Genomic DNA, 282,669 nt, shown 5'->3' with positions numbered 1-282,669 from the left:
ATGGTAACAAATGCAAATCTACAGTGCTAAATGTATTGTTTATATTGTAAATGTGAATTATGAACGTGTAGGCCTTTTGTAAGTTAAAATTACAGAACAAATAATCTTGTTCCCCATTATTACTTATAAATATATATATTACTTCAGCCTGAAACTGGTTATATGTTGCAAGATAGCGCTATGGGAGAAACATTGATTAATTGCATACATATCTAATGCAGTGTGTAAATTTGACATTCATATCAGCTCAGATTGTTTTGTAAAATATTCGCTGTTCATATGCAGTTCCTTCTTTAAATGGTTTTGCTTTGATAAACAAGGTGATGAATACCAAAAAGAGGTTTGCCGAGATCATATATACTCATAGGTGTCAATGTATGCGTATATGAGGACAAATGTGTATCTTTGTCTGATTCTTCTTTAAATTTCAAGTTTGGTGACTGTCACTAGTTATATTTTGAAGTCTTTTGTACAACTTATTATAGATATAATTCTTAAAATAATCAAAGTAAGATACACTGTTATAGATTGGATAAAAAATCGTCTGAAACTTCATAAAAATTTCAAGTGGTTTATTAAATAAACATCAAAACGGAAGCAATTTGTTTGTTCTCATTTTGAAAGCTGATAAGTTAATCAGTTTCATATTTCAGCATGATGCATGTTGAGGTTTTTTTTCAAGTGAGCGATATGGAGCTTATCTATCAAAAAGAACATTTGGATGCAAATTTCAAAATAAATAATGCACATAGTGTCTAAATTAAACATATACTGTAAAATACATTAATTTTTATTATATGAGAAAATTAGTTGTGTTGTGTTTTAATATGTTTTTTACACTACAAAAATAAGACTTATTGTTTATTACCATTCTCAATTGATAGATTGTTTAATACATTAAACATCTATTCTCATGTGTGGGTTGAAATGGTGTCCCTATCAAGTTCCAGAAAAAAACACCTCAACATACTTTTTAAACTCCGGTGAAAACGTTTTAAAAGCTCATTGAGACTCAGGGTGATACGCACTAGACCTGTCATGACCTGTTGAAATAATCTAGACATGAAATTCGACCCATGATCTGATCAAATTTCATAAGGTAGCCCTGTCATAGTGAAGTACTTAATGAGAGACTTAGTTACTACAGGCGCAGCGACCTTAACTTTCATTGCTGTGTAAATAGTGGCCTGTCGTATGAACTTCAGTCGTGAATGCCATCAGTGTTTATGGGTCACTTTTTCAGTTTTAAGTCTCTGGAAAGTAATATGATAATCATCTGGCATGGGCTATTGGATAATGTATATTTACACACATTTAGCGAAACCTGCATTATTGGATTTATCTAGTGCTTGTTCCTAGGAATAAATATAAAAATAAGTATAACACTAAAATATGGCATAAACACGAATTTGAACTCGAAAAATACGTGGTCTGTCGAGTATTTTAACTGAAAGTATTGAGTAATACGTAGAATCCTATTCCTCGGGCTGTCCTGATATAATTTTACGTGATTAACTGTAAACGTTATTGACAATCAGTCACTTTTGATCGTTACACACACGTGGCAAATGTAATGTATCCAAGAAAAATGTTCACGCGTCAAACATTGCTGCATCTGGAACACCTACATGTATTACGGTCTGGTTGTTGCGACAAGGATGTTTTATAATGAACATTAAAATGATTGCAAATTAAGCATTGTGTTAATACCAAGATTGTTTTAGAAAACAACATGAATTAAAGAATCTAGTTATCGATCTCTTCTATATAGATTTTCAACATTTCTGTTTTGCTATACTGCAAAATACATGTAGTACTGTTTCTTAACTTTTAGGGTGGACATGGATATTGAAAACAAATGATCATCCTTAGTTTGTCAGATGCAATTTTAATGTTTTGTTCCTAATCTAATAAATATATAATTCATAAATATAAGAAAAGGGAATTATGTATGATACTATATATGTTTCATGTGTTAAATTACCTTATATGCGTCGCAATCTAAGTAGCATCTGGTGAATATGATTTTGTGCACGGTTTATTTTATTTTTTTAATTAATGTAGAACATCTGGCTAAAGCTATGCTTTACTTGGTTATGCGTTTATGAGTACATACGAAATCTGGCTACATTCGCAATCGCCTAATTACCATTTGAGCTAATTTGAGTTTAGCGACATTGATCACCCTATATACCCTCAATAATACCTGTTGATTTAACTTTATTTTTGCGTTTGTATCCATGGCCCCTTTTCAGTTATGAAACTCGATATTTAAATGACCACCAGACGGTGCAGTAACGAATCGTATCATATATCAGCTTGCAGGTTTCACACGAGGCACACACTTCCTCCCACGTTGCTTCCCCACAAGTTTCATTACACTAGGGTCCCAAATTCAAGGAGTGAGGCAATAACAACAACTAAACTACTGAATGTGAGTACGTCGTTTCCAGCCATTGACTGTAAGAACAGTAGTTTTATAGGGTTCTTGTATTAGAGACGACAGTCTACTCACGACAGTTTCTTGTGATTCACCCAGTTTACTGTTTTATCATTTCTAGATTGTGACTTTAGAAAATTATGCTTTGGTATTATAATAGCTTAATGACATGCCATATTTCTACGATGTTGTAAAACTAAGAAAGGTGTCTGTCTAATAGAACAAACAATAAAATAACGAAACTGATCCAGGCCTGATAGATATACATTTCAAATGAATCAAAACTCTCTTTGAAATCTTGGTGGAAGGTGCATGCTCGACTGTATCTAAAAAGCTGTAAGATGTAAACATCACAAGGCTGGAGCCTCTGGAACATTGCTCGACGTGAAGGGAAAGTTGATGTCATCCCTCATGTCATACCGTCTCGTGGAGAGTGTTTTGTCACTCTGAATCTTTATGCATAGATCTAAATATGAAACAGGTGAGGAGAGGATGCTGTAGTTATATCTAGTTATTTCTAGTTCAGGTGAGTAAATCAGTGGAAGGGAATTGGTTATTTGATTGTTATTCAACGCTTGTTTTGACTTTGCCAATCCGGGCAGCAATTCCGATTCATATGCATAAAGAAACAGATAAGCAAGAAGGGGAGCAAAGTTGTTGCCCATGGGAATGCCGACTTCTTGCCTAAACGCAATCATATGCAGGATAAGTCGGATTTGAATAGAGCTCTATGAGGTATTGTAATGAGAGTTTTATCCAACATTGTTTTAGTCATGGCTCATCGGCCTCCACATACATGCTATTCATTGGGTATATTCGGAAGGCTCCATAGCAATCATTCAGGCTTTGATAATGGATACTATCTAATACTTTTAAATTACCTTTATAGACCCCACCGTAGACGATGAAGCCATAATCCAGTTTAGAGCGAATAAGTACTCTGTACAGCTGGAGAAGGGTTTTCTGATCCCCTCCCCACTTTGAATTCGAAACGATTTTCAGTAGGTCAAAGACCTTCAGGCATATATTTTCCAAATATTATCTGTGTGGTGATAAAAGGTTGACATATGGTACAATGTCTCACAGGTCGTCAAGGGACACAGATACAGATACAGATACAGATACAGATACCACACAGATACTGATCGACTATTTTAGTGTTTGTACCTTAGAAAATGAATGGAGTTTTAGTAAAGCATACACTTACATCCTCTCCACTTCTAAATCCGACAACTGCGGGTGGAGCTGTTGCGGATGAGGCAGTGGTTTAGAAACAGGATGTCAAAGGTTAAACTTTGGGGTGTCGGAGCTCTGTGCCCGAACCAGGTCACTATTCATCCTCAGATTGCAGACATTCAGGTACACGTCTTGTAGTTTGAGTATAGAGGCTGGATACGATCTGGAAAGCTTCACGTTGACATCCACTCCATTTACAATGTGAAAGCCTTTGTGAAATGAAAGCCTCCTTCCATCAATAGTCCTGAGATCAACACCCCAACATTTATCATAAGGACTAGTCACTATGAGAAGTTTAGGCTAGGAATTCACCCCGAGGTCTTTAAGTAAGCAGCGAATCGCGACGCCTTAGACGACTGGGCCACCCGACAAGGAATGAAGAGTGTTTGGAAGGGGTAATCGATTCCCCAAAGCAGTACCACAGACAGAAGAAACCATACCTATTCTTGTTCTAATTAGACCATTAGACATTACATTCATTTGAGGACATGTCTATTTGTTTCACTCAGGAGGATGAATTGTTATGTTTGCTGTGATTGTATTTATTATTAAGTTTTGTCTTTTAATACTTATGATAAAAGTTATTATGTTTTGTTTCTTGTTTATCTAATTATCTATGATTGTGCTTGAGCTGGTCAAAGTCGTGCTGTGAACAATGAGGCTTCATGGAGACAAGATGGTTAGGGTACAAAATGAATTGATATTTTTAGTTTTTGCTCTTGAGTGCAAGATGTAACTACATACACTGTAGCTTTCTTTGGCGATTGTGTCTAGCTACCAATTTATCAGTGGGCCTTCTCGCATCGGTCGATTAGAAAGCCATGTGAGCGTACAGGTGTTACAAACTTCTCAGTTATTCCTGGCTGAGCAACATCTTCACATTTATATTTTGTCTTATAATTTATTAATTATTTTGTGTTTACGACTAATCTCAAAACTGGGACCTCTAGCATTTCCAGCATACCATGATAAACAATGACGGAAAACTTCACGAACAATGTCAGTGGACTAGAGTGAGTGAGTATGGTTTTGCGACGCTTTTAGCAATATTCAAACAAAAACCACGGCAGGGGACACCAGATAGGGGCTTCACACATCGTACCCTTATCGGAAATCGAACCCGGGTGTTCGGCGTGACGAGCGAACGCTTTAACCACTAGGCTACCCGACCGCCCATCAGTGGATTAGAAATTAATGGCAGCATATTTATAACATATTGAGTTACAAATACTTTGATGAAGAACAAATTAAGAAGATATTGCTGTTGATAATACCCTCAGTCGTGTAAATGTACTACCTTAATGTTTATCCAAATGAAAATCGGCAATATTTCATACTCCGCAACAGATCTATAATATTAGTTATCATCTCTTGAAGCAGCGTGCCTTTTCACGACGGGAGTGTTATTAGCGTCCCCGTGGATATCATGCTGGGAGTTTGCAACATACTTGCCCATACTTCTAGCAGCTGTGCAGAAGAAACATATACTGATATATTCCACGAGTAGCTCGTGTAATTACCACGTTGTAAAACTACAATGTTATCGTCCAGCAAGTGATGAACGGGCATCGATTCCAGCTGGGGACGTTTTAAAATCAACTGATGGCGTTGCCGCTTTCATGAGATCGGAATCTCTTTGAATAAATGGATAGTATCGATATGAGCTAGAACGGTTGAGGGTTGCTGTTCAAAATCTTTTATCAACATGTCACGTCAGTTATTGTATTAATATTAAAGTATCGCGGTCCATACATGTTTCATGAATTTCAAGTACTGATCCTTCAGAAAGGTGGATGTGTTACAGTGAGTATTGAAATCACACTGTACGATTCGTTTGCCATGTCACATATTTGATTTACCATAATGTGCATTTCCATGATATATTTTACTCAGAATATTTTCTGTTACAGGGGTAAGTGAATTTCCAATATTCACTGAATACTAACTACCACGTTGCAAGGTGTCCACGACGAGGTTTGTTGAACCATGCGGTGTCGTAGAAGAGCATCTGTTCTATTTGCAGTAACCTTTGTGTATAGTTGTGTAATCACAATTATCAGTATCAAAGTGGTGGAATTTTCAAAGAACGTAACCCCGGACAATATTCTCAACACCTGGCATAGAAATGTGACGTCGTCACATAGGCTGCATCCTGAGTCGCTGCACAACTCAGAACGTGATTATTCCAGTATCACTGTACATAACGGAACATTCCGGCCTTCCTTCTACACGGGCAATGAGAACTATACATCTGTTACGTCAGTAGATGTATACAATGAGTTTGAATACGAATCCTTTAAGATCCAAGAGCCTTTATTTCCAAGAGACATCGACAAGGAATTGTTTTATAAATTTGGTTCTGGAACTGAACTTCTACAACCTGTTCTTTATAACAAATTACGAGGCGTTGTTGAAGTTATTCGGAACGGCAATTTCAGAAATAATATGCAATGTGGATGGTCTGGTAACTATGCACCAATGCATAATACATACTCTGGAACTGCTTCGTATTTTGACAAGCTTTGCCCTCTTCTGTCACCCGAATCAAAAAGCTTTCAACACTTCATAGATGGGCTACTTCCAAAACTGATTCAGGTGAGAGATCTTCTACTCCATCCAAACATGAAACTACTCATTGCGAAACCAAGGCCAGCAGATGGAAAAATTATAATGGACATACTGGATCGAATAGGTATCTCACAGAGGCAAATTGTATGGTACAATGGAAGAACCTATACTGCTGACTTCATGGTCGCTGCATGTATTACTCCGCCGTTACACCCAGTTCTCTGGAGGACTGCACGGGCACTCATTGGAGCTGCAGAAAAGCTTCCAGTTCCTCAGGATGAGGCCCTGGTAATACTCCTTAACCGGGCATTCAGTCATAATGGTGGTCGCAAGCTACTTAATATCCAAGAAGTGGTCAGAGTTCTTGAAGAGCGATATGGTAAAGAAAGAGTGGTGGTATTTAAAGGAGGATATTCATTAAATGAGTCTTTGGATCTTTTTGGAAAAGCACACCTTATCATCGGCGTACATGGAGGAGCATTCTATAATCTGAATTTTGCAAGTCATACTACAAAGATCCTAGAAATAATGCCACATTCCGAAACAGGCTATCCACGTGGCCTAGCTACCACCATATTTTGGTCAATGGCCAATATGATAGGACAGGAATATTGGAGGTTATTCGTGAAAACATCAGGTGTACAGAACAATATTATTCTCGATTTGAAACTTTTAAACGAGACGTTATCAAAACTAGACAGTGTGCTGCCTGTGTAGCATTGCCATGTGCCAAAGGGGGATATACAACGGTACGTACTCATAGGCTCAATAGTCTACCTGATTTCAGTTTCCTGTGTCCCACATGGAACTTGTTACACAGAAACGACTTGGCCATAGACAAAATACCATTTGAAAGTTAAACTTTTCAGTCACTAGACATGACAGCGCAACACAAGGTAATTAAAGAAAAAAAGTAAAATATATGCTCCCTTGGTGATAACCGTGTGTGCAGCATATTTGTTGAGCCTTTTGAAATATAATTGTTTGTTTGTTGTTTTTCACTGCATTCAGCAATATTCCAGCTGTATAAGACGGCTAGACTTAACTCTACGAAGCCACGCGACACATCGCAGCATTTTGGATATAATTTCATTATAAGTTAATACCTGCTGTTTCTTTTTGTTTGTTGTTTAATCCCGGCAATATTTCAACTTAATGACGGTGGTCTGTAAATAATGGCGTCTGGACAAAACAATCTAGTGATTAACACCATGCGCATCGATCTACACAATTTTGATACGATGACATACATCAACATATATAGCTAATCAGCAAGGCTGACCACTCTATCCCGATAGACCAACACCAATTGGTTGGTGCAAGTCATCGCTTCCCAATTGCGTAGATCGATGCACATGATGTGAATCACTGGATTGTCTGTTATTTACAGTCATATTACTGCAATATCGCTGAGTACGGCGTTAAAATACAAACCACTGCTTGCTAGGTACCTTTGCCAACCCGGTGAGTCATGAGTATTGCCCTGCTGTAGGTAACGTCTCCAAAGGGATGATATTGTTTCGATGAAGATTAAAATGTCTGGCAACTTCGTTTTGCGTCATTCCTGTCTGCATCACACCCATGGTGCGTAAATGTTGCTTTTTAAAAATTTCAGCTAAAGCGTTATTTACGGTTAAACAAAAAGCACTTTTATGATAGACATTAGCTGAACAATCATCATGTGCTGTTCACAGTAAATAAAAGCAAGTGGGTACCATGATGGGGTTTATATAGAGCATTAACCACTCTGTTCAGTGACAACCGAACACAGTGGTTAATCCTTTTTCTCCCATAACAATACGCCATAAAAAGTCGAGCTCGTAGTTGAAGATTTCCCGTGTTTAGTAACCACTCGGGATTCCACCCAGCCTCGTTTTCGAATATCCTCAGTTAGACAACTGCACCATAAACATGTAAAAAGGATCTAGCGAAGACAACCCACACGAGTTTTCCCGTGACAGGCAAGCCACTTATGTTTTTTGTTAACTATTAAAAACTGATGGGAGTAACATTTTGAGAATTAGTAATGTGATTTGATATTTGTTAATGTTTTTTGATCACTCGGCCCATAACTTTATTTGCATTCGTCTCGCCGTGACTATCATTCTCAATGCGCAACACTAAATAGGCCCACCTTTTTAGTGTATGTAAATACGTTATTCGTTTATTTGTCCGCAAGAAACAAATGTTATAAACCCAATTAAGAGGAAATTAAATATTGTCTTAAATATTGCGAAATATTGTTAACGAAAAACAAGGGCCCAAAGAACTGTCAGCAGGATTGATCAGGCAGGATTCTATAAATACCAACTCAGGCAACTGATCATCTGATTACTGCGAGGTAAATCTTCTTAAATACATCAATGGATTGTAATAATTTTTATCGAATATTCCCCTATAAAACTAGTTTTACAGTGAATAATTTAATATGTAAAATGATGATTACTTCATGTCATCTTTTTTTTGTTTTGGTTTTGTTCCTGAACATGGTGAGCACATGTGTTTTTATTATATATATATAAACTTATTCAGTGGACAATTTTTCTTTTGAACATAATATTTCACATCATGACACCAAAAATGTTACTAAATGATTTATCTAATTTCCCCATATTTGTGAATGACAAGAAACAATGTGAATTTGACAAGCACAATACTTTATTGTGTGTGAAACATAAATACATAGGATAACTTATCATTTCAATAGTTCTACAAATATTTGCATTTCAATACCCTTGTAATGTTACATTGTTATTTTACTGCAACAGTTACCTCCAAACTTTATTCTGTTGTTATTTTATCAGATTAGAAGTTAAGACTTACTGATAATAGGTAATTTAAAATTAACATTTTCTTCTTTTTATCTTCATGAAAAAAAGACTCATAACAAATATATATTTTAGTGACCTGTTCATATTCATTTCTTCATCACCAATAAATTTGAGTTTTTCTTTACTTACCATGTTCTGAAAATTTACACATAAGAATAATTTAAGTTCTCTGATTAAAATAGCGACACAGCTTTCCACTCCCAGGCTGCCAATTAGATTATGTTAGAAAAATAAACCACTGTAAACCATGTAATGGGAGAATAATAATAAAAATACATTTCTTATTTTGTCATATGTCCAGTTTATCATCCCAAGAATTGCTAAATGATTATCATTAAAATTAAGCTAGCTATGTATATTTGGGCTCTTTATCTGCTATGATAATATAGCAATTGCATTATTAAAGAAGTGTTTTTTTCAGTAAACATGGTAAGTAATAAATCTTTGGTTTAAAGAATATACTTGAGACAAACATAATTCTACATGTCTTAATACTCTGTATTGTCGGCTAATTCTGAAAATACTTAACTGTGATATTGAGTTTCTACCTAAAACTAATAAAATGAAATTAATTTTGAGATTATTTCATCCTATCTAAAATACAAAATATATTTTAAGATGCAGAAATGTACATCATTGTTGAAAAAAAATAATATTGTTTTTGAAACAAATCCCTAATAAGGTTGATTGGTGTCCACCATCTTTATCTTCATCAATTTGTCTGCTCTCTATAAGAAATCAAAATAGTTAAGAACAAATATGAATTAATACATGTATTACTTTCTTGAGTTTACATAGATTTAGGTATGACTGAATACATTCAAGTTTAAACGTGGTAATGTTGTTTTTTCATAATGAGTTTCTTGATTGTCCTGAGATAGTATGTTTAAATAATTGAAGTCTTCATGTTTAAAAAAACACCAAATTATTACAGGCCAAATTACATTAATTATATTGATCTGGATAAACTCCACCTGTTGAAAGGGGAAACAACTGCTGTGGTTGCAAAACATCTTAGTCGTGAGATGTACGGTCCGTCCGGCAAAGATTGATCGTTTCCTGCATTAAAATTGAGTATTGCTTTAGATCCAAATTATTTGAGTGTTTATTTTATTAAAATATGAAATTTAAGTCTCGGTTATTTTGATATAACTTTGAAATATATTTTTGATCGATCGGCTCTAGATCAACACTTCGTTTTAACGTGACATTTCTTATGTGGTTGAATATGGTTTGTTTTACTATTTCATCGGTATTTTTACATGAATTAATTATCTGTTTCATTAGTTTTGTTACTAGCCTTGAAAACACCCAGTAAAGAATGTACCGGAGGGGCTCATCTGTTCCCGTAATATCGATGCGGTATCTCGCTTCGGTTACCGTCTTTCCATTCTGCAACTGAATCTGGTACATTGGGAAGCTGAAATTCCCTGATATATCTCCACATATCACACCCCTTCTTCCCCCACAAATTTTCTCTCGGTCACCTACTTTCGGAGATGGAAACCTCGTCACTACTGTAATGTTTTGCCAGCTGGGGATTTCCTGTACAAGAGGACCTCGGGTATCCCCGATCCGAAAATAGTGCCGTCAATTATTTGTAGCCAGCCAATCAAAACGCGATGACACAACTCTCCACTCTCAGCCAGCCAATCAGACTGGGTGAAAAAAAATAAACCACTGCGAATAAACCACTGCTGGCGATTGAAGATCAAGCCATGTTATGGGAGAAATATAAGATCAGTCCAGTTTATGTTAGTACGCTTTTGCTATAACATATAAATGACAGATAAACAACAGTAAACAACTTGTTAATCTGTTTCACTTTACAGTGTCTGTTTAGGCCTTGCTCATCTGGACCCATGAAGATCCGGTGTAGAATAGGTCTTCAGAAACCCATGCTTGCCGTAAAAGGCGACTATGCTTGCCGTAGGAGGCGACTAACGGGATCGGGTGGTCAGGCTCGCTGACTTGGTTGATGCATGTTATCGATGCCAATTTCGTGGATCGATGCTCATGATATCAATCACTGGATTGTGTGGTCTAACGCGATCGTTGGTAACACCAAAGTGTTATCCCGTGTAGATTCCGTTATATAGCTGGAATATTGCTGAGTACGGCGTTAAACAACAAACAAACCTACCAACCAAACCAATACGACGTCGTCTTAAAATGACCTCTTCAAATCTGGACTGACAACCCAAGTAGGTATAACCGATATTTGCTTTTATTGCAATGTGATTTATTTATGCCCACTTGGGTGCCCTGCTTCTTCTGCATTAGATCTCTGATGAAACATCTAATGACAGGTTTATAGTCACAGTATGGTATAAGAAGTGGTGTCACAGACTTGTTGAGTGCTGCTTTTGCAGCAGCATCAGCCATTGTATTACCAACAATTCCGACATGGCTGGGTAACCAACAAAAGACGCTAGTGGCCAGTAGCAAGATTATTATGTAATTCAATGATGTTTAGTAAAAGTGGATGTTGACACGAAATATTTTTATTGCCTGAAGACACGATAAGGAGTCTGAAAAAATAATAAATTCCTTATGTTTAGACTGGCTATTTATATATTCTAGAGCAGTTAATATGGCCTGTGATTCTGCTGTAAAAATGGAAGAGTCATCGGGTAATCTGGCTGATATAGTTCTGGATCCAACGACGGTGGCGCTGGCAACAGCACCACCGTCCTTGGATCCATCTGTAAATATTGATTTGTAAGTATTATGTTCGCTTCTTAACTGATTATATACTTGTTGATATTGTAGTTGGTTAGTGTCAGATTTCTTTAGTTTAGATAAGGAAAGATCCACCAATGGCTTACCAATTGCCAAGGGGCAGAAGAAAGCAGACGGAAAGGAGATATATTTTACACATAATCTAGAAATAATCGGAGAGAGGAGGTTCGTCTTCGTCTTGGGAATTGTGGTCTTGGTGCTTATCTAAATGTTATTTATAAAGACATTAATCAGCTTGATAACGTAGCTCATTTTTTATTGCATTGCTCATTTTTTATTGCATTGCCAAAAGTATGTTAATCAGCGTAAGGCAATGGTGGAGTCTCTAACACTTCTCAATACTGACTTCTCATTGTCTGGTATTTTATGTGCTAGGAATATTGTTCACCATGATGTTCAGAATGTCATTCTCGCTTATATTAAAGCTTGTGGCAGTTTTGATACTTTATAAAATATCTAGGTACTTAGCAAACCTTTATCATGGATAAGGTGTAAATGGGCCTAGGTGCCCGAACACCTATAAAACATTTAACTAATCAATCGATGTTACACGTGCTTAGACGTTTCTTTGCCTCTCTCATCAGCGCTTAATTTTTTTTTATTTTTTTTTTATTGTTTTCACATATTGCCTACCAGCGTGAAGGACAGCCGAACTCATGATTGCCCACGCATAAGCATATAATGTTAGCTTGATGTTTCGGCCTTTCCACATTGCAACATATTGAACGCATATTGTACCTCTTCCCTTCCCTCGTTCAGTGTCACGAAGGACCCGAGGTTAGTAATAAGAATTAGCAGTGTCAACTCAAGACCTCTGTAAAGTAGGTAAGCTAATACACGTTTTAACACTGCTTGGGTATTATTTGCACGGAGAGATGTATATATCACACTTATAAACATACAAATGAAACCATGTGTATGATATAGATGAAGGGCATTATAACCTCTTGTTCCAATATGACGTTATATCATCATTTCCTCGTTAAACGTGAGGTGAAATAGAAAAAACCGTCTTGACGTCAATGCGTTGCAAGATACAGGGGGCTTCGAGAGATATCTTGATACGGCTAGAAGCGAACGGATCTCTAATAAGACATGTAAGATACATAAGGCATATATTAGATTCATCTCTTTGTACTATGTGTAACTGTACAGATGTCACGTCATCTTTAAATCTACCATTTGATGCTGACACCGTCTGTGTCCGAATACATTGCCAATATCATACACTGAGTGTCAATGTTAACCTAGTATTTGGACCGCCTCCGTGTTATAGTGGTAAAGCGTTTACCCGGAGAGCGGAAGATGGTACTTATTGATACCCATCCTGACGATGGGCATTAAGGCGCTTAAACAAAGACTGGTCGGCCGTCCGAGTCTGTACATTGTGTCTGAGTTGGTTGGTTGGTTTGTTGTTTAACGTCGCACTCAGCAATATTCCAGCTATATGACGGCAGTCTGTTAATAATCGAGTCTAGACCAGACAATCCAGTGATTAATATCACGAGCATCGTAGTGAGTGAGTTGGGTTTAACGCCGCTTTTAACATTATTCCAGTAATATCACGACGTGTCAGCTTAATGTGGGAGGAAAGCCCGAAGTGATGCAGGTCTCAGACGTTTACCACTTCGGTGAAACCCACGAGCACGGGTATGGTGCTGACAAACCTAGAAACATAATCGGGGCGAACCGGGATTCGAACCCACAATCATAGGTGTCTGGCGTGCCCAAGGGACGCAACTCTGCACAGCGAATCGCGGCGCCTTAGACGACTGGGCCATTTGTTCCCCCTCCACGCAATTGGGATCGATGACATGCATCAACCAAGTCAGCGAGCCTGACCACCCGATCCCGTTAGTCGCCTTTTACGACAAGCATATAGTCGCCTTTTACACCTCACAACCAGCAATATTCCAATCGGAATTATTTAAACCCGCCATGTTATCAGTGGATACGGCAACAAACAAAATTCTTGCGGTCTGCGTGATGTACTGTTCCATTGTAAATGTTATGCTTGTCGTAGAAGGCGACTTACGGGATCGGGTGGTCAGGCTCGCTGACTTGGTTGATGCATGTCATCGATCCCAATTGCGTGGAACGATGCTCATGATATCAATCACTGGATTCTCTTGTCCAGACCCGATTATTTACAGACCGCCGTCATATAGCTGGAATATTGCTGAGTGAGGCGTTAAACTGCAAACCAACCAACCAACCATTGTAAATGTGGCGAGTTTTAATGATTACGGTGCACAGTTTATGGGGATTTCGTCTTGTTTCTTATTAATGTAAGTATTTCTATTTAAAAGTGTGTACATATTCCATAGTTTGGTTGCTCTCTGCTGTTTTCAATGGTAGGCCTGAAATACTGTAGCCGGTAATTTGCTGGTGTTATATTTCCATACAATATCCGCACAGCCTCGACTAGGTACTGTTAATACTTAGTGCAGAACTGGCAATACCGCATGCAAACGCGCACTTGGGCATCGCCCAGATCGGATCTCGGTGCAGCGGAGTTCCTCTGTCAAACGCGGTAGCCTAATTTACCAATACGCTTGACATAGACGATTCACACCTCTGAGGGTGAAGGCTGTTTGCAGGTCATGTTGAACCTACAAGAGACAGATGTGAAAATCATATCCAACGGTGCTCATAAGAAGAGTGTTACCTACGCTTGCTCTAAACGTGAGTAGAGGTTTTAAAGCCTAGAATTCCATTTCATTCTAAGTTGCTGTAGCCATTACCAATGTTTATCGATTCATGCTAGCGGCGAATGAAATACATGTACACAAACAGCTGACTGTGTGTACGCGATTAGCGCCAGAAGAACACGTCCTACAGAGGCACAACTTATGTAGTCATTACTGACATACGATACAATGTTGGCATATTTCTGTATGTACTTCAGCATATGCGCTGTATTTATGTGGCGTGTTCACCTCGCTCATTGGGCAATGTCTGTGAACATTTATCTCTATCGTGCCAGGATTACAATTAACATGTAATAACCTCCAGCACATACACGTGCTTATTATTATGGAATGCTGCTGTATTAATCATATGCTAAGGTATTTTGTGCTAAGATTGGTACTAGTTATGCATTAAATGCAACCTGAACAATATAATCAATAATATCTTTAAATCGTGTATCTGAACAAGTTACTTGCAGGAACAACTATCAGTAGGCAGTCACAAGAACTGGAGTAACATACATGTGTCTAGGCTTTTGGAAATGAATTATGCTGCGAGTATTTTCATCGAGCTAAAACTTTACTCTGACAAATGCTTTGTTACATTTAAATCTAAGCATGATAATTGTGTTTTTATCAATACATATTTACAAGCGTTATTTACTTATATATTTCTATTAATAAGGACTTGGAGTCCAGTACGTAACCACTCAAGCTATTTTATACTTGTCACTTAATTTTATTTATACTAATATAACAACATAGGTGGATCTACCCGAACGTGTTTTGTTTCAACAGTTCATCTAAACATGGTAACTAGTTATTAGTTGCACTGGTACAAATATTATTTTATCTCTAAAAGTGGCTATACCAGTGCAACTTATATATTGTCTAAAACAATATTTATAAGAATATTTGTTTCTTTTGTCTAGGAATTATAGGTATAATATATACGTTCATTCCAGTTTATTAACTTACAAGTATCCCGTGAATAATAAATTGTGGCGTTCGTGTGTATGTTATTGTCATATGTCATATGTTAATTCCTGCGTGAGGCGATCGCTTTGGTGACAATTTTGCATTACATACATGGATACAAATGTGACACAAACAGGGTGATGGGTCATTTATCGGAGACTATCTGTTAGCAGGTCACAATTGTGAAAGTTGTCTCGTCCCATGTGTGAGGGATGTCTTTGTGTCTGTGTGGTTAACCAATATTGCATATTATCTCATCTATAAGTGCCGTGCTCTGATATTGTTTTGTGATGTGTTGCATCTCGTCTGATATCGATTACAAACTGTTTAAATAATATAGAACGATAATCAAACATCCCCATAAGATACAACGGAATATATAAAATACCACATGACAAGAACCGCTACGGCGTATACATGTATATAAGATGAGGACATCTCGCATCGAGCGATTACGTACATGAATAAGTGACCAAATTTGAACGAGACTCCTGTGGGAGTCTGGGTGAATGAACACAAATTATTGGTCATCCCCTGTGGTGAATGGCGATGCAGTGAGATCAATACTGCCTCTATTATGGTATTATTCAACAGGAATGGGTTTCGTTTGCTCAACAATTTGACGTACTGCGTTGTGTTCCTTAGACGTGCCAGAAATTCCCGATATTCCTTTTTGTTTAGGATTGTCACAACCATGCCCTTGGTCGCGATCGTTGGTTTCACCGAAGTGTTATCCCGTGAAGATTCCGGGTTAGAATTGCTCTTCAATTGCTCTTGTCTCAAGAGGCGGCTAACGGGACCAGGGTGGTCAGACTCGCTGACTTGGTTGATGCATGTCATCGATCCAAATTGTGTGGGACCCGTGAAGATTCCGGGGTAGAATATGTCTTCAGCAACCCATGCTTGCCGTAAAAGGTGACTATGCTTGTCGTAAAAGGCGACTAACGGGATCGGGTGGTCAGGCTCGCTGACTTGGTTGATGCATGTCATCGATCCCAATTTCGTGGATCTATGCTCATGATATCAATCACTGGATTGTCTGGTCCAGCGCGATCGTTGGTTTCACTGAAGTGTTATCCCGTGAAGATACCGGATTAGAATTGCTCTTCAGGGACCCGTGCTTGTCGCAAGAGGCGGCTAACGGGATCAGGGTGGTCAGACTCGCTGACTTGATCCAAGAACATGGGTGTATACACACGTGGACATGGACATCCAAACACGTGCATACCATTTGTGTGGATCGATGCTCATGATGTCAGTCATTGGATTGTCTGATCCAGACACGATTATGTACATACCGTCGTCATATAGCTGGAATATTGCTGAGTGCAGGGTAAAACAAAAAGAAAAACCCAAAGAAACAACAAAACCAACGTGTTAACGTTCTTAAACCTCAGATCACTTGTAGTTTCCCCCCACTTCAAGCTGACACGCAAACACGAAACTGAAACACTTTTCAAACCGGCGTTTTCAACAGAAGTGTCATGTGTGTGCACGTGTTTGGTTAGTTGGTTGGTCTGTTTGTTGTTTAACGCAATATTCCAGTTAGATGACGGCGGTCTGTAAATAATCGAGTCTGGACTCTAGAGAAACACTAATGGTTTTTATTAAGATACAGTAAAGAGAGTTCCATTTCGATTTGCCAATTATGGTTTTCACCAGCGGTATTCAAGATCGTTCGCTGCGGTCTGTAAATAACTGAATCTTGGCAACGAACAAAATGAGGATGTCACCATCATCGTCATGACATCACGAAAAGGTGATCGAGTCTGTGTAAATGGTTCAATTAGGTCAGACCATCTAGTGGTTGACAACGTGATCAACAACACATGACGCCCGGGGCACGTTGATCAACAGGTCACTCAATGCGGTTACCATGGTGTACAGAGGGGCTTATTCTGCAACAGAAAAACAATTTCACGCCGCGTCACTTGCTAAAAAAGGTGCAAGAGCGAGGGTTTAAATATTCAGTTACGAAAACCTTACATGGATTATTTCGCAGAAACTACAATTTAACGAAAATGTTTTCAACAGCTTTCATTATCCGCACCAAAAATCAATGCACATTTGTGTATGGCCGAAGATACTATTAATAGTCGCAGTGTCAATTCTTATGCCAGCTGGTAATTATATATCATGATAAAATGTTCATAGTCTGTAGAGTCTTAGGTCTTCATCCCAAACACCAAACTATTGAACAATATCACTTCCTTGTTACGTCTCTCATAAACCATTGTCTGTTCCCAGTCGCTCAGTCGACATGCAGTCATCGCCATGAAGGTTTGGACAGCGCTGCTAGGCGCCGTGCTCATACAAGGTTGCCTTCTGCTGAAGATCCGAAACAACGGTTATGAAGACTTGGTCGTGGCTATCCATAAAGACGTACCGGAGAACCTTGCTCTGCTGACAAACATACAGGTAGGTGAATACGGTGGTCGGGTTTTGTGCATTGAAGAGTGACTGATATTCCTAAAGTTAACTCCATGTATTAAACAGTTGAATCAATATGCAATCACGAATCACGAACCGCAAAATAGCCAATTCCCTTCCACTGGTGTACCCACCTGAACTAAAAAATTAGACCACTTCGAGGGTTTCATATTTAGATCTATGCATAAATATTCAGAGTGACAAGACTGTTTTACCAGGGATGATTTCAACTTTCCAATCGTCGACTCTTCCTTTATGTCGAGCAATATTCCAGCAGCTCCAACCTTTGGTTTCCACATTTCACAACGTTTGAGGTTCAATCGAGCATGATTTCTACGCAGAGTTGAAAGAGGGTTAAACGACTCTTGCTCTCTGATTCGTATTTTCTTCAGGTGAACAATGGAATTGCCTTTGCGTGTGTTAGTTACAGGTCCCACTGCCAACGGTGAGGCAGGATACGCTCACCTTTTCGCGAACACCTGGTATCAATTTCGTAGTGATTCGCACATTCTTGACTCATGAATGAAGCCAAACGTATTACAAAAGTAAAGAACACAGATATCGCGTTTACTTTATCTGATTGTTGGTGTTTTAAGTTTGGTATACGTAGCGCTACATCATATATCAATAAACTATCGAAAATAGTAGTATATGGTAGTAGACATATTCACTGAGGCAATGAATTTTGAATTTGGTTTGTCGCTTATTTGATCAACATTGCTAGCAACATCACGGCGAGTTAACTACTAGCGAGAATGCTTTAGCGTGACAAGCACCACTAGAGTACCCTGTTGTCCCAGACAATGACGTAAGTCATTTCGACATGGACCGAGCAGACATGGGCCCCGTTTCACAAGGCAATGTTATTAACTCCAACACGCTATAACATTGGATTACATGCTCCAATGTACATAAATACAGGCTAATGATACAGTTTTGAGATATTTTTGAATATGGAAATATTTTTTCTCGCTTTAACTAACGTACGACACTTGTCACTCTGTTTCTTATAATTTCTAAGAGTTCAGGTGTAAAATGGTTAGTTGCATTCCTGAAGATGACTCAATCAGTGATAATGAGATCGCCCACATTGGGGAGGAATCAGACTTAATGCATCTGGCATCTTGTCAGAATGGGAATATCCTTCCATACCTTACGATTGATAGTGAAGAGTTTACATGTTTGTTTCCATTCCTTCTTTATAATATGCCTCTTACAACAATATTGTATTGTTGCCAGATTTATTGTTACTAAAATAGTTTTACATCAAAGGTGCCAAAAGAATATATAGAGCGATCTTCCTACACTGGCGCTGTAGGAGGGTGGGTGCAAAGTATTGGGACAAGCGTACATCCGGGGGGTAGAATAGGTCTTCAGCAACTCATGTTTGCCGTTAAAGGCGACTATGCTTGTCGTAAGAGGCAGCATATCATATATTCTGTGAGGTTGGCGAAAAGCAGTATAGCAAGATGTATAGCAGTCGAGAGGGGAGAGCAATGTAGTTATTATCGTTTCAAGTTTGTGGGACAACAGGGAACTTGGAATATGGCGTTTGTCTGGCACCGCATCCTTTGCGTCATTTTTTTCAATTCTAATAACGTGAGCTACAGCATTTCAAATATATCAGGGAAGTATAAACGTTATATATCTGTTATTCCCGGGTTGTGCATTTTAATTATTTCAATACTTCACGAAATAGCTGTTATTGTTCAAATTTCCAATAATAAAAGCCACAAAAACTTTTCCACAATATTAAGAAGTCTCTGCTTTTTCAGAGGCGTAATTCAGGGGAGTGTTTGTTTGTTTGTTGTTTTACGCCACACTCAGCAATATTGCAGCTAAATGACTGCGGTCTGTAAATAATCAGACCAGACAATTCAGTGATTGATATCATGAGCATCAATCCACGCAATTGGGATCGATGACATTCATCAACCATGTCAGCGAGCTTGACTACCCGATCCCGTTAGTCGCCTTTTACGACAAGCATAGTCGCCTTTTACGGCAAGCATGGGTTGGTGAAGACCTATTCTACCCCGGAACGGTTGAGTGAGTGAGTGTGTGAGTATGTTTTACGCCACTTTTAGCAATATTCCACCAATATCACGGCGGGGGACATCAGAAATTGGCTTCACACATTATATCCATGTCGGGAATCGAACCCGGGTCTTCGGCGTGAGGAGCGAACGCTTTAACCACTAGGCTACCCGACCGCCCCTTAATTCAGTGGAAGGGAAATAACACCTTGCCCAAATTTTCCTGTTATATGAGGAAATCCAGCATTTCACATATAGTTTATTCAGTATGTCTTCGAGCACATTTGCTTTCATTTCAATTTTCCTGAACCTTTGAAGATGTATGTAACTACATGCATGGTCATCACGTTTAGAGTGAGAATACTTATAATTGCAAAATCGACCCTTATCTGATATATTTACCCGATTTATCAGGTTAGTTGACAAATTTGTTCTTTTTGTTGCACATCGTACTCATAACAGCATCCATAGTGATTTTAAAGTTGTGATCCCACTTTGTAGCGGTCTGTTCACGACATTTTGGTCCAAATGTAAATAACTGACTAAGGTTGATATTGTCAACAATAAAGAAGTCACTTATAAGTATATGAACACGAGGTTGTTAGCAGTATGATTAGGCTTGGAAGCTACAAGTACGAGAGATCATATCACTAGAAATCCACGTTCTTCGTAGAAGCATTTAGGGAACCTGATTTTACGTCTCTCGTTTTTGCATTTCAAATACAGGAACATGCGGTCATTTTCTGATGTATTTTGAGTCAGTGTTTGCTTTGACCAAATGTTCCAAAGCAATATCGTAAAGGTGGTGAGATGAAACGGGATTTAGCGCCGCATTCAAGATTATTGCACGTGTGTGTGTGTGTGTGTGTGTGTGTGTGTGTGTGCTATTTAGGACTAAAGCCCAGTTTATAGAGCTAAGCCCACTGAGATACTATGCAGCAGTGGCAAGAAAAGATACATGAGCTATTCTGTTTTACTTCAGCACACATCCGGTGTAAAATCATTATTCGCGCAGACTGCTACCAATTGGGATTCAAACTTAATTATCATTTCTGCCAACAGCGACAATAAACCTGTTAAGTGTCTCCCAGAATGGTTAACACGGTTAATATCGCGGCGTGTCAGCTTAATGTGGGAGGAAAGCCCGAAGTGATGCAGGTCTTAGACGTTTACCATTTCGGTGAAACCCACGAGCACGGGTATGGTGCTGACAAACCTAGAAACATAATCGGGGCGAACCGCGATTCGAACCCACAATCATAGGTTTCTGGCGAGCCCAAGGGACGCAACTCTGCACAGCGAATCGCGGCACCTTAGACGACTGGGCCACCCGTGCCCCGACATTTGTTGAAGAATATTTAGGCCAGACGTATCCACGTGTACCAATTGTATCTATGTCTGTGCATACGAATCAACATTACTGATCAGATTGGCAGAATGAAAACACAGGAATGTGACCAAATCATTAATTCAGGTATATCAATGATCTTATATTCCTTAAAGATCTAGTACCTCACTCTGTCGGGAAAACCGTAACATACAACCTTAGAACTGATCACAATATAACAATGCCTCGATAACGGCAGTTATCCGAATCCTCGTTTATACCATCCGCTATCAAATTGTGGAATACATTACCTACTCAGCAAAGGAATATGGAAACATTTCCTCGATTTAAATCAGATAGATCAGATAGATCAAAAGTTCCATAATATTTATCATATGGTCTAGGGATATTAACACAATACATTCCAAATCAAGATATGATGACAATGAATTAAAAAATGACTTATTTAGAAAACGTTTAAATGAGGATCCAACATGCCGATGTGGAAATTCATATAATTTTTTCATTGAATGTCCTTTATTTAAATCAGCTACAAACGAATTGATGCACTCACTATTGCAAATTGTGAAAGATACTTGTGATGTAAATATTGACCTGATGCTAGTTGGCAATGCAATTTTACCTAATCCTGTGAACGAAAGCATTTTTAGGAATGTACATACATATATGAGGAAAACAAAAAGGTTTAAGTGAGCAATGTTAAACAAGTGAAACGGCCTCGCCTGTCCATATGCAGATATATGTATACATATACAGAGGGACAAATAACTATCCTCAAGACTGTATAAAAGTATGACGACTTTAACTTTTCAATTGTCAACTAATTCCGAATATATCCATCACTTCGTTATATGGTAGACATGTGAATAGCATTTCCACATTTGACGCATCGGTGACAAAAATTAAGTCCGATACTATCCCCTATTTTGGCTTGTACCTTTCGTTCCCGTGTTTCTTTCAAATGAGCAACTGAATTGCCGTTGCGTGTGTTTGTGACGGGTGCCAACGATGGGGCAGGATACGCTCACCTTTTCGGGAACACGTGGTGTCATCTCTATTTGGTAGTGATTCATGAACACATGTTTATGATATAGTCGAAATCACACCATCGACTGCGCTTTTGACAGAGATGTCTTTCGTATATGGAATGGGTTTTGTCGCTTTTATTTTATTATCAATACGTAAAAGAAAATTGTCGTTTACATTTACATGTTTGTGTGGCGGGTGCCACCACTGGGGCAGGATTTGCGAACACATGGGATCGTCAATATTCGACAGCGATTCATTCAATCATTTTATTTCCAATACATAAAGGCCACAGGCCTTTGTGTACAAAAGTTGAGTACACACAAGTTTTAAACATTCAGTTTCGCGATTCTTACTTCATTTGCATAATACAGATATTTTGCTCGATTTGTAATAATATAGGTATCTGGTGATGATAGAGGCATATTAGATTTATGAACGTTAGGATGACAATAGAACTTTGTTTCGAGACATATAGTTGCCGTAACTCGACATGCGATGGACAAATAAGCAGTACTCTTGTTTCAACACAGTCTAATTTGCAAAATTTGCATTTTCTTGAATTTCTTGGTATTATATAATGACGTCCATTCTCAATTTCCAGAATATGACAACTCGGTCTGAATCTCGTGAGGGTTGTTTTCATATTTTGCGAATTTAAGAATGAAAAAGCGATTCATTTACACATGCTTATGGCATACGTGGAATCGTACAATCGATAATGTAAACCATGACATAATTGTTACATATTCCAGACAATCATAACCGGGGCCTCGCCCTACCTGTATAGAGCCACCCGGAAGAGAGCCTATTTTCGGGATGTCGTGATCCTCATACCGGAAACGTGGACTGAAAACAACACATGGGGAGAGTCACAGAAGACCTTCAAGCAGGCTGATGTCCGCATCGACAGCCCACATCCACTACACGGCGATACTCCTTACACCTTTCAACCAGGGCAGTGCAGGGAGCCAGGACGTTATGTTCATTACACCCCCAACTACATTCTCGATCATGATGTTGACAGAGTGACAAACTGGGGTGACCCAAGTAGGTTATGATTTGATTCTGTCCGCTTGATCGCACTGAGGGTACTAACGCAAATTAAAACGGCATCCACGCGAATTTACAAATATCAATACATCCTATTCCAGGTTCACGCAAACGTAGATTATGCATTTCAAATATGCCCTTTCAATGCCTGTTTCCTTCGTTCCAGGTCGTGTCTTTGTCCACGAGTTCGCTCATCTGCGGTACGGCGTGTTTGATGAGTACGGATCTCCCCCAGAATACCCACATTGGTACCTCGACGGTGATGTCATCAGACCCACTGGATGCACAACTGAAATAAATGGGACATTTTTGAAAGATTATGAACCATGTGACCCAAGACAGCATACAAACGGATGCGTATTCATGGCAACCAATAAAGGGAATTCCAATGCCTCCATCATGTACATGCCTCACCTGGATTCGGTACGTCCTTTCATGTATATACATGTTGGCACCCTTGGTACTACCACTCCTTATCAATATTTCTTTGTCATTAATTCAGAAAAGTGGCATATTCTCCTTTAGGAAAATACACACATATATAACAAAGAATAACTGATGCGGAATACAGTGACAGCTGAATGCGAGAGGAAAGCCAAACGAGACTTTGCACACGAACATGAATGTATGAATTTGAATACCCACATTGGTTTCTTGATGGTGATGTCGTCAGACCAACGGGATGCACACTGAAATACATGGAAGTTATATGCATTACCATGAACCATGTTACCCAAGACAGAATACAAACGGATGCGTATTCATTACAACCAACAACGGAAATTCCAATGGTTCCATGAAGTAAATGCCTCACCTGCTTTCGGTACCTCATTTTCATACACATAAACATGTAGGCACCCTTTGTACTTCCTCCCCTTATTCATACATCTGAATGAATTAAAACAAGTTACACATTCTCTTTTTGGAAATGACTTAGTATTAGTTATTCTGTTCTTGGCGATGCTACAATTTCTTTGGGTTTCTGTTATAATTGACCGCATCCGTGTCCGGGGTTCAGTCACCGGCGCATCATAGGTTAAAATATGGTACTTGTTGTTACCGTGTCTGGCGCTCGGCACAGGGAGACTAGAACCAGGACTGGTCGACTCCGAGACAGTATACTGTGTCTGAGTGGCCATGGGGAACTCCTGTTAAACTGTGGCATGGAATCTCAGTGGGCTAGCACTATAAAATTGACATCAGTCCGGACTAGTGCAAGCAGCCACACACACAGACACACACGGACAGACACACACACACACACGCGCGCGCGCGCGCGTGCATGCACGTCGCTGTATAAGCGCAATAATCGTGAACACGACATTAACCCCAGCCGACAGCAGATTGACTTATGTCAGGCATGGCGAAATATCTTCTGCAGCGAGATAAAACCTAATGGCTTTTTGTTGCCTAATGGCAAGACAAGAACCTATTGTCACCAATCGCTGCCCCCAACTATCCCACCCCGTATTATCGCTGTCATAACAAAAATCGTAAATACTTTCAATGTGTACTTATGTGTAGGATGTTTGTGTCAATTAAGCAAACAGTTAACGACATATTTACTATTCCAGAAACTAAATATGCTTGTTTATTGCAAAATAATGGTTCGAGGTTGCAACTTGACAAAAAAACACAACAAATTTCCGATTACAAAGCATCACGGAACTGACTACTATTTGAGAAAATATATTTAGGGTATTACGCTGTTTTGAACAGTATGTCATGGGATCAGGGATTGTCAGCATAATACGTGAGGAAGTCAAACGAGCATCCTGGTGCAGCCAAGGGGCATAACTTTGCACAGCAAATTCAGACAGCGTACACGACGGGTCTACCTACACGTGACAGAATGGAATACACTCAGTCTGCATATGGCTTTCAACCGTGGCATATAGAGTACATTTTCTTACATGTCATTTCCTTTCAGATACATGCCTTTTGTGAGAAACGTGCAGCGGATCCCAAGTTACGCCATAACGGCGTCGCCAACAACGAGCAAAACAGAAGATGCCAGCGTGAAGGCACATGGGACGTTATCAAAGGTCATGCTGACTTCCGGGAAAATAACTTTCCAGTTGAGCTTGATGACGTCACACCAATGTTTCACCTGGTCTATGATAAAAGGGAGACACGAGAAGGTGTTGAGGCATGCGGGAGGCGTGTGGTGCTCTTACTTGACGTATCAGGATCTATGCGTATGGTATGATGTTTATGTTGGTCAACATTAGTTGTCAAGCGTTCATCTCATATTTATCTCCCATAACCCATGGCTTTACATGTTTTTTCACCCCCTCGTGACAGCTCCTCACAAGACATATGAATACGAACCACACTTCTTCGACACATGTCCCAGACAGCAACTTTCACGGCCCATCCCTGGCAAGAGAGGCATATTTTTCAGGGGGGAGGGGGAGTGGTGGTGGATGGAGTGTGAATATTGTTTAATGAGTTCATAGTAGGCGGACGGGATGAAATAACCTTGATCCCTGTTGACTGGTGGCTTGTATCGGCAACTGTTAGTCTTCTTTGAGTGAAGTCATGGAGGCTGTAGGAGAGGATTTGGACGTTTTCCCAGTTGATGGCGTCATCAGGGCAGTTGTTGATCTGGTTCAAGATGGCTGATTGACTGTCTGATATTTGATGGTTGCTTTTTTGTGCCCTTTTGATTCTGGTTGTGAAGGGGCGGGATGTTTCACCTACATACGCATGTTCATAGTTACAGTCACTTTTATAAACTTCACCTTAAGGTTCTTGGAGTTTGGTTGTGTTTCTGCCGTTGGCTCTTGGTAGGCTCATTTGCAGCGTCTTCCAAATCCTCCAGCAACATGGCTTATCCTTCTATAATGCCATTCACTGACTGGCCTTTCCTCTACTTTAATTGGACCGCCTCCGTGGTCTAATGGTAGAGCGTCCGCCCGGAGAGCGGAAGGTCCGGGGTTCGATCCCCAGCCGCGTCATACCAAAAGACGTTAAAAGATGGTACTTGTTGTTACACTGTCTGGCGCTCGGCATTAAGGGGCTAAAAACAAGGACTGGTCGTCTCGGGGTCAGTATACTGTGTCTGAGTGGGGTAATCATGTTAAACTGTGGCATGGTATCTCAGTGAGCTAGCGCTATAAATTGGCATCAGTCCGGACTAGTACAAGCAGCCACACACACACACACACACACACACACACACACACATGTGCATGCACGTCGCTATATGAGTGCAATAATCTTGCACGCGACGTTAAACACCATTTCACCTCACCTCACCTCTCCTTTAATTGGCCTAAATGAGTCGAAAGTGCCAGGTTTGCTTCAAAGCACTACTATCTGTGTGAACTTGCTTATGAAACCCAAAGCGTCTCATTACTCATTTGCCTTTGGCAGGGGCTCTCTTCATATGGACTGATGCCCATTACCGTACCTTCAGACGTTGTAATTTCCATGTGATGTCTTTTCATCCACGGAAGTAAAATCGTTTGACCAATTCTCTTTGTATTTTGTATGTCGCAATAACGTATGCCTTTGATAATATATAAATTGACACAAACATTTTCTACAGAATTACCGTTACTTCAAACTGGTCCAGTTTGTGGACAAGTTCATCAAAGACGTCCTCCCGCTGGGTTCAGAAGTGGGCGTGGTAACATTTGAGTCCACGCCCTCCATCTTGATAGAGATGACCTATTTGTCGACTGACCAGGTAAAGGCCAGTCTGACAGCAAGACTACCCAATGACAAGGACGACTACATGGGGGGTACTGGAATCGGCCAAGGACTTCTCAAAGCTGTTGAGGTCCATTGTTTGATTGACTATTGTAAATTGTCGTTTTATTATTGTGATATGATTTAGGAAGTATGAAGGTTTTATGATTCATATATAACAAAAATATATTGAATGCTATAGTTGTATCAATCATGAACGACTTAAAATATATAATTCAAATTCACGTAATTTCGTATTAACGAACTCCAGTGAAAAGGTTTCATCAGCTTACTGAAACAGAGAAGACGTCATGTTAACGATTATGTACATGTTCTTGCTATAGCTGCTGTCCTCCGAGGGGAATACACCCGAGGGGGGTCGAATAGTCCTAGTCACCGATGGCAGTGAAAACTCAGGTCCAAATGTTGCCACTGTCCTACCGGATATCGTCCGAGCCTCGGTTATTGTCCATACTGTCGCCTTTGGCAGTGCCGCCGATACGATCCTGGCTAATGTGTCAGCTGCCACAGGTGAGCAGTAAGCAGTTACAACATTGCAGGAGGTGCTTATATACAAATATTCTTGGTTAGACTTAGTAAATAAACTTGCATGAAGTTCCCCCAACAGAAGAACACAAATAGATGTATACCCAGTGCCGTGTCAGGTGTCACATTGTATTCTCTGTCACAAAAGAGGTCTTGTCTGGTTCTTCAGTAGGCCCTCCTGTAACACGGTCATCTCGAGGATATCGGAGGCAAGGGTATCGCTGCAGTTATAAAATTTGATTGCTTGTTGTTTTACGCCGCATTCAGCCATGTTCCAGCTTTATGACGGCGGTCTGTAAATCATCGAGTCTGGACCAGACAATCCAGTTATCGACATCATGAACATCGATCCATGCAATTGGGATTCTCAGACATGCATCAACCAAGTCAGCGAGCCTGACAACCTGATTCCGTTTGGCGCCTCTCATGGGTTGCTGGGCCGGCGTGACCTTATATTGTATGTAATCAAATATCATGTTGGTAGAAGTTCATAAAGTTTCTCTCCTAAACTTAAGATGTTCATTTCATTTAACTCTACATAAGCTGCGGTGGGGTAGTGGTTAAAGCGTTCGCTCGTCACGCCGAAGGCCGGGTTCGATTCCCCACATGACTTTTATGTGTGAACCATTTTGATTGTGTCATCTTCCGGACATTGCTAAAGCGGCCTAACACAACAATCACTTATATTTAAAGTTTGTTTTGGTTGGTTGGTTTATTGTTTAACGCCGCACTCAGCAATATTCCAGTTATATGAAGGCGGTCTGTAAAAAAATCGAGTCTGGACCAGACAATCCAGTGATTGATATCATGAGCATCGATCTACGCAATTGAGATCGATGACATGCATCAACCAAGTCAGCGAGTCTGTAACTTATTTAAGGCAGCATCTTAAACTTTAACTGAAGCAGTTTGACTTAGGCGTCACAAGTTGTTCCTACATTTATTAAATGACAAATTGTTGAAGAGACGAGATAACTTTTGGAGGCCCTTCTTTTTTCGTGTTTTTGATATCCCGACAAAGCCACCGCTCTGAAATTATGAGATCAAGTTTCATAGAAAATCATCAGTGCATTTTATTTGAATGATATTCGCAGAAGGAAAATAACTTTGCTTTTACCTTCGTTGTTTTCGTTTGAAATACAAAACAAAAATGAAGTCATGATGCATATTGTGAACCATTTCTTCACATGATGATTTGTCACCTCATCACTTGTATTCGCAACAAAAGGAGATAATGTACATGTGTATGTTCATATTTACAATTATCCAACCGACCGTTCCATCTCACTCAAGGTGTACATGGCGATGAGAAACACGAAATGATATGGATGACCGAACGTCAAGGCGAAGAAAGCTGTTCTCACCAAATACATGCTTCATGACACGTTTCACTGTTCCTAACAGGAGGGCTATATAGTTACTACTCCGAGGAAGAGAATTCCACTGCACTGGACTCGGCGGCCGTCAGACTGCTATCCGATGTGTCACTGTGTGACGCGACAGAGACGATTGAGGTAAGCTCTTGTGGCAAGTATTTGAAACGTACACATTGATACAAACCCTCGCTACGTTTGCATACCGGGCAGCAAGCGCGGATACGTCGTTTTGGAAGACAAGGTTGCATTTAGAAATTTTACAAAGGTGTACATAATCATACATAAACGTTGTGTGTAGGTGTGTCTGTGCCAGTTGCGTGGTGAAGGGTGTGTGTGTTGATATTTATGTTATTTCGTCGAGAGCAGTGTTTTAGCAGCTGTCGCCATAATTGCTTTTGTTACTATTATTAAAGTTGTCTTTGTTGTTTTCGTTACGGTTGTTCTATTTGGTAACTATGGAGGATGGTCAAGACTAAATGTTCTCTTGCATTGACTTTATAATATCAAAATGCATATTTGGCTCTGAAAACCTCTTTGAAATTGGTACACTGATGTCGCTGAACTCATATTTCTCCTTCTGATGATATCGCATTTTGCCAAGTCTTTGATAGACATTCAGAAGTTGGAAGAACATAAATACCTGACACGTTCCATGGGTAGCAATTTCTTTTATTCATTCAACTGATGAAGGAGCAGGAAGTAGCTCTGAGACGTTGTGACAAAGAATAGAAGAAGTTGCTATCCTTAAAACGTGTCATGTATTCATCATATTTTGTGTTTCTAGTCTTGAATATTTATGTAGACTATTTTTAAGTATCTGTCTTCTGTTTTGGCATCAGTTTGTTACAATTGCTTCAGCTGTTTTTGTTATTATCACTATGGAAGTTTTCTTTCAACCAATACAGATATTCAGGCACGGCCTGGCTTTGACTTCGTCCATACCTTACTTCACTGATAGCGTCCAGATTGATTCCACCGTTGGTAACGACACTTTCTTCACCTTCACTCTGGCTGCCGGCACCGATATCCAGGTAACGGTCCATATGTTCAATGAAGTGTCTTATAGACGTGGTATCGTACCTTAATAAACACTGGACCGCCTCCGTGGTCTAGTGGTAGAGCGTCCGCCCGAAAAGCGGAAGGTCCGGGGTTCGATCCCCAGCCGCGTCATACCAAAAGACGTTAAAAGATGGTACTTGTTGTTACCCTGTCTGGCGCTTGGCATTAAGGGGCTAAAACAAGGACTGGTCGGCTCGGAGTCAGTATACTGTGTCTGAGTGGGGTATTCATGTTAAACTGCGGTATGGTATCTCAGTGAGCTAGCGCTATAAATTGGCATCAGTCCGGACTAGTACAAGCAGCCACACACACACCCACACACATTAACATGCACGTCGCTATGTAAGTGCAATAATCTTGGACGCGACGTTAATCCCCATTTCACCTCACCTATTTAACACTGATTAATCATAGAAGCCGAGTATCAATGATTGATGCGCAGAAACAATGTGTGCTGTTGATGCCAGCCATATGACCTCGAGGACAAACTCGTTTTAGCTACAATTTTGTGTTGTTGTATCATTGCACCCAGATGGTTTGATCAGGATCTCATTGTCAGTTTGCCGTTTGACTTTTACGATGAATCTTTTCTAGCCAATGACCCCTACGACACAGCAGACAACAGTCGCTAAACTGACCACACTGAGTGTCTGTTCCAGGTGAATGTGAGTGACCCAGCTGGAGTTACCTATGACCGGAGCTCGGCGGAGTACAGTAAAGACGCTGTTTTAAATATTGTTCGGCTGAGATTCCCCTTTGCTAAGGTAATCACGTTTTCTGGTTGTCCATTGTGCAACAATGTACTTTGCAGATAGGATTACTGGGCTGTCCGCGATCCTATCTGAGGTCGTGTATTTCACCAAACAGATGAGAGGCTATGATTTACCGTTAAAAGCAGCGTTATTCCTAACTTTACGATTTCTTCCATCTGTGCAAATGGCAATATATAGCAACTCAGGACTTGCTTTGGAACACTGTTACAAAGCGATCGTATACGTAGTGCTACGACAAACGTGTTTCCCATAGTTAAACACAGACTTACAGTTGTCGTAGCGCCAAGATCCAGCATTTAGTATACAAAACCTGAACAAATAATCCATTCCTCGTTTGTTTATAACTCACGGGATTCCAGTGCTCCATAGAATTAAAGATACCATGTTGGGTCCAGCAAATGTACAACCAAATCCCTTCGTGAAAGAATAACCTCAATCTTTGAAATATTCATAAAGGATTATCATTATATACACAGACAGTTGAATTAATATCATTTGGCTTCTCAAAACTCACGCAATTGGGATCGATGACATGTATTAACCAAGTCCACGAGCCTGACAACCCGATCCCGTTAGTCGCCTTTTACGACAAGCACAGTCGCCTTTTACGGCAAGTATGGGTTGCTGAAGACCTATTCTACCTATCTACATAATTTGCAACCGTTGAAGTTTAATCTAGCAAGTTCTTTCCACAAAGGGTTCAATGAGCGTTATACCAACACTTCTTTTTGGTAGACACCGCATTTGACGCATCGGTGATCAGAATTAATGTCCGGATGCAACTTCCTATTTTGACTTGTACCATATGTTCTCCTGTTTACTTTCTTTTCCCTGTGTTTGTGGCGGGTGCCACCTTCGGCCTAGGGAACACTCACCTTGACGCAAATACCTAGTATTATCACTATCTCATAGTCATTCATAAAGAGATACTTCTGATATAGTCGGACAACGGACAAAGTGAGTGAGTTGGGTTTAACGCCGCTTTTAACAGTATCACAGTTATATCACGGCGTGTCAGCTTAATGTGGGAGGAAAGCCCGAAGTGATGCAGGTCTCAGACGTTTACCACTTCGGTGAAACCCACGAGCATGGGTATGGTGCTGACAAACCTGCACGGATAATCGGGGCGAACCCACAATCATAGGTTTCTGCACAGAGAATCGCTGGATGTTGGTTGGTTTGTTGTTTAACGCCGCAATATTCCAGCTATATGACGGCGGTCTGTAAATAATTAAGTCTGGACCAGACAATCCAGTGATTAATATCATGAGCATCGATCCACGCAATTGGGATCGATGACATGCATCAATCAAGTCAGAGAGCCTGACCACCCGATCCCGTTCGTCGCCTGTTACGACAAGCATAGTCGCCTTTAACGGCAACCATGAGGTTGCTGAAGACCTATTCTACCCCGGAATCTCCACGGGTCGCACAGCGAATCGGAACGAATCGGAACGAATCGGAACGTCTTAGACGACTGGGCCACCCGTGTCCCCTACAACGGACAAACATTTCTTATTAATATAATTGGTTTTGTCACTATTTTTATATTGTGCAAGTGATTCCCGCAGCTGGCCAGTCGTAGTTGAATTGTCCAGACAAACAAATGATGGGTTCGTTATAATGATCCATTCATATTTTCAATGCTAATGGACCCGTGAAGATTCCGGGGTATGATAGGTCTTCAGCAACCCATGCTTGCCGTAAAAGGTGACTATGCTTGTCGTAAAAGGCGACTAACGGGATCGGGTGGTGAGGCTCGCTGACTTGGTTGATGCATGTCATCGATCCCAATTGGATTGTCTGGTCCAGACTCGATTATTGACAGACTGCCGTTATATACTGGTAATATTGCTGAGTGTGGCGTTAAACAACAAACCAACTAACCAAATCACTGCTAATGGAACCTGTTTTGGCGGGTACTCGAGTATGGCTTTTCTCTGGCTTTGACTTTTTATATTTTCATACATGTATAATAACACAGATGTAAAGTGTGTGATTGCCGCCTCAGCATATTGAAAACAGTTTGTCTTCATTTCAATTTATGTATTGCCTTGGTGTTACGTCGTTTCAGCCAGGGCGATGGACATTCACTGTTCACAGTAGATCTGTTGTTTCTGGGTCTGGTTCGTCTTTTGAGCCTGTGACAGTCGTTGTGAGGTCCTTACCGATGGTGAATCGTATTCCATACGAGATTGAGACGTGGCTGAACACGATGACAGTAAACGTCGCTGACAGCCTCCCCGTCGTTTACACGTACGTCCACACCGGCTATAGCCCCATTATCAACGCGTCTGTGATCGTGACTGTTGACAGGTCTCCCCAACCAAGTGTCACCCTTACTCTGCAAGATAATGGAAAAGGTATGCACATATACGTTGACATAAAAGAGGTTGTTATCTGTAGGAGTAAAAGACATTTTTCCGAAAACCAGGAACACAATATTAACTGACACAATTATTTTGTTGAATAAGAAAATTAGGGGATTAGTAGGGGATTTTAAGCAACCTTGACTCCGCAATTTTTCCTTTGAGGAGATATCATGTTACTTGATAACACTCAATAGTTGCGTTTACTTGCAGTCGTCGATACACGGGCGAATGACGGTGTTTACTCGGCGGTCTTTCTTGAATTTACGTGGAACCAGCGGTACTCCTTTCAGACCAGTGTGTCCTCCATAGAAAACCAGACAGTTGTCATGACGTCCGGGAACTCAGGAAGTGAAGCTTACTCCATCTTTCAGAGTATGTCCTGTGAATATCTGGGGTAAAGATGGTACAAGGAGGACGTGTTTATTGAATTCGGTGATATCGTTATACAAAATGACTGTATTATGTCCCCAATGTCCCTTCAGGTTTCTCGTTAGAACTGACCTGGTCCAGATGGTAACAATGTGTTATCAAGGTGGTTGTGGGTTGTCAACAACTGATTTTCGGGAAGACGGCAGTGAGAGGAGGGAAGGAAGGGTTTAGTTGGTTTATGTGAGATCAGCATATTTTTATGACCTTATTTGTAGATTTACAGTTGTAATGAAAGCAGTTGTAAATTATTATTTGACTTCTCAATATTTCAGAACAAACAGTCTGCACGAAAAAGGCACATCATCTTTTTCCTACAATGCGAGGTCTAACAGGGTCATGATTGCTGGAATTTTACTGAACTGCCCTGTAAATAACATTCATTCACTGTCTTTAATTTATCATATCGTTTTCCACGAAGTGTCAAAATCATTTGATGCACTGTTTGGGATTGGGAAAAGCGCTAAGTACTCATATTGACACTTTTTTTCAGATACGTCACGGCCTGTAAGGATGGAGCCTGCTGAAGTGTTCACAAGAACTGCGTCGCCAGGAGCTTTGGACGTCACGGGTTATGATCGTGATGTGGACATGTTTGCCCCAAATGACATATCTGACCTTGGGGTAGTATCCTCGGACTCCGAAGCCTTCACAGTGACGTTAAACTGGACTGCGCCAGGAGATGACCTTGATAAAGGAACAGGTAATGGAAATGAGTTGCTCGTAATATCAACCACTGGTTTGTCATCCCAGACAAGATTATTTACGTATGGAAAACGGCAATATTTCCACCTGTCACTTTAAATGACATACATTATTCCTGAAAGAAAATAGTCTCCCAACGTACCTGTCTTTGTCTGTTATACTATGTATATGACTGCTTTAGAACCTACGTGCATCGACTCAATTCATCATATTTCGTTTGAGGTCAGACAAAATATTAAAAATTTGTTTTATATTAAATGTTGACACAATGGTTTGCTCTCTCAAATGTTCGCCTTTAATTTGGTACTGATTTGTTGTCATGATAGTATATACCATGTTACACAGCAGCGAGATATGAGCTTCGAGTTGGCAGCAGTCTCGAGACGCTGAGTCAGAACTTCAGCACAGCACAGCTGATTGAGGAGGAAGATCTCCACAACAGCTCCCTGACTCCAAGCCCTGCAGGCTCCGAGCAGCGCGTGGTTGTTAATGTACCAAGAGACTGGCCCTACAGAGCCTACGCCTTCGGAGTCATTGCCATCGACGATGCAAATCTGACGTCGCGTGTATCAAATCTGCAAAGTGTGACCTTTAAATACATAAGGGTTCAAGGTGATTGGATTGTAATTGGAGAATATAGCCTGTCATTCCTTCTTTTGCTCCTGTATGAAGACATTTGTAAATTGTGTATTTTTAAAATGTTTACTGACAACTTATTTGAGGATTATATTAGACATTTAGACTAGCACTTATTTTACTGAGTGAGTAAACCTTTTTCTTCTATTTTAGATAAAGCTGAATTCCGTTCATGATACCTTAAACTGATATAAATATAGTGACCTTTTAATTTGTAAAACAAATCTATTTATATATCTAATCATTTTTCCAATTCAGAAACAATCAATTGTTTCATCTAAGTGATCATTAATAGTACTTGACTACCAGGGAAGACTCGATGTCATCTGTAACTTGTATATTGTGTTCATGCATGCAGGGGTTGAGTGTTCATATAACAGACCAGTAGAAATTCATCGAAAATAAACTTTGACTGAAGACTCCAGTTGGAACATGTTGGAAAAGGTTTTTCTTGGTTGCTGAAATCCTTTCTACAAATGTCCGTATATGTTTTTGTTTTCGTCCTTGAATCCGTGTTCAAAGTATAAGTGACAGTGGGCGGCCAATTGACTACAAATCCTAAAATATCTTTAAAATCTTTATGACAATCTCTTCCTGAATCACTTACCTCTAAAATTGTATACACAACAGTACTTAGTGTCCTAGTAAAGTCCTACAGCGCATATTGGCAGACTTTCTAACGGATTGATACGAAGCTTCAATAGTGACATACAGAAACATTTGTATATGACACTATGAAAGGATGGGCATACAGAACGCTAGATAACCAACACTACATATTTACAGGGGAGCCGAAAGACATGACGCCTCCAGGAAGGATCACAGATCTGAAGTTGTTGAACTGTGACCCAGTCAGCGAGACCTTCACCTTATCCTGGACGGCCCCTGGTGACGATGGATACAACGGCACAGGTACCCGTCAGCAATATTTCAGCTATACCACAGTAGCTTGGACATGTAGATTCATGGATTAGTTGGCAAGTTCACATGATAGACCGTCTTCATGACAATGATTGTGTGTATTGCAAAACGTACCTAACCAGAGAAAGACAGTTTTAATAAATACCGATATGTAACTGGAATGTCATCAGCTTTTTAAACTTAAGGAAAACATAAAAAGACATCGTGCTAAATTCATAACTGTGATTTGACCGTTCGCTGTTTTTGCACTTATTGCCTTCCCTGCAAACATTGTTTCAAATACTGGTAACTGTCACCAATATTGCCAAACTTATTCACAAATCATGTTTGCATGCATTCATATTACTTAGGAATGTCCATTATGTCAAAGGGAGGTTACTCACACATGTAACACTGAGTTCTTGGGGAGAACTACATTGGACGTTGTCAGCGAGGTTAGACGTATTGATTGTCTTTCTCTTGCTGTTTGGCTCATATGGAGCAAAATAGTGTCACTTCACATTCTTTTCGGAACTTATATCCAAGGTACGCTTACGGATAGCTTATAATATATAATTATTTTGCCACCTTCCACTTTGGTGGGGGCACGGGTGGCCCTGTTTCTCAGGCACAGCTGTGCAGAGTTGCGTCCCTTGAGACACGCCTTAAACCTATGATTGTGGGTTCGAATCCATATCGCCCCGATTATGTTTCTAGCTTTGTACCAAAGTGGTAAACGGCTAAGACCTACATCGCTTGGGTCTTTCCTCACATGATAAGCTGACACGTGATATAACTGGAATACTGTTCAAGGCGGCGTTAAACTTATCTAGATCACTCACATTGTTTAGTGATTTCAAGCCTCACGTGGCAAGTCTTATGTAGTAGTGTTTAGCAAACTCGTCGTTGGTCGTCCATATTGATTGTGATATTGACGGACACGGAGGATGATGATATTTTACCGATGCAGAATTTGGAAGTGAAAATTACCTACCAATGGTGTGCAAAATGTGCGAATACCATGACGTGTCTCAGAATAATTTGATCCCCGTTTCTGATGTAACAGTGAAAGCTGTTATATTTTTACCATTTGACCACATACATACCCAAAAAACCGTATGCCCACAGACTCTAACAGTTAAAATATGTTTTGTCCTCAACATCAATTTGTGACAGCGGTGTCAGGGTTTGCGTACTGTTGTTTGTTTGTTGTTTAACGCCGCACTCAGCAATATTCCAGCTAAATGACAGCGGTCTGTATATAATTGAGTCTGGACCAGACAATCCATTGACTTACACCATGGGCATCGACCAACGCAACTGGGATACGATGACGAGCCTAGACCAAAGTAAGGGAGTGGTCCATACTGATGACTACAATATGAACATAGCTTTCGAACTCCCCAACTTCTCGAACAGGTCAAACTTGTACTTGAGTCATTCCGGGTGTGTCCTTTTCTTTGTATGAGGTGTTACAGTAGTCAGTGCAAAAGTATGACTCCTCTATGGAAAATGTAAGGAAGCAATATCTGTCCAAAGAGTCAGAATAGAAAAGGTGTCCTACACCAAAGCTGCTCGAATTGTCAATCCCTCACCCATCTATGTATCCGTTGTGACTGGCATTGGTTCTCCACCAGAAAACAAGACACAGTAGTGTTCCAAAACCATCACCTGTTCCACATGATGTAGATGGTAGTTCTTGCAACTACTCTGAAAATGGGTCAAAGATGGTTCTCAGATGAAGCACAATCAACTAAATAAGTACCAACTGCTCCAACTCCAATTCTAGGTAGTTCCACTCAAACTTTCATGACATTCGTGTTTCAACACAACCAGCAAAGAAGACAATTTGCATCCGGTGTATTATATCCGTGTCTAGGGATGTCTTGAATAATTTGCATGTTGATAAAGAATTCCTTACTATTTTGAACCGCTCAGTTGTGTGACCCATGGGTATAATCTAAACCACCTGAAATGGAATATTTGACAACTGTCAGAGATTTCTTTTGCAGAATGAAATGTATTTGTGTCCCAATTTCTTTTCAAAATTAATGGCTATACCAGCTTGCGTTAGGACAGGATAACTAATGATTCAAATGTAAATAATCCCCATAGGGGAGGTTGCGCTTTTTTAAAAATATATTATGGTGTTATTGGGTCATAGCTGGTGGGCTTCATTGGTTGTGATTTCAACAGTGACAATGAATAGTGGGGCAGTAACAAGTCAGACTTCAGAGGAACAGTCGTTGAAGCATTTTGGGAGGAGGTTGATCTAATTATCGCAAATAACTAAAACATGACCAGAATGGACCTAGGAAGATTGACTTTTAGCCTTTAGACGTATTCCTGGTTTCCTCATATTGGCAAGTAAGTGCATCTAGGTTGGTTTCCAAGATGATGTGCTTGTTAATGATCTTTTCCCAATGTTTCCTACTGGATGCCTAAATGGAAATTTAAAAAGGGTAATTGGGTTGAATTTTCCTTTTACTTCAATGTATATAACTCTTGACTAGACTCTGATTCTGCTCTTGAACTTTTTCGCGAGATTTTGAATATAAGCTGGCGTTTTGGGTCTGTTCCAAAGGCTTTGAGACCCTTTGTTCAAGACCCCCCACTACCAGCATCAGATAGGCTAATTTCTCTTACTTCTAATGCATGTAAAATTATAGAGAGAGAAGGGTCACCAACCGTTTGACATATTATCTTGAGAAAAAAAATCTTATCAGATTTTCGAAAAAGTCGCTCATGCACTGATCAGCATATAAGACTAAAAGAGAGACCCGGGTTATATTCCTTTTCGGGGACGTCGTAGACCAAGTTATATTCCTTTTCGGGGACGTCGCAGCGGCAAAGGGAACCAAAGTATTCAAATGCATCAAAGACAAAAACAATGTTCCTTTGAAGCAAAGGGAACCAAGGATTCGCTGACATTGTACCTTGAAACTCATAAACAATGGTACTGCAATAGGTATGATGCCAGCAACCCAGAAGAATGGCATGCTCTCATGAATTGACATGCTGTAGATGCTTCAGGGAAAGGATTTGCTCTAGGGAGTGTTAACTTGGGAGAAAGTCAGTGATTTCAAAACATAGTTATTTTATAGCCTGCAAACTGGTGATGATGAATAACTTACTTTATCAGAATATGTCAATACTATGATCACAAACAGTGACATTAACAATATCTTGTATTTCTCATTGGGTTACGAGTATACCGATGAAACATGCTTGATGCTTTCTGAGTGAGGAAATTGTGGTACGTGCATATAGATTGCCCAACATAGCAGAGACTCTCATTAGCAAATTGACGCGTCATCATCAGTAAATCTGTCCAGATTGTTCGTAGTTGTCATATGTATATGACATTAACAGTATGTATTCAGTACAGTCATGTATATTAGAAACATGTTCTGACTGATCATTTCGTTTGATTGAGATATAAAAGACTACTTTCAAGTCTGTATCAATAAAAAGGACTTAACGGGAGCTTTCATTTCATATGTATCATGTCCATATGTCACGATATCAAAAACAGTTATATTTTGAAATATGACCTATATCGGATGGAAAATGGTCCCTGTGATCATTGATGTGGTTTGGTGTTTTTGAAGTTTGTTGCCAAGATTCTACCAAATTTGTCCTTAAACCTTTATCTTTTTCCATTAACCAGTATACTATACGCACTGTTCACTCTTTCAGTCAGCCGGTATGAAATGCGGGTTGGAGAGACCGTATTCCACATGAAGACCAACTACAACAACATGCGTCTTGTCACTAGTGATGAAATAATCAACGGTTCTTTTCTACCGCTTCCCGCTGGGAAAGAACAACGCATGGCTGTCAGCCTGAACAGAAATAGGACACGAGAAATATTCGTTTTTGCCGTACAATCGTACGACAAAGTAGACCTCGCGTCAGAATTATCTAACTTTGTCCGGGTCAACCTAACCGAATATAGCATTGCACTGAAAGTGGTTGAAGAGCCGGGCGAGGACGATTTAAGCTGGATTGGACTTGCTGAAGGCTTGACTGCAGCAGCGGTTATTGTATTGTTTGGAATCATTATTTTTGTGGCCATCAGATGGAAAATAATCGGTCAGAAACATGTCATATAAACATGCAGGTCAGAATTAAGTATTTCTCGTGAAGAATACACGATATTAGGACACTCTTTACATTAAACTATTCCCTATTCCTATTTTAGTCATATGCAAACTATAGGCGTAAATATGCTTCTTCATCAAGTTTAGTGGTGAATATATTCTGAGTCTGCACTGACCCATGCATTTCTTCAAAGTGTACATATACAGAATCAGTTTCATCTAGTATCCCTTGGTTCATGATACGGAAATAATTTGGTTCATAATTCATTCAGATTATATTATTTGTGTCTTATATCGAATGTTCATCGAAAATATGTTATTTTCATTCATTTGATATTACTTTCAGTCTCTAAATATGGTTGTGTTGGGTCTCAGATATGAGATGTAGAAACTGGGGGTCTTACCACGCAGAATCTTTTTGGATATTACAGAATTCTTTACTGGACGGAATGGGATGACCTGCTATACGAGGGAGGATCTTCGCATGACTGAAGCGACCATATGTTTTAAAGAGACTCTCTTAGGTCGACCCCTTTGGAACCGGTATTCATGCCATCAGCCACTGGTTTGCTCGGCCCTGATAGCTTGGATGCAGACCGTCATGATATAAACTACACAAGAGAAGTTAAAGAACACCCGATTATTTCATATTGCTATAGTTAAGCATGGGTGAGATCAGTGAACATGGTCTGTTCTTCTCTCGTCTCTATACACACAACGTACACTTATGTCCCTTACTTTCGGGCAATCTGTGCTTTGTACTTTCTATGTGCTTTCTAGAATTATGATTGTACTGAAACCTAAAGCCTAATTTGGATGTGTTCACTAAATTAGTTTCCATTGCATAGAACGACCGCACAATGTGATACTAATTCTGTTTGGGTAAGTGTGTTTAACTTCCCTGGATAAGTATCCAAATACTTTAAATTTGGTGTGCCTGTTGTGTACATGTATGCTAATTACTTCCTCATCCTCACGTGGCCTTTCGCGTAACTAATTTGGAAAAATGCTATCATTATATGATAAAACATTATTAAACTATTAAATGATATGTTATTTGTCGTTGAGGCAAAAAACGTAACAGTACCATTATATAATTATCAGATTATAATACCACTGTCCGAACATCACCGATCAAGGATAAATAATTTCTGAAACTTTGTCAGTGAATTTGTTAGCATTCCTTGGTGATTGCATGCGGCATAAAATGCTTTGGGGGATCGTGGCTTCTGATTCGATTGGATTAGTATCTATGGGGGGCGTGTCTCGGGGATGCAGGGTGTTGTTAACAGGAATGATGTTGTTGTCAATAAAGAATTATCTATCCTCGAAAGTGTTTCTGTCAGTTGCATGTGAAGTGTTTCGTCTTTGTCTAATGAAGCTTATGTTTAATGATGTTTTTACACCTTTTATTGAATCATTTTGTAAATAAATATCATAAACAAACCATATGAGCTTTTTCCAATATATGTTGACACCCCGTTAGCTGTCAACGCCCCGTTAGTTGCGGTGGTCAGGCTCGCTGACTTGGTTTATACATGTCATCGATCGCAATTGCGTGGATCGATGCTCATGATGTCAATCACTGGATTGTCTGGTACAGACTCGATTATTTTACAGACCGTCGTCATATAGCTGGAATATTGCTGAGTGCGGCATCCAGTGACTGACATCATGAGCATCATTCCACGCAATCGGGATCGATGACATACATCAACTAAGTCAACTGAGCCGATCCCGTTTGTCGCCTTTTGTGACAAGCATGGGTTGCTGAAGACCTATTCTACCCCGGATCTTCAATGTACGTGTGAGTGGGTAAGGTAGTGGGGTGTTAACAATATCCAATCCACGTGAGGGAGCATCAAGAAGGGGCTTCACTCTTAAAGTTTGTACCCATGAGTCACATGTGGCTGAGAGATTGCCGATGCGACGTTATACGTTAACTATTTAATGGGCCAGCACTTTAAACTTTAATCGACACAATCGCCTTTACAATACCCCTGCTACAGAACCGCTCTCACTGACCTTTCAGCCCACCTTGTAGTCATCTTGTCCCTATCTACATCATTATTTCATGAAGCGTACAAGTGTGATAGAAACGACCATAAATACGCCAGAAAGCGCTCATTTCACCACGGTAACATTCATGTTTCTGGTTTACATGTACTACTAAGATACATTTTCAATCAAAACATGTTTGCGTATATAATATATATCTACATGTGCGGTTGTGGTGACAGCTCCAACACTCGTAATAATACTTGCACACAGTCGATTGCCTGTCATAAAAAAAACCACTACACGTACATCGCATTAGCTGCCTATGAAGCGCTAGAAGGTTAACGGTCGCATCACCATCTCATCCCATCGGGTTCCCATTCACTGTCGTGGGTTCGAACTCCATATTCGCCTCCTGAAGATTCCGGGGTAGAATAGGTCTTCGCAACCCATGCTTGTCGTAAAAGGCGACTAACGGGATTGGGTGGTCAGGCGCGCTGACTTGGTTGATGCATGTCATCGATCCCAATTTCATGGATCGATGCTCATAATATTAATCACTGGATTATCTGGTCCAGACTCGATTATTTACAGACCGCCGTCATATAGCTGAGTTCGGCGTAAAAAAACAAACCAACAACAACAATCGCCTCGAAGATTTTTCCGAGTTTGTCAGTACCATACCCTTACTTGCGATCGAGGGTTTCACCAAAATGGTAAAGTCTGAGACCAAAGATCATTTTATACTTTCCTCCTACTTCAAGCTGACACGCCATCATATAACTGAAACACTGTTCAAAGCTGCGTTAAGCTCATTCACACGTTTGTGTTTTTTTGTTTTGTGTGTTGTTTAACTCGGCAATATTCCAGCTACATGTATATGACGGCGGTCTGTAAATATTCGAGTTTGGACCAGACAATCTGGTGATTGATATCATGAGCATCGATCCAATTGGGATACATGCATAAACCAAGTCAGCGAGCCTGACCACCCGATCTCGTTAGTCGCCTCTTACGACAAGCACAGTCGCCTTTTACGGCACGCGTGGCTTGCTGAAGACCTATTCTATCTAGTCCGGCAGAGAGGACAAAATCCAATAATTGGGGGATAAAGTTTTTTTTATTGCTGGATTTGTTTAAGTACACATTCTAGGTTATGAAATTGACTGATGACACTCTGTCATCTTTGGGCATTTTAAAATATTGAAGATGGCCGCTAAAACATGAAAATATCTCTTCCGTGCTAATTGTATGGAATATGGGACTACTTTTGGTGCATATCACTATTGTTTTGCCATCAACATATTAGAATATGTTATTCTTAATGAAATAGTTTCATTTGGAAATGTAATTAATCAAAATAATAGGCAATATTGTCTATGAAAAACCCCAAATCAGTATATATCGTTATATATACATTTGTTATTATATTATTCAGTGTCAACTGGGATGCTTGTGGATTTTCTAACGATTGTTAATGTGCTATAGTTACAAAATAAGATTAATTCCCACTGCATTTTGAAATCAAATTATAAAAAACAATAAAGATAAATAAAAATAATAGTAACCTCAAAAGAGGTGCAAATAAAGCAAAACCTATTATGTCTGTTATACACATGATTATGTTAAATTGTGTTAAATACTTTTAAGAAATTCATGCCAAAACAAACTGGGCCAAAAAAGATTGGGCCAACTTTTTTGGAAAAAAAGAATGGAACAATTAATGACTGGTCCCTTTCAATGGCTGCCTCAAAGCTTGAACTTGACATCTCAGCATGCACTGCAAACACGAAAACGACGTTTTTTTCCGTATATGGTCATTGGACGGAAAAACAACTAAAAATTCATTAAAACTGATTAATTGGTTAGCGTCTAGAAAGTGTCCGGAAAAGCGTCGAGTTTTTCAAGCGTAAAATGGACGGAAAAACGATGCTTTTTGCTCCGCCTTGTACAACTGTTAACGGCCAATCAGATGGCGCTGGTCCCCCGACGCACGTGATACCCAAGGCTTCTTTTCGGAAGCATTAGGTTTCGTATTTCTGGCATGCCTTGCTCTAGTATCTGTCGCGCGCAGTGCAGCGAGATTTGCTGATAAGTCAGTTTTAGGATATGTAACATGGTAATGGAATTCAGACACGCGCCAAGAAGTCAAACCAAACCATGCTACCAAGTTTATTGAGATAACATATCCCTCCGCTATGCACAGTTACCTCTATCGGATAATGGGTTGTGTTTCATTTGGTTATAACAGTAACTAATTTTGTAATGAGAAATTTACACGATATACGGCTTTTCCATAGGACGAGAGGTGGGTCACATGACGTTTATCAGGTGACTTTATTCTTGAAATTACGTAAACACTGACTACTTCCACATTCCTGGGGAAAACCCTGGGAATTCCCAAGTACGAATTCATACAGAAGCGTTGTTTTTCATCATTTAGACCCTTTAATTTTGAACGTAGCGTCTTAGCATACTCTGGGATAAGTCATAGAGTTTGGTTGCATGCCCGTTCAAGGATACCCATCCTAGAGAAAAAAAACACACCAAAAATCCAAACTATCGTAGTGACAATCTATAGCAATCTATGAGTTTACCTTAGTATCTATTTGACACATCTTTACAATCACCTTTCAATGATCGGCCAACTGATCAGTGATGACAAAGGCTTGAAATCGCCACAGGTTAATTAACAACTTCGGAAATATCTCCCCGTCACGTTTATCGTGTCGGCCATTTTGTACTTGATGTAAATGTATTACAACGCTCTGTCATTGTGATTGACTTACTGAGGTAGTTCTTAACGGACCTTCTCATCTAATGAGGATATTTTTTGGAATACATTTCTTGTAAACAAACTAAAACAGATGTTCCTCGCTTTGGGGGGAACTATTTTATTCCGGAATGTTGTATATGATCTGTTATTATATGTGTTTAACAAATACGGTTTGGGGCGTTAATAAAATACACTGACGCAAGTATATTCTAATCAAATCAATTGGATAATTGAATATGCTTTATTTTACATATTACATATCATCACTACACAAAATTTGGACAGTTGCAGTAACACACTACGGTGATCGCATTAAACACCACTTTGAACAGTATTTTAGTTATATCACAGTGTATCAGACTGATGTGGGATAAAAATCCGAAGTGGTTCAGGCCATCCAACGGGTGTTCGCGAAAGGTGAGCGTATTCTGCCATACAGGTGGCACCCGTCACTAACACATGCAAGGACAAGTCGGTTGTTCACCTGAACAAAGCACGGAAACACACAATGATGCCCGTCCTCACTATTACCGAGCATGTAAATTATATTGTCCGTCAAAAACATGGACGAGTATAAGCAATATGTTCCTTCGGGTAATACATGTCATACATTTGACAAAATGTATTGGCTCAGAGCATTATTGTTCATCACAGCGTATAGACTCGGCATGCAGATGAACTCATCAACGCATTTTTACACTTTATCTTTTAACTGGCATGTTAAACTTCTATTTCATAATTCAGTTTTATTTGCACGGATCACTATGGAATCTTGGAAGGGACATTGTCGCGTTGTCGTATTGCCGCATTGACGCCTTTACAAAAACAAGCAAAATGTGTCGAAATTAACCAAAGCGCGACAATTCGACAACGCGATGTTTTGGCCATTTGTCGCATTGTCGCGTTGTCGCATTGTCGCTCTTTGAATAATCTTTTTCTATATTTTACAAAAGGGCGACAATGCCGTAACGCGACATTTTTCAATGTCAAAATATGTCTCGTTGTGGCATTGTCGCCCCATCACAAATTTGTATAAAAGGCGTAATGTTCAGTTAATGTTACAGTTAGGAAGCGGTTACCAAGTTATATCTGTCGTAGAAGTTCAACTTGATACATGTACGTCTTGAATTGAAAACACAAGTCCGTCCGCGAGTCCATAACGTTTTATGGTGAGCTCTTCTCTAAAAGTGTTTGTGTTCAACTCCCAGTTTCAAACACGTTGTACCTCATCAACAATCCACATTCCTCTAGTGCAGTGATAGTCCGGAAGATCTTACTCTTGACCGTATCAGACAACTGACGAGTGCACGCCTGACCTGTGACCTCATTACACCCCCCATGAGGTGTTAGCAGAAGGGAGAGGGGCAGGAAATGTGTGCTCCAGCCCAGCGCGGAGCTCGCGACACACTGTATACTGCATGTTGTATACAGTAAATTGCAGTTGATATACTGTAAACTGCATGTGATACTGATTTGCGGAAAAGCTGCAACTTTCAAGATTCAAGATTCAATTTGCATTTATTGCATATACAACAGACCGCCGTCATATATCACTGGAATGCTGCTGAGAGCGGCGTTAAAACAACTTGTTTTCATAATGGAGCGCTGCAGTCATTTAAAATGGAACCGTATACATGTGTTGTACCAACTCAATCACTCTGTTTCGAATATTCAGCAGCAAAAATATATGATAACCAGCTGTGAGGAGAGATATAAGATTTTTATAAGCAGTCAAATATGGATGATAAAGGACCCCTCACTGATTAGGTTCTTGTTTACTTAAGAGCAGAGTTGGCCATGTTAGATGATATAACGGTGTCCTCCCAGATCGCCTAATTCTCCCCACAAGGTACCAAAATACAATTAGGTGATGTGGGTATGCCATGCCTGGATGAGATTTATAATTAGGTAACAGTCCACTTTACATGAATGAAGGGATGACAAGACAGCCAGAGATACATAGTTTTACATATTTTAATCAACAATATATTATAACAAGTAGCCTCTATCAAAAACTATGTGTCTCTGTGTCTCTTGTTGAATTAGCATTAGATAAGGTTGAGAAATAATTTGGAAAGTGTGTCGTCTCCTACCCCAGCTGGCGCCATCACAAATCGTCAATCACCCACTGACCCATAGCCCCGAGAGCTGAATGTCCTGCTATTTTTCACAAATTAAACTACCAGCGGCGGTATTGATTTAAACATATTTTATTTCGGAAAACCAAATGGATTAGGCACAAGTGACACACTTACGAGGCCTTCTCCTATTACATTGTAGCTCCAGTGTCTGCTTCAACCAACTCACTAACCGTGTTGTTGATGATGAGGAAGAAACCTAAACTGATTGTATGTATGTGAAAAAAACCTTGAGTCAATATTCATTTTTGAAAGTTCAGAATAATCAATTATCCTTAAAAAGAATGCCGTGCTTGTTGACTTTATAATGTTTCGACAGGCATTTTGCCAGTTATCTTGCTTATCTAAGAATCAAATTATGTTTTAAATGATACCAGTTCATTTAGAATACCATATTCTAATTAGTTGGAAGCAAAATATTAGTGATTTGCTCCAAAAGGGGTATCATATTCCATACTGTTAGCACGGAAGCGATATTTTCATGTTTTGGCGGCCATCTTGTCGGCCATCTTGAATATTTCAAAATGCCCAAAGATGACAGAGTGTCATCAGTCAGTTTCATGATCTAGAGTACATCATTAAACAAATCCAGCAATAAAAAAAACTTTATCCCCTAATTCTGGGTTGGGGGAAAATATTCATTTCTCTGCCGGACTAATCCCGATCTTCGCGGGTCTCACACTTGTGTGGACGTGGATGTGTGTGTTTGTGCGTAAAAGGAATGATAAATAGTAATGAACTTTCTTAAGATACAATTGAAGTTTTGGACTACTGCAATGCAAGAATTTCATTTCCATTTGCCGATTATGTTTTTAGCCTGCAGTATTCAACGTATTTCGCTGCTGTCTGTGCATAAGTGAATCTCGGCTATGATCTATGAACGCATCACACCACCGGATACGATGCCTCACGATCAGTCAATCTACAGAGCCTGATAGCCTGATCGGCTCTTATGTGACGCAATAGGGCACTGAAACGTGTTTTCACCCGGAACACCCATAGCTATAGGGAAGAACATTACAGCTTCAAGAATGGAGCTTTTATTAACCTCTTGTAACCACTCACATACCGATACAACACGGAAGTTAACAGCAGTTGTCAAGGGGTCTGACACTTATGACATGTAAATTTGTCAGAGTAGTGCAACATATATAATACTTTCATCAATTTGACAGTTAAAATGAAGAACATGCTGGTCTTGGTATCATTGTGATGTCATTATTGACTAACAATAGTTATATAGCCCTTCGCCACCAATGCTTACAGTTGTGTTTGTTTGTTTGTTGTTTAACGCCGCATTCTGCAATATTACAGCTACATGACGGTGGTCTCTAAATAATCGAGTCTGGACCAGACAATCCAGTGACTGACATCATGAGCATCGATCCACGCAATCGCCATTGGGATACGATGACATGCATCAACCAAGTCAGCGAGCCTGACCACCCGATCCCGTTAATCGCCTCTTACGACAAGCATAGTTGCCTTGTACAACAAGCATGGGTTGCTGAAGACCTATTCTACCCCGGATCTTCACGGGTCGCTTACAGTTGTTAGACATGTCTGTTTACATCTGGGACCACAGTTGTGAGACATGTCTGTTTACATCTGGGAGTTCAGTTGTGAGACATGTCTGTTTACATCTGGGACTACAGTTGTGACACATTTCTGTTTACATCTGGGACCACAGTTGTGAGACATGTCTGTTTACATCTGGGACTACAGTTGTGAGACATGTCTGTTTACCCCTGGGACTACAGTTGTGAGACATGTCTGTTTACATCTGGGACCACAGTTGTGAGACATGTCTGTTTACATCTGGGACCACAGTTGTGAGACATGTCTGTTTACATCTGGGACCACAGTTGTTAGACATGTCTGTTTACATCTGGGACTACAGTTGTGAGACATGTCTGTTTACATCTGGGAGTTCAGTTGTGAGACATGTCTGTTTACATCTGGGACTACAGTTGTGACACATTTCTGTTTACATCTGGGACCACAGTTGTGAGACATGTCTGTTTACATCTGGAACCACAGTTGTGAGACATGTCTGTTTACACCTGGGACTACAGTTGTGAGACATGTCTGTTTACATCTGGGACCACAGTTGTGAGACATGTCTGTTTACATCTGGGACCACAGTTGTGAGACATGTCTGTTTACATCTGGGACCACAGTTGTTAGACATGTCTGTTTACATCTGGGACTACAGTTGTGAGACATGTCTGTTTACATCTGGGAGTACAGTTGTGAGACATGTCTGTTTACATCTGGGACCACAGTTGTTAGACATGTCTGTTTACATCTGGGACCACAGTTGTGAGACATGTCTGTTTACATCTGGGACCACAGTTGTTAGACATGTCTGTTTACATCTGGGAATACAGTTGTGAGACATGTCTGTTTACATCTGGGAGTTCAGTTGTGAGACATGTCTGTTTACATCTGGGACTACAGTTGTGACACATTTCTGTTTACATCTGGGACCACAGTTGTGAGACATGTCTGTTTACATCTGGGACTACAGTTGTGAGACATGTCTGTTTACCCCTGGGACTACAGTTGTGAGACATGTCTGTTTACATCTGGGACCACAGTTGTGAGACATGTCTGTTTACATCTAGGACCACAGTTGTGAGACATGTCTGTTTACATCTGGGACCACAGTTGTTAGACATGTCTGTTTACATCTGGGACTACAGTTGTGAGACATGTCTGTTTACATCTGGGAGTTCAGTTGTGAGACATGTCTGTTTACATCTGGGACTACAGTTGTGACACATTTCTGTTTACATCTGGGACCACAGTTGTGAGACATGTCTGTTTACATCTGGGACCACAGTTGTGAGACATGTCTGTTTACACCTGGGACTACAGTTGTGAGACATGTCTGTTTACATCTGGGACCACAGTTGTGAGACATGTCTGTTTACATCTGGGACCACAGTTGTGAGACATGTCTGTTTACATCTGGGACCACAGTTGTTAGACATGTCTGTTTACATCTGGGACTACAGTTGTGAGACATGTCTGTTTACATCTGGGAGTACAGTTGTGAGACATGTCTGTTTACATCTGGGACCACAGTTGTGAGACATGTCTGTTTACATCTGGGAGTACAGTTGTGAGACATGTCTGTTTACATCTGGGACCACAGTTGTTAGACATGTCTGTTTACATCTAGGACCACAGTTGTTAGACATGTTTGTTTACATCTGGGAATACAGTTGTGAGACATGTCTGTTTACATCTGGGAGTACAGTTGTGAGACATGTCTGTTTACATCTGGGACCACAGTTGTGAGACATGTCTGTTTACATCTGGGACCACAGTTGTGAGACATGTCTGTTTACATCTGGGACTACAGTTGTGAGACATGTCTGTTTACATCTGGGACTACAGTTGTGAGACATGTCTGTTTACATCTGGGACTACATTTGTGAGACATGTCTGTTTACATCTGGGACCACAGTTGTTAGACATGTCTGTTTACATCTGGGAGTACAGTTGTGAGACATGTCTGTTTACATCTGGGACTACAGTTGTGAGACATGTCTGTTTACATCTGGGACTACAGTTGTGACACATGTCTGTTTACATCTGGGACCACAGTTGTGAGACATGTCTGTTTACATCTGGGACTACAGTTGTGAGACATGTCTGTTTACATCTGGTGAAAGGTGAATAACATGAAAAGGTGATCGAGTCTGGGTGAATGTTTGTGTGTGGGTCAGACCAACCGGTGGTTGACAGCATGAACAACGACCCATGACGTCGGGGCACAGTGCGGCCACCACGAGGGGGGTATTCTGCAGCACAATGATAATACTACATCATGCCGTGTCAATAGTTAAATAATCCTGTGATATTTGATAAGGCGAAAGGACGAGGATCTAAATGTTCAGTTACGAAAAACTTACATGGTTTGCATACATTTTGTGTATATATGTAGATAATAGTCGCAATGTGAATTCCGATACCACCTACTAATTATAAACTATGATAACAGGGGAGGTCGGGTAGCCTTGTGGTTAAAGCGTTCGCTCGTCACGCCGAAGACCTGGGTTCGATTCCCGACATGGGTACAAATTGTGAAGCCCATTTCTGTTGTCCCCCGCCGTGAAATTGCTGGAATATTGCTAAACGCGGCATAAAACCATACTCTCACTCACTCACTCAGTCACTTAGTCACTCACTATGATAACATGATCATAGCCAGTTGAGTGTAACACCACGTGACTATTTTGAACAATATCACTTCCTTGTTACGTCTCTCATAAACCATTGTCTGTTCCCAGTAGCTCAGTCGACAAGCAGTCATCGCCATGAAGGTTTGGACAGCGCTGCTAGGCGCCGTGCTCATACAAGGTTGCCTTCTGCTGAAGATCCAGAACAACGGTTATGAAGACTTGGTCGTGGCTATCCACAAAGACGTACCGGAGAACCTTGCTTTGCTGACAAACATACAGGTAGGTGTATGCTCCGTGTATTAAATAGTTGAATCAAGAGAGACAAATGCGACCACGTACGCATGTGTATAGGGGTCACGTATTTTTATAGTTTTTTAAAAAATGGAATAAAAACAAAACGTGCTGCAGACTTTATGATGATGCGGGTGGTGCCTGAGAAACAAGACTATGACATTTGTTTGCCTTATATATACCACCAACTTGTCGAAATTAGCAGTTTATCAGAAGACGTATTCACTGAGGCAATGAAATCTGGATGTTGTATAACGCCAATTTTACAATATGCTGCAACATCACGGCGACCGAAATACGTGTGTGTTGAGAATTCTACTGGGCGAGAATGCTATACCGTGACAAGCACCACAATACTGTCCCAGAAAATTGACCGTCTCCGATGTCTTGTGGTAGAGCGTCCGCCCAGAGAGCGGAAGGTCTGGGTTTCGATCCCGCGTCACACCAAAAGACGTTAAAAGATGGTACTTGATGTTACCCTGTCTGGCACTCGGCATTAATGGGCTAAAACAAGGACTAGTCGGCTCGGAGTCAGTATACTGTGTCCGAGTTGGGTATTCATGTTAAACTGCAGCACGGTATCTCGAAGAGCTAGCACTATAAATCGGCGTCAGTCCGGACTAGTACAAGCAGCCACACACAAACGTCGCTATGTAAGTGCGATAATCTTGGACGCGACGTTTTTACCTCACCTCACCTCACCAAGACAATGACGTCATTCATTTCAATATGGACCGTGCAGACCTTGGCCCCGTTCCTCAAAGCGATTTTATTAACTCCATCACTCGGCTTACATGAATGTATGGAACACTGCTGGCACACATAAGAAAAGGATCAGAGATCACCTGATCCTGGAGGCTTTCCTAAAATATACTCTAACATGCACGGCGACAACGCGACTGGTGAATACACTAATTTGCATTTTTGCACTCTGTTTCGGCAGATAATCGAGAGTGAGTGAGTATGGTTTTACGCCGCTTTTAGCAATATTCCAGCAATATCACGGCGGGGGACACCAGAAATGGGCTTCACACAATGTACCCATGTTGGGAATCGAACCCGGGTCTTCGGCGTGAGGAGCGAACTATTTAACCACTGGGCTACCCGACCGCCCATGATAATCGAGACTATTCAATTATTATTCTCTGGCGTTGACGTTATATACTAGAATTTACAGCATTATTAGCGGTCGAGCAGGATGAAGGAGATTGGTTTGTTTGTTTGTTTATTGTTTAAAGCCGCACTCAGCAAAATTCCGGCTATATGACGGCGGCCTGTAGATAATCGAGTCTGGACCAGACAATCCAGTGATTAATATCATAAGCATCGATCCACGCAATTGGGTTTCATGACATGCATCAACCAAGTCAGCGAGCCTGAACACCCGATCCCGTTAGTCGCCTAGCCTTTTAAGACAAGCATGGGTTGCTGAAGTACAATGCAGTTATCATAGTGTCACAGTGACCTGGTCATGTGTTTTAATTCTACCATGTACTTTTACATCATACAATAAGTCGATTTTTGATCAAGCAGAGGTATAAAAGCACAATAACAGCTGGTTTGACGACCGTATGACTGCGGAGGCTAATATTAAAAAAATGCAGAGTAACGGCGCGACAATATTTACAGTATGTGTGGCAATATTGTTGCTCAGAAAGCACGATAAACAGCAACTACGAGAGTACATTGCAAGGTTTAGAGACAACATAGAAATTGAAATGTGACATCACTCTGACATTATACATGTATCCTTTGCGTCTCAATGGGATTGGGTGTCAGGCTCGCTGACTTACATGTAGTTACTTACATGCATGTCATCGTATCCCAGTTGCGTAGATCGATGCTCATGATGTCAATCACTGGATTGTTTGGTCCAGACTGGATTACTTGCAGACCGCCGTCATATAACTGGAATATTGCTGAGTGCGGCGTAAAAACAACAAACAAACAAACAATGAGATTATGGCGTCATAATAGTGAGATTGAGGTCAAACTAAATTTTTCAAAACTTGCTTACTCATTTTTACGGGTGCCCACTGTTGGCTTCCACAGTAGATGTGCTACAGTTTCAATTCCTGCCATATATGTGATATACCTGAAGCTTAAATTGAACATCTTGGCCAATCCATATTGCCAAACTGAGAGAAAATTCCGATTGACGTTCACAAAGAAACGATTCAGCAAGGAAGGGGCACAACTAGTGCCCATTGGGGACGTCTATGTGTTGGCTTAGTGTTCTGACCCCAAAGTTCACTTGGGCGTTTTTTTATATGAGGAAACCCTGCAATTCACGTAGTGTTGTTTCAGTCAGAGGACATTTACGTTCATTTCAATTGTCCTAAATCTTTAAAGATATTGATGAAACTGTAAACATGATGATCACGAACACACAATGCACCTTTAGAAGGTGGTTAAATGCAAAAAAATGTTATATCTAGAAAAACACTTTCTTAGTAAAGTACAGATTCTAGCACGTGTTTGGGGTTGAGTCCCATCCTGGACTCCAGGCAGTGTTGGAATGTGTACTTTACGAAGAAAGTGTTATCCCAAATATGAAAGAATGAAGTTTGTCGTGCGGGAAAGTGATGTACGTACACAATTGAAACATTAACTAGTTTGGCAGCATTGAACTTGGTTCGTTTCTGAGATTGCATCAATTTAAGCAAATGTTTTGAGGTTTTGAGAATTCAGTCTTTGTAATTTACTCAAATACCTTCTGTGAATAGTAAATCCTCCCTTGATTGTATACAATAAAAGTAAAGATAAGTTGATAGCAATCCATTTATGTCAATGGATTTGAAATTTGCAAAGTAAACACAGGGGTATTTGACAAAGAAGTTCAACTTGAGTTCCAGAAATATCGCTGATCTGATATCGTTCAAAAGTGGTCAAACAGCCAATTCCCTTCCATCGAAAAAAATGAGACCAGTGTCACATTCTCAGCTATCTTATATTTAGACCTGGGCAAACATAATTCAAAACATGGCCATAAAACTGTATGCATAAATAGTGAACACTTTAACTTTCCAATAGTCGACTTTCCCCTTTTGCAGAGCAACATTGGAGGTAAAATCAAGTATACTGTTTAAACGAAGATTAGGAGTGTCATATGACTTGTCTTTAAAAGGCATTTAGAAGTGAAAGGAAGAGAATTAATGTCTGTCAACTACTTTATTATGAGGAACACAACGTCTCGGAGTATAAACTTACTCTTTCATCAGGTGGATGACATGCAAAATTTGTTTGATCAGGTTTCAAACATTCAGTCATTGTGAAGCCTTGACAACGTTATATGAGGGCCAATGCTATTCCCAAGTTAGACTTGTACCGTATCCTGTTGCGCTGGCTTCCTCATCATGTGTTCTCTGTCCATCATGTTGTTACAGTATTATCCTTCTATTATTATTTAACATATTCATCTTTATTTCTCTGATGTATGCAATTGTTTTAGTTAATCCTCAACGTTCATCTCCACCTATACATATTCTGTAGCAAATTCATTATTCAATCTCGGATTAAGATCTGTACCGAAACGTCGCTATTACAGTTAAATAAAGGAGTTGCTATTAATATGTTCCCGTGTCTCGTCAGTGTATCTCACTCGTCTGATCTAACATTGTCAGGTAATAGTTATTTGTGGTCTCATCCCATTTGTCAGACACCTTTAATGGTCACTGTTGACTTCTCCCAATGCATGTTACCCATGTGGTAAAAGGGATTAATTCCGATCAGATCCTATTTGTCAGTCACCTCACGGAAATATAAGACGTGATAAACAAAAAGGCCTTCATAGTCATAGGCTTTAACAGTCACACAAATAATTCAAATAGTTTTACTAGAGTCAACTTAATTTCACAAGTCTGCTCACAGCATCCAAATACTTCATTGGGGTCTTGACCCCAAAGTCCAACTGAACAATTTTCAAGTTGTCTGCTTTTTCGATTTTCTTCACGATCTCGATAAGACCAAAAATGTTTGGTTGTCGGCAGGACAGACTAGCATTCAAACGACTGTTGAAACCTTCAAGGTTGTTGTTGGTTCCAGGACTGAATGTCTCATGGTGGTTCCACGATTGCACATGTAACGTGTGAATTGAAATTATAATTTCATTAATAAAACGAAGTAGATGTGATACCGGTGTCTTCATCTGCTCATGCTAAAAATAGGCCCCCTTCATCATGGCCTATTTTTAGCATGAGCAGATGAAGACACCGCTATCACATCTACGGAGTTTTATGTGGTGAAATTGAATAGTGAAGTGTGATTCATCGTGAACCCAGGTGGTGACAAAGTATGCTTGGATCCATCCGTGATGATCGATTGGAATCATATTTGCGTCGTAATTGTAAATATTCTTGTTGGTATTCTAAATCAGTCGTGTCAAATCAAAGAGGTAAGTGAGAGGTCCACTTCTGGTTTAACTAACTGCCAAGGAGGAGTACACAGAAGTTGATATGAAGTGATTAAATCTAAATTTATATTAGCAGCAGTGACATGCGGTTGGATACGAATCCCAAGTGGAGGAACGAGAATCGGCATACGATTGAACGGTTCCTCATAAAGAGGATTGAATACACAGGCATATGCTGGGTTTGAAGGATTCGAAGCCAATTTAGTGATATATTGTAGAGATAATTCTATACGGCGTTGTTGGAGGGAAGGTTCATCAGCCTCCGTGTATAAGCTGTCAACAGGAGAGGTTCTAAAGGCACAGGCGTAGTCCTTGATGGTGTATTGTATTTAACTTTTCTAAATTGCTTTTACATGCTCCACCAAAAACAATGGAGCCATTATCAAGTTTTGACCGGATAAGTGAACGATATAAATGAAGGAGAGTTGTTTGATCCACACCCCAATTTGAATAAGAAACAACTTTTATAGGTCAAGCGCCTTCAGGCATTTCGCTTTAAGATATTTAATGTGTGGAAGAAAGGTTAAATGTCTGTCAAATATTAACCCCCAAAATTTGGCTTCCTCCACAATTTTGATTTCAGTACCATCTAAATACAGCTCCGGATCCTAATGAAGTTTATATTGACAACAGAAATGTACACAGTTTGTCTTGGATTTGGAAAACCTAAAACCATTTTAAAGACACCATTTCCAAATATTGTTAAGGCACAGTTGCGGTTATACTATATAAGATGATGCTATACTTTTTACAGTATTAAAGAAGTTGCTATCCATAAAATTGTGTCTACCTTGTCAACTTCTAAGTAATGCCCATCAAACAATTTACAGTTGCGTCTGTCTCTCGATGATTTGCATATTTTTACAACGACAGGATATATTAAAATCATTCACAAAAAGTGATCCATCAATTGAAATATTTAAACCTTAAAAAGACTATTTATTGTAATACTAAGTACAGTGACGGACAAAATACTGCCTTGTGGGACACCCTGATCCTGATTGTAATAATCAGCCAGGGTAGAACCCACACGTCTGTTAAAAACTGGACATAAAATGAGGCAAGCGACCTCTCAAACCAAAGTCATGAAGATCTTTCAAAATGCCATGCTTCCATGTGGTATCATACGCTTTTTCTAAATCTAAAAAGATAGATACAGTATGTTATTTAGAAACAAAAGCATTTGTGATGAAAGATTCTATACGTACGAGATGGTCAATAGTCCTGGCATTTTTTTACGGAAACCGCATTGAATATTTGTAATCAGATTATTAGTTTCCAAATACCACACCAATCGATTATTAAACATTCGTTCTATAATTTTGCAAACACAGCTAGTTAATGATAAAGGTTGGTAATTAGATGGATCTGAATGATCCTTGCCAGGCTTAGGTATAGGAAAAACGATTGCATTATGCCAGGAAGGAGGGAAATTTCCTGAAGTCCAAATTTCGTGAAATATTTCCAAAAGTATGGCAAGACTGGATTCTGGCAAATGCTTCAAAAGCTGATAGTGAATATTATGAGCTCCTGTTGCTGTGTCATTAGCTTGCCCAAGGACTGTTGGTAGCTCATGTAGTGAAAATACTTCATTGTCTTCGCCTTTCAGAGTTGAAATTAATTCTCTTCTTTTACAATCTCATTAAAATCAGATCTTAGTTCTCGATATATCGCTTAACAAAGATCTGAGGACATCCCATTACGGGTCACGTCAGAACGACCTTTCATCCGACCAATGAAAGCGTTGCTTACCAGATCATGAAAGTGACAGTCGGAATGTGTTTTCTAAACATGCAACCTCGAAAACGTTAAAACGGGGTATTCCGAACGACAGTTACAGCCCGTACGACTGATTCCGTCCAAATTATCATCTGTCTCTCGCTTCCGTAGGATAAACATATGAACGCACAAGGCATTGCAAAGTACGTGGGAAGCACTACAATACAATCGTGACCATATAACAGACATTCCGCATTGTTCTTTTGTTCAGTTTTCAATTTTTTTTATTGAGAACTGTGTCAACATATTTTTCAAGAGTAGTCTGAAATGGAAGTCGCCAGGTTAAAACGAGTGCCGTAAAGCTCAAGAAAGCTGCTTTCTCATTGGCTGATGGCGACTTCTTGTTTTTCGTTTCAGTGGTCGGTCAAAGTATGCGAAAGGTCGTTCTGACGTGACCCATAATGGAATGTCCTCAGATCTTTGTTTAGCGGAAGCGAGAACTTAGATCTGATTTCGGAAATACTTCTCTGCTTTCTTCCTACATTTTCTAGCCTGATTGCAATAACTATCAAACCATGGATGGATTTGCAGAGGACTTAGGAATTGTATCATTGGCAATTGCAGTCAGTTCATCTAAAAAAACTGAATGGGGTCAGCAATATTCCTAAACATTTCAGGTTTTAGTTTATCAGTACATAGACTTGTTAATTGAGTTCAGTTGGCCGTGGAAAAATTCCACCGTGTTGTGGGTGGAACGTCAGATGGATTATTGACTGTCAGAATTGTAAGAAAGTGGTCACTACCACATAGATCATCATGAACTGACCATGAAAATTCATCCAAAAGGATTGCATCTGAGAGAGAAAGGTCCAAGGCTGAATAACGACCAGTTGCAGGGTGTAAATATGTGTCGGAATCATAATTAAAAACACATAGACTAGGATATGAAATCCTCAGGTGTGTGTCCCTTGGTGTTAGTGTTGCTACTTCCCCGTAAAGTGTTTTGTCCGTTAAAATCACTCATGATTATGCAGGGCTTAGGGAGCTGGTCATAAAAAGACTGAAGTTCAGATCGTTGAAGAGTAGAAGATGGAGGCATAAGAGCACAGAGTAAATGCAAGGTGCAAAGTTAGACGGACGGCAACAGCCTGAAGAGTAGTGTAAAGCTGAACAGGGCTATGTATAATACCCTACCTCACCAAGATAGAGGAACCATCAGTGGCTTTGTCACCTGGTGGAGAAAAGGAATGGTAAGCATTATACTGACGCAAATCAAATTTATCTGTCTGGTTTGAATATGTTTCTTGAAGACAGAAAACAGAAGGTTTAACATATTGTACTAATAACCGTACTTCATTAAAATTGGTCCTAAGTCCTCTGCAGTTCCACTGAATTAGTGGATAGTGTTCATGTTACAGGATTTGGCAGTACAGGATATCTGTTCCTAGCCCGGAGCGAATGACTGTTGTTTCACTGAGTCTGAAATTTGTTGAAAGGTTGGACATGATTGCGTTGACCTTTTGGTACTCGATCCGATTTCTGTGAATAATTGAATGTCTTGCTGGCATTTACCACAGAGGCAGACGGTGAAAGAGATGGAGGGTTTGTTTGGGTAGATGCAACAGATTGAGTATCAAGAAGTGAATATTCAATGATCTTAACCCAGGTGATGTTTGTCTGGCATTCAACAGAGTGAACAGATTTGGAGCTTTTTGGAGTTGTAGGTGTAACGGCTGCAGAATATGACACAGCATTACCAAATGTTTGGCATCTGAAAAAGAAATATTCCTCTCATGTTTCACGTTTACTATCTGGTGTTGAAGTTGCCAGACAGAGCAGGATTTTGAAGATGCAACGTGATCTCCAGAGCAGTTTCCACATTTCGGATTGTTTGAGCAGTCTAATGTATCATGATCAGATTCTCCACATCGGAGCCATTTCTTTCTGTTGGTACATGATTGGGCACCATGCACAAACTTGTGACATGAGTAACATCGGAGTGGATTCGGTATGATGTACTTATCCACACCAATATTACAGTAACCTGCTTTGATGGATTTTGGTGGAACTGGAATACTAAAGGTAAAGAGATGAGTGTTCAACTTTTCAATTTGACCATTCTGCCTCTCGGTAAATCGTTTGACACTGGTCTTTCAGTTCAAAAGCTATATCATCTTCTGACATGTCTGAAAGACAACGTTATTGCGTCCCTGACAATGCCTTTTGAACTGTTGAGTGATTTGTGCGCTGATACAGTAACTAGCACTGAAACAAGATGTTTAACAGCCAACAGCGAACCTAAGTTAAAAGGTCCATCATCAGACCATGAGATCACCAAAAAATCGAGACCAAAAGCCAGACTTGTTTCTTGAAATAGTATCACGATGTACTATCATCTAACGTACGTTTTAGTCGTTTTACGGGTGTCATGGTAAGTGTATGGAGGTTCGCAATCCCAGCTTCCCAGCCACCAAGGAGTATCATGAAGACCATGCTAAGTGCCAGTGGGTCTCCAACTGACATCACCAAGGATACTGGGGTGGTAAATTTTGGCAGAAGTATACACAAAGAAAAAAGTTAAGCACACCCTAATATATTTCATTATTGTTTAGTCATGAAAGATATAATGATGGAAAGAATTATGTTTTCTCGAGATGATGTAATCAGTCATACGTGAAGAAAGCTCATGTGCCATGCATGGTATGCCCGTGCAGAAGACAATGCTATGTGCCAGTTGGTCTCCAACTGACATCACCAAGGATTTCGCGGGTGGTAAACTTTAGCAGAAGTATACACAAAGAAAAAAGTTAAGCACACCCTACTATATTTCATTATTGTTTGGTCATGAAAGATATAATGACGGGAAGAATTATGTTTTCTCGAGATGATGTTATCAATCATGCGTGAAGAAAGCTCATGTGCCATGCAAGGTATGCCCGTGCAGCATGCTACCCTCTGGTATCCCTAAAAGCAGCATATCCAAACGTTAAAATTGCTTTCTTAAGCTCGGTTTTAAACAGTTATTCCATGACATTGTGTGACCATGGCACGAAGGCGATTATCAAACACCTCAAGATGGCAAATAATTGGCATGCATAACGCAGGAATGTTTTGTAATGCAATTGGTCGGAACTTTTGGTATCGTCACACTGACGTAAGCCGTTTAGTAGCCAAACATGCTCAGACCGGTGATGTACAGGACCTTCCCAGATCCGGAAGACCTCCTGTGACGACACATCGCGAAAACAGGGACCTTCTTCGTCTCATACACCGAGAATCCTTTTTAACAAGTACTCGTCTGAAACAGATGTGGTTGCCCAATCTTCATTTCAGCACCAGAACCGTCATGAACCAGATGAAAGCAGCAGGGCTAGTCCCTTGTTGAGAGACCACCACAAAGCTGCTCGTTTAGCATGGCGTATTGCGCGACAGAACCGGAATCTGAGAACTTGGAGACGGATCCATTGATCCGATAAAAGTCGCTTTCTGCTCCACGTCACTGATGGAAGAACGAGAGTTTGGAGGCGCCGGAACGGCCTATGCCCCCAGGAATATTAAACTGACTGTTGCATACGGCGGGGCCTCGGTAAAGGTTTTGGGTGTATCTCTCATGATTGCAGGTTGGATTTGGTCACCTTAAGGGGAAACTTAACAGGGGCTCAGTACATCCAGGACGTTTTGAGGCCAGTCGTCGTTCCTCTTTTTGACAACCACCCTCTTGCTACTCGACCTCAGTACATGGAGGACAATGCCAGGCCCCATCATTCGCATGCAGTCGTTGATTACACGAGGGCCAATGCAATAACGACTCTACCCTGGCCAGCAATGAGCCCAGATTTGAACCCCTTTGAACATGTTTGGGATATTCTGGGGCGGCGCATACAGGCACGAGATCCTTCTGTACACGATTTACGCCAATTGGAAGCAGCATTGCATCTGGAGTGGTTGTTGTTAACCCATCAACAGATCCAACGTCTGACTGGAGGCATGCGGCGTAAGGTGGAATGCGTCATCTGGGCACGTGGCGGTTATACCCTCTACTGATCTGTTTCACGTGTCATGTCAAGTAGAGACTTTAAGGAACATTTTCACATGAAACATCAAACATAGCTCGTTTACTTAATCCTGCAGCTCCATACCTTTTTAGGTGTGGTCAAAAACAGTATCTGTGTTACCATGATGTTTTTGTTAGTAAACTTCAATCACAACTCACCAATATCTTCTTAAATTGTTGTCAAATGTTTGTTCTATCCAATGACCTTGGTATCGCCCAGCCCGATCTACCGGATTGGCCCATGAGCCACCGCCTTCTGGGCATATTTGACTCTAGGCAATGATTTATATTCATTTTTATCAACAGGTATTGAAATGCAATGAACTGAGTGACCAAGACCTAAAAATATACAATAAGATATAACATCTTTGTGCAAAACAAATAGACCTCACATTTGTAAATGAACCATTTTAAATTCAATGAATTTGTCCAAGGTGAAAACAGATTAATTGCAACCGTTGACACATTATTTTAAAGTTTGTTCAATTTTGTGCAAGACAATGTTAATGCACAGGGTTTGGCGTGACCAGCCGTCCACCACCCGTCTAGGTGAAGTCAGGGTCAAAGTGGTGTATTGGGCAAGAACGCTATTCCTGGAACCAGTGCCCTCAACCACCAAACTACCTTTCTCCACTGACACACCCAGCGAATTAACCATATGTAAAAACGGTTATTGTTTGTATCTCAACCAGCGAGTGAACCATATTCCATAACTGTTATTGTTTGTATCTCAACCAGCGAGTGAACCATATTCCATAACTGTTATTGTTTGTATCTCAACCAGCGAGTGAACCATATTCCACAACTGTTATTGTTTGTATCTCAACCAGCGAGTGAACCATATTCCATAACTGTTATTGTTTGTATCTCAACCAGCGAGTGAAGAATATTACACAACTGTTATTGTTTGTATCTCACCAAGTGAGTGAACCATATTCCATAACTGTTATTGTTTGTATCTCACCAAGTGAGTGAACCATATTCCATAACTGTTATTGTTTGTATCACACCAAGTGAGTGAACCATATTCCATAACTGTTATTGTTTGTATCTCACCCAGTGAGTGAACCATATTCCATAATTGTTATTGTTTGTATCTCACCCAAAGGGTGGTGGGTTAGCCTAGTGGTTAAAGCATTCTTCACTCGTCACAACAAAGGCCCGGGTTTGATTCCCCACATGGCTACAATGTGTGTAGCCCATTTGTTTTATCTCCACCGTGGTGCTATTGCTGGAATATTGCTAAAAGCAGCGTGAAACCACACTCACTCACTCGTGTTTGGTGTCTACACTTCAGAACTTTTAATTTCAAAGTGCAGCATACGCATCAATGCCCCAGTAGAGCTTTCAAAATGTATCATGGTGGACACGTGGAGGACATGTACACATTTGACGCATCAGTGACCACGCTAAAGCAATTACCTATTTTGAAACTGTTGTACCATATAATCCCGAGTTTGTTCAGGTACCGGTGGACGCTTGGCTTGCCTTTTAGGAGAGATTTACATATAAGCATTCGTGAACGCCAGGTATCGACACTGTTTAATACTGATTAATAAACACATTCTAGGCTTTTAGTCAAACAACAGAAATTGATAACTTAAGCCATGACATTATTACATTTTCCCAGACAATCATAAGAGAAGCCTCGCCCTACCTGTATAGAGCCACCCGGAAGAGAGCCTATTTTCGGGATGTCGTGATCCTCATACCGGAAACGTGGGCAGAAAACAACACATGGGGAGTGTCACAGAAGACCTTCAAGCAGGCTGATGTCCGCATCGACAGCCCACATCCACTACACGGCGATACTCCTTACACCTTTCAACCAGGGCAGTGCAGGGAGCCAGGACGTTATGTTCATTACACCCCCAACTACATTCTCGATCATGAGGTTGATAGAGTGAGAAACTGGGGTGACCCAAGTAGGTTTTACTGTGATTCTGTCCGTTTGATCACTATATATATAGCGTTACGTCTCATAGTAGTCTGTAAGCTATGATAGACACAGTTCAGCGACTTACAAGCTTGCCAACCCCAGTCGCCGTGTGAAACCGATTCCTGAGATAAGGAGGATACGTAATTATCGTTGTTCTGAGATGGTGACGGGAAATTTGTCACTCTTAGGCCTGGCCTCTTTCTGCCAAGTTGGCCTTTAACGGGCCACGGTGACTCATTCCACTACGGCCAAAACTCCTTGCGACGTGGTCATGCGTTGCTCCTGGACGTATCATAACAACGTCTTATTCTCCCTGTTGTTGGGGCACGGGTGGCCCAGTCGTCTAAGGCGCCGCGATTCGCTGTGCAGAGTTGCGTCCCTTGGGCACGCCAGAAACCTATGATTGTGGGTTCGAATCCCGGTTCACCCCGATTATGTTTCTAGGTTTGTCAGCACCATACCCGTGTTCGTGGGTTTCACCGAAGTGGTAAACGTCTGAGACCTGCATCACTTCGGGCTTTCCTCCCACATTAGGCTGACACGCCGCGATATAACTGGAATACTGTTAAATGCGGCGTTCAACCGAACTCACTCACTCACTCTCTCTGTTGTAGCGTTAATCGTGTCATGTTATTTGTCACTGTCAGACGGTTTCCCTTTTATACCCGTACCTTTGTTGGTTGGCATGCTGCAAGTGCAGAAGCATTTTTACCTCAAACCTAGTTGGCACTGATCTTGGTACCGTAGCACGTGCATTAATCAGAAAATTGTTTTGGTTGTATTTTTCTGATTCTTAACTAGTTTGTAACGCTCTTCGAGGTTTGGACATAGCGTGTCCAAATTTCAGTTTGGTAACGTTTCCCTTGTTCATCAAGTTATGCTATTTATGTGTCCATCATCCACAATCTTAGTAATTAAGAAGTCCATTCCTCAAGCAGTTCTGAGTACAATCATGTGAAGTTGACGTTTTTTTTTGTGAATTAAAAGAAAACACAATGGGCTTTTGGTACTGATGGCGTTGTAATAAATGGTGGTTTTATTATAATCAACAACTGCTGACCAGTTATTTTGTTTTAGTGAAAAGTGAGACAATTTAACTTTCATTCCATAGGTGGAATTTAAAACGTGGAAAACAAATCAGCTTAAGGATAATAGATGAAGAAAAGAAACCATGACTCTACCCCCCTACCCTCACCAACCTCCCCCTCCCACACACTAAATATGAAATGGTACCCACAAAAGGTATCCAAACGAGTTTACAACAATACATACTCTATAAGATAAATGTAGACAATGCGTTTCAAATATGCCCTTTCAATGCCTGTTTTCTTCGTGCCAGGTCGTGTCTTTGTCCACGAGTTCGCTCATCTGCGGTACGGCGTGTTCGATGAGTACGGATCTCCCCCCGAATACCCACATTGGTACATCGATGGTGATGTCATCAGACCCACTGGATGCACAAGTGAAATAAATGGGAGATTTTTGAAAGATTTTGAACCATGTGACCCAAGACAGCATACAAACGGATGCGTATTCATGGCAGACAAGGACGTGAATTCCAATGCCTCCATCATGTACATGCCTCACCTGGATTCGGTATGTCCTTTCATGTCTATACATGTTGGCACCCTTGGAACTACCACTCCTTATCTATATTTCTTTGTCATTAATACAGAAAAGTGGCATATTCTCCTTCAGTAAATTAGAAAGCATTAGTTATTCGGTATTAGTTATTCTTTGGTGACGAATATATATATATATATATATATATATATATATATATATATATATATATATATATATATAAACAAAGAATAACTGATGCAGAATACAGTGTCAGCTTAATGCGGGAGGGAAGCCTGCGAGACTGCATACGAATGTGAATGTATGAATTTGATAAAGTTATGATAATACGAAGTGCGAATCATAGGGTCCTGGCTCAGAGAAGGGACACAACTTTGCACAGCACCTTTAAGCGACAGAATGGAATACACTCAGTCGACTATCTGGCTGTACATCTTGGCGTATGGATTCCACTTTTTTCACTTGTGATGGTATTTCTCGTTTCAGATACATGACTTTTGTGAAACAAATGCAGCGGATCCCGGCTTACGACATAACAACCTCGCCAGAAACGAACAAAACAGAAGATGCAGTGGGCAAGGCACGTGGAACATTATCAGAGATCATGAAGACTTCCGGGAAAATAATTTGCCCGTTGAACGTGATGACGTCACACCAAGGTTTCAATTGGTCTATGATAAAAAGGAGACACGAGAAGGTGTTCCGACATGCGGGAGGCGCGTAGTGCTGTTACTTGACTTATCAGGATCTATGCGTACGGTATGATGTTTCTGTTTGCTCAATCTAAGCTTTCAAGCATTCCACTCATTAAAATAGTCTCATCGCCGGCAACCAATATTCAAAAAACCAATAACCTCTATGTATTGCAATGTGAAGATGAATTATTTGTAATTCCCAGATCATTCTACACCTTAACTAATGCAAATGACATGAGCATGGGTTTGTTGAAATGGGAAAATAACACCGCCTACACCAGTTTATGATGCGTTAAAATTCGGCATTAGTCCGGACTAGTACAAGCAGCCCCCCCCCCCCCCCCGCCACACACACACACACACACACACACACACACACACACACACACTCCGCTAAATAAGTGCAATCTTGAACGCGACGTTAAACTCCGTTCACCCCACCTTCTACAAGAAGACGAGACGAGACGATCCCCTGACCTGTCACCAATCGAACAATGAAGTGAAACGTTTTTGACGTCTTCTAAATTCGCCAACAAAGTTGCAGCAACTCCGGTTTTCCCCAACGCAAGGCATTTCCTCAACGTTCATCGGCCGAAATGAGGCGAAGGTGCCAGGTTTGATTCTAAGCACAAAGGGGACATACTCGTCACTGACTGTGTGAAGGTGCCAATGAAACCCCCCATGAAACGATTATTAGTCGTTACTGTACCTTCAGACGTTGTAATTTCAACGTGATATTTTTTTTATAAACGGCTGTAAATTCGTTTGACCAATTCTCTTCGTATTTTGTATGTCGCAATAACTTATGCCTTTGGTAATATATCTAATAATATCTTATAATATATCTACAGAATTCCCGTTACTTCAAACTGGTCCAGTTTGCGGACAAGTTCGTCAAAGACGTCCTCCCGTTGGGTTCAGATGTGGGCGTGGTAACATTTGAGTCCACGCCCTCCATCTTGATAGAGATGACCTATTTGTCGACTGACGAGATAAAGGCCAGTCTGACAGCAAGACTCCCCAATGACGAGGACAACTACATCGGGGGTACTGGAATCGGCCAAGGACTTCTCAAAGCTGTTGAGGTCCATAATTTGATTAACCTATTTCTTCATTCAAAGTATTACAAATATTGCTAAACCCTCGTACAGGTTAATAATGCTCATTTCATTTTTTGCGAAGTAAAGAAAGTATGAAGGTTTCATGTTAGTTATATAAATCAAACATCGTGCACTATTAATAAGATATACTGTTAATTAAACGTTGATATCTGGTATATCTAAGTGTCTAACCCTTAACCTCTAAAGATGCATTTTGTATTTTCTTTCAATTTGGTATTATGTTTCACGTAATTTCGTATTAACAAAGTGTAAAGGTTTCATCAGCTTACTGAAACAGAGAAGACTTCAAGTTAACGAATATGTACATGTTCTTGCTATAGCTGCTGTCCTCCGAGGGGAATACACCCGAGGGGGGTCGAATAGTCCTAGTCACCGATGGCAGTGAAAACGAAGAGCCAAATGTTGCCACTGTCTTACCCGATATCGTCAAAGCCTCGGTTGTAGTCCATTCTGTCGCCCTCAGCCGAGCCGCCGATGCGATCCTGGCCCATTTATCAGCTGCCACAGGTGAGCAGAGACAGTGACATCATCGCCGGAGGTGCTCATACACAATTACTGATACAATGATTCATACATGTGTGTTTGATTCCGGACGAGAACCCTAATTTCTTGCGTCTCTGCTGTGATATTGCTGACGCGGTGTAAAACAAATTGAGTCATATTAAAAGTGATGTACATGGGAGGGCTTGTGTCACTTCATAAAGGCAGCTTGTTAAACGTGTGCAGAAGTTTTACTTTGGAGTCACAAGCAAATAATTTACAAATTGTTCCTACATTTTGGAAATGACCTGAATTAATGTTCGTGTTTCTCATATTGCGCTAATCTCACCGGTCTAACATTATAGAGTTTCCAGTTTCATAGAAAATCTATGGTGCATGTTTTCGGAATGTTATTCGAAGAAGGAAAGTAACTAAAGCTTCAGGTACATGTAAGTCGATGATCTGATATGGTTTAAAAACTATCAAATAGCAAATTCCCTTCCACTCATTTTGCCACCTTAACTAGAAATAAAGGAGACCAGTGAAACCGCCCCATCTGTTTCATATTCAGACCTATGCAGAAAGATTCAGAAAAGCTCTGAAAAAGCTCTCTACAAGCCTATATGACAAGAGGGATGACTTCAACTTTCCATTATTCAACTTTCCCTTTCTGTCGAGCACTATTCCAGCAGCTCCAGAATTTGATGTCAGATTTGGAGGTACAATCTGATCTTTCGAGAGGGATTGCAAAGAGTGTCATACGACTCTTGCTAAAAAATTGTTTCATCAAGGTTCAACATTCAAGGTCTCAATAAAGATTTCGAAACGTTTTACGGTGGACATATGGATGACATTTCCAAAGTTGACGCATCAGTGACAACAATTATGTCAATTCCCTGATTTTACTTGCACTATATGTTCCCGAGACTTGCCATTGCATACGTTTGTGACGGGTGTCACTGGTCGGACAGGATACCCCACCATTTCTCAAACACTTGGTATCATCACTATTTGAAAGTGAATCATAAACACATGCTCCTAATACAGTCGAAATCGTACAATGCTATCAGCTGGGATTTCGTAAGGCTATCCAAAGGGTTTTGTCACGTTTATTATAATGACATAGTGATTATGGTACAATGGACACGGCTTTCAGCAGAAATTTATTTTGTCGCTTTTGTTCACGTTTTAATACATAACAGGACCCGTGAAGATTCCGGGGTAAAATAGGTCTTCAGCAACCCATACTTGCCGTAAAAGGCGACTATGCTTGTCGTAAAAAGCGACTAACGGGATCGGGTGGTCAGGCTCGCTGACTTGGTTGATGCATGTCATCGATTCCAATTGAGTGGATCGATTCTCATGATGTCAATCACTGGATTGTCTGGTCCAGACTCGATTACTTTACAGACCGCCGTCATATAGCTGGACTATAGCTGAGTGCGGCGTTAAACAACAAACAAACAAATAATACATAACAGACACCAGATCACTTGTATTCTCAACGAAAGTCAATATTTTATTTCCATATGTTATATTTTCCTCCGCCCAATAATATCAACTGAAGCCAAACATAGAGAGGAAAAACATTCAAAATGATATGGATAGCTTAGCTTCTAAGTGAAGGGAATGCTACTCACTAAATACATGCTTCATGACACGTTTCACTGTTCCTAACAGGAGGGCTATATAGTTACTACTCCGAGGAAGAGAATTCCACTGCACTGGACTCGGCAGCCGCCAGACTGCGTTCCGATGTGTCACTGTGTGACGAGACAGAGACGATTGAGGTAGGTGCTTGTGGCAAGTATTTGAAACGTACACATTGATACAAACCCTCGCTACGTTTGCATACCGGGCAGCAAGCGCGGATTCATCATTTTGGAAACGGAGGTTGCATTTTGTTATATCTCAATAACTATTCCTTTTGTTGAAAACGTATCACCAACTCACCTGGTTACCTGTATATGTTTTAATACGTTAACACTACATGGTGCGTACCTGATATTAAAATGTATGTGTGTGTGTGTGTGTTGCCGGGGGGGGGGGGGGGGGGGGGGGTGCGAACCTTTGCACCACCCTCTCAGGATGGATCTTTGTTGATATGGGCATTTCGGGATGAGAAAATTGTCGTATACTCCCAGGAAGTGGATATTACAACTGATTCGTTGAGAGGATTCATACAGTGTCACGTGTTGCTGTCGTCATGAATGTTTTGTTACTATCTCTTATGATTGTTGTTAGTTTCAGAACGTATGTTCCTTATTTTTGGGAAAGTTTTCATTTTTAACCTCCTTCATTTCTCTCTAAATGCATATTTGTCTCTGTAAACTTCTCTGAAATTGCCACACTGAGGACTTTCGCGAGTAGGCATGTGACCAAGCAATGACGTCATATGTTAGCGACATAATAGACGTGTATCAGTCTTAGTTCTGTGTATTCCAACAACCAGACTTGTCCGAAAAAGAGGTGCCATGCAAAAAGCAGAAACAAGAATGTATCTAATTGATCACTGGATTGTCTGGTCCAGACTCGATTATATACAAAACCGCCGTCATATAGCAGGAATATTTCTCACGATGTCAATCACTGGATTGTCCGGTCCAGACTCGATTATGTACAGACCGCCGTCATACAGCTGGAATAATGCTGAGTGCGGCGTTAAACAACAAACAACAAAGTTAGTGCTAGCTTTTGGTCTTTAGTATTTATGCAGAAAATATATCAACTTTTGTAAAGCAGATGTCTTCGTTGACATTTTCAACTGTTGACTACATTTAATCTGAGCACCACTTTGGGACTACTTTGTTTCTGTCGTCTCCGTTATTGTTGTTATTATGGTTATGGTTTTATCATTACAGCTATTCAGGGACGGGACGGCTTTGTCATCTTCCATGCCTTACTACAGAGGTAGTGTCCAGATTGATTCCACCGTTGGTAACGACACTTTCTTCACCTTCACTCTGCCTCCTAACACCGATATCACGGTAACGGTCCATATGTTCATTAGTATTACATTATCCAACACTGCTAATTCTATTTAATATTAAGGGAAATACATCTTGTAGTTGACGGAGAATATTAACACATAATTGTGATAGTTGTGCGTGACTAAAGACACTGCCACCTACGCCACAATCTATCCCAGTAGGACTGGATGATAAACGTCTTCAAAATTTATACCAGTCTTACAAAAAGTACAGCATACAGAGCTCGGTCAAACAACCAACCCTCTTCAAATCATAGGTGCCGAGTATCAGTGCCATGTCATCGATCCCAATTGCGTGGATCGATGCTCATGATGTCAATCACTGGATTGTCTGGTCCAGACTCGACTACACACAGACCGCCGTCATATAGCTGGAATATTGCGGAGTGCGGCGTGAAACAACAAACAAACACAGTGTCAATGCTCGCAACAAGTGGGTGGATGTTGATGCTACAGAAATGACCTCGTGACCGAAATCCTCTGAGCAAATATTGCCTGCTGTTGCATAATTGCACCCAGATGATTTGATCAGGATCACATTGTCAGTTTGCCGTTTGACCTTTACGATGAATCTTTTCTAGCCAAATACCCCTGCGATATAGCAGACAACAGTCGCTAAACTGACCACACTGAGTGTCTGTTCCAGGTGAATGTGAGTGACCCAGCTGGAGTTACCTATGACCGGAGCTCGGCGGAGTACAGTACAGACAATGTTTTCAATATTGTTCGGCTGAGATTCCCCTTTGCTATGGTAATCACGTTTTCCGGTTGTCCATGGCGCAACAATTCACTTTGCATGTGGATCTTTATGGTCATTGGGCAGCAACGTAACTGTTTCACCAAAGTGGTAAACATCTAAAACCGGTGTACCGTGTGTGATGGCCGCCTCAGGAATTCGTCCTCAGTTCAGTGTTTTATTACCTTGCAATGTCGTTTCAGCCAGGGCGATGGATATTCACTGTTCACAGTAGATCTGTTTCTGGTTCGGATTCGGAGTCTGTGACAGTCGTTGTGAGGTCCTTACCGATGGTGAACCGTAGTCCATACGAGATCGAGACGTGGTTGAACACGATGACAGTAAACGTCAATAACAGCTTCCCCGTCGTTTACACGTACGTCCACACCGGCTATAGCCCCATTATCAACGCGTTTGTGATCGTGACTGTTGACAGGTCTCCCCAACCAAGTGTCACCCTTACTCTGCAAGATGATGGACAAGGTATGCACATATAAGATGAAGTTAAATACATTTTCCGAAAACGAGGAACACAATATTATTTTGTTGAATAAGAAAATTAGAATTGGGGGATTTAAAGCAACCTTGACTCCGCAATCTTTCCTTTGAGGAGATATCATGTTACTTGATGACAATCGATAGTTGCGTTTACTTGCAGTCGTCGATACACGGGCGAATGACGGTGTTTACTCGGCGGTCTTTCTTGGATTTACGAGGAGCCAGCGGTACTCAATGCAGACCAGTGTGTCCTCCATAGAAAACCAGACAGTTGTCATGACGTCCGGGAACTCAGGAAGTGAAGCTTACTCCATCTTTCAGAGTATGTCCTGTGAATATCTTGAACAAATGTTGAACAAGGACAAGAGTTCGGCGTCATTGTTATACAAACCTGTAGAATGGCTGTGCCATAAATCCGATTTGCAATCGTAATATATCCGGGCAGACTCCTGCGAGTCACACCTTCTGGTGCGTCCGGGACTGGCTACGCCCAGTGTACCCCCAGGTTTGTCGTAAGAACCGACCTGGTCCAGGTGGTTACAGTGTGTGACCTAGGTGGTTGTGGGTTACGTTGTCAACCACTGGTATTCCTGGTCCCGGCTGACTGCCTCCGTGGTCTGGTGGTAGAGCGTCCACCCGGTGAGCGAAAGGTCCGGGGTTCGGTCCCCGGCCGCGTCAAAAAGACGTTAAAGATGGTACATCTAGTTACCCTGTCTGGCGCTTGGCATTCAGGGGCTTAAACAAGGACTGGTCGGCTCGGAGTCAGTAAACTGTGTCTGAGTCGGGTATTCACATTAAACTGCGGCATGGTATCTCAGTGAGCTAGCACTATCAGCATCAGTCCGGACTAGTACCTACAGCCACATACACACACACGTGCATGCACGTCGCTATATAAGTTCAGTAATCTTGAACGCGACGTTAAACCTTTTTTGACGTCACATCACCTGGTCCCCGCTCTGTAAGACTTCTCTGGTACGCTGACTTGGTTGATGAATGTCATCGTATCCAAATTGCGTTGATCGATGCTCATGATGTCAATCACTGAATTGTCTGGTCCAGTCTTCGATTTTATATTTACAGACAGCCGTCATATATGCTGGAATATTGCTGAGTGCGGCGTTAAACAATATAGAAACAAACAAAAACGCAGAAGAAGTATAATGTATATATCCATATTTATCGCTTACATGACTACCATTTTGCAAGGATAAAGCTTTAGATGTGTTATTAATTTTTAGGAGGGGCCACGGGTGGCCCAGTCGTCTAAGGCGCCGCGATTCGCTGTGCAGTGTTGCGTTCCTTGGGCATGCCAGAAACATATGATTGTGGGTTCGAATCCCGGTTCGCCCCGATTATGTTTCTAGTTTTGTCAGCACCATACACGTTCTCATGGGTTTAACTGAAGTGGTAAACGTCGGAGAATTGTATCACTACGGGCTTTCTTCCCACAATAAGCTGACACGCCGCGATATTAATGGAATAATGTGAAGAGAGGCTTTAAACCCAACTCACTCACTCACTAATGTTCAGGAGCTAAAGTATCCAACAGATCAAATGTAGAATTGCTGGAATATTACTGACTGTGCTGTTGATACCGTTCACTCATTGAGCTATCAAATGTTCTCCATTAAGTGTGAAAACCGTTTAACGAACTATTTGAGATCGGGACAAGCTCTTAGTACTATATTGACACTTCTTTCAGATACGTCACGGCCTGTAAGGATGGAGCCTGCTGAAGCGTTCACAAGAACTGCGTCGCCAGGAGCTTTGGACGTCACGGGTTATGATCATGATGTGGACATGTTTGCCCCCAATGACATATCTGACCTTGGGGTAGTATCCTCGGACTCCGAAGCCTTCACAGTGACGTTAAACTGGACTGCGCCAGGAGATGACCTTGATCAAGGAACAGGTAATTGAACTGAAGTGGTAATATAACCACAGTGAGGAGACTGGATGAAACCAGGTTAAGTACCTTCCTGGTAACAGGTCACGTGTTCTGTATGGCATAAAGAAACACTTCATGGTTTAAGTGATGCACACATGTGCACATTTCTGTGTACATTCAATCAGATCAGGGGTCAAGTAGTCTCCGTGGTCTAGTGGTAGAGCGTCCGCCCGGAGAGGAATAACAAGTTTATAAACTGCTTGGCAAACGAAAGTTTAAACATGAAAATTGGATTTAAGCAAAACAATACAAAAAGTACAAGCCTGGAAACAGTCACCGAAACACTGCAAACGTAAGGTATAAAAACATTCCCATGATACCGGTATCAAATACATCATTAATCATTAATTGTTAGCTAACATCAAACATGGATGTATACTTTCATTTGACCGGCAGATGAGGTTACTTTAATTTGCAGGTCATTGTGTTACATTCGTACCTATCAAGCGATTTCAGTATACTTTATTTTGCACACTTTGTAATAATAAAAACAGTCAACCTCGCATGTAAGAAGCCTTTTATTAGAAACGCAATTCTAGCTTTAAGAGCTTTTAAAAATGTAACGATTTTCACATATAACAAAAACAGAAATCATAGGAAAGCATACAGACATATACATGTACATGTATGAACATTACATAGTTTCGGAAATTGTGTTTTCGATATAGTTTGATTTAACAGTGGCTGCGACTATGTTTGGCAAACACCACAAAAGACAATTAAAAAATATTATTCAGATTTTTATTACGTTGCTCATAGGAAAGATATTCCCCTTTCTTCTCAGTATGCAAATCTCAAAGGTAACCATGACGGCAAAGTTTATTGTATATATTACATGTTTCGACCTTAGTAAAGATTTTCGTGTGGAGCTAGGTTCAATATGTTACATAGACCCCGAGCACTATGTTTTAATTCTAGAGGCGACTACATTTCTTCGAATGGTCAGACACGGTGACGTTGTCAGGGTGTGCTCGGACAACAACGACACTGTACGTTGTTCAAAATGTAAACCATCAGGTTGGCTCCCCCAGTCTCCATGATTTACAAATCGGAAGTTGCAACATTGCCAGAAATAGACATACATTATATAGAGAGAATAGTCTCGGTGTACCTGCGTTTACCTGTAATCCAGTCTGAGTGTATGTAAAAGTTTGAACCTACGTGCATCGAATCATTTCATCATATTTCAACTTTTGGGAGACAAAACATTTAAAATCTGACCTATATTCAAAGTTGACATAATAGTATGCTTTCTCAGAGATGTGTCTTTGCTATCGTTTCGAGACGGACACGTAGTGATGCCAGTGAGTAAAATGTTACACAGCCGACAGATACGAGCTTCGAGTTGGCAGCAGTCTCAAGACGCTGAGTGAGAACTTCAGCACAGCACAGCTGATTGAGGAGGAAGATCTCTACAACAGCTCCCTGACTCCCAGCCCTGCAGGCTCCGAGCAGCGCGTGGTTATTAATGTACCAAGAGACTGGCCCTACAGTGCCTACGCCTTCGGAGTCATTGCCATCGACGATGCAAATCTGACGTCGCGTGTATCAAATCTGCAAAGTGTGACCTTCAAATACATAAGGGTTCAAGGTGAGACGCCGCAATATGAATCATTAGATAATATGGCAGTTATACTCCTCGCCACTTGAAATAGAATCAGGAAATATCGCGATGAATAATTACTGAAGACAGCTGCATGTGTGCTGAAACGTTATAGTGCAAACAAGCCATTCCTGCGATATAGAATCTTACATACAGTAAGGACAAACAGGAGAAAAGGCGCCCCTCAAGTAATATCCAATGAGCTAGCGGTAAACATTATCACAGAGTTTTGATCTCGTGGTTACGATCCGGGTAAGAATGGGCAGTCAGGTGGTATCGAGCGGCTATATTGGCAGCGTACGTACATTACCAGCACGAATTGAAGACGAAAACCTGCACATGTAGTATTTGGAACGCTGTAAACCAAGTTCATTGCTAAATACGACCCCTCGCTGTCACCTGACTGCTGATTCCTGATTATTTCGAGATTATATTTTAAGTGGCGATGACTATAATTCCTTATTTTGTGAGCCTCAAATCCTGTTTAAAGACCTTTTTTTAAATGTGCATTTCAAGAGTTTTATTTACAACTTATTGTCGCAATATAGTGGACATTAATGTTAGAGACTAGCACTTGTTTTACTGAGTGAGTGGGCGCCTCACCATTCCGAAGGTACATGGGTACAATGTTCGAAGTCAATTTAGGATGTCCCTCGCCGTCACATTCCTGGAATACTGCTAAAACTACCCTCACTCACTCACTCACTCACTCACTCACTCACTCACTCATGCATACCGTCTATGATGCATTAAACAGTCATTATAAATGCTACAGCACACATTGGCAGATTGTTCTTCCATGCGTCAACAAGCAGAAAATAAGTGACAGTAAACGATGAACGGAAGTAGTGATACGGTAAACTTGATAACTGATGCTGTGTATTTACAGGGGAGCCGGAAGACACGACGCCTCCAGGAAGGATCACAGATCTGAAGTTGTTGAACTGTGACCCAGTCAGCGAGACCTTCACCTTATCCTGGACGGCCCCTGGTGACGATGAATACAACGGCACAGGTAAGACGACCGTATAGGATATGATCTACTTCTCTGTGGTTTTGAATACTAGTATGTCTCCAACAACCAATATCTGTCGTAAGATGCGACTAAATGAATTGATGATCTGGCTCGGTGGCGTAGTTGATAACGTCGCAATACCAGCGTCACACGCTGCTGATGAAATGAATCACTGGATCGCCCGGCCCAGGGCCTACTTGCACAAATCGATTTTAGCGCTAAGATGATCGTAACTCCCATACTTTAAAGAGGTTGCATCAAGAAATGGGTATATTTGGTATCATTTTGTAGGAAAATATGTCCTGAATCAAATTACGCAATGAAAAACCAAGTCACCACGGCATTTTTTGAGTCGCGCCATCTAGGGGCACCGGGTGACAAAATCATTTTGCCAATGAAATGGTCATTTTAAAGTTTGATTATTAAATGAGTGTTTTTAAATAGACATATTACAGTATTGATATGACCCAAAAAATTGATTCATCAGTCAAAAAAGCATTTTACAAAATCAAGATATATTTCAAACGGGCTTGTTTCTAGTGTTTATTCATCGTAAAATATAATTATATAAAAACAACATGTTACCAGAGGATATTCAAATTATTTTCAATCAACACAGCATACCCCTAAAATAATAAATCAGGGGAGGTAACTCTTGCCCAAATTTACGTTTCTATAAGTTCATTTGTGCGGAAGTACAATTAGCCGCGAGTCCAAGGGACGTAACCGCATTCCAAATACTCGCCGTTACATCCGCGTCCGGTATGCGCATGGACAATGGTATCCAACGTCTTTAACATAGGCTTACAACAGTCGTAGCGCTAAGATCACTATGTGCAAGTGGGCCCAGATCTTAACACGCCGACACCATGTACCTTGAGCATTGAAGATGGCGGCATTTAGCAACAGACCCTTGAAGTTCCGGGCTGGAATAAGTCTTCAGAAACCCATACTTGCCATAATAGTCGACTAACGGGCCTTGGTTGATGCATGTCATCGTATCCCAATTTCAGGGATGGAGGCTCATGATGTCATTCAGCTGGGATATTGCTGAGTGCGGCGTTAAACAAATAAACAAACAAATGTTTATCAACAAACACACTTTCCACTGTATTAATATCTCGAAATACATCAGTCAAATAGAATGTCATTATGTTTCGTAGGAGACTGCGTGTGATTTTACCCCAACGGGATGTTGCTCATAACATAAGACACTGGTCTGTCTAGACTATTATATGCAGGCCGCCGTCATATAGCTGCAATATTGCTGACTTCGGCACAAGGCAAGGAAGAAAAAGCATACAAATTATTGTACAGTGAAAGTTTAAAAAATTACAGTTAATGCGAAAACGTTGCTCTTATAGATCGACGTTTCTAATGGGACTAGACAGTTATAAGTTTTCAGTAATTACACATTACGATATGATTGGTTGGTTTAATTGTTAACGCCGCACTCAGCAATATTCCAGCTATATGACAGCGGTCTGTAAATAATCGAGTCTGGACCAGACAATCCAGTGGTTGATACCATGAGCATCGATCCTCGCAGTTGGGATCGATGACATGCATCAACCAAGTCAGCGAGCCAGACCACCAGATCCCGTTAGTCGCCTTTTACGACAAGTATAGACAGACACCTTTTACGGCAAGCATGGGTTGCTGAACACCTATTCTACCCCGGAATCTTCACGGGTCTTTCGATATGACAGATGGTCCAAGCTGCAGTGTCTTTCATGTTCATTGTTTAAGGTAAAGTGTACTAAATAATAATAGGTGCATCGAATGAATGCATAGCAGGTTGTGCCATGGTACATTTCTTTTCGCCGTAAGACAAATTTCAGTCATTATTATCTGTTGAGCCAGGGCTTCACAGGCATGGTGGGAAGATGAAGCTAAACAAGGCCACTACTTACATTATTGCAAAAGAGCATAAGTGGAGTACACGTGAATAAACATTTGTGTTCTTGGTGCGTTTTTCATTGTTAAAATCGAAATTTATTTTGCACAGTGCTATCAAATGACCCAATTAGTTCCACCAGGTCACTATCAGGTCACAATCGACCAAGTCACCATCAGATCACAGTCAGATAGGTCATCATCAGGCCACAAACAGATAGGTCACCATCAGCCAATTCACCATCAGGTCACAAGCAAATAGGTCACCATCAGATCACAATCAGATAGGTCATCATGAGGTTACACAATCTGAAGGCGCTCGGTTACAAATTAAAATAAGAGGTATCTACTCTACAGTGGGACTACATCCAATCTTAAAACATAAAAGGGTTATCTCTAATTGTTCACATTGATGTGACTTGATGGTTTTAAACTTTGTTGCCAAGATTCTACCAAATTTGTCCTTAAACCTTTACATTTCTTACATTAGCCAATGTACGCAATCATCACTCTTTCAGTCAGCCGTTATGAGATGCTAGTTGGAGAATCCATATTCGACATGAAGACAAACTACAGCAACAGGAGTCTTGTCACAAGAGATGAAATAATCAACGGTTCTATTCTTCCGCTTCCTGCTGGGAAAGAGCAACGCATGGCTGTCAGCTTCAGCAGAAATGGGTCACGAGAAATATTCGTTTTTGCAGTACAATCGTACGACAAAGTAAACCTTCCGTCAGAATTATCAAACTTTGTCCGGGTCAACATGACCGAACATACATGTAGCATTGCACTGAAAGTGGTTGAAGAGGAGGAAGAGGAAGAGGAAGAGGAAGAGGAAGCTTTAAGCTGGATTGGACTTGCTGGAGGCTTGGCTGCAGCAGGGGTTATTGTATTGGTTGGAATCATCATGTTTGTGGCCATCAGATGGAAAATAATCCGCCAGAAACATGTCACATAATCATGCAGGAGGAACAGTCGGAATTATAAATTCCCTGTGAGGAATACACGAAATTAGAACTCTTTTGAGATAAAATTATTCCCTTATTCCCTGTCAGTCATATTCAAACTATAGGCTTAAATATGCGTCTTAATCAAGCATAATGGTGAATATATTCTCAGTCTGCACTGGACACTGCACCTCTTCAAGCTGTGCATATATAGAAGCAGTTCGTCTATCATCCTTTGGTTGTCAACACGTACATAATTTTGTTTATATTCCATTTCATATTATATATAATGTGTACCTGATGGTCTTCGAAAATAGCCATGTTATTTTCAGTCATTTGATATTGCTTTCAATCATTAAATACATGTACGACTTTGTCTGGTCTACAGGGGTGGAAATTACAGGTCTTATGTGCCGGATATGAAATCCCTGCTACACTTGACACGAATAAGGATACATTATTGAAGCAACCATTGTCTAAACAGTTTCTGTGGTCGACCCTATAGGCACCCTCACTCATGCCATCAGCCATTATCAATCCTCGTAAGTGTGTCTGTCAGTTGCATGTTTCGTCTCTGTTCAATGAAGCCTACTTTTGATGCTTTTACACTTGTTTTTGAAACCTTTTGTGAATAAATATAATAAACATTACATTTGAGTTTTTTTCCAACATGTCTAAAAGATAAGAAGATTTCTTTGCTTAACATGACACATCGTTAGTGTCGACACACTGTTAGTATATGTGAGAACAAATGCACTAGCTTCATCCTTTGATGTCCACATCCACAACCGTTTAGGGACAGTAATGCATGTTCTTTCTGCGAAAATTTTAAAGAGCGTCATGAGACTCTTACTAAAAGATGTTGGATCCAGGCCTCAGCAAAGCTTTCAAAACTTTTTATGGTAGACATAAATTCGATGTCCGATGCAATGCCCTATTTTGACCGCATGTTCCTGTGTTTTTTGTTGTGTGGTTAATTGACTTGCATTTGCCTGTGTTTGTGACGGGTGACTCCGGTGGTGCATGTTAAGCTGATATTTTCGCGAATACCTATTATCATCACTCTTTGAAAGTGATTCATAATACTTACGTATGATATAGTCGCAATCGTGCAATGGACACTGCTTTTAGTAGTGATTTCTAATCTGGAAATGGATTCCGCCGCTTTTTATTTGAGAATGAAACGTCAATACTTGTCAATGTACAATGACTGTTATCAGATCAGAGATGAGACTGGGTGTTCAATTGCGCTCATCCCTAATATTCCACAGCTATGCCGCCTCCTAGTTTAGTCGTTTCCTATACTAATATGAAACGATGAACCCAACTGAGAATGGCATCCTTAAGTATTTATCGTATAAGAATATCCGCTGCTTAAGAACGAACTTACGTTGGAATCGGGTTTTCGGAATCTCTAACTTCACTGATTGCGTGTTATACAACGATACCAGTGAAGAGTCCGGGGTAGAATAGGTCTTCAGCAACCCATGCTTGCCGTAAAAGGTGACTATGCTTGTCGTTAAAGGTGACTAACGGGATCTGGTGGTCAGGCTCGATGACTTGGTTGATGCATGTCATCGATCTCAATTGCGTGAATCGATGCTCATGATATCAATCACTGGATTGTCTGGTCCAGACTCGATTATTTACAGACCGCCGTCATATAGCTGGAATGTTGCTGAGTGCGGCGTAAACACCAAAACCAACCAACCAAATCATACAACGAATGGAATCATGCTTTCAGTATCTAATTCTTATGGTCCATGTTCGATTGTTTCACTTTTATTCCGGGGTAGAATAGGTCTTCAGCAACCCATACCTGCCGTAAAAGGCGACTATGCTTGTCGTAAAAGGCGACTAACGGGATCGGGTGGTCAGGCTCGCTGACTTGGTTGATACATGTCATCGATCCCAAATGCGTGAATCGATGCTCATGATGTAAATCACTGGATTGTCTGGTCCAGATTCGATTATTTACAGACAGCCGGCATATAGCTGGAGTGCGGCGTTAAACAACAAACAACAAAGTTAGTGCTAGCTTTTGGTCTTTAGTATTTATGCAGAAAATATATCAGCTTTAAAATTTGTAAAGCAGATGTCATCTTTGACATTTTCAACTGTTGACTACATTTAATCTGAGCACTACTTTGGGACTACTTTGTTTCGCCGTCATATAGCTGGAATACTGTTGAGTGCGGCGTTAAACAACAAACCAACCAACCAACCAACCAATCACTTTTCCTCAAAACATAAAAGTGTCTCCACTCTTTATTCATATCACCGTTTAATCGATAAAATAAATTTGATAAGAATATATCGAATATATATCGAATTAATATGTACTTTCCAGTAGTTACCACAATAAGACCGCCTCCGTGGTCTTGTGGTAGAGCGTCCGCCCGGAGAGCGGAAGGTCCAGGGTTCGATCCCAGGCCGCGTCATACAAAAAGACGTTAAAAGATTGTACTTGTTGTTACCCTGTCTGGCGCTCGGCATTAAGGGGCTAAAGCAAGGACTGGTCGGCTCGGAGTCAGTATACTGTGTCTGAGTGGGGTATTCATGTTACACTGCGGCATGGTATCTCAGTGAGCTAGCACTATAAATCGGCATCAGTCCGGACTAGTACAAGCAGCCACACACACACACATACACGTGCATGCACGTCGCTATATAAGTGCAATAATCTTGGACGCGACGTTAAACCCAATTTCACCTCACCTCACCTTACCACAATAAGCTGTATTTCATTATTATCCCGAATCCTTTGGAAAAAGCCTGATTATGAAGTTAATGTAAATGAGACAAAAGGGACATATAAATACGTATTTATGTAAAAGTGTGTGATTGGACATTGTCAGGACAAATCTACTTCGAAAACTGCACGGACGATCAGCTCTTCAGAAGATTTGACAAACGAACAAGTAGATGTAATTGCAGCAGTGCGCACAAGTGGCAGCTGTTGTAAAACGGTCAAGTTCTTCCTGGTTAAAAGTCCAAATATACGAAGAGGCACTTTGATTAAATTCGAGCGATACGATGTTGTATGTTTGTATAGATTAAAGTGTGAACAATATTTATTTGTTGTTGGATGGAATAATAATAATAATAATAATAATAATCCTACTAATAATAATACTAATAATTCCCCACAACCTCCCCTATTACTTGTCTGAAACACAATACAAAATATTTACAGGGTGTCTTACAGATCTTGTGTCATGATACAACGCTTCTAATGATATTATTTGAAGGATCAACTGCTAGTTCAGAAAATGATCCTTGAAGAGTCTAAAACTTACCACCGCAACCTCTCAATGTGTTGGATAGACTACAGAAAAGGTTATGATTCTGTACCTCACGAATGGATTTTGAGATCACCGGAATGTATTGAACTCCCCGAGCGACTACTTGTTTTAATCAAGTCTTTAATGAATTGCTGGTCAACTCAACTTGAGATGTATTCGCAGGGGCAGGTAGTGACTTCGGTACGCATTTCTGTTAGAAGAGGAATATTTTAGGGCGATTCTTTTAGCCCTTTGCTTTTCTGTTTGTCAATACATCCTCTAAGCTTTTTGCTTAGTAAACAGGAAGATATAATAATTTATCATCCGGGACCTCCTCAGCACAGATCCTAAACACCCCTTACTCACCTCCTTTACATGGATGTCCTTGAACTTTTTGCCAATGGAGGATTCACACTAAAAAAACAGATTCTGCTTGTCGAGTTCTTTTCTAAGGATATCGGTATGTCCATTGGACTCGACAAATGCAACATTCTTCATTTGAAACGTGGCAAAAAAGAAGAGGAAGGATCAAAGAAAGACATATATCTGCGGTTGTTGTGGCAGCTGCATTTTGACAGCTCTCATTAGATAATACTCCTTGTGCCGTCGACTGTGTACGAGTATGAATACAGGAGTTAACTGAATATAATGAGCAGCGCCGTACAATGAAAATTGTAAAAAAGGAGAGGGAGGATCAGTCAGTTTACTTGGGGAAGGAGTTATTGACCATTGAAGGTCAGGCCTATACGTACTTCGGGATGCAGGTTGGGGACAAACTCCAGAATGCCCATCTCAAAGAAAGACTTCCTGAGCTGATCATAAGCCTCATCAGCCTCATCAGCCTTACTGTGCCTTTGATCACCCCAACGCTCTTTGCTGCATCTATTTATTTTAATATGTGAAATAATAACAATAATAATTATTTCTTATGTTATATGAGAATACTAGTATATTGGAATGTTGGAATGTGTGATGGGACATGCTCCACTATAAATCCAAAGGTAAATAAGAATTTTTAAAAATCGTTACTATTCCTTTAAGTCGTCAAAAATAATGTTTGAGTGCTCTCTCCTTCTCTCATGCTCATGATGTCAATCACTGGATTGTCTGGTCCATCCTCGATTATGTACAGACCGCCGTCTATATATATTTAGCTGTAATATTGCTGAGTGCGGTGTTAAACGACAAACAAACGCAATGAGGGGCGGTCGGGTATCCTTGTGGTTAAAGCGTTCACTCATCACGCCGAAGACTCGGGTCCCCACATAAGTGAAATGCGTGAAGCTCATTTCTTGTGTCGCCCGCCGTGATACAGCTGAAAGTTTGGTAGAAGCGGCTGAAACCATACTCACTCTTCGTGATTATTTCATGAAGCGAAAACGACTGATCGAAGCGTACTTAAAATACGCCAGGAAGCACAGAGTTCACAAAGGGTAATATTCGTTTTTCCACAAAACCATGTGTTTTCCACTTGCGCTTTCAAAACACGAACAACAAATCCAATCAAAGACCGCTCAAACATTGTATTTACCAGGTGATAGCTAATATTTATTCCATACAAATGTTACTTGAAACAGCATACCTTTTTCGTTTATATCGGTAGAAACACTAACAGCGTATGTGCAGGCTATCGCAATGGCCGTGATCGTTTTCGTGTCAAGGGCAGGTAATTTATATGAGAGTGAGAGTGATTTCCCTTTGAAAATCACGTAACCCATGAATGCAAATTCCACTAGGAATGATAAAATAAAACGATGCAAAATTATTCTTTAGTGTTGTGTAAAAAACCTCTTAAGATATAAAGTAGGTTTGGAGGCTAGGTAGGTGTATTCACATGTATGTATGATTGTTGGTAGGTAGGTAGGTAGGTAGGTACAAAACACACTACTCTTTCAGAACGAAACATCGATTCACCAATCAATTTACTGAATAGGAGACAAAGTCGTTTGTATGTTGTAAAAAGTTAAATAATGACAAATCTAAAAGTAAAAATAACTTAAGCATGAGTCAAGGGTACTCGAGACACCTGATATTTCCAAACAGAAAACATGTTCGAAACTAGAGATAATTGGTCTCTGCAGAAACCATGGCAATATATTTGCCCCAATAGGCATTTAGCGTTCATGTTTAATTTCCGAAGCATAATCTAAACTAGGAAGAAGACCTATTTCAATCAAAACCATTATTGTGATTTCAACTAAGATAAACAAATTGCCCTCAGAGCGACAATCCACTTTTACACCAATCTCATTAAAATCAGATCTTAGTTCCTGCTATCGCTAAACAAAGATCTGAGGACATCCCCTTACGGGTCACGTCAGAACGACCTTTCATCCGACCAATCAGAGCGTCGCATGCACGATCGTGAAACAGACAGTCGGAATGTGTTTTCTAATCATGCAAGCTCGAAACCGTTAACACGGGGTATTCTGAACGACAGTTACGGCCCGTACGACTGATTCCGTCAAAAGTATCGACTATCTCTCGCTTCCGTGGGATAAACATCTGAACGGAAGAGGCATTGCAAAGTACGTGGGAAGCAATGCCATATAATCTCAACCATATATTATAATTCTGGAATGTTCGTTTGTTCATTTTTTCAAAACTTTTATCGAGAACTTGTCAACATATTTTTCAAACGTAGTCTGAAACGGAAGTCGCCAGGTTTAAACGAGTGCCGTTAATGTTGCGAAAGCTGCTTTCTAATTGGCTGATGGCGACTTCTTGTTGGTTCATATACCCGTGAAGATCCAGCTTGCTCTCAGAGGCGACTAATGGGCTTCGGCTCGCTGACTTGGGTAATGCATGTTATCGTTTTGCAAAATGCGTGGTCGGTCAAAGTTCGCGAAAGGTCGTTCTTACGTGACCTGTAATGGGATGTCCTCGGATCTTTGTTTAGCGGCAGCGAGAACTTAGATCTGTTTTAGATGAGATTGCTATTACACAAGGGAGACATATTTGTTCTCATAGACTAAACGTATTTCTTTTTGAGAGTTGCTATGTTTATGGACCAAGTATTCTTTAGTGAAAGTCTGCAGCATTATCCAACAAGGTGTATCCCTCACTAAGCCACCCGTGAAGATTCCGGGGTAGAATAGGTCTTTCAGCAACCCATGCTTGCCGTAAAAGGCGACTATGCTTGTCGTAAAAGGCGACTCACGGAATCGGGTGGTCAGGCTCGCTGACTTGGTGTGCGGCGTTAAACAACAAACCAACCAACCAACTCACCAAGCCCTAATCACCTGCTCCTTGGTGATGATAAATATCTTTTATAAAATATTATTTGTTTGTTTGTATGTTGTTTAATGCCGCACTCAGCATTATTACAGCTTTATGGCGGCGGTCTGTAAATAATCGAGTTGCACCAGACAATCCAGTGAGACATCATGAGCATCGATCCACGCAATTGGGACCGATCACATGTGTCGACAAGTCAGCGAGCCTGACCACCCGATCCTGTTAGTCGCCTCTTACGTTAAAATGTTATTAAATGATATGTTACTGATACCCTGATGATACCCTTTATCTCCACAACTTTGGTTTGTCTAAATAATTGTTATGATGGTAATCAATCAGTAATATGCCTCTTGCATCCCCAAATATTATGGCCATTATCTTGCCAGCCGATGGTTGAGTGCGAAACTTCCTCGGAGGCGAAGAATTGGGGTGCTTCCATTGCATGGATTCCCAGTTTCTGGGTCCCAGTGGTGGATCATGTTTCATCACCTGTCACTAATCGAGAAAGAAATCCGGCTTCATAGGCAGTATAGAGATCAAGGAGGTCTCGACAACTTTCACTACTCTGATGGCGATCTTGAGCTCTGAGGCTTCTAGGTACCCATCTTGCAGGTACCTTGGACATACCAAGATGCTCACGAATAATGGTGACAACAGTTCCAACTGATATTTGGAATTCCCTAGAAAGTTCAGATACTTTCACTCGCCGGTCAGACAAAATGCTTCATTTTATACCACCAATAGTTTCCGGTTGGGTGGCATCTGAAGGCCTGTGTGACCTTGGGTCATCGTCTATGGACTCCCTACCCCTTTTAAACTGTAGATACCAACGGCAAACTGTGGAATTGTCAGGAGGATCCTTACCCATCACTTTACACATGCGATCATGGATTTCTTTTGCTTTGCATCCCTCCTTGGTAAGGAACTTTATTACAGCGCGTTTATCTGTATGGAAGTCCAGCCTTTCGTCGTCGCAGTGTTGGAGATATTCTGCCTGATATAAAACATTTCATTAAGCACAATGAAAATTAGGTCTAATGTATTTCTGATGCATGCCATCGTATCCAAATTGCGTAGATGTATGTTCATGATGTCAATCACTGGATTGTCTGGTCCAAACTCGATTACTTACAGATTGCCATCTTATAGATGGAGTATTGCAGAGTGCGGCGCTAAACAACAAACAAACAAAACGTGTGTTGTCCAAATCCCGATAAGTAGGATTTAGATATAAGTTTCCATGTTTATTTGGATCAGTTTAATCACGTGACAATCGCGAAACATTTTTCCAAGTGTAAAGACGTCAGCCCATTATGGTATAAATAAAAAAATGTACTTTTCCGTAGGATAAAGTAACGTTGGTACCGCCAATCTTTTAGAGAAACATTTTAGAAATATTTATTCAATAACTGCTGACTTAGTTGATGCATGTCATCGTATCCCAGTTGCGTGGATCGATGCTTATGATAATCAAAAATCACAATATCAATCACCGGACTCGATTATTTACAGACCGCCGTCATATAGCTGGAATATTGCTGAGCTCGGCGTTAAACAACAAACAAACAATCATGGTATGTCCTTGGAGCCCCCTTGTGACTATTATCATTATGACTACAAAAAAGAAGCGGTAAAAAGAACCTACATGTACCTATAGAATACTGGACTACTTAGGTCGCCATCTGCACGCTGTCTATGTACATGAACAATGTCTAATGAGTGAAATTGATATTTGCGATTTCGTCCATATATTCTTTATTTGCACAACAGACACATAGAATAACTTACTGGGAAATGTGTCAGGATACTCTTTGTGAATAAAGAGCACAAAGTCTGATGTTAGCCACATGTTTTGATAGCACAGGTCTTTGAATTTTCCTTACTGAAACCTATGGAGATAATCCCTCTAAGCGGCGCACAGTTCATAGTGTGACGTTTAAACATATTTGCATTGTTAGAGGTGAGGTGAGGTGAAATGGGGTTTAACGTCGCATTCAAAATTATTGCACTTATATAGCGACGTGTTGCGTTGTTTGATATGTAAGAGTTACAACATATTGGTTTAAATTGTTAAATAGTTATAACTGTTTGTTGTTATGTCTGTAAAAATCGGGTCTGCACCAACAATTCAGTGGTCGACATCATGAGCATCGATCTACGCAATTGGGATAACATGACATGCATCAACCAAGTCAGCGAGCCTGACCAACTGATCCCGTTAGTCGCATGAAGACCTATTCTAACCCGGATCTTCACGGGTAAACTGTTTGTTATCATTAGCCGACAACATCTCCTTGCAATACTATGAAATGGGTGTTAATGTCTTTGCTTTCCACGTCAAGGATATTCTAAAATTAGTACATTGTGTTCAACGTATAACTAGATCCTTCTACTTTAAATCCAGATGATTGATACCTGCATCTAAAAGTCGAGAGAAAATGTATGTCGTAATGAGAGACTTTTATTGAATAGTAGTCTGAGAGTTCTTTTTGACTTTAAGGAAGTACTTAACAATGACGAGAATCTATTGTCATAAGGGGGCGCGATTTGCTGTGCAGAGTTGCGTCCCTTGGGCACGCCAGAAAGCTATGATTGTTGGTTCGATTCCCGGTTCGCCCCTATTATGTTTCTAGGTTTGTCAGCACCACACCCGTGCTCGTGGGTTTCACCAAGTGGTAAACGTCTGAGACCTACATGACTTTGGGCTTTCCTCCCACATTAAGCTGACACGCCGTGATATAACTGGAATACTGTTAAAAACTGCTTTAAACCCAACTCACTCACTCACTCACTCACTCTTGTCATAAGCTAACTATTGAAACAGGTCTTTGTAATACTACTGCAAGAAATTATAGATTTTGTGATTACTGTCAGCAACAAACCGTAGATGCAATCAAAGATGAATAACATTTGCTGCTAGTATGTCTTAAATACAGTTTCAATTAGAAGAAAACACATTAGTTAATGGTATACTTCTATTAAGAACCTTGGAATTCCGTACCACGTGAGTATACAATTCATTTCAATGTAGACCCCCAAAACATGTGACTGACACTGACCTTGAATATTGACTCGTCACATGCTCAGTATTGTCCTGTTACGTGATGAATATTGACTCGTTTGCTAGGAAGAAGATGGGCATCTGGTATACTAATATTTTACAGTTCGCAGTTAAGTTACTTTTATGAAAGAGGACGGTTTAATGGCTTCTTAAACTTAAAAGTGAATTTTGGTATAAAAACCTCCAAAATGATTACTCTTGACGAGGTCAAAATGCAATCTGATCAAACCACCTTAGGGCGCCTTGTTTTTTGCATATTGACCTCTTCAACAATAATTATTTGTACAATGTTAAATGAACACACCAAAAGAATACTGCAAGGAATATAATTTGTTTTTTCCCCATTTTGACCACTCTTAGTTCGTTTCCATCTTCACCTAAAACATAAAGAAGCAGAGTGAGTGGTGGTATTCCATGCAGTATGTGTATTGAAACAGTAGTCATAATGGGAAGACGTACACCAGTGAACCACAGGCCACAACAGGAGTAGCTGTCTCATTTAGGAAGCTGGATTTTATGACTACTTCGAACACAATTCATTTTTATCACGGCGTGACACCTTTGCGTGAGAAGAAAGTGTTGCAGGTCTCAGACATTTACCACTTTGGTGAAAGCCACGAGCACGGGTATGGTTCAAGAATCAATACGTACACACGACCACAGGATTCCACCACAACGTTACAAACTGACCTCGTTCATATAAATGTAAATAAATGCGACACAGCCCTTCCCATATTCATAAGAAATCTCTGCTAAAAGTGTATTATATGATTCCGACTATATCAACCACTATTGTTTTCGATTCATTGTACATTATAGTCACTGTGAGGGTATTATAGTCACTGTGAAGGTCACCCGTCACAAATACATACACGGACAAGCGTTGACCTTAACCACGTATACGGACACAGCATTACACAGGTCACCGTGGCCCTGAGATCAAACGAAACTGTAAGGACGTATTTATACTAGCTTGTATCTTTGTAATAATAATCTAATAATAAGTCCGTTTATAATTCGCCATATTCAATTCATCAAGTGAATGCTCATAGGCCTAAACCATCACCATATCGGTCAGTGGATTAGTGTGCATTCCATTTTCATTCTCAGCTCCCTGGGGAGTATACTAGTACAATCCAGGCTGCCTGTGGGGCGCTAGAAGGTTAACAGTCAGATAGAGAATCTCACCTGAGTGTCTTTTGATATCAAATATATCAACATGAGTTGATAAAAGTGGAACAATTCCAAGGCTTGACGAGGATTTTTGCCACTTTTATCAATGAGTGTTGATATATTTGATGACAAAAGACACGAGGGTGAGATTTTATTTATCATCCAACATCATTCTTCCAACTTTTTCAATTTGTAGACAGTAATTAGCAGTGTTAGATGATCTCATCCAAGCGATATCTCCCGTGGGAGCCGATTTTGGATGATAAAAAACTATCTCATCCCACCTGGTATCCATTCAATAAAGTGGAGGAGAATCACATTTCGAACACTTGCCCAAGAAGACATGCAACACGTGCTTCAGTATTGGGCAGGACAGAAGCACTGGAAACTCCCAGGAGTCAAGCTGCCAGACAGAGTGACCCACCCGTCTCCTCTCAGTCATCAACGTTGCTTAACTTGTGACCTGTGCACTGTTAACGGGACCACCATTGGGAACAGTGACTTCATCAGGTAAACGCGTAACGGATGAGCATGGTTGTGCTGCCATGGATCTTTCCTCACGATATCAATCACGGGACTCGATTATTTACAGGCCGCCTTCATATAGCTGTAATATTGCTTTTTGCGGCTCAACAACAAACGTATACACACATACATATGTAAGCGCAATTTGATTCATACTGAGAAATGTTGCAAACGTGTTCCTGAAAGAGGGAAAGCGAGGTTAGATGTTGTGGCATTGTTTCAGCAATAGCGCATATTTTTGTTATATATGATGGGTTGGTTTCTCGGCAGGATAAAGCCAACGGATAAACACGATATCCGTTGGGGTCAGATGCGGATAGAAATGCAAATATCAAAGGTCATGTAGGGACTACTTTCAGTGTTTATAAACAAACATTGCGTCTCCCTTGTCATTCGGTGATCGAGTCAGAAATAACCATAGGGAATTTGGAGAAACTACTGGGATAATTGCTATCATTATCAAATGAACAGTCTAGTATACTGAAAATCAGTGTCTAACTGTGACGTAGCTAAGGCATTTTACAAGTTTTGGCAACTTTGGAGATATAAATTACGAAACAATTTTGCGAGAGCATTAGGCCTAGCCAAGCGGGATTAGTAGCCATATCTGTGCTTGTCGACCTCTGCGGCTTGGAACCTTTTCAACAAATAATAATAGTTGGATTTGTCCGAAATATGTTCGAATTGTTACCTTGTTTCGGTTTGTCGCTGCATGTACATCTGACTGCACTTCTTCACGTTATGACAGGACAGGCCGACTGTCAACAACGTCTGACCGTGGCCGTGACGTGTCATAGACTAGGGTCCCTTTGACAAAGGGCAGTTACTCTCGCGGACAGACCGATGGATTGCCGCGAAAGGCAAGTAAAAACGATTTGTGTAGGCAATTGTTGTTTTGCGTAGTTGTTGTTTCGCCACTGTATAAGAAACAGATTTCAGTTGGAACTATATTGGCTACTGTCACAGTCCGACTAACACATCACTTACCCTGTGACGTAATGTATATTAATGCGCACATTCTAGGAAAACTTGCAATGTTTCGGTAATGTATGTGAGAGATGGAAAGCGATTGTACTGGATCAAGACTGGTTATTCAATTGTATTGATATTTTAAATTTATATCTGGAAGCATCACCGATTGCCTTTACACATTGTACTGGATCAAGACTGGTTATTCTATTGTATTGGTATTTTACATTTTTATCGGGAAGCACCATCAATTGCCTTCACACATTGTACTGGGTCACGGCTGGTTATTTTATTGTATTGATATTTTAAATCTACATCTGGAAGCACTACCAATTGGCTTCACACATTAACATCTATCGGGAAGCACCAGCAATTGCCTTCTCACTTTGTACATATATGGAATATAGGGAACAATCTTTTATTCATTTGCTTGTACATGTAATACCCGAGAATGGAGCCTTTGTGGCGTGCAATGGGACACAGTGTACACTCGACTCTGAGCTCCTGGAATATTCGGAAATGATAACAATTCAGATACTATTAGAAAATAGAGTTTTATTTTGAGCATAATAGTACAAAACTCAACACTTGACAATACTCTACTATTTGCACCAATAAGCTCTACGCAATCTGTAACAATAATACACCAACAATAACATGATGCTTTGCCGCCAGATGATGTAGCCAACATATTGGACACAACTATTATATAATACACTCGATAAGGGCCTTGCTGTCTCACTCCCAAGTCCTTACCAAGTATAATCATCAAATAGTGGTGCTGTAACATGTTAGTTGATGGATATTCGTACTTTCACCTGCAGAAGAATGTTCAATATAAAAGTGAAGACATACACACGCGCTGTGAAACTGCCGTATATGACTTATAAGGTTATGTTTCAATATGGTCCGTCGCAGTTTGAGTCCAGTGTCGGTCTTGACATTCTCATCAATATCCAGTGTTACACTGGGATGCGGCTTTTATATTGTCATAAACTAGACTGAACTACCGAATGAAACTCTTGATTCCAGATGAATGGAGGATGTCAATATCAAAATCAAGTTTGGAGAATGAGCTCCACCAGTTTCAAATGAAGAATGTCAATAGAACAGTAACATTTATATATGGCACCTCTTGGCTTTTCTGAATAAATAAAATTGACAAAAACATGTCCATAATCACAATAAATCTGCTAAAAGCAGATTCTATTGTGCAATGTTATAAATGACTCATGTTATACAGTAAAACGGCTCATTAACTGTATGCCAGTTAAGGTAATTTCTGATGGAGAATATTACCTTTGTATTTATGTGTGTAATTGATGTTTATGTTAAGCATCCTACTCCTGTCATTATACAATGCGCAGACACGATTGACATGCATTACAGCCCTCATGAGCACATGTCAGATTTACGGCAACAAATAACAAAACAGTCTCAATAACGCAATTCTATCACCATAGGTACTGTCAGAAAGACGATTATTTACAGGTGTCAAATGGGAACAGTTTGGTGAATATACGCCTTATCGTGGCTTGTATTCATTATATAATCATAAATAGAAGTACATTCCAAGTCGTAAAACAAATGTTACCACTATACCGGATCACGATTTTAAAAATGCCAGATTCAAGATTGTGAATGTTTACTTTCTCCCGAAAAAAGGTGGTTGTTCACGTACCGTTATTTAGAAGTATCAAATATCATGGAAAGGCTAGCATATCGATACTCATGTACATAAAGGCTATAGACGTAGTAACAGAGGCACATTGACACATTCACCATAGCCTGTTTCAGCATGCATCCAATACAGCCAAGGACACAACAGTCAAGTTTCAAATGAGTTTTGTCTTTTTTCACCAACAATTCGTGGCGAGTTTGACATGAAAACAACAAGAATTGTATTAAATATTAGTTCATATTTTCTCAACACATAAGTACAATTGGTTTATTGATTAATGAAATAAAAACAATACATGTTTAAAAATGACTAAATCCTTTCACTACATCAATAAATATGACGTGATATCTACAACACTGTACACACGTATGAGGCAATGTAATACATACAATGATATATTATACTGTTGTACTTGGAATTTAAAAACTGACAAACGATATTACCAGTTTTGATGATCTTGTTTACGGGTTACGAAACAAAGGTTCTCCACACAGTACTTGGACGTACATGTACCAACGATTACTCGACACAATGTCACACACAAAAGTATAAGCGATTTCTACAATTGCATATCATTTTGTGTTTGTTGTAAGTAAAGAAAATCACATATCAATGACATCACTTCAATACAGTTACTCATAATGAATGATACATGTTGTTGTATTCTTTTTTAATGTCAAAGTAATAAGTTAATTGCAACGTGGTTTGTTGCAATGGGCATACATTATATATATAAAAAACACTCTTTACATCACTAACCATATCTGGTTTGGTATCATATGAATACCAAATATGATGATGTCATGTTGTTCACTGTTCAAACAAATAACGCAATGTAAATCATATTCAATGCCATGTTGTCATGATATATCTGGGCATCAGCTACAAGAAAGGAAATTTGAACAAATGGCACTATACGTATAATACAGATAGATATCCTTTTACAGATTCCGTGAAGTGGAAACGTTGAAGTCGCACTCGTGGAAGTGTTGAAGGTGAGAATATCGCCTTTCTTCTGGATCACAAAAGCATTCATTCTGTACACGTGAGTTGATAAATGTTGTTTTGATAAATGTTGTCGGCGTGAAAATACTCACATCTAGTTCATGAGCCACGATTCACACTGTCTCTGTAGGATGAGACAATCAGCCAGGTCTCACATTGTGACGTCATTTGTCTCAGCTCTGACAGCAATCGGTCCAATGATGACTGCTATGATGCAGTTCAAACTCAAGTACAAGTAGTGATACCCTAAAGTATAAAAATGACCTTGCGAACATACACTATTGAAGTCAGATCATCAGTGACATAAACATTTACATAATGAACAAAGTATTAAAACAGAAGTTCCCTTTTTCGAATATAAAGCTTTGATAATGTGGTGACTTACCTCAAAAATTGATTTACAAATTTGGATGGAATTCATCAGGACAGTTGATGCGGCATAATTCTGTGCCCCTGATATGTCAGTGTGTTTTAGCGACAAGAAACTATTCCACTGACCATAAATAATGGGAAACCCATTTGCAGCAAACGGAGTATGCTGTTGCTTACAACCGGAATATACAAGGAATTACACGATAACACAGCTTGCTGGTTATAAACATAGCATCTTTGTCGCTAAAGCACACGGATTTTGTAAAGTTGTCATTGAATTTAGTAATCTGACTGATCAGATTGTGACTGTACATCGGATCGATTGTTCATATTACGCATGCGTATTAAGTCCATATGTCTGTATGGCGACTTCCGGTCCCAAACTGATGTTGAACGTTCATCTGAAAGGAAACAATGCGAAAAATGTACATTACTCTCACTTTGTGTTCGGGTCGGGGGAGTATTCTGGCAGAAAAAACGCTCTCTCGTCAATCCGAAAAAAACAAGTTCGATTCCCTACATGGGTATAATGTGTTAAGCCCATTTCTGGTGTTCTCCGCGTTAAAATTGCTGGAACATTGCTATAGGTTGCGTAATATCCAACGCACACACGCAATATATGAACAGTGCTGGTTACAAAATGTATATATGTTAACTGCTTACAAGAATGTTCACAAATATATGAACTACACATTACCAAAGTACCATCTTAAATAACTATTTTCAAGTTTTAATCAGAAATACCATAAAAAGATTTACTCGAAATTAAATGTAAGGCCTTAGCTATGTTGTCTTTGTAACAATACAGTAGTATTGCATATTTAACGGAAAAGGAAAAGAACTTTAAACATATAAAGCATCAGATGCAAATAATAAACTACATGTTACAGTTAAGACGTAATTATTCATGGAAGGGCACATTATGCCAAATAATCAAGCTGACACGCCGTGATATAACTGAAAAACTGTTCAAGCGGCGTTAATCGAAACTCACTCATTCACTCATTCACTCACTCACTCTTTCACTAAATCAAGGTAATGAAATAAGAGAATGCCGACAACACTGGAACACTCTCTATCAAATATTGAATAAAGGGGCATTCCAAACGTTCTCATGCTTATATATCCGTTCCATGAACATATTTCAAATATGAATTGCTTTTGATTGCTTTACAATGATCAGAATTACGTTTGTCTGGGTTATCTCGGTGCCCTTTGTGTCAATATATATCTAACTTATTTGTGTCTGTTTGAGAAAGAGGTAATTCAAGACAGGAATTATTGTTTTCCCAGTGGCGAATAAAGAAGCCAAGAGATCGTCACGATTCGTACCAACATAGCTGTGCTTCGTGTCCATAGTTAGAGAGCTCATGAAGGATTTCCTAAAGCGATATGCTCTCTTCCTGACGTTGCCGAGAAATGGAGCTGTAGAAATAGTGTACAGAACGGGGTTGATGGCTGAGTTTAGTGGCAGGACGAACACTGCGATCCAGGCATACACCTAAAAATAACAAAAAAAACATAATTTCGTTTTTAACTGTCAACAGAAAACGAATGACAGTTGCATGACCTTTGGATACGACTGGAACGAGTAATACAAAATTAAGAAGACTAACGATTTCGAAGCACTCATGTGAATATGTCATTATTCAAGCTTCATATATTTCAGTGATATATACTTAACAAATGCAAATTTGTAAGAACTGGTAAAAACATCGTTTACACTGACAACATAATTGATCTCACATCAGAACGGCAGAATTTCATTTTCTTTAAGGTATGAAAATTATGTCAGATAGTTTTTGTAAAGTTGATACCTGTGAAGGAACCATTGCGCCACCGAGAGAAGCAAATCCCAATAAGATGATGGGCACCCAACAGAAGAAATCCGTCATAACAATTAAAGTCATTCTCCTGGCCATTGCAGCATCGGACTTTGACTCTGTTGTCCGAACAGCTTTCCGTGTCCTCTTGGCTACTATAAACATCCACAAGTAGGACAGAAATATAGCCACAAAGGAAACAAAGTTAAGGACAAGGAATACCGCCACCGAATATTCCCATCCGGTGGGACGTTTTTGAGTCACATGGAGCGCGAGGCAGACTCCAGACCTGCCATAGAAATTTCCAAAGTAATCTAATCCCATCAGAGGCAACGTGGACAAGATGAACACAATCAACCACACCAGAATCATGACCACAGTGGCCTCCTTCAGTCCAAGTCTTTTGAGTCTGAGAGGGAAGATGATGCAGATGAGTCTATCCAGGGTGATGACTGTGAGGGTGAATACTGATAACTCGCTGGAGAAGGTGGAGATGAAGCCAGCAAATCGACAGAGTGCACTCGCTCGCCAGAAGTGGTCATGGATGATGTAGACGCCGCGGTAGTAAGAGTCCACGACGGCGATGATCATGAGGTATACACCCATGAAGAAGTCGCCGATGGCCAGATTGGTGATCAGGAACGAGTGTACCTATGAAATAACAATGAATGTCCAATCATACATGATTGGTGATAGTTTAAAGAGAATCCATTCTTTGATTATGATTGAAAGAAAATGCCTGAAATGTCCCGTTTTGGTTGATTATATCAGCTGCGTGGTTTCAACCGGCACTACCGGTAGGGCCGACATGGTTACTTTTTTCGCGAATCCCTGGTGTCATCACTATTTTCAGTGATACGTACATTCATATACTTTTCACCGCTTGTTTGCCTTTTACGCCAATTGAATTTCCAGTGGATGATCCTGACTGGTTATGGTATAGCGTTGACGTTACATATTTAAAACACCATCACAATAGTAATATGGATTGGATTCACTATTTGATTAATAACCCATCCTGACTCACCTTGCCCCCGCGTAGGTCACGTGCTCTCCATCCGATCACAAGCAGATTTCCAAACGAGGCTACCATTCCAAGAATCCATATACTGACTCGTAGTATATAGTTGGACATGAGGTCCTCACAGGAGGAGAATTCGTCAGGTTCTGGGTAACACTTGCTGACTCCTTTCGCCAAACAACAAAACCGATACTCATCGGTGTAACTAGTGAAAAAAAGTACATTTATTTATTCAATGGTTATTCGAAAAAATAATAAACAAACAAATACAAATCTGGGAGTAAATCGTCATTGCTACAATAACAAAATGTGATTTTTGACGATCATATTTGCATCTCCAATAACATGATAATAATTCAGTTACACAATATTAAACCTTACACAGCTGGTTCTACATGTCCACGGGTCCTTCATGCTCTTGTCAAACAGTTATGGTACGCAACTGATATTTGTAATTGATGTATAAGACTCATCATGATCGTTTTCTTTCAAATGGTTATAGGGGCGGTGTGGTAGCCTAGTGGTTAAAACGTTCGCTCGTCGCGTTGAAAACCCGGGTTCGATTCCCCACATGGGCACAAATTGTGAAACCAATTTCTGGTGTCACCCGCGGCGATTTTGCTGGAATATTGTTGAAAGCGGCATACAACCAAACTCACTCACTCACTCACTCTGGTTTTTCTACATCAAGAAAACATCAAGGTTTTATGAGTGGAAACATCATGTATTCTTACAGTGTGTCCAGGTTTTGTATACGGAATACGTATTTGTCTATGGTGGAGATGTTGTTGCCTCTGATGTCCCTGTAGAAGATAAACATTACATGGTGTAATTGATACAACTGACATTGTGAATAATCGTATAACCACGAGGTAAACAGCGGCCCTACACATAAGAAACGTGCTGCAATGATACTTCAAATTCTAACTTAAATATTGTCCAATATCGTCACACTGTTTGTCTCCATCTTCTGATCAAGATAACTCATTTCATTTTGATGGTCTGAGGACGAGACGAAAATGAAGTATCGCTGTAGTTGGGGGTATCTACCCGTGGAGAAGACAGGTTAAAATAGGCGCCCTGAAACATGCTTTTCTTAAGAGGCGATTAAATGGTTCGGGTGGTCAGCCTTGGTAATTTGTCGAATACGTGTCACCGCAAGTTTAATCTAATATCAATCGCTGGTATAACTGGTCGAGACCCCGAAATATACTACACCATGATATTCCCGGAAGAGTGTCCAAACTCAGAAACATGTATCTGATCTTTACGGAAAAATTACTGGAAAGTTTGAACTTACAATACTTGTAGTTTATCCATGCCGTTGAAGGCGCCGCCCTCTATGAGGTCTATGTTGTTTCCGGAGAGATTCCTGAATACACAAATTAGCGTTGACATCATAAAGGTTCACCTCTACATACCCCCGTTACAGCTTGCTATTTACAACGTTCGGGTCAACATATGATCACCAGGTCATCATTAATTCCCCAAAATTTCATAATACACATTTACATTTACTTCCAATAAGATCAAACAGCAATATATGCCTTATGCATTTCCCTATATATGATTATAAAATTAAACAACATTGTTGCTTCTTGGCGGATAACAGAGAATTATAGATTTATTCATAATTGAACACTCAAATAAAATCAACCTACAAGGCAGAGGCGAATCGTAATCCTAAGAATGCGTCCAGTGGAAGTGATGTTATTTGTTGCTGACTCAGATCTCTGGAACAAGAACAGAATGGAAATATAACATGCGTGTGGTTAAGCAAAGAACGGTTCACTCCACTCACATGGGTACATAAAGGTTAATGCATAATAATATTAAGACTTATAAATATTAATCTCTTATAGATTGTCATTGCCAACACAAACCAAGTGCGTCACATTCTGTTCGGGAACATTCAGATCAATCCCGAATGTACATGCTTGTCCCAAATGATTACCGTTAAGTAGAATAATAAAGCTCACATTTATGAATATGTAAGGATGACCTTGCACTTACAATGTTCTCAATGCTGAGAGGCCGAAGAAAGCATCCGGAAAGATTATCTGTATACGATTTCCAGAAATATACCTAGAAAGAAATTGTTTGTTATTTTGGAAATAGTTATAGAAATATGCAAAGCGAGCATATGTGGGAAGCCTATTTCCGGTGTCCCCCGCCGTGATATTGCTGGAATATTGCTAAAAGCGGCGTAAAACCATACTCACCCACTCACAATTCGCTGAACATGGGTGCCAGGATCCGCTGATTCCTGATACACCCTGATTATTTGTCTTGATCAATCAGGTCGTGCGCGTGGTAAACGTCAACGACCTGCGTGATTTCCCCACACATAACCGAAATATTGTTAAATGTGGCCCTAATCCAATCTCACTCACAACTCATAAGCAAATACACTTGCTTTAACGTTTCACAGAAACGCAGCATACAACCATTATGCCTTAATGTTAAGCAACAATAACTCAGTTGCGTTCTCATTTAACATCTGATACTTACAGTTGCCGCAAACCAGATAGTCCATAGAAGGTGGCATTGCTCAATTCTGTTAGATTGTTATCCTCCAGGTTTCTGAAGTAGAAGACAATTCAAAGAATCTGTGAATAACGATAATTGACGAAACAAAAGGAAAGAAAGGAAACATACAGCCATTTCATCAGAACTGCAGAAGGTTCGATTTCTAAAGATCGACAGTAATGATAATTTTATGGTCTTAAAGATCTTTAACTTCAAGGGCATTGTGTAAGGTTAGAAGTAAACTGAGGAAACAAAGGAACATACATCCACGATTTTTTATGGGACATTATATTGTTCATGTGTGTGAATTCTGGTAAACACTCATTTGGGTATTGTCATGGGTTTGCGAGACACATGTGCACTTTGATTACCGTTGATTTATACACTATAATACCCGGACATGTCTGCTAATATGCCTCAACAATGTAAAGCCCAGTCGTCTAAGGCGCCGCAATGTCCTGTGCAAAGTTGAGTCCCTTGGGTACGCCAAAAATCTATGATCCTGGGTTCGAATCCCGGTTCACCCCGATAATGTTTCTAGGTTTGTCATCACCATACCCGTAATCGTGGATTTCACCGAAGTGGTAAACGTCTAAAATACTTCGGGCTTTCCTCCCACATCAAGATGACGATCGGTGATAAAACTGGAATGCCGTTCACAGCGGCGTTAATCCCAACTTACTCAATCACTCACAGAATCATAGTGTAATGAAGAACTTAATAACTCGCAAAATTGAATATATACAAACACAAACCGTTAAAAAAAATTTCCTAATTTTTAATTAAGACGCGCGATCAATCCTTCTTAAGTTTTTTATCTGGGAAGATTGTGATGTTAAATGACACCGAGAGATTTCATGGAAACATTGAAAATGCCTATCGATTTCTCTTTATCCATCTCTCCACACAATACGAATTGTTACGCATACTCTGAAGTAACAACATCACTAACAATATGTACTTTAACTCGTCCATCTTGTTAATTATTTCCTGAATACATTCATTACTGACGAAACCGGGCGGGTATTTGTGGCAGCTGAGTTGAATTGAAGGTACATGTATTCGTCTAGGCTTAAACTACAGGAGACACATATTAAGGAGTTCTAATGGGTCCTTCAGTTATTTCAACCAAGAAAAACAATTTTCAAACTGAATTAGCCCCTTTTTACCAGAAATTGTATCACTATCATCAGAATCCCCTTTTACTTCCAAAGAATAGAGAATTCTGGGAAGCAATTTCCTTCAGTTAATAGATACTCGCTGTCGGTTATATGTATTTTGCATCCACAAAGACCTAAATGACAGACTTACAAAAAGGTCATTTTTATGTACTGCACATGTAGACATATAGAAAAGTGATTTGCAAACTATGAAATCTCCAAAAGGTATGGTCATTGAAATGAAAAACACAAACGACAATGTACAAGAAACACGTTGGATTGGGTATTACAATATTTAAGAACAACGTGCCAATTATTTGTGGAAAAGCGTCACCACAGTTTTTTTTCATTGTTAGAAAACTATGTAGCATATAATGCTGAGTGGTATTGCATTGAATCTAAATAGATTTATTGGATTGCATTTATTTTTGTTGAATTGAACTGGATAATATTTAATTGTGTTGAGTTGAATTGGAATGTATTTAATTGTGTTGAGTTGAATTGGATTGCATTTATGTGTGTTGAGTTGAACTGGATTATATTTAATTGTGTTGAATTAAATTGGAATGTATTTAATTGTGTTGAGTTGATTTGGATTGCATTTAATTGTGTTGAATTGAATGGAATTGTATTTGTTCACATAAAATTTTGTATACTGAATAATAGTGTTTGAGCTCTATGTAATTATAAAAACCAAAGTTAGGAAGAAGATAATGTTTGTTTGAATAACATTTGTTTTTAGTTTTAATAGGTTGGGAAGTTTGTTATGGAAGCCAAGATTGGCTTTGTATTTCAACTTGTTCTTATTCTTTCACGCGACCGTCACGCTTCGTTACAGTTACTGGTACGTTCATATATATTGTGGTACATAATGATAATTATTAATACAAAATGTGTACACATACAGTATCAGGTGGATGTGTAAATACGTAACATGAGTGACAAAACAGATTATGATTGCAAGAGATTAAGTGACTTCATATGACGTACATGGTCAGTAAATATTCAATTAGCCACTGTCCTTGCTGCGAATGTAGTCAGGGAGAAAAGGTTAATATGATGTTTGATGGGAATATGAGTGATAAACAAACAACATCAGTTAGTAAGAGATATGACTATTCGAGTAGATAGCCAACGCGTTTGGCGAATGGAGACAAAGACGTCTTTGCAGCATGTGACACACATGCATAGGCTCATGTTATGCCGCGTGCCATTTAGCAAGGGCTAAGCAAGGCACTACACGAAAAAATAATTTTCAAAACACCTTGTATTTGTTTTTTTAAATTCTTTGCAAAATTCCTGGAAACGTGCATGTATGATAATAAATGAATGATAAATAATAAATGAAATCAACAAAGATTATTTTCCATAATCATAACACACCTCTACTTAAAGCAGTGTCGATTGTACTTTTCCGATAATGTCACAAGCATTTGTTTTTGAATCACTATAGTGTCTCACCATTGCCACCCATCAAATACACATGCAAAGGCAAGTCAATAGTTTACGAGAACATATGGTACAAGTCAAAATAAGGAATTTCATGGGATATCAAGCATCGAATTTGAAATGTCCTCCACATGTCTACCATAAAACTATTTGAAAAATCCACTAATCCCTTGAATGATGTAACCTCGATAAAACAACTTTCGTAGAGTCATATGACGTTCTTTCAGTGGATACTTACAGTGTTGCGAGACGCCATAGGTTTCGGAAGCAGCCATCAGGGAGATGGGATAAAGAGTTTTTACTGAGGTCTCTGAAACATAAATTACACCCTTTGTTGATCACCGATATCCAGCTACTGTCACTTTGTTGATATACCAGTTGATATACTGTCCCCTTGCTGATGCAGTGAAATCTTGCGTGCAACAAAACAGTAGTTGCAATATCAAACAGCCTCCGAAACCCTGGCCCATCAATATTATCTCATTTCAAGTAGAGAAACAACGCCATGTGCCCATGAGTCATTCTAAGATGTAAAAAACAATGATATTACCGTACAAGATGTAACATCATAAAGGCAAACTCGATACGATATTTGTTTTCTCAGATTGCGCTCAACGTCTCTAAACGACGAGACATCTATTCATACTTACAGATACGTAAGTCGATCTAGGGCCGCAAATGTATCACCTGTGATCTTCAATTGGTTATTTGAAAGATCGCTGAAAAAATAACACACGGTAAATAGACAACACCTGCAACTCGTAGATCCCCATCTGACAAAAACAAACAGGCGTAAAAATGACATCAATGAAGACTTAATGTACCAAAATACACGAGATTTTGGTCAAGTTCCATTGGTCGGTAACAGTATTCCAAAAGCGTTAAAAACATCCAATTAATGTCTCTTCGGACACAATGTATACATTGTATTTTTGTGAATTAGCGTCTTTTTTTCATTTCATATTGTAATCCCGCGCCTACACAGAGTTGACATTTTGTGGAGTCATTTTGTGAACGTGTATACATATACATGTACATGTGTATATATTCTGTGACGTTTGTAACTGCAACAAATGTAAACTTGCTTATACACTGTACAAATGTGTTAAGATGCTAAACATAAACCTAAGCACGTTTTTCCCCCATATTTTGTAACGTGGTTGTGGTTCAAACATGTTTGGGATCGTGTATAACAGCTAAACGTGTTTATGGTCTAAATGAGGGAAAGACACCTATCCCCACCTTGAAATTGATTGCAGGTAATTGAAAAAAAAGCGCTTTCCATATGTTTTTAGCGATTAATGGTGATATACAAGTATGGGGTTTACTTTAGAAAAGTGGGGTTCCGTCGTAGTCTTTGTTTAAATTCAAAACACGTGTAAACGCGATGTTGTGTTTAGGTGGTGTTCAAGCAGTATAATGATCATTTCATATGTTTAGACACAAACGTGTTTATATAGAAAACACCAAATGCGTATTCCGTTCAGCTCTTAAACATATTCCTAAACATGCGCTGTATGGGTTTAAAGTCAAAACACATTTTGTGTAGGGTAGACACTATTTATCGCACAAATTAAAGCGACATACCCTTTCCATAATAATAAGAAATCTCTGCTAAAAGCCGAGTTCATTATATGATTCAGCATCATGACATTGTGTCTACGAATCACTATCAAACAGTGATGATATCCGCTGTTCGCGAAAGGGTGGGGGTGGGGGTGGGGGTGTTGGGTTGGGGGGTGGCGTTTCTTACTCCAATGGTAGCACCCGTCACAAACACATGCAAATCTAGATTCACAGCTGTTATAGGTTTTGGAGAACCAATTATTTCAAAACAACTTAAATAGTTTTACTACTCTTGTGGAATGTACCTGTCGTGTTATTAAGGTAAAACAAATTCGAAACAGTATGAACCCTCTGCAAATTTAAGATTGGCTTCACCTTGCGTAGGGGCGGTCGGGTAGCCTTGTGGTTAAAGCGTTCGCTCGTCACGCCGAATACCCGGGTTCGATTCCCGACATGTGTACAATGTGTGAAGCCCATTTCTGATGTCCCCCCGCCGTGATATTGCTGGAATATTGCTAAAAGCGGCGTAAAACCATCATCACTCACTAACTCAACTTGTATAGAAATTGAATAAGAACGACAACGCACGACGAAGAAACAAGTCATGACGTAAGTACCTTTGCCACGATTTAGGACCTGACTTTTGAAAGCTTGCACAAACCTCTTCATACGCAAAGACAACAATACAACTGCGATGCTATCTTTGTACACATTAATTATCATTTTTTTCACTGAATTATACCGTTAGATATGACCATACCATGTGCCTGACTTCAGCTACAACTAAACACGTTATTTCCTGCCGTCATTAGCATGTCCATCAACAGTCACGATGAAGCACTTCTCAGTGTGTACTTCAATGTTTAATAAGGCAGGGAGACAGTGGACGAAATCCGTTACAAAATCACTGAAGCGAGTAAAAACGATATTTCCGATCTTGACATTGAAAGACACGCGATAGTCGAATAAAAGTGATACCCGCGTTTGGAATATGCAATGAAATGTGAATGAAATACATCATAGAAAAACTAACCTTTTTTCAAAGACACCGATGTCGTACATCGTATTTTCTAGAAGTGTCTGAAAAGAATCCCCCCAGCAGGAAGTTCCGTGATGTGAGATCACTCACACATCTAGACATGCTACATGTTAAGGTCATATCTAGTAACATAACATCTGCATGAAGGATATGATCATACTCTATGTCAGAAATCTGATTGGTTCACGTGATCTTGATAAAATACTACGTATCCCGCCTTGGAGAGAAAGAATAAATCGGAAGAATAAATCCCTTATACACCGTCACGAGCAAGTCAAGCTGCACGTGGATTTCTGATAGTCAGAATAAATCCCTTATATCCCGATACGAAGCAAAAAGCCACACTCTTTTTCAATGGAAGTCACGTGACATAGCATTAGTTAACCGCAGCTAAATCGAACAGCTGTTTTCTATCCTTTTTGAATTCGTTTTTTAATTCTTTAACAATGTCATATTAAAACATGTCGGTAAGATCAATTCGTGGTATCAGGACCTCTCGGGGTACATGGGGCTTTATGCCCCCCTCGTAGGTTTTATGAAAGCTAACGCGGCACCAATAAAGCCCAATGTTCCCCTCGTGATCCTGCTATGACAATATACACCTGGAATATTCTTTTCTATTCAATATACAATAGCCATTTTGCTGTGTGCTTGTGACCATCTGGAGAAAACCATGATGTTCTTGTGCCTATGATCATCGGGTATTGGTGGTACCTTAGACATTTGCCGAAGTGCGATCAGTTATTTAGGTAGACCGTAAAGTGCGTTTATAACGAACACGCTTATAACGAACTGACGGATATTACGACATTTACTTTTGGTCCCAGCCAGTTGTTGCTTAGATGTTGTATGTATGCTTGTAACGAACTACGGTTATGACGAACTTAAATTAGTGGTCCATTTGAGTTCGTTATAACCGTAGTTTATTCAACATGAAAAAAAAGAAGGGGTTGTGCTTCACATTTCTTCAGGCGTATATGGCACATAGAACGGCAAAGTGTCAATCTGTTAATTTCTGACATTAAGCAAGCATGATGATTTCACACGTGGGACAGACAAAAAACGTGAAAAAGTATTACAGTATGTCACTGTTTTACCTACAACTTGGAGAGAGCTGTATCCCTGATGTTTGGAAGCACCTCTAAGCTGCGGTTACTGCAGTCCATCGATTCGTTTACACATTCACACCTGTTGTCTTTGTATGGACACGTGAATGCTAAAAAGATACAACATTAGATGTACAATGATTCATAAAACAGATTGATGTGCTCCGATTTCATTACAATAAAACACTATTTTGTTGTGGTGAACATGAATTAGCATGGTTGATGCTAATGCTGTAAGTAGAACAGTATTTAAATAAAGACTTTGTAATAATCGTCTTATAGAAATGTACATATGCATGTCCTTCGTTGTATATACTCAAACACACCAGCTTACTTCAGTCGCCTGCACAAGAGGCGTTGATGAAGGAAAACAGAGTTCCTTGATCATTTAGGTTGGTTGTTGTTTAACGCCGCACTCAGCAATATTCCAGCTATATGACGGTTGTCTGTACGATGTTAATGCTCGAGTCTGGACCAGACAATCCAGTGACTGACATCATGAGCATCGATCCACGCAATTGGGATACAATGCCTCATCAGTCAAGTCAGCGAGCCCGGCCACCCGATCCCGTTAGTCGCCTCTTACGACAAGCATAGTCACCATATATTCTACCCCGGATCTTCACGGATCAGTTCCTTTATTAGCAATCATAATAAGGTCATCCTTTATGAGCAGCCATAATACGGACATCCTTTATGGGGAGCAATCGTAATACGGATATCCTTTATGAGCAATCATAATACGGACATCCTTTTATCAGCAATCATAATATGGACATCATGTATGAGCAATGATAATACGGGCATCCTTTATGAGCAATCATAATACGGACATCCTATATGGGCAATAATAATACGGACATCATTTATGGGGAGCAATCATAATACAGAAACTCTATATGGGGAGCAATCATAATACGGACAACCTATATGAGCAATAATAATACGGACATCATTTATGGGGAGCAATCATAATACGGAAACTCTTTATGAGTAATCATAATACGGACATCCTTTATGGGGAGCAATCATAATACGGAAACTCTTTATTGGGAGCAATCATAATACGGAAACTCTTTATGAGCAATCATAATACGGAAACTCTTTATGAGCAATCATAATACGGACATCCTTTATGGGGAGCAATCAGTATACGGAAACTCTTTATGAGCAATCATAATGCGGACATTCTTTGTGGGGAGCAATCATTTCATTACACAGAAACTCTTTATGAGCAATCATAATACGGACATCCTTTATGGGGAGCAATCATAATACGGAAACTCTGTATGAGCAATCATAATACGGACATCCTTTATGGGGAGCAATCAGTATACGGAAACTCTTTATGAGCAATCATAATGCGGACATTCTTTGTGGGGAGCAATCATTTCATTACACAGAAACTCTTTATGAGCAATCATAATACGGACATCCTTTATGGGGAGCAATCATAATACGGAAACTCTGTATGAGCAATCATAATACGGACATCCTTTATGGGGAGCAATCAGTATACGGAAACTCTTTATGAGCAATCATAATGCGGACATTCTTTGTGGGGAGCAATCATTTCATTACACAGAAACTCTTTATGAGCAATCATAATACGGACATTCTTTGTGGGGAGCAATCATTACACAGAAACTCTTTATGAGCAATCATAATACGGACAATCTATATGAGCAATAATAATACGGACATCATTTATGGGGAGCAATCATAATACGGAAACTCTGTATGAGCAATCATAATACGGACAATCTATATGAGCAATAATAATACGGACATCATTTATGGGGAGCAATCATAATACGGAAACTCTGTATGAGCAATCATAATACGGACATCCTTTATGGGGAACAATCAGTATACGGAAACTCTTTATGAGCAATCATAATACGGACATCCTATATGGGGAACAATCAGTATACGGAAACTCTTTATGAGCAATCATAATACGGACATCCTTTATGGGGAGCAATCAGTATACGGAAACTCTTTATGAGCAATCATAATACGGACATCCTATATGAGCAATAATAATACGGACATCATTTATGGGGAGCAATCATAATACGGAAACTCTTTATGAGCAGTCATAATACGGACATCCTTAATGGGGAGCAATCATAATACGGAAAACTCTTCATGAGCAATCATAATACGGAAACTCTTTATGAGCAATCATAATACGCACATCCGTTAAGAAAATAAAGTTAACCTTGCAGGCCCAAATCGCCCTCAAATCCCAAGCTGCCTACCGACTATGACTGAGGACTTACAGTGTATATATAAATAATATCTTTTCCGATGATGCGGCCCTCACATGCTAACATCATTCTAGAATTAACATTTTAGTGATACAATACTATATCTTATGATACAAACGACATGTATTACACGATGTACGTATCACAAGTCAACCACTACAACCACACTTACATTTCTTTCAATGAATAATATAATTCTTTATTTCCTTACATAATAAAGGTATGTCTGTTAATATTTTGTCTCACCACAACCCTGTTCATCCCAGTAGGTCATATGACAGTCTAAATTGCCATCACACTTTTGTGAAAGGGATATGCAGTAGCTGTTCCTACACTTGAATTGCCCTGGTTTACAGATCTTGTTTGCTGCAAAACAATGGACAGAATGATAGGTTTATTCATGCATACGCTGATCAAAATGTTTATTAAACGCCACTCAACTGTCATAAAACAGTAACTGTTTGTCAGTCACTTGCACAGCAATGATCCTGCCATACGACGGAGTTCAGTAAAAGCCTATCTACGAAAGATTAGTTGTTCAACATTTGTATATGTATGGATACCTTTACTGTTCAATGCAATGAACAGAAAAGTGTATATTTACATTCGATTGTGGCCGGGTAAGTTGAATGAAGACTTAACAATAATAAACACTCACTGCAATTGAGTAGATGCGATTTATCTGTGCACCCATATTGGAGGGCTTCTTTTGAGTTGTCACACACATAGTCTCTGCTTATACACTGTTTGTTGTTACACCTGAACTCTTCGGGCAGACATTCTCGATATTCTGAAATCAGAAGAACTTATATTTCTATAAACATCCAGGAATCGGTTTAAGACTTTACTTCATCTATTGCAGTTTAAATGCGTACATGTAGTTCAGAGATTTCGGTTTAACGCTGATTTGAACGGTACAAGTTTTAAAGTTACATCGGCATTTGACCTTATTGTAGGGAGAACCCAAAGCGTCCAACTTTGGTGAAACTTATGGAATTGGCAAACCAAGGATCATCATCAGATGAATCTTGGCTTCGAACCCACGATCAGCGAATGCTGACACAGCAGCGAGAAGAGGCACCTTCGACTCCTTAATGATTGCAACTCTCAAGCAATCCGGGCTGTAAGTCTTGAACGTGGCGGGTCCAGTTTGGTGGGGTTACTTTCATTTTCATGTGACAGAAATAAGAATAGGAATTCACCTTTAGGATGTTAACTTGTTTCTTGGCCTACATGTTCTAACAAAATGGTTTGTTTTAGTGGGAATAAATACGTACGGCAGTTGGTCTCGTCTGACTGATCTGGACAGTCTCTCCGGTGATCACACCACTTGTTCGCCTCTATACACATACCACCTCTGCACTTCCGGTAGCCATCTTTACAAGCAAACGACTCTACAAGACATATAGACGCATTGTTATGCACATTGATAGATTGTAGTCTGCCTTTCCAAATGAGTCTTTATTTTAACAATAATAATATTATGTTTTTTTCAATAGTTTCAGCATACCTCAAGATAGAGTTTCAGGTTTCTCCCATGAATTGCAACTATAGACATCCTACTACTCAACTCAGCATGAAGAAGTTTTTATCAGCTGAGGCAAAATATGACTGATTGCTATAAGTCATACGACCCGACGGAACTATTTCCAGCTTCAGTTAAATGTTAAAATGTCAAAAGAACATAAAAAAGTAATATTTCTCATTCTAGTTCACGTATTTAGTATCCATGGCAAATGGTGGTATGTATACTATTTGATTCGAGATAGTTATACATGTTCATTGTCTAAAGCAATGGTGATCATTTTCATATTTATCATGTTGGGATTTCGTAGAAGCAAAATTCAAATGTCTTCTCTTTTTCCCTGAAGGTGTAAATGTATTCGTGCTTTATATCGTCGAAAATGAACCCCTTTCATCTAGATTGCGATTCTTAACAGTTAAAAATTACACAATTAACTGATAATTTGATTCCTTAGCAATTGTTGTAGTACGTAAACAGAATGTGCTGAAATGTCAATAGTTTGAAACATAATGCTGAAGATGTGACTGCAAATGTTCTTTTGACAAAATGTATATTGTGTCCAAAGACAGTTGATGTCATATAGTTATATCATAATAATTATAAATCAATTGCATTTATACAATATCAGTACTGTATATTAACTGCAGTGTTTGTCTGAAACTATTTGAAGGCATACCGCATCCTACTTCATCTGAGCGATCCCAGCAGTCATAGGTTCCATCACAGCGCTTGATGTTGGGAACGCATTTATCGTTCTTGCACCGGAAGTAACCATCAGGGCATGGTTTGAAATCTGATAAAATATTGTGAAGAGACTTAAACATGTTGTAAATCGCCTGTAAGATATAGATTATGAACGATACAACTGATTGTCAAAATAAATCGCACCTGCAGACGATGGTACTAAATTACAAGTTATATTTCTCTTTCTTGTTTGAATTCTAAATTCTCACGGAATCATTCAAAATTTAACACAATCCGATCCTGTTAGTCGCCTCTTACGACAACCTATGTGGTGTCTTGTCGAATGAATGATGCGCATATAGCAGATTTTCCAAAACAAATCTGGAAATAAATAAATTGTTCGCGCTGCTCCAGAAAACAATAACTTCTTTGATAGGCATTTAGAAGTTGGAGTACTAAGTAAGGATAAGAGTTTATGGATGAACAAGTTCTTTATTAAAATTAAGAGCGACGTTTCGGTGTAGGTTATCTCACTTAATTGAAATAAAGAAGTTGTTCATCCATAAATTCTTATACTTACTCAGAAAACAATAGATTACTAAAGCTATCAAAGCAATTTTCGAAACAATCATAATACAAACAAAGATAACATTTGCAATTACATTTAACGACATGAAGGGCATTTATAAGTGACACACATAAGAGAGAGAGAGAATTTATTATTTTAGAGTATATGCTTACCTGATGAATGAGTAAGCATAAACTCAGAAACGTTGTGTTCCTCACAATAAAGAAGTTGACATCCATAAGTTCTCTCACTTACATTCAAGCATTATTTAAGAAATGACACAAACATCTTTGTGTGTCGCCGAGTGAACACATGTGATAACTATAAAACTCACGTTTCAGCCTTTTAATAGCAGTATGTTTGTCATTCTGTATCAATTGTACTTTGTGAAATACATAGAAGACATATATTGCACTCAGCAATATGAGCATCGATCCAAGCGATTGGAGTACGATGACATGCATAAACCAAGTGAGCGATTCTGATCACTCGTTCCAGTAAGTCGCCTCTTACGACAAGCATAGCCGCCTTTTATGGCAAGCATGGGTTGCTGAAGACCTATTCTACCCCAGGGTATCATGATACATCAACAGTTTGACCATATACAAACTACAAGAGTTAATGAGAGAGTGTATTTCAGTAATACCAGCTTGGTCTTGAGGGAAAGCCAGAAAGGATGCTAGTCTCAGTCTACCACTTTGGTGAAACCCACGAGCACGGGTATGGTTCTCAGGAACATAACTAGAAACATAATTAGGGTGAATCCAGGATTCGAACAAACTACCAATATTTTTGGGTGATATAAACCAGAGGGGCTTGTGACGTTAGATATATGGTCACTACTAGTACCATTTGTACTATAGTACTATAAAGGATAGTACTATGACACAGGTTGTGACCACCTTTGTTGTCGCTGCTTATTTACTCCATTTGATAGAAACAAAGGTGTTTGTATACGTACCACATCCCCTTTCGTCCTCCCCGTTACGACAGTCGGCGATGTGGTCACATATGCCCTTGGCTGGTATACACTGACCTTCTGGGCATTCGAAATGCGCGTCCGAACGTGGAAAATCTGCACACATATCGCTGATGTTCCGAGCTTGAAAGATAAAACGAATGCAGTTCTCAGTGGGAGAATTCAAAGTATTCACGCATATACCTCTATAGATAAGAACTTTACATAAACAGTATTCACTAAGTTGGCTTTAAGACAGAATCATGTATGGATAACAACTTCTTAATTGTATGAACGTAAAAAGGGTCCACGACAGAGAATATCCAGTCTTCATACGAAACAGGTTTCATTTAGCGTAAAATCTCTGTCAAAGATGTTCTTTAACTTTGTTTTTACAAGTTGCTTTAATCTCATTTTTTTTATTAGTAAATTATTATCCTCATGATCTAACATAACTGTTCGGACGGACCGAAATATTTTCCTACAACTGATATCTTATACCTCAAATACATCTCGAATAAACATATTATTTCAACTGATACCTTCTCGTAGATATTTGTGTGAAAACTAACTTCGGATCTGCCTCGGATATTGTAAAATCACCAAATTGTTTATAACTCGTAGACATAAGATTGATGTTGAAACGAACTTCGCATCTACCTCGGACATTGTGATATCATGAAAAGGTAATATGCACGTGGTGAAACGAATTTCGAATCTTGATCGGATATTGTCAGTTCAGTTCAGTTTATTTCTCAGAAAATCCTCCAACGGTGGTAAAAGAGAAAAAAAATTAACATAAATTTATAATAATATAATAATAGCAAGATGACAGGAGAAATTGTGTAAATACATATAAGAAATCACAGGTTACAGTGAAATATGACAGAAATAAAGTGATAATTATAAGAATTTCATACACATTTTATAACAGCTTCAATATTTCTAAAGATGGCATTGATGAATTTGATAAGGTTTTTTTTCTATCGTATACTCTAATGCTGAATAAACATTTTTTTTTCAATTCATTCATATTAGACCATTCGGAGAGAACATTACATAGACCGTCACTGGAGAAAAGCTTCACATCTAAATAGGTAATGAAACTCGTCACCAACCGCCGGAGGACTACATAAATTATACAAACGTTCCACTCTTGGGATGTTCAAATGTGGAGTTTGAACTTACAGCAATAGATTTCATCAGAACCCCTTGCTGTGTCCCTACAGTCATTCACTCCGTCACACAGGAACTTGTTGTTGATGCATCTATTGTGAGTATCTACACTTCTGCGGCACAAGAAGCCAGTTCCTCGTACACATTCTATACTGCCTACAAAAAGAAGAACATTGCGGTAGAAAATCAAATAACGTCGCACTTACTCTCAAATTCAACTTATCTGCTGAGTCAGTACTCTTCCTTTGATTTAGCTATCACATGTACCCTATGAGAAAAATGTTTTATTTGGGATAACACTTTCTTAGTAAAGTACATATTCTAGTACGTTTTGGGGTTGGGTCCCAACCGGGATTTGAACCCACACTACCTGTGTGAGTCACCTAATCGCCAGCACACAAAGTCAACGATCTGACCAACTCAGCCACCACGGCTTACGCAAAATTGAAAGTCCGACAATTGGTTGTATAGATCACGTACTTTGTGTACCCCTCTGACAAGTGTAAATTGGCACGGCTCCCGTGGCCGAAAGCTATGAACACACAATGCCATTTAGAAAGTGGTCAAATTTTAACAAATGTTATATTCAGGATAACAGTTCCTTAGTAAAGTACATATTCTAGTACTTTTTGGGGTTGAGTCCCAACCGGGACTCGAACCCACACTGCCAGAGTGAGACACCTAATCGCCAGCACACAAAGTCAGCGAACTTGACAGAGGGGTACACAAAACACGTGATCTAGACTACAGGTTATCAGACTTTCATTTTTGCGGAAGCATCGGTGACTGAGTGGGTAGGATCGCCTTCGTGTGTTGCCGTTTAGGTGGCTCACTCTTGTAATGTTGGTTCGAATCAAGGATAGAACTCAACCTAAAAAACTCCTAGAATCTGTACTTTACTAAGAAAATGTTATCCCAAATATAACAATTGTTACATTTGACCACTTTCTAAATGACATTGCGTGTTCATATCAGAACTCTATGGTTTTTAAGTTGTTACCAGCATCTGTCAGTTGTTATCTCATTGATGCCACTCACGTGTCTCGTGTCTGTTTCAACATATTCACAGGAACATTGCATTTGGAAACCTCAAAGAGAAGCAGAGATCGAGTGAGGTTTAACGACATATGGCACAGGCAGTGCAGCCATCACCGCGTTGCTTTCTTGGGCCGAGGTCCCTGGTCTGACGCTACATACACATATACATGTTGGAGTAATCGTTGAACCCATACTAAGACGCATCGTCATGATATGGATGGAACAATACATAAACCTATTCACTAATTCCGTCCGGTTAACATCAGTTCTGAGGACGTACCGCAGTTAACCTCGTCTTCACATGTGTAGCAGTCACAATCGCCGTCGCAGACGTTGGCCAAGCCTATGCATCGATTGTTGTTGCAGCGATACTGTGACCGGGAGCATTGTTCACCTGGAAAAGGGAGGTATCGTTGTTTATCATCTAAAACTATCCTCCACAGGATATATCGCTTGGGTGAGATCGCATGATTTCTATCAATGGACTCTGTCATTTCCAATGAATCTGGAAGGTTTTGTCGCTTTTATTCTCCAAGTAGATATCGCTGAGATGAAATTGCATTATAATGCTGTGCAGACTACAGACAAGTGCGACGTAACCATGATGCAACAATCAAATTCCATTACTTGTCTCTGCCACTGAGGCTGGATAGCTGCAGTTTTTACACTAAAAACACTCTATTGCTGTGTCCAAATGGAAAAAATGGAAGAATGATTTTGGATGTCTTTAAAAAAAAGGTGAGGTATTTGCGATAATTGTGATATATTATATGAAAATCGAAGGGTTGAGTTAAAGAAGATAGATAATCTCACCCTTGTGTCAAATATATCAACACTCGTTGATAAAGGTTTCTTATTCCTCGACATACATCGTAGGTTAAAACTTTTATCAACGAGTTTTGATATATTTGATATCAAAAGACACAAGGGTGAGATCATCTATCTCCTTTCACTCACCCTTCGATATATAACAATATCACACTTATCACAGATACCTCACCATCTTTCGTTTCAAGAAACCCGGTGCCTTTACAGAGGCACTTCTTTCAACAGAGAGTTAAATAATGGTAATTAAGCCATTGAACGATATCATACAGAATACAACCAACTAGTTAACATGAGAGTGGAAGAATTTGGGTAGAGACAAAATACTTGCACTTACAGTCGACTTCATCTTTCTGTGACCCGTAACAGTCCACCCATCCATCACACTTTTGTTTACTTGACACATAGAGACCAATATCACAGCGAAGGTGATGACCTAGAAACACGCATCCGTCATATGAAGGGCAAAAAACAGGAGCATGACATATTCAACTGAAAACATGTGACAACATATTAGTTAGCCTCTATGCAGCCTGTAGGGAACACGGGTGGTCCAGAAGTCAAAAGCGATGCTTATAGTTTGGTAGCAAACCTACGATCAAGGGTTCGAATTGCAACCATTATGATTGTTGATTTGTCAGCCTGGTCGTAGGTTTATGAATGCAGAAAACGTCTTAGACCTTCACTTCGTTTTCTCCACCCACATTGAGCTGACACTCCAGTAACTGAAGTACTTGTCAATTTAAAGCTGCCTTAAAACTAACGCACTCACTCAATCAATCAATAAATTCGAATAGGAGTTGTGACTCACGACAGCTCAAAACATCTTCATCGGAACCATCCAGACAATCCTTCTGCTTGTCGCACAGATAGGCAGCAGGCACACACTCCGAGTTGTTGCATCTGAACTCAGTCGCGTAGCACTCTCGCCGGTCTGGAAGAAAATATACATCATAAGTGACCATTTGAATAGTTATACAAAGATTCAAGATTCTGGATTCATCAGACCAAGAGTACAATACATATATGTATACCTTACCTATGTTTGGGTCTGACACTATTGATGTACAATTATTCAATGATATGTAACGTAATAATACTATATTTATCACATTTTATTCACATACGTTTTCGTCTGCTACAAATCAAGACCTTTTATTATTGAATGAGTTGTGGAGGACAAGAACGGTGTTGAACAGACTCGTACAAGATGGTACTCATCCTCAACACCTAATTAATCTTAATGGTCACAGTACTAGTATAACAGCAACTGATCAACATTAGTTTTGGCATTACGTTTAGTATACCGCAATTTTCTTGTATTTTTAAAATATAAGAAAGAGTGCGAAACTTACATAAAATACGGATCAAATCTTTAGCTAAAACACTTGATGTGATATACAACTCTGGCGCTAGTTATGACGTGTATCAATTACAGGTGAGGTGAACAGGGGTTTAACGTCGCGTTCAAGATTATTGCATTAAAGTAGCGACGTGCATGTACGTGTGTGTGGCTGTTTGTACTAGTCCGGACTGAAACCAATTTATAGTGCTAGCTCACTGAGATAACATGCCGCAGTTTAACTTGAATACCCCACTCAGACACAGTGTACTGGCTCCGAGCCGACCAGTCCTTGTTTTAGCCCCTTAATGTCGAGCACCAGACAGAGTAACAACAAGTACGTCTTTGAACGTCTTTTGGTATGACGCGTCCGGGGATCGGACCCCGGACCTTCCGCACTCCGGGCGGACGCTCTACCTCTAGACCAGTATGAATTACAATGTGACAGGATATCGGAGCTGGTAGTTTGTTTAACCATTTCTGTATCTCAATATCTACACATGTCTGTTTAAACATAGTTATGAAACCCTGAATGGTTTATAGTCCAGCAGTGAATAAGGAAACAATACTCACTGCAGTTGATTTCGTCCGAGTTGTCCTGGCAATCATCGATGAAGTTGCACATTTTATCTTTTGGAATGCAGAAATGGTTGTTACACTTGAAATGGGTACTCGGACACTCATACGTCTCTGGAATGAGAATATGAAGCATTCACATCTGATCAAGTTTCTGTTTCACCTGCTTATGCTCAATAGTTTCGAAAATATTGTTACAGATTCAAGCTTAGAACAAACAACATGAATCAGCTTTGTATAACAATGGACACAAATGGCAGTGACATTTTTTAGGTTTTACTCAGCAATATTCCAGCTACAAGTTTAAGTCGGAGGTCTGGAAATAACCGAGCCTCGACCAGATAATACAGAGACTGAGGTTGTGAGTAACGATCCACGCCGACGGGATAAGATGACACGCCACCAACTAAATCACAAGTCTGAGCATCCGACTCACAGCAATCGTACCATGTAGTCGCCTCGCACGACCCGCATACGTTAAGAAGGGGGGGGGGGGGGGGGGGGGGGGGGGGGAGTTCTATCCCGGTACCCGGTACCTGCGGAGATCAACTTATAATATAAATATATTATACATGTATTTAGAGTTATCCCCTCTTTTGGACAATCAGTTGAAACAGTAAATACGATTTAACAAAAGAATGTGGAAACCTTTCATCAAATCAGTTTTCGACTTCGAATTCAGAAGCTGTTCGTTAACCCGTGAAGATTCCGGGATAGAATAGGTCTTCAGCAAACCATACATAAAAGGTGACTATGCTTGTCGTAAAAGTCGACTAACGGGATCGTGTGGTCAGGCTCGCTGACTTGGTTGATACATGTCTTCGATCCAAATTGCGTGGATCGATGCTCATGATGTCAATCACTGGATTGTCTGGTCCAGACTCGATTATTTACAGACCGCCATCATATAACTAGAATATTGACGAGTGCGATGTTAAACAACACATAAACAAACAAAGCAGTTCGAAATAAAGAATTTGAGCTGATACCCACCACACCCCTCTTCGTCAGTTCCGCCCTCACAGTCGTTGTTGAGATCACAACGATGTATCATGTCGACACAGTGGGAGTTGTTACACTGGAACTCGTTGGCTAAACAACCTGAAGAAGTATAGAACATAGTTTTGGTAACAGACACACATCGGGAAGAGCAGCATAGGGCTTTTGTCCTTTGTTTTGTATTATGTTGTGTACACTGCTCTGACGGATTTCCCAATCTGAAATAGCTACATTACGGTTCTGCTTGGAAGCTATTCTACGTTAATGTTTGACGGTTTTGCATGCACACTGCCGAGGTAATTTGCCGTTTAACATTTTGAGGTAAGGTGAAATGGGGTTTAAGATCGCGTTCAGGTTTGTTTCACCTACATGTATATAGCGACGTGCATGCTCGTGTGTGTTTCTGCTTGCACTGGTCCAGACTTATACCAAGTCACACCAAGTCACAGTTAAACGTGGAAACCAAACTCGGACCAAGCCACCGTTTAACATGGAAACCTCACTCGGACACACCATGCTGACAGCACTTGTTGATCGTCTTTTGATCTGTCACGGCCACGAAATCGAACCAGTGACCTTCCGCTCTCTGGCTCAACGGGCCCCTAAGGTTGAAACGTTAATAGGTAAAACATATTGGTGTATTCATGCTGTAACTATATCACATTGGGCGGTAGATCACAGGACACATGATGTAACGACTTCTTTCATTTATATTAGTCTTGAATAATGGTGAAGTGCTCATTATCCTAATATTGATACTGTAGTGTGTTTAGGTAATAAACTCATGTTAGAAACATCTAGCTCTGAATGTGGTCGTTATGAGAAATATTTTAATTTAGAAAGGAAATAATATAATATTTCTTTTTCCGGCTCTTATTTAGAATCTAAACCAGAAACCAGAAACCAGGTTCGTATCCCAGCACACCCTGATAATGTTTCTAGGTTTGTCCGCACAATACCCGTGCTCGCGGGTTTTTATCAAAGTGGTAGACCCCTGGGACCATCAAACCGACACGCCGTGATATAACTGGAATAATGTTAAAAGCGGCGTTAAACCCAACTCACTCACTCACGCATAATACCCAAAATCCATTGATTCTAAACGTACCGGAGGCACGGGTGGCCAAGTCGTCTAAGGCGCCGCGATTCGCTGGGCAGAGGTGCGTCCCTTTGGCACGCCAGAAACCTATGATTGTGGGTTCCAATCCCGGTTCGCCCCTATTATGTTTCTAGAGTTTGTCAGCTCCATACCCATGCTCGTCGGTTTCACAGAAGTGTTAAACGTGGAAGACGTCGGGCTTTGGGCTCTCCTGCCACATTAAGCTGACACGCCACGATATGACTGGAATACTGTTAAAAGCGGCCTTAAACACAACTCACTCACTCACTCACTCACTCTAAACGTACCACATTCCAATGGACTCTCGTCTTCTCCATTAGGACACTCGCTGATCCCATTACACACGAGGGTCCGGTTTATACAGGGCGTCTCGATGTCGTTGCACATGAACACACCCTTGAACTTACACCTTTGCTCATCCTTTTCGTCGACCTCTATGACATCAAACGCTGTAGAAAACAAAGTTAATGCATTAAACATGTGTATGCTACAGGTGCAAGTTTGATAGGGGAAATAAGGGCTCATCAATCTGAGGCGCTACAACGCTGACATTTCAGGATCCGCTAATCGTCTGTGTGTGTGTGTGTGTGTGTGTGTGTGTGTGTGTGTGTGTGTGTGTGTGCACGTGGCTGCTTGTACTAGTTGGAATGTATTCCTCTCGGATGCCATGTCGCAGTTGAACATGGATACACCATTCAGACACAGTAAACTGACACCGAGCCGAACGGTCCCCTAGTTTTCGGCAGGGCAGCAGACAAACGCTCTCCTGCACCACAGTGGCGGTCCTACACAAATGAACTATTTACATCATCATAGTAAACTAAACATTATGGCAACTAATGATGTAACTGATGAAGGTGAAAATTACATGATTTTCTGTATCATAACAGATATGGCAATGGGAGCGCATGAGATGGACGTTTTAGACTGACCATGTTTGCCGACTACTACTGAGTAGAATACACACTTCTCAACACTGAGTGTGAGACCCATTGAATTTGCCTTGCATTAAATACTCGTTTCTGATTGGTTACTGAATATACATTTTCCCCATGTACCTTGTTGACTGATAATGTAGAAATTTCATATATCCCTGGGAAAAGCCAAACTTCATACGAATGCGAATAAAATTAGATTATTGTACTCGAAACTAAACACCTATCACATGCAGTTGAGCGAACTTTACCGGACAAAGCCGATTGTAATGAAAGGGGGATAACTCTGGTTGTATTTACGGTCCGCTTGCCACACTGATGAAGACATTTTAGATAACGGGAAAAATAATGCCGGTGAGGTAAAGTCGTCAGTGTATATGGTATGATATACATGTACATATTTTACAGATAGGGAATTTTGAGCGACGTTTTTTCTTATGTAGAAACAAAACAGGTTTGTATAGAAGCATCCCTTTACAAAAGATTGAGCGAGAGATGCATCATGAAGATGAGGTATCAGGTGCGTTCACATGTAATATCGCTTGGTTGAGCTACCTAAATATCTCCACTAAAGCACACCATCTATCAGGGGAGTAAAATCAGTTTGTTTATTTCCTTCTTCTTCAAGTGATGAGACATTTGAGGCACAAATCCGATCAGCAGACTTCACCTCATAGATCTGCTGCTATGGGTAGGACACAGATTTGGTGAGATCATATATTCCATGGATATGCCACGAGAAGAATGTCCGATTAGCTCAAACGGTGCATCATCACTTTGCTCCCCTGAAGGCATGGCACCATATTGTCTAGTCATCACACTTAAGATGAAACACGGGCATGTGGCTATACCCTACCTTTACAAAATAACAGAGTTATCTCCCTTAGGCTACACTTTTAGTCGAGCGTAAATTTCATTTACATGACATACTGTTGATATATATACCAATATACCCAAATAATGGTTAGGACCAATGCCACTGGCCATGTTGCTCATAGGTGTTACGACACAATAATGTTTATTCAACGTGAGAGTTGTCTCCCTTTTCCGTGCCAGTATCCGTAATTTTAAAGCGACGTTGAATCAAACTAAGATAAAATGGTACTCATCTTCCATATACAATTTGTTACACAGTTAACATTAGCTCTCACATCTTGGCTGCTTGTAGTATCTTCCGCTTTCAGTTCTTAACTGATTGGAACTGCATTTTAGTTTTGCAAAATAATTTCTAAAAATAGAGATATTAATGACATTTCTAAACCAAATGAGGCTTTATACAAATACTAACTATACGTTTTTAAACTTTTGCAATGCATATGTCATGACAATGAAGGGCAATGTCATGACAATGAAGGGCAATGTCATGACAATGAAGGGCAATGTCATGACAATGAAGGGCAATGTCATGACAATGAAGGGCAATGTCATGGGCAAAGGGCCGTTTTTGACCCACAGGATCGATTTGACATATTACAAACGTTACAGGGCTGAAAACAGTCGCCCTTTGGGAGATAATCATTGGTGTGATGCATGTAATATCGCATATGATACCAGTTACTGTATCAAATACATCACCATCGAATATCTTTTTCTTGTTTGTTTCCTTTCTCAGCCCCCATCAAATAAACATGGATGAATATTTTCGTTTGCCCGGCAGTTTAGTAAATCATGGAGGCAATCGACTACAACAAATACTTGATCGACTTAGGTCCGTAAACACTCGAGAGCGAACCAGACAATCCAGAGATCGGGATTATGAGCAATGATCCACTTCGTCAGGATACAACGCCATGGTGTCAACCAAGTCACCAAGCATGACCCTCCGATCCATTGAAGTAACGTCGCGTTGAAGATTATTGCACTTATATAGATAGCGACGTACTTGCAGGTGTGGGTCTGTGTGTGTGTGGCTGCTTGTACTAGTCCGGACTGATTTATAGTGCTAGCCCACTGAGATACCATGCCGCAGTTTAACATGTATACCCCACTCAGACACAGTGTACTGGCTCCGAGCCGACCAGTCCTTGTTTTAGCCCCTTAATGTCGAGAGCAAGACAGGGTACAACAAGTACCACCATTTAACGTCTTTTGGTATGACGCGGCCGGGGATCGAACCTCGAACTTCCGCTCTTCGGGCGGACGCTCTACCACTAGACCACGGAGGCGGTCCAAGCCATTAAAGTAAGTACAAGTGCGTGGCAGGGAGTATGGGGGTAAAACATCGTCAGTGAATGGGTCACTGACAATCAGTGATGACACCTGATGTAAGCAAGTCTTATCCTGAAAACACACAGCTTATCATAGCATCGAAATCTAAAAGCCAGTTTGAGATTCATGCTCGCGATCATCGGATCACAACACGGTTAAGGGACGCAACTCCGCACTGTTAATAGCTACCATTTAGCTGTCAATGGCACAGTAGGCACTAATAGACCCTATTAGTTACATTAACAGGCAAGAAACACTGCCTACAAACCAAACGCATGGTTAATCAGTGCCTACATTTATTTGACAATTGTGATGGACGTCTAAGACTGAGCACTAAGGCTTAATAGAGGGGACAGGAATTGACTAAGTAAAACTTGCTTCACTGCCTTAGGGTTAATGTGAATAGAAAATGGAAGAGATTAGTAAATAATACATGACGCACTTGCTGCCCGGCGGTAGAAAGCGGCGTGAGGTGAAATCACTATATCAATCGAGGCAGGTCTGTCCAAAGGTGAACGGAATATCAGTTGGCGCCTTTCACACTAGGACAGGATATGAGGCATTAAGCAAATCAAGATGTCTTCTCGATTGGTCAGTTCGTATCGGTTCTTTGAATGTGATCGTATAATGTTATTTTTATTCTCCATGTGTAATGGTTCAATATACACCAGTACATGGAACCTAGCACCCAACAGCATTGTTAACGTACAGACACATCGATGCGTTTCATTGTTATTGTCTTTAATTCCATATGAATAGGACCTTATCTGTCAAATATGGCCGAATGTTGTTCATTTTAGTCAGCAGTTATTGGTATGTTACACGTCATAAACCACTAGTGACACGTTAATGTCATTATTGTCGGTGTTATACTGCAATAATTAGTGACGTCATATTTAATGACGTCACAGCAGATGACGTACCAACGTTGGTGATGTCATGCTGACACTGTTAGCTTGTCAACACCATTACAAATGACGCGCCACCTTTTCACGACAGCTAATGTTAACTTGCTAATGTTGGATTAAAAGGAAATTATTGCAAATGCGTGTGGTGTCATTCTGATTTTAAAAATCATAATGCTAAATGCTAATAATAATGCTGAAATACCTACTAGAGTACATTGTCTTCATTAATATCTTACCAATACCCTTTTATCTATATACTACACATTGATAGTTTGGTAAATATTAATGCGATCTTGTCTGGTGTCCAACGGCAACCATCATACGATGTATTCGACAGAAAGTGGAGCGTCACGCAATGCTATCATTCACACGTTATAAAGATGCAATGGCAAAGATTTAGTAGAAGATTTATTAAGATGCGGAAGGTTTGATGAATTAAGAAAACTCGATAATGATGTCTTTGATCTGACAGATTTACTTAAACGACCTACGCAGCTTAACTCGTGCAATAGCCCACGCCTGAGATTGAAAACAGAAACTGAAAAAAACCGAAAGAGTATTCTGCCTGCTAACTGTGCTATCTGCAATTGTCCAAGGAAGGTCGGCTTTGTCTTTTGTTACAATTACTGTGAAATATTGCTTACGAGAAATGACTTCCCCCGTAGCAGGACCTAATACAGGGGCGAGAGACCGTCTGTGAATTTAAATATACACCACAAGCCCATTACGAACTTTTTTTATGTGAAGTATGTTGAGTTTCCATCTAAGATCCGACTGTGACCTTCATTCACCAAAAGGACATAGGTGAACTACTGTCAGGGCGAGATCTAGCTGAAGAATTGAAGGCATTATGCTGGAGGAGAGTAAAGGAACTTTCTTGACTGTGTTTGTTACATAACTAAGGATGGTAAAAGTAAGGGGGTCATGGGGAGATTAGGGGCTCACGATCTGAACACAAATAACACAACAATAAAAATATCAATTAAATATTAATAAAAGCAAATAAAACGTCTCTATAATCATAAGAAAGTTCTGCTGAAAGCAGCGTCAGTTTAAGCACTGTGTTTATGAATCACTATAAACTAGTGATGGTGCCAATGTAATGTTGTATGGAAGTTTATTGATGATGATAGCTCACACTTTAATGAATATACCATTCCTCAAATATCTATCTAAATGCCAGGCAATTCATATAATTTATTTATATGAATAAAATCTTCACAGTCGCCTATTGCATCTTCTGGACGTGTCAGGATCCGAGGAGCTCTAAACATGGTTCTTGTTTTTCCAGCATCCACCGGCGTCTGTATCATAATCTGGGCTTTCCTTCACTTCAAGCTGGCACGCTATCATATATAGCTCAAACACTGTTCAAAGCGGCGTGTAACTCAACACATGCATGCACTCTAACATATCTTATCAGATGAAATATTCCCTTCTCACAGTTCTCAATATTGACATTTCATTGGCTGAGCTTTTATGTTCTAGGAATATCGTTCGTCATGAAGTCCAGAATGCCATTCTTGCTTATATTAAAGCATGTGCACGTGGTAGTTTTAATACTTTTTTTTAAATATCTAGGTACTTAGCGAACTTTTATTATGGGCAAGGTGTAAATGGGCCTTGTTGCCCGAACACCTGTAAAACTTTTAATGATCAATCAATCAGCTATTGCCTGTCACCAATTCCATTCTGCATGGAACTATTCTTCAATCACATTTCCAACGGCATCTTTTAACGGAGATTTGGCAGTGTAAGAATCACATAAAGAGAGTAAAAAGACTATGGGGTTTGGAATCGGAAAGAACCTCCACAAGACGATTTATACCTGTGAATTTGAGAACAAATGACTGAATATAATGTTTTTTGTTGTTGTTTGTTGTATGAAGACACATCCATATACTAAATGAAACGCCGTCTACCAGACCATTACCATTTCTTGTTTTATTAAACGCTGCAATCAGCACTAGTCAAGCTATGCGGCGATGGTCTGTAAATAATAATTGAGTCTGGACTAGTCAATAGAGTGATTGACATAATGAGCATCGATCTACGCAACTGGGATACGATGACATGCATCAACGAAGTTAGCGGGCCCGACCTTCCAACCCCGTTAGTCGCCTCTTGTTGAAGACCAATTCTAAACGGATCTTCATGGGGCACGAGTATAAGGATAACCTACAGAAGTAATAATGCTAGAACGGGAATGACATTTTGTATTTGTCAAACTATCTCGCTATACACAATTTGAAGAGTTGTTTAAAAAGTCAACTGCGTCTTTTGTAAGGTCCTCACACATATAACGAGTTGAATGCATCCAGTATACCGCTGAGTCTTTGGTTATTACATGATCTGTGGGTATGTCAAAAGACGAGGGAGACGTGCTCGGCGCCCATCTTTGAACGGATAAAGCCTGGTAGTGTGTCTCACATGACGGACAGGCGAGAATTATGGGTGGTAGTTAGATAGATTTTCAAATCTTGTTTCCGTCAAGATATTCTCCCAACATAATTCACCGTCTTGAAATGGGTTCATGTAGAATTGACAATTTCATTAACAAAATAAGTTAATTTAACGTTAATGAGTAATCAATAATTGGGTTTATGCGGTGGCGGATGGATGGAGCGATCCAGTAGACTAAGACACTTGGCAGAGTTGGGCACCCCCGATATAATTGATCCGCAAAACGTAGGCTCGAATCCCAGATTCGCCCAGATTATGATCGACAACAAACAGCTGCAGTACAGAATATAATATCCCGGGAACATAACTATCGAATCTTAACTTATCAATTTATATATCGGAACAGAAAGACGCCATGGTATGTTTTATATTCTAAAACACAGGATTATTCATGAAAAAGTATATAATTTCTGTATGATAGTACAAGAAATCTTCCAGAAATTCGCGAACAACGCGACCACTATGTTACCGATATCAACACCTGTGCTAATGTCTGAGAGATTGATATCACAATAAATTCCCCAGTAGCCATATTTACTCAAGATTATGGACGGAAACGGTATGTGGAGTTTACACTCGGAGATAAACTCTAAAGCCGATCATCTCCAATCGCTGATCGATGTCGCCGATGTCTAGCATATGTCTCGTTCGCAGGAAATCTCTCATCATGCTCCAGCGGCTGGCGATAGCTCCACAAAGTGTCGGAATGGGATGGAAGGAGTTCACGAAAGTCCTGGTTCTACTGCAATAGCTCCTGGCTTCACGTGGCTTTTAATCTAACTATTTCTGGCCTTACATTCTGTTATATTTATAGACAACCAGGAAGGTAAGCTCTATGGGAGGACACACACATACAAATATACACGCAACACACATTTATCAATAAAATGGCCCTACGTCGTGGAACGTGTGTTTCATCACTCAAAGCAAATTTCTTGTTACGATGTTTGATCTGTGGATACGAATGACATTGTTTCTAGCTTTGGTCGAGGTATGATGAGAACCCTGGTTTGCCTACACGACCTTTGGTGAGTTTACTGGGTGAAAGTGTTATTGTAGTAATCATATATGCTCCTGTATATGTCTCGATCAAATGAATTGCTAAAATGTGTCGAAACGAGCAAGATCAAGAATTTGACCCATGTCTTTCTAAGGGAATTCTCAGGTAACAAAGTAAAAATATACCACTGGCCTGCTTTTTCTTTTACAAATGTTTAGTTTAAAGCTTTACTTGATCATATCCTCAGTCGAAAAATTGCAAATGGTCACGTCACAAAACTTATATGTACAAAAGAGTATTTCAATGTTTATAAGTAACCAAGCCATTTCCAGGAGCCCAAAAAGACCCTGGTCATATTTCAGATTTAACACCAATCAAGATGCAGGATGATGTACAAGAGTGGAACTAAACCCGTCCTTCAAAGTGATAAGCGAACGCACTATCTACTGCGTGTGTCGCCGAAACCAGCATCTCCTAAGAACAACGTCAACTACAAGGACCTCTCATCATATTTCTTCTTTCAGAAATAGATTGAGTTTATAACATTTGCGTGAGTAAATTCGGAGAAAATGTCTGACTACAACGCATAAACTACGTAGTTTTTCCTGACACAGTGCGATATTCGTGCACGAAGCTGACTCCGATAAATTGCACACGCGTGGAAAGATACTGTAAAATGGTCTCAGCAGATTTACCCAGAGAAACGCACTTTCGCCACTAGATAATCTTAATACATATTTTGGGAACATGCAAAAAGCACGCTTTGTTTTATCTACGAATGGTACATATATTAAGATTTTCTTTATATCTATTTACGCCCGAACGCTTCCAAATGTACGTAACGCCGGCCTTTTGCGAGACAAGGTTCATTCGTTGAAAATATAATCATTTTACAGATATATAGGGAGCGCCTACTTTGCCATTCCAAGAGTTTTGAACCCTAGTGAGGTGGGTTAATCATGTAGCGCCTGTTTTACGAGAGCATGCATATTGCAGGGCACAGATGACGTGTCAGGATCGGGATCCTTACATCGTTGACATAATACCACCAGGAAGCAAGGGTACTCGCGTCGGGACGCCGTTGCATATGTACATATTAGTCTTAAACCTGATGTTGTGGCTTTGTGAGGTAAAACTCACCCGACAATGAGTAGATTTGTCTTATGGGTATTTAGATTGGCTGGGTGATCGACATTCATGCAAATCCTGGTATTGTAACATAATTGAATCGACATTTCAGAAGCATGGTGTTTAACAATCTCTCTCTGTCTCTGTCTCTCTCTCTCTCTCTGTCTCTCTCTCTCTCTCTCTCTCTCTCTCTCTCTCTCTCTCTTCCCCCCTCCCTCTTTCATACATAGGTCAACGAGAAACAGCTCCCACCTACATTAACATGACAGGATTGTACACTACTAGGCGTCTGTGAAAGGGCCCACCTGTAACGTTACTACCGTTTACGACGAGTGGGAGGTATCGTTGTTTATCACATATCTGCTAGTGTACTCAATGATGTGTGCCCATGCTGGCAATGTTATTATACTGGAAGCTATTTCAGTCAAAGCGTTGTCTATAGCAGTCTTCTCTGGATCTGTGAGTTGGGAAACAGTATGAAGGTGGCGATTACATTTCCTAGACACACGGCGCATTTCTACCGAAGACCGACAGAGGCTTGTGCACTACATTAGATATTGATTTTAGTGCTGGTTAAACTATTGTGCATCGCTTTTACCGTTGAGTTCGCTGGATATTAAGATTAAAGGACGGATATGACTTTATTTCTGTTCCCGTAATATCTATGGTTTGATGTTAATAAAAACATATTTTGCAATAAACCTTGATGGACAGGAATAATTTGAAATTACGGCTTGCTATTTGGGGAGATGCTTATCTTTTTCTTCAAGAATAACCTTCTTTTACTCTTGACATTTAATAAATCCTTTAAATGATTACTTTTCGGCATTTAAAGAAATGAATGGAAGAAAACATGTTTGTATCATTTTCTTTTTACGAGGAGTGTCCTTGTTGTGTTTTCGTTCAACATAATTGTGGCTTCACGCAAACATTGTGATGTGTTAATATGATGACGTAGTTTAGAATGAGGTTGTCTAAGATTAGACAGAACATTCTTTTTGAAACTCGAAATTACGACTTGTTTTTTGTCTGTGTTGGATATACATTCATTCAACAGGGGTTCTGTCCGGATCCGGGATAGAACAGGCCCGAGCACTAGTGTAGTCCTGAAGAAGGAGACCCGGTCGGTGATTTGGATGACGACATGCCATAAGGCCTCGATGGCGCTGATCGAGGCACATATTTTCAATCACTAGTTTTCCGGACCTTGCTCGATTATCTACCGGCTTCTGTGATATAACTGGAATGTTGCTCGCAGCGGTGCTAAACAACATTTCCTCGGGGAATCAGGGAAACAATAATTCGAGATCCTATGGTTCTCGTGAGGTATTCTCTGTTGCTTCACTTACTGGTAGCGAGCACAGGTGGTTTAGTTGTCCAAGGTGCCGCCATGTTCCTCGTGAGGTATTCTCTATTGCTTCACCTACTCATTAATTGCCATCTCTCATACCGGGGATCCATTCACTGCTGGGTGAACAGAGGCAGATTTATAACCAAGTCATTTGCCCAGGGAGACACCACATGTGCTACATGTTGAGCTGGACCGAAGCCTAAGAAACTCTCAGGAACCAAGCTGCCGAACACGGCGACCCATCCAAGGACTCTCCGCAACCAACATTGCTTAACGCCACCTGATTTGTGACCATGTGCAACCGTTAATCTTTTTTGGTGCTATGAAGTTCTAATTTTTCCTGTTTTACGGCTGTATTACTCACAGGCGGCAATGTTGTCGAATGCATATATCCTAACGGTCACGTAATCATGATCTAGTTCGCTGAGAACTCTCGGAAAGAAGGGGCCCACGTGGCCCAGTCTTCAAAAGTGACGTAATTCGATACGCAGAGTTGCGTCCCGTTAGTATACCAGCTACCTATGATCACTGGGTTCGAGGTTTCGAGGTTTGTCAACACCATACCCGAGCTCTAGGGTTTCACAAGACTGGTAACGTCTCACACCTGCATCATGATTGGCAGTAATGCAACTGAAATGCATTTTAAAGCGGCGTTAAACTCAACTCATTCACTCGAAAAGGAACCCATTAGATCAATATTCATGTCAACCTGCATGTGTTTACAAACCACAAAAGGCCGAATACCTTTGCCTCTGCGCAAGTACTTTTGGGAACCCCTACAAAATCATGCAGAGGACATTTCTCCCGACGATGCAATGATCCGGAACTGAGAACAGAGTTTCAATATACTATGTACTTGTATATCAACCAATCAGACTGGGAGTAAATACAGTGCTTCGCTTCAATTATCGATATTGGCTTTAGCATATGGCATTTTATTAAAAACTTAAATCCCGGCCTGTCATAAACATACCGAGAACTCAATGTGCCGCACTAAATCTTACCCAAACTCCAACAATAATCAACGTAATCTTTCCATTAACCTTCATAAAGTTTTCATCAGAGTAAAACTGAATAAAGATTAGGAAAATAATGCCCGTATAGATTTTTCCCCGACGGAAATCCTAGAATAATACACTTTGGTGCCTTTATGTAACTTTTAAATGCCCCAACAGCTGTTTTTAATATAAACACTGCTTTCGGATCATTTCTTAAATGCATTCATCAAAGTGTGTGGTGTTAAGGTGTTGCTTGGGACTTGCAGTCCTTCACAGGAGATGTTATTCTTGTGCTCTCCTTGCCATAAGTCCTTTTGCTAATTAACTGAGAATGACAGAGGAGGATTCGCTTTCCTATTAATGTCTGCAGTGTTGGGAGTTCAAACCTCCGTTGTTCCACGAGGCCCTTATTGCGCAAAAACGCCACCATCGATCAATCGAAGTTTTTACTCCATGAATTGTGACAGGAAATCCACTAAATTTGATAGCAGAAGACGACTTAATGAATTGATGTGTGATCGTGCAGCAGTTCCGCAGTTACGGCAGTGCTCAATATCTATCTTCATCAATATCCTCAACATTAGGAACAGGAGCAAAAGTCAACCTATGGCGCATTCTGCACATTCCGTTAAGGGGGCTCATTACAACGGCGCAATAGGCATTTCCGTATGCAGGATCCCACCTCCGTATCAGCTTTAGTCAGCATATACATCGACGCTGTACGCCAATACGTAATTGGGCGTTTAACTCTGAATCATGAAGGATGAAGGCCATGCTAACGTGGCGTATCTTTAAACCATTTTCTATACCGATAACGCATCACTTCAGTGTGAAAAATCAATGATGTATGTTGAAATGCATGTTTATGTTTTGCAATGGTGCGGGAGACTTGCTATTTTAGTCGTACAAATTGGTATGAGATCCATGACGACTGTAAACAGTGACGACATGACATGCACCTGAAGCTGATGCTGGCCTGTGGCAATTAAGCTGGAATGGCTATTATCTCGCTGAACTATTTACCGCATATGTTAGTCATTTTAATATCGGGAGACAGGCGTCGGGCTCTAATGAGAGCAACTCGCGGTTAACTTATCAGCCTCGGGAAGCAAAGGCAAGCTGTAACTGTTGGGGCGATGCTCCTTTCAGACCTGCAAGCTACCACCAAAGCAACACGCTGTCAAAACTCTTTGTTAAGGTATGGGTAGCCTTGCTCCAAGGCTCTAATGAATGGTAAGTCCATGGGTGTATAGTAATTCTATCCTTATAATCGGAAAGTCTAGATAAGCGGACAGTACAAGGGCGAATTGTTCTTATTATTTATATCATCTCGAAAATATGATTTTAACTAATAATTATTGCCTTAGAGACTTGTGCAAGTCTAAGGTATGGGCTTCGATGCTCGTAATTCTAAGCAACCCGTGTTAGTCTTAGCTGTGGGCTACGTTGGATGATGGATTCATTGTTATCAAATCTTGTTATTTGATTTGACAGTCAGTTTTGTTAAACCGGTCGCTTGGCTGGCTTGTGCAGAACAATGTTTGGTTATTGTGGCATTATTATGGATTATGAATTTTCATGTGTTGACCATGTCAATAAACACTATTCACAGCCACGTGTTGACCATGTCAAATAACACTATTCACAGCCAAGTGTTGACCATGTCAAATAACACTATTCACAGCCAAGTGTTGACCATGTCAAATAACACAGTGACTATTCACAGCCAAATGTTGACCGCGTCAAATAACACTATTCACAACCAAGAGTTGACCATGTCAAATAACACTATTCACAGCCAAGTGTTGACCATGTCAAATAACACAGTGACTATTCACAGCCAAATGTTGACCGTGTAAAATAACACTATTCACAACCAAGAGTTGACCATGTCAAATAACACTATTCATTGCCACGTATTCACAATGTCAAGTAACAGTTTCGCAGACACGGGTTCACCTTGTCAAATAAAACTATTCGCACCCTCTTGTTCAGCGGGTCAAAGAACAGTATTCACCGTGTCAAATACACACTATTCACACCCACGTGATCTCAACGTAAAATATTCACTTCGCAGCCACATGTTCACCAGGCAAAAACAAAATCTTCACAGCCACGAGTAAAAATATCGCTTTTCACATTGAATGTCCGCTGGCGAACCAAAGAATAATTGTTCCCTGAAACTAATCTTTGTAACTAATGAGGAATACGCAGCCTGTGACAGAAGCGGGTCGTACATGGTGTTTTTACCATCTCAGCATTCATGTAAAACCTCAAACTTCGTGGATTTATTTTGTGTTTATCTCGTAAAGTCCCAAAGAAGTACCCGCTGCAAGTAAGACATACGTGAAACACAAACCACATCAACGATTTCATGTGCGACTTATGCCAACCTTCCCATTTCCAACCTGATTTAAATTTAGAAATCTATGTGTGTTTTGCCGTGTTTACCTCTAAGCTGTTAGCATATTACCCTGAAGTGATAAGACATGGTTTTCAAAGATGTTGTACCCAAAGGCACTGTTGATTCCATGTTTATTGAGGCGACGTAGACAACACAAAGCTGTTTTGATTTTACAATAGTCACTGAAATAAAAAGGTTTTAAGTTCCAAACCTGTCAACCTATCCAAACCTCTTATTAGTATATTTCGAATCACACGCTATGATACCTTTGCAAATGATTAGGGGGCACGGGTAGCCCAGTCGTCTAAGGCGCTGCGATTCGCTGGGCAGAGTTGCGTCCCTTGGGCATGCCAGAAACCTATGATTGTGGGTTCGAATCCCGGTTCGCTACGATTATGTTTCTAGGTTTGTCAGCACCATACCCGTGCTCGTGGGTTTCACCGAAGTGTTAAACGTCTGAGACCTACATCACTTCGGGCTTTCCTCCCACATTAAGTTGACACGCCCCCATATAACTGGAATACTGTTAAAAGCGGCGTTAAACCCAACTCACTAACTCCAAATGATTGTATACATTTAGATTTAATTCATGAGCAATCTGCTGATAAACACATCGGTAAATATTATTTTTTGCGAGGAACACGAATCCATCCTACTCTTGTAAGTTGCAATAAGCACCCAGACCACACGTGCGAAGGAAATGTACAACGCCTGTTCATTCCATGTTCTGCTAAACTTTGAAGAAAGTTAAAATAATTCTTACTTACGGCAATACCTAATTCTATTTATTTCAAGCAGGTTTCACGGCGAATCACGAACCGTCCAAACGCATCCGAAGGAGAGAAGACCTAAGCTCTTCATTTCTTAATAATTCTTAAACAGTGTCTGGATGGTACTTTGGCGTCGACAATGGGACAGGCATCACACCATTCTACTGGATAGATGGACATCTTAGTATCGTTTGGTTAACACGAACAAGATAACCCGATTGTACATCTATTTTCGATTCATTTGATATGGATGGTCGTGTTTAATTGAAATTTTAACCAAACACAAATCAGGTCTGTGTTTCTTATGTAACACATCTTGAATTTGTACGGTTTCTGCTGACGTTCATCACCAGAACGCCTGAATTATGCACTGAAATAGTCTATTCTCGTAACAGGGACTGTGATCAGACCCTATGCTATTGTTCCAGTGGATCGTGCTACCGTCACCAGTTCTCTTATTAAATGTATAAAATCAATAATGGCAACACTTTCTTGACCCTGTCATTTGGTCAATATGTTTTCTGTTTTGAGCAGATTGTTTCACGGCATTTTCTTCTGGAAAAGACGGATTATTTTCAAACTCCTTAAATCAAACTAGAGCAAATCCTTTCGCTAACGAAATCAGGAAATTGATGTCTGTCTTTGTTACATTTCCTGGAAAACAATATATTTATCAGTTGTGGTGATATGCTATACATTTTGCAAAAAATGATTGGCTTTTTGTATACAATAAGTTGACTTTTCCAAAACGATGAAGCCAAATTCAAACAAACAAGTGACCATTTAAGCTCATTCATAGATAGAAGGAAAATGATAAACATTATGATACTATGAACTGCAATTTGGTTTTAAAATTAATTTTTTTTTAAATTGTGTGTGCACAACAAACTGTGTAGCAAGGCCGTATTTAGCGGTGTGATCGTTTCAATGCGTTAGGGAAAAACTTGAATAATGATATTTGGAATAAATACCAAGAAATCAAATTAGATCTATTTTTGGGAACACCGTGTATCATCACTATTCGATAGTGAGTTATGTATGCTCATGATATAGTCGGAATCGTACAATGGACTTTCTTCTGAATATGGAATCGGGTGGTCAGGCTCCCTGACTTTGTTGATGCATGTCATCGTATCCCAATTGAGTAGATCGTTTCTCATGATGTCAATCACTGGATTATTTACAGACCGCCGTCACACAGCTGGAATATTGCTGAATGCGGCGTTAAACAACAAACAAACACATTCAGTAAAGAACATTTAATGTTTTCTATCGATTCGTGTCGATGTGATAAAGATATTGCACAACACCGGTTTTAGCTTCATGTTTGTGTTTTTATGTTCGCTTCGTAACTGAGTATACAAACTGTAACATTGAGTCTTTCTCGCTTTAGGGTTTTGATGTTTGTACAATCGAATAGATTTGATTGCAATCAGTTTCTGTGCAGAGCGAGAGAGATAGAGAGAGAGAGAGATAGAGAGAGAGAGAGAGAGAGAGAGAGAGAGAGAGAGAGAGAGAGAGAGAGACACACACACACACACACACACACACACAGACGCACACACACACACGCACACAAATACACACAAATACACACCTGTCTTCAATGTCGTACTCTTTTGAGGGGGTGCTAAGTTAGCCTGGTGCTTAATACATATTTTCATCATGCTTGGGACTCCCCACATGGTTTCAATGCGTTAAACCCATTTCACACCCGCATGACTAAATATGTTTTTAAAAACAGTGTTAGCCCAAATTCACTCGCTCACCAATTAGTACTTGTTTGGTGTTATCTTACATGATGAACAATAAGTTGAAGTGGGATTATGTCTCATATTCCTGACAGCGTCAATAGTTCGTTTCAACTAATAAAATCACACCGGGGCCACGACATCTCCCAGTAAAACAGAAATGAAGCCGCATGATTGGTCAGTAATTTGGTTAAAAGCCCATAAAACCAACAGGACGTCATTTGGACCTAACGCAGATAATGTAAATTGAACGTAGAAATCTCCCTTATTTGCTGTTGGTTTATATATCTCATCACAAAAGTGAAATTTCCATCGATGCATTAAAACCACCATTCCCACTTTACCTGAGTTCATATTGCCAATCATAGTTAATGCCTTTTCACAGAGTCAGGTGCTATGGTCAGAGAGGGACTCCTTTCGCCTCCATGATGAGTTTGTTGTCATAGCTACGGCTTGTCCATGAGCTCGTGTTAATACGCCAGGCTGGCAATGGGTGCCTAGGAGATGTCTAATAAAGAGAACATGTCTTTTGGGATGTTATCAAATTGCGAATCTTGATCACCCGATAGCGCTGCTATGCCTTCATTTGAGCTACTTCGGTAATACACTGCCCTCTACGTGCACTGTTACACGCACTGTAAAGAAGCAGCTCTGGAAATAGAAATATAGGTTCCAAATTCAATCAGATTTGGCACTTAACTCTCTATTGCATCGTTTTAACGCTGGTTGTAATCTTTATCCCACCGACTTCCTTACGTTCGTTGCGTTTTAAAAGCATTCGCTGAAATTAAATTCGGATGCTGAGACTTGCATTTTTCGTGTGCCTATATCTTGTCACATCTACTCTTTGCGTCATTGTCAGCTTCATGGTCGACGCAGACATGGGTGTCGTGTTAAACTTCATCCCCCATCCCCATGTCTTTCTATGATTGACATTCATTGCAGATCAGTCCACGTCACGAATGCTTATAATGTGTCACTTTTCAAAAGCAATTCATGAGATGCGATGACAAAGGTTGGATATCAGCATTTTACAATACAAAATATTTTTTTTCTAATTCCACTGGTGAAAAAAAAATGGTGTCAATCTATAATGGTGTTTTTCAGAGTCCTGTTTCATTTCGACACGACTGGGAACTCTTCCCATATTCGAGTGATTAACACAAAAAAACATCGATGGGATACGATGACCAAGTCACCGAGCCTGACCACCCGATCCATTCAGCTGCCTCTAACCATAAACAGAGGATCTGGGGGACCAATATTCTTACCCGGAATCCATTATGATCAAAGTCAGAACGATCCTGCACTTGGAACCTACGATCATCGGATGATTGCATGACTGACGCCATGCGGTTCGCCAGACAACTGGGCCACACGTGTCCCCGGATGTAAAAGAGAGATTGCTAAGTTTGAGTGAAAAATTAATTTAAAGGTTTAAGGGATTTTAATTGTAATTTTTAATTTCATGCTTTATATATTAGGCTAGCGATGTTGGTTCCATCTGGATTTCCAATTCCGGGCATAAAATGTCCACAATAACTTCCCCAAGTCTAAATAAATGTTATGTTGCATATGATCGCAGTTCATAAGATGGTAGTAATTGTCGGTTATTTACTTAAGCCTTTATTTTCTATCCCTACTCACGCAGATGAAGGCAGATGTACAACGTCGGTAATTAATGGATGACGTCGTATACTTTCTGTATCAACGAATCCTGGTTAGCAGAATGAAGGAAAAAATCGGAGTCTATTTGGTCATAGCCAAACTAGCACTTAACGAATATTTCATACATACAAATATTAATGGTAGCACGCAGAATATTACATTTTTCAAAGAATTTATGCCGTGAATAGATCTATTGATGCCTGTGTGCTTCAAATACAATTGTTCAACCAATCGGACACATATTCTTTTACCATTCAAATAAATACTGTGTTGACATTGGTTCCCTTTTCTATGGCACCGCTTTTGGTAGAACAAGGACATATCGTATTGGAGTAGGTATTCGTACGTGAAAGCTGCAAACGCAGTCTCAAAGACTGCACATACTGACAATAACGTTGTTATACTTGTTAGCCTAATTTCTTTCATAGCAGAGATAACCAAAGATTCGTGAAATGTCACTATCATAAAGCAACGAACGATGCTCTGCCAAGCTTCTTCATAACTTTCAGGAACCCCAGTGATTAAAAAACGTCTTTAAGCCATCTTCCTGTAGGGACACGGGGAGGCTAGGGTGGTTGCTGACCTTTTCAGTAACAATGGCAGCAAGATGAAAGAAGAAAAACGCTGAATGGACTTCATCTGACAGCGTCGGTGTCTACTTCAACGATACAGCAGTGGCAGACACTGTTTGCGTTCGAGTTCTCCTTCGAGTCCCGTTTGAGATCTCCATAGGACTAATTAGGTACCATTAGGGGGCTGCCTTTGAGGATACCTCAAAAAGCTTTTTAACTCCTCCTGATCACTGTTAGAAACGGAAATAACATGTCTACTGTGTTGAATATCTCAAACGGAACTTAAAACAAAACACCGTGTTTAATTTATCAAAAGTGTCATATTCATTATTTTGTAAGGAAACGGAATGAAACGTAAACTGTTCTTGAGGTCAACAGAAAATGTGAATATAAAGTCATCTGGAAGAGGGACATTAGGAATAATTCAGCCTTCTCTTACTAATGTGTATGTAATAAATTTTGTGTTTCTCATATTATTCTTACATTTCTGTTAATTATGAATCCTTGGATTACTTTTGCGCCAAAAAAGCTGAAACACTTTGAGGTAAGGTTTTACAAAGAACTTATCCATCAAAACAGAAATAACCACAGATCACCTTTATAAAACCTATGTTTACAACACAGTTATTGTGGAATATAAAATACACAATATGCTTGTGATGCAATTGGGCATTGAAATACAATGAAACTTAAGATCAAAGCGTATAATCCGTCATCGTAAACATTGAATTTGTGGGAATGAAACTAATTAAGTCCGCCTAGTACACAAATTCAATATTACATAGCTTTGGGAGATAGGGTTTTGTTTTATAGGGTTAATGAATTACATGCTGAGACAAGTCACTCTCATAGTTTTTTTCAGGAAAAAAGAAATGCATCTAGTCCCACTGGAGAATAGATTCTTAGTCTGTTCTAAACATAAACATATGATTCTATTTCAGGCTCCCCTTGGGTAATTGTCGTGATAGGATGTGTCTGATAGTGTGCTTTACATTTATCCGTATACAGCACAACAGAATACTAATTCCAAACGTTGAGGCTTTCGGAGTATACGAGGGGGCACGGGTGGCCCAGTCGTCTAAGGCGCCGCGATTCGCTGTGCAGAGTTGCGTCCCTTGGGCATGCCAGAAACCTATGATTGTAGGTTCGAATCCCGGTTCGCCCCGATTATGTTTCTCGGTTTGTCAGCACCATACCCGTGCTCGTGGGTTTCACCGAAGTGTTAAACGTCTGAGACCTGCATCACTTCGGGCTTTCCTCCCACATTAAGCTGACACGCCGCGATATAACTGGGATACTGTTAAAAGCGGCGTTAAACCCAACTCACCCACCCACCCATCGGAGTATTCGAAGTCGTCCAAACGGAGATTCGTCGCAGGTTTTGACGTATGTATCAGGACAACTCCGACAACGATTCATTATACCTTGATTTGTAATACGTTCTTGCTAATGGGAGGCATGAATGATCAGCTTACACAATATTAATATTTAATAAAGGTTATCGGAGGCACGTTCCCTGTGGTCCATGATGACTTAGTTCGCTGTGCAGAGTTACGTCCCTTCGCATTGCTAATATCTGCTGATTGTCCATTCGAATCCCATATATTCGTTATGACAATGAGCCTAGGCTTTCAAAATGGCGGGTTTCTCCAACGTTTTTAAAGGCATATGTCTTGTATGAATTTGGGGTTTCATCTCACATTTAGTTGACACGACGTAACATAACTGAATTACTGTTTTAAGCCGTGTAAAACCAAACTCACTCACTAAATAACACCTCACCACTACGACAGTGGATGACAGTCATATTGGGCGTGCGAACATCAGTGCCATGTAACTGATTGGTTGATATGCCCTTAAAACATTCCTGAACAATCGCGGTGGACGTCCACTATCATCAATATTCCAGGAGGGCGCACGGGTGGCCCAGTCGTCTAAGGCGCCGCGATTCGCTGGGCAGAGTTGCGTCCCTTGGGCATGCCAGAAACCTATGATTGTGGGTTCGAATCCCGGTTCGCCCCGATAAAGTTTCTAGGTTTGTCAGCACCATACCCCTGCTCGTGTGTTTCACCGAAGTGTTAAACGTCCAAGACCTGCATCACTTCGGGCTTTCCTCCCACATTAAGCTGACACGCCGTGATATAACTGGAATACTGTTAAAACTGGCGTTAAACCCAACTCATTCACTCAATATTCCAGGAAATATTCCAGTTTCAAAAGTTTGTATTTGATGGATAGTTTATGTACATCTTGAGGTTTCTATACGGAAAATCTCACGAAGCCCCTGACACCATGAGACTTGTCACTAATATATCATGTATTAAGTACAAGGTTTCAGCAATATACCTGTATGTCCGACGGTTAGATGAGCGTCCAAACTTTTCCCTATAATCATATGAATTGATCGTGGCCAGACTCAACAAACCTGACTGATCCAGATCTGTGAATCAGATCGTGCATTGTTATCAGTGAATGCCTCCGTGATGGCATCCGAGTAATTCATTATGCTGGATAACTGGGTACTCATATGCCGATCAGTTTATCAGTGAGGCAATCAAGCTCCCTAACGTGTATCACCGTCCACTTAAAACACTCTATATATCATTAATTAGCCTTTCCGACAGGGAAATCATTATTGAAATGCTCTCTTTTATCTCATATATGGTAGGGATTATGACTTCTGCTGATATTCACCTGGGGTTTGATCACGATATTCGAGAACGTCCTATATTAATGACACCATCTTCAATCTCCAATGATTTATTGCATATCGCAACGTGCAATGTGTACTTGGCCCCGTGACCCAATTTGTCTCCCTAGATGTATATGAGTATCATTTGAGATAGTAACAGTAATGAGACCGTATTAAAATGCCACCACACAGGATTAAAACGAGACACATCCAGTTGAGAGGACATGGAAGGTGTTGATATATGTCAATGAATCATTGCATAAAATGACAAGCTCAAACGCTCAAGGTATAGTCGGAATCGTACAATCACCTCTTCTTTGGCAGAGATTTCGTTCTTGCTTTATAGCCATACAAGAAATTATCTATGAATTTTGAAAAAAGGAATTATTGTTACTGTATTAGGGCATACATGTATATTAATATTGGCCTTGGTGCTTTGATCATGATTCAGCTCAGTGACTTGCTGATAATTAACGTCGACTCTGAGGTATCCTATTCCTGAGCACTGAAGAAGATAAAACTGACTTTAGGTCCGCCAAGTTACCATAAATGGTCAGTCACCACAGAATATCGAGGAACGGTTGTATGCTGGTTTTGGGGGAGGCTGCCCTATCATACCACTAAGGTGAATATTCTGCCAATGATTCCGCGTACGTCTCGGGAAACTTCGACGTGGTGCTCTCCTCCATCAGATGCTCTTGACGATGCTCCAGTCATGTTGCAATGGTTGCTATACTGGAATGTGGATATGTGCTTCTCAAGTATCCACCTTATACATTTAATAAGTCTGGCCTCAAGTGAGTACCATCTGTTTTCAAATTTGAAATATACAAACACTTGCGTGGTCAGAGATTTAACGAGGACAAATTGGTTGCTGCTGTGGAGGGCTTGTTGAAAGATTAGGATTTGACCGTCTACAAAACTGGGATACAGATAGCATATCTCTAGTGATGTGTAATTGGTTGCAGTTCACGGAAATATTTCAGTTCTCTATATGATAGGCTCAAAACTTTTAATGCCCTCTCGTAGTATCTGCATGCATCTAAAAAAATCAAATAAGCAATACCTGTCAACACGTCGCTTAGATTGCTTAACACGCCCATTGTATTATGATATTGGACTCATTATCATTTATATGTCACCAATTAATAATTAAACCATATTCAAGCCATATCATGCATATGGCGAAGGACACCACTGACAGACATTAAACGCTGTGCCCAATTGAACGGACCAAAAACAAGGCTACAGCACCCTTCACTTAAGTTGAGCAACTTTTGTTTTTGTCGGATAAAAACTTCTCGTTTGTGTTTAAACGTTGTACAAGGATTACCGGTTCACAGTTGACAATACACGCGTAAAGAGTATTTCTGCCTCAGGAGCCACCTGTTTTAGGCTGGAACACTAACAAGCCGGAAACAGGACTTCGTGAACCTTTCACAAAACACCTGGTGTCATGACGACGCTGACAGTGATTCATGTGAGTATACTGTGACTCGTCGGCTACGCATCTGCAGCTACTGATGCATCGGGTCCAGACAGACACTCTATTGGCTTATCAGAGCTTATCGCACTTCTTTCGTGACATTATACACCGACCCAGATCACATGTGTGTTGCTGGAATTTGTACTTCGAACACAACACATTACGACTCTTTAGGCATTTAGGTATCCTTGCATTGCTAATTAATGTGTTCAGTGCTTATTGCCAGAAACAAGCAGTTATCATTAATCTCAACATACCAGCATATCATCGGTTGTCCCACTGATAAATATCTCTCTTGCATAATGTTGGTGTTGAAACTTGAAGGTTCCTCTTTAAATGTGTTAAAATAATGGTTATTATTTCAGCTCACATTCCCAACTTTCCCAACTCTAAAGAGTGATGGCGTGTTCTAAAATCACACACAAACACCTTGTTCGATTGCTATCGTTGCAGTGCAAAATATGAAGGTCATCAATTTGCTCAGCGTGACTCACTTTGCTTGACATACTTATAATGTTATTATTTAATACACATTTCGTTGGAAAATAATCTTGAAATATGATCTTGAAATTCTAGATATCAAACATGCATATTTTAGCAAATGAAAATACTTGCGGCTTGAAGGAGAAACTGATGACCCCGAAATATGAACATTTGCAGTGATACTACTTCCTGCTACCGATCTTTGTTTCAAATAGAAAAAAAGTTTAATCTTGTTTACGTGTCTTTATTAGCTCTGCAAATATTAAATATCATCTAAATCTAGTTACGCCAAAGTAGTCTTAAGGAGACACGCTTTTTCATGCAATACTTCAGATCTCTCAAATTCCCATTTGGCTTTAATCAGAGAAAATATAAGTCCTGACTGATGGCGATTAATTGGAATGTTGGACTCGAATTACCCACGATGCGATAGTCTGGCACCGAACTCGACATAAAAGCAAAACGAATTGGTACGTAATTATAAAGTCCTCATCTTAAAGTTTAGAATTAGTGCTGTTCATATTTGAAGCTAAAGCTCAGAGGTAACAATGACAATGTGTATTGAAGATAAATAAATCATTGCCTTACAATTAACGTCTGGACGAAACCATGATGCGGATGGCATAACTGACCTTCAACGCTTTCCTAAACTGCGCATTCGTTAAACATATTTTTCTTTATTATGAAACAAGTTACATTTTATCAGAATTAACTGTTGTTAACTATAAAACGTAAACGCCGAAGAATAACCAGTTTCGATTGTCCGACGAAACAGATGTCCTCGTGCGTAATAAGGTAAAATAGCTGTGAAAATTACACGGGTGGGCCACTCGTTTAAAGCGCCGCAATTGTACTTTCCTCAAGTTTGTCCATATTCCAAAGGTCACAGACCAATGCTATTTTACAGATAGTCGCAGAGAGTCAATTTGTTCAACTGACTCAAGTTATTAAGGAAATTCTTCTATGACACCATGTGATGTCCACAACAGAAGATTGCACTATTACGCAATTACTTCTATGTGAGGCTTGGAACTTATCACTCAACCCGTTGTACCAGGTGGCTTCTGTTGGATATGCCCGTTACCCTATGCGAATACCTCGTATCATGAAACAAATGACATGGGAAGATTCACATTACCGTTGGCCGCCCAGATACATTTGAAACCCTACTGGGTTTACATGGCTAATGTTATTTGAAGATGTCCACTATTATCCGGTGGGCCTTGATCGGTAGAAATCGCCTGGAAGAGTCTAGCAAGAGTATTAATTTTCCGGTCAATCTGTCGTCGTCAAGTTGCTTGATATTGTCAGCGAGTGTCAGATGTGACAATCAAGATTAATCCCGAACATGCCTGTAGAGCTCTTATGATCTGTGTTCACAGAAATCCTCGTTTAATGAGCTGTTGTAGCGCAGAGGCAACTCGTCGTGTTCTGTTGAATATGGTTCACCTCAGTGAAGTGATTCATAAAGCTGTATAACATAGCACGTATACTGCCAATATGGCATGGAGGTGACACACGACACAAGAAAAATAAATAAAAGGTTCGTTGATGAAACGTCATAGTTGAATACAATCATCATGGTGGCTTTCTTGAATCGTAAATCTGGAGCCGAAATTCACTAGGTTATGGAACTCAATAATCCTTTGAATTGAGTAATTTTTATGCCATGTGGGTATGGTTAATGTATGTGATGTGATTGAATTATTGGCTAGTAACGTTCATATCGATGCACCCCACTGCCACACCACAGATAAAAACATGTAATACATGATGTAGCTACAGACAGGAATCGTCCCTCGGTTCGAGGATACTTCAACCTGTTCGTGATGGTACAAGGCATGCAGCAGTGAGTGAATTGGTTTTAATTCCGCTTCATACATTGTCTACGTCCAACATATTGCAGGACCAAGACGTGTGCCTCTTTGGCACGGGTCTGGTGCTTACCAATAAAAGCAACAAAACCCTTTCCATAATCATATAACATTTCTATTGTATCATTCCGTCTACATCACAAGTATGTGTTTATGAATCACTAAAAAAAGATATGATATATATTTTTTTCGCAAAAAGGTGAGCGTAACCTTCGCCACCGATGCCACCCGTCACAAACATGTACACAAGTAAGTTATCTGTTCACTTGAAAAATACACGGAAAAAATCAAAATGGGAATTGCATCGGACTTCATGTTTGTCATCGATGCGTCAAAGTTGGAAATGTCTATCTTCGTGTCTATCATAAATCTTTTGATAGCTATACTTAGGCCTTGAATGCATTAGCCCTGATAAATCAACTTTTTACTCGTATTATGCTCCTTGAAATTTTTGTAGACAGAGGATGCTCGACCTCATCTCAATAGCCATTCTCCTTGTCTTGTGGATATTTTTTATCACTCTGGATCGTAATGCACAAATTAAAACAGAAAACATAAGAGGCGGTTTAATCACGAATTGCTCTAATAAATCGTTTTAATAACTATTTCAATGACTGTATTTTCACGAACTCCTGGTATCATCACTATTTGATAGTGATTCATAAACACAGTCGCAATTGACGGCTTTTAGCAGAGAATTCTTATGAATATGGAAAAGGTTTTGACGCCTTTATTTATTTGATATCCTATAATAACTTTGATAAGCATTTAAAAGTACTTAAAGGAACTTTTAGTAAGCGAACGTTTTAAGAACAAGACTACTGTACCCTTCGAGGATTTTGTTGTTTGATACAAATTATATATATAAGAAGCTCACATCTTTATTACCGCTCCAATGAGCAACTGTCCCTTTGTGTCGGGCTGCTTTTAGTAGAGATTTCATATGCCATGGAAATTATTTTTGTCGCATATATTTCTATATATTATAGGCATCAAAACATACAACCTGGTGTACTTTAAAGCAAAGACAGAGTAATTTATGTCTGTTTCGGAAGATCAATGATCGATTCCATTTCTCTAAACATTTCGCAATCTCACCGAAACGACACATAACATATCTTTCAAGGTTCTATTGAATTAATTTTGTTTCGTTTCTGGTGTGTGTGTGTGTGTGTGTGTGTGTGTGTGTGTGTGTGTGTGTGTGTGTGTGTGTGTGTGTGTGTGTGTGTGTGTGTGTGTGTTACATTCACTGAAATGTATTAATTGATTATAACTTGCTATTTCTGCAGATGATACAATCCCATTTTCAATATATGTACACTTAAAGAAAATGGTTTTGAAATTTCACTGAAATGGTATTTTTAGAGAGGGGAAATCGAAACAAGAAGATCAAATTCACATCGCAACGTTTAATCATTATTGATAATAAAGACTAGAGATATATTTTTTTGGCTTTCGCCCCGACTAATGGGATACCGAAAAGATGATACAAGAACGATTCAAGAAGAGATCCTTTTCCTTAATACTCTTAATTAGCCTCATAAGCCTCACTTCACTCATGTGATATTTTTTTTATCGCCAATTTGGAATTATATTAAATCAATGCAGTGATTCCGGGGCTACTAGCTGGAATTGCCTTTGTGTCCTCAAAATGAGTTATCCGATCCTGCAAAGTGAAAATCTATACGTTTCCAACTGTCGAACATTTAAATTCACCATTTTATCATGAGATCATTCTTTACTTCCAAACGTTTTGAATCCATAATAAAAACGAGGACTGAAAAACAAAGTCTCGTTCTTTTCATTCGATGAAATGGCATCGAAACCAATCCAGCTTTTGACGATAGATTTTTAACACAGTGATTCCAGCTGGAGAGCCCAATTCTGGTGATTGTGTGTGGCGCCAAGACGCTTTCTGATAAGAAGATGGATGCCTTGTTATTATATTCAAAGTGATAACCCTAGCGACCAGCAATGATATAGTCATGTGTATTCACCCTCAACAAATCACATAGACTGTTAATGATAGTCTGTGGACGAATTTGAGACTGATGGTCAACAAACAGGCCACGCGAGCGTGCAGTGCCCTAAATGCCTCACAAAAACCTTGCAATGCAGAGTGCCGTACCGAGAACAGCACCTCTAATTACCACCAGAGCACCTTTAATTACCATCAGAGCACCTTTAATTACCATCAGAGGCATTGCAGAAGTTGTATAGTCTCAATGAAAACAGACTTCACTTATGGGTTTCAACTTCTGTCATCCTTCCAGTGTGGTACTGATGCCAGTATCCTTCTCAATCAAATGATCAAATAGTATCAAAAGTAACCATTTGCAGAATAATAATGAAAGACGATATGTTGTAATTATCCGATGTTGTAATCATAGTTGCAAAATTTCTTCCCTTGCTTGGGTTTGGGTCAACTCAAACGTCGGCCACGACATGTTCACCATAATGAGAACACTGTGCGGGGGTAGATGCCTGAATATGCCGGCGCTCCTTCATCTTTTATTCAAGTGAACCCTCAAAAGTACTGATTGAAGTACGAATATGTCGATGGTCTTTGGCTTTACATTCATATAAACAGATAAACTGGTATCTGTTCGTTTACAGGAAACTTCACCTTTGTTCTCAAATATTGTCAGCCGTTGTTCTTTCAAGGGACCTCCTCCCTTGTCTTGTGGATAGAGCGTCCGTACGGGGAGTGGGGATTCGGTGGTTCGATCCCCCACCGCGTCATATCAAAAGACGTTATAAGATGGCATTTGTTGTACAATGCATGGCGCTGGTTTGAAATCCGGTAGCTTGCATCTACATGTTCCTTCCACTGTTGTCTTCACGGACAGATCATCTTCCCGAGGCAAGGGAGTTAACTGACTGTAAAAGTCCCGTTTCCACCCTTGCCGAACTGAGCTGGAATTTCTGGGCTCGATCGTAGAGCCACCAGTGGTAATTACAAGCTGTGTCCCTTCAATGTCCCTACTATTGACCAATCAGTTTCCACCTCTAATACCACTTGCATTTGCTTCAAATAATACGATAATCAACTGTAATCACACGGGTCTTACTTCGCGAAGCGCATCAATTCACATGTGCACCTGGATATAAGAAACGAAACTATTTGGAAGATATCTGTTGACGCTAAGTTGTCGGTACACATGCTTTGCAAATCTTGCAATCGATCGAAATCTGCAAGGCAATATACGAACCGAATGTCGATTTCGTTACGCAATTTTATTGGATTGTGCATAGACTTGTTAGTCCAGGCAAAATACAACTCCATTTTTCGAGCCTAGTTTGGCAAGGTTGGAAACTGACTTTTACGGTTAATTCCATTGCCTCGGAAAGATGCGGACACATACAATGTACCAATTTTGAGACCACCTACTGGTCTGACATACTAGTCGCATGAAAAAAACCCAGAAATTCAATTGTAACATATTTAGGTCACGTGGTATGTTAGTTCTTCCAGCCTTTGGGTAATGGTTGAAGACTTCCTCATTTCCACGACGCGCGACGATCTTGCTGAGGCTTGCTCTGTTGTGCTCATAACTTTGAATCGGAACGCCTGCAACCGCGAACACCTGGTGTCATCATTATAACTCTTACATAGATTTGGTAATGAGGGTTCTGGAAATATGCGGCTTCTATTTTGTTTGGGAGGCTTTTTTAGTGCGACAAAGATACGAATAGGAAGACCCTTGACAATTTTAATACCAGTTGTAGTCAGTAGATGAAGCTCGATAAAGGTGAATAATATTTGTTAAGCATCTGCGACATAAATGAAAGCCTTTAAGATGTTGATGGTGCTTGGGGGAACGTCAAAGAAGTCAGTGTACATTAAAGTAATGAACTCGGCTCAATAGTCTATACGTTTTAGATCATTATACGACATCCGATAAATGAATGTTCAGAGCAGTGACGTCCGTTGACGGCCTGAATAAGAGCAAGATTGATGGCAATCGTCCGTAATGCATATATAATTATGTAAGAAAGCTTGAATTTGCACTCACGGAACAGGAGACAAATGATGACTACCGGATTTGAAGGATTGCCAAACAAATGCAAATCATTGGTTTGTTCTTTAAATCTCACATTCGATGTTAAAGCTGTTTCATCATTACGTGCGTTGTTTATTATTCGAGAGTGAAGTACGTTTATGAACTTTTACTTGATACCTGATTCACTAACGTTGAGAATTCTTGAAGGAGGTCTACAAAGAGTTATGTTTGTAATATTAGGAAATGGGGATATTGCATTAACGCTTATTTGAGTGCATTAGAACTCATAAGTAAGTTTTACATTTGTTTGGCTGATCCTTTTTATATTTTCAGTTTGTAGTTAAGTGTAATTCAAAATGGCGTTTCGTAACAAAAATAAGATAAAAGTCCCACTCCGCTCTGGCTCGATCTGTTGAGGACAAACGATCAGATGAACACTTTTTTTAAAATTGCATTAAAGCAGAAGAATATGGATTATCTGACTCCAGTGAAATAAATGTTCAAAGTCACACATAGTTGGTGACATTTTTATTAAACTCCCCTGAGATTGATAATCGGTAATTGGAAGGATTTTTTCCCCATTTGTTTTACAGTCAACACAATGTAAAGGGACGACTGGAGCCATATTTAAGTGTTTCAGTGGCGTCACCATTGCTGTTCAAAATTATACATGGTAAAAACATTCACGCGCAAAAGCGACTATTCCGAATGCACTTAGACCGACATAATACTTTCAGTGCTATACATGAGGGTACATGTACTTCCGGGGTTAAATGCAGCAACGATAGCAGGACGGATCCCTTTGATTACCGACCGTTCTTTTGAGAGGGCAAGATACAAAATTACAGGATTTCATTCAAAAGTACGTTTTTTGTTGTATTTATTTGTTAAAACGTATTGCCGAGACTCCATAGTTTGAGGATCACAGGAAAAGTTTTATATGTTTGGCTTCCGTTTGAGATACAGAAGGGTTCTGAAGCCATTGCTTGTGTTTAGAATGTGGGATCTAAAGTGGCATCACGATATAACGCAAAGGACTCGATTCAGATCTCAAGGGCCTTGTGTAACAAACGTCTGGAGTGTTTGACAGACACGTGTCCCTTACCCATGTATTTACAAGACTGAAAAATCAAATTTGTGTTTCCACAATATTTTCTACGTTTTATAAGGATACACGCCTTGAAAATAACGTTGGCCTCATGATAAGGAAGATCAATGGTCGTGGGCGTTGTAAATGCAGAAGGGAAATATATTACCGTCCGTGCTGAATTTCTTCATGATCATAATATAGGCGAGCAGGGCCCCGTTCCACAAAGCGATCTTAGCGCTACGACTGTCGTAAGTCAGTGTTAAAGAATGGGAGTTACGATCGACTTAGCGCTAAGATCGCTTTGTGGAACGGGGCCCTGCTCGCCTATATTATGATCATGCAATATTAATTCAGAATTCAAATTCATGCTATACTCTTATCAATGTATCTCTCAAACGTACTTGATTACGTACACACATTATTATCAATATTGAATGAAAGGTGGTTGAAATGTATTCTAAATGTTCTTCAGATCTTCTTGCTTGTCGTTGGGGTGACTTAATGGGCCGGATTGACAGACTGAGGCTTGTTGCCTCTTGCCGTACCTCCATGATATCAGAGCTTCAACATTACAGAGTTCCACCTTAAACAACAACCCTTGTCGGACTTTTGGAAACGTCAGCCACTGAAACATGACTGAGGTTATGCTACACAACCATAATACTAGAGTAACGTGTTGGCACACACTTGTTGAGACGTTTAATTGTTACGTAATATCGTCTTAATTATGCCGTTGTATATGCGTCATAATCATTATATAGGACACTGACATTGATAGTAGGTATCAACAGTAAAATGCATTTATATCCATGTATATTTATTGATATATCTTCAAACATACGCTGGCGGTGACATTGTAGAACATCATGTTTAGAGTATGTGTTATTTAGCAGAGATTGCTTATGAATATGAAAAGGGCTTTGTCGCTTTAATTTATAAGCCAAAAGAAAAGATGGGTTAAACGGATTGTGTTGGGCCAGTTCGACGATTCCGCCAAAAGATCCATTTCGTCCTGGTTCGTCGTTAGCACAATCTGTCATAGTTGGTTGTTACATGATAATGATAGTGCACTTTCCTTGCTGTTGATTTGTGTAAGATCAACGTAGTCAAGTTATAACAGATACGAGCTATTACTATGTTTAATAAATCATAATCATATCCACCTATCACATTTATAAAATAATATTTTTTTAATTTGAAGTTTACACGATATACGGCTTTTCCATTGGACGAGAGATCGGTCACATGACCGCGACATTGACGTTCATAAGTGTATGAACGACACAAATTGACGTTCATACGTTTTTCACGAGACCGAGTTCTTGAAATGAGGTCAACACTGACGGACTACTTCCACATTCCTGAGGGAACACCTGGGAATTCCCTAGCACGAATACATACAGAAGCCTTCTTCCTAATCATTTAGACCCTGTAATCTTGAATTCAGCGTATTAGTATACAGTGAGAAACGTCAGAGAGTTTGACTGCATGATCGTTCACGAATATCCTCGCTACGACCCATCCTAGTGAAAAACAAAGAAATGCACATCCAAACTATCGAAGTATCGACTCGATCCATGCCTTGGCTGACATTGACAGGCTACAGCAATCTATGCATTTACCTTAGTGTCTATTTGACACATCTTTAATCACCTTCAAATGATCGTTCAATTGATCAATGATGACTAAAACATATAATTGCCACAGGTTCATTAACAACGGGAGCGGTCGGGTAGCCTAGTGGTTAAAGCGTTCGCTCGTCACGCCGAAGACCCGCGTTCGATTCCCGACATGGGTACAATGTGTGAAGCCCATTTCTGGTGTCCCCCGCCGTGATATTGCTGGAATATTGCTAAAAGCGGCGTAAAACCATACTCACTCACTCACTCACTCATTAACAACGTCCCTGATATGAGAAATTGTGATAAAAATTATAAGAATTGACTTTCACTTTGTATGAGTTCATTAGCGTATGCAAGCTCCGACGTTCATACAATTTGGCCATCACTCTATGAAGGTTCATACTCCAATGAACTCACACAAAGTAAAAGTTAATTCTCAATTAGATGTATTCTTCAGGCAGTTTGATAAATGTAGATACTATTATGAAACATATATAGAACGTATCATTAACGAAATCTGTGTGCCAATGTCTCGCTTATAAAGTATTGCGGACCATATGTGCGATACTATACCTGTAGATCATGACTATGGTTGCTTTAAAACATTCTTCAAATTAAATTTTGATATTAATGAAATGTTCTCTTACCATCTCTGTTAATGATGTATTACTTGAATAACGATTTATGACAAATATAAATCCAGAGTAGATACATCAACTGTGATATGTATGTGAACGGTAACCTTGACAAAATGATGTTTCTTTCCAATCGTAAAATACTTATTCTATAGACACAATGTAGGCATAGAAAATGGTCGGTTACTGTTATATTTGCCAGAAAGTACCGATTGCATCGATTTCCCAACTGCGTGTTAGCTGCACACGATTCACTTTGTCGTGAAAAACCCCTCCTCAGATTTTATGGCAATATCTATATATCACGTTTCCTTTTTAACTCCAGTATCTTGCAAAAAGCCCAAATTTAATTTCGCTGCTGTCGAATATATATTTTGTAACACTTCATTATAGGAATATCAGTTGGTTAAACCGGATACGTATCAAGTTACCAGCGATATTTATAGAATCCAAAAGCACTTTTCAACGCGAAATGAACATTCGTGATAAATGTGAATACCAATCAATGTTAAAGGCAAGACTCGAGGTATCTCATTTTAAGAAAATACATCGGTAGATAAACTTTTATCTAGTTTAATTTTTTCCTTGAGCCGGTGGGGTAACTAAAAGGTGAAAGTGTAGAAGACTCGCTGTCTTCTCGGGTTTGATTCACAGCATTGAGACAACGTCAGAATTCCATCATTTGTGTCTTAGCGGAAAACCACATTCACTCAATCTTATCATAGAAGAAATTCGGCACATGACGTCACTCATCACCATGTATGATATTATGACGAGACGACATATTTTCATGTTTTAGTGTTCAGTTAAATTGGAGGAATGAACGTGAGAAACCCCTGTGCAAATTGTGTAAATCCGCGAAGCGCATTACGCAAAGTGTCCAACATAAACATATAAAAGTCAATTCTTTTGAAAATATACGTCAACAAAAATGGCTTCATTTCTTATTTACTCACCGACACACAAAAACCTCAGACAACATTACGAAATCAGTGATATAATTCAGCGCCATTAGGAATCAGAAACCCTGAAATGCACGCAAGATTGAATAGTTATCCAACCACAAATGTCATGGAATCACTTCCAGTATATTTATTTGTGAGTGAGTTTAGTTTAACCCGGCTTTGAATACAGCATTCCATTTGAAGTCCGAAGTCATGCAGGTCTTGGCCGTTTACTACTTTGGTGAAACCCACGAACCGAGAAACATAATCGGGGTGAGTGAGTTGGGTTTAAAGCCGCTTTGAACAGCCTTCTGGTCATATCACGGCGTACCAGATTTGACTCTCTTGAGATATAGTTTGTAAATCTATATATGATCTTTCTTCACTGGTGAGCGAGCGTCAAGTTGTGGTACGGGATTCGCCCCCATTTGCTACAATTATCTGCATTAACATATACATGCACACGGTACATTGGCGTCTCTTGATTAAACACGGGCCCGGGGTATCCTGAAAGCTAAAAAAACAATTTCACTCTAACCCATTCATATCTTTCAGACGAATAGCCATCGTGCTATTGATTTTTGCAGTTTTCATGATTTTAAACTTAGCCACACCAATCTCGGCTGAGGAGCATTTAGTCGTTCGTTTACCGTTCTATGACAGCTAAACTAAATCCGAAATCGTTTCAATTCCGCAAAGCATGTGAGAGGCATGCGAGTATTCTTCAACAGATTGCTATTTGTTTCAGTTCTCAGTTAATCAGGCAAGTAATAGAATGACGAAGTTCAACAAATTGCAGCCGCTTCACCGTGATCTCGCACTACTCGACAGGGGCGTTCGATTACCCGAACCGGTTAACTGGTTAAATTTGCTCGGTTCGGTTAAACTAAATTCTATCACATATCTTTGAGATTACTCCGTCTTGGAAACATAATCCTCTTAAATCTAAAGCACACTATTCGGCCATGTATTTCAATCAAGCAAATGTGATCTACAATACTGCTTCAGTAAAGGAGAATAAACAACACTGATGGGTCTTCATTTCGCTGCATTTCACACAATCACTTCACCTTCCACTTGCATTTGTCAGCGTTAACTAATCACTTTTCGATGTACATTTTGAGGTTAATGGGTCCATGCGAATAACACTTATGTGAATTTGGAAATCTCAAATGAAATTCTTTGGACAGATCTGACATATTTTTGTATCAATATGTGATATGCGCGTGCATTGAGTTAAGAGGAAGTCTAGTCAACGCAACACGCAGAACAACGACAGAGTATTTGGTTACAATATTATTATTATTATTCGGTGGACATGAAGACTTATTTCAAAGACACTGTAACGTAATTTTGTTTTCAACTTTATCTAGGGTCGAGAGAGTGAGGTTACTTTCAACACAATTACAGTTGTGTCATCGTGATGTGCGATGACGTGAGGCAGTGGATCTTGAAATGATGACGCCGCTGATAGACCAAGAACGATTTTCGATTTTTATCCACTAACAGCGGATCCGAGCGACACAATAATATTGAAAAGTAAATGGGCCCCGTGAAGATCCATGTTAGAACTGGTCTTCAGCAACCCATGTCTGCTTAAAAAGCATCTAACGGAATTGGGGTGGTCAGGATCGAAGACTTGGTAGATGCATCCCATCGCATCCCAATTGCGTCTAGATGCTCATGATGTCAATCTCCAGATTGTCTAGTCCAGACTTGATTATTTATAGACCGCACAGTTGGAATATCGCTGAGTGTTGCGTTAAAGAACAAACAAGCAATATAGGAAATGCGACGCTTCAGATCACTGCATTAACAAGCTTGCTAGAAGTGTAAGACTAGTATTACCCGACACGTTGTGTACAGCTTTGATAATATATTTTAATGGCTGACGAACAATATCGTTTGGTTTGATCTTTAAGCATAGTGACAGGAAATCACGTGATTGTAAGGAAGCGTAGGAGGGCCATGGTGAATTTCTTTTGTCTAAGTATCTCCTATGTAGGACTTAGTATCTTCTACGTAGGACTTAGTATCTCCTACGTAGGACTTACTACGTCCTACGTAGGACTTACTATCTCTTACGTAGGACTTAGTATGGCCTAGAATCACTATCTCCTAAGTAGGACTTAGTATCTTTTGCGCAGGACTTAACATCTCCTACGTAGGACTTAACATCTCCTACATAGAAGATACTATGTCCCACAGGAGATAGTAAGTCCTACTTAGGAGATAGTAAGTCCTACGTAGGGGAGATTAAGTCCTACGTAGGAGAGATTAAGTCCTACGTAGGAGATACAAAGTCCTACGTAGGAGATACTTAGACAAAAAACAATATTTACCGTGGCCCTACTACGCTTCCGTATGTCTGTGTACACCCAAAAGAGTAAGCCCTTTTATTAATCTAAGAACACTGCTATGACAATTCATGATATATATTCACTTATCAAGGCAGTTGTATTCAAGACCATAGACAGGACAGTGTGAGTGAATGAGTTGGTTTTAACGCCGCTTTTAACAGTAGTCCAGTTATATCACGGCGTGTCAGCTTAATGTGGCAGGAAAGACCGAAGTGGTGCAGGTCTAAGACGTAAACTACTTTGGTGAAATCCACGACCACGGGTATGGTGCTGACAAACCTAGAAACATAATCGTGGCCTACTGGGATTCGAACCTACTAAAATAGGTTTATGGCGTGCCTAAGAGGCGCAACTCTTCACGCTGAACTGCTGCGCCTCAGACGATTTGGGATTCTCGTGCCCCCACCACAGAGACGACAACAATGTGCACATTAATTGGCAATCGACATAGGTTTTCAATGACGTTTACTAAATATTTTCTTCAATAGTAACTATGACGTCACATTCGTTGGTTATGGTTAATTCCAGGACTTAATTCCTCGATCAAGTATCTTAGCAACGGATGTCATAAGCTTGTTTCCTCGACATTGGATATTCAGCTATGCGATGAGTAGGTAATACAAATTGGACCGTTACATGTTTCTACATCAAAGTCTGGATAAATAGCTGGAATACAATCATATATGTGACCGCAATTCTTCCTTATTGTCAGATATCTCAGATGACGTCGTTTCGGTGACTTGTATACAGTATACTGATTGATAGTGAGCGCCAAAAGAAAAACTAATCTTTTATTGTCAAATGAGCTCATCCTATTTTGGAACTGGTAATTATCGTTGGCTAACTAAACAGCGGATGATCATGTGTTATCTGGGTATCAGTAAGTACATCGTTTATCAATACATCAAATCCAAAGCATGTTGCCTTGCCCACGAGCACGTCTTTTGTGACAGGAAATCACCACAGATAACAGTGAGTGAGTGAGTGAGTGAGTGAGTGAGTGAGTGAGTGAACCGCATTTCAGGTTTTATTTAATGCATGTCGTCGTGCTGTGAGAGGAACGTCCAGTAAAACGTTTCACCACTTTGGTAAAACCTACGGGTTAGCGTATGGTGTTGAAAACCTGAAAACAACCAGGGCGAACCGGGATTCGAACCCACGATCATAACTTTCTGGCACGCCCACAGGATGAAAAACCACCACTATCATACAAGGAATAGCAGTGCGAAATACTATCTTTACAGTTCAAAATATATTATTGTTGGCTGTACCTGGGAACATAGGAAGGTTGTGCTTGAGTTGGAGGCATTCCTTCGACACGACATTAACAACGCACTGAACAACAACAGTTGTTAACATACAAGATATAAGTCAACCTATGTTCAATGTTGAAGACTCGGGTTCAATTCCCCACATAAGTACAATGTGTGAAGCCCATTTCTGGTGTCCCCCGGCGCGATATTGCTGGAATATTGCTGAAAGCTGCGTAAAAAACACACTCACTCACTCGTGTACGCTAACCCTATATCCAGTGGAGGAGAGTAGCTTGTGAAGTACGTATGTTATAAAAAAGGTTCGATTTTGTGCACAATCAAACATATGTACGTTAACTGCAACTCTGTTGAGAATTGCTCGCAATGTACGAATCTTATAAAACAGTTTAAGACTCTCTTCACAATCAGTCATATGTACGTTAAATGCAACTATGTTGAGAATAGCCCGCAATGTACGAATCTTATAAAACAGTGTAAAATTTTCTTCACAATCAATCATATGTACGTTAAATGCAACTCTGATGAGAATAGCCCGCAATGTACGAATCTTATGAAACAATAATTATAAGATTTTCTGCACAATCAATTATATGTACGTTAAATGCAACTCTGTTGAGAATAGCCCGCAATGTACGAATCTTATAAAACAACATCAGACGGTCTGCATAATCAATTAGATGTACGTTAACTGCAACTCTGGTGAGAATATTAACCTGTCATGCACATAACGCAGCATCACTGATGATGCGGACTGCATAACGATGTTGCCTGGGAAACATCACAGCCACAGACAGACAGTTAAGATAACATTTCGAAGCCAGATACACGTTGGAAAATATGCATTGGTCTGTTGCAGATAAAAGTATAATTAAAATGGAGACCTTGATAAACCTTGTGTCTAAACTCATCAAACACATGGGAGGTGGCAGGACGCTGCTGTGTTCCCTGATTTTAATGGTTCAAGCACTTAATTACCGTCGAATTGACTGCATTCATTTTGTAGACAGTGTATGTGTGTAATGATGACACAGGGTACAACAATTATAATATGTAAATTGTATGACATTGCGGTAGATGCAAACAATAATAGAGCAGGTTTTATCATTAATGAGTTGATGTTTTATACTAATAGCTTATCATTCATTACTCACCATCTATTTCAAATAGAGAGGAGACGGTTATCTTTCGTTACCAAAAATAGATTCTTAAACCGTAAAAGTTGCAAAAGCGTTACTTTCTACCAACTGTTTAAAAACGTTTTCCACGTGATGTACACCATCTGTAAATGTATACGCATCCAAACACAAAGGAGACGAGGTATTAATGGCGAAGCACTAAGAGACTCGGTGCTCGACACAGGCGCAATAGATACAGCTTTATGCCTCGAGATGTTTATTCTTGAGAGGGATTTGTCTAACCTCCCGTAGCCTGATAAGAAACACAGGGGAATATCACCAGTAATGCCTCATCGAAAATTTTAAAATTAAAAAGTTTTCTTAGAATAAACTTTGAAAATAAAGGCGACACAATCCTTTCCGTTATTCATTGTATATGAGCAAAAAATAATTTTCATCACAGTTTAATTTATATTACACACAGCTATACAATCCCTAATTAATTATAAAAGTGGGGGTCACGGGTGGCCCAGTGGTCTAAGGCGCCGCGATTCGCAGTGCAGAGTTGCGTCCCTTGGACATGCCAGAAACCTATGATTGTGGGTTCGAATCCCGGTTCGCCCCGATAAAGTTTCTAGGTTTGTCAGCACCATACCCCTGCTCGTGGGTTTCCCCGAAGTGGTAAACGTCCAAGACCTGCATCACTTCAGGCTTTACTCCCACATTAAGTTGACACGCCGGGATATAATTGGAACACAGTTAAAAGCGGCGTTAAACCCAACTTACTCACTCACTATAAAAGTGACAAAAACATTTCCATATTCATAAGAATAACATCTACTAAAAGCACTGTACGATTCACCATTTTCCCTATCGCATTGTGATGCTACCAAGCGTTCGCAAAAATGTGAGCGTATCATATTCGTGTTTAAGGTAGTGACAAACAGTGTTGAAGGCAGTGAGTGTTCGTGTAAATAGCAGTGACGAACCGCGTTTAAGACAGTGACTGTTCATGTTTATAGCAGTGACGAACCGTGTTTAAGACGTGACCGTTTATAGAAGTGACCAACCGTGTTTAAGACGTGACTGTTTATAGCAGTGACCAACCGTGTTTAAGACTTGACTGTTTATAGCAGTGACCAACCGTGTTTACGACAGTGACTGTTTATAGCAGTGACTGTTTACAGAAGTGACCAACCGTGTTTAAGACAGTGACTGTTTATAGCAGTGACCAACCGGGTTTAAGACAGTGACTGTTTATAGCAGTGACCAACCATGTTTAAGATGTGACTGTTTATAGCAGTGACCAACCGTGTTTAAGACGTGACTGTTTATAGTAGTGACCAACCGTGTTTAAGACAGTGACTGTTTATAGTAGTGACCAACCGTGTTTAAGACTTGACTGTTTATAGCAGTGACCAACCGTGTTTAAGACGTATTCATATATTCATATAATATTCAACTATCAAGAACTTAAAATCTCCAAAAACACAACAATTAAGACACAATAAGTAATATCAACATGATTACACAAGAATACTGCTTCATTTGAGAATACATGCGAATGATATGTCTTCCTCAGGGTATCTCATTCTGCCACCTCCATAATACCTGTGTGGTAAGTGTGAAAAGATATCCTTGTAAGAACATAGCGAACGTCAAGCATTATACAACGTTAATGTGTACAAAATGGGTTCAACATCTATTGTACAGCCACAACAATGCGGAACGCCCGCCTTGGTGGTGAAGCTTTCTGGAAGGCCTAGAAAAAGCATTAAGGCCCGAACGAGGTATATTAAATGATTTGAAAGTACACTAAAAAAACAGGTAACATTCCTGTTGTATCTTTTACATGCATCGCTACCTTGACGTCAGCATGTAAGCGTGTTATCAAGGTCAGATTGCGTAACCATCTGACATTTTATGGTTAAAGTGGCAGTTAATGTACACGTCTTCGATATTCAACTGTTCGTGGCTGGCTCTGGCATATGCAGGTAGAAGACAGTCCAATTTCACCAAGAGAAGAGGTATATATATTTCATATATACCTAAAGCCTTTATCTAGTGTAGTCTTGATGTAAGCTGTATACCCATCAATCATTACTTTGAAAGAAATGGTTAATCGTTTACTCGTTGAACGTCTCTGTAAAGATATATTTACACTTAGAAAATCAGGAATGCATATGTATGTAGATTTCGCGGTGTTCGGTGTCATAATAATTATGGGCAAATCACATGGTAGACAAGATTAAGAGTTTAAACGCTTTTATAATCTCAGAAAGATAAGACTAAAGTTTATAAACTCAAGACATGTTGATGTTCAAGGGGTAATATACCTGACTGGTTAACTGTGTATAATGGTGCCTGACTGTCTATGGACTTCTTTGAATACGGCGTTCAACACAGTTCGCTGGGAGACTGATGCTGGATTCAAGGACGTTGTTGGATTCACGGATGCACAAGGATGTCATATCGTATGATCACATGATTAGACGCCAAATGCAGATATTGTTGATACAAAATCAAGCACGCCAATAAACCGAAAAGCTTGGACTAATGCCATTGCGTTTGGATAGAAAATGCCGTTTAGACACCTTATCTTATATATAACATATCATCCTATGAAACGCAAGTCCCTCTGGTGTTTCTTTTACAAAGGGGAGAAATAGGGGTGGAGGAGACTGATATAGTCAAGTCATAAACCAGTCGGTTGTCAGGTCCAAGAAATCAGAAGATTATATCAAACGAGTGTCCCGCCTTTGAGTCGCTGTAAAAACAGGGGCACCGCAGTCCGTTGTGCAGACCTGCGTCCCTTTGGCATGCCAAACACATGTGATTGTAGGTTTGAATCCCTGTCCGACATGCTTATGGTTCTTGGTTTGTCAGCACCATACCCGTGCTCGGGTGTTTTACCAAGGTGTTATATCATCATCATTTCGGCTTTCTTTCTACATAGAAACTTAACAAGAACTGATATAACTGAAAAAATCATTAAAGCAGCGTTACACACCGCCCATGAATCTATCCACCCAAACCACACACACACACACTCACTCACACATTCACTCAATCACTTACATAAAAACCTTCATTCCAAGGCTTTCCAACGTATCTAACGTCATTAAAAATTAACATATCGGTTTTCGTTTCAACAACATTAGTAAATGCTCTAACATGTCAATGGATTTTCGGGTCAATCACTTCATTGTCCGGTTTCAGATGATAATCGAGACTGGTTATTCTCTGGCGTTGACGTTTTATATTTATTTGTTGCGTCATGGACGAACACAAATATTAGCTTCCAAATGTGTGTTACGTTAAAACAGACAACATGATACAAACTATCCATGTCTACACTAAGTGATGAAATACAATCTGCATCTGGCAAGGATGATAATTCGATTTTTGGAAAGTATGGATTTAGCAGATTCTCCAGATTTGGCATGGAAAGGGAGGCACTTCTACTCGTGATCAAACACAGCGTGAAACCTTTATTACTCTGGATTTTTTTAGAACAGAAGCAAGAGCAACAGCGTGGTTAGATCTGCTGACATGGTTATTTGTCTGGCATTCTTACAATGAAAGAGCATGTGAGGGTTAAAGTGAACCTTTCGAGCATAAGATGTCTTATTAGGCTCGACAAGAATGCATTGAAAACCTTTACATTGCTTGACAGACATGGTCCAGGGAACACTACACTGGATTATTAAAACTGTATTGGATGCATATGTGACTATCAGTAGATATTTTATATGATATCTTAGGCGAAAGAATACTTGCTTAAGAAATGAACACGTGTTGATACAAGAGATGTGCAAATATGCTGTTTCGCTGTAGAATGGGAAACGCGCTCGCAATATTTGCAATTCCTGGAAACAATATCCTAAAAAAAATATACGACACACGGACGCACATTCTCATCAGTTTACAGGATTTGAACTATTGAATTTCGTCGTTATTGATTCGTTGAGGCTTTTCCAAATACCTGACCCGGCTACAAGCCACAACAAGGGATCCTTTGACTTTGCCTCCTGCTAAGTTCCATCCTTCTCATATTCCGTGCTTTGAATATGAACAGATGGAACCACCAGCCCGAGTTTCACCCAGCAACATTTACCGAAAGATCTTTCATCTTTACCGTTACGGTGGAATTACAGAGAGGGGAGTGAGTAGAGCTCCTTACAGAGTTGAGAGGAAGCACTTAATCAAGATATACAGTTAGACACTGAAGTAATTGGGTAGCTGGGAATTTGAAGAGGACAAGAAAAAATAACCCGCTGGAATGCCGTAATACAGACTCAGCAGGTAGATGACGATAGCCGTGAAATAGGAATCGTATTGGATTGTATCATTCTTATAATTTACATTGCAATAGAATAGCTCGAAGTTTTGATGCTCAAATATTTGGCCATTATGTAAATGGTTGTTAGGAATATCGTATGAACATATCACCCCTCCCCTCCACGCCCAAACCAAACACAACAACAAAAAACAAAAACATTTCCATCTTCACTCACAACATATGCACAAATCGTGTTTACACATCTCTGTGTATACTCTTCACAAATGCATAACAAGTTCAATCTCGTTTTATTACTACTACAGTATTGGACAAAGTGCAGATGGATGATAAACATCCGTAAGAAAAAAACACGTACAAAGATGACAGGAGCGACACTGACGGTCCTTTATCTAAAAGGGTGGACTTCAGATTTGAAACAACAACGATAGAGGTCAAACTAATTATTTTCCAGAAATCCCTGTTAGTGTGAATCATGTGAGACGATATAGGTTCGACACATAGTGGCTGAATATAATGAGAGTTATAGGTTGTGTAGAATGCCAACACAATGTGTCCAACATTGAATACCACCAGGCCCGGGTCTAGAGCTATTAATAATTATGTAAACGGACCCAGGAGCACGGACGCACCTTTATCAGGAGGTAATTTACGTCTGGGAAAGGAATTATTACGTGTTTCCATTCTTCATCCTTGTTTGCATTCGAAAGGATTTCCTTAGATGGCTACATCAGTTAGCATTTCCATTTATTGGACGTTAATGGCCGTCAGTATGTTCCGACGACACGCCCACCTACATGTATACAACACCTTCTATCAGATTGCGTTGTCACTCAAGATAACACTCGTTTACATGTTGACTGTGTGAATGATATTGCCTAAAACCGTTTAACTGCATACGGATTTGCTTTCAACGAAATGCACAGTATCACAGCAATTTAAGACAGATATAAAAACATCATGCTCAAATATAAATAAATGATAACGAAAATATAAGAAATGATTATTAAATAAGTATCATTCAATTATATTAAATGTTATATCAAAGTATTGCATTTTCATAACCTTGCCTCTGAATAGATTTAATGTGTAATAATTCCGGAACAATATACTATGTTTTCCATTTTGAGGAAAATGACAATTGAATAAATAAAAGCCACAAAACTCTTTCCATAATCATGGTGAGTGAGTATGGTTGTACGCCGCTTTTACCAATATGCCAGCAATATCACGGCGGGGGACACCAGAAATGGGCTTCACACATTGTACCCATGTCGGGAATCGAACCCGGGTCTTCGGCGTGACGAGCAAACGCTTTAATCACTAGGCTACCCGACCGCCCCTCCATAATCATAAGACATTTCTGATTAAAACAGTCTACTGTAGTATATTGACAACATCACGAGTATGTGTTTATGAATTATCGCTTTCAAATAGTGATGCTACTACGCTTACGGGAAAAGGTGAGGGCACCATACCCCGCCGCTTGCACCGGTAACGAACACAGCCAAAGGTATCTCAATTGTTGACCTGAATATAGGTTTAAGTACATGAAAGTATCTTTGGCATGGCAATCATATCATGTTCTGCGGCAAATATTTGTCACAGTGAATGTATGAACCTAACAGTACTCAAAAGAATTCGCTACTGATTTACATACACTGAACATTGTGCATGAGTGTGACATAGATTAAGCGACATACTACTAAATTACAAGCATTATTTGTGTTTGAAAATGTCATCCTTGGGACACCAATCAAAGGGCTACGCTCAAAGAACATACCTTGAACCAGATTATTACAAGAAGATACGTGTAATTATGTGTCAGGTTTTTTTAAGGCAGGTGTTCAGGAAAATTCCAGAGGTCGACACAATGCTTGCACATTATGAAAGACACTTTGTAAAACCAACGGAAGTCAGAAACACAAACAAAACCCTCTAGCTTGTAGCCAACATATCAAAACATCCTTTTAGATTCCCAGCATAATAGATGGCAACAGAAAGGGTTCTCATCACATTACCCTCCGACTTGTTCGCCTTAAGATAAGATGAAATTGGTATTCTGAATATTTTTATGAACATCAATTAGGTTATTCGACGCATTGTGCTCAGGGGACAGGAACTGGCGAAGAAGTGAAATGTTCATTGTATTCACAGCATTGTAACCATCAAAGATATGCGAGCTCGCTATTTGCAATACTGAACACAGACAATGATGCATCAGCTCTGATCCTGTAGCTTAAGGCTGCAGTTGACGCAACCCTGTGGTACCTTCATTCATCTAGAGCATGTCTGTTTACATGTCAAAACACCAGGGTCTTATATTGCACCTGGCAACAGTCTTCCTTATGTAGATACTAAATCAGTATCGCAGACTCTCTGTGTCTCGGAGCCAAACGCCGTGTTTGTTTTGTGGGAAATCGAAGCAGATTATTCAGAAATGACCTTTTATTGGTCAATTGATTTCCAAAGATATTCTTATTAGATGTGATTAGCCAGATGGGGGATGCCATGGGGGACCGTTGCCATGGAAAAATCATTTAGACGATGTCGGCAGTTCTGAAAAGATTTTACGTGATCTTACACAAAGGTTGACAAAAACATACCATCGCATTACGATTACAGTTAGATAATTGAACATTTTTATCATGGTTCGATAATATGGTTAAAGACAAATGGGCTTACATGTGGGTGGCGTGTGCTGTTCCCTGTTTTTGATGGTACATGTGTTCACCTGTTTGCTCGGCGCTTGGCTTACTTTTGCGTGTGTTGACTGCGGGTGAGCTCACCTTTTCGCGAGCACCTGGTGTCATCGCTTGTTGATCGTGGTTCACAAGCGCATACTTATGAATCGGACTCTACTTTTGGCGGAAATTGCTTGTGATTGTTGGGATGTTTCTTCCTCTATAGTATCATGGCTTATCACGATATATTGTTCATGCTATACGGCTGTATATGTATTTCTTCACATAGCTGTCTTATAAACGTTCAGAGGCTGCATCACATATGTTGGGCAAGACTTTGGAACCTAACAAATTGTGCATGTTTCTTTTTATGCACATCTCGTAATTATAATCTACGTACAATTCAAGGTCATTAAACTGACATTGTATCCTTGGTCTGGGTGGATATAAACAAATATAATTTTGATTGATCGTAAAACGTCTTAAACGGACAAGCTTAATTACAACATAATAATTCGTTGTCGATTTATACAGACTAGAATTGGTAGCATATTTCACCATAACCAAACTTGTCATATCCATCATCAGGCCTGTCAACGTCGGATCTGTTTTTTCATTTACTTGTCTAAGGTGGATAAGGTTAGACTGCGTAACACATTGTTAAGTACGATAGCAGTAGCGAACCTCCTTTACACTAATAAACCCTGATGTAATTCTGTATGGCATGGTTTAGAACGCTAATAAGGCTTCGTAAAGCAGATTATTGTAGTCCCTCATGACCGTAACAATAACAAGTGTGTTGTTGACATTTCTTGCATCTGGGTGACATCCACATCCAAGCAGCACCACACGGCCTTCTTCCGGACATACTGAATACGAAGTTATACAACATTGATGGTTATTTCTGAAACTGTTCGCAAGGCGAAATTGTCGCTCTGAGAGTCGCTTTTTAACAATGTGAAACCTACTCAGCCAAACAAATTTCTGGTTGATAATTTGCTTTGGAGAAGACTAACAATTAGGCGTACGTGTGGACTGAATACGAACGCAAAATTCGAGGAAAGGAATGTGATTTACTTTATTCGTCTTCCATACACATTCACGAAAAGAACAAGATCCTACGGTAACATAAAAGGATCACTAGACCTATTCGGTGAGGCGCTAGTTAAAAATATGAAAGTTAATAATGTAATGGTAATTGCAACCTTGTATTTTGCTTTTTTGACTGTGCCACGAATCAGATCAAAAGGTTATCAGGGTTTATGTTTGATTTGACTAAAAAAATACTTTTAGATATTTTTTCAGATATTCAAAGCATCAACATTGTAAAAATTGAAAAGAATAGTTGTTAAAGCAGGACTTGTACACGTTGTATATAGTCATATGTGCAGATTTCAATTGACACAGCTGATGAAACGACTGTGAAACGAATGAACAGCCATGGTATCGAATGACGATAATAATTACTGACTTCTCACGTATACTTGTGTGTTTAGATTTCGTAGCTGAGTGCCATTTTACAATATGCTCACAGCGTTAATGATGGTTATATTTGATTCAGCAGATATTATTCTCACAATTATATTTCGTTCGGCAGTTGGATACTTCGCTGTTGTATCGGGTATCGTCTGAGTGTTCTTACTGTATCAGATTGTGTATGAAAGACAAAACGGTTCTATTGTTTAAGATCAGCGGTCACTCTTAAAATACTTATTATCAAGAATTGTATATGGATGAATTCATCTGGATGTTATAGTACTAATCAGAACACGGTGGTAACATGCATCATAGCTTCCATGATTGTGTATTATGTTCATGCTGACATGATTACTATATGAATAAAGTGCATCGCTCGCACTAAGAATATATAGACAAGACTTGTTTGTTATCTATTAACGATTATTTGCTAGATTTATAGTTTCACCAATGCAATGTACCAGTTAACTGAGGCGAAGGGTATGTGAATAAATTCCTAACGTGTTAATGACAATCATTTTACAAACCCATTGGTATATAACATTTTAATAAACCAACCAGTGCAAGGAACCTTATACTGGCTCCTAAACCATTGATGTTTTAGCATTGAGAATATGACCACGTCATTTCTAACTATGATAAATGAATCGTTTCTTGACCTCTTTTGGTAAATACTAGTACCCCGATTCTAATCGCGTCTGTTGTGGAACCATAACCCGGTCTGTTTTCGATACTTTACAATTTTAGTGTTCAATATTCGATAATCAAATTATTTGAGATGCCATTCAAGCACACACTGATACAAGTGTAATTTAGACAGAACATTTCATAATCGTGCGTTTTGCGGTATGTCGCTGTCTCAAAACATACCAGAATATTCCCGAGTGACTTCCCCCGTAAAGCCTTGAACTACACGATCAGCCTAGTGTCGTATATATCACTGCCTACAGGAGCCGCTCATGCTGGAGGTTATGGAAATTAGAACATGTATCCTTTCATCAATATGCTATTATAACAAAGAAGAAGTACCTCCGTAAATCTTTACTTGCAAGGAAATTGCTTTACGGCGTTTCATAAAACCACCATTAATGTGGGAAGAACGCGCCACATCAAATATGATAGTAAGAAATCAATAGAATTACAACGTCCGAATCAACCGTCAACAACCAGATCGGGGCGTAAACACATAACAACTCTGCCGGATTTACGGTCATGGGTAAACAGTGTACCTTTATGTCTCTGAAGCTAGAGGTGTGGGTGCCCTTATGATGAAGGACTCAGCAGAAAGCTTCATCACCAGATTGAGACCAAGATAGCCTGTGAACTGACAGAACGTCCTACTGCTAGGTCCTGAAGGTTAACTGTAGGAGCAGACTGTGCGGTGTTAAGTGGTGATGGATGCTTGTATGCGATGTCGGTGAATACGAACATGGGCTAATTTCATTATGTAGGCGAATGAACAATTGACGGGTTTAATGAGCTAAGTATACGACTCTTGAGTGTGACATGGAAATAACGCTGGCATGGTCTCATGTGATATCGTCAAATATATATCTAAATGTATACAATGTTTTCAGTGTATAAATTCATATGTAGTTTCAGGTTTGAAGATATACCAAATTGACTACTATTTTCATGTACTCGCAGACCTTTTGAATAATTGAATATGGTCAACTTGAGCACACGTTTGATGTGATATACATGGTAGTTGAAGAAAGTCACAATGGAATTGTCACTTCTAACCTATCTGGGTAGTAGTATGTTACATGTAAAAGCAGTATTGTGGGTTTAAAAAAATAGTCCGAAATGTCAAAGTATTATAGATAACAACCTTTATTTTACTTCAAATCCGGATTCGTTTATGCAGTATTTATCAACATTATAAACCAGGTATGTATTCAATACAAAAACATATACATTCCGAGGTAATGTTTTTATTCGGTCATCATAGTGTAGTAGAGTGCCTTTAATTTTCTTGCCTTGAAGTAAATAAATAAGCAGAGACGTTTAGATACCTGTTTCAAGATTGAACCCCCAAGATAACCATACATTCTCACCAGACAGATGCCACCAAGAAGACTAATGACCTTCAGAGGGAGTTGAAGGTCAAATTTCAAAACATATGTCGACTGCGGATAACCCGGCTCCGAACACACACTTCGTACATGTACAAGTGAGTTTTCTCCGTTTATAAAGATTACACTTAAATAAATTCAATCTTCTTCGGGTCATGACCTTGTGTTATCTTTCGGGTCGGTTAGCTCGGAGTTTACTATGCAGGACTTCGATCTGGTTTCACTCATATGGGATCATAAGTTTACACTGTTATAGTGGGTGAATATGGTTTTACGCCGCTTTAGCAATATTCCAGCAATATCACGGCGGGACACTGTTACATAATATGAGAGACATTTGGTATCAGGAGTATTTGTTCTGGTGCTAATTCAAAATGATGATCTTGGAAGTGAGGGTCGGAAAGGTCTATCCCAAAACCCAAGGACAACCACTATCCTCTAGTCCAAATCTCAATAGGAATTGTGGCGTGCAATTCTAAAATGGCATCCTGTCGACCTTTTGCCAAACAAGCTATCTCAAGATTAATGACACCTTCCCGGGAGAGCTATTCTAACAACCTGCCCCATTTCTGAGTATTTCCTAGCGATAAGAGTTTGTAAAGTAAGTCAATTCATTTATCACTCTTTGTGTACATAACATCATCTAGGACAGCATTCGACATGCCAGCATGTGCCATTACCTATTTCGACGTATCTTCGAACGAAATAAATGGTTCCGTTAATTTAGAGGAGACGGGCCCAACAAGTCTATACATATTGTAAACCTGCCAATGTTAACATTTTTAAAAACACTAATAAAAATAAGAATAGCCCCAAACCTCCTTTTAACATCAGAACGGACAATGATCATGAGACCATAATAAGCAACACAACGCCAACCAATCTCGGACATAAGCATATACATTAGGTAAAAAGTAGATGCAATTCCAGCAATTTATTTTCTTATGCGTCTAGAAACATTCATAAATGTGGTAAGCTTATGACATACGACATGATTAATGGGCAAGGGTTGAGAGAAATCAAAATCGATGTCGTGCTGTGATAAAACCTGTGATGCCAATTCCATTTGTGTATGATCCATCAGCTTGTTGGCATTTATAACAAAAATATCACTAGGAAAATCTCTTCTAACATTGTAATAGTTCTAAACCTCGACGAATGTCTGACAAAGTGAAGGAAGCTTATGAATTTTGGGTCCCGTGTGTATTCTCTGTATTGTTGTGTCATAAAACTAACAAATACATCAGTCAGAAAATTGAAATCTAATACGATACGTAAACTAAGTTTCCAGTCGTCAAATGGCTTTTCTGACTCTAGTACAGCAGGAGCAGTCTCACTCGTTAGATGCGTTCACCTCTCGTGGGGGCTCAGAGATACTGTGTGTGGTCGGTAGCTTAGCGTTATATGTATATTCCGAGTCTTGTGTCTCTGTGAGAGACAGAGAGGCCTAGTGGTGATCATATATGAGAGATGGGGAGGGAGAGATATGTGCGCTATATGCGAGTGTGGTGGCAGGGGTGGGGGAAGAGGGAAATAGGGCAAAGGTTTGAAAGCAGGGTAGAGGGACATATTGGGTGGAATGTGATAGATATATATTGGTTATAAGAGTGAGTTTATGTTGAAGAATAAAAAGGTCTGAAAGTGGGCGAGAAGAAATGTTTATTGCGGTGTGAAATGCAGAGAGAGAGAGAGACAGAGAGACACAGAGAGAGAGAGAGAGAGAGAGAGAGAGAGAGAGAGAGAAAAGAATGGAAAAGTGTGTGACGAAACGGAAATGTAATCCTTTGTATTGACAACATTATATGCGCTGACATTTTATAAGTTTGTTTCCCTATGGCGATAACCTTTGCATTGGAAATGGCATGGACAAGTTGCGCATGGGAATCCCCTCTGAGTGAGTACTCATGTCAAATAAAAAAAGCCAGAAGTTAGCAGTAAAACAGCTGTATCGCTGAAAGTTATCGAGTCAGTAAACGACTAGTTGTTGAAAACATCATCAAAGGTCCGCGCCGTACGATGACGCAAAAGTTGCAAGGGTGCGCAGGTACGGTTAAAATCACTTTGGATGTACCGAAAATTGTCAAAGGCATCATTGCGATTATAAACACCAAGGTAGTTTCAAACGCAGATTATTTCAGACGAAGTTCCATCTGTGGGAATAAAAAAATATATTTCCCTGAAGTGAGGCGATACAAAAATACATGACCCGAATAATTATGTCTGTGTATCTTCACCGGTGCATGTATGCGTGTACAGAGCGGGACATGGTGGGAATAGTCCGATGTAATTATATGTGGTGGTTGTTCACGACGTGATGTCAAGGTAATTGAATCCGGACTCCATATAATAAACTGACCATGTTATGGCCAGTGGTGCCTATTGGACTGGAAGGTTATTTGCTTGCCAATAGAAAGCTCCAAAGAATGGTTCACATAAAGACTCTGTGATGTATAGTATTTGGTCAATATGTGGAGAATAATATGAAGTCCCCAAACCATAGAGTTCAGTATGTACACATGTATTCTTTTCTCTTTTGTCTGAGGTATTCTATATTTTACCGTAAAATATCTAATCTGTTTTTTTTAATAAACCTTTTTTTATCTAAACATTACATGGAATGTCATCCCGTGAAACCGAACCCTAATATGGCTGATATGCTGGTTATTTTCGCTATAATGGTATTGCTAAACTTATCATAAGAAATCCTCCCGTGCTCTTTACTAGAATTAATACGGCAGACTTCCAATTTTGTATAGGCAATCTGCATATCAAGTATTAAGTAACCCTAGAGTAGCTTCACCATCTAATCTGCGTTCAGACAGCGGTAACTTGGTTAACACCAACCGGTAATGGCCTGCCGTGTGCCTCCACACACCAACGAGGATTGAAAGTGCTGACCATTTGGACAGCTATGCACGTGAGTTATACTGATGTCCATTGGTCAGATCCAGAGGGTAAGTGAGATTGGCATCCATGTAATATGATACTGAGTATTGCCAAGACGGAGACAATACAGGGATAGAGCGAAAGGATATATCGACTGATGTTCTGTTATTAGTGGCCCGACACTCGTATTATCTATCGCAATGGTCGCATCGTGCTGCTGAAGGGGTACGTTGGTCTGTCTTACAGACTCTAATACAAATATATAATCAAATACAGCCCATGCAAGTCTATAATGTTTGGCAAGTCTAGCTTAATGCAAGAAAATGAAGAGCGTCACTGGGTTCCCTTTTATTATATTTTTATTAAAATAATTGAACAACTGTTTTTTTCTGTACGTGGTGTTCATTTCAGAGACTAGATGAAAGTCTAGGGGCACGTGTGGGAGAACTAAGCTGTCGGCTCCAAACGAAATATTTGAATGCATTTGTTTTAATATGCGATCATTGTTGAAAAAACAAAAAAACAAAACAAATACTTTTAAAAAACAAATTATGTGATAACTAGTTTCAATGTATTCAATTTTGCGTATTTAACAAGTTTCACCATAACACTGTTTTTGTCGATCAATTTGTAAACGGGGCACAGGTGGCCGATAGTCGTAGACGCTGTGCAGAGTTTTGTCACTGAGCCTCGTCAGGATCCGCTGACTGCGGGTTTGAATCCTAGACTTGCCCCGAGTATGCAACCTGACTTGTCTACATCATAGCTGTGACCGTCTGTTTGGCAACCTGTGTACATCCTCACTACAGGAACATAACAGTACATGGCTCAAACTCACTCACTCACTCACTAATTCCGGATAAAAAGTGAAGAAAGGAACGTATATATGTTCTTACCATTACACACAGGACATTGTATCATGTTGCCAACTTACTAAGGTAGTAACTAGTTAATATGTGTGTTAGTAAATGTTTTGATAAATGATAAGTAACAATGTAATTAGGATTTACAATAAGTTGTAGAGAGGAAGTGTACGAAGTGTCTTTTATTTAGAAAAAAAACGTATCGAAACTAAGTCAATTTTATCGTATGCTGTGACGTCAGATCTACTGTGACGTCATTGCACGTTACGTCAGCTTCGACGCCTATAACGTCACCATTAATAACTACAGTTAGCATACAGGGGTGAATTAGTAATTTCGTACAACCGTTTATCTTGGTATCTAGAACCAGGATAATACAATGTGCTATGCACTGCACGAATGCCTAACCAGTACATACAGCCAAGGTCAATAATTCCGTCTCCCGTTACACCCTTGGAGTCGTCACTGCAGCCTACCAGTGCCGATCACGTACATCACACGCCGACTGGTTCCTCGTTGCCAGTGTTATGGCGATAAACATGATATATTTGAGCGGTTTTCTACTGACCCTTGCCAATCGAAATGCTCAGGATGGTAAACCGCATCGTTTACCGAATCTTGTGTGGTATTCCACATGTAACGTGCCACAAATACGAGCCGAAACGTCTCCTGTGTACCCATGCTGTCTGTGTTTTACAAATACTAAAAGATGGATGTTGATAAGCACATAAACAGATAGGAATCCAAGGATCTATTTATGTTACACTGGATTGTTGTAGCAGGTGCGTGGTTGAAGTACGTACCTTGCAATTTATTGTTTTTGTATTTTTCTGCTACCTTCTCAAGCACGGACTCGTACCGTGCATCGGTTTTTCAAAACCGAAAATGCTAATTTATTGGTGGAAAGTTCAATGTGAAATTTCAAACGTAACCCTGGTAACCCTATTGTCTATACATTGTTCGTTATCGTTAATCAGAACATGTGCAAGACGCACATATTAACTAGTTACTACCTGTAGAAGTGTATTTTAATAAGTCGGCAACATGATAAAATGTCCTGTGTATAATGGTAAGACTACATATACGTCCAATAGGATTATGTAATTATGATTTACAAAAGTACTGTCTTCTATTCAGAAAGCCGTATCGAAAACTAAGTGATATGTAACGTATGCTGTGACGTCAAATCTATTGTGACGTCATTACACGTAACTTTCGACGCCAAAACGTCACCAGTAAAAACTACAATGTAGCAGACAAGGTCACTTTGCTTGTTTGTGTCATGAATTGACCCGATATGACTTAGTGATTTCGTAGTGATTCATAAACACAGTGTTATGTTAATGATATAGTCGGAGTCGTACAATGGACTCTTCTTTCAGGAGAGAAAACCATTGATTATGGAAAGGTGCGTATATGGAAAGGGGCTTATATATACGTAAACAGCCAAAATAATAATAAAACTATCATCTTTTCCTATTGTTAAAATAGCGTATGTAGCATTATCATGATGATATTTGAAGGGCATTCCGGAAGGTTGAATATACATATTTGTGTGTGAGTGAGTGAGTGAGTGAGTGAGTGAGTGAGTGTGTGTGTGTGTGTGTGTGTGCGTGTGAATGAGTGTGAGTGTGTGTGTGTGCGTGTGAGTGAGTGAGTGAGCGTGTGTGTGTGAGTGAGTGTGAGCGTGTGTGTGTATGTGCGTGTGTATGTGCGTGTGAATGTGCGTGTGTGTGTGTGTGTGTGTGTGTGTGTGTGTGTGTGTGTGTAATCAAGAATACACTCATTTTACGCGTTCGTTACATAATACATGCAGATGAAGCCCATTTAATCCTTAAATAAGTATGGATGCACTCAACGTTAAGTAAAGGGGCTTTAGATTCAATTAATGTATTAAATTAAGACCAACATGAATGTAATACAGCGAATATGTGAACATGTTGAAGACATGACACTTTTGTTAATAATTACTTTCTCATGGTTTACATGTTCTTCCAACGTCTAAATGCCTATCAAAGACTTGATATGGAAACTACTTACAATGATATATGGTTGCTGTCAATCAGATCCCAGACTCAAGTACAGAGCAGTATATTAGCACCGAAGGCAAGCTTGGTGGATTGGGGTGATTCTCTGGAATCACGTCGAGTCATGCCTTTTAAAACCACGTTTCATATAATCTGACTGTGATTTGTGAACTTTTTGTATGACATATGGTAAAAAACACTGAATTCCTTTAAAGGTAACTAACACCATCAAACGGGGCACATGCACGGACAAAATGCCAACAGAGCCTTGTTGTCAGGTTTAAGCTTCAATATTCACAATGTTCGCACCACAGTTTAAGAAAATCAATCTATATGATGAATTCAAATACACTTTTATCACACAGGTTTATCACTGAAGACAAGTCTGGTCTTCGCTAAGGGTTTCACGGTGACTGGCTTCAAAGAGCATGGGCCGAATACTACTTGAGGGGAGATCCAGTGATAATACACTGTATTTAAGGATGAAAGAGGTGTGTTACATGAAGTGCTTCGAGAGGAGAACTTACACACTTGTTGCATTACTTTGAATATCCTTAAATGCGTGTTATTAGTTGAAACTGCTAAAAGGTGCACACATATATTTCATAAGAACTACAACCTTTGCAACGAATAGTTTATCCTTTCTAATTACTTATAATTATTGATAATTTTCCAACAGAGATGTACAGAAGGTATTCTAATGTTGTAATACGTATTTGAATATGCGACGACAGCTCAGGGCGCCTGTTGCCTTTCGGAAAAACGTGATAATATGCCGATTCCCTTCTCTCCCACAACTGTGATGATAAATGTAGTCATCAAGTTGTCTACTGCAGCTTTCAGGGACGATTTATCTAAACGCTTGGGGTGATTCCATGAGATTACCGTCCCTTTGTATTTTCTGGGTTTGCTCCTAAGATAAGCGACCAACTGTGAATTGCTGACACATTGACTATCTGCAGATGCCACAATGAGATTGCAACAGAAGACCTACCGCCCTCCCTGCTCCAGACGTTGGATGGTCTTTCGGAGTACAAATCACACACACACACATATATTGGAAAAAGTGAAAATTACTCCAAATGTCAAGCTCTGTTGACGAAGAGTGATCTACTTTCAAAATGCAATATTTCATGAATCAGATCTTATATCTGCTTCAGAGCAGGCGGAGGGAGTTGACAGTGACACGCTGTTATAAGGCACTTCGTTAAACTTAGACAGAGGCCTGAAGTTAGCTAATATTTGCAAGGCTTCAGCTTTCGGCGTCCATGTCTGCATCTAGACTTTTGATTCTCCGAAGGAAACTTTAACATTTATGAATATAAAACATGTTTTATTTTCAATAGTATAAAATATCCAAACTGCACATACATAATATAATGAATACAATGCTGTTATGAGATCAAGTATATGAAACGGATACAAGATGACGAATACGCCACGATTCATTCAAACTGTTTGATAAAAAAAATATTTAAAATATTCACAGTGTTGTTCTGATCATAATAACTGCAACTACCATGTAAAGAGAATATATATTTGGGGGGTTGTATTTTAATCCGCACTCAGCAATATTCGAGTTATATGGCGGGGGTCTGAAAATAATCTGGACCAGACAATCCAGTGATTGACATGAGCATCGATCTACGCAATTGGGATCGATGACATGCATCAACCAAGTCAGCAAGCCTGACGACCCGATCCCGTTAGTCTCCTCTTACGACAAGCATAGTTAGTCATTCTATCAGTTTAATTATTATTGAGTGACTGGGTGAGTGACTGAGTGAGTAAGTTGGTTTTAACGCCGCTTTTAACTGTGTTCCAGTTATATCACGGTGTGCCAGCTCAATGTGGGAGGAAAGCCCGAAGTGATGCAGGTCTCAGACGTTTACCACTTCGGTGAAACCCACGAGCAAGGGTATGGTGCTGACAAACCTAGAAACAAAATCGTAGCGAACCGGGATTCGAACTCACAATCATAGGTTTCTGCTGTTCCCATGGGACGTAACTCTGCACAGCGAATCGCGGCGCCTTAGCTGACTGGGTCACCCGTGCTCCAAGTTATAATTGAAAAAATGTTGGAACAATAGTACAACATAATGAATGAATCACATTATTTCTAATGAAGCAACACTATTCATATTTTCATGAATTCGATCAAGCGGAGTCCAAAGCTACAGTAAAAATATACAATTATTTACATTTACATAGTAGTTGAATTAATTTTGTATTTGTCAGCTCTATTGCTGATGGATTAAAGAAAGAAATATCTAACAAAACAAGCAAGAAGTAACGGTAACCTGATCTTGTGGATCTAAGACTGGCTTAATAAGGGTTGCCAGACTGAAGAGGATTTTACATTTTCGTGATCAATTCTACTTTCTGGTGCCACGTAATTTTGAACATATGTGTTTCTCATATTATTCACCTAAATGCTTGGGATTGGCTCAGTCACATCCGCCTCACGCATAGTAACAGTATTTTTTCTTGGCAATACTCTTGGCAACATTCATATCATCGACACTATCAAAAAAAAAGGTGAGTTAGTTAAATTGTTGAAAAAGTCCACAATTGTTATATGCGCGATGTTTCCGATCTAGCCCTCTTCACAAACATTTCCGTGTACTTATAATAAAAGATGTCATGATAATTTTAATGGATGCATGACCGATGACCTTTATCAAGGCACATTATTAGAATCGGAGCATCGTAAATACAGAAGATGTTCTGAGTATTGTAGTGTCAACACTATAACTCCTACAGTGTTGTTTAGGGTAAACCAGTTCCAAAGGAGAAGCGTTTCTTTGATGTTTCCTCAAGATGTATTGTAACAGGATAGCATATGTGGCGTGGTACACCTTTTGACACGTAGGTTTTAATCGCATCGTATCTTGGTAGACCTGTAGACCCATCTGAAATTTCTCGCAAGCAGTAACAGCTGTAGCATAAGATGAACTCTTTCGTGAGCTTGCTGAGGATGCACCATAAGAGTTCCAACTTTCTAAACATACATGATTGTGGATCAACCCCTAATTCAAGACGACACCGTTGTACCGAGAGACATTTACATGTCTACGAAATTCCTCTCTGTCGATCATGTTCGAAACCCGATATTAAACTTGTTTACCGACAATGTTTCAGTTAGTCGTTGGCGATATACATACTCTAGTCCTATCAACGCTTTTAACTATATATAAATCACCCCTGGTAGCATTTCACACTAACCTAAAGACATTTCCGAAACCGTTGTAATGATTTAATAAGAGATCACGTCAGAGACTGAGCATACAAAGTCCTCAAAGTGTCTTCTTGAAAAAGGTTCAGATTATCAAATGCTTTTAAGCGCACGCTGCCAAAGGTCGTGTACTTTCTTTATAACGTAAGCTTCATGTATAACGACCGTCATACTATAGGTGCTCATCACGTTCTCCCTGGTGAGTTTCTATAGAGATTGCCCTTGCATCCGTGTTTATGTTTTAAGTACAATACTGGATGTAGATTACGTAGACACGAGTATCAGTTGAACAGCGGCTCAGAGCACTATTAGTTGCAACATTATGTACGGATAAAGAAGACGATGATGTGGATAATGTTATGTTCGTATATTGCGTAACCAAACTTTGGATAGCATATGTATAAGACAGAGATGAGTTAGTTCATAATTTTTAACGTATACGTGGTCATGTAACATGTGAACTATGCAACAATAGAATTTAGAAGTGATACACATAAGGAAGAGAATATATTGATGTCAACTTCTTTATTGTGAGTAAAACAACGTTTCTGAGTATATGCTTACGCCATATCAGGTAAATGAAGGAGTAAGTATACACACTGAAACGTTGTGTTCCTCATAATAAAGAAGTTGACATCCATATATTCTCTTCCTTAATATATTTCCAGTTCCCCGTAACATCTCTGTAAAAGGCAATCAATACAAGATGTGTGGATCAGTACCTTCTGTCAAAACTAATTCATTATATTTATGGTGTAAATTGAATATGATTGATAATCGGCCATTAAAATCATAAATCGCTGTATAAAAGGTCATCACGACATCAACGATCGTCTCTAAAACCAGCTTTTGTCAATAGCGTTTATCAATCGCCATAGTCGTTCACTTATTCTTCGAATGCAGGTTGAATGAAACAATTGAATGTCATACATCTCATCATCCAACAACGTCAGTATCATAGTCGGTACATGTATCTTCGCCGCACAGCATCACTGATAGGAGAGACACCATTGCAGTGCAACAATTCAGTGATCATTACGGAGACATAGATAAAAGGTGGAAAGCCTGGGCATGTGCTAATGTTTACCTGCAGTTTCTATGACCTATGTAAACATCAATCTGATGTGACTGTCGAGGTTTCCTTGATTCATGGTTGCCATTTTGGGTACATTGGACATGTAACCAAACACATCCCTCCACCATTGCAATCTTAACTCCCAATTACTTGTCAAATGTGTCCACATTGAACATTAATTTTTGTCATGCATTTATTTCATATCATATCTGGGCAAATTTGCTCACATCACTATTTCCACGTCTGATTAAGTCCAAAGAGAAATATAATAGATGTGCTGTCTCGTCTAGCTCATGATGGGGGTGAAATTGGTTGCACTTCTCTACACTATGAGGTATATGAGCTCTCTACAGGTCATTAATTAACTGGTTTGGATCAATCTAACGCCATACTTCGAGCGTGCAATTGACACAGACAAGACAAGAAGCTCTGTGTATTTGCACAGTCAATTTGAGAAATGGGATTATCAATATCTAATTTCTATCATCGTCCATGTGAGAAGGTTTCGGATTTAATTTCCAACATAAATCAGTAATCTGGTCGATGAAAAGAGTATGACATTGGCATGGAAATGAAAGACCGTTTCCGCTGGCTGCGCGATATCAACAACACGAAGTGTTTATCACGGAGAGACAGCGACTCGTTCCTCACATCTTGACAGCTTACTCTGTAGGGTGTAATTTGTAATTGGAATAAATCTGTAGGAATAAGGAATGTATTGTGGATTAAACACGAGACGTTCCATTAAGAAAACACATCAGAGTATATTAACCTTTTACAGTCTCTATCAATGGTTTGTTGCTGACGCGATGCTCTTGAACAAAGCTATCATTGTCGTTTTCACACATGGTAGAACGAACACTTTGGATACACATCTTTTACATTGACGGCTGTACCTGCTGCGGGTTGTTATAGAGTTGATGAAAGTGTGGTATGAGGACTGTTTATCTATAATTGATATCTATTTGTATTTAACAGTAGCTGCACAGGTAAAGTGCTGATCACGACGACAGTCAATGGCAATAATTGGGAGAGTATTGATTAGGATTTTATCTCACGAGGTCCAATCGTGTTTTTTGCATTACCCTAGTTTGAATTTAATATATAGAATCCACAATTTGGTTGCAATTGATGATTGCACAGGAAATGAAGATGCATGTTTTAATTTATCCAAAGGTTCGAGAAGTTAGACCAATTTAGATACATACACAGTATGTACCAGAAAGTTTATTATAAACGACATGTATATAGGATGTTGATAGCGTACCATCGGGTAATGAAAGGGTAATATACACAATATATGCATTATTTCATAGTTACTGTATTTGAGGTTCGGGCTTCATAATGATAAACTAAATAAATTGTGTGTAATACAACTTGTGGTGCACATGTATCACATTTGCTTTCCAGCGGTGCCGAGCTAGACAGGTACGGCCCAGCATTTCATTGTTTCCTAACGCCGTCGGCAACATCAAAGCAACAGGTGTTAAGCGTTCTACTTACCTGAGTGTTGAGCGAGGCATAGGTGTATCATCACAAACAAGACACACAGCATCTTCGTCGACATCTTTAGAGGATGGCTTCATCCAAGAGCTCCGTGCTCTTTACAAATGTCCACGAATAAACTTCCAAATCACATTTGTCTTACCATTGACAGAGCAGTCAGCACCTACTTCAATCTAACCAATCTCTGTTTTATAAATCCGACGTAGCGCCCCCTAACGGCGCAGAGTGAAGCGCAGGAAAAGTCTACGCTGTGTCTTTTTTCAGCTATGAAGTTGATACGTGAATTCGCTTGGGTCTTTTAGCACAGATTCGAGTGACTGTAAATGGAATTGGGAGCGCAAAGGAAAAATCCGTGCTACAAATCGACAGAGGAAGTCTATATTGTTTCCCTAATGTTCACTTATCGATACAGCCAATATCTCAACGGGAGCGGGCATTGAAGGCGCGAGATTGAGTTCTCTCGCTTTCTTCATTTAATCAGGGAGTAATATAAGATTCCAGACTGCAGCCTGGCAAGCTAGGTATGACAGATTGCTCGGGGCAGTCAGCGTGGGAAGACCAAAGGCGTTGCTATCTTTGCACCCGCTTTTGTGTCCCCCAGTGAGAGCGTGCCACGTCACAGTGAAATACTGCACGGGCCTTTGCCGCGCCTCTTCCGCCTCCTCGTTATAAAGCGCTTCTTCTGTCAGCTGTTAGGAGATAAAACTGTACGTTGTGAGGTGGAATAGCGTTTTCAGATAAAAGACTTGCCGGTTGTATCTTCCGACACAAGAGCATAACGTGCCGACGTTTCCATGACTGCTGCTTGGTGTGGACCTTCCTACTCCTGGCAGTGGGCGACAGGAAAATATTGTTTTTGTTTAAATATAAACATTAAAAACAGTAATAAACGTACTGATTTAATTTGTAAAGATGCCATTGCTTTGGATTCTAAATAAATAAAAACATAAAAAATATATAAATAACTAAATAAATAAATAATACTAATGTCTTTGTAGCTCATTCGTGTATGCCTGTGACAAATATTACTGAAACAAATTCAGTCGCCATGTCATTAGCAATAAACGTTACTTTAATTTTCTCCAAAGGCTCCGTAACAGAATCTTACAACTGTTTCATCTAAGACATTTTGATATACCCATTCGTAGATCATGTTTGTGATGAATGTGATACAATATATTTCCAAATACGAAGTAAGTCCAGCTACCGTAGGCAGCTTGGGTTCTATACTCCCCCGGACATTGAGAATCTAGAATGCAAATGGATCAACTGACGGAGAACAAATAAAGTCGCATTTGAGCAGATAATAGTATCTGGATACCTGCAGATTAGGGACAAACTCCAGAATGCCCATATCAAGGAAAAACTCCGGGCAGAGTACAAATATAGAATCAAGAAAATCTGGAGTTCATAGATGAACGCTCGCAATTAAGTTAAAGCCACAAATACTTATGCTGTACCCATCCTTTCATATTCTTTTAGTGTTGTTGATTGGACGAAACAAGAAAGTCAGGGTACTGGCACCCTCACACGAAGATTCATGTCAGACAACAGATCCCACCGCTCTCCCTTCAATCACCTATACTTACCAATTATTATGGGAGGGCGTGGTTTGATTAACGTTGGGGCTCTTCATGAGAGAATTGTTTTGTGCACTTTTGCACATATTTATTTGTCTGACTCATGATGAAAACAAGGCATTCCACAGTTTTCGAAAACGAGTCAAGGATGTGGGACATAATCTCCATTTCAGTTGATTCAGTTGATTTTGTTGATGGTTCTGTACTGCTGGGCGGTACAGAAATGAGTGTCAACCAAGCGAAGTACCATATCAAGTCGTGGAATTTTCTGTCCCTTTTGACACTAATGTGATTGACAAGATTCTGGAAAGACATGGCAAATATGCAGACCTCGCTTTATATCATTTAAATATCAACTATGTGGACACTACCAATACAACAAGCTGGGGTTTTGAAGTGGTAAACTTCCGAGACCTGCATCACTTCGGGATTTGCTCCAACTTTAAGCTAGCACGTTCTATAACTGAAATACCATGAAGTCCCATTGAACTCATTCATTCAAGCCGTGATATAACTGGAATATTGTTAAAAGCGGCGTTAAACCCAACTCACTCACTCTCTCATTCATTCAAGAAATTGAAACAGTGTAACAGACATGCATAAGATATTTGAGTAACTATGTATCTTTGAAACACAATGCCTAACAGTCGTTTTTGCAGTTTATTATTTATAGACAGCGAATGGGACTTCTCCCAGAAAGCGCTGCCTAGTCGAACCCACTGTGGACTTTTCAGAGAAAGACTCCCAAATACTGTCGCCGTCTGCAATACCAAGATTCTCAGAAGGGCTGTATTCGTGGCAGCAAACCCGGGTACTCTCCCAATGTCAGTCAACAGATTGTGAGGAACCAAACTTAACCTGAATCTTGTCAATCACATTAGTGTCAAAAGTGAGTGAGTGCGTGAGTGAGTGAGTGAGTATGGTTTTACGCCGCTTTCAGCAATATCACGGCAGGGGACACCAGATTGTTAGATTAACAATCGCAAAAGGCAATACGATGGTTCACATCAATGGCAACAGCAATAACCTAAAGGCCCTACAATAGACGTCAGTGCTCTGACAAATGTCCAGGATGTTTGACTGTCAAATGTCCTCCAACACGCCCATCTCCGCTGATCAATCCGTAACAGTGGTGCAAGCTGGCAGTAACTCGATGTTTGCACTCATCCGGACTAACCATTTTTGTAGTGCTAGCCCTCTGAAATGCCATATGAATACCCCACTCAGACACAGTATACTGATTCCGAGCCGACCTCTCCTTGTAGGGTAACAACCTGTTCCCGGAGGGTAACAAGGCTACTTTTCAAGTGAGTGAGTGAGTATGGTTTTACGCCGCTTTAAGCAATATTCCAGCAATATCACGGCGGGGGACACCAGAAATGGGCTTCACACATTGTACCCATGTCGGGAATCGAACCCGGGTCTTCTGCGTGACGAGCGAACGCTTTAACCACTAGGCTACCCGACCGTCCCTAGTGTCAAAAGGGACAGAGAATGATATAAAGGACAAGATAAGGTTTGTTGGCCTGGATACGTCTAAGGCTGTATACGAGCCTTATCCAAAGAATTTTATATTTATAATTTTCCATGACGCCCTCTACATATTCTGGATCGTACCATTGATGGACCTCTATGTCAAAGTCACAAGCATGGCGAAGACGATAATAAAATGATCGAGACACTCCATCTTGTCGCTTAAGATACTGTGTTAGTACCAAAGCTGGGCATCCACTGACAATGTGTGGACAGTCTCATTAAATTCATTGCATAATCTACGTTTCATATTTACATTTTGATGCAAAATCACACATTGACAGTTTCGTTTTGGAAGTCCCTGGTCCTGAGCAGCAAACAGAAAGGCTCCTGTTTCACTTTTCAAGCCTGCCGACTTCATCCAAGCAAAGGACTCTGCAGGGTTGCTGCTCTTTTGAACATACAGGACAAAAGCTCGATGCAGTGGTTGTTCAGTTGGCCTCTCTGAAAAAACTTAAGTCTGGACCGGTTATTATTATTGTCATTATCGCTCCAAATACAAAAACTTATTTATAATATTTTTCGGATATTTATTCCTATTCTTTTACTGAAAATGATAGGTTTTTGGACTTCCTATTTTTCTCTCGAAATGTTCCCTTAAATTAGTGATAAGCAAACTCACTGTTCATGGCCAATGAAACTTGGACAGAAACCGTGGTTAACGTCATATCAACAGGATGAAACGTGACCAAAATAGAATAATGTCTTGATCTCAAATTTCTAATCAACGACAATCAGATGGAAACTAAACACAAATCTTCGATGTCTTTGTTTAACAATGGTCGTACATTCTTAAAAGATAGTGCCGCTAATCCTGAAAGGTTTTCAATCCACATTCGGGTTTGTTTGGAAAAGAAATGTTTGGCAACGATAAGAATATTCAAGATGTCAAAAAGGCCAGGAGAATGAAAATATGCCAGATTTATGTGATCGCTCCATTATCCAAATTGAAATCGTAGCAATGTAAGTATTTGTGTTTGATTTTTACAGAGCAGTCGGTCAATCTATTAATTTTATGCCATGCACTTTACTTCTAGGCTAAGATGTCGTCAAAAGCAAACTTAATTTCATTCGGTTTTTCTCTGCCAACATTATTTCGAAGGAAGGGCAGAACATTCATATTCAAAAACACTCATTTATGTGACCAGATGTGCATCACAATTGATATTTGTGTGGTTGAGAAAAACATTGATCCATTTGATACCACTGATTCAATAAATTGAAATAATCATGTATTCTCGTCAAGTTTTACGATCGTGTTTATTCCATCTCAAAACCCATCAAATATACAACTATCATTGTGATAATGTTCTATAGCTTCACACATTGTATCCATGTCGGGAATCGAACCCGGGTCTTTGGCGTGACGAGCGAGCGCTTTAACCACTAGGCTAGCCGACCGCCCCTATAATGTTCTATATGAAACCATACATTCACAGCTATATATAGACCAACATATTTACTGGGGGCGGTCGGGTAGCCTGGTGGTTAAAGCGTTCGCTTGTCACGCCAAAGACCCGGGTTCGATTCCCGACATGGGTACAATGCGTGAAGCCCATATCTGGTGTCCCCCGCCGTGATAATGTTGGAATATTGCTAAATGCGGCGTAAAAGCATACTCACTCACTCACTCACTCACTCATATTTACTGTCCTTTCAGCCTATTTTAATTACGACCATGATGACCGCGATTGCAGTTTTCCTGCACGCAATATACAAGTGATACTTTGAACCGTATAGTATTCCCCTATATCCTATACCTTCATGCTGCGTGTGTATCGTTAACACCAACTCGACTTTGCAGGATTATTTCGCACGCGACCTCCACTGAAATTTCCACACAATGCGTGAAGAGTAGTTACAAATCCTGCTCGCTCTGTTATGCTTTTGCTGTGTACATTATGGAAGTGTTGCTTGTTTGGCAATTATTTATTCAGTTAATTCAATCGTGCATTATTGCCTCATTTTTGAAATAGGATATTGCAGTTATGAGATAAATATTTACCTTTTTATAAAACAATAACATCGACTCGTAACCAGAATAACAGAAAGTATTGCTTTTGTTCAAAAATAACGCAGTGATTCTAGTGCATATGAAGCTTAGTGGAGCGAAATGTTGTAACATAATATAGCCAAGTCTGCGCTTAGTAACATGACCGCGCAAAGATTCGTTGAGAATCACCAGGTAACATTACAGTGGAACCCACGCCTGTTCCTTGTGATAAACTATACATCCGAGGATTTTGAACCTTTATATAGAATGACATCCACATATAGAAACTTCTATTGATTTCTATATGAGACTGATCAGTTATAACGTATACTCCTGATGGAAATTTCCTCTATTTCAACATCGAGATTTTTGCTGTTTACATACCATTGGTCGGCCAGCAGTGAGGTTTTACGCCACATTTGCATGGAAATATCACGACGGGGTTACCAAGTACGGGCGGGTCATGGGCTAAGATTTTGTTCATGATGGGAATGGTTAAATTGTTAAGATGAAATGTCAGGAACATATACAGTTAACACACTAACATACATGTAGGCACTTCAACAGAAAGTTGCACCTTGCAACAAATACGGAGGTCTTCAGCAACCCATACTTGCCGTAAAAGGCGACTTTGCTTGTCGTAAGAGGCGACTATGCTTGTTGTAAGAGGCAACTAACGGGATCGGGTGGTCAGGCTCGCTGACTTGGTTGATGCATGTCATCGATCACCAATGTGTGGATCGATGCTCACGATGTCAATGACTGGATTGTTTGGTCCAGACTCGATTATTGACATTATTGACCGCCATCATGTAGACGGAATATTGTTTAGTGTGGCGTTAAGCAACAAACAAACCTATACAGATATATAAGATATCTGTGGGGATACCGCTTTAAAAAATGGACTCCAGCTAATTTTGGTGAGTGTGTGTCATCGAACTACGGTGGCTCATAATCTCAATCAAGGGAATGTCTGGTCCAGATGGGTATGGGTATCTGATAACAGTACGGGGCATCCTTAATACATATTGAAGGAAGACAAATGTGTTTTTTCAACATTACATCTTGCTATTCGGAACTGACGGCCTTAATAGAATTATAACTCCAAAAGCAAGCTACCTAATTGTGGACGTGTTAGGCCTTGACTTGACTCGAATAAAACCAGCAAATATGAATCGTGGGTAGAGAACCGATTCATCGTTTGTTGTTTAACGCCGCAGTCAGCAATATTCCAGCTATATGACGGTGGTCTGTAAATAATAATGCCTCACCCGACAATCGAGATATTGGCAACATGAGCGTCGATCGTATTTTGGATACGATGACATGCGTCAACCAAGTCAGCAGGCCTGACCTCCCGATCCTGTTAGCCTGACCACCCGATCCCGTTAGTCGCCTCTTACGACAAGCAGGGGTGGCTTTAGATCAGTTCTAATCCAGATCTTCACGCGCTGTCGGAAGAGAAACGTACTTTAATGCTACTGCAATTTTCTTTCAATTATGTTATAAATGTACCGCTATAATAATCACATATCAAATGTGGTGTTTTAGCTCTTGTAAAAAAAGAAACAGTTGCTCAAGTGTTCCCCAAAGGTCACCCCTGTATACTTTTTATGCCAAAAAATGACGATTTCATTTGCATGTTATTTTATAAATCTTCATACCCATTAAGGTAACTTTCGATCTAAATAAACACATGTCTGTACAGCTAGACTTCGTGTCGTTGCTCCTTGTGTAAATTATGCCAAACACGTATATTTCATTATTTTCCGTTAAAACGTTTTGCTACGGAACTGATATTAATCACAGAACGGGAGGAACTAGATCATCAGTACAAGTGACATCTTTGAGATCAGAAGAGATTTGAAATCTTTAAACACACAAACAAAAACAACACAAGGAAAACTCCTGTAGGGTATTTACGACTTCGCCAATACAGGGGCGAAACCACGGCACTACATTGGCCCGTCGAGATTTTATCGACATGAAACTTGACACGAAAATGCATCTATAATATCAAGATGTAGCTCTCTGGAGTTTTTCCTCACATGATTACCTTGCTTAGATATTCGCCCACGATTTATGTTTTTCCTACACGAGTTAGGACGTGCCTGGTCCCGGATTGAGCTACTTACATGAACTGTAGACTGATAATGAGAGCGTCTCCCCCCTACGGGCCCCGAGATTTGGCGAGATAACCAGACGTGCAGCGCCTCAAATGCCGAACTTCGTTAGTTTTCTATCACCGTTAAGGCCCTATACACTTAGTTCAATCAGCGTGATCTTGTCATATACCTGAGGTTCAATTGTTTCCAAGTGTGCTGCTTTGTGTATACAGAGAGCACTGCTGGCACTATGTGGCTATATGTGTATTCATACTCCGTGTAGTAATTTATTATTAATTTACCTATTGTCTGCGGTGGTACCATCACAACTACTTTTATTATGAATAAATGTTATTATCAACAACGTGTATTGGTACACCTACGCACGATTATGTTAATAATAACTCGTAATACAGCGTCCTGAGTTATTTTACATACATGTTGATGTTCAGATGTTTTCAGACTAGACGGCGCTTTTGAGCACTTGCATGTAACTGGATACTTATGCAATATAATCATATATGTATGTCGCAGACATTTACCACAAAGGTGAACCTAACAAGCACTGGTTTGGTGCGGACAGAACAAGGATCATAATCGGATCGAATCCGGATTTCGATCATAGGATAAGCGTATCCTGACAGGTTGATATGTGAGTATGATAGCAGTAAGCATTCACTACATGTTTGATAACAGTGTTTTCTTGAGACTAAATATTTCTCTCTGAAAACAACCCGATAACATTTCTTTGAGATCGCGTTCAAGGCTGCTGTAGCTAAAGTTAGACAGGGGCCTGGTCTGGCATAGCGTGTATTGAATCCTAGCTTCTATTGCCGAAGTTTGCGTAAATCAATTGTGATGCGCTTCTGGACTGCGAATGTGGAAGGTACTCGCACCAGCTATCTAAATCTCTGACGGGATTGCGGTTAGTCTTGTGGTAAATGTTTTCGCACGTAATTTTGAAGACACGAGTGTTGTTCTCCTGTGAGATGTGAATCTCATTCCTTATTCATTTAATACTGTAATTATGTCAACTGATGAAGAGGTCTGCGTTTCCTATAATGTTGGTTGTGTCCACTATGTAAATAACATATATTATTGATACAAAGATACAAGACGTTAAGGGGCGGTCGGGTAGCTTCGTGGTTAAAGCGTTTGCTCGTCAAGCAAACGACCTGGGTTCGATTCCCGACATGGGTACAATGTGTGAAGCTCTTTCTGATGTCCCCCCGCCGTGATATTGCTGGAATATTGCTAAAAGCGGCGTAAAACCATACTCACTCACTACAAGACGTTAAACAGTTCCGTGTATTAGAACAAAGTATGATAAACTTTCCTCTACTCTTAAATGCGCTTTCAATTCTTGTCATCAAAGTTTACCAATTAAATAGAAAATGGGGATTTCAACGGCACCGCCTTGATGAAATCTTCCCTGCCTGAAGCGTTTCAAACTTTTCTTTCTAAAGTCTATCTACGTAAGTTCCTGACAACATAGAATCAAGATAGAAATACCATACATTCTGACAAAAGTAAGTGTAAAGTGTTTGAAGATGGGTACGGCACATCAATGCGTGGCGTAAAGCAATCGATTAACCCTATATAACTACACCCAAACTACACACCTTTATGGGAACAGTATAACACAGGTGCAGTGTCAATATCACCCTTCAAGTGACACTGAATCAACAACATGTTATCCGATATCTTGGAGAAACACCAATGTTGCGACTACAAATAAACACACCGTCCTTGTTTGTTTAGCTAGATCGTGCAAAACGTGTTTCTCTCCATTTATAAAACTGCTCTCGAGTGTATGCTTAATCATTTTTGTATCTCCATCTAAATTGTCCAGCTGAAACTTGTTTGTATTAGTTGAACACATAAACAGGTTATACTGTTACACCTGTAGGATGCCCTTTGAGATCACTGTAGGACTGGTTGTCATAATGATTCACAGAACCCCATCAATTGCAAAGATACCAATAGAATACATCCGATTCAAACCAGGTTTCGATAATTAGAAATGAAACACTGCTGTAAACGTGAGCTTTGAATTCGATTCCATAGCTGCGTGTTTTCTACGGAGTGGTTGTAGACATCATTACCTGGTGAAAACTGTTTCTGGTTAATAAAATGTTTCTTACGTGAAAGGTGAAAGGTGAAAGGTGAGCAATTTTATCCGTGAGTCAGTTTGACGTAAACATCTTGCCTTTTCTAATGTGTTACAATGTGCATGTTGGTTTGTTGTTTAACGCCGCACACAGCAATATTCAAGCTATATGACGGCGGTCTGTAAATAATCGACTCTGGACAAGACAATCCAGTGATTAATATCATGAGCATCAATCCACGCAATTGGGATCAGCGAACCGGACCACCGGATCCCGTTAGTCGCATTTTAAGACAAGTATAGTCACCTTTTACGGCAAGCATGGGTTGCTGAAGACCTATCCTACCCCGGAATCTTCATGGGTCCAATGTGCATGTAATAAGTGAGTGAGTTTTGGTTTTCGCGGTTGTGAACTCTATTTCGGTTAAGCCAGTGTAGACAAACTCCATCCAAGTCCAACAGACAACCCATATTCATCTATGTGTGAATTCACAGTAATACTCACATTCTAACCAGTACCCATCACTTTGCGCACGTATTCCCGACCGTGTGGGGCCGTTACTTCGAAACTCCTTTCTGACTTTCTAAATAATACTATGTCATAATACTGAATCGAACTGACTCTGAAAACAGAACCTTGAAATAATTGTATTATATTGTAAACGTTAGCAGGTTTGCATTATAACCAATAGGATATAACCAAGCGTTGAACACTGGATAACGTGTCATCACACACACATAGGCGAATAGTTATCATACACATTTATATTGCCAACAAAACAGGCTACTAAATCATTCATATGTATTATTATTTCTTTAGTCCTTTTCGCGTTTCTGACATTGACCTTTTGTCATCAGCGCATCTCTGTCTCGTAACAAGTGCTCGCAGCTACTTATAAAAAGGTTTCCATAACATAAACACAGGTAAGAATAACTTTCCTCCTCCACTGCCCCGGGAAACATGTACAGCTAGAGCAATGACCTGGGCGTCAGATTCACCAAATCAAACTTCTGAATAAAACCTGGTATTATTTCGTCCTTGTTAAAATTTGTCAGTATTATCAAATGGAGACACTGCCTTTATAATTATTCGTATTATTTTTAATGACACACCCAACAATATTCAAATATTATGACGGCGGCCCTGTAAATAATTGAGTGTGGATCAGACAATCCAGTGACTGATATGATGAGCAACGATCCACACCGCTGGGTTACGATGGTAACCATTGAAAGACATGGGGTCAGTACAATGACTTGTGAGGTGAGGTGAAATGGGGTTTAACGTCGCGTCCAAGATTATTGCACTTATATAGCGACGTGCATGTACGTGTGTGTGTTTGTGTGGCCACTTGTACTAGTCCGGACTGATGCCGATTTATAGTGCTAGCTCACTGAGATACCATGCCGCAGTTTAACATGAATATCCCACTCAGACACAGTATACTGACTCCGAGCCGACCAGTCCTTGTTTTACCCCCTGAATGCCGAGCGCCAGACAGGGTAGCAACAAGTACAATCTTTTAACGTCTTTTTGTATGACGCGGCCGGGGATCGAACCCCTGACCTTTCGCACTCCGGACGGACGCTCTACCACTAGACCACGGAGGCAGTACAATGACTTGTAATAAGTACAAATGAATATTTTGATTAACAAAAGTATACGACTTAAGACAGTACGTTCGTCGCTCTCTGACTTCAAGAGAGCATCCCAGCGGACAAAGTATTCATGAATGCATTTTCTTCACGACTGGGGTATCTTACGGAAATAGACATCCTTACACGTTGGCGAACTATGATTTATGATGCGGCTGTGTGTGAGAGTGAGGGAAGACATTGAATACGGCCGTGTACTTGTTGATTATATAGTGTGAATGAGTACATATAACAACGGTGCTTTCATAAATACTGAATTCAATCGGTCTTCATAGTTGCACATAAAGACAAGAAATAGATATCATTTAAATGTCAGACAAGCAAAACATATGTGCAAAACGTCACACCGGAATCAACCATATGTAATAATTTTGTAGCCGATATAAATGTTGAAACAATGAAGAATATTTCATGCTTTTATGACTCATACTTCGATGTAAAACCACACTTTTTATTTCCAAAACGTGTCTAAAAAAGTTTAAAACATTATTTGCGTTTATGTTCATGATGTGATTCCTTTAATATATTGAAATTTCATGTCTAGTTCGATTAAATTCAATACATTTCAAATCAAGTAAATAAAACAAATTTCATCAGTGTCATACATGCAGTAGGAGCAATAGCATTGGCAGAACACTGCGCCATGGTTGAATTTAATACCACATGTCATGTTACTCACAAATATATACCTGACGTTAATCAGTGTAGATACCCATTGGCATAAATGACCTGATATATTTCTGTACTAACGGTCTCACTTTGATGTCCTACCGATAAACGGTACCGTCAGTATTTGGTCTTAAGATAGAAAATCCATTGTACTAGGATAAATCTGAAACCTTTTAAGAAGCTGTCCATTGCTCGTGCTTAGATAGTGTTTGTCGACACAACTCACTGTTGTCACTGCTCACTAATTGATGAATGCTACTGTGAAAGAAGGAAACCAATTGTCCGGGGATATGAAGGTGACAGTAGATGCATCACATACTACCACGAGCGTGTGGAAGAAAACAAAAACGTGGACCAACAATGTGGTACCGGGGGGACCTGTACAGCATGCCCGGACAATGTAATGCTTAATATAAAAGCTTATTCACGGAGTTCGTCCAACATCGGGGTGCTAATAAAGTGACACTAACAGACCCATCTTGTGCATCTACATATTATAATACATATTACAGTCATTTGCGATCTAACGGATCCCAACCAGAACCATCTTGTGTATCTACATATTATATAGACATTACAGTCATTTGCGATCTAACGGATCCCAACCAGAACCACCTTGTGTATCTACATATTATATAGACATTACAGTCATTTGCGATCTAACGGATCACTACCAGAACCATCTTGTGTATCTACGTATTAGTCATTTGCGATCTAGCGGATCACTACCAGAACAATCTTGTGTATCTACGTATTAGTCATTCGCGATCTAACGGATCGGGTGGCTCACTGACTTCGTTGGTGAATGTCATCCTCTTCCAACTGCGTGGACCGTTGTGATGTCATTCAATAGATTGTTTGGTTCAGACTCAATTATTTCGTCCGGCGCAAAAGAAATATATTAATATGTTCACATGAAATTATTTTGGATAGTTTCTTTTTCAGATACAGAATTTCACGAAATAACTTTTTACAGTTACATAAAAGACTGTGGTGGCCACTTGGTGGCCTTGGCGGCCTCTTGGTGGGCCCTCGGTGGTCCTTGGTGGCCCCTTGGTGGCCCTTGGAGGCCCCTTGGTGGCCATAGTGAGTCTTAGTGCTGATTGGCTGTGGTTACTTTTAAGGTATGTAAATAACCCACAATCATTGAGAATGAAAATAACGTTTACAGACGGCCCCTAAACTATTAATATTAAACCCACATTACCATTTGATGTCAGGGAATGGTCTTGAGATGACTCATATGAAACATCTGTGAACGGAGATTTTCCATTTCTTATCAAGGAAGTATATTTCCTATTGACTGCATTACAAATATAAGTTTAACTGCATTGCGACACGTCCTTCTAACGTTCTTAATAGCTTTTCTGTTTCTGAAAAACAATCGTAAATGTATATTTGCACTATTTTCTGTCTTGTGTTATGTTGGTCTTTCCTACCACATCAAGCTGACACAGGGTGGTATGACTGATAACCAATTCGCCGTTAAACCCTATTCACTCGCACAGCTATCTATCAATTGTACAAAATCATTCAACAGGTATGTTTTCCTTTCCGCAATGAGAGCAGGCGTTACCGAAAACCAATCCGTGCACAGCGTTTGTAAACTGATCTCTTGATTAGACTAATCAATATGCAAGTCACATGACATGTATACACAAAATAAAGGAGTGCTGTTTATGAGCACATTAGATATTATCCACACTGAAAAAATAATTATTGTCTCAGTGAGATGGGCAATGCTGATATAGCTATGGCGTCGGCAGCAAACACTAATCATATAAGTTTAAATATGAATGGAATGTCTTGATTGACAACGGTATACAAGTGTCTTAGATCTTGCTGATTAGCTGTATAGTGTTATACGTTACGTGCAAGTGCTAAAATACATTCATGTTCAAAAGCTGTAATATTTTAATTTGAGTTCATTTTACGGTTCAGTATATATCTTAATATAAGGTATCTATTTTACTGACGTATATATGGTATAGGGTGGTCTTACCGTGTCCACGGCGGCGCAATTCACGGTTCAGAATTGCATAGTATTACCATGCTGTGCTAGGACCTGTCGATCCTGGGTACGAATACCAAAGTCGGATTTGGTTGTGCAGACGTTCGTGATACAAATCAAAACAGCGTTAAACCCAACTCACTCACTCATAATGTGTCCTGTACCTGTGTGTTCAGAGATTCCTGCCAACAATACTGCGGCATATAGGTGGACTATATAAAATGAGGAACAACCGGCTTACAGACAGCAGGAAGATTCGAATCAAGATTAACGTTTCAATAATTAATTACACAACAGCTTCCTCAGATCCAGTGTTTTAATGCCAGCTGTGACCTGAGTGCTGAAATAGCCACATCCATCAAGGGGATAATTGAACTCACAGGGAACGCAACTAACATTAAAGTATTTGCATAACATGCACACGCAGAAACATCCCATGACATGCTTTCTTAAATTTAACCGAAACCTGAAAATCTAAAGTACTCAAAACGGAAAACGAGTCAGTCAGAAACCTACATTCAAAACACACAATCTCCGCAAATGACTTGCGGTACTTCCTGACGATTATACAACCGTAGACCTTCAGTGCATTATAAACTAGACTTCCTAAACCATATACCGTATTCGACGTAATAAGCGCCCCGCAATAATAAGCGCCCACGGCGATATTTGCTAATATATTGGCTAGTAAACAATCCCAATCAGCACTCCTTCCGATTGATCAATGTACACAAGACTTATAAACCACGAAATTTACGATCCTTCAACACTGTTTTTTTCCACCAAAAAACTATTCTAATAAGAGCCCCCTATTTCTAATTTTGAGAGCGCCCTGGGCGCTCATACGTTGAATACGGTAGGCATTAATGTGACTTTGATGATAAGAACGGACAGAATGATGAGAGCATTCTACGTGTGAGTAAACAAAATATGTCACGACAACTTTATACTCGACCCTTTTGTTGCATCTTCTTTCGCCATACCCGTGAAGATCCGGGGTAGAATAGGTCTTCAAAAACCCATGCTTGTCGTAAAGGGCGACTATGCTGGTCGTAAGAGGCGACTAACGGGATCGGGTGGTCAGGCTCGCCGCTGACTTGGTTGATGCGTCGATCGATCCTCATGATATCAATGACTGGATTGTCTTGTTCAGATTTAATTAATTACAGACCGCCGTCATATACATGTATCTGGAATTCTGGTGAGTGCGGAGTTAAACAACAAACAAAACAAAATCAAACACTAACGTCAACCTGTGGGGCTTCCGGAGGGATATACTTTGAAGATATGGTTGGGGGTAGCCTCGTGGTTAAATGTTAAAGTCGATGGCTTGGTTTTGAAAACCAACGTGGGTACACTGTGTGAAGCCCATTGCTAGTGTCACACGCCATGATATCGCTGGTAGATTGCTACAAGCGGCGTAAAACAATACTCATTCATTCACACGCTAGAAAATGTGTATTTTGAGATTATGACTCGTGATCTTTGACTTACGTTATTTAGGTCATGACTTACAATTTACACGCAATATTTACACAATCCCATTATTTGAGCTTGGGAATGCGAAATACTAGAATCAATCAGTACCTTTGTGTAATTATCACAAAATCAAAGTCTTTGTAGTGTTTTTTAGGTTCTTTTTTTTAAAACGTTCGTGCAATACGCTGAGCTACTATATATTATTTCGAGCTAATGATTCGGAATCGGGATCTTTGACTTACGTAATGATCTGACAATAAAATCCCTAAAAGATAAATACATAGCATAACTGAAATGAATGTCTCATAACTTTGGTTTCTAAAACAAAATTAAAACGCCCAACGACACCTAAAACAATACAGTCACCTAGGTTGTGATTAAGTTTAAATGTGGTGACGGATTTGTTAGAGAAACACGACACCGAGTTTTGATTAGGGATATAAAGTTCAATAAAATGTAAACATTTTTACTGCACATGTAACTAATACTGAGATTGGGAAAGCATGGCTCTCTCCAAACCCTTTGCCATAAATGCAGTCAGTTACATTGCCCACCTGTGGCCTTAGTAACACTTTAACCAAATTTACACGCAATATTTAAACAATCCCATTATTTGAGCTTGGGAATGCGAAATACCAGAATCAATCAGTACATTTGTGTAATTATCACAAAATCAAAGCCTTTGTAGTGTTTATAAGGTTCTTTTTGAAAAACGTTCGTGCAATACGCTCAGCTACTAAATACATGCATCCTCAAATGAATTGTTCTGATTGTAAAAAAATCTTAAAAAACGTCTTCGTAACTTAAACAATGATGCCTTTTAGCAACCACGTACGTCCATGAATAAACAGTGTATCAACTTACAGTAAAACCCTCTAGCACAATTCTCCATGGTGCTATCACTTATCACTCTCTTTAATTACATTCACCAGTAACAAGGCGCAGAAATGTTTGGCCATACATCTCCGAAATGCATTCAGTAATCCTATAAAGCAAACAGCTTTTTTACAACGACAGTGCCAAACACGCATCGCCATTGCTCGAAATCTCATTTATATAAGAGGTTAGAAACTCACTTTGACAGGTAAGGGTGGTAAGTGTTCATGGAAAGAAGGGACGTTAATTAAATAAGTGAGCGACGCGAGCAGGCTGATAGAGTCTGTTTGATTGAGCGGAACTTATCATTGAAACACAGAGCTTTGTTTTCCAATTGACTCTGAAGACGCCCGTGTAGACCCCGGCTGCAGTTCACAACTAATCTGTACATCGTATTCAGCACTGGCAATCGTCATAAACACGCGCTGCACGAGCTTGGGCGGTGTGTTACTCACAATTATCCTTCATGAAGTTTTCATCTTCATGAATGTGAAACTGTATCAAAATGGAATAGGTGAAAATACGAGTGACGAGTGTTTTCGCCACATTAGCCACGTCACGACAATTATGCCTACGCGGGTAATTGGACCCAGCATTTCGGCCCGAACTTTAAACGCCTTATGCAAAACTAACTGAGGGTCAAAATTCAAATTATTGACAAAAATATATGTGTTGGGCCCTTCTTGTAACTAATAACACGTTTACCAAATTTCAGGATATTTTTTATAAACAATGACTGAGCTTCACTGGTCAAGTGCTTTCTGAGGATCAGATGTTTACAGCGCGAAGAAATCCATTTTCAGAGAATTTAAGAGCATTGTCCCCAGTTCAAAGGTCAAACAGAGGTCAGAATTTAAAATATTGACGTGTTCAACCCCACTACTAACTACCAAAGTTCATTTACTTTTTGAAGCAAAATGGTAATAGCCATAACAAGTTTCAGTTTTCAGTAAAAGTACATATGTCAAATCATTAGATATCACTTCATGTCATATATTAACACAGATGAGTGAATAATTACAATAAATGGCTTCTTCACCTCTTGAATGAATCCAGGTGCCGTCATTGGAGGTAAGGTGTATGTTAAGTTTCATCTACCTTGGTCCAATGGTTTCAGAGGAGAGGATGTTCAGGTATTTTTCAATATGGCGAGGTGCAGTCACATTTGGTTTCCGATCACGAAGCCTTGAACAAACTTGGCACTACATAAGGTGACTACCGTGCACGAAGTTTTATGCCTCTTCTACCTTAATTCTTTCAGAAGAACTTTTTTGGAGAAGTTGAAAATGTAATATGTCCAAGGCCAACGACGGCGATCAACATTAGCTATCATGGCATTTAAGACCAGACGAGCTAAAACTCAGTTACACCCTGTTGATTCATATCCTGTATTTTCTTAACCGTTTTCTGGGCAGCCTAACTTCGTAAAGCAGTATTTTATAAGTCTTCCATAATGGTAAACAAGTAAAAAACTATGATAGTGGTCATTGCACTTTTTCTTCCAAAACGACAATTGGAAATGAAAATAATAGATAATTCAAGTGAACATGTCCCTCGTGAATACATGTCGTACATGTATGTCGTTCCTAAAAGGCTGCAGACATTAAGTTTCTCATATGGCCATCCGTAATACTAAACTGTCCTTCAGAATATGTCGTATACTGTACTTGCGATCACATATGTCACCCTAAGGATTGTAAGTGGTTTCCAGTCATAAATCCCCCGCACGTGTGTATTGTAATGTTGGTACAAGCATCTGACAGTTTTTCAACCAGTTTTGTGTATATCTGCCGGATTCACTCTGTTTAGCTCGCTTCCTACGTGTACCTCGGCCAGCAACAGAGAAGTGATAATACGTGATTTCTCTTTAGACATGGAACGCGAAATTCCGCCGTAAACAGTTCCTATAAGATGACGTCTGTTTTGCCGACAGGTATTCTATGCTTAACAGAAATTAGGTACACTTTGATTTCAATACCAAAGCAAACAGAAGAAACTTGAACAAGTATATGATGTTTAAGACTTCGAGTGTTGTGCTGTGCTGTGTGCTGTGGCTGTGTGACTAGGTGATTAATATGGACCACAGTGCTGGCCGACATCCTATAAGACTCATACGAGCCGAGTTTGGGTTATACACTCTTCACAAAAAAGAAACGCACAGCTAGATTTTTAGTAAATGTATTGAAATAATGTCGATATATTGAATGCTTTATCATAGATACAAATATTAAATTTTGGAGCTCGATAGTCACATGTTGTCGTTGTACAAAGGCATTGAGAACTGTTCATTGTCATGTCACATAAGGCCACAAGGTTGCGCTGAACTTTGTATCTCGTATGACCGCCGCGGGCAGCAATAACGGCTCTGCATCTCCTCGGCACTGACTGGAAAAGTGTACGAATTCTGCATTCAGCTTGTAACGCGTTGGCCAGTCGTGGGAGTGTCTGCGGCGTGTTCTAACGTTGACGTACACGTCGATGGAGTTCATCCCAGAGTTGTTCGATTGAGTTGAGATCTGGAGATCTCGACGCCCAGGGCAAGACGTTGATGTTGGCATTATGGAGGTAGTATCCCGTGACACGATCTGTGTGCGTTGGAGCGTTGTCCTGTTGAAACAGCTGAATACGAAGAAGGTGAAGTTGAAGAATTTGATTCATGTAGCCATTTGCTGTCAAATTTCCCTGAACCACAACCAAGACAGATCTCGTGGTGAAAGATATGTTTGCCTTTTTATGGTCACTACCACGAGTTTCGAATGCCATAACTTCCACGTTCACTTTGCTTTACTGTTTTCCTCCGTGACATATGTGGACAAGTGTGAAAACAGTGCCGTTTAAGACATTGCAAATCGACAATGACTGCATTTTGACGCACCGTTTGTCGAATATCAGGCCAACAACATTTTCCAATAACATATATCCAATTTATATACCGATTTTTTTTAGTAGTCAGGTTCACTGAACTACATACTACCTGTGCGTTTCTTTTTTTGGAGAGTGTATATGACCTTCAATAATATTTCCGTTTGGGTCAGATACTTAGTATGATTAACGACCAAAATATGTTGTGGGTAATGTTGAAGAACAACATGTATATAGCAATTAAATGTCAACATAAGGACATAAGCCTTACTAAACACAAGATCTAACATAACAAGATAGATGTTCACAGAGGATGCTTTTACTTATGTCAACATGTCGATGAGCATTCAAATAATATTCCTTTCTTGGTTCCTTGCGGAGTTGACATCCTAAGCAGCATGTCAAACGCTCCTGTGATGTTACACAGGTTTTTCGACCCGTGAACATCCGGGTTAGAATAGGTCTTCAGCAACCCATGCTTACCATAATAGGCGACTGTGGTTGGCATAAGAGGCGGCAAACGTGATCGGGTGGTCAGGCTCGCTGACTTGGTTGAAGCATGTCATCGATCCCCATAGCGATGATCGATGCTCATGATATCAATCACTGGATTGTCTGGTCCAGACTCGATTATTGACAGACCGCCGTCATATAGCTGGAATATTGCTGAGTGAGGCGTTAAACAACAAGCAAACAAACAAAAAAAAAAAAGGTTGGACTTTGCGTTTTGCTCTACCCCCTTGATTAGTGAATACAGTGCTTACAGTTTTGCCCTGAACTATTACGGCTTTGCGTGGGAGATGGCTGACACGATCTTGCTATATTTCTTTCCAGGGAATATTATTCTATAACCGGACAAGTTTCTCATTTAAAAGATACTATTTCGTGGATCGATAATTAATTTAGATGTGCCGTCTTGATTGACAAGAATGATAGAACAATGTTACCAAGGATACGTTAGATGACGGGGTAGGTAATTTGAATAGACGCGTTACGTCAGCCCTTATGACGTAACTGAAAACGTGTACTTTATCGCTGGATAAAGGACTGTCGGCTTCTTTGATCTTTCAGCAAAGCTTCTTAGAGTTCATAGTACAGTCTGAGTCTCAGTCTTCCGGGAACCAGCTAACATTTCGCCACTTGTCAATCAAACATCATGACTCACCCATATGAAAATTCCGAAGGGATACATAATCGGTCAGTTTCTCCGACCACTTCAAACCCGTCGGACTTTTGTTAAGATGATATTTATTTTAAGGTCAACTTTGAGAAATCCGTTGTTTTTGTCCTCATATTGCACGATAGCGCCATTATCTATCACACATGTACATAGAACTAATGTTGAGCAACGAGAAAACATGTACGATTGACAAAAAATAAGAGAATATAATAAAACAATGTCTCTTGAGCTAGAGAAATGACGGGCGAAATAAATGCGACATGGTCACTCATAGTGCGGACATGTAACATGGTGTGGTATTAGAAATATACAGTTAAAGAAACACATATACGAATGACAAATGGCCCCTTTGTGTTGTGAGGACGGTGGGGTAGCCTACTGGTTAAAGCGTTCGCTCGTCACGCCGAAGGCCCGGGTTCCATTACCTATATGGGTACAATGTCTGAAGCCTACTTGTGTGTCCCCCGCACGGATATTGCTGGAATATTTTCAAAAAGCGGGGTAAAACCATACTCACTCACACTTTGTGTTGGGGCATGGCTGTAGGTTAATTCGTTGATGAGGCATATTTCTAAAATGTCACATATTTTGTGAATAAAAAACTGATGATTTTGAGATAACTGTTTTGTGAGTTTGCGTATGTGGTATTCAAATTACATATGCATGGTTGGTTGGATGGTTGGATGTTTAACGCCGCACTCAGCAATATTCCAGCTATATATAGAACGGCCGACTGTCAATAATCAAGTCTGGACGAGACAATCCAGTGATTAATATCATGAGCATCGATCCACGCAATTGGGATCGATGACATGCATCAACCAAGTCAGCGAGCCTGATCACCCTATCCCGTTAGTCGCCTCCTAAGACATCCATAGTCGCCTGTTACGGCAAGCATGGGTTGCTGAAGACCTATTCTAACCCGGATCTTCATGGGATACTCTTTCGTGTTGTAGTCTTTTAGTAAACACCAGTACGGGGGATAAAGGAAATGGTCTTCACTCATTGTGCCTATGTTGAGAATCGAACTCGGAGTGACGAGCGAACACTTTAACCACAAGGCTACCCTATAGCCCTCATTCATGTATACGGCGTAGCACCCCAATGTACAGCTCAACCAGCAAATGGAGGCGATGCTGAAAACACCTTTGTAAATGCGTAGTGTCTATCGTGCAGGGCAATGAGACACTTTGTAAGGCTTGAAGTGGATCGAAGGATGGAACTTGGGTACTTAAGGCATCGGGAAAGGCAGACATTTGGTAAACAAGGTCTGGTGGGATCCTTTTCCTTTGATGCTGTAATCTAATGACAGAAGATGGTCAGGAAATGTTCAATAATATAATTAGCAAAACTTCATTTATCCAAAAGGTCAAACTTACGTTTATTGGCGTGTAAGTGATGGAGAGTATATGAGAGTACGTTCCGCAATGATTTAATGTATTGGCCATTTTTCAGGACCCGAGAATGTGCAGAATAGCACTCAAGTTGCCATTGAATCAGACAGAGACACTACAGCGGCAAAGCAATGCCGTCATACCTGTCACGTATACAGTTTGTTGCATTTATCATCGGGATGGCCAGAGTCTCATGTTAGTCATGTTCATTGTCGTTCTTATGCTTTGGTGAACACCGGCAGAAGACATAACTTGTCTGTCGCGCTCTTAAGTTCCGACAGTTTATATATTGCGAAGGGAGGGATATATTTCATATCGTTGTTGTTACTGTCCGTTATTTACGTTAACAAGAGTTCCTTTTCATTTCTTTATTTCATTAGCCTCTGTTAACCCAGCAGTGAATGGGTACCAGGTAGGACGTTAACCTTCTAGTTTCTAACAGACAGCTTGGGTTGTATACCCCCCCAGGGAGCTGAGAATGATTCTTGAGTGCACAATGATCCAGTGACCGGGGTAGTAATAGCGCTTTGAGAATACCCCTGAGTGGTGTGGAAATATGCGCAACATAATCGCCTATTATTATTATATTATTATTATTATTAGCTTTCACCGAAGTGGTAAACGTCTGTGACCTGCATCACTTCGGGCTTTCCTCCCACATTAAGCAGACACGCCGCGATATAACTGGAATATTGTTAAAAGCGGCGTTAAACCCAACTCACTCACTATTATTATTAGCAATGTATATCGTGACATCAAATGTCAAAGCCCTTGACAAATTCAACGATATGTTTGTTGCATGTAAAAAGTGTATTTCTCATGTAATATATGGACATGTAATTATTTATAGGCACATGGTAGCTTTAATCCTCAATATGATACCTCAGGCCACAGTGAAGCTCTCTGACAAAAACGCAAACTTGAAGAGGATGTAATGGGGTTTAATCCTTGAATGTAAATTTTGTCCTCAGCGTATCTGAATTGGAATCTTTTCCTTATTCGGTACAGAATGAAACGTGACAACTCGACATAACACACATGATCGGTGTCCTAAGATAAAACAAAATTCTTCATTAACTGCGAAAGTAAGAACATCCCTCACTGTGTAACGGGACCCAACAGTATTTGCTCAGTAAGATAGAGAAACTGCCTAGAATGAAACGAATTCTGGGTTAATAGTAGGGCGATAGCATCAAGACCTTTCAATGTTGCAAATAGCCTAATATCGGGGCACCTGCTTCCCATTTCGCCTGATAAAAGCTTCCTAAATAGGTTACTGGATTCTCTTTGAATAGACCCTTCCGATAATCGTGTATCTAACACGCTAATCTTTAGACAAAAGCTGACCATACGACGTTTTGACACGCGCTAGATGACCTTCAAACATGACAAAGTGCATGCGCGAGCAACCGTCAAGATGGATTCCGGCGTGTTCCTCCTAATTCGGTTACAGTGTACAGGCACCTCCTCTTTCTTTAATGAGGGCAGTAAATCAAGTGTGTATTGCAGTAGCACTTCGTGTTCTGGGTAATAAGTAACGACAAGTTGGACTGTTATTGGGCAATTGGTCATTTGATGAGGGAACTCCGTGATAAGGTGTTCAACAGTTGGAGAGCTGGTGGTACTGGGACCAGATTGCGATGATTTAAGATCGTACGTTAACAAAAGGTTTATTTGTAATCAAGTAGTTAATGTGTCAAGTACACAGTTTAAACTCGGTGAGTGAGTGGGTAGTACTAGAATACCATCCACAGCTTGGTTGATGCATCGATCCCAATTGCGTGGATCGATGCTCATGATGTCAATCACTGGATTGTCTCGTCAAGGCTCGATTATTTACAGACCGCCGTCATATGGCTGGAATATTGCGACGTTAAACAGCAAAACAAAAAACAAAGCACAGAGGTATAGCTTAAAGTCGTCGGGGTACTATAACGTTGAAAGCTAGGTGATATTTTGACATCCGATTTTTATTGGTCGAGTCTTACAAGAAGTGTTGTGATCATGTGGATCTATTCGTCAAAAGGGATATATAACGCCAGGAAAACAAACATGTACATAGCATATAAACATTCAGTCGTGTACCAGCGCAAGTTGTGCATGGGTCACATCACTGTCGCGAATAGTTAGAATCAGAAAAAGTTCTATATTGACAGCCTTAAGTTACCTTTACCTTAGATGAAAATTCCATACCATTCTACATTAACTGATGTTATATTTGGGATAACACTTTCTTAGTAAAGTACAGATTCAAGTACATTTTTGGGTGAGTCCCGTCCGGGATTCGAACCCACACCTGCCAGGGTGAGGCACCTAATCGCCAGCACTCAAAGTCAGCGATCTAACCCACTCAGCCACCGAGGCTTCCACAAAAGTGAGAGTCCGACAACTGGTAGTCTAGATCACGTACTTTGAGTACCCCCCTGACCAGTGTAAATTTGACCACTTTCTAAATGGCATTGTGTAGTCATAACATTCTACATTAGGTGAATATCACAATGTTATTTTTAAACACTTTGAAACTATACACTATAACAAATAGCTCATTTTCGCACGCCTAAAGTAAACGAATTTCGAATCTCCTGATCTAAAACTTTCCATAATAGCCGACTAATTGAACAAAATGGCAACAGTCTTTGGATGAGGTCAACGGCCAAACATTCCAACCCCGAGGTGTTGCTGGAGACTCAAACCAGGTGACAGGGCAATAGGTAATTTAGCCAATTACAATACCGATTAACTTTCATAATTTGTTTCATCTCCATGAAGTGAGAGTTAAGCCAAGGTTGGTTCATGTTGAAGCCGTGCCGCTGCTGCTGGAGCAAAATCAAACTGAATCCGTCGCTGACTAGAAGATGTGAGCCGTGGCGATTTGGCCAACATCAGATGGACTTTCTCGCTGTGTAAATTGACCCGCTGCTACAGTGATAGGCAACATAACTGACAGCCGTAGGAATTATCTGACTTCCAAATGGCAGGCGATCCTTCTGCAAAAAAGGGTTATAAAAAAACGTGTAAATTTGCATGCGTCGATGGACTGAAAATCACCACGTGAATGATCTGAAACAATTATTCCAGAGGGCATTTGGCTTTAAACATTATTTTACCGTATTCGAGGTAATAAGAGCGTTCTCAAAATTAGAAAACGGGGGCTCTTATTAGAATATCATTTTGGTGAAAAAAACAGAGTTAAAAGATAAATTTCGTGGTTTATGCTGACAGCCTGAAATGTTTATGTATGACAGATATATTTTTCCAGAATTTAATTGCCCATAATTAAGGGTGCATATAACACACGAGTGTGTATTATACGCGTAAAGATAAGTCTTGTGTACAGTGATCAATCGGAAGGGTGCCAATTGGGATTGTTCACTAGCCAATATATTAGCAAATATCGCCGTGGGCGCTTATTAGTGCGGGGCGCTTATTACGTCGCATACGGATAAATGCATGTCAACGGACGCATGGAATACATATCCTAAACGTTTGCGGACATGCATTGTTTCAGTTGCAGGCGCTAAAAAAGCTAAGAAAACATTAATCGATTATAACAAACAAACCCCGAAGACTCAAACATTAACCCTCCGAATCGGTTAATGAAAACAGTAGGAGTTTGGACTTCACTCGTTCCGTTCCTTGTCAACTAAGTTGTAGCTACATCGCTTCAGTTATTATCAATGGGATTTTATTATTAGGGATGGTCGTCCTAGGCCTTTCCCAACTTGTTGTTGATTTGAATATTTATGCATTACACATCATATCCACAAACAAGGGAATTTCAAGTATGTTAAGCCAGCCTATAGCGATGTGAAAATTAATACAATATGACATCCTAACATAACTTGAGCATATAGAATGATATAAACAAAGGTTTGACACGTCAGTTGTAAGTGAAGAAGAATGTTGGAGACTTTAGTCTTAGTACTGTTTCATACGTGAAAAACACGTGAAGATCCGGGGAGGAATAAGTCTTCAGCAACCCATGCTTGCCGTAAAAGGCGACTATGCTTGTCGTAAAAGGCGACTAACGGGATCGGGTGGTCAGGCTCGCTGACATGCTTGATGCAAGTCATCGATCCCAATTGCGTGGATCAATGTTCATGATGTCAACACTGGATTGTCTGGTCCAGACTCGATTATTTACAGACCTCCGTCATATAGCTGGAATATTGCTGAGTGCGGCGTAAAACAACAAACCAGCCAAATCATAGGTGAAAATTGGAGATTCGTTGGGCATATATACTGTATCATCTATGAGGACGAGTGGAGGGGTGTAAGATAGAGCTATAGGACATTATATGGATACGTAAGGAGGTTGTTCTTATCAATTGATTTTCTCCCTATGAAGTACATGTAAGTCTGGATATTTTAAAGGTATCGCCCACAAATATCCCACCTCGGTCAGACTCAATAGGGCAGCACTGACATTCGTCGAGGCAATTTGGCTCAATTGTCCTACTGACAGCTAGCGTAAATAGTCTGTCAGGAGCTTACATCTTACATAAAAACTGACTGAGATCTCAGAGCACAGTGCCCTGGGGTATACGGCTGACCTCACGGCGGAAGCTGTAGCAGCTCTGACAAGTTTTTGGCTTCTTCAGTACTTGCTAGACATATAAGAGGTCTCACATGTGAAAACCATGCGCAAAGAAGAGAGCATGATATTAATGTGTGTAAGATACTTTTTTTGTTATTATAGGTACATGCCTTGCTTGAATCGTTGTTTTCAGACATTTTCACAGAAACGAACATTTAAGGAATTCGCAACATTACATTTGAACGGATATTAGTGCATTGTCGGGATCTGAAGGCAGTGTTAAAACACAGGAAAACGTGAGGAAGCCGAAACAGTCCCACAAAAAACGCAGCATATAAGACATTTATTGATATATAAAGGTACCCCACGTGACCAAAATGACGATGTTTTATTGGACAAGAGCCTTAAAAGGGTTTGGTGAAACTCGGCGTTAAGTTATTTTTTTACACACAGCGTGATGAACCATTTCCTTTACGTAAAGTGCATTTACCCACGTCCCTACGCTTTTTAAAATAAAAGTTGACAAATTGCCTCAACAAGACTTGTCCTTGGTTTCTCTAACGTTTCAATGGATCTCCCGGTTCACCGAGACACATGATTTCTTGTTAAGTCTATTTAAGCAGCAGGAAATGTATTATAGCAAAATGAGTGAGTGAGTATGTTTTTACACCGCTTTTAGCAATATTCCAGCAATATCATGGCGAAGGACACGAAAAATAGGCTTCACACATTGTACCCATGTGGGGAATCGAACCCGGATCTTCGGAGTGACGAGCGAACCGTTAGGCTTTAAGCAAACGTGTGTGTTGTTGTTGCAAACAGACCCGTGTTTTCTAAACGGCACAGGAAATCATTATATACCACCATGATTGTTAGTAGATATACATGAAAAAATATCCCTAATATGCAAGCACATGGTTTCTAATTCAAAATGCAGCAACGGTAAAACCTTTAATCATATACAAGTCTTTTATGAACATTTTCATTGGTGTATTGACCAGACGTTTGAACTTTCCCCTTCAGTGAAGTTTTAAAATGCCAGGTCATACATGATACCATCTAGTCAAACCTAGTCAGACTCAATCACAAATTAGGACGATGCAAAGAATGCACATGTAAGGTTACGTTACGTTATTATTTATAGTATTTCCGTCTCCTCATGACAAAGGCACGGGATCGTACGGAAGCGTAGTGGGGCCAGGGTGAAATTTATTTTTGTATACTTGTAGGAGATACTAAGTCCTACGTAGGAGATACTAAGTCCTATGTAGGAGATACTAAGTCCTACGTAGGAGATAGTAAGTCCTACATAGGAGATACTAAGTCCTACGTAGGAGATACTAAGTCCTACGTAGGAAATAGTAATTCTAGGCCATACTAAGTCCTACGTAGGAAATAGTAATTCTAGGCCATACTTAGTCCTACGTAGAAGATACTAAGTCCTACGTGGGGGATACTAAGTCCTACGTAAGAGATAGTAAGTCCTACGTAAGAGATACTAAGTCCTACGTAAGAGATAGTAAGTCCTACGTAAGAGATACTAAGTCCTACGTAAGAGTTAGTAAGTCCTACGTAGGAGATAGCAATTCTAGGCCATACTCAGTCCTGCGTAGGAAATAGTAAGTCCTACGTAGGGATAGTAAGTCCTACGTAGGAGATACTAAGTCCTACGTAGGAAATAGTAATTCTAGGCCATACTAAGTCCTACGTAGGAAACAGTAATTCTAGGCCATACTAAGTCCTACGTAGGAGATAGTAAGTCCTACGTAGGAGATAGTAGGTCCTACGTAGGAGATAGTAAGTCCTACGTAGGAGATAGTAATTCGAGGCCATACTAAGTCCTACGTAGGAGATAGTAAATCCTACGTAGGGATAGTAAGTCCTACGTAGGAGATACTAGGTCCTACGTAGGAGATAGTAATACTAGGCCATTCTAAGTCCTACGTAGAAGATAGTAAGTCCTACGTAGGAGATAGTAAGTCCTACGTAGGGATAGTAAGTCCTACGTAGGAGATACTTAGTCCTACGCAGGAGATAGTAAGTCCTACGTAGAAGATACTAAGTCCTTCGTAGGGGATACTTAGACAAAAAAAACGTGGCCCCACAACGCTTCCGTAGGATCGATTACATACATGAATAGTTATGAAAGACCATTGCAAGTATCTCGAGCCGTATGATTGTTAGAATATGCATGTAGCTAGAGGCGCGTCAAACCCAATTCACTCACTCGCGAATTTAACCGTGTTTGCTGCTATGAACAGCGTTTTGAAGAAGGAGCTATAAGTTTGGTACCTCGCGTAACTCGCTAGAGACATATTTTAATCCCCCCAGTCTGTTCTTCCCGAAGCGTAACTATATATTCTGTCACAAATGATTATTGATTTTATTGACTAAATTCATGCTGGTTATTAAGCCGGCAAAGGCATCCTTTGCAGATAGTTACAGTTGAACTGCTTTCGTAATTGCTGTAAAATCGAAATGTATTTTCAGTTTCTTTTTATTAAATTTTTCAATGAATGATCCTCTCAAATTAACCCAGTTTCATATTTCAAATGACCTATTAGTTATAAAAATATGCTATTAAAGAGCTGATCAAATTGTCACACGTTGTCATGCTTAATATTTCAATTACGAAATCGGTAAGTGTTCTACATGGCACCTTCTTGGAGGTTGGCTGCTACTAGGCGCTCGCTGGATGAAACCCCGGACCACTCCGAGTAACCATGAAAACAGTTTACAATAATTGCGTTTTAGAATGAATGTGGTTTCACGCCGCTTTAAGCAATTTTCAAGCTGTAGTCAAACCCGCTTTTCGTTAGAATAAGGTTAGAAACGTCTTCACATATACGAGCGGACATTAAAGCTAAGTTATAACAGTATTCTCATGATTCATTAATATCTTAAACCAGATGATAAATCATGGAATGACATCGCCCAGAATAATGGTGTACCCCGGTATACCACGAAATGAAGAAGTTTCCGTTGTCAATGCATTGGCGTCTAAAGTTATGGACATTCTGTTAGGTCCTGATATAGCTGTGGAGCGTGAACAACATATTTCAATTCTATGCTTTACACACCTTCGGCATTTTCTTATGCTCACACATCGGGCATGTTCCATTTGTGAGGTTATGCTATGACAGACCTGTATTTACTGTAGGTCGTGATCTCGAGGTCGTGAGTGAAAGTTGTATTGAATCAGAGACAAAAATATTTTTGTCGATGAGGTATACATGTAGTTCATCTGCAGTAAGTAATTAAGCCCGGACCAGACAAAGCAATGGTTGGTGGTCGGAGAACGATGACCAGCCAGGTCACGCCTTTAAACACCCCCTTCATGTCAGTCGCCACTCATAGGATATAGAAATTCTGTTCCGAATCCCAACGGGCTAAGCTGTTTGTTTGTTTCTGGTTTAACGCCACACTCAGCAATATTCCAGTTATATGACGGCGATCTGTAAATAATCGAGTCTGGATCAGACAATCCAGTCATTGACATCATGAGCATCGATCCACGAAATTGGGATACGATGACATGCATCAACCAAGTCAGCAGGCCTGACCACCCGATCCTCTTACGACAACCATAGCCGTCGTTCCAGCAAGCGTGGATCTTGAAGACCTTTTCTAACCCGGATCTACACGGGTCCCTTTTAGTAGTGTACCGAGTGGGCATTAGCGACTGGCTCATGCCACTATAGGCAGCCTGAATCTTGAGATTTCATCAAGGTGTTGTTGGAACCCATATAAATCAGAGAGTGCTGCATGTGACTTTATGAATAATTATTTGCAACAAGGACTTTCCTGGTTTTATTATATGTAAAGATAAAATAGCACATGATGGTTCCAAGTCTGAAAAGGCCGTATCACAAATATTGAAGGATTTCAACATACATGAATTCCATTAGATGATTTGAAATGTCAATCTGGCCGATATAACCGAAAGGGCAATAGAGATTATCATCTGTATCACTGTGAAAATGTTGGATAGACAATCCGAGTGATCGTGGGGAACGGGCGACCAGTTACGATCAGAAACATAATTGAAGTGCTGTATATATGTGGACCTTAACAGTACTCTCGCTGCCGATGTCATTAAAACCATAATTAATCTGTCCTTCTCGTCTCCCGTATGTGCAGCAGGCGACAGGGCAGTACACACCCAGGAGCTCTGACCTCTGTATCAATACCAATAATGACCACACGCTGACCAATACATGTCCGGAGAGAACCGAGCTCCGTGCGAGACGCTGTGTTTGTTTCTGAGTGCCAGCTATTTCCGCTTGCCCCAAGTAATGTTAATCGGTCCCTCTGTACCGAGACAACGATCTGCACTGTGTGCACTAAAGTTATCTTTCAACAGACAGGCGTCATGTACCTTTTAATTCCATAACCACCCTCCTGCTAACTCAATCACTAGATTAACAATGACGTGTCTAGCCTCAGCATTCAGGATCACAGTATTTCATCCCGGGTACAAACCACATCCCAGATGCATTATCCATTTACACCCGTTCAGAATCATGCGACGAGAGACATGAGACAAGTGGTTCAGATGCTGGAGGATCATTTACCGCATGAAGGAGGACCAAGAGGTCGACTACCCTCTGCTGCTCGATATATAAGTAGCATCCCCGCAGAACTAACGAACCGGTCTTGCGTACAGATCAGAGAAACCGACAACTGTACATTTAAAGTCATGCTCTCTGCGTCGTATCGTAAATCCTGTTTAAACAATTGTCTCGGTACGTTGTAAACATGATTGTGTGAAACAAACACGCCCATGGCGTCAGGTTCTGCGGTTGAGCCTTGTGCCGCTGACACATATAGCTTTACAATAGGCGGTTGTCTTAATCAACGCGTGAACCCTATATTAACACCCCAACGTTAATTGACAGCTAAATCTGCTTATTAGATCCCTTTATTAAGTATCTGATCTACCGCTTAAGTAACGCACGCACGCTTTGCTGCCACTTTAGATGTACGACGATAGAATCGAATACGTTACACTTAAAAGCCACACCAGCACAGAAATTTATACTGCCAGTGTTGTGATAAGATTTACGGAAGAACTGTTTGCATTAATGTCACACTAACTTGTACACCTTTGTTCAACCCTTACCCACGCCACAACTGTTTCTTGCATCGAAATGATAACAAGCATGTACGTCATCGGTAAACAATATTAATATATTTTCTGTTAAGTCTGAGTACCCATGTGCAATACATATGATCCGGGTAGAATAGAACAGGTCTTCAGCAACCCATGCTTGTCGTAAAAGGCGACTATGCTTGTCGTAAGAGGCGACTAACGATATCGGGTGGTCAGGCTCGGGATTGTCCGGTCCAGACTCGATTATTCACAGACTATTTATATAGCTGGAATGATGCTGAATGTGGCGTTGAACAACAGAAAAATGTTGGTATCAATTTATGCAATCCATGCAATTTATTTACTGCTAGTCATATTATCAGTACCTTTTATCATTTATGCTGTGAAATACGGTATAGTAAAACATCGGCTTATCATGCTGTACCCCTGTATAAGTGAGTATTCGATCATGTCAGGGATTATACACCGAAAATTAAGTTAATGAGTGTGGTTTAGAACCGCTTTCGTTTATACCACGGCATACCAGCATGTTGTGGAAGGAAATCCCGAAGTGATGAGGGGCGTAGACATTTACCACTTTGGTGAAACCCACGAGCACGGATATGGTGCTGACAAACCGAAAAATATGTTCAGGGTTAACCGGGATTCGAACCCATGAACATAGGTTTTCAGCAGCCTTTAAGGAATGTAACTGTCCACAGCGAATTGCAGCACCTTCGTCGACTGGGCCACCCGTGCCCCCTGAGAATTAAGTAATCAGGTGGACAGTTACATGTTAATAACAATGAAGATAGACTGAACTGTATGTCTGTACAAGCTTCTCTTATTATCGGCCCGTCATAAGAGCCTCTCGGATCACACAGGACACGACATATTATTTCATTTCTTTTGACAAGAGGCAGTGTTTTTTATTCTGCATATTTCATTTCTGATCTTCAGGCTAAGCAGGAGATACAGATGTATCCATCCATCGCTTGCAATCAATCTTTCGCACAATCACGACCATACTTGAACCCACTCGACTCAAATGGTCTTCTTCCGCGAAACCAACTCTTTCATTTGATAACAATTCTATAGCTTAAAATCTGAAAAGGACAAATTCTTTGGCAACGGGCAAAACCTCAATTTTGGTCCAGAATCCCTCAAGGCTCTCATTGAGTTTCATATGCGTAAATAAGTTATCAAAGATTGCTTCCATTCTGCTGCACGACTCAACATCTTGGGCAAAATAATCTTAGGACAATGTGCTCGCCTTCTCGGTGCAGCTCATGCGCTAAAAGTCTGGGAAAGGAGTTTGTCTCGGATATTGATGTAGATTGCTGGTTGCAATGGAAGTATAATAGCGGCAGGACCGCAGGCTAAACTCATTGCGTGGTTCTCCAAGACGTAAATTATATTTTCTGTTGGACAGGGCGCGACAATGGCCCAGCAGAAGGTAATCAACATGTTTAGGACACAGACTTTGGGGCATTTGCATAATGGGAAATAAAACTGCCTTGTCACAAGTGTTGGATCGATAGTCATGGAAGATCAAACACTATAACTTTGTACAAGTTAGCGAAGATGTTGCTTCACAGGTTTGGTTTCAGTATGTAGCTGAAGGATCTTTCCTTCAGCTTTGAACAACTATCGTACCTCTTCAGTTGTCTTACTACCATTGCCACATGTATCCAACTTGGTCATATACTTAAAACCTTTTTCCGAGACACGTGTATAAGAGAATGGAAATAACCTATTTTAGATTAATTATTGCTTTAAATGTTATTATAATATACTTCTTGAAAATAAAGCAAATCGATAAACATTCATAGCAAAGGGCATAATTTGCTTGTCAGAAAACTGCGTACAATCATTACAACTGTTTTCGAGTGTGCTTTCTGACACACAAACAAGCTTATTACACGAAGAGTGGGAGGAATTAATACATACACGGTTAAAAACGTTGTCTCTCGTCGCCTACATTTCTTTGATGTAGAGAAAGTCTGAAAAATACTGTAAATAACGAAAAACTTTTACTGTCTCGAATATGCAATTTAAGCAGTTTCACTGAGTTGCAGTGAATTATTATATAATTTACAAACAGTATATTCTCATGATAAGCAACGTTATTCACATCATGTCTTGATCGTCTCAGCTGACAACATGAAGTTGGAATTCATGATTAGAATAATTTAAAATTGACACCACTTCATTCATGATTAGAGAACGAATATTGCTATACATGAATACATATCTGAAGACATCTACCCCAAAATAAACTAATTCCCCCCCAAAATGATTGTCTAACATTCAGAGGAATTGACAAAATATGACACGTAGCTTGTCAACTTGATACACGGTGCCATCACACAGTATGACATTTACAGAGAGTTTTCACACCTCCTTACTCACTGGCACCTCCTATATACTAGATCAGGTGGTCAGGCGTGCTGACTTGGTTGACGTCGTGTGACGTCGTATCCTGGCGTGACTTGACGTGACGTGACGTGGATCATTGTCAGTGATACTGATCAATGGTTTGTCTGGTCCAGACGCGATTGTTTACAGGCCGCCGTTGTATGGCAGGAGTATTGCTGCGTTAGAAAACAAACAAGTACACCGTGATTTTGTTATGATGCTTCATTTTATTAAGTCTATACTGTTAAAATATGAAGCTGAAATATTGCTGAAGGCGGCGAAAGCAGAATTTTGTTTTGGTTTCAGTAGATAATCGACATCGTATCATTTGACAAATATGGGAGTATCATATATGTTTAAGCAGAATTGAGAAGAAAGCATCCATCATCGAAGTACTTTAATTTGTATTCTATTCAAACCAGTGTGGACCTTCTTCGTCATACTGAACTTCACGCGTAACTTGGTCATATTAAATTATACAATATTCTGTACACTATAACAACTTTATCGCCAATTTGCCCTGATAAAAATTCCATCTGTAGTATCTAGAATAGGTACAAATACGGACGGCATTCTGTCACAGTGGCTGAATAATGAATTTCTGATTATTTACACAGGCAAGCAACGTTTACTATCTTTGTGTACAAGATAGTCTCTATGTTGGATTGATCATTTCGGCAAAACGACTACACCCAGATAATACTCGGTGAAGTGAGATCTTTAATTTGATTAAATCTGAGTGAGTGAGGGAGTATGGTTTAACGGCGCTTTTAGCAATATTACAGCAGTATCACGGCGGGGGTCACCAGAAATGGGCTTCACACATTGTACTCATGTCGGGAATCGAACCCGGGTCTTCGGCGTGACGAGCGAACGCTTTAACCACTAGGCTACCCAACCGCCCCTGATTAAATCTGAGCTTTATGTCGTTACTTCTGGCAATATCTGCAAGGTCATCTGGTAACTTGAACATATCCAAAATCATTAAAATCAGATCTTTGTGCTCGCTGCCGATCCATACACGAATGACTGGATTGGCTGGTCCGGACTCGATTATTTACAGACCGCCGTCATATAGCTGCAATATTGCTGAGTGTGGCGTTAAACAACAAACAAACATACATACACAAATATTTGAGGGCATCCCATCCAGGTCAACGTCAGAACGACCTTTCACTAACTTTGACCTACATGTACCAATGAAATGACTAACCAGGGCATTAGTTTCAAACTGACGACTTTCAAAAGAAAAATCTGGAACGTCCAACAGATGCCCGAGATTGGCATGGCAGCACTTCGCATGGGATATTGAAAGTCCTTCCGTTTCAATGTTTATCCCTCTGAAGCAAGAGATAGACGCTGATTTTGACCGAATCAGTCGCACAGTCCTTTACTGTCGTTCGGAATACTCCGTGTTAATCTTTTCGAAGTTGCATGATTAGAAGGCACATCCCGACTGTCACTTTTCCGATCTGGCAAGGGACAATCTGATTTGTCGAACGAAAGGTCATTTTGGCGTGACCCGTAATGGGATGTCCTCAGATCTTTGTTTAGCGGTCGCGAGAACTAAGATCATAGAATACCTTTCTGTATAAACCAGTATTTGTCATTAGTATGCTGTTTTACGTTGAAATATGCATTATGACTTACATATAGTGTATTATTAAGTGTAGGTGTGTGTGTTTGTATGAAACATACATATCACCAGGGAAATATGCATATTTGAGGTGTTCCGTGAAGATTCCGGGGTAGAATAGGTCTTCAACAATCCATGCTCGCCGTAAAAGGCGACTATGCTTGTCGTAAAAGGCGACTAACGGGATCGGGTGGTCAGGCTCGCTGACTTGGTTGAAGCATGTCATCGATCCCAATTGCTTGGATCGATGCTCATGATATTAATCACTGGATTGTCTGGTGCAGACTCGAATATTTTACAGACTGCCGTCATATAGCTGGAATATTGCTGAGTGCGGCGTTAAACAACAAACCAACAAACCTTTAGATCTATAGAATGTTATGAACGGCACTATATTATTTGCATTTTATTTTTGCATGTCTTTTTCAATATTGTTCACACTATATTTTAGGCTTGGTCAGGTTACATTTATGCAGTGCCTTGAATGCAAATAACTTTTATGCATCTGCTTTGGGAGAATCTCAGACGCTAAACCTCACAGGAATTTATTTGAAACTTGTGATACGTGCTCATGATTCACAAAACTGCAGCAGGATGTAACATTTTGTGATTGGTATCATTAACTCACTCTTGGATGATTGATTATTATAATCACATCTAGTACTAAAATACGCCACTGACATAACCCATCATATTCCTCTGGTCCTTGGGTGACTGAGTATGGTGTTACGCCGCTTTTAGCAATATTCCAGCAATATGAAGTTGGTCGGGGGACACCAGCAATGCGCCTCACACATTGTACCCATGTGAGGAATCGAACCCAGGGCTTCGGCGCGACGAGTGAACACTTTAACCACTAGGCTACCCCACCGCCCCCTGGCCTGGCCCATGACATGCTGGTTATGTATTCAATACGTTCTTCATAGCTTATATAAAACACATCAATATCTCATGCTCCATGCGATCTGTGACGGCTTCATTACTGAATACGTATTAGAAGTAAGCTTTGAAATATGATATGTTTGAGTGAGAGAGTTGGAACTTATCTTTTTTTGTTTTTTTCCTGAGTAAAACTCAATTCTGCTATGTAACATTATATCAACCTATGGTTGTATGACACATGAAAACTTAAGTAGAAAATAATGCAGTGTTATCGGACATGAGGATTTCATGTTATAATGACATACGATGGAATCAATAAATTACTTCTGCATAGTTGTATGTTCAACTGGAAATTCTCCTTTGTGACTAAGAATCCGCAGCTAGAACGCATGCTTCTTGAACGCTTAAAGCATGAAATGTTACCGAAGATATTTTACATTTTAGTAAAATTAATGTAGAAAAAGGTTGGGGTAAGTTTAATACTTCATTCGTTTCAAGGTAGACATACGGGGAACATTTTCAAAATTGACGCATCGGTGACAAAATTGTGTCCAATGAAATTCCTTAACTTGTGACGGATAGCTTTAAGAGTATGAACTCATCTACATATAATGAGTGAGTGAGTATGGTTTTACGCCGCTTTCAGCAATATTCCAGCAATATCATGTCGGGGGACACCAGAAATGGGCTTCACACAATGAACCCATGTCGGGAATCGAACCCGGGTCCTCGGCGTGACGAGCGAACGCTTTAACCACTAGGCTACCTGACTGCCCCTCTACATATAAACATACTTGAAAGATATATGATCATGTATTACATACTGATCTATTAATTGCTGTATCGTATTTACTTATGTCTCCTTATTTAACCCCCTTAACCTCGTAGCAACAGTCTTATACAACATGAAACTTTTTTAATGATTTACTGATGCCTTGAATGCTGATAACCTTGACCAAACAACTTCTGAGCAAGAGGCGTATGACGCTCTTTGAAATCTTGCAATTTTAAAAGTACATGCATCATATATGATGTAAGGATAAGAACACAAATATATGTAAGTATCACAATAATAATAATAATAATAATAATAATAATAATAATAATATAATAATGATAATAACAAGAAGAAGAAATTCAGGGTATTGACAGACTCGCACGAAGATTCATGTCAGACAATAGATCCCACCACCCTCGCTCCTCCCTCAGTCGCTTATATTTACCAATTATAGTGGGAGGGCGTGGTTTGATTAATGTGGAGGCTCTTCGTGATATAATTGTATTGTGCACTTTTGCGCACATTTATTTGTCTGATGATCCTCTTGTGAAGCATGTCAAGACTCATGATGAAAACAAGGCATTCCATAGTTTTCTTAAACGAGCGAAGGATGTGGGACATAATCTCAATGTCGGTGTTGATTTTGTTGATGGTTCTGACTCCCCATTGTCTCTGTACCTGAAGTTTGGTACCTCCCAATCTGTTGACTGACATTGGGAGTGTACCCGGGTTTGCTACCAGGAATACAGCCCTTCTGACAATCTGGCTAATGCAGAAAGCTGCAGCGCTTCCTGGGAGAAGTCCCATTCGCTGTCTGGGCTGTGTGTAGAGGGGGCAAGGGCCCTGAGCTGATGACGAGCCTAACCAGCCTGACTGTGCCAGGGTCACCCAAACCCTCTTTGCTGCATTTTTAAATTTTAATCTGTACATAATGAGGGCTTGTTGGCATGCTCTTGGCGCATACAAACACATAGTAAATAAATGTTGATATTGCCGAAATGTATGGAACTTTAGTTTGGATTTGTATACGCTGATTAACTCGAAACACTTTCATTAATTGTTTGTTGAGATCAGAGTATGAATTGAAATTGGCCAGTAAATACAAATGCTCAGCCGATCCCCCATGTGTGACATCAGCACTATGTCCATTTATTAGACAAAAGATAACCTTATTTAGTTTGACGGAAAATGATAACTTCTGATACGCTTGTCAACTACGATGAACGTTAAGACAGGTGCTATGTGTGCCTCCTTCGCTTGCAGTATTCATCACCCCCAAAATCGGACACGCAGTATCATGAGTCCTGCAACTGGAAAATATTACAGAGACTTTTGGTTATTTGACAATACACTCACATGGGTATGAGAGGTAACTGGAGTCCGATTTATATGTCGGAAATACATTAGTATCAGGTTTTTCAAGATTCTTCTTAGAGTTTTTGCTTTATGATGTGTCCCTAAGTAGGTTATCTCATCCGTACAAACGTTCTTTTACTTGGAGTGGGGTTCTTTTCAACACAAAAGTAATTATTTCACGTGGTTGTATGTGTGTAGCGGGAAACAGAAAGACAGTTCCTTGCTCGTGTACATAGTTGGTTGGTTGGTTGGTTGTTTTGTTGTTTAACGCCGTACTCAGCTATAGTCCAGCTATATGACGGCGGTCTGTAAATAATCGTGTCTGGACCAGACAATCCAGTGATTAATATCATGAGCATCGATCCACGCAATTGGGATCGATGACATGCATCAACCAAATCAGCGAGCCTGACCACCTGATCCCGTTAGTCGCCTCTTACGACAAGCACGGTCGCCTTTTACGGCAAGCATGGGTTGATGAAGACCTATTCTACCCCGGAATCTTCACGGGTAGATTGTTTGGTTTGTGTATACGATCTTCACGGGTCCTGTGTACATGAACCGGCCTACGTATCAAATGGTATATGTACATTAAGCCGATGAAAACCCCATGTGTAAGGCGATAAAACCTACATGTCATGTATGTTATATCCCAACCCCCTATGTACTTATGTAATATGCAACTACAGGCATATAGCGAAAGCATTGACAAATTATGGACAGATTTTGACGCAAATCTAAAGTATTTGGTTTTATAGTGGCGTCGAACTTACCTTATGTGAGAACGTCTGAAGCAGAGACGCGATATAAAATATTGAGAGTGGAGATGGACTTGTGCAAAAAGAGGGAAGCAGGTAGGCCAAAGAGATTGACTGTTGTGACAGAAGGCGACATGCTATATTGGCGTCTAATAACAAACGTATGCGCACAGAAAATATTAGGCATGAAATGATTAATAGAGCAACAATTCATGTTTCTAAAGAGACAATAAGATCGCATTTGCATGCAATGGATTGGCAGAAATCGCCAGGAATTCCCTCACCTCTCCTAAAACCTGAACAGCAAGAACAACGTTTGAACTGGTGTGTGGAGCATATAAATTGCAATTGGGACAATGTTATGTTCTCAGATGAAAGTTCAATGAGGTTATATCTAACCTGCATTAACATGTTGACCAAAGTTAAAAACAAAAATTTACCAGCGTCTCAACCCTAATGTTGGGGTGGGGTGGAGTGTTTTAAAGGTGACATGACCAGTGCTGTGTACACTGATATTCTCAAGGGACATCTCCTTCTAACAGCATACATTTTGTATTGTGGCGGATGGGTATTCAAGCAAGACAATGATCCAAAACATAGATTCTCAGGAATGGATTAACGAGCAAAATGTTACAGCCCTGGAATCTCCTAGCCACAGTCCGGACCTGAAGAAAATTGAAAATATGTGGGGAATCATCAAGGACAATATGAATAAAAGAAATCTCAAAAATATAAGTGATTACAAAGCAAAGGTGGTGAGACATTGGGACAGTATGACTCATGGCGTTCTAACTTCCATGGCAGGCAGTATGACTCATGGCGTTCTAACTTCCATGGCAGGCAGTATGACTCGTGGCGTTCTAACTTCCATGGCAGGCAGTATGACTCATGACGTTCTAACTTCCATGGCAGGCAGTATGACTCGTGGCGTTCTAACTTCCATGGCAGGCAGTATGACTCATGGCGTTCTATCTTCCATGGCAGACAGTATGACTCGTGGCGTTCTAACTTCCATGGCAGGCAGTATGACTCGTGGCGTTCTAACTTCCATGGCAGACAGTATGACTCGTGGCGTTCTAGCTTCCATGGCAGGCAGTATGACTCATGGCGTTCTAACTTCCATGGCAGGCAGTATGACTCGTGGCGTTCTAACTTCCATGGCAGGCAGTATGACTCGTGACGTTCTAACTTCCATGGCAGGCAGTATGACTCGTGGCGTTCTAACTTCCATGGCAGGCAGTATGACTCATGGCGTTCTAACTTCCATGGCAGACAGTATGACTCATGGCGTTCTAACTTCCATGGCAGGCAGTATGACTCGTGGCGTTCTAACTTCCATGGCAGACAGTATGACTCGTGGCGTTCTAACTTCCATGGCAGACAGTATGACTCGTGGCGTTCTAACTTCCATGGCAGACAGTATGCTTTGCAGCATTGAAGCAGGTATTAGGATAAGAGGTGGCCTGACAAATATTTAACAGTTTGCTGTTTTGTAGCGTTAGGTAAGTAGTATTATATATTTGTTGGACAAACTTATGTCCTGGTCCAAAACATAATACATCAATAATTTCGAATATTCTCATTCGCAGTCATTTCTGGTCAAACTGTAACATTCTGGACCAATTGCAACGTTGACTTTAGGTAGTATGTTGAAAGTGTTATGTTTACTCCGATGTTTACAAAGGCAAGATGGACAGGTTGTCAACGTTATATGTCACCTGCACTTTATTATATTTGCTGGGCGGTCGGGTAGCCTAGTGGTTATAGCGTTCGCTCGTCACGCCGAAGACCCGGGTTCGATTTCCGACATGGGTACAATGTATGAAGTCCATTTCTGGTGTCCCCAGCCATGATATTGCTGGAATATTTCTAAAAGCGGCGTAAAATCATACTCACTCACTATTATATTTGCAGCTTTTGCTAACGTTGCAATACTGTCGTGAATGTGACAGAACAATATCAACATTGAATGTGTTTCAAGCTTGAACATGTTATTATGATTGCCCTTTGAAAGTGCTGTGTGGCCCAGACGTCGCAATCCACAGTGAGGAGTTACGTTCATTGAGCTTCCAGAAACCTGTGATTGTGGTTTCGAATCTTTGTCCGCCAAAATTACGTGTCCTTGTCATTCAACTCTATTTCGTCCTCGGGGTCTTCACGCTTGGTGTTCGTCCAAGGCCCGCATCACATCGGGCTTTCCTCCAACATCAAACTGACACGCCATGATACAACTTAAACACAGTTGGGGTGCTGAGCCCGAATCACCCACTCACTGAACACGAGCTATTGTATTACAACGTTCAACGAATACGAACTTTTCCTGATGTTATCTGTACCCCTGTAACCCAGCAGCCTGTCCGCTCTCATCAGAATTAGCCCACATTCTCGTCCTGGCACTATAGTTTGTTTGTTTGTTGTTTAACGCCGCACTAAGCAATATTCCATCTATATGACGGCGGTCTGTAAATAATCGAGTGTGGACCAGACAATCCTGTCATTGAATTCATGAGCTTCCATCAACGCAATCGGGATACGATAACATGCATCAACCAAGTCAGTGAGTCTGACCACCCGATCCTGTTAGTCGCCTCTTACGGCAAGCATGGGTTTCTGAAGACCTATCCTACCCCGGATCTTCACCTGGCATTATGGAGAAATGAAACGTAATTAGGTCCTCTATATAGGAAAATAATCCAGTTTAGCTTGTCCCTTCCCATTAGCCACATCTTACAACATGGCCACTTGAAAGATAATCGAACTAGTTAGAAATCATATTTATATATATTATCATGATAGACAGGATGTGTTTTATATCTCATTTCTGTGTTTGTTATCTGAACATTTCTACATTCGAAAACAAGTATTATCGCCAGAATTACATTGCGTTATCGGTCATCTTACCCTAAAGCATTTTATCATTGGCAGTGAAACTGTCTGATTACCAAATGTAGTGGAGAGCGAATACATTCATGCAACATCGCAAACGCGCTGAATAATATAATGTGGTGAAAATATCATTACTTTGTTTCGTGCTGGTAGCAGGAACGTTTACATACAGCAGATATGAGCTAAAGTACTTTCCCCTTCACCATACGTTGAATATGCCATGTCTCCACTATATACTTTAATTTAGATGCATAGATCGTGTTAAATTCATGGTTCATGTGACCCCGCCAACACAATGAATCACTATCTACTCGAACCATTATCTTTGATTGGACTTTGATTGGACTGTAGGACATACGTTTGTTTAATTCCAGACATAAAGTCATCACAGCGACACCAAACGCTTACCTTTTGTTGCACTTTTAGAAACCGATGGAAAACTTGGTTTGACATCCCCATTTCTGCCTCGCTAAGTTATCACACAGCTTCAGAGTGCAGATGACCGACAGCGCTAACCACACCCAGAATGACTGAAGAGTCAGGTGAGCAATCTGTCGTGCCAAATGAGTTATCTCCAGAATCAGGTGAGCCACCTGCCGAGATAAGAGTCATCTCCAGAATCAAGTTAGTCATCTGCCGAGCCAAGAGAGTCATCTCCAGAATCATGTGAATCATCTGTCGAGCCAAGAGAGTCATCTCCAGAATCAAGGGAATCATCTGCCGAGCCAAGAGAATAATCTCCAGAATCAAGTGAATCATCTGCCGAGATAAGAGTCATCTCCAGAATCAAGTGAATCATCTGCCGAGCCAAGGGAATCATCTCCAGAATCCAGTGAGTCATCTGCCGAGATAATAGTCATCTCCAGAATCAAGTGAATCATCTGCCGAGCCAAGGGAATCATCTCCAGAATCTAGTGAGTCATCTGCCGAGATAAGAGTCATCTCCAGAATCAAGTGAGTCATCTGCCGAGATAAGAGTTATCTCCAGAATCAAGTGACTCACCTGCCGAGGTAAGAGTCATCTCCAGAATCAAGTGAATCATCAGCCGAGCCAAGGGAATCATCTCCAGAATCCAGTGAGTCATCTGCCAAACCAACAAAGTCATCTCATGAATCAAATGCGTCATCTCCTGAATCAAGCGATTCATCTGACGTATCAAGTGAGCCATTTCCTGAATTCAATGATACAGAACAATATGTTAACCTCCTCACTCCCTGATTAAATCACGCAATGAAGGATCAAAATGTGAAGGATAAGGTTTCACTTGATGTTATTGTTCGGGTTCTTAAAAAAACCCATTAGCCCAACAGGTGTAGATGTTTCAAGACTGAGCTGCAGGGTAACTCCAGATACAAAAGCTATACTGGCCAATGCCTTAATTATCTTATGATATGTGAAATGAATCTATGTTAACATGAAATATTATGCATTTGTTGTTTGTCACGTTTGAATATAGTGTCCCACAAAATAGTCTCAGGGAATATGTCTGAAATGCGTTTTGTTGGATCAGGAAATATGTATTACACCTGAACATTTTAGGGATTATGTGTATGTGTATTCCCCGATGGAGTGTCATACAGGCCCTGAAAAAAATATGTCCATGCAAGTCTATAATATTTGGCTATTCTAGATATTTCTAGATTCTGTATTTTTACAGTTTCTGCTTAATCACAAAGCACGATGATACCAGGTGTTCGCGAATCGGTGAGCGTATCCTGCTCCATAGGAGACACCCGTCACAAACATGCAAAGGCAAGTCAATTTGCTCATGATATGTCTTAGATTAACCTTTGACAGTTTCCCTGATGTTGTAGTCATGATTAAACAACTGTTGGACAGGAGTCGTATGACGCACTTTGAAACCTTCGCAGAAAGAGTCATTCCTGAAGAATAGGGTATACCATCTTCCCGAGGCAAGAAAGTTAACTGACTATAAAAGTCCAGTTTCCACCCTTGCCGAACTAGGCTGGTATTATGGAGTTAGATTTTGGTTGGGCTAACGAGTCTATGCATAGTCCAATCAAAATCGCGCACCGAAATCGAAATCCGGTTCGTAAAGCGTCATGTAGATTTCGGTCGACTGCAGGATTTGCAAAACATGTGCACCGCTAGCTCGTTGTCAACAGATATTTTCTAAATCTTTTCATGTTTTTAATCAAGGTCCTCACGTGATTTGATGCACTCCGCGATGTAAGACTCGTTTTATCACAATATAGATCTTGATCATCGATCAGATCGTCTTGACAGGGAGCCACCGTTTTGTTTGAAACAAATGCAAGTGATGCGAAAGGTGGAATCCGATTGGTCCACAGGAGAGGCATAGAAGGGACATAGCTCGTAATAGTCACTGGTGGCGCTACGATCGAGCCCAGGAATTCTAGCCTAGTTCGGCAAGGGTGGAAACTGGACTTTTAAAGTTAGTTAACTCCCTTGCCTCGGGAAGATGAGGGTATACATGCAGAGGCATTTACAACATATGACACACCTCTCGTCAACATAATGTGCGATGCAGTTACCTCTGCATGGAGTTTTCACACCTCCTTACTCACTGGCAATTTGATAGATTTGGAGGCCAGGCTCAGCTACTTGGATGATACAGAGCTGAGCGTCGTTTACCGACGGCTTAGATCATTGCTCATGATATCAATCACTAGATTGTCTGATTCGAGTGTTTAAAGGCCTCGGTCATATGACAGGAGTACGACGCACTCAGCAATGTTCCTGCTATATAACGGCGGGTGTAAATAATCGAGTCTGGACTAGACAATCCAGTGATTGACATGTGCATCGATCCATGCATTTGGGATAGATGACGTGGTTCAACCAAGTCAGCGAGCCTGACCACCCGATCCCGTTAGTCGCCTCCTACGACAAAGCCTAGTCGCCTTTTACGGCAAGCATGGGTTGCTGAAGACCTCTTCTACCCCGGATCTTCACGGGTCTATATTTGTAACCCCCATGACGATCTGGGGTAGACTAGTGTTTCCCAACTCATGCTCGAGACTCACTAACGGGACAGGGCGGTCAGTCTCGAGGGCTCGGTTCATGCATCCCAACTCCGTAGATCGATGCTCATGATGTCAATCACTGGATTGGCTGATCCAGACTCGATTATTTACAGATCGCCGTTATATAGCTGGAATATTGCTGCATGCGGCGTTAAACAACAAACAAAATCAAATTATTTACTTTGAACTGAATGCAAGAACAAAAGACAAATTTCGTAGAACATGGTTAAGATTGCTCATGCCAGTGGATGTTGTTTTTACATTACGTCAAAGTGACATACTTATGCTCCAATCTGCTTTGATGGTTACTCACACACGTGCTTATGATCTTGTCGGTATCATACAATGTTTTTTTATGATTAAGGAAATGTTTTTCTTACTTTTTATTGCAACAAGAGAAGACATACCGAGTACCATTTGCTCGAAAACCTTGTAGTTCGTGGATCGTGTAGTACACGTCAACACTACATGAGCCTAAAAACTAATTTGTTTTTTAGGTAAATTATGTCTCATATTTTTATACCAACTTTGAGTAGAGTTACATGTTGAAGGTGGGATAATTAAATGACAAGAAAAAAAAGAATAAGGTTTAGCAATAACAAATCTGCGAATCATAAGGCTTAACAGTTTAGCTTTTTCGATATGTTTTGACACGCCAACATACCAACGGAAGTCATTTTCTAAAAACGTTAACGCCACTAATCCACATTCACAGCCCTGTCACACGAAAGGATTTAAAGAAACAAAACCTACGCATGTGCACACGAATCATTACAGTGATGTCACTGAAAATTCGCTAAACGATGTGACATGTATATCGAGCACTGTGATGGTACCATGTAGTGCCCATCGTCACGGGAATAAAGTGTTACTCTGGATAAGGACAGGCAGCAGTTTAGTTGTCCATTAATCGGAAACCACCTCCCACTGTTCATCGCACCAGTCACATTATTAAATTATTTGCCTTGCGAAATATTGATATTATTTCAAAATAAATCTTTTTCACGGATACGCGTGGGCAGTCTGTTGAGAATGATACACTGTCTTCGTATATGAGGAGTCTTCTCAAAATAAATATAACGTCAGATTTACAGACACAAGATTGTCATGATGCTTGGTGTATTTCGAGACCACCAACTTACTCCCTTAATTGCCTATTTGACGACGTTTGTATACTGTGTAACAAAATGAGATCGATATTATTGCTCTCTGAAGATCATCGCATAGGTATTACAGGTGAAGTATACCATCGAGGCTAATGGAGGAGGCATAGTGGCATTTATTCTATTTTATGCTAATATGTTAATGGAACCAACAACAATAACCCTTCATAAACAATGTAAATAAAAGTGACAGGACTCTTTCCATAAACCATTGTCTGATTCCGGCTTTAACATGTGTTTGTGTTTAGGGATCACAAGCATATCAGGTGTTCGCGAAAAGGAGAGTGTAACTATCCTTTCCCACCGGTTGCACAGCACAAATACATGCAAAGTCAAGTTAATTGTTCATCTGAACAAACACGGTAAACCATATAGCACTTTCATATTTCAACACTCAAGACATGAGTGACACTGAAGCGTGTGGCGAATGTGGTCAAGAGTTTGCCAAGTCTTATCGAGGTATTCAGAGAGCTAGTAAGAGCGCAGTTCTCTGAGGACAGTTCCCTCCTTCACTCCTGTGTCCGAGTATTTGTAACGTAGGTTTGGAAGAAAGTATAATTTCGGTGTCTCTTTGTAGAAAAAATTAATCTTGTCTTGCATTAGCCTTTACATATATGGTATATTAGAATCCATTGTGTCTTATCTTCAGTTGACATCACAGGCGACTTACGGGATCGGGTGGTCAGGCTCGAAATATCTGACACAAAGCCGAAGCGGTTAATAATACTTCATGTAGAAACTACAAAAACTTTTCTTTATTATATTTTAAGTTTTACATTCATTGGCTTATAATGGTTTGCAAATTCCTTTATTACTTTCGTGGAGGATAGGAGAAGAAAGAGTATTTTGTGAATAAGTTGGATTTGTTTTTAATTTTGTTTTTAAAAAATGTAAATAAGTCACAACTACATCTAAATACATTTTGATACAACTACTTAAGACATCAGTCAACATGAGACTTTGCAAACACAATATACACAATCAGCTCGAGCCAATTCCTCACATCCAACGATATGGTCTTCTTTATTATTCATCATTTGGCACTAACATGGTTTACAATCATGAATCTGCGTTCGTCCACTGAAGTCCCTGACGTAATGTCATTTCATACCTCTACACAAGTTAACCACCTCCCATATGTCAATAAAAGCGTTATCTTTTAATTTCTGTTAATCTTTACGTTTTACGTATGAAATATAACTTAAGTACGTATGTAGCGTGTGATGTTCATTTGCACCCACACCTCAGTAAACAGTAAGCTGACCAATATTTCTCATTGTATTTACCTTTTTACAACATTTTCCATTACTTTTAACTCAATTTCTGCATGGGGACCATGCGTAATCTTTCGGGTCCTATTTGCTGTCAGTCATCGAAATATGTCGCCGAACCTTGTGCAAACACACTCTGTGTCAATGCCAATAGCTGGTGAACGCACCACGTGATCTGATGACGTTTACAACACGCGTACCGATGGAGCAAGAAGTCCACATCTCAACACGGTAATTGAGCACTTGAGGGATCACTTGGTCCGTCGTCTGAGAGCCAGGGAGTCTCCTATACTATGCAGAGGAACGTGAGAATGCCCTTCATGAGAACTGTGACAACATACCCATGGTTTCGAATTCAGCGTCTGGTGACCTTCACGGGTAGGGGTCTGGTAAACGTCGTCAGGTTTTGCAACATTTTGTCAATGTCTGACAGCAAATAGGACTTAAAACATTACGCATTGTTCCATTTATCACATTAAAGAATTTTGCACAGGTGTTCAAACTTCTCATGCAGTAACATAATTATCTAGCATTGAGATCCATACTGATTAATGGTTTGAAACGAAAGCGTTTAAAAGCGATACGTTTACATTTGTCTTACACTGTATCATCGTGTATATGAACACGATGATACAGTGTAAGACAAATGTAAACGTATGGCTTTCATCCCAGCATGCAACTTCAGAGTTTCTATGACCTGGTCGCATCTACAACGTACAATGTACAATGAAAATACCTTCATCATTACACATGTTAAAATGGTAACAAAAGAATAATGTATAAAATGTTCTGTAAATGATCACAAATTGCTCAGTCTAGGTCCTACTGAGCTTCGCCTCTACAGGTTCTCCTGAAAGTATGTCTCGTGCTCCACCAAGCAACACCACTACTCCCGACTCTGGAGGAAGTGGTGATACCTTCAGTTGAATCCCGCTGGGAACATCAGACCAAATGATCAAAGGGTGGCATCTCTGTTTCTGTACACTAACTACAAAACAGATAACAATATCAAAATACGACAGACATGTAATCTTAATACATTACCAGCAAAGTAGAAAGTATGACTAAATGTTTGACACAAACATGGTTAACGGTATGAATTACACGGTGTGAAGGTTATCAGATAACTGAATATACTTTTTGGGATGCGCGTGTTCTCGCTGCCAGTGTTGTGGTTTACATTATCGTTTGAACAACATTGATGACTGGGAATTCGTGAACTTACTAACGACATTGTATTCGCAGATGATATGAATTTTTTATTTAGACATTTGAATACTAGTCATATTAGAGACTCGACAATTCTCAACCTCCATGACACATAGTAAAGGGTTATATAGCAGTATATTCATATGTGTGTAAAAGGATGTTGAATGTACCTTTTGTGGATTGAGTTCTGTTGGAGAGACACAACAGAAATTATCGACACGAGTCAACCAGCATAGATATGGCATCAACAAAACTATTTCCAATTGTGTCTACCAACATTTCATCTCTGAATATCAATCAATCCTTTGCATGAAAGTTAGGATATTGGAGAAAATATACTATCCCTCTCATAGCCTTAAATGCAGTCGACCTTCTAGAATGTCCAGGGAAAATAATTGGATTCGACTGTTGTGTACAGCAATGCCATATGGATGCAACCATTCGGAACCATGCGGACTGAACAAAGTAAGAACAAGACTATACTCTGTGTCACTGAAAGAAGTTAAACGAATCCAACAACTTTTGCTGAAGGGTATGTCTACAAACAGTAAGAGCCCAGAATGTGGACTAGAGAGTATAGTTCTTGATATCGCTTTGAAACGTTTGGCAAAACCTGAAACAGACTCCACTCAATCAGACAAAGACCGCAATTTTTTGAATTTGATATTTGCAAACAAGGGTGTTAATGCCTTAAACTTCAGTAATATTCTCAGACAAAAATCAGTTTCCCAAAATGTCCCACAATATTTTACATATCAGGAACCACCAACAATTTCATTTTCCAATACGAACACAATTTCATCCAGGTTGTTGTATTATAGAAACGTATTGCAGACCGTGGACTTGGCAGCTCATGATGAAAATTTCATTACTTGTGTCTGCCAAGACTCATCATACCGCTATCAACCTGTAGGTTATATAATCACAGGTGACTTCTCTATTGTTGACAATAACAACCTTGGAACAATGCACAAACCTATAAAGAGGAATAAGAATTGGAATAAACCCATTCTTTCCCAGCCAGTTGTCATCCAAAGTCTGGCTGCCCCACATGAAAAGTTTGTAGTTGATCCCACTGACAAGGCCTCAAATAACATAACAATTACATGTGAGCATCACTACATTAATCGTTTGATCAAAGAACTTGGTATAAATGAAATATCAAATAATGCCACATATAAGACCAGTATGTTAACTGAGGATGAAATAAGCCTAAACGGCTATCAGTACTGTCAACTTTTGACTTGACTCATGTCAACCTGAAGACATGTCCATTCCTCTTTTGTACTTGATTCCAAAGCTCTATAAAACCCCGTACAAAGAGAGAGATATTGCTGGGTCCAGCAAATATTCCACCAAATCCCTGTCGCAAAGACTAACCATCATTTTTAATACAACCAAGGAAGGACACAAAGTGTTTGATACAATTGGAATTAAGTCATGTGGATTCTCATAACATTTTGCAGTCTCAGAAAAGAACCAATTTCCATTCTGTCAAAACATTTGATTTTTCAACCTACTACACTACTATCTTTCATGACAAACTTAAGAAACAACTTCATTCCTTGATTAATGTGGCTTTTGTTACAAAACGTGGTGACCACAGATACAGTTACGTATCTACATTCAGTGGTTCGGGACAATGTGTGAAAAATGAAAGCAAATGCCATCTGAAGTTGACTGAGAAAACACTATGTGAAATGATGGACTTCCTCATCGATGACATCTACGTAAACTATAGGGGTAAGATATTTAAGCATCCCTATGGGCACCAATTGTGCTCCCCTTCTTGCTGATTTGTTTCAGCTTAAGCTTCGGGTATATCGATGATCTGATATCGTTCAAAAACATCAAATAGCCAATTTCCTTCCACTGATTTACCCACCTTAACTAGAAATAAAGGAGACCAGTGGGATAATTACATCTGTGCATAAAGATTCAGAGTGACAAAACACTCTCCACAAGACTGTATGACAAGAGGGATAACTTCAACCTTCCCTTCATGTCGAGCAACAGTCCAGCAGCTCCAGCCTCTGGTGCTTACATTTCACAATGTTTTAGATACAATCGAGCATACACTTTGTACCAGGATTTCAAAGAGTGTCATACTCAGACACAGAAGTTGTTTGATCAAGGTTCCACCATTCAAGGCCTCAGTAAAACTTTCAAGATGTTTTATGGTAGACATGTGGAGGACATTTCCAAATTTGACGCATCAGTGACAAAAATGATTTCCGATGCAATTCCCTATTTTGACTTGTACCTTATGTACCTGTGCTTTTTCAGGTGAACAATTGACTTGCCTTTGCATGTGTTTGTGACCGGTGTCGTCGGTGGGGCAGGATGCGTTCACCATTTCGTGAACACCTGGTATTCTCATTATTTGATAGTGATTCATAAACACATGATCATGATATAGTCATAATCGAGTCTCCTTTAAGCAGAGATTTCTATTGGATATTGAAAGGGTGGTTGGTTGGTTGCTTTGTTGTTTAATGCTGCACTCAGCAATATTCCAGCTATATGATGGTGGTCTGTAAATAATCGAGTCTGGACCAGACAATCCAGTGATTGACATCATGACCCTTAATCTACACAATTGGGATCGATGACATGCATCAACCAAATCAGTGAGCCTGACCACCCGATCCCGTTAGTCGCCTTTAACGACAAGCAGAGTCACCTTTTACGGCAAGCACGGGTTTCTGAAGACCTATTCTACCCCGGAATCTTCACAGGTCGGATATTGAAAGGGTTTCGTCGCTTTATTTGTATTACGTACACAATTGTTTTGATAATGGGTATACAAATTAAAGATGAGTCGAACATAGTTGAAGGGACTATATTTTTTTTTAACGCCTTATATTAAAGAACATTTAATTTGGGTTCAAGCTCAGAAACATGAACGTCAATCATCAATGCATCAAAATCCAAAGGCCCGTAAAGATCCGGGATAGAATAGGTCTTCAGCAACCCATGCTTGTAAAAGGCGACTATGCTTGTCGTAAGAGGCGATTAACGGGATCAGGTGGTCAGGCTCGCTGACTTGATTGATGCATGTCATCGCTCCTAATTGATTTGGTCGATGCTCATGTTGTCAATCACTGGATTGTCTGGTCCAGACTCGATAACTTATAGACCGCCGTCATATAGCTGGAATATTGCTGACTGCGGCGTTAAACAACAAACAAACAAACAAAAACTATCATTGTTGTGTTTGTATAAATGTAACGTTTTTCTCGTTATGTTTAAGCTTCCATAAAGCATGCAAAATACCATATTCCCGAGACAAAGGAATTTCCAAATTTGCCGAACTACGCTGGAATTTCTAGGCTCTATCGTAGCGCCACCGGTGACTATTACGAGTTGTGTCCCTTCAATGTACTTCCTGTTTACCAGTTTGATTCCACCTCTCATATCACTTGCATTTGTTTCAAATAAAATTGCGTCGCCTAGTGAAGACGATCCGATCGATAATCAAGATCTGTATTGTAACAAAACGGGTCTTACTTCCCGAAATGAATCAAACCACGTAAGCACCTTGAAAGCAACAAGAAAAGATTTGGAATATTTGTTGACGCTAAGTCCACGGTACACATGTTTTGCAAATCCTGCAATCGACCGAAATCTGCATGGCAGTTTCCGAACAGGATGTCGATTTCATTATGCAATTTTAATTGGACTCTATAATTCCAGCCTAGTTCGACTTCCGTAGCCAGTTAACACCCCTTGCCTCGGGAAGATGACAAAATACAAACAAGTTTTAGGTCGAGATAAGATATTCCTTAAATCCAGATGCTACTTTTCCAGGATGACCATATATGATTCCACCCCTGAATTTGAGATTGTGTCTGGAGAGCTATTGCTTATAAGGGTTGGTTGAAAGGTTTATATGTGCCACTGTTAAGAAGTGGACAGCGAAGTTCAAAACGGGGATAGAGAGCCTCGCAAGTGAGATCAGGAAGGCCTTCAACTGCCACCGCGAAGTAAAATGTTGATAAAACACACAATATGATTATGGATTACCGACGACCGACTACACATCATACAGCTAAGGTAGACATTTCTTTTTGCGTCAGACAACAAACACTTTTTTGATATAAATTGTATGAATGGCGGGTGCTACCGGTAGGACAGTACAAGTCACGCTTACCCTGTTCGCGAACGTCTTGTGTCATCACTGATTGTTTTTCTGCGATCAATTCATGTCATTTTCACAGTTATTTTGCGTTTTGTGATCTGTTTCGGTGGATAATTGAGACTGTTTTTTCTCTTGCGTGGACGTTTTGTATTCAGACGAGAGTTGAGAACATTATGTAGCGTGAACTGGGCATGACATGTTTCACACTCTCATTTTGTTTAGCGATTTGTAGCCATGGATTTGGGTTTAGTAATATCAGCCAGAGACTAAACAAAAGCCAATTCAGAATTCACCAGATTAATCCCCCTCCCCCTCCCCCTCCCCCTTCCTACCGTCAGATTTCCACCTCTTTCGAAACAAACGCACTGTCTGACAAGCAATGTGCAAATGATGATGATAATACTTCTGCACAGCCCCAGGATGAAGCATTCTACACATGGGGTCCAGGCATCCCAGCATCGTTGGCCGGAGTGTATGGATTATGTTGAAACAATCAAAAACAAACTCCATCAACACAGTCAATCATAGTTGGGATCTCGTATATACGAGTTACAAAGTAAAACAGCCATAAAGATTGATGTAAAATCTTTGCAATAATAACAGACGATATTAAATTATTATTCCATCAACGTAGAAACAACTTTACAGTAAACGTATGTGTTTTACAATACGCCATAACTATGACCCAAACAAACTCCAAATTGTGCAATATATTCGGTGAAATAGTCAATGTTTTATTTCAGGTGCAAATATCAAGCGACAAAGATTATTGTATTCAATATTTTCTACACGGACATAATATTAATATGTCCACAAAAGAAATCATTTTAAGTCTAAATCAATATCTCCTACTGCATATGTTCTAGCGTATCTCGTTCAGAGAAGCCGTACTGAACGTGAGCTTTGAAATATGATTTGTTCGGTGAGAAAGAAATCTTATGATCTTCGATTAGTTTCTATTTTAATTTCCCTTTTCGTTGGGCCTTCAGGAAACATAATTTAAATAACAGTATGAAATAGTATTCAAATGAACATTTGTATGGAACATTATCTGATCAATACCTATGTTTTAAAAGAGGTAACAGTATAAGGTCTGTTTTTTTCAGTCGGGATGATATCTGACACAAATCAAGATTGGTGTGTGAAACACAAGAGTAAACACATGGCTGTGGTATTGTCGGAATCAGACAATGGAGTTTCTTATGATTGTGGGAAGGCTTTTGTCGCTTTAATAACCATGAAACGTCTTGCTACATTTAAAAAGAGACATGTCAGATTGATCGTTCCTGACAGGTAAAACATACATAAATGTATCTATGTCTGTCCCTCCTGTAATGAGATAATACCGAGAATAAGAAAATATATACGTTCGTGAGGAGGAAGTGTATTTATACTTTTATTGCAGTGGCTGTGATCAGGTATCAGACTAAACCAACTGCAGCCTTCATCGTGCATAAAGATGATATTTTCTGACGGTGTACAATAGCTCTGGAGAAGGAAGCAAAAGGACTCGATGCGTGAGTGACTCGATGCGTGAGTAAACATGGTGCGAGGAATCATATCAGGGCGTACCTATGTTTCGGATGTATGATTTCAGATAAGATTTTCACGCGGGTGAAATGCTTCGCCTGAGCCAAGGTCTGCAATACCAGGGACTTGCATGAAGAGTTCAATCAAATAGAATCTATTTACACGTTCAACAAAGAATGAATCATTTATATGAAATTATTATAATATTTCCCTTTGTATCACGAAATTACTGATTAAATGTGTATTTAACGCTACTTATGGCAAGTCATTCATCATCACATCATTGTGATCAAATAATCCCCGAATCGCCGCACATGATCGTCGGTAGCTTTGCATGGCCTTTGCTGTGAAGCCCTCTTTCTGCAGGGGTTAAAGAAAAAATCAGTCCTCAAAGCAAACTAGACCAATGATATCACAAGGTAGAGCAACGATTGATGTAGAGGTTTTGCCATCCGATTCTGTACTGGTATTTTTTCAAATTTCAAGGCCTAGCTCTATCATCAAACTTGCTTTTTCCATGTTCTAGTAGACTGGTATGTGAAGTTAACGCCAAGGAATGTTTCCCTTTTAATCAGATAATTAGACCAGACATCTATATTTATATTCATTAAGTACATGCAAAGAGATGTAAATATGCATTACGAAAGCATTGAGTATATTACAATAAACAGGAACCAGGTGCACACGTTTTATTAAACAGCCACACATTTCAATGCAAGTAGCATTATATCTGTGTTAATGTTTTAGATTGTAATATTTTTTATGATGTCAATATTGTATGATAATCTCAAATGCCAATGCCATCTCTTTGTGATATCTATATAGCGTGGTTGTATTGAATCTCTCCAGGAGTCTTGGTTGCACTAATTGTATTTATATTCTCTTCAGTTCCCAATTCTAATGTTTACCAACTTCTTTAATATATATATATATATATATATATATATATATATATATATATATATATATATATATATATATATAGGGCTACGTTTTGCCACTTCATCAGGTGAGTGACAGGTAAGGTTACACACACACACGCGCGCGCTCACACACAGCGATGAAGACACCAGATAATGTTGGGGAAAATGTCAACCACAGATTGAAGTCAAAGTCTGGCTCTGGTCCTATCGTAGGCATCTCTCGATCACATCCAAGGCATGTTCTATGTAGTCCAGAAGCCAGAGCAAATTTGACTACCACCGAGATGGACTAATATCCAATTTAATTGTTAGCTAGGCTCAACTGCCTGATTTCATGTGATGGACATTTCCTTTTTAAGCGATATTGTTCAAGCAGTACATTTTACACATTCTTTTATGCTTTTTGCATGTCATTGAGATAAAATTGTTGCGTTAATGTTGCAATGTATGGTTTGTTGTTCAACGCCGCACTCAGCAATATTCCAGCTATATGACGGCGGTCTGTAAATAATCGAGTCTGGACCAGAAAATCCAGTGATTGATATCATGAGCATCGATCCTTGCAATTGGGGATCGATGACATGCATCAAGTCAGCGAGCCTGACCACCCTATCCCGTTAGTCGCTTTTTACGACAAGCATAGTCACGTTTTACGGCAAGCATGGGTTGGTGAAGATCTATTCTACGAAGAAATTACCTTTTTTTAACATTTTACTGAAGTTGTGTTTCCATTCCAATGCAACATTGATGTGTAATATTTCAGATCTTATGATAAATACATAAATTTATTATTTTGTCATATATTTTCATGAGTGTAAAGTGTTTGAAGTTCAAATGTGCACATTTTTTATATCATATTTATTTGTGTTTAAAACTTAAAGTCACAACAAAATATAAAACAATATACACAAAAACAAAATTCCACTTTCATTCCCACATGACCCTTCTGCAATAAAATGGATCTCTAAGAAAATAGATCACTGCATGATAACTTTTAATCAAACATTCGCAGACAAATACAACTTGTTAATAAGTCAAAAGTCACCACTGTCCTTTACAAATGTTCTGCATCTCAAATCAACACTTAGTAATGACTATTCACCATATTAAAGGGGAGATTTGCTCGAGTTTCATGTCGTTGACATTTATATAGCACCGCTATGGCCAGTATATCTAACAGTTTTCAAGAAAATGTATATAAATATAGACATGTATTAAAGGCGAACGTCAAAGATCTGCAGCGTGATAAACATCCAACTGTCGAATTCAGTTTTCTGCATCTTGATGTATCCCTTCATCATAGGCATCCATATTGGAGCAGTGTGACAACTTTGTATGCAGAGGTATATTTAACACCATTCAATATGCATGCGCACTCACGTGGTCGACACATAAGAGAACACCTGCATGACATCAAACAGAGAACCACTTCTAGACCTGGCAGGCCCGCCATTCATTGTATTGCAATGTTTCCTGTCTCCTCTATTTGCCATGGCCTGCAGAGGAATCTGGTATGTCTGGAGAATTCTCAAAGCTCCTCCTCCAAACAACTGACCGGCAATTAGCACGAGGGTTTGCTGGAAGCTGACCAGAATCCATACCCTGCCTCTGCCTCGAATTATCTGGTAATGCAGCTCATTGACTTTGTTTACCTTTGTGTTGTAGCAATACAGATGAAAATTAAAGGGTTGTATGACCCTAAGGCGTCAGTAGAAAGATGCAACTCAGCACTAAGATCTGCATAAGCATTTTTTTAAATTTCCATCTCTAAGACGCAGATAGACCCTTCAGCATGACACTGGATTTTACTGCATGGTCACGAAGTCCTGCATCACCAAACCTCTTTCCAATTGCTGATATGAAATTGCAAATTGTGTGAACGTTTCCCATCATCTCCGCAATGCCTTTAACTTTGTCAGGGTTTTCCCCATACATTTCATGTAGCTTTTGTATACAGCGCCAGGTCTCCACAGCAACATCCTGAAGCTGTAGAGATGATTGCACAGCAAGAGATTTATGCAGGAGTTCTGTTGCCATTTCTGTTGCTGAGACATTAATTGTGGGCGAATGACCAACTGTATCAGCGAATACCTCCATGTCATCTCTTGTCAGTATGTTATATCCTGCCCAAGAACGTATTGTCTGATTTGTTGGATCATGCATTCTGAGAAGAATGCAGAGTAAGTTTTTCTGGTTTGCACTTGTTTCTGCAACTTCAAATTGAGTAGCTGGACCTTCCCTTTACCCCAACGTGTAGATGGGAAGAGGTTGCTCAGAAGGCTCAACTGTTCACTGCTTCTCTTTCTTGTTCACATTTGTTTTAATCTGATTGGCACCCATGTCAGAGATGTTGGTTGAACTATTATGCCATTGACACGATGTGATGCCCCTGATCCATTTAACACTTCCTCTAGTCTGTCAATAGTGCAAAAAGCAAATACAGTTGTAACAGACTGATGAATGCTGGAAGAGGTACATCTTCAGTGTCTACATGTTCGCATCTTGTCAATACACAGAGCAGTCAATCTCCCCCCAAGGTTAAATAAGAACAAGAGTGTCCCAGATCAACATTTCCTGTCTGAATGTTTATTGCCCATGGAAGTAAACTGTGCTTTGGCGTTATTACTTTGAAAGCGGTAACACCAGCAACAGTGGCATGGGCAACGAACCATGAAAGTCTGCTAATGCGAGTTGAGGGTATCTCTTTGCGAACCAGGTAAGAGATTCAAAACCCTTATGCTACTACTGGGTAAAGACGAATGTGTTGAATTCCTTTTTTTCAGGATGTGGAAGCCAAGGCTGTTCTTTGATTTCGCCCTTTATTTGCCCACGTATAACACATCGCTGTATCATTGACCAACGTTTCATATTTAAGATCTCACTTTGCATTTAGTTCTTCAACGAAACATATTCAGCAGCTATTACTTTCAACAACAGGTTTTTAGGTTGGATTTCTACCCTTCGACCCACTTGCAATTGCAAAGTTTCTTTAAATTCAGCCTCAAGATTCCGACTAAGATGATTCTTAGTTGCATTTGTCACTTCGTGAATTCACTATTCATACATTAACATTTCAAGACCTGATATCAAGTAAGTGAGAGGAAGAATACGGGGATCTGAGAACAGATCAGCCCTAATTATTTCGAACAATATGCTAAGATCAGCCTTGTCTGATTTTTGTTATAGGAGTCTGTATTTCAGAAGGAATATTTGTTCCTCTTGCTTTTGTATAGTTGTTGTAGCGTGTCCGGTGATAATGTGCTTCTGCTGCAACAATGTCACGTGATGTGAAATAGAGGATTCTCTTATCAAGGCGTTCTGTTGCAATCTCATGGACAGATTTGTCAGCCCTTAGCTCTGTTGCTAGCTTCAAAGGTTCACTGCTGTGTGATATTTTGGTAAACATTAATAATATTTTAATTTATCTTTCACAGAAAATAAATGTTCTGTCATATACATGTACAGTTGAAACTGTATGTTCTTTTTAACGAGATTGTATCGAATAAGAATCCCGAGAGTCACATGCAGAATGTTCTGTTGCTAGTTGAGTCACTGACAATTTATGGCTAAACTCTGATCTACATTTTCTGTGATACTGTAAGTCTCAGGAACAGCTTCTGCATGCTAAATGATTGGTTCAAACTGTCTCACGTCAGCAGCTTCACATAGAGTCATCCATGAGCCGTTATCTTTGAGGCTTGCCGGAGATGATTCTTGACCACATACATTGCAAAGGTTAATGTCTATCGTCTGTCCTTTTGGGACTGTTCGGTGGTCTGGCATTTTGCTCTTGAATCACGGACCAGTCATCTGCCTGTAACAACAGAAAAAAAATGCATTTTACTTACATTTTAAAAAATAAGGTAAAAACTCACATAATTACTGGTCACATTGTACTGATCCATTAACTGTCAATAGACAGTACTTTCAAATATAAATGAAGAATGTTATTGTAGCTGCATGATTTTGTGCCCCATAATAAGTAATTCAACTTCGTGACATGAAAAATAGTGTCCACTTTTTTTGCTGGACTTAAATTTTACTTCTGTAACCTTAGTAATATTTGCAAAATTTAATTTGGTTTTTAAATGAGTTGAAATACAGGGATTTCATCACACATAGGGTTAGCACCCAGAATTTGCAGGAAGGAAAACTAGATTTTCAGTGCAAGAAAACAATGTAATTTCTGTGATCACTAAGTGAAACGTTTGTTACATATAACAACTAAAATTGTATTGCAAAATGTGTGAAATTTGGTTCCTGACACATTTCATTAAACAAAGGTTGTCTTGGAACTGTAAACTGTTTTTTGTGTTTATTTCTGAGATTTGGGGAAAAAAGAAAATGACGGTCATCTTTAAAATTGCCATCACATGATTTCATGCAGTATGGACCTCAGGCTAAAACATAAGGGGAATTTGTCCCTCCATTTAGTCTGGCTCATGGACTGATGGGGGAGAGGTCTAGAGAAACATCTGGATATGGCAGTACAAACATATCATAAAAGTTATGTTGCCTGAAAACATCTATTACAACACGTGATACATGGAGCTGGGCATTATCCTTCTACAACGTGACGTTACCTCCCTGCATTTGAACAAAGAGTAGCCCATGACACCAAACGATATCGTCCCGTTCAGGTGTAGCGTACGCCATTCAGATTGAAAGGATGACCGGCCCGTGGTTAGTCATGATTTTTGGTTTGGTTTGTTGTCTTACGCCGCACTCAGCAACATTCCAGCTATATGACGGCCGTCTGTAAATAATCGAGTCTGGACCAGACAATCCAGTGGTTGATATCATGAGCATCGCTCCACGCAATTTGAATCGATGACATGCTTCAACCAACACCAGATCCCGTTAGTCGCCTCTTACGACAAGCATAGTCGCGTTTTACGGCAAGAATTGGCTGCTTAAGACCTATTCTACCCCGGATCGTCACGGGCAGGCAAGTCAAGAGTGTTGCTGAGCATTAGATAACGTCTCTAAAGAGATGATCTTGTGTTTCGATGAACATTAACATGTCTGGCAACTTCAGTTTGTGCCAGAATGGCAGCCCAGATCACCTGGAAACAAGGTTTTCTTGACTTTATGTACCTTCTGTGTTGTGTAAATGTAATGGCTTACATAACCGTTGTTAGTCTTGAAGGCACAATTCCGAAAGGCGTTGTTTAAGCGTATAAAATAAAAAAATCATATTTTGAATGTACTTATAACTTTCGGAATCTCTGCAAATGAATTTACATTACAATTAGAACAACATGAATTATTAGTGGTCATTTGCCAGGGGTAATATTCTTTTAATGCATTCAAACATTTAGTGTAACGTTTTATGGAGCACATACAAACTGAATGATTGCTGCTGACATACATCATTGTATGGAATATAAAATGAGATGGGAATATTGACTTGAAAGAGTTAAACTGTCAAACTGCCGGGTTCAATCGAGAAGTTTGAGTATACGCATCCTTGTACGACATATATCTCATGTTGACACATGCCTATCATCTTTAAGATTACCCCCAGGGGACAGATTGAATCCCTTCAGTAAGACGCACTAAACAAAGCCCCCCAGTTGACACCTACTTTTATTGTGATTACAGCAACAAAGAAGATCCAGCAAACGACAAGTGTCATTTTGGCTTCTTCTTTGATCCCGCGCTCGGAGCCATCTTGTGGCAGTATCCTGATGTGGCCAAAGGTATTGTCACATCAATTACGGTTCACGACAATCAATGACAACGTCGTCTTTTTGTAGAGCAGTGTAAGTGGCATGACCTGTTTTGACATCTTATGTTCCAACGAAAGTGCCACCGTGTTTTGTATAGAATTATGAAACTTCAAAGGAACAACAGATTCATAATGGCAAGGCAACCCCGTGGTATTTGATGATTTGTTGGTTTTGTATTTGAAGTAATTTCTAGTTAAATTTGCAGAAACACTCTCTAAGAACGTACAATTACCAATATTGGTTACAGGCGAGCTTGCCATTGCAGTACATGTACTAGTAATGTGAATGTCTTAATTTCGAAGTGACTAGTCACGTTTTTCAGTTGCGTGATTGTCACTGCCAAACTATGCATCCAACTGAATGGTAAATGTCCACGCCAGAGATGACCCTCTCCAGTATCAACTGAAACAGGTTCCATTGGCGTAACATGCATAATAGCGATGGACATTATATGAATGGATCAGTGTTGACACCAGGTGTTCGCGAAAAGGGCATGTTCTGCCCTACCGGTAGCATCCGCCACACAATCACACAATACTCAAAGAAAAGTAAGAGCCACGACAGTGTCGTATACACAAACCAAACAATCGTGAAGATTCCGGGGTAGAATAGTTCTTCAGCAACCCATGCTTGCCGTAAAAGGCGACTATGCGTGACGTAAAAGGCGACTAACGGGATCGGGTGGTCAGGCTCGCTAACTTGGTTGATGCATGTCATCGATCCCAATTCCGTGGATCGATGCTCATGATATTAATCATTGGATTGTCTGGTCCAGACTCGATTATTTACAAACCGCCGTCGTATAGCTGGAATATTGCTGAGTGTGGCGTTAAAAAAACAACCAACCAACCAACCAAACAATCAAGTGATCAATGAACCAGAATGTCCAGTGACACAATAGCGCATATAGATCTGAAACAAAAACAACGGTTTTCAGGCAGGGAATCAAAATTTAAATGTTTTTCAGACATTGGAATTTTGGTTTTCACGCACTTTAAATTAAGAATACGACTAATATGGCACAGTATGTCAAACGTAATGAGTTTTGTGCTTTGTTGTATCCACGACTGTAACCCCAAAGGACTCCCATGTTCAATGTGCCTGTCCATCAGAAGTGGTTTTGCATTTTCTGGACCTATTGACAGTGGTGTGTCAAGAACTCCAATTGAAATGGTGTTTATGAAATGATTACAAATTACGTTGCCTTTTTAGAAATGTTGAATTGGAAACATCTCTCAGGTTTGAAATGTATGAGTCACAAAGCAGGTCCGTATCTTTGATACAAACAATGGCGCTGTATTATGAAACAGGAAACTGGACACTATAAAATGTGTATATATTATCACAGATAATGGCACTGAAGAAAGTTGATCTAATAAATGTGACAATAACGGGGATTATGAAATGGGAGATTGCCATGAACCACGATTATTTATACTTTTAATTGATGACTGTCTAATAGGACGAAAAGGTGACTGATGAAACTAATATTAAAGATAACTTGATTATCACTGATGTTATTTTTGTTTTGGTGCTTAACGCTGTATTCAACAATATTCCAGCAATAAGACTGCGGTCTGTAATAATGTGGTTATATATATCCACAAAGGCTTAAAATATATCGTTGCAATCAACGTGGAACATAAAGAATTATTCGTAAATGCACATATTAACGGTATGTTTTCTATTAACGCCCTTGAGACAAACTGAGAGACTCGGTAAATTGGTTGGTTACGTGTTATAGTACATCTACAACGTGAGACGTTGTTATAATATCAGTCACTGGGATCTCTGATCAAGGCCAGCGCCACATGGCTGTGGGCTACGTCAAGTTACACAATTCAGGACAACAAAGTTAGTCTACCATTAGTCCATGCTGCCCTGACATATATACCCAGGCTTGGTCTATCATTGGTCCATGCTGCCCTGACATATATACCCAGGCTTGGCCTACCATAAGTCCATGCTACCTGGACACGATTAACCAGGCTTGGTCTATCATTGGTCCATGCTACCCTGACATATATACCCAGGCTTGGTCTACCATTAGTCCATGCTACCCTGACATGTATACCCAGGCTGGGTCTACCATTAGTCCATGCTACCCTGACATGTATACCCAGGCTTGGCCTACCATTATCCATGCAGCTCCGTCATGTTTACCAAGGCTTGGTCCACCATTGGTCCATGCAGCTCTGTCATGTTTACCAAGGCTTGGTCCACCATTGGTCCATGTAGCTCTGACATGTTTACCAAGGCTTGGTCCACCATTGGTCCATGTAGCTCTCATAGTTTACCAAGTCTGTGTTCACCATTGGTCCATGCAGCTCTGACATGTTTACCAAGGCTTGGTCCACCAATGGTCCATGCAGCTCTGACATGTTTACCAAGGCTTGGTCCACCATTGGTCTATGCAGCTCTGACATGTTTACCAAGGCCTGGTTCACCATTGGTCCATGCAGCTCTGTCATGTTTACCAAGACTTGGTCCACCATTGGTCCATGCAGCTCTGTCATGTTTACCAAGGCTTGGTCCAGCATTGGTCCATGCAGCTCTGTCATGTTTACCAAGGCTTGGTCCACCATTGGTCCATGCAGCTCTGACATGTTTACCAAGGCTTGGTCCACCATTGGTCCATGTAGCTTTGACATGTTTACAAAGGTCTGGTCCACCATTGGTCCATGCAGCTCTGACATGTTTACCAAGGTTTGGTCCACCATTGGTCCATGCAGCTCTGTCATGTTTACTAAGACTTGGTCCACCATTGGTCCATGCAGCTCTGTCATGTTTACCAAGGCTTGGCCCAGTATTAGTCCATGCTACCTGACATCAATTACAAGGTTAAGCCTATTATAACCATTAGTCAATGCTACCCTGACATGTATAACAATTCTTTGTCTACCGTGATTCAACGCTTTTCTGATATGTATTCCAAAGCTTTGTCTACCGTGAGTCAATATGAGTCTTTGCGGTTTGTGAACCCTTGTTTGGGTTGACCAAATACATCATATGTGTACCTAAACACCAACCATTTCCGGAAGTGCCTGATTGAAGTTCATTCAAAACTTCACCTATGCCATGAACGTGATGAGAGCAGAGAGACACCGTGATATGTTTGTGACACCAATCACAGTGATAGTGTTCATACGTATTCCCCGCAAGATTATTGTCAAAACCTTGTAACAAACACATTTATGCGCTATGAGAGGAATCACTGGGTCCCCTTGCAGTCTAATACCTAATTCCGTCTCTTCTCAAGGTCACTTCACTGCTTTGGAGAAAGTCAAATTCCGGTTTCTCATCAAGCCCGCCACAGCAGCAACCAATACATGGTCCTCGATAAATCAATGCTCACAGCAGCAACCAATTCTTGGACCTCGATAAATCACTGATCACTCAAGTTTTTTTTCAAATTTGAAATCTGGTGAATAAAGTCGATGTGGTAGAAGTGTGTATCTACATTCAAGCGAGCAGCGACTAAGGTATGGGTGGTAACAGGAACATTGTCCTGATGGAGGAAAATACCACCTCGAAGTTTCCGCGACGCTTCTCGTTGATAGACTCTTGCAATCTTTTCAAAATGTTGGCACAAAATACACAATTTATAGTTGTTCCTCGTGGTAAATAACCGATGTGTATTTTGCCTTTGGTCAAAAGTTCCTTAGCGTGTCTGGTTGTTTTAAACTTTTTGAATTTACGATATCCGGATTGTTTCCACTGCGCGGATTAATGTTTGCCCTCGGAATCATAGAGTTATATCAGGGCATGACAAGGCAATAGAGGTGACGACCCGCGTAGTCTTTATTTCATCCGCTTGCCTTCCAGGAACCCATGGGGCACAATACTTTGACATATGTTTCTTTCTTTCTTTCTTTGTTTGATGTTTAACGCCGCACTCAGCAATATTCCAGCTATATGACGGCGGTCTGTAAATAATCGAGTCTGGACCAGACAATCCAGTGGTTGACATCATGAGCATCGATCCACGCAATTGAGATTGATGACATGCATCAACCATCAACGAGCTTGACCACCTGATTCCGTTAGTCGCCTCTGACGACACGCATAGTCGCCTTTTACGGCAAGCACGTGTTGATGAAGACCTTTGACATATGTAGATGTTGTAAACTATTGAAAATTTTGTAAACGCCACACGAAGACTATCGTTTTTCTTTTATCCTGTGGGAAGCTCTTAAATCAAAACGTCTATACGTTTTTGTACGTTAATGCAATGGTACCATCATTTTTTATGTGTAAAGCTTTCTGGGAGAATCCCTATGACATTTTCACAATTAGTTATTTTGGGTGATTTGGCGGGCTTTGATTTATAACAATCTGAGGAATTACGAATGTCCAACTGTGTATATATAAAGGTGTTTTTCTCAAACCCGTGGATAGATTATTGGGACAAGAGCGTTCGCTCGTTACATCGCGGCCCTGGGTACGGTTCCACACACATCGGTACAATGTTTGATGCCCACTCCTGGTGTTCTCCGCCGTGATATTGCTTGGATATTATATTAAACGCGGCGTAAAACTGTACTCACTCATCACGGTAGATTGATGTACACGAGGTAAGTTAGTGGAAATGTTTCCCTTGGGACTCTAGCCACATATATTTTGGGATTTTGCAACTTATCTTTAATTTTTTTACAAATTTTACATAAAGAACAAACTGTGATGCTATTGTCATAAGGGTCATTTCTTAATGATAGTGATGATTATATAATATAATTAATCGTTTCTGCACGCTATATCTTGTGATATTATAATAATATCTAGAGGCTGTAACAACGTCGTGATCTTTTAATTTGAGTGTAGCACAAACCGACATCCGTACAATAACAAAACACAATTATCGCAAAGTTTAATTACAGCATGAAACGATTCCTGGTGTCAATGCACAAATAGACACGAGCTGTCATTACAAATTCACGCTCTGTTTAAAGGCACTGGCATATTTTTAAATGTTCTTTTCACAAAAATTTTGAGGCTATATTTATTTCGTAATCAAGTTTATGTGGCAACAAAGTGACTGAATGCGCTTTTAAGCTCTAAACAAAACATGTTTTTTTCTGCTCGCGAGCGTGGCACAGTGTCATTGAGATTAAGATATATTGACAAGAACTACAATCAATACATTTTGTAAAATCACTATCTGTAATGCCATTTCAACTTTAGCAATGTAATGTGCTTGTTTCAAATTATCTCTTGATGTTATATCGCCAAAATACATCGACATCGTGTTCAATTATTCTCTGAGATGAGAAGTAAATGTTTTGCCTTTAATTAGATTGAGGAACCCTTTGCCTGCCAACATAGAAGCCTATTGAAATACTCTATTGCTTGACCTTACGCGCGTGTCGCCGTATATGGGGTTCGACATAGAACCATTAACAGGATGTTCCGAAAATCCCAAAGTGGCTTCGTCCATTAGATTTGCAATTAGGAAACAAAACAAGCCAAGGTTCGCATAAAAAAAATATTAAGCTGAAACACCATTTGCTCGAGTCTCTAGCATCCACTGTCGTGTTTTAGCAAGCATGATATTTACCAGATGAATCTTTAATGAAAGCTTTTAAACTGAAACGTTAAATTGTTGCTCATTTCCCAGAGCGCCAAGCAATGTCACAGTAAATTCCATCTTCAATTATGGGCGGATTATCCTGTTGATTAGTTCTAGCTACCAGCATTGGAATATTATCATGGAAAGCAATAATAAAGATAATTCTCTTGGTTTGTAGTTTTGTCTTTGTGTTCATGTTCTCAGTAATTTAACAAAATTGGTGATTTCTTTGCTAAACTTCTTTGAAACTTAACACTCAATCCTAACATGAAAGATTGAAAACCTGATCATGATGTTCAATAAAGATGACGTACCACGTCGTTATTCTCAAATTAAACGTTTATTAAAGTTTATATTGTCGGTGTGTGTGTGTCTGTCCAGCTGTTAAACGTTTCACTGACCCACTGACAAACTTTCAATTCCAAGAAGATACTCTAGTTGAACATTTACATCATTTGTTCTGAATTCCAAAAGCTAGAAATTGTTGTTCATAGCATTGGCATCATTCCATTAATCGCTTTGCTTTGAGATATGGACTGTGGTTCGTCGGTTGAAAGTGATGTACAAACTACAACACACTCAGTGTGGACAATTTAACAGTTAACTTTAAAAAAAAGAAAACGTGCTGGCTTATTTAGTTAGAAATCACGATAACATTGATTGTAGTTTTAGTTTTCTTACTTGTCAGTACATGTTGATGGCTACTGTGTTGTATCGCTGATTTCATGTTTTTTAAAAAAAGTATTTTACACAATAATGTGTGCTTTACAGATCGGTCACATGATATCTTGCGTTAGGCAAGCATTCAATGATACAAAACATACACTCACTTTACGACTCTTAATGACATTCATTTAGTTAAACATTTTACTGTTATTGAATGAAGAAACACTAATTCTTCAATGTAGACACACGACGTGTTACTTAAAACAAAGATAAACAACAGGCATGGAACTGGCAAGGACAAAAAAACTTTAGATTCCACTAATCGACTTGTCGCGAGGAAATTATCCACTCCTCGCCCTGACTTGACATTTCCCGTACAAGAAATTTGAAACTTCTTTTACTCTGAGTGACACCCTCTTTTCGGTAGTTTAAGAGCATCATTTAATCAGCAAATTGACTGAATGAAACCTCAGACCATAAAAGATAGCTCCGGTTCGCCTCTAATGGCAACACCGTGATACTATATGCCTACAACTGTCGTCAGTTGCGGAACTAAGCGACAAGACTTCACACGGTCCACGAGCGAGACGTCATACAAGCATGGAAGAATCGATCAGATACTAGTCGGAATGCCTCTCACTTCTGGAGTTTATTAAAGGGCTAACGTTGGTTCTCGTGGAGTCAATGAAATCCAAATACGAGTGACATTGCTGGCATTGGCTCGGCACTCATCAGTCGCGAACATCAAAAGGACATTATCTTTCCTGAGCTTATTGGCGCAACACAGACCTTTTTCCTATTTTCTATTGCCCGCTTTGGGCCGTATTCAGTAACAGATTTGCTCTGTGATTATAATGACAAATAACATTTTCTTTAGGAATGAGGAAACACTAGCGGGAAGGACTCTGGAATTGCCTTGATTCGCACAGTCAGCGCTTGGTTGCATGGACAAATTCCAAATTAGTAAATGAAAACATTTGACGGTTGATATTTTCAGTCAGTGGCGGATTCAGGAATTCAACTAACCCATAAAAGTAGTTTAAGTTTAGATGGTCTGTAGATTCCGTTACGGATATGAAAGATGACTAATTATAGTTTACAAATCAAAAGGTAAATGCAACAGAGTTAAACATTGAAACTACTCATATCTCTATCGCATGGAATTGTAACGCCGTATATTGCAATAATTTCAAAACCACTACATTATACAGTGGTACTCTATGATATTGCCACTCTTTATGATATGAGAAATCGATTTTAATGTTTGGCTAGGCTATAACGGTTGTTATATCAGGTAACACATGCAGAGTTTGCTAACAACAATTTCTCACAAAACCTATCCATCAAATCATCATATTCCTTATTCCACTGCATACGATGAATTAATTTCTTTGAGCATCCACTGAGAGTGTTCAATTCGAGCTGTTTGTTTGTTGTTTAACCCCACTCTCAGCAATATTCCAGCTACATGACGGTCTGTAAGTAATAGCGTGTGGACCTAATAATCCCGTGATTAACGTCATTAGGATCGACCTACGAAATTTGGACACGATGAGATGCAGCCTGACCACTCGATCCTGCCAACATAAAATACTGAGGACCAGTTCTAGCCCTGATCTATACGGGGGTCGAGATAATATTAATAACTGATGAAGAGGGCGGGAGTTAAAGCGTTTTAACACCACTTTGAACAAAACTCATTTATATCACAGGGGGTCAGTTCATGAGGAATGCTAAATATGCTGCAGGCCTTAAACGTTAACCAATTTAATGAAACGCACGAGCACAGGTACTGTGTACAAATTAAATGAGTGAGTGAGTGAGTGAGTTGGGTTTAACACCGCTTTTTCAGTTATATCACGGCGTGTCAGCTTAATGTGGAATGAAAGCCCGATGTGACGCAGGTCTCAGACGTTTACCACTTCGGTGAAACCCACGAGCACGGGTGTGGTGCTGACAAACCTAGAAACCTAATCGGGGCGAACCGGGATTCGAACCCACAATCATAGGTTCCAAGGGAAAACAACTCTGCCCAGCGAATCGCGGCGCCTTAGACGACTGGGCCACCCGTGCCCCCAGGAATTAAAATAACGAAGATAATACAATTACATTAAAGGGACAATATTACACAGGCTCCCTTCCGGTTCGAGTCTAAAGCTAAACTAAGACAATGTGTATTTAGGGTATTCATTAACCCTGGGACTCACATACATAATACAATTTGAAATAGTTGACAAACAAGGCAGTGCTTGACAGATTTCGAGCCTCACCCAATTTTAAGTTTTAAGGTAACGACAGGTCAGGTGAGGTGAAAGACGACGCCTTCAAGATCACTGCACTTACGTAGGGACGTGGAAGGTAACAACAGGTGTCATCATATAACGTCTTTTGGTATGACGAGGTCAGTGAATCGAACCACGGACATTCTGCTCTACTGGCAAACGCTGTGTCCACTATTCCACGGATGTGTTCTTGTTTATTAGGCAAAGAAGATACTATGGTTGGAACATTGCTAGAAGCGGCGTCAAACAATACTCACTCATTCATTCATTTTTCTCTCTCACGGCTGTGGGATATATTATTTTTTAATAATAAGCGATGCAAACATGCTTTATTTTGTTGGATCGTTCAATTGTTCAGTTATTTTATCCATTCAATAGTAAAAGGTACAGTGTTATATATTTTCTCACGTAAAAAGTAAAATCAGATAGTTATAAGTAAATAGTTTTGCTACAGTGTTGGGCCATTACGGTTATGGCAGAATGCACATTGACTGAAATATATTTCAGAATCAGCTATGATAGTCAAACACGATACACAGACATGCACAGATGTGCCAGCAGCACTCAGCGTCTCTTTCCGACCTGGTACCATCGTGTCTGGACAGTTAGGATCCTGCTGATCTCCAGTGCTGTGCTAAATGGAGGTTTCATGTCAATGCTGTGGGCTCTAAATATATATTATGTCACCGTCAGGTTCAATGTAAGGTACATACGTTCATATTACACCAGTGACTTCGTAACAATATACTACCGTTATCTTGGGAAATACGATATAATAAACGAGTCATTGCTTTATTTACGCGATTGCAAATATTAGATTGATTGGAAGTTAAAGTTTTTGAACTTATGTTCAAATTGTAATAATAGTCTGTATCCGCCATTCTTATGAAGATAAGTATTTGCCCTCGACACTAATATTTAAAATTTCTTGTTTCACTTCAAAGTGTATTTAGTAACCCTGACGGGTTAATTTCACGGATGCACTTATGTACCTACATGTATGTGACTGTAATTATGACATCCAATCAACTTTTGTATTCAGTATTGTAGGCCATATGCCCATGATACAGTGGCAATGCAAGGGGTCGGAGACTCAGGGTGCCAGTTTGTTTCTAATACCCATTCCTTTAGATTTTGACGGTGTATTCGTCAGTGGGCGACATTAATACATTAGATTTGTTTCTAATAGTGTACCAAAACATGTAATATGATGGTGCGATTGTGTTCTAAGATAATCACATGTTTGAAACTCCACAATTATAATCTTATTCGTCTTCTATATTGTTCTCTTTACAAATAACACAAATTCTAACTTCTCACTTTTCTTGAGTAAACCTTCCTGATTAAACTCTAAGGCAATGTGAACTGCATCTAAAATGTGCAATTGCGTTTCTTAATTCTTAAGAATTAACATGTTAGAGCTGTGATGTAGTTTTCAGTATTGAAGTTTATTTAATGACTATATTTGTTGAACATGAAGAATCGTCACAGAGATTGTCTGTAATTGGACACAATTTGCAATTCAATTATTACTGCTCATCATATCGCCAGTGGTCATGTGTGTAACTGCTGCATTGGAAGGAAATGTACTTCCCTGACAAAAAGACAAAAAGATAATGGTATTTCAAGTTTATATTTTGAGCAACGGCTGCCTTTCCGGTTACCGTTGTCTGGGACTAAGCAATTACACAAATGAAGAATCGCTATTTATCATTACAAAATAAAGGCGCTCTTTGATGTTAAGCAAAACACAACACTTTCATCTGCACACTGCTAAAACAGTACAATAAGAACCATAAAGGCTTCAGAAACTAAGTGGTGACTTGTTGTTTCATTGAATAATTGGTTGCTATTGATATAAATATACCAAATGACACGTTCGACCCCGCTGTGTGACGACTCCACTCGAAGGTTTGAATTCTGGTAGACCTGCAATTCGAGAGAATGACGCTGGCATTACCATTCCCTCAGTTTGTTAAAGGGTCAGCGACGCCACAAACCATTATACATATAGGAACCATTGTCCATTAAAGCTGCCTGAAATTAGATACATTCACATAAAGATTATACATGAATGTCTTGTAATATTCTTATATAAACAGTGTCAACCATTATGTAACTCCATGTATATATTAAGGTTCTCATGTACGGCAAATCTACAGAAACATGTAATTTCATCCTTTCTCGTTCAGTAACCCTAATATCTAATATTGTGTCATATATTTGACGGTTCAATCATATTTCACGAATTAATACCACAAGGCAAAGTAACGGTTGCCTCTGTCTATTGACATCAAATATAATATTGGTTACTTGGAAGTTCCAAAGAAGTGCTGATAATATCGAATCGTGGCTACCAAAAAAAGAAAAATCCTGTCTGATCAGGAATTCACCAAACGCTGGGTTAAAGACATTAATCATGAAATTCAAATATACCGACGAAACAGCTGATACAATACAGTGAAGTGTGGGGGCAAATCATTTTAATAAAACTGCGCATTCAAACCCACCGACTATTTTCATACAAAACTTGCCATCCACGATCGATACATACAAAAGAAGAGAGTAAAGCTAACGAGCAAAAGAACTGAAACGCGGAAGGCCTTCCTCGCGTAGGGTTAAAAAATAAATTCAATGTCGCATCAGGATGAAACGAAGGTTTTGTATTTGTGAACATGTGGGTCCATATATCTAGCAATCTTCCATTGCTATTCTTCATCATTACAACCTTGTTCAATCTCCTCATTTTCTTACAGTTTTTCCTCTTCGGAAAACAGACCTGCTTGGATGGAAAATATGTGACAAGTTTACGCAAGGAAGGGTAGTGTTTTCAAGAAAATTACAAAGAAAGTAAGGAATATTGAAGGAAACATTCCCTGGATAAAAGTAATGGATCGACACACATAAGAAAAAATGTAAAAAATTACAAAGAGGGAATAATTTCACAAGAGAGAATTTTAAGCGCTGTACTCAGCAATATTCCAGCTGTATGACTGCGGTGTGTAAATAATCGAGTCTTGACAAGACAATCCAGTGATTGTTATGGGCATCGATCCACGCAATTGGGGTCGATGACATGCATCAACCAAGTCAGCGAGCCTGACCACCCGATCCCGTAAGTCGGGATCACTGGATTGTCTGGTCCAGACTCTATTATCTACAGACCAGCGTCATATAGCTGGAATATTGCTGAATACGGCGTTAAACAACAAACCAACCAACCAGACATAATCTAAAGCAATCTCTTTCTAACGGAGTTCATTGTACAAGTCCGACTATGACATAAGCATGTATTTATGAATCACTATTAAAAAAATGATACCGGGAGTTCGCCAAAAGGTGAGCTAAAAGGTGAGCTAAAAGGTGAGCTAAAAGGGAAATGTATGGTACATGTATATCTGGGCAATCCGCACTTATTTCAGATACTTTCTGTGAATATAATGAAATCCCTTCCTTGATTGTATTAAGGATTATGGGTAATGTTTGAGACAGGGATTCGGAGATACATGTACATTTGCGGGACCCAGGAATATATCTTTCTATGGAGCTTTGGAATCCAGTGCAAAAGAGGAATGTACACACATGTATTTTCAAGTTTTAGACAATACTGTTGTCAATACTGATGCGTAGTTTTAGCAGATTTCTTCCTCGGTCAATACACTGGCCATATATGCGATATTATTAAATTCTACCAATTCCAAGTTCTTTGATCAAACAATTAATGTAGTGATACTTACATGTAATGCTTATATTATTGCGCGCTTGTCAGTGGGAAGACCTCAAACGTCTTATGTAGAGCAGCCAGTCTTTGGATTACAGTTGGCTGGGTTTAGTGACTGTCCAATTCCGTTTCCTCTCTTTCAGTTTGTGCATTCTACTTACGGTTACATCAACGACGTAACACACCGCGAAAGAAGTACAACATGTTCATATTCTCCTTTTACCCATGTTTTGGTATACCGTTGGCCTCATAGTTGAATGGACATCAAGGCTTCATACGGCGATCAAACGTATCGAACCCGGGGATTCAACGAACAGATAAAACCAGCACCAAGGCACACAGGTTCCACATATACCCGAAGGCAACATCATATGACAGTACCGGTATGCTGATGATGTTAACGTTAATAGTTGCATGTCATCAAATAGCATGGTATCATCTACATTTACTGATGGCACGGGTAATCAAGTCGTCGAAGGCAACGCAATTCGCTGTGCAGAGTTACGTCTCTTGGGCACGCCAATCTGTGATCGTGGATTCGAATCCAAGTTCACCCCGATTACGTTTCTAGGTTTGTCAGCACCATACCCGTCCTCGTGGGTTTCACCAGTGACAAACATTTGAGACCTGCGTCACTTCTGGCTTTTCTCCTACATTAAGCTGACACGCCGTGCTATAACTGGAATATTGTTTAAAGCGGCGTTAAATCGTTGGCGTTAGTGTTGGGGGCAACTCACTCACTCACAGTATTAATGAACTGTGCAAACTCTCGATCACTCTTATTCTTCCACACTTCGTTCATCTTATAACATGCATCAAGCTCCTGCCATGTGCACATGTACATTCCATAGTTATTGGAAGCTTTCCTAAAATCACTCAGAAACGTGACACCCCTTCAATCAGTTACAGCGTTGGGGTCGTTATGCACTTAATAACTTCTTGAATGTGATAATGTCAACCGACTTTTCTGCAATAATGTTGAAGCATTGAAGTATTTTATTCACAACTTATTTTTTACTGTTCTGCTATTCAAAGGTAAACGAATATTTTTGTTCATGTGAAGTTTTACATCAATTCCATTGGACGAGAGGTCGGTCACATGACCGCGGAATCGACGTTCATATATGTATGAACGACACAATTTGACGTTCATTTGCTTTTCACGAGACTGTATTATTGAAATGCCGTAAACATTGAAGGACTACTTTCACATTCCTGGGGGAACCCCATAGAATTCCACAGCACGAATACATACAGATTGTTTCTGATCATTTAGATCCTTTCATCTTGAACTTCTGAGAAATTCTACTCATCAAAACTATCGTTGTATCGACTCGATCTGTGTTTAGACTGACTGTGACAGTCTACAACAATCTATGAAATTAAAATAAGCTTTCAATGATCGGTCAATTCATCAATGATGACTAACACGGTCATGTAACCGTCAAAGGTCCAAAGACAACTTCGTAACTCACGTTTATCGTGTCGGCCATTTTCACGTCTTGTACTTGATGTAAATGTCTTATGACGGGCTGTCACTTTGAAATATAGATTCTGGTCGGTTCACCACGCCATATGTTGTCTAGTCTGTATTCGACGTCCTGTGAAGTATGGTACGTTCACCATGTCATATGTTGTCGAGTCTCCATTCGACGTCCTATGAAGTATGGTACGTTCACCACGTCATATGTTGTCGAGTCTGCTTTCCACTTCATATGAAGTATGGTACGTTCACCACGTCATATGTTGCCTTGTGTGCTTTCCACGTCCTATATAGCATGTCAAGTTCAACACGTCATATGTTGCCTGGTGTGTTTTCCAAGCCCTATGACGTGTGGTATGTTCACCACGTCATATGTTGTCGAGTCGACGTCCTGTGAAGTATGGTACGTTCACCATGTCATATGTTGTCGAGTCTCCATTCGACGTCCTATGAAGTATGGTACGTTCACCACGTCATATGTTGTCGAGTCTGCTTTCCACTTCATATGAAGTATGGTACGTTCACCACGTCATATGTTGCCTTGTGTGCTTTCCACGTCCTATATAGCATGTCAAGTTCAACACGTCATATGTTGCCTGGTGTGTTTTCCAAGCCCTATGACGTGTGGTATGTTCACCACGTCATATGTTGTCGAGTCTGCTTTCAACGTCCTATGAAGCATGGTACGTTCACCACGTCATATGTTGCCTGGTGTGTTTCCCAAGCCCTATGACGTGTGGAATGTTCACCACGTCATATGTTGTCGAGTCTGCTTTCCACGTCCTATGAAGCATGGTACGTTCACCACGTCATATGTTGCCTGGTGTGTTTCCCAAGCCCTATGGCGTGTGGAATGTTCACCACGTCATATGTTGTCGAGTCTGCTTTCCACTTCATATGAAATATGGTACTTTCACCAAATCAAATGTTGTCGAGTCTGCTTTCCACGTCCTATGAAGTATGGTACGTTCACCACGTCATATGTTGCCTGGTGTGCTTTCCACGTCCTATGAAGTATGGTACGTTCACCACGTCATATGTTGTTGGGTCTGCATTCGACGCCCCATGAAGTATGGTAAGTTCACCACGTCATATGTTGTCGAGTCTGCTTTCCACTTCATATGAAGTATGATACGTTCACCACGTCATATGTTGCCTGGTGTGCTTTTCACGTCCTATGAAGTATGGTACGTTCACCACGTCATATGTTGTTGGGTCTGCATTCGACGCCCCATGAAGTATGGTACGTTCACCACGTTATATGTTGCCTGGTGTGCTTTCCACGTCCTATGAAATATGGTACGTTCACCACGTCATATGTTGTCGAGTCTGCTTTCCACGTCCTATGAAGTATGGTAAGTTCACCACGTCACATGTTGTCGAGTCTGCTTTCCACGTCATATGAAATATGGTACTTTCACCAAATCAAATGTTGTCGAGTCTGCTTTCCGCTTCATATGAAGTATGGTACGTTCACCACGTCTTATGTTGTGCTTTCCACGTCCAATGTAACGCCTTCTGTACACTATAGCTAGTTGATGGAACATCTTCGAATTCACATGGAGCGGGAGGTCGGTGGTTCGATTCACAGGCCGCGTCTTACCAAGATGCATCAAAACATGCATTTTGGGATAAAACCAGAATTGCTCGACTCGACTCGAATGTTTTGTCTGCTCATTTCGCCACCACCTCATATTTTCTGTAATAAATAGAATTAACTTCTGACTTCGTTACTTAAGATAATATATATTATTGTTTCTACATCATCCTAGCCATATAGTGTTGGCTTTACATCTTTAACTTTGAAATAAAGAAGAAACATGTAAAAATATGATGAGTCAAACATACACTATCGTTCCTGTTCTAAATGTATCTATCCAACATATACACATTGATAACATGCGCTTACTTTTTCCATATGTAGTATGCATTTCATATCTTATCGGGATGGGCTGATTAATCAGGAAATCACATAAGAAGCATGGAAGCAGCTCGGAATACATGAATGGATTTTACATCAACAATATTAGGGGAAAAACTGCTCTGTATCGTAAATCAGTTCCTTCAGATTCTAGAAACTTATCACTAAAAATATGACGAATTATCGCACATTTTCGTTCCGCGTGGAGGAGCGTTCGCCCGGAGAGCGGATGGTTCGGGTTTACGATCCCAGGCCACGTCATACCAAAAGACGTTAAAAGATGGTACTTGTTGTTACCCTGTCTGGCGGTCGGCATTAAGGGGCTAAAACAAGGACTGGTCGGTTCGGAGTCGGATTACTGTGTCTGAGTGGGGTATTCATGTTAAACTGCGGCATGGTATCTTAGTGTGCAAGCACTATAAACTCGGCATCAGTCCGGACTAGTACAAACAGGCACACGCACACACATGCATGCACGTCGCTATATAAGCGCAATAAACTTGAACGCGACGTTAAACTCATTTCGGGGACACGGGTAGTCCAGTCGTCTAAGGCGCCGCAATTCGCTGTGCAGAGTTGCGTCCCTTGGTCACGCCAGAAACCTATGATTGTGGGTTCGAATCCCGATTCGCCCCGATTACGTTTCTAGGTTTGTCAGCACCATACCCGTGTTCGTGGGTTTCACCGAAGTGGTAAACGTCTCAGACCTGCATCACTTCGGGCTTTCCCCCCACATTAAGCTGACACACCGTGATATAACAGGAATACTGTAAAAAGCGGCGTTAAACCCAACTCACTCACTCACTCACTTAAACCACATTTCACATCAACTCACCTTAGTGACGTCCACTAGGGAAGGTAAGGCAAAGAGCCGTTATTTACTTTATATCGACAGTTGAAGATGTAGGACTGTAAAATGTTCATGCTTACATATCACTAAACAATAATATTCTGCTTTAGTAACTTCAATGATAACCTTATTTATTTTCGTTAGATATGCGTCACTGTCCAGATTATCACACACCACCTCGGGAATTTGATATCCTAGCGCGATTGCTAGTGGGATCGGCATTTGTACCGACCGCTACCGTCAAGAATAGATGGTGAAGGGGCATGGACCTCTGACTGACAAGCAGGTTCTCTTTACTTAAGGCATGTCGAGTACATACGGAATGAGTGAGTGATTGAGTATGGTTTACGCCGCTTTTAGCGATATTCCAGCAATATCACGGCGGGGGTCAGCAGAAATGGGCTTCACACATTGTACCCATGTCGGGAATCGAACCCGGGTCTTCGGCGTGACGAGCGAACGCTTTAACCACCAGGCTACCCGACCGCCCCTCATACGGAATGAACTAGGATGGGAACACTGACCCTTCAGCAACCGGTTTAACACAAAACGTTATCGGGATTCTAGATCGATACATGGAAGCTGGCTGTTCAGTAAGTTTTTCGCACTTAGTAATATTACAGCTGTAGGACGGCGGTCTGTAAATAATCGAGTCTTGATCAGACAATCAAGTGATTGATATCATGAGCATCGATCTAAGTAAGTGGGATACGACATGCATCAACCAAGTCAGCGCGCCAGACCACCAAATCGCCTATTACGACAAACATAGTTGCCTTTTACGGCTGTTAAGGGTTTGCTAAAGACCTATTCTAACCCGGATCTTCACGGGTTTCGGGGCGAGTGCAACAATATTGCCATCCGACTACTGGACAATGCCATAGATTGTATGAAAGCCTAGGAGTGCCGTACTGTTATAATTAGATTACAATCCTTGAATTGTTTGTGTGATAATTGACTCATAGCTTGATCTTTTCTAACTTATGCTTCTTTCAAATGGAACGAGCGTTTAATAACATTCACCCTCTAATTCACCAAACGGGTACATCACAACCTGTGTCATTGCATGTTTCCGAGTGGAGGCCAACTTGGATATGTTAATATTTAAACTGATATACGTTTATGTACGTTTATCCGTGCATTATGAGGAAAAATAAGATAGCTACGCGATAAAATCGCTACGAACAATGAAAACGAAACGTAGTTTATTGCACGATAGATAAACATGACTTCATTTCTGGAGAATAGACCATGTGCTCGCAACTTGATGACGTCGTAAATTGGACGACGTTATTTTTCAGAGGGAAATATATCCCCATAGATATAGCTGGGCAACGTAGATTAACGCAATGGCCGAGCGATTACGTCCAAAGGTAGAAGAGATGTGACAATCAGTATTGAGGGGAAAAGTTCAGATAATCGACTTGAAGATTTCTGAGAATATTCAAGAAATACGAGACTTAACCACACTGTTCATAAAATGGACTTGTTCGACATTGCCGAGGTTGGATAGTATTCATTATTAAAATACGGGTAAATATTTTCAAAGCTTATACATTTTATTGACTTCCTAAAAGAGGCTGTGCATAATGTTAATTATAAGATATAAACGACGAGGTGGTGTTTATCTATTTTTAGCGTACTACAATAAAACACCTTTTGGTGTATTCCACCTGCAGTGTTTTATTGTACGATAACCAACTCCGTCTCGTCGTTTATGTCTTAATTATATCTTATCATTAATTGCAAATGTATTCATTTTAGATGTATGTTGACACAGTTGAAAACTGAAAAAACAAACATTCCGGAATGTCTAATATATGGTTGCGATTGTATGACAATGCTTCCCACTTACTGTGCAACGCCTCCTCCATTCAAATGTTTATCCCACGGAAGCGAGAGATAGACGATAATTCTGACGGAATCAGTCGTACGGGCCGTAACTGTCTTTCGGAATAGCCCGTGTTAACGTTTTCGAGGTTGCATAATTAGAAAACACATTCCGACTGTCCTTTTCATGATCTAGTAAGCGATGCTTTGATTGGTCGGATGAAAGGTCGTTCTGACGTAATCAGTAATGGGATGTCCTCAGATCTTTTTTGAGCGACAGCGAGAACTAAGATCTGATTTTATTCAGATTTGGTATCTCAGTGTGCGAGCACAGTAACATCGGCATTAGTCCGAACTAGTACAAGCAAACACACACAAACACGTGCATGCACGTCGCTATATAAGTGCAAAAATCTTGAACGCGACGTTAAACCTCATTTCATTTTATCACGCATAACATTGTGGAACAGTTCGACACAAGTGCCTTGAAGTGTGAGGTATAGACGTAACAAACTGACATGTTTGTAAACATTTCTTGTTGAGGATAGAACCCTGTTCGCATCTTTTACATCAATCATAGGCATTTCTTTGCGCACAGAAACTGGAGGGGTTCACGAAGAGAGCTCACTGATGTATAAGTTACGTGAAGTTACAGCCAATCAGAGATTAAACATCCACCTGCAGCGATTGGCTTGCACCTTATACCAAAACAACGCTAAAATGAATCATAAATACGAAATTTGATCACGAAAAGTATACTGCCAGTCTGGCCTTTCGTTGGTGCTTCGAGCAATGCACAACATACAGCATATCAATGCCAGGGGAAGTTACATTAGATTTATTCCGCTGCTGTCAGATCTATTTCTTTAGTAATATCTGTGCCCTTAACAACTGTTAGTAATTAATAAATGTTAGATGAAAGCGCGTCTGTTTCATGTACACATGCCAATTCAAGACATACATATATGCCCTGCAGATTCCTACAATTTAATTTCCATTCATTGCAATTCTTTGAGGGATGTGGATGTTTGTGTGTGTTTTTTTCAGATAAACGTAACATAATCTTTCAAAAACGATCTTGATGAATTCAAAGAGAGGGAATTTATTTCAATATTCAACGTTCAAAATAATCAATATTGTTTGAAACGATAAGTGTGTTAAATTCAGGTACATTTAGGAAGATGAACATTCTATGGAAATGCGTCTGGTGCCACGCCGCTTTGAACAGTACTGTGACACTGTAAGCTTGACAATGGGAGTAATGGGATCTGGGATTCGGATCCACGGCCGTAGTTGGATTCTTTTACCACAAACATGACACAACTCGGCACAGTGAATTGTGGTGCTTCAGACGACTGTGTCAACCATGCCCCCATACATACATGTAGACTGTCTTTGTTCTGCAAGTGATAAGAGCAACATTGATATTTAACATGAATAGGACTTATTTAAGCTGAGTGTTTTGATGTTTTACATGATAAACAGGAACATGTTGTTTTTCAAAGTTATACCTTTGCAATAAGTATCTGGTGAATCTGTTTTCACCAACATTTCTTCTGCCTTGATATGAAATTTTGAAATACAGTAATTCCACCTAAACCAATTATAATATAATACGAATTAACTTAAGTTTGTTTGTTTGTTTGTTTGTTTTATTCTTGTTTAACGCCTCACTCAGCAATATCCCAGCTATAGGACGGCGGTCTGTAAATAATCGAGTCTGGACCAGACAATCCAGTCATTGACATCATGAGCATCGATCCACGAAATTGGGATACAATGACATTCATCAATCAAGTCAGCGAGCCTGACCACCCGATCCCGTTAGTCGCCTCTTACGAGCATAGCCGCCTGTTACGGCAAGCATGGGTTGCTGAAGTCCTATTCTACCCCGGATCTTCACGGGTCAGTAGAAACTTAAGAAATCAGCTAAAACTATGAATAAATGTGTATGTCGATACACAAATGGCTGAGCATGATTGAAGCAGTTTGTGAGTGAGTTTGGTTTAACAGTATTTCAGAGCGTAACCAGAAGTGATTTGGGTCTTACATGTGTACCACTTTTGAGACACCAGCGAACACAGTTGAGGTGCTGACAAACCCTAAAACCTTTGATCAGGTGGAAGCGGGATTGGAACCCACTATCACATTTCTTTGGTCCACCTAAGGAACGTTATGGTAAGTCTGTACATCCCAAAGAATGAGTTACTCACCTGACGTCATGCTAACATCGGCTGACAATAGTTTGCACAGCCTATTTTTCCTGAAATGCTGTGAAATTTTATAGTCCAAGATAATTGGGTGGCATGTAGAAGTTGGGTATGTATTACCAAATGATCAATGAAGCCAACACTACATCATTCTGAGTGCGGCATGTTGACTCGAGTCCAGATTACACAACAGATGATTTCGTGCGTGTAAGAAATTAAATGTACTTCCACTTAAATGATCATAGCATACACAAAACAGGAAACTGAGTTTTATAAGTTGATTGAGTGAGTGAGTTGGGTTTAACGCCGCTTTTAACATTATCCTAGTTATATCACGGCGTGTCTGCTCAATGTTGGAGGAAAGCCCGCGGTGATGAAGGTCTCAGACGTTTACCACTTTAGTGGAACCCACGAGCACGGGTATGGTGCGGACAAACCTAGAAACATAATCGGAGTGAATCGGGATTCGAACCCACAATCATAGGTTTCTGGCGTGTCAAAGGGACACAACACTGCACAGCGAATCGCGGCGCCTTAGACGACTGGGCCACCCATGCCCCCTTATCAGCTGAGGTGTGATGGGAGACAACGATTATGACTTAATAAACATTTCTGGCTGAATATATTATAAACTAATAATATAGCTTGTAAAGAAAATATGTCACTAAAACCATTTATAAAAATCAAATTATATATAATTTATCAAAATAAAACCGACGACACCCTTTCCTAATTCATAAGAAATGTCTCGTGTATACGATCCTGACTACTAGTATATAATGAGCATGTGCTCATGAATCACTATCCCACAAGGTGTTCGCGAAAAGGTGAGCTATCCTTCCCAACCGGTCGCACCCATCACAAACACATGCAAATGCAAGTCAATTGCTCACCTAAAAAATCTCGTACATACAAAACAACTCAAAATAGGGAATTGCATCGGACATCATTTGTGTCACTGATACGTCAAATACTTTCTGTGTATTTGTTGATACATTTGCTGGACACAGTGATATAACTCTCTTTGTTTGGATTATAAGGGTGCTTTAGAATCCAGTTCAAAAGAGGAGTGGACATGTCTTCTTCGGGATTTAGAGTCCAGCTGAACGTTAACAGTACTGATACGTGGTTTTGGCAGACTTCTTCCTCGGTTTAAATTCTGACCATAAATGTGGCATTATTTGATAAATTATGTTAAATATATTATACTTAGTTGATTTAACAATGAACGTAGTGATGCTTACATATAATGGTTATGTTATTTGAGGCCTTGTCATTGGGAACAACGACAAACGTTTCATGTAGGGCAGCCAGACTTTGGGTGACAGCTAGCTGGGACAGAATGTGTGTATTCCAATTCTGTTTCCTCTTCTTCAGTTTGTGCATGCTACCAAAACAACCCCACCTACACTGTAAACGAAACACTAAATGTATGTATAAATGTGTACGTCGAGGAACAAACGGTCGAATGTACTAATTGTGTATTTTTTTCAGTGAGTGAGGCAGTGTTAATTAACGTCACAATCGCCAACATGCAAACAACATCATGGCGACATGTCAATAATTGCGTCATGCCAAAGCCAAGAACCGACACACCAGTGAGTTGCAACACCAGTCACCATCAACCGCGTTGTTCAATTAAATTGCCTCTTACGACAAACAATAGGTTGGTTGGGACCAAAGCTATTGGCAGTATTTTTCCGTTATTAAGGAGTCAGAGTAGGAGTCGTGGTACCGCACAGTACAATAAGCATTGACAAGATAAATAACTCCGATCTATCATTTCCGACGTCATTTGAAATAATAACAGCAAAGTTTCATGATTCATTCCAGCAGCTCCAGCCTGTCGCATCTATATTTAACTACTTCCGAAGTACTATCGAGCATGATCTTTCCAAGAAGATTTCAAAGAGCGTCGTACGACTCTAAAGCTGTTTGATCAATGTTACAACTTTCAACGTCTCAGTTAAATCTTTCATATTTTTATTGTAGATATGTGCAGAATATTTGAAGAAAACCTGAAGCAGCAGTGACAAAAATGATGTCAGATGAAATTCCCAATTTTGACTAGTACAATATGTTCTCATGTCTTTTTCACATGAGCAATTAACTTGCCCTTGCATGTGTTTACGACGAGTGCCAGGACACGCTCACGCGAACGCCTGGAAGAAGTATCATCACTAAAATGATAATGATTCATACTTTTTTATGATATTGTCAGACTCGTTCAGGGGTCTCTGTGTTAAGTAGAGATTCCTAAGGATTATGAGAATAGTTTTTTGTCACTTTCATGTTCCAACAATTAAATTAAACCGAGATTACTAATAATTTTATTCCAACGGTGTGGTCATTTCCACGTGTCTGTTTAATCAACGACTTAGTACCATTGTAGTCAGACAAAGCTGTACATATGACTCAGTATCCCTTCTAATTTGAGCTATTATTGACCTAAAAGAAGTCTCAGGCCTCTGGTTCACAGCTATTCGTCTACAGTAAACTGATTGAGTGTCCGTCCAGACAAACATCTATATATGTAAGGTTGATAGAGTGAGCTTATCCCAATACGTAAGGACTAATGATATCTAAAGTTCACACGTGGGCGCGAGTCCGTACAAGAAAATCGTTTCTATACAAACAACACACCCACCACCGTTTACCTCATGCTGATATGGCTGTTGTGGTTATCAGGGCAGACAGTCCATGCTGTCATCATGTCCATCAAGTAAAAGGATCGACTCATATGACATGTTCATTAACATGCTTACACACACATATTCAGTTGCGAAGAAATCTAGAAAATGTGTACAATGTTGTGATAAACAGAGTGAATCTATACATAGTGTATAATTGTTATATTTAGCGACATTTTTCTATCTCTGTGTTTTTAACTGAAAACATAGCAACGAAGAAGGTTAATGAAGCTGTTAGAGAATGTTCTCAATCCACTCCACTTACGTAAACAAAATATATTTAACTAATAAAATCGGCGTTTATATACTTGCATTTTATATTTGCCAGCTTTCTGTCTCACTTGTACATACATATACATGTAAGCATTAAACTCGACCTTGTATCGTGTATAGGTATTATGTTTAAAGAATGAGACCCGTGAAGATCCGAGGTAGAATAGGTCTTCAGCAACCCATGCTTGCCGTAAAAGGCAACTACGCTTGTCGTAGGAGGCGACGAACGGGATCGGGTGGTCAGGCTCGCTGACTTGGATGATGCATGTCATCGATCCCGATTGCGTGGATTGATGCCCATATTGTTAATCACTATATCGTCTGGTCCAGACTCGATTATTTACAAACCGCCGTCATATAGCTGGATTATTGCTGAGTGCGGCGTTAAACAACAAACAAAACAAAACAAACACTAACGCTGGACAAATTTGAACAACCGGATGTCTACTTTTCAGGTTCTATTTTCTTTGTACTCTGCTGAGTTCAGTCTGTGAGTGAATCAAGTGCACCGGTATGCTCCTTAGCCAAGACATTATGGTGCATGTTTGCGGACTGGATGTGGCAATAATGAAAGTAGGGGATATCAAAGAATGACAACAAATCTGACAAATATGCAGATGTGTTTAATGTTGGCAATGAGTGGAGAATATCAATGAAGGATTTTAACTAGTCATGCTTGTCACAGGTTCATCTCCTGAGGAGAAACTGAGGGTAATACAATTTATCAAACTCACAAATGGTGCATTCAGAAAACATGTAATACACGTGTGGTATCCTGTGTATTGTTCACTATGACATTAATTAGGCATGTGTTCCCTGAGACTTACAAGGAGTCATGATTTACATGACAATTATTTTATGCCTGTATAATATCCACGCGTACATGTCACTGAGCAGTTAAAACTCTGTTCTGGTTAAATAACTTCAATCTTAACCGAATTTCCTTTCGATAGATCTACGAAACTGCACAGATAATTACACAACGTCTCAACAAAGTTTATATGGGAGAGCGCTGGCTGATTATATCAGTCACAGGGTACATGGACCTGATCCCCTCAAGGGGCCAAGCAACGTCTCTTGGCAGAAAGCATGTAGGACACTTGAGGAATGAACTAGGAAGATGACACTGACCCTTCAACAGCCTGTGTAAAGTGTTAGGGTGATTCTCATTCGTATCTCGTACCGAGAAACGAAAAACGGAAGCGACCAATTCAATAGAATAAACATACGTTCTACTATCCACGTGTAGCAACAACACAAAACGGGGACTGGTAGCCTTTAGGGTATCACGTGAGTAAACATTATAGTCACGGCTGGCCTCGCCATGACGGTCTACGTTTAGGGCAAGCCTTTCTGAGCAGTTGCAACACTATTCAGTTCAGACAATGACATTGCATGCGTCCATGAGGATGAGTAAAAACTTTCATTCAAAATCCTTGAATCGTTTGCCCAAAATTGCGCCTTAAGTTACTTAACTTAACAAGCTTGTCATAAGAGTGACCAAATGGATCAAATGACCATCCAGTGACTTGAGTCATGATGCTAATCCTCTTGCCAAGATGGCGTGGAGCGTTGCTCATTCTGTCAGATGGCGTGGAACGTTGCAAATTGTTCATTCTGTCAGTCCCTGAACTACAAGGTCTTTACTTGATTATTATCAATCATTTAAGAACATTCACAATATATGCAAACTTGGAGCATGTTTATGTTTGTTTGATTGTTTGTTTTCAACGCCGCACTGAGCAATATGCCTGCTACATGACGGGGGTCTGTACATAATCGAGTCCTGTCCAGACCGTCCAGTGATGCACATCATGAGCATCGATCTACGTAATTGGGATGCGCTGACATGCATCAACCAACCCTGCGAGCCTGACCAATTGATCCAGTTTGTCGCGTCTTACGACAAGCACAGTCGCCTCGTACGGCAAGCATGGGTTGCTGAAGACTGGGAAATATTATATATTTTTCAATATAATGTTAATGCTTTTTTGTCATCGCTTCAGGTAGGTACATCAGCGGAAGGGAATTGTCTATTTGATCTTTATTGAACGGAATCAGATTATTTTTTGTAGCTTCTCGTGTTCTACTTTTGCCAATCCGAGCCGTAATTCCGAGTCATAGGAAATGACATCAGCAAGAAGGGGACCACACTTGTTTCCAGCGGGGAAGCTTATTTCTTGCCTGTATGTCCTATCCCCCACATAGACGTTAGCAATGAGGAAGTGCAGCATCTCACATATCGTTTCGGTGTTAGGATAAGGTTAAGTTGTGTGTCCCTACTGAAAGGCCACAGGCTCTCGGTGTTAATCTTTTTTCGGTTGCATATATATGTCACAGTTCATATTCAAATTAACAACATGATAAATGAACATTGATGATTTCAATATTTTCTGTGAAAATAAAAAGATTATGTATTAAAGATGAGACAGTTATTTGGTGGTACATTTGCCGGACCAAGCAATGTATTTCTCTTTGTATGGATTTTTATTGAACTTTGGAATCACGTACAAAAGAGGAATGGACATGTCTCCAAAACAAAAATTGATGGTACTGATGCATGGTTTTCGCATATTTCTGCTCCAGTTAACGTATTGACCTCACAGGTAGCATAATTTGATTTAACACTTATAACAAGTTCTTTGATCAAATAATTGATGTAGTGATGCTTTCATATAGTTTGACCAGAAATTGACCAGACATTATTGAGTATTACATACGAGGGGCGTTCAATAAGTTTTGCAACTTCACTTTTTGCACTTTTATTTTTCAGTATAATCTCCATTCACCTCAATACACTTATTCCATTTGTCCTTCAAGCTTTTCATACCACTTTTATAGAAATCCGCAGAATGGCCCTTTATGTCCTCGTCATCCTGGAAGCGTCTTCCACGTAGGGCAGATTTCATAAGCATTGTCACTGTGGGCTCAGTCTGGGTTCGAACAGTTAAATCAACCACCGTGCAGCCCAGTTGCAAAACTTATTGAACGCCCCTCGTACCATTTTGGCCATCAATATTTACCATAACAAAGGTTTAAGTTGAACATATTCTGACTTCGTTCAAGGGATACAACTTAGCGTATCATATTTGTAAAGTATGACCCGAGTTGTCTCCCTTGGTAGCAGCAGTCGGCAAACAAGACCACTGTGGAAATGGCAGCTTTGGAAAAAGTAAGAATTTTCCTGAATCAAGGTCAATTTTTACAATCAAGGTCAGCTTAGGTCATTATAGAGAGAACAGACATTCATCTATATACCGAGTTTTGTAAAATGTTGAAAGTGGATATGGAATTGAGCACAAGAAGGGAGCAGGTAGGCCAAAGACATTGACTGTTGGTGACTTGGCGATGTCTTATATTTACTTCTAAAACAAACGCATGAGCATGGAAAATATTAGACATGAAATGATTAATATAAGAACTGTTCATGTTTCTTAAGAGACAATAAGAATGCATTTACATGCAATAGATTGACAGAAATCACGAGGAATCATTATGTCATCACCACTTCTAAAACCGGAGTAAGAATTAATTAATGTTCAGTGTGGCTATATCCAAACTGCATTAAAATATGGTACAGAAAAAACAAATTGCCAGCGTCTAAAGTACAGTCCTAAATTTCATGTGTGGGGTGCCCACAATTGTGTGTATTTGAAGGTGAATTGACCAGTGTTGTGAACAACTGATATTCTTCAGGGACATCCCCTCCCGACAGCACACGTTTTAATTTTGTATGGTAGCAGATGGATATTCCCAGCAAGGCGATGGCATAGAGCGAAGCATTCTCAGGAGTGGTTTAACGAGCCACATGTTCTCCTGGAATGGCCCAACTACAGTCTGGACCTGAACCCAATTGAAAATATTTGGGGAATCACGAAGGACATCATCAATCAAAATCATTAAAATATATATATGATATGAAAGCAGAGGTGGTGAGATACGATACTGGGACAGTATGACTCAAGATTATGGAACTTCCATCATAGGCAGTATGCCTCACCACATTGAAGCATGTACTAGGAAAAGAGGTGGTCTGACAAAATATTTAACTGTTTGCTGTTTTGTATACGTAGCATTAGGTAATCAGTGTTTGTTTGACAAAATCTCTTGGTCTATGACTTAATAAATCTATAATTAATTATATTCCCATTCTCAATAATCTCTGGTCAAACTGATCAATGGTTATGTTATCTGAGACCTTGTCAGCAGGAACAACTACAAACTTGTCATGAAGGGCAGTCAGACTATGGATGTCTGGGAGAGAATGGATATATTCCAAATTCAATTATGACTCCATTTTTTAAGGAACACATGCAGATCTATCATTTCCGACTCCATTTAAAAACAATAATAGTAATGTTCATGTATTGGGCAACATGGACACCAAGCTTACTCATCATCCTATGCCAACGGTTTGGGCATTTCCGAGCTACAAGTAAATGTGTCTGTGTGTTTCATACCTGTGTAGCCAGACAAAGCTATACAAATGAGTCCGTATCCCTTCTAATTTAAGATATTGTGGACCTAAAACAACTCAAGCCTTCACGGCTATTAGCCTACAGTAAACTGATTGAGTGTCCGTCCAGACAGATATCTACAAAGGCTTGATATATCGAGCTTATCCAATGCGTGAAAACTAATGATATCTAAAGTTAAACCACGTGGGCGCAACCTAGAGCCATTTTACGTGGATTCTTTCCGGTATTTGTCCAGAATGACGTTCAATGTACACGTATAATGAGAAGGAGACTTACTTCTTCGGGTGCTATTTTACTATTCCATTATTCCATTGTACATTTCCGGTTATATCATAAGCATGCGTTTATGAAGCAGCGATCACAAACACATGCGAAGGCAAGTCAAATGTTGCATTGAAAAAAACACGCTGAAGCATGGTTCAAGTCAACATAGGGAATTGCATCTGACATCATTTTGGTCACTTGCACAAAACCTGGTGCTGCTATTGCTCGACATAAGAGAAAGTTGACTATTGGACCCTTGTCATACAGTCTTTTGGATAGTCGTTGTTACACTAAATCTGTATGCATAAATCTAAATATGAAGGTGATGATACGATGTCACTAGTCTCTTTTATTGAACCATACGAAATTACCGTCTTTTGATTTTGTCCATCCCAGAAACATAAGTTCGATGAGTGCACCCGGAGGCTCCTTAACCGTGACAATGTCATAATGGTGCATGTTTGCGAATTGGATATAGCTATACTATGATTAAAGTAATGCATATTCTAGAATTACAATAGTCCTTGCAAATATGCAAATGTGTTTAATGTTGGCAATGGTTGGAGCATTGTTGGACAAGTTATCATCATCCAGATTCATGTCCTAGAGGGAGATTGAGGGACTCATGTCATCATCACTAGGACAAAGGGTGCATTCTGATAACATGCCATATGTGTGTGTGGTGTTTTGTCCCCCTTTTCTGGAATGTCACGGTCTACGTGTAGTTCATCCAACGTGACTGTTGCGAAGAAGACCCCTTTTGACAATGTCCCGCGCGTGCTCAATTGGTGTGAGATCGAGGCCCTGTGCTGGTTAATTTGCACATAGTAAGTACGCGGGGACATAAAAGGTAGACAAATAGATAAAAGAAGTTAGCACCGGTATGTTGTCACGGTAGTTTCGTCGTGTGACCCTCCAATGACGCTGTGTGATGGTTTTTAGTGCGTCTTGACAATCCCAACCCATAACATCCCATGCCAGCACCATGCTGACGGACACCGAGGTCGACTTTATGTTCAATGGGTCGTTTCCAAACACTCCTATGCCAAATAAGGTAGTCTATGCAGAATTTCCTGAAACATTGTTTGTTTTTTGTTTGACGCTGCACTCAGCAATATTTCAGCTATATGACGACGGTCTGTAAATAATCGAGTCTGACCAGACAATCCAGTAATTGATATCATGAGCATCGACCAAATCAATTAGGAGCGATGACATGCATCAACCAAGTCAGCGAGCCTGCCCATCAGATCCCGTTTATCGCCTCTTACGACAAGCATAGTCGCCTTTTACGACAAGCATGGACCAGACAAACCAGTGATTGATATCATGAGCATCGATCCAGCGAGCCTGATAACCCGATCCCGTTGTTCGTACCTTGCGACAAGCATTGGTTGCTGACCACCAATTCTAACCCGGATATTCACAGGTTCCAATGACCATCATCTCTTGCCTCCAAGTACGTTTTCTGCACCGTTGTGACCGAGCTGCAAAGCGACGATCAGCCAAGTGTAAGTGTACACGTGGCCGTCAAAGGGAGGAGGAATAGGCTTTAAAGTCGCTTTCAAGATTATCGCACTGATGCACAGACATGTGTATGTCTACGGGCTTGTATTAGTCCTGAACTATGCCGATTTTGTGGTGCTTGCCGACAGATACTATGAAGCAATTCCATTCATAAACGGTACACTAAGCCAAGCCGACTAGTCCTTGTTTTATCCCCTTGCCGAGCGTCAGGCAGGGTTACAAGTGCAAATTGTTAAAGTCTCTTGGCATGAAGTGGCCAGGAGATCGAATAATCGACCTTCGTTCTTCAGACAGACGCTGTATCTACCAGACCAAGGAGGCCGTCGTGAACAGGGATGAAGTGCCTGAAGACGGTATCGAATGGTCTACCCAGAAATCAGTTTCCCTGTGTAGATGGTTGGCGTTTCGATTGGCTGTTTCTCTCGATGTGCAGGGCTTGAGTTGTGATAAGATGATCCTAGATAAGTGATATGGATCTAATGGTTCTAATGCTAAATACAAACTGTGACGCACACAGTGTACTGGCTGGGATACTAGCTGACTTGTACCAGTCTGCAGCGTGCCTACAGCCCCGTTTGTCATGTTTCGGGCGTAGCATTGTTAATTGGACACCAACCCATGATCAAATGGTACAGAGTGTGTGTAAACATTTGTTGGAGTCACTAAGTTCGACTGTAATGACGATACCGGTTGAATTATCAATAAAGGTGTTCAACTCTCTACACGTGCATAGAACCTCCACCTGGTACGCGATGCATTTGGGAATTTAATATGACCATACATTCAATGTGAGTATTTCAAGTTGTGTGAGGTTCGGTAATACCCTTTGCTATATTTACAATAAATGTCACAGTTTTGCATAAATATGGCGTACATTTGACTGTAACCCTGAAGGACGGTATTAAATTACGGTATCTAGATATGTACTGTTTAAGTGTTTAAATCAGTTATCCATCTGACACAACCCAGGACATAAATAACTATGCTGGTACATGAACATACATGAGATAAGTCACAACATAGTTCACAAATACTGGTAAATCATTATATACAAACGTATACGGCACAACACAGTGCATATCTCTATATTCTGGTACATGGACATACAATGGGATGACACACAACCAAGTACATATCTCTATATTCTGGAACATGAACATACAATGGAGTGACGCACAACCAAGTACATATCTCTATTCTGATACATGAACATACAATGGGATCACGCATAACTCGGTACATATCTCTATATTCTGGTGCATGAACATACAATGGAGTGACGCACAACCAAGTACATATCTCTATATTCTAGTACATGAACATAAAATGGGATGATGCACAACCAAGTACATATCTCTATATTCTGGTACATGAACATACAATGGGATGACGCTCAACCAAGTACATATCTCTATATTCTGGAACATTAACATACAATGGGATGACACACAACCAAGTACATATCTCTATATTCTGGAACATTAACATACAATGGGATGACACACAACCAAGTACATATCTCTATATTCTGGAACATTAACATACAATGGGATGACGCACAACCAAGTACATATCTCTATATTCTGGTACATGAACATACAATGGGATGACGCACAACCAAGTACATATCTCTATATTCTGGAACATTAACATACAATGGGATGACGCACAACCAAGTACATATCTCTATATTCTGGAACATTAACATACAATGGGATGACGCACAACCAAGTTCATATCTCTATATTCTGGAACATGAACATACAATGGGATGACACACAACCAAGTACATATCTCTATATTCTGGAACATTAACATACAATGGGATGACGCACAACCAAGTTCATATCTCTATATTCTGGAACATGAACATACAATGGGATGACGCACAACCAAGTACATATCTCTATATTCTGGAACATTAACATACAATGGGATGATGCACAACCAAGTACATATCTCTATATTCTGGAACATTAACATACAATGGGATGACGCACAACCAAGTAAATATCGCTATATTCTGGAACATGAACATAAAATGGGATGACGCACAACCAAGTACATATCGCTATATTCTGGAACATGAACATACAATGGGATGACACACAACCAAGTACATATCTCTATATTCTGGAACATGAACATACAATGGGATGACGCACAACCAAGTACATATCTCTATATTCTGGAACATTAACATACAATGGGATGATGCACAACCAAGTACATATCTCTATATTCTGGAACATGAACATACAATGGGATGATGCACAACCAAGTACATATCTCTATATTCTGGAACATGAACATACAATGGGATGATGCACAACCAAGTGCATATCTCTATTCTGGTACATGAACAATGGGATGAGGAAAACCCTTTAAACATCCTTTAACAACAAACAGATGTATGTGCACAAGCAGTTTCTTCACTAATACTTCACTCACGCATATGACAGGCATTGAAAGCGTGTAGCACGACAACTCCGTAAGCTAACCCCTAAAGAAATCTAAGCAAGCCACGCAAAGGGTTCGTTCTACAACGCACGTCACTATTCAAACGTCATATCGCTATTTGTGATGTAGCAGAGTTGAAATGTCGCGAAAACCTTGAATCATCACTATTTGTTTGATTGAGTGAGTAAGTATGGTTTTACGTCGCGCTTAGCAATATTCCAGCAATATCACGGCGGAGGACACCAGAAATGGGCTTCACACATTGTATGTGGGGAATCGAACCCGGGTCTTCGGCGTGACGAGCGAACGCTTTAACAACTAGGCTATCCGACCGCCCCTCTATTTGATTGATTCATAAACACATGCGCATGATATAGTCTGCTTTTGGCAGACATTTCTATTGAATATGATAAGGGTTTTGTTGCTTTCATTTGTAGATTTCAATTGTGTTTTCTGCAATCTATGCTACACATCCTTCGAATATTGCACTGACCACAACTTTGCATTTTGTAACCTATAATTGTACATAAAAGTATTTAAATATACCTAACGACATGGACTTTGTACGTGAAATAAAATCGCTGAGCAATAACCCTACACAAAACTACAACGCCAAGAAAAATGAAACGGTTGTGTGCATGGCTTAAAGCTGACTACAGGTCATTCCTGCGTGTTTGACACTCTCTCGTGAAGGTCCGGGTTAGAATTGGTCTCCATGCTTGTCGTAAGAGGTAAGTAATGGATCAGGCTCACTGACTTGACGTATGCATGTCATCGCATCCCAATTGAGTAGATCGATAGTCATGATGTCAACCACTGGATTCAGTTATTTACAGACCGCCGTCAGATAGATGGAATATTGCTGATTGCGGAGCTAAACAACAAACAACCAAAAGGACAGTCAAGCATTTTGATGTTAATCACATGTTGTGGCTTCGTTACTAATGCTGTGCTGAAGGACGTCAGGCACATAAATAGTTACAATCGCATGATATTTTTCAAAAATATAAAATGTTCTTGAAAATGTTGAAAACAATAATTTAACCTCCCTTTCCAATAGACATGAACATGCTCCTATATATATATGTTCAATATATATGCGAAACATAGTTGTAAACTTGATATGAAAAGAAATGAATTTTATGAAGTCATTTTTTTGTCAACACTAAAGATAGTGAAAAACAGGAACATGACAGGGATCAAGAGCTTCATCACATTAGGATATTGACAGTATCTCTCACGACATGGAGGGCTGAAGCACAAATGACAAGGCATCCAAATAATGTCAATAACCCCTCAAGGCTTAAGTGAAAACTTTGAGACTCTGTGCCCCTCTTGTATGGAACATTTCCATGTGATTTCTCCTGAGATGCTCACCGTCGATGATTAATGACTTTAACAAAATATTTGTATTACATGTATGACCCTCAGGCGAATTTGTGGTGGATCATCCGCGGAGACTGTACTGTGTTTTCTATAAATGCATACATTTACATTTTGATTTAAAGATTTCAAGAAATTGTGCTGTTGCAATATTTTTATTTTACTTTTGAGTAGGTTTTGTTGGTCCGAGATTGATTTTGATTGTTTGATAACACACACACTCTGTGTGATTAATTCCTTAATCTCGGTATGTAGAAGGCCAAATGTATATTTAACAAATGATAATGTACAGGACATATAAACCCATTAGTCCTGGTCCTTTAAGTCAGAAAACACCGCCTCCCGGGCGATTTCTCGTTTGGAACGTTTTGATATATAGATAACTCTTACCCGAGTGTGTTTGGATATCAAATATATCAACACGAGTTGATAAAAGTGGGAAAACTCGGAGACTTGCCGAGTGTTGATATATTTGATATCAAAAGACACTATGGTAAGATTTTATTTATCATCCAACGTCACTCTTCCAACTTTTTCAGTTTGTAGACAGTAATAAGCAGTGTCTTAAGTGTAAAAAGTACTGCTAACAGCTTCAATAGCAGAGCCGTTAGTGATGTCATTTGATTGTGACGTCATGGTAGCCAATGACATGTCACGCGTCCTTTAGAAGTGTGTTGTTAGCACATAATATTCAAGCTTAAGTGTTTGTAAACTTGTGTGCAGCATGGAAACTTATATGTAGCTTTCTATCCAATAAATGCGTATTAGATTTTCAGTAAAGACACCAGATCTAACGAAAGTACACTTGGCTTGGATTTCACGGTGTTTAAAGCCACGTGACTACAGCCAGCCAATCAGAAAGGTTCAACTAGTTGTTTATGCACATTTTACCAAAATATGAGATAACACGTAAATTTAAAAAAAACAAAAACAGAGCTCTCCATTTATATATGTCAAAAACAGAAATTGCCATGAACAGGTGTAGTGAGAAGCTTCACGTTGAGTTGGCTGGAGCAAATACACTTTTCTAAACCACATGAACCACTCAAATTAAAGCCTTATGCCCCTACCGTAAGGTGGAGGTGGCAAAAATGTGTCTGTGTGGTGTTTTAAGAAGTCTTTAAGAGGTGAAACATGCGTAAAACAAACCAATCAACTGGGGACATTAATCTGAACATACTAGTTAGATTCTACAGATAATACTGGGCCCGCTATTTCCGTCCTGACAATGCACCATTTATTCCTGGTTGTGGCTCAGATTTCTGGTGCTTTTGTATAGACCTCATTAGTGGATGGATAAATGTCAAGTTAGGATTTTATTGTCCCTTTACAAGATTTAATTACTGATTGGCTGACTGTATTGGTAAACAAACATTCTCGAATGTCCTGATTACAATGCCAATAGAACTTCATGATATAACAATATTTTATCAGTTGGTGGTCAATTCTCGATCAAGACAATTCTCTATGGAGATAGTTCATGCTCCTAATAACATAACATAGCTATATTCAAAAGTGGGCAAAGTATATTATGTCAACAAAGAAATATTTAATATTTATACAACGTATTTTCACATACATCTCGTATTTTACATTTGTTGTTTTAACATTTACAACCGCTCACTAGATGACTGATCTTGTTTGTTTATTTGTTGGTTGGTTAGTTGGATGGTTGACGCAGCACTCAACAATATTCCAGCTATATGACGGCGGCCTGTACATAATTGAGTCTGGACAAGATCGAGCATCGATCTACGTAATTGGAACAAAGACAGCGAGACCACCCGATCCTGTTAGTCGCCTCTTACGACAAGCATAGTCGCCCTCACGGCAACGTTCGTAGAGGCATGCTCGATTGTGCCCTCAAATGTTGTGAAATTGTGACACAAAAGGCTGGAGTTGCTGTAATATTGTAGGACATAAAGGGAAAGTTAACTGTTGGAAAGTTGAAGTCATTCCTCCATTCTTGTTGTCTTGTGGAGAGTGCTCTTTAATAATGCTAGGTTCTGGCCTTGAAGCAATATTTAGAAAGGCATTTTTTCACTTATATAACTGAACTTCATGAACTTCCCTATCACAGTAAATATCTTTGTTGCGAAACTGTTGTTTATATATTAAGATAAAGTGGGAACGTTCAAAGCCATCCTGTGCCAAGGGTTGATTTTGATTGATCTGTTTGATGTATACGCACTTTATAAGTTTGCTCTACCCCCATGTGTAGTGTAACATAATATAGTTTTGTCCTAAACTGTTAAAGTTAAAGCACGAGGACGCTATACTGCAAATCTGTACTATATTACAAAAAGGGTCGGTGGGATAGCCTTGTGGTTAAAGCAGTCGCTCGTCACATCGAAAACCTAGGTTCGACTCCCCACAGGTACAACGCGTGAAGCCCATTCCTGGTGTCCCCTGTCATGATATTGCTGGAATATTGCTAAAAATAATACCATACTTACTCACTCATTATATTACACCAGACATGGAGTAGAACAAATGTTATTCCATTAAGAATTTAAGACAAACTTTGTGCAGTAATGGAGATGTGTTTAAGACAAATCTGTAATAAGCGGGAAGTCGCAAATTTAAAATCCTCAAACAAGCCTAACTGACAGGTTGGTCTGCCTGATTGCCTGCACCCTTACATCAATTAAGAGACGTAATACTTTTTAAACAAAATAAAACACACAAAAAAAATATGCAGTTCGCAGGATTAATTAAGTCACATTTTCTTATCCGTGTGTGATTATATAAAATCCCTTGGAGAAAAAGTAGAATTTGAATTTATGCTTTTACATGTATGTATTTTGTGTTCACATTAATCACGTTCTACAAAACAGTCCACACGTGCATTATGTGACCGTGCCAACGTATTTAAGCACAGTTGAAGTTTGTGTCGCTGGTTATTGTGAGATGAAGTATTTTCTGTCGTAATCAATGAAACTAATGTTTTCATCCCTAATGTTAGCATACTGCAGCAACTGCAAGCCATGACGTAGAGTGTCTGTCGAGTTGGTTGCACTGAAGGATGCCATACAACTGACGTGAATCGACGGCTCTGGGCGAGGTGACGTAAAGTGGCGTCGAAGTGGGACGAATATTCGGAGATAGAGCAACGGCGAAAGAGCAGTAGAATAGTGATGATGAGGTGTTTCGAGTATTGTCCATTTACGTGGTCATTGACAGACATAATTCATGACGTACCAACGCCCGCCTCGGACAACTTGGCCATGTTTGTGGCTGATGTGTCACGGACGCGGTGGTTGGTGTAGGTTTGGGGTAACCTCGCGGTGTAGGAGCTGGTTGACATAATCCTTTTAATGCTGTTTACTCTCTTTGGCTGCTGAGAATATCAACGGTTGTCAACGCTAGGATGTGTTTTCTCAGACTCATTTTAAGAAACTAGTTCACTGATCGAAAATTGATGCGGACGGGCTAACCTGATTGACAGGACTGATGAGGAAGGGGTGGGGGGTGTAATTTGACAATCATCATTACGTCAGCCCATTATGACGTAACTTAAAAATGTTACTTGACCGCAGGTTTAGAAAGGAGCACCAGAATCAACCTCACGTGGGGAATGTGTCAGTAACTTTCTTCAGATGAACATCCAATATATCTTTAAAAAATGGAATATGGAAGGCTGAGCCAAGAAGCAGTTATCCCCTTTTAACGCGTATCAGACATTTCCCATAACGTTTTCTTCTCAAACTCAACACATCGCCTGCTGTACATTGTGCTGTTGGCTGACGCTTGTACGGAGCTCACAGGTAGTCTGGTAGCATGTCGAAGATGTGCTGTGCAAGCTTCGCTTTGCATCTTGGTACCAGTCTATAAACAAACTCTTTATGGGGTAGATCGAGTCGCTTTGCTTCGATTTCAGGTATTGATTGTGATTAGGAAAGTCATAATAGTGCTTCTATATGTCCATGTGTGCATTAACGCATATACAACGACAGCAAAACACATGGGTCGTGTTGTAACAACTGCTCGGGGATGTATGCATCATATTACCATTATCACACTGAGCACCAAATTAAACGATTCAGGATTTTTCACAAATGTAGGTGTCAATATGTCAAACTAGCGGGAGACATTATATTGTACGTGAGGTTGCATTGAGCAGCTTTGGTTAATCCAGAAATATGATCTTATACTGTTGTTCCTCACACATTAATAAATTATGAACAAGAAGTGTGTTTTACAATGCTACTTTATTATGCCACGACTCATGGATTCATAGATTTATCCATATCATTTACAATGATGCCAGTTAACTTTTATAGAACGAATATATTTCATAATTCATGTAATAGGAATACCGCACGCTTGAAACAGCAATATCTTGGACGTGAGGTTGCATTGAACAGCGTTGTTTGATACAAAGCTATCGATTTCTAAATCCATTGCTAACAAATAAACTACATGTAACGATATAGCCTCATGTTTACAGGATTTCCACAGATGTTGTATTTCCCTGTTTTCTATCACATGCTGAGGCAAGACATATTTCACCATATGCAATACAATTACTGATACATGCGTGTTCCTATAAGAACATGGAATCGGCTAAGAACATGGAGTAGGTTACTATTCCACCGAAACAATATTTCGTTCATTTGCTCAGTATTAAAGTTTCCTTTCGTTGATGTTAGTGATGGATGTCAAGAAGTTATAAAGAGTTGAATTGAAATATAGGCTTAACTTGATCTGTATATGTGCCTCCCCTGAGTAGAGCATGAAAGGTTTGATAGGAATGGAAGATTAGAGTAATACTTACATGTACAATAACATAAAACATACGTTTAAGTGAATATCTGATGTCTTACTTGTCAGCGACCTGTCGAATGAATACATTTTCTCACACTGGTTACAAAACGATGTAATGAAAGTATTTTCGAGGGGTTTCCAAAAATTCCTGCAACATCAATTGGGATATATACATGAGGAAAGATGCCGATTGTCCGTCATACGTTGCGTACATACTTACATATATAACGTAAGTGTTGCACTTCAAATAAAATACGAGCAATAGTTAACCATATGAAGCAGGGTCACCATAATCAATGTCAGCAAGTTGGAGAAAAGACGAGTTGTAAGACTGTGACGAAGAAAGGTTGTACAGCGAAAGAAAACATGATCGCATTGTGAAAGTGTAGGAAAATGATGCCCATCACGACTGTAACTCGATGGATAAGAGCGTTAAAGCATGGTAGAGAGTCCCTCGAAGATGACCCATGGCCAGGAAGATCCTCCGACGTAAAGAAGATGCTGCGAAAAAAGGAATGATGAATGATGGAGCGGTAAAGGTTGTGGAACTAGTCCGTCAATTTGAGGTTTCAGTGGGTAGCATTAAAAACACCATTCCTCAATATTTCGGTGTGTCGGATGCGTCATCAAGATGGCTACTGAGCAACATACATCCGAAAGATCTCCTCCACAGGATAGAAAGCAGTAAAGAGTGAGTGAGTGAGTTGGGCTTAACGCCGCTTTTAACAGTATTCCAGTTATATCACGGCGTGTCAGCTTAATGTGGGAGGAAAGCCCGAAGTGATGCAGGTCTCAGACGTTTACCACTTCGGTGAAACCCACGAGCACGGGTATGGTGCTGACAACCTAGAAACATAATCGGGGCGAACCGGGATTCGAACCCACAATCATAGGTTTCTGGCATGCCCAAGGGACGCAACTCTGCACAGCGAATCGCGGCGCCTTAGATGACTGGGCCACCCGTTCCCCCGAAAGCAGTAAAGAGCTTCTTGAAAGTCTACAGCTTTGTATCAATTTAGTTTTATCATGTTTGTTGGGTTCGTCATAGAGACCAAATTTGATCATTGCAATGGAAACATCCAACCTCTCCTGCACCTCAGCTGGGAAGATTATGGTCACAATTCGGTATTCGAAATGAGATTATCTGCCCCTCCGAAACCGAAATGACAGGTCAGTATATGCCCAGCTATTGACTGATTTGAGGAAAGTAATACCCATGAAGCACAGACGGATGTCGACACGTGGGATTGACAAATGCTGCAAGACAATGCTTTAGTTCACAAATTGAGAGCTGCAAAGAATGCAATAAGGGAATGTAGTGTTGAACAGTTAAATCACTCCCATAGCCTAGACCTTGCTCTAAGTGACAATGATTTCATTCAAAAACGTACGTGTGGAAAACAGACGATGATAGGTTGAAGTCTTTTGTGAAGGACTGGTTGGAAATCAGATCATTATGATAGAGCGATAACATCCCTGAAGGACGAATGGACCAAATGCATTATGAAAGGGGATCATTGTTTTGAAAAATACACATGAAGTCAGCTTTGTGTTCGTCTTCCAACGCCCTCGTCGGGTCATATTCAGTTTTGCCTTGAGCACGATATGTTCTACACTAACTGACTTTCGAGCACCTCAATCAGAGTGAACTAAAAACTCCAACCAGACTGCATACAGACGTGAAATAATGTGGTGTACGTAAGTGTGTCAGGTTTTACGCTGCCTTAAACAATATTCCCTCCGCAATATCACGGCGGGGAACACCAGAAATGGGCTTCACACATTGCACTCATGTCGAGAATCGAACCCGGGTCTTCGGCGTGACGAGCGAACGCTTTAACCACTAGGCTACCCGACAGCCCCTTGTGTACCTGGTGATATGGCAGATCCTTGTATAGGATTCGCTTGTTCCACACTTATTCATGCGGTTTACATTAAATGGTTTGTTGACACTGGTGCCAAGCTGCTCTCCCCAAATTATCGAGAACGTCTTGATCCCTGGAATTGATAACCGACTATCAAGCTTACCCGAGTACGAGAGTTGATACTGCAAAGATGATTCATTCCTTGTGGTTGTTGTTGTGGATGTGCACTCACAAAGTGTGCATGTGAGAGCTAGGGACACACGTAATTGCCACTTTACAATTTCTAGACAAACACACGCATTTTCCTATGCATTGTTGATATCAGATAAAGTTGCATGTCTGTCTTGATTGAGTTGAAACTACAGTAAAACTGCTAAAAAGATAGCAATGTCAAGACTAAGGCAAACGAATCACCTTTCTATATTACAGTTCTGTTCATACAATTATCCTCATGTCACTGGAGACACCACTGTTAGTTGGAATGGAGACATAAAACTAATACAGTTTATAAATTAGTTGCATATCTATATCAGACATAAAGGCTAATAAGATTTCAACACTGAGGTATATTGCCATTTGAGGTATTGACATGTGATATTCCAGTAAATATTTTGTATCATGAAAAGGATACGAGATCTAGCGTATCACTGTCACAGAACATCTGTATGTAATTTCACTACCAGTCCTGGGCTCGCTAACATTAAGCATATGTTAGACTATGACACCGATGCACATGCGATGATCCTCCCTTCCACTATCGCGAAGTTAGGTGCAGCAGGAACTTGGGAGAAATCCAATAACTCAAAGGTCAGCGACACATTATTAACAAAGACTGAGCATTAACGTCAACGTATATATATGTATATAAGGTTACAGATAATACAGTGTTAATGACAAGATACATCTTCTACCAATTTCTCCTGGTCTCAAATTCATCAAATGGTGTGGAATCTTGTCTTCTTGGATAAGTAGAGCTCCATAATTTCCGAGACACTGATGAGATGCTTTCCCTATACATATTTGCGATATCTTGAGACGCACGCGTAGATATTGCTCTGAAACTGAAACTTCTAATGATCTTAAATCAAATTCACTGACTTGATTTGTGAAAAGCAATAACATGTTGCGGCAGATAGAATAGTCGGATATTTGTTCCAAACATTCAAGCATTTGAACTAATTACCTTTGGAAAAGAGATGCATAAATCCCACACGTTAATATGGCAAATGTAGCAAATCATGCTACACACGTACCAATACCATTGCCCTGAAATGGTTCTTATGTTATGCTGAAAGCGCTACCCCTTAAGTAGCGAATAAGGCCGATGTTGTTTTCATAATCAAAGTCTCATGATACTGAATACAATGAAAGTAGCGTAATAGTTTGTTTGTTTGTTGTTTAGCTCCACATTAAAAAATCGAGCCTGGACTAGACAATCCAGTGACTGATATCATGAGCATCGCTACAATTACATACATCTACCATGTCATCGAGCCTAACCACACGATCCCGTTTGTCGCCTCCCAGGACAAGCATGGGTTGCTGAAGACCAAATTTAACCCAGATCTAGCGTAATTGATATAATAAATAAAGACCTTGACAGTGATGCTAGGACACTGGTATTGATGTTCCTGAGGAAAACCTCAAGTCTGTGAAACCCAAAAGAATGGGAAAGGTGCTGACACACCAAGGATCATAATCGAAACGCATGTGGGATTCGAAATCTTAACGACATTTATCGTCATAGAAACATGTGTTATACGAACACCATGCTGGTATTGCACATCAATACACACTATAACAATGATGCTAAGAACACTAGTATTTAGGTCCAAGCACCTGGCACATGATTTGAAGGACGGGATATCTTCCTGTACCGGTATTCATTGGAAATTGGATTGTGTGATCATAGAGCGCCCAGTTGGTTTATATTTCCTTCATTTGACAGTGGTGCGATGTTTATCTTCTTTTGTCAAGAGTGTCTGCGCCATTGAGGGTTACTTTCAATCACGTTCATCTGGACATGTGTTCTAATTACTTTCAGATGTATTCTTTTCTTTTCTGGTCATACACTAATGATTATACAATAAACGCCAAGTTCATTAAGCTCGCTATAGAAGCACACTAAGACATTAGTCAGCATGTACAGCTAAAAGGGTCTATGTACATGCAAATGTATACCGACATAAATATGCCTGAAACATCAGACTCTTTAACGGTTCCAATAATGGGCGTAGACCCTGGGGAGACATTCACAAGGAGATAGTGTTTCGTTCACTTGGATAGTATGAAACTCCTTATATGTCCATCTAGGTCACATGTACATACGCGTAATTTGAACTGAGTACTGCAGCCTCATGCACTTTCTGTTGATGATGTAAATTTGAAATCCTACTGCCTGCGTGTACATCATTGTCAGATTAACTTTATGCTGTTCTAATACATGTCGACACTACCAGTATCTTTGATGTAATACATTATTTTACATATGCAAAATTGCTATCAGAAGCAATGTAATTTATCAAAACATTCAGGTTGCATGAGTAGATTTTGGATAATGAAACTTTTAATATCATGACGAAGAGTCGAAGAAAAGTCAGTGAAAATTTCCATATGAAATAGAGGAAGCGGTTTCACTCGTCTCTTTTAATTTCTTTATCAGGTGGAAGGGAATTGGCTATCTGAACATTAATGAAGGATATCGGATCATCGAT

The 282,669-nt window shown here is 39.9% G+C and overlaps 3 protein-coding genes across 6 annotated transcripts; 2 read left to right on the top strand and 1 right to left on the bottom strand.

The window, feature by feature from the left end:
- The first annotated feature begins 14,063 nt into the window (after positions 1-14,063).
- Positions 14,064-41,357, top strand: LOC139475112 (calcium-activated chloride channel regulator 1-like). Of its 3 annotated transcripts, XM_071258374.1 has the most exons (17): positions 14,309-14,502; positions 17,733-17,903; positions 23,081-23,375; positions 23,545-23,801; positions 25,309-25,581; positions 26,932-27,165; positions 27,419-27,605; positions 29,025-29,134; positions 29,902-30,027; positions 30,715-30,819; positions 32,903-33,191; positions 33,411-33,572; positions 34,120-34,329; positions 34,677-34,943; positions 35,754-35,879; positions 39,567-39,990; positions 40,402-41,357. In XM_071258374.1, exons 2-16 carry the CDS (start codon positions 17,760-17,762, stop codon positions 39,980-39,982), a joined length of 3,201 nt encoding a protein of 1,066 aa, XP_071114475.1. In that variant the 5' UTR covers positions 14,309-14,502; positions 17,733-17,759; the 3' UTR covers positions 39,983-39,990; positions 40,402-41,357. The 3 variants fall into 3 exon arrangements, with proteins under 3 accessions (XP_071114483.1, XP_071114475.1, XP_071114466.1); XM_071258382.1 differs by lacking the exon at positions 14,309-14,502 and adding an exon at positions 14,064-14,105 and having other exon boundaries at positions 39,567-41,357; XM_071258365.1 differs by having other exon boundaries at positions 39,567-41,357.
- A 9,826-nt stretch (positions 41,358-51,183) lies between these two features.
- On the top strand, positions 51,184-79,654 carry LOC139475098 (calcium-activated chloride channel regulator 1-like). 2 transcript variants are annotated; one of them, XM_071258356.1, is made up of 15 exons: positions 51,184-51,354; positions 63,181-63,475; positions 64,829-65,085; positions 65,560-65,829; positions 66,617-66,853; positions 67,210-67,396; positions 69,050-69,159; positions 70,231-70,356; positions 71,005-71,109; positions 71,298-71,577; positions 71,753-71,914; positions 73,298-73,507; positions 74,868-75,134; positions 76,036-76,161; positions 78,576-79,654. In XM_071258356.1, exons 1-15 carry the CDS (start codon positions 51,211-51,213, stop codon positions 79,013-79,015), a joined length of 3,216 nt encoding a protein of 1,071 aa, XP_071114457.1. In that variant the 5' UTR covers positions 51,184-51,210; the 3' UTR covers positions 79,016-79,654. The 2 variants fall into 2 exon arrangements, with proteins under 2 accessions (XP_071114457.1, XP_071114448.1); XM_071258347.1 differs by having other exon boundaries at positions 65,560-65,832; positions 66,620-66,853.
- A 12,204-nt stretch (positions 79,655-91,858) lies between these two features.
- On the bottom strand, positions 91,859-179,445 carry LOC139475088 (G-protein coupled receptor GRL101-like). The gene is made up of 25 exons (XM_071258337.1): positions 178,948-179,445; positions 119,376-119,537; positions 117,963-118,070; positions 116,967-117,083; positions 115,863-115,985; positions 115,389-115,487; positions 114,507-114,620; positions 113,201-113,344; positions 112,016-112,156; positions 110,479-110,595; positions 109,555-109,671; positions 108,936-109,067; positions 108,524-108,643; positions 106,000-106,114; positions 102,944-103,012; positions 102,532-102,603; positions 99,667-99,738; positions 99,169-99,240; positions 98,817-98,888; positions 98,456-98,527; positions 97,890-97,958; positions 97,162-97,360; positions 96,129-96,785; positions 95,644-95,812; positions 91,859-94,712 (listed from the first exon to the last, which is right to left on the bottom strand). Exons 1-25 carry the CDS (start codon positions 179,009-179,011, stop codon positions 94,591-94,593), a joined length of 3,318 nt encoding a protein of 1,105 aa, XP_071114438.1. The 5' UTR covers positions 179,012-179,445; the 3' UTR covers positions 91,859-94,590.
- Between the last annotated feature and the right edge of the window lie 103,224 nt (positions 179,446-282,669).

The sequence above is a fragment of the Haliotis cracherodii genome, unplaced genomic scaffold, assembly GCF_022045235.1.
Source record: "Haliotis cracherodii isolate W230 unplaced genomic scaffold, xgHalCrac1.p SCAF_1, whole genome shotgun sequence".
In the NCBI taxonomy this organism is placed as follows: Eukaryota; Metazoa; Mollusca; class Gastropoda; order Lepetellida; family Haliotidae; genus Haliotis; species Haliotis cracherodii.
Note: the sequence above shows the minus strand (reverse complement) of the source record. Positions and strands in the feature narration are given on the sequence as shown.

Coding starts and splice junctions, on each gene's coding strand:
- LOC139475112 (XM_071258382.1), top strand. CDS start 17,760: ATGAAGGTTTGGACAGCGCTGCTAGGCGCCGTGCTCATACAAGGTTGC. Junction 30,820..32,902: donor TGAGATTCCCCTTTGCTAAG/GTAATCACGTTT, acceptor ACGTCGTTTCAG/CCAGGGCGATGGACATTCAC. Junction 35,880..39,566: donor CGATGGATACAACGGCACAG/GTACCCGTCAGC, acceptor TCACTCTTTCAG/TCAGCCGGTATGAAATGCGG.
- LOC139475098 (XM_071258356.1), top strand. CDS start 51,211: ATGAAGGTTTGGACAGCGCTGCTAGGCGCCGTGCTCATACAAGGTTGC. Junction 51,355..63,180: donor CTTTGCTGACAAACATACAG/GTAGGTGTATGC, acceptor ACATTTTCCCAG/ACAATCATAAGAGAAGCCTC. Junction 75,135..76,035: donor CAAATACATAAGGGTTCAAG/GTGAGACGCCGC, acceptor GTGTATTTACAG/GGGAGCCGGAAGACACGACG.
- LOC139475088 (XM_071258337.1), bottom strand. CDS start 179,011: ATGTCGACGAAGATGCTGTGTGTCTTGTTTGTGATGATACACCTATGC. Junction 117,084..117,962: donor AACTGACGAAGAGGGGTGTG/GTGGGTATCAGC, acceptor TTCTCATTCCAG/AGACGTATGAGTGTCCGAGT. Junction 99,241..99,666: donor CTATCTGGTTTGCGGCAACT/GTAAGTATCAGA, acceptor ATTTCTTTCTAG/GTATATTTCTGGAAATCGTA.